At 41.9% G+C, this 288,358-nt stretch overlaps 1 protein-coding gene across 3 annotated transcripts; it reads right to left on the reverse strand.

Annotated features, from left to right (window-relative positions):
* Positions 1-2,039: 2,039 nt before the first annotated feature.
* Positions 2,040-227,762, reverse strand: Pid1 (phosphotyrosine interaction domain containing 1). 3 transcript variants are annotated; one of them, XM_060368731.1, is made up of 3 exons: positions 227,450-227,754; positions 118,909-119,055; positions 2,040-4,373 (listed from the first exon to the last, which is right to left on the reverse strand). In XM_060368731.1, exons 1-3 carry the CDS (start codon positions 227,477-227,479, stop codon positions 3,897-3,899), a joined length of 654 nt encoding a protein of 217 aa, XP_060224714.1. In that variant the 5' UTR covers positions 227,480-227,754; the 3' UTR covers positions 2,040-3,896. The 3 variants fall into 3 exon arrangements, with proteins under 3 accessions (XP_060224714.1, XP_060224715.1, XP_060224716.1); XM_060368732.1 differs by lacking the exon at positions 227,450-227,754 and adding an exon at positions 150,669-150,715; XM_060368733.1 differs by lacking the exon at positions 118,909-119,055 and having other exon boundaries at positions 227,450-227,762.
* Between the last annotated feature and the right edge of the window lie 60,596 nt (positions 227,763-288,358).

A 288,358-nucleotide genomic window follows, 5' to 3' on the forward strand; every position in this document is an offset into this window, starting at 1 on the left:
TCAGTTCAGCAGCCCTCTAACAGAAACTTAATTCATTTATCCTGGTGCCTGCCATAGAAGCTGGAGATAAACCATAAACAACAACAACAACAAAAGACAGTTTCTACCATCTTAAAGTCAACTTCATACCCAAGAGATTTAAATAGACATTTGCATAATTATATAAATAAATGTGCGGTTTAAAACCACAGTGAATAACATAAAATTACATAAAACATAAAACTACAGAATCCTGGAGCAGAAAGACTTGACTTGGGTTTGGAATTTTGTTGTTTTTATTATTGTCTAGGGTTTTAATTTTTATTTTATTTGCATTCAGTGCCCATAGAGGTCTTTAACAGGGCATCCAACTCCCTGGAACTGAAGTTATGTTATGGGTGCTTATGACCCATCTGATGTGAGTGCAGGGAACTAAGTTTGAGTCCTCTATAAGACATCTAGAAGCGCTCTTAAATTCTGAGCCATTTCCTAGGTCCTTGATTTAGAGTTTTACCATGTCCTAGTGAAAACAAAATTAGAGGCATCAAACTCAAAGAGGTGGAATAACCAGAAAATTTTGTCAATTGCCTACAGCCAAAAAATAATAATAACTTGATCAAAACTTTGTTATTTGTACTCCAACAAAATCTATTAAATCTTAGCTTTTAAAATTCTGTCCCTGTTTAAAACACTTCCAAAACTAGTTTGGGGGTGGGGAGGGAATGCACAGTTAACTTATGTGATGTTTTAGTATTCTAATTTAAAATAAGCCAGGGTGGAAAAGTGGGACTGGGAGGAGAGGAGGGAGAGTGCTGCAATTCGGTTGTAAAGTGAAAAAATAAAAATCAAAACATCAATTAAGAAAAAGAAAGATAAAAAGAGACTATGCTAGGTTTCGAGAGGAAATGGAAATCCAAAGAAGATGGACACAGCAACTCCGAAACACCCTCGAAAGGATCTCAGTACAAGTTCTGGCTGGTCCTCTACGTCCAAGAATGCAGATCTCAGCCTCTGGTTCCTCAGCTCTAACCTCTGTATCATCACTGGGTTTCTTTGACCTGCATGGGATGTAATGAGCATAAAAGCAAAGTGTGGAGCCCCTAACACTGACACTCTAGTACCGAAGGGAACAGAAAACACTTAAAACAGAACGAAAGGCAGAACATTCCTTTTAGAGGAGTGACAAATGGCTGTCTTGAAGACTTTATTAGTTAACTCAAAGACATCATTGTATGTTTATCTTTCAATTACTCACCCATCCTCCCTAGAAGAATCTCATATCCTCATATCAATAGTGTCCAAGCGAGTTACATAGCATATCACACTTTGTATTCAAAAATTTAAAACAAAAAAATTCTAGCAAAAGTGTTTTGTAACAACCTTTTATGCACAGGGATTCTGATTGATTACTGAGAGAGGGAGATAACATTATTTTGAGATGTGTGCCTGGGTCCTTTCCTTTTTTTCCTTTTCTTCTCTATCTTACTTTCCTCTTTACTTCCTATTTCCTTTCTCCCCTTCTCTCCTGTCTCCCCTCCCTCCTCTGGTTTGTTGTGTTTTAATTCAAGGACAAGAATGTGAAACTGAAATTGAGACAGCTTTGCCTCTACAGGAGTGTCATTTCAATCAGAATTTGGTAGTTATCCACAAGTGAGCGCATCTGTTCAGCAGGCACCCAGACTCTCTCCTTCAAAGCCTTTCTGTTCGTTACTGAGTCCATGAAGAACATTTCTCCACAGCCGGGTTCTCTGCTTTATTAATGTGACCATTATGAGAGATCACGACCCACGGGAGACTTTTTTTATCCATTTTCCAAAGGAATCATTCTATGCTTACCTTTCAGGAATTCAGGATGGTTCTTCAAAGATATGTGGGGTAGGGTTAAATGGCGATTATTTGCAAAATGTTTAGAAACATTCTTCTCTGAAATAAGCCCATTACATTAATCAAGAAGGTCAACGTCATCAGTAACATTATTGTCTCGAGTAAGGGGCATCCATTTTTGAATGCCTTATGTGTGGTCAATTTAAAAACCGATAAATACCAATAAAAAGATAAAATTGCCCTGTTTACCAAGTTTGATTTATTTTACATGTCCAATTTCCATTTCTTAAAAATAGGAAAGTTCATATAAAGTATGAAACACCCTGGCTTTATTAACACAAACATACTTTTATTAAAGAGTGAATGCATTTATCTAAAGAATAGTTTACATATGTCATAAAGCAACAAGCATATCTTCAGGAGGTGAGTCCTCACCAATACGACTCCATGCTTATCGTACATGCCTTGAAACTGGACCCACACAGGGGACATACACACACATACACACAAACGCATACATGGACACATGGGTACACAGACCAAAAACACCAACACCATTGCTGTCTGGATTATATTAGCTCTCACTTAAGGCTTCTAAGGTACCCCATTGCCCCTAATATCACCAGAAATGAAAATACACCTTTTAAAGGAGCAATATTACTTGAAAAAAGTTGGTCATTTGTCCTTTTAATGTGTCTATTCACCTTAAATGTGTATTTTTTTTCTTTTTTTTTTGAAAATCTCTCTCTTCCTTTTTCTGAGACAGTGTTTCTCTGTGTAGCCCAGGCTGTCCTGGACTCGCTTTGTAGACCAGGCTGGCCTTGAACTCACAAAGTTCCACCTGTCTCTGATCTTAACAAATACTTTCCACGACTCTTTATGAGATCTTGAACTTGAGATCTCATAAAGTTACCAGTGAGAATTTCTCTTCAGAACTGAGAGCCAAGGGCATCATTCTGACTCTAAGATATTACTGACTTCAGGACAGTAAGAGCACATTTCCCTTTAGGTTTCCAGATAAACATGAGATTTCTAAGCAAACTGTCTTGAATTCATTCATCCCCTACTTGAATTCAATAATAAATGATGGGGCAAGACTTCCCAGGCGATGTCATGTCAGAGTTGAAACTTCCCATGAAGGAGTCATCTAACAGGACCTTTCACCAAGTAAGTTACTATAAATCAGGGCTTAAACGAAGGGTGGCTGCTATAGACTTTGGACACCCATTCCTTCTTTTCTAGGGTGTCAGACATCTGGGATTCCTGGATAGTCTGCCTACTGTTTATTGAATTAACTTGTTGGTTTCTTCCCTTTTGGAGTCCTGCAATGCGTTGAGCCTCCACCCCCTTTGGGGAGGCTGGAAGGAGAAAACATGGTGGGCAGGAAGAGGAGAACAATCATTAGTTGCAAGGATTCTAAGAAAATAGATGAAGTGAATACAATAGGAGGGCACTACTTGATACACTCATGTAAATGAAAGCATCATCTTTAACTGCAAATTAACTGCCATCTAGCGTGCTGTTAGTTGTAAAGCTCAATTCAAGCTGCGCTGATTCACATACTGAGGAGAGTGGCTGCGAACATGCCAAGGGAGAGGAGCAACCAGGTAGTCACCCGGACATGTCCCTTCTATCCTGCAGCCTCCACACCAGCATCATCTCCCCACGCCACCCAGGGGCCTAGGGGTCACAGAGGTGCCTCTAACATTCCTGTTGGATTTCGTAAGGCAGATTGGAACAGTCCATCAAACTAAAGCCACAGAGTGTTTGCCTGAGAATGGTGAAAACAGGCGTGGAGATCTCCCACCAGCAAGTGTTGGAATAAGAGAGAGAAGAAAAACAAGAAGAGAGTCTGGAACGTTCCTCCCCATCCACACTCCTACTCTCCTCGTGGTCACGGCAGCAGCAGATTTCAATGTCACATAATTAATGATACATTTCTTTAGCTTTAGAATTGCTCTTCTGAATTTAAAAAGCATGGTCAGCCAGTAAGTTGGCAGTCTTCTCATACCAAATTCGAATCATTGCAGATGCATCTATCTTCTGAAACTCATTGCCCAAATGCTGCCTTCGCTGGAACATCTTCAGTTCCTTCAGCCATCGTCAGATTCCAGTTCCTGGGAAGCCTCTTCAGATGAGCTGCTCCTATGAATCCGCCCATCACTCTTCATACTGTGGAAAGTCTTCTTGAAGGCCTCCATCATGGCGTGCGCCAGCTTCTTGGCCTCCAGCTTGCTCTCGCATTGCACTGCATGGCAGTCCATCTGGTAAGACAGGTCATCGTTGATCTCTCTGTACACCCAGGCAAAGATGTTGGGACTCACGTTATGGTCAGCCGTGCAGTAGGCAATGCGAGCCACCTGGAAGGTATCCATGTGCACTGTTGCCTCTCCCTTGTGGTCAAGGTGATGAAGCCACACTTGGAATGGACGGATCTCTAGGAGGGCGTTGGCTGGAAAAACATCTTCTCGGGCCAGTGCGTGTTTCTTCCAGAGCTCAATGACTGGCTTCTCAGTGCAGCCGGACAAAAATTGCATGCCTGTGGTAGAGACTTTGCCCAGATAGGTGACCTGCAGATAGGAGACAAGAAGCAAAGGGAGAGGTCAGCACCACATGCTGAGCTCACTCCAATAGGCAGGCAGAGAGAGTTGATCAACACAAAGCAGCAGGGCCCACTGAGCAGGTGCACATACTCCCTGACCCCTAGAAGCAGAATTTCTTCCTTTCTTTCCTTACAAGTTTCCTCCAGGGCAAATGAATGGAAACTCTTTAAATAGAGTTGGATTCCTTTTTTTTTTTTTATTGAATACCTTAAGCACTCCTTTCTTCTTCCATACCCCATTTTAAATTAAAAGTGACTGAGGATGATATTTTATTTAATCTGGCATTCCTTTGAAATCATAGGTCACTAGAAGTTTACTTTCAATCCATCGGAAATGCAAGCATTCAAGGACAACAGGAAATCAGGAGGCTGTGCATCTGCAAAACAAAGCCTTTATTAAGCTTATCTCTCGGCTGGATCCTTTCCATAAATCCTTCCCTTTTTGATTTCCTTTATGCTGCTTGCTTCCAGCAAATACCAAAGACACACAAAAAAAGTGTTCTTTCCAAATTACAGCCCGAAGCATGGTTTCCCCTTCCACTGAAAAGTTTTAAAAATATAACAATGCCTCACGACATTTCAACTTAAACAGTTTTTTAAATGATGGGCATTTGGTTATGTGACCGTAGCTGAGAGATTAGATAAGACTAGAATGCAAGGTTATCAAATGCTTAGATTGGCACTATTAAAAAGAAGAAAAATAATTCCAAAGAATTCAGATATTGTCTTTAAAAAGAAAGAAAAAAAGAAAGATTGTGGGAGGGAAAAAGATTCAGCTGATAGACCCTAGTTTGACCCCTTAACCTACATGGTAGAAAGAGAAAAATGACTTCTACTAGTTGCCATTTGACCTTCACACATGTGCCCTTGTTCATAATTTGCCAAGAGGTATATGTTATCATGTTTTGTCATTAGACTGGGTAGAACTGTTGCCACTGCAATGTAGACATTAAAGAACTGCATGAAACCTAAGGGATCAATTAAAAAAAATAATGTAAAATTGTGTAGAATTCAGTTCAAATTTAGGCACAGAGATATAAACACTATGAATGCAAGGGAGGGGATCCTAGAACAGGAAAAGGAGCAAACTGATCCGTGAAATTTAGTCACAATGGCTCCAAGTCAATGGTTATTATTATCAGACCAGAGGGACTGCATACAAAAACTTTAGAGCACAAAAGAGGGGTTCTAGTGCAACCTTTTGTGAACAGGTTCTCTCTGAAATAAGAGAGTCCCTTTAAAAAGGTAGTTTGGCTAGGCCTGGCAATTCACATCTTCAATCCCAGCATTCAGGAGACTAAGGCATAGTCCTTTCATAGACTCTTGTCCACATAAGATGGGCGCATGACCACTAGCATGTAAACAGATGTTCAACATTGCTTACTATGTTGGTTTTCCTCAACTTGACAGAAGCCAGTTATCTAAGAAGAGGGAATCTCATTTGAAAAAAAAGTTCCCATTTAGTTGACCTGTAGGTAAGCTTGCAGAGCATTTTACTTGATTGATAGTTCATACAAAAGGTCCCCGACCACTGTGAGCAGCTCCATTCCTTGGCAAATGGTCCAGGACGGCACAAGAAAGCAAAATGAGCAGGACAGGAGGAGTAAGCTAGTAAGCAGCACTCCTCCACTCCTCCACGGCCTCTGCTTTAGTTCTTGCCTCCAGGTTTCTGTCCTGGCTTCTCACTTTGGCTTCCCTCAATGAACTGTGACCTAAGATATATAAGCCAAATAAATCTTTTTGTCCTCAGGAAGCCATTGGTCATGGTCTTCTATTACAGCAATTGAAACCTAACTCTGACACCAATTCTTGAGTAATGTTATCAGAACCGCAATGAGATACCATTAATACTTCAAACACATTACCATGACTGCTACCAAAACAATAGACAATGACAAGTATAATTGTAAGCATAAGCAGAGTCCTTGTGCCACCTTGGAAGATTTAAAATACTACAGAAAATTATGTCTTGGCCAGTTTTTCATTAGAAAGTAAAATGTCTATGTCAACTTGACACAGCCCAGAGTCTCCCAAGAGGGAATTCTCAAATGACGGATTGCCGGAATTAGATTGGCTCATAGGCATACTTAGGAAGAGGTGGCATGGTCATCTTGATTGTTCACTGATAAAGAAGGGCCCAGTGTACTGTGGGCAGAGTCTTTCCCTGGGCAGGTGGTCCCAGGTCTATTGAGGAAGGCTAGCTAAGCATAAACCTGCAAATGAACCAGCCAGCAGCCTTCCTCCACAGCTTCTACTTCAAGTTGTTGCTTGAGCTCCTGCCTTGATGTCGCTCAGTGATGCACAGTGACCTGGAAGTGTCAGCCATATAAACTCTTTTCACCTCTAGGTTGCATTTCGTCAGAGTGTTCTATTACAGCAGAATTGAAACAAGGATGTTTGGCCCAGTCTACTTATTTATAAAGGAGGTTGGCCAAGCCCAAAGTTTGTGAGTTTAAAGTCCAAAACTGGAGTTGCAGGGGGTCAAGGGGGCCGGGGTTGGGAAGCATTGGTTGTCCTCTGGTAAGAGCAACACACAGTCACATCTTAGCTGGATATCATACAGAAAGAAGAAATCAGGTGCGGAACAGGGACAGTCAGAAAAGACAAGGAGGTAGAGGACAGCTAAGTTTGCACCTTTTGTAACCTTCTCTCAAGAACTATAAAGGAGCTCACATGAAAGCATCTCCTGTCTTTACTAATCCCCACCTTCTCCAAAGTACTGTGATGCCAACAGTACCAACTTGAGGACTGGCTTTTAATCAGGGGTATAGTCGAACGAGACAAACACAATGGAAGTTCATCCAAAAGTTAAAACATATTTTGATTCATATGACTCATTCATTCTTCTTCTCAAAAGAGCAAATTGCAGGGTTGTAATAAGATTAAGTGTATGCTCAAGATCAAAGGAGCCATTATGCCTAGCAGTTAAAATGTAGCAAGAACCCACATACCCAGCACCATGCAAATGAATACACACACACAATGATATATTATTTAGTGCCAATGGGAGGGAATTCTTACATATGCTACCTAGAGATAAACTCTGAGAACATTAGTGTTCAATAAAATGAGCCAGTCACAAAATAAAGACTACAGTTCTATTAAAACTCTATGAAAATCACAAAGACAGAAACTGGAGGGTGGGAGATGGAGACCTGAGGCACAGTAATGGCGACTCTTGCTTGAGAGACAATGAGTTTCTGGTGTGTAGGCCTGGAAAAGTTACACTGCTCGGTGGAGGTGACGGCACTAGAACATCATGCCTACATCAATAACAAGGAAGTGCAGACTTGAAACTGGCTTAAGAGGATTGGTTTTTTTATGTTGTAACTATTTTACCACACACACAATAAAAAATAAGGAAACAATTCATTTGTGTGACTAAAGAAAAAAATACACAATATATTCATCCTATTTACCAGAACTAGAAATATTATACTTGAGAAAAAGGTAGTCTGGAGGAAGGAGAATTCTTTTTATCTGCTTTCAGCTTTCTCTCATTACACACCACACACACACACACACACACACACACACACACACAGCCTTCTAAAAGTTATACAAAGAATTCAACTGAAAGATGATTAAAAGGTAGTTTTTCAAAACCTTCATTAGAAGCTGTAGTTGACTCATCCAAATCAAAAGCAGTTTCTTAAGTAGTAAAATTCTGACAGTCAGCCAAGAAAAAAAAAAAAAGAAATTCTCTTTGTGAATGTTTATTATCCACATAGTAAAGAGTTTTAAGAAAAAAAAAATGTTTTATTTTGGAAGTGTGTTTGGGGAAGAATGGAGCAAAGATTTGAAACTCAAAGGTTTTGATGAGACAAAAGTAAAAGCTACTTAATAATGTATAGATATTTATAAAGGGAGTTTAAAGCATTGAGATAAAACATGATACATGGATAAAATCTGTTCAGGTTAAGCTTGACTACTTTCACCAATAACAGAAAAAGAAGCACTGCATAGCATGTCCTAAAGGTCTCAAGTCATCATTTATATATGCACATAGCAAAATCAAACCCTAGGGAAAACAAAAAGTTATAATGGATGTTTGTGTCTCAGGAGATGGCAAAAGAATTGCATACATCAGATTCATTGACAACTCTGTAGACTAGGATGGGATTTTTTTAAAACAGAGTCACAGTACATAGCTCTAGAGGGCAAGAAACTTGCTAAGTAGACCAGGCTGGCCACGAATTTATAGACATGTACCTGACTCTACCTCCCAAGGACTGGGCTTGAAGGTGTGCCATCATCTCTGCTTTGGGATGGGATGTTGCCATTACTAAATTGTCTGTCTTAAAAACAGAACTTAGATCCAGACAGGAGATATACCCAGAATCATTCAGAGAGTTATACTAGGAACACATGTTATACAAGAACATTCAGGGTATCAGCAACTGCTTAGTGATCTGTGAGGAACTAATCTGAATTAGAAGAGTCTGAATTTCTGTTGAACATTTTGCTATTGGACGAGAGACATCCTCACTTTCTGGATGTCCCTGCATGTTTTCATTATCTCTGGTTTGGTTGTCTTAGGTGACTTGTGCATGACTGCAGTATGTCCCACCATCGACAGAGCTGGGAAACAGTGTCAGATGCAGGCAAGGAGAGAGAGGCGATGTATGAGAGAGGTGAATGTTTCCTCAATAAATGTGCTCCCTCTAAGCCCTGTCCGTAGAGGTATAGTCTTCTGGGGCCACAGAATTATAAAAATATCTGAGTTTCAAAACCGGTCACTAAATCTGTCCAAACTGGGACACTGTTGTTTGTTTGCTTAGTTCTTTACCTTCCAGGGGGAATAAATAAAGAGACTTCTAAGATAAAAAAGGCAGCTTCAGAAGGAATGAGAGCTGGCCTCAGTTTGTAAACATCAGCATCTTTTCTGTGGTGAGAGAGACAGGCGTAGAACAAGAAAAAAAAAGAGTGTAAACGAATCATTCCAAGAGCAATAAACAAATAGCAGAGAAAGGAAAACTTGTCCTCATGTGTTACCTAATGGCATAAACTCACACCCCAAACGGATATCTGAGGTAAGTGTCAATGAGCTTTATACAACCTCAACTGAATAGACTGTCTAAGGACATCTGCAACATGTGACAGTGTGCAGGCTGAGCATGAGGGACCCACAGAGGGTCTGCAGTGCTAACAGCATCAACTCCGCAGAGCCTCTGTCCTTGGAACCTCTCCTTCCCAAGTGTGAGCTTTCCACCCCACCCAGCAGCTCTCCATTCATGAATAACCATTCCTGCTCAGCTGCGCTAAAGAAGCTCTGCTTCCTGACGTCTGTCCTCATTTCCACCAACACCAGTTTTCCTTCTGGGAGGCCAGGCCATAATCTCATTCTGCTTATAACTTGTCCTTCTTCTCTCTCTAGATGGCACAAGAGGAGAATGGTAGCGACCTGGGTCCTTGACAAGGATACAAGATGGCTGGACGGTTGTGTTAGAACTCATACACCCTGGTAATCAAGCCTCCCAAAGCACATGAGCTCAGGTTTATAAGCTGGGTGTTCAGCCAGTGTGCTTCTGGAGAAAAAAAGAAGCCCAAAGCTCTCTAGAAGCTTCTCTTGGGATATGAAAGATCTTGCTCTTCTTTCATGTTCTGTAGAAGACTGCCTTTCTCTGGATGATATAAAATGGCATAGTGGGAACAGAAGATGGAGAAAACATAGCTGGATAGCCTCATAGCCTCTGGGTTACAAGAAGAAGAGGAGAAAAACAAGAGCCACTGTTAACCGTGGGCCAAATGCTCTCACATCGGTTTCCATGGGTACGCTTGAGAGAACTGGGAGTGAGAAAACACAGGGACTATTTCTGACCTTAGCTTGAATCTTCTCTCCTCTTCCTAGTCAAAGAGGAGCAAATCTCCAGTGGACACTGTGAGGACTGGAGGACTCATGCCAATCATTCTACAGCCCAAACTGCAAACACATATGCTAGTTATAAACATGTATCATGTGCTTTCATCTGTAAAGGCAGTATTAAAATATAATGATGCTTGTAGTGAAAACCATGAAAATTTTGTTTACAAAATAGTAAGCATGGAAGATTCTAGAAGAATGGTGAGTGAGGACAAAAAAGGTTGTGATGGAAACTAATTTCTGAATCCCAAAACTCAAAAGCGGCAACCACAATTAGACTGTAGATAATGACAGTTAGCCAGGCCTTCCTTTTTATAAGGGTCTTGGTGAAACATTTACATAGATCATGACCCTTCCTTACAATCCTACATGTAAGGGATATTATTATGTTGTGTCTAAAGACTAGGGGACTACTGACAGATAAAACAATTTGTTCAAGTTACATAGGGGCCAGGACTTAAGTTTGGACAGTAAATTCAGAACCCTTGCCACCATCTGCTGCATTCCATCTGTCCTACTGTGGATGATCCATCCTAAGACAGGAGGTCAGCCTGCCAGCAGGTACCCAGCAGGCTTCCAGAAGGCTCCTCTGAAGTGCCTTGTCTGCTCTAGGTAGCATCCTCCAAGGAGCTGAAAAGTCTCCATTCAGTCTTCCTGGATCCCAGAATAACTCAGAAAAATAGTGAAAGGAAGTGATTGATCTACTATTTCTAATGTTCCAAAAAAGCTTTCCTGTGGCATGCCTGTATATTTTTATCAAATAATAAATGTCACTTACATGTTGAGGCTTTGGGGGAACTTTACTGAGAAATATATTGTCTTTGTAAAATGTAAGTATATACTATGGGGGTAGTAAATTAAATAAGATTTAATATTCAGGAATAGTTAAGTCCTATTTTTAACTTCAATGAATCTGTGTATGTATGAGTGTATAATATATATATGTGTGTGTGTGTGTGTGTGTGTGTGTGTGTGTGTAAAATGTCTGCTGTTAACGACAGCACTGTCTCACAGTTACATGCTTAAGTGAAAAATTTGCTTCCTATATCCATATTATATTAACTTGTTTCAGTAAAGCAGAGAGATGAGATTTTTACATCCTGTCTTGCACTTACAAAGCAATTCCAATGTGCAATTTGTCCTGTCATTTGGATCTTAGATATGTGAAGCTTGGAAATATTGTCACTGTCACTGTCAAAGATGGAAGCAATTTATCTAAAAGGCACTAAAGTATGCCCCTGAAGACAAAGGCACTTAATAAAAATGACACCACACTGAAACCCACATTCCCTTATCAGGTCCCATCTGGAGAGCTGACCTCAGGATGGGGAGACCCAGAGCTGAGCCACCCAGAGGCACAGGAACAATTTATTTCATGACAAGTCTGTTATTTCACCCTTGCTTTCTCATCACTGGGGTAATACTGAAAGTGGGACAGAAGTTCAGAAGCCTGCTGTAGGCCTTTGAATGGTCAAATGAGAATGTTCTCTTAATGATAAATCAATATCAAGTACACCACGTGAGAATCACCCTGAGGGATGGTTTCAGGGGAACCATAGGCACTGTGGTGGGTAAAAAAAAAAAAAAAAAAAAAAGGACCCAATCTCGGTCTGTGCAGCACTTTTCAGTTCATTTTCCTTGGCACACAGCTCATCAGAAGAAGACCATAGAAGGCACTAAACCTTTGAAAAGAATAACAATGGTGCAGCATTGTGTAAGAAGTGACAAATGCATAAAGCAATTGGCCCTGGGAGCCACAGCTCTCAAGAGGTGTCCCATGGAGGCAGACATAAAAAAGGTGAGGATACTGAGGGCACACAGCCACAATCATGTAATCCAGAGCAGTAAAGACAAGCTCAAATGAAAACCTTGACAAACACTGCCATTTTCTTAATTCAACGTAATTTCTAAATGCTTATCTCCATACCCATTGATCGGTACAGCTCCTATTCCTTCTCCAAGAAGCTTCTCTTTGTAACAGATAAAGACTGTTAGAGAGGTCCGCCCTTGGTCAAAGTACAGAGAATAAAGAACTGTGGGGTACACAAGCCCAAATGGAACACCTACAATGCGACCCTTATACCTAAGTCTCACAGAAAATCACAGAAGATGGAACAGGAATATTGTAAAAAGCATAATTGGTTTGGTCTTTCAATTTTTATCACGTTTAGTTTTAATCTTTCAAATAATTGGTTTTTTATTGAGGGGGTCTAATTACATCATTTTCCCCTTCCTTTCCTCCCTCTAAACCCTCTCATATACTCCTCCCTGCTCTCTTTCTCGATGGCAATAATAGAATGAAGCAGTCACTCTCATTTGTTGATGGTTGTTTTACAAACTGGTGTGACACTTTTGAATGAAATTGTTAATATGTAATTCTTCCTTCTGCCAGAACCCTGTGACATTCCTGAGGGATTTGAGTAATTAAAACAAATCAATGGCTTTCGAGTGTATGGAGACAGGTAGATGCTGGTATCAACACACAGGTAGATTTTGTGCACACGGGTGTATACAAACATATACACATGTTTGGTTTTTTTTTTTTTTAGCTGTGTCCAGTGCCCTGTGAACAGTGGCAGGCCCACAGTGAATAGCCCTACCTGGAGAAAACTGGCCCCTAAAACTCTGAGACCATTCCAGAATGTTGCACTGTGGCAGAAAGTAGAAAAACAGAATAATAATAACATGTTTGAAGGTCGGCACCAGTATGAAGCTCTCCTGTTGACCAAACAAGGGCTGTCAGGTACTGATAATAATGATATCACTATCAGAATAAGAATCAGAGTCAGATGAACTCAATGGCTGGCTCTTTGACCTACCCCCAACCTGAGGGAGGAACAAACTTGCTAACAGAGGAGGACATTGTAGCCAGTCCTGAAGAGACCTGATAAGCTAGGGTCAGATGGAAGGGGAGGAGGACCTCCCCTATCAGTGGACTTAGAGGGGGGTGAGAGGAGATGAGGAAGAGAGGGTAGGATTGGGAAGGAGGGCATGAGGAGGGGACAACAGCTGGGATACAAAGTAAATAAACTGTAACTAACATAAAAAAATAAAAATTTAATTAAAAAGAGAAAAAACAAACAAAAGAATCAGAGTCAGTTCTTATTTCTATGAATGAACAAATGGAAAGAAAAGTGAACTTATCATGATACTAATCACGATAATAAAGGTGATTAAATCGTAAAGCAAAGCCACAACTTTACAGCCACAATTACAGTACACCTTTCAGTTAAAAAAAAAAAATCAAAAGATGTTAAAACTAGGGATGGCTGTTTGATGAGAAGATATTTCACAGAGGCACAAGGCACTTCCCCGAGAGATACTTAGTAATTAGTAATGGAGAGATACATTTACAGGGGACAGTTTTATTCCTACCAAATGATCCAGTGACAGATGCTGCAAAGATGTGCTACCTGCCTGTCAGTCACCCAGGCTTTATCAAGGAAAAACAGGACAGACTCAAATGGGGGAGATAAGTGTACCATGCTTGGAATCAGCAATGTCCCGCAAATGCTCACGCTTTGCGTGTGAGTTCCCAGGGTTACGGCACTATTCTGAAGGCTGTGAAGCCTGTGGGATAGAACTGTGAACTACACCCCCAACTCCATGCCTAGCTATCTCCACTCCCTGTCTGCTACCTGATGAAGATCCATCAGGAAACACTCGTGACTCCATAAACCAAGCTGTGTCCCTGCACCCAACACTACGTCCTTCCTGATGTGAAGGGCAGAAACAGTAAAACAAAATACATCTTTCTTCCACTGAGTTGTTCTCTAAGGTATTCTGACGCAAAAATGAGAAAGTAATTACTACACGGGCATTGCTAAAAATTTTAAAATATGAAGAAAAAGAAAGAAGGAGGTGAAAGGCACTGGTGAGACGGTAAAGGGGATCCCACTAGTTGTACTTCTTTGTCTATTGATATGAAGTATACCAGTGTGTGGGCACACATGCTTAGCGTAAAATCCCAGTCTTTTCAGGAGGCAGAGGAAAAAAGACGAGAAGTTCAAGGTCATCTTCTACTACATAAAGAGTTCCCCGCCAGCCCGGGCTACTTAAGCTACCCATCCAAACTTTTTTAAAGTAAGTAAGTACAAATATAATGCAACACAATAATATAATATAATGCAATACAATAGTATAATACAATTATTAGTATTATACAATAGTATAATATAATATAATGCAATACAATACCTTAGGACACAATTTTACTTGTGGGATCTACTGAATATGGAATTACCCAGATTTTTGGCTGTATGGATCGCTTTCCGTTGTCAAAGTAAGAGGTGTTAGAAACAATGAAAAGTAACACACGTCCTATGAGGAACCACCATTTTGCTGGAGTTTGTCAATCACCTCACAGCATGAGAAATTAACTGTGGAGCTGGTTGCATCTCGTGCTTGAATTTCTCCAAGAGAGGGTTAATCAGTTTCATTAGATTCTCAAAGCGTTCAGCGACGCAAAGCAACACTCAGCCTATGGCAAACTCCTAGGGGCAATGTTGCTCCAGAAATGAACATGAAAATGCTTAAGACTTTTGATATGTGTATTTAATTGCCCTCTAGGGACAACTAATGCATGCCATATCCCATAACTATATCTGAGAGTCTTTCCAGGTACCAGACACTTTTCAACAAGAGCAGCCATCATCGTTGCCACATTCACTAGCTTCACAAATAAAATCTATTATTCTGTTATTGTTTTAGCTGGCAATAAGATGGTGTGTTTGGGGGGGGGGCTTTTTGGTAATCTATATTGCTTCCTTTGTAAATGACCCATTCAATTTCTCAGCTCTTTTGTTTCCACAGACTGTGTATACTTTCTTTCCAATGTTTGTATTTCATTTTGTTTTACATCTCCCTTGATTGCCTGCAATGTCCAGAACGATGATAAATAAAACTGATTTTAATGGCAGTCCTGGTCAAAAGCCTAAATTTATTTGAACTGCAAGGCAATAATAGCCAAAGAGCAGAAACACACCATAAAAAGACCATTTCCCCAAATGGATTCCAACAACCTAGAGGCTATTAGGGGACCAGGTAACCAGGAATTTACTATTGCATGGGGGAAATGTTGTAATTGCTTTGATAAGGTTAATCGATCAGTAATCCCACTGTAATCAGATCACAACAGCCTTTCGCCAGCTTTCTGCTACTTTTAATTCAGAGGGGGAAATCATGCAAAGCCAAATACATGAACACATATAACTCTCAGGACATCTGCTTTGCCACCATAGAATATCGGTGTGAAACCATGCTCCCCCAGAAGCACCAAGTACTCTAAGAACTACTTCACTTCATTATTATAATGAACTCCACACAGTGAAAATCCTATACATATTGATTGTACAAAGAGACTACACATTCATGCCCAAATGGTAAAGCTTCCTCCAAAGTGACAGATCCCAGTTTTCAGGTTATCCTTTGTGTGGCTCTTCACAGAGGTGTGGTCCCTGAAGCAATATCAGCAGAAGCTCTGAGACAGAAAAGCAATGCATATCATCCCTATCAGTGAGTTCACCATTAGAACGCACATCTCCCTCCACGTCACAATGCCACACAAGGGCCGTGATAGGAGAAAGCCCTAGAGAATTCTCTGGTTGTTAAAAATGGAAGGATAAGCTCTCCATGAGGGTTGCAGTGTAACCCTGGTCCTATGGCACACACAGCTCAAGGTCGCTGTCACTGCAACCCCCTATTGGTGAGTTCAGACAGATTGTACATATCAGGAGAGTTCCTTGGGGTCTGTTGAACTGCAACATGGGTCCCTACCAATATTTCCTGTTCCTAGCTGCCAAATGGTAGTGTATTTGGAAAGGACCAATGAAGCTGTGGCCCCCTCTCCATAACCACTACCTGTGAATACTGTGCACATATGTTTACATGTACTGGCATATGTACACAGCATACATACACATACACAGGACGCCACAGACATGAAGAAAAGAGTGGCCATCTTGGCACACCATGTCTCATCTCGCCACCAGTGAGCTCTGTGGGACGTTGGTCTCAGGGACCCTTTAGGAGTCAAATTCTTTGTTTTTCTTCCTTTTGCTGCATGAGGAAAGAAGTTCTCTATAAAAGCCAAAAGGAATGAAAAACAAAAGAAATTAAAAGTTAGCAGAACCAAGTTTAGCTCATTCAAAGTGATATAAACAAGCAGACTAAGGAGAGCTGATACCAATAGCATTTGGTCACTGAGGTTTGTGACTGTTTCTTATTTTCTGAGTTATGGAATGTATGTATGTGTGCGTGGATATATGTCTATGCACATGTGTGGGCCTACTTGTGGACCCCAGGGGTTTATGTTGAGTGCGTTCCTCACTTCTCTTCCTTGACACACCATCTCCTGCTGCATCTGTAGTTACTAACCAGGCAAAGCTGGCTGGCCAGCAAACCCAGGGATCCCCCATGTCTTCCTCCCCAGCACCAAGGCTACAAACCAGGTGCTACCAAATACTTTTTTCATGAGCTCATGTCACATATACGTATACAATTTTACCTGTCTGTACGAAATTTAGGAACTACAAATAAAAGCAAACATGACGTCTGTCTTTCTTAGACTGGATAATTTTACTTAACAGATTTTCTGGTTGCATCCATTTTCCTGCAAACACGAGTCTGTTCAGGAAAAAGAAAATGTTCCATTGAATACATGTGAGCATGCACGCATGTATAGGTGTATAGGATGTAGGTGTATGTACATGCATATGGATATGCATATATAAATCACATTTTCCTTATCTTCCCTCTGTCACAGACCAGTGTAGACCAGCTTTACAGCCCAGTATGGACTCTTCAAGAGTCTTCAGTTCTCTTCCTTCCTACCATATAGTTCATTTAACAAGAAGTATGTTCTTCTTGCAACATCACCTCCATTTCTTCACTCACTGTGTAAAACCACCCTTTGACCAGGCATCTACCTTCGGAAAAGTCCTAGTTGCCTAGTGTTCATGGCTAGAACATACTTTACTGCTCAGACTCAGAGGAAAGACAGGGCAACTTGGTTCAGAGTTCCACAGATTTTTTTTTTTTTTTTTTTTTTACCTTTCTTCGCCCTCTCATCCAAAGACATTGAGAAGTTCCCACCTTCCTAATCCTTCCTCCAAATCTTGCTGATGTGGTTAAACAACATCATAATGCCAAATTCTTCAGCAAAAGGAGTAAACATACTTCATGCATGTCATAACACTACCATATATATATATATATATATATATATATATATATATATATATACACACATATGCCATATATATATGAACTAAAAGTTACAACTTCTCAGAAGGATGTTTAAAATCACCTTGTTGTGGGTCTGGGACAAATCACACCTAAATATCTCAGAATTAATTCAAAATAATCACACATCTGACTATTAATGCAAAGAAATTTTAGATATCCTTATACTAACAGATATAGAAGAAAACTCTCCAATTAAGTATTCTATTTCAAAGACTCCAATTTTAACCATTCTGCCAGCAATAAGATCTCACTACAGCTCCTACTCCTCCAGGGAGCTGATTGACCATTTCTTCTGCTACCAAGGACCTTCTCCTCTAATTGCTGTCAGACAGGTCTTAGCTTGGGGAGAATTTTTCTCAACAAATGGAAATGGATAAAGCCCTTGCTGCTTTTCAAGCAGATGCACGTGTTGGTCCATTTTCTCCCCCGAAGCACTCATGCATGAATTAAATATACTTGGTAATTCATCATCTAATTTTACCTGGAAGTCATGCTCATTTTAGGCAGGGAGATAAACCTGCTCTGAAAATTACCCAGAGGCTAACTGGCCTTAAGTTGATGTGAAGGGAAAAGATGTTCAATTAAATTCCAGCAGTTGGCTCCCTGCAAGCATTGATAGTGGGCTCAGAATTGTGAAAGCAACCCAAATGTTTTGTGAAACCATTTGAAAGTTTTCTTTATAGGTTACAACAATAGTTTTCAGTAAGCGCTTGTAGTGCTGAAACATAGCTTTGTTACAATGACTTTTATTCTTTTCTGTGTTCCAAATATAACTGCTGTGAAAACAGAATAAATTATTTAAAGTGATGCTTTAGTTAGCAATGGCTTCAAGCAATAGAAAGCCCATTCCACATGAATCTAACAGAATACTTGTAAACATGAACATAATAGAACCATTTACAGATCAAAGGCACATTTTTGTCGATTAAAACATCTGCAAGCAAAGAAAATACATATATAAATTTGTAATACACATACAAACTTGGATGAAATTATATTAAGTTCTCTTGTTTCTTGAATGAGTCTTTCTCGGATAGCTAAGTTTCTTGTCTGAGTTTTTTGCATGTACAAAAGTTAACTTTGAATTCTACACAATGATAGTCTCAAGATCTGTGAACTCAGAAAACATAAACATGCCAGGTGGGCAGAGAAGACAAAACAAACATTTGCCCATCTGAAAGAAAACTTTTAGCCGCCACCAAAACCATACCAGGCTGCTGCTTGCATATTGGAGACATAGTGAACAAAATGGGTAATGCTCTCTGCCTTCACGAGAAAAACATCTCATTTTTTTTTCTTTTTTTTTTTTTTTTTTTTTTTTAGTACAAACCAGAGCCAGGAAATCCTGGAAGCTTCTGGTGTCACATCAGCCTCTCAGGCTGTCTCCATGGGGAGGGATTAGCAGCCTGGAGAACACTGTCCTATCCAACAGAAGTCCACACCTTACTTTCCAAATGAAAATGCTGCTTTTAGTTGTAAAGCAAAAATGCAACTTGTATGCCATATATTTTCCTTGAATACTTGCTATGGCCACAACTACACATAAAAGCCAAAATAAAAGAAAACTACAGGCTGAGGGTGGAGCTCAGTGGCGGAGCATATGATTAGATGCACAAGGTTCCTGGTTCAAGCCCAGCCCTCCTCCAAACAAAAGGAAAATGTGATAAGGGTATTCTTTAAACTATCTGTATGTCTATGCAGATTGTATATACAAAATGCATCATTTGATAAACTGATGGTACTGCTCTTAACTGAGAAAACGTATAAATTTATCACCTGATTCTTTCCTAAACAGTCTGAGAATATAGTCTCAGACACTGACTTTGAACTTCCTCAGCCACACAGCCTTGTTGTTTGAAAACATTTCCATGTTTGGCATTCAACTAGGACCTCATTACCAGGACACCTTGTAAGTCAAGTATCTATTGCTCATGGCAGAAGCAAGGCTCTGAGACTGGGCCCCTTTTCTAAGTGGGCACTACTGGTTGGGCAGAGCTAGACTACATACCCAGAAAACCTAGAATTCTAGCTAAAACTAATCCTTCAGCAGCAGTAAGAATTGTGCACAGTCGTGGTAACTACTTTGTCTCTCCACAGATTCTGCTCTGTGGCTAACCAGTAATCTTATTCAAAGCATCCTAAGCCAGACTAGTTAAATACTAGGAATGTTGTAAGACTTGAAGGCCTAATTCTTGGAAGACTCACTGTCCCTTGCCACCAGATAATCTCCAAAGACCTTACATATGTACATAACACCTCTACATAGCAAGATAGTGAGATTGGGGTGGTTTTTTTATACAGCTCTATCATGGCCATAGATGACAGATACACACTGCTTCTCACTACCTACTTGTCATCTGAACATACCTCTCTTCAAAGAAGAGCAATCTATATGACTAAAGGGTCTGTCTTTAGGAAATGCAAAATCTAGCAAGTACATCAGTAAAACTTCACTATAATGGAACATAAATGAATCTCCTTTACAAAAAAAAAAAAAAAAAATGAAAAGCAATTCCTCTGTGATTACAGCCCAGGACCAAATTAATCTTTTTGCCTGATGTGCCTCTTCTTGCCTCATCTCAATACAGCCAGCAAGCAATCTAGTAACTGAGGTGTTCACATATTTCTTGCTAAAATCAATTTCCAGTTCTGCCACTATGATTAAAATAATTTTTCCCCAGTATCCCTAATGGTCTATACTCTAATATAGTCTGATATTAGAAATCTATTTTTCTGATACCTTCATTCCCAAAGGTAAAGAAAAGAGAGGCAGAATTATCTTACTTGGTCTTTGTATGGCTTAAGAAGACAATGTTATTTATTTCAAGATGGAATTATCAATTTTTTTTTCTGACATCATTTTTCTAAGATTTTTCCCAAGTAAAAAGCAATATACACATTTTATCAAAACAATTATATTTTGCTGACCTAGAGATATGCTGAATGCTGCAACACCAGAAACAGACAAAAACCTTCAACCCAGCACATCCAAAAGTTAATAAAAGCTCTGTCCACCCTGTCTTCCCTCTGCAAACAAGCCTTTGTCTTTTGGCTTCACTGAATTACACATGCACAATAAAAACAGCATTCAATCACAGGGAGAAAATGCCCAGCACTCTAGTAGCTACAATTATCTAGGAAAAGGCCAATTTTGCAAGTAAAACACCTAAAGATTATATTAGAAATATCGCTAGGGAATTGGAATCTAGCTAAAATAATATGTAGCTTCTACCCACTGATAGAACCCTTCCCCTCCTTTTTCCCCTCCTCTTCCTCCCCCTTCTTCAGTCCTTCTCCCCTTCTCCTTCTCCTCCTCCCCCTCCTTTATTCCCTCCCTCTCTACCTCCTTCTTCTCCTCCTCCCCCTCCCTCTCCTTCTTCCCCTTCCTATCCCCTTCTTCTTTCCTTCCTCCACTCCCTCTGAGTTGTTTTAATTTTCCAGAAAGGTGCTGAAAAGGTATTTGAGATTACACACATAAGAAAATGCTTTAAATTACGACAGCAAAGAGAATGCACTGAATTTTCCACCCCAACTCACTAAAAGCCAGAGAGGAGCAAAGGAAATTTAAGATCAGTATGCAATAAGCCACGGAAATGGGAGAAAGATTTCTTGCTGAACTATGTGTTTACAAAAGAATTAAAAGGCAATTAGCAGTGTAAAGTTCTCTCTTCCTCTGAGTTAAGGTACAATTAGCATGGCCAACTGTGCTCAGGTGGATGGCTGTGGGTCCCTTGGTAGAAGAGTGAACAGAATATATAAAACTCTCATAGCTTGCAAAGAACTGCTGTCTGTGAAGACCAGAATGCCAGAGAACTAGTTCCCAGTATGTCTTAGCATGCATGCATCACCTCAGGCAGGTGAATATATAATAAAATATTGTTAGACATCAACTTGGAACATTAAAAAAAAAGTATAATCTATTTACTGAACAGTTTTCATAAGTTCTGTTTCTTTCATGGAAAATGCCACATTCTCACAAAGAGGGAGGAGGAGGTCACTCAGGCAGCAATTCTCCAAAGGTGTCTCTTCTGATGTGTGGGGAGCTCTGCAACAGCTATTTGTTTCCCAGCAAAGGCACCCTATGGTCACATTACCAGCTACAACTAAGTTAAGTGCCAATGCAGAGAAGGTGATTCTCCCACTTAAATGGACATTCCAAAGATCAAGCTGGTTGTATTGCAAAGATGCTCTTATGACAGACACTTCACACGTGACTCTCCTGGTGGTTCTCCTGACTTTAGTGCTATGACTCTTTGCCAACCTCCTGCTTCTCTTGGTCTTCTCTGTCCTGGAAGTTTCAGGGCTTCCAGAGGAGGATGCCAGGCCAATGGAGAACCTTAACTGCATTCAGTAAGCTACTCCATGGGTAGATAAAGCTGAAAAATAAAAAGTGGGCTACTTGAAGACAGAAATGGGGAGAGAGGGAAGAAGGAACAGAAGCTAAGTTGTTTTAATTTGTGTTTAATTAGTTTCCAAGGCTCAATGAAGACACTATGATGGACTGGTCAACCATATTACCCACAGTGACTTGAAATATTTAAAAAAATACCCTGAAAAGCTTTGACCAAGATGAAATGCTAGAATTTATGACTCATTGCCAACCAGGAAATCAAACACCTGCTATGTTTCATGAACTGGGTGGTTTCACATACAATCTCCTGCTGACATTTCAAGATCATTATCACTCTGTTGAATGACAAATCCGAGTCACAGAGAGGCAAGTCAATTTGCCTCACTCCACAGTCCACAGGACATTGTACAACTTACACTCAAGTTTCCTGCTTCCCTATCCCTATCAAAGCATTAGTAACTGAGCACGCCATCAAGCAGTGCTGACCAACAAGCCAGCACAGGGACCATGTCTTCCCTTCAAATGGGGAATTCCAGCCAGCATAATTTGGGAAACAAACTGTAAAGTCTGTTGAATAGGTCTTCCTGTCCCTTCATTACATTCTCCCAAGTGGATGAGAATTTTTGTTTATTGAATACATAGTTACTGAGCATGTAGACCAGCATTATCCAAGGCATAGGAATAAAACAAGGAACAGGTTTTATGTAGCTCACCTGGAGTGCACGACACAGTGACAAAAGGATCATATACAATCAGTGTATCGGGTCCCATGTTGGGGGAGTCATGGGTACCACGAGCTCAAAGTGGGGCTCCATAGCTAACCTAAGGGTCCAGATAATATTCCCTGGAAAATGACTCAAGACTGAGTCCTGAAGAACCAAGGTTTAGGAGGAAATGCTGAGGCTGGAGAAGAAATTCGTGTGTTGGTGAAATGTCAGAACTGTGGGATTTATCCAAAAGTCCACTGCTATCATCACTGCAGAGTGTCAGGTCAGCAAATAGCATGCTCTCAAACTACAGGGAGATCCCTCTGCTTGTAGCAAGCAAAAGGGCTAGGGACACTGAGGCAGGCATCAGAAGAGGCAGCGAAGTTCTCTTCTGTGAAGAGAGTGAAGAGGACTATGTTCACCTCTGATGAGACAGGAAGCCAACCCTGACCCCTCACCAACCAGATGTATATATCACACAGGGGAGAAGGGATGAGAAGCCTAGGTCAATGTCCTCTAGGATACTTCATACCTGACTGATAGCAGAAGGGGTGGGGGAGGAATGAGAAAAGAACAACAAATCAAATTATGGAGAAGCTGAGTTCATGTATCTTTCAGGCAGTCTACAGCACCAGAGACTATCCTAGGTTTTATGTAAAATACAGCTCTCAAGGAATTTTCTTTAAAAGAAGAGTTGAACTTTCTTCCTACTTCACTAAAATGTGAGCGATTATCAATATTCTGTTTTTATTTAAATTCTCCAATTTTCAACAAAGTTGCTATGTTGTGAGAGTACCAGAATGGGAAGTTGATTGTAAATGAGGAGTCACATCCTAACTGCAAGCTACCATTAATGGCTTAAAGTGATTTAGAGTATAGCTACTCTCTCTCTCTCCCCCCTCTCTCTCCTTCTCTCCCTCCCCCCACCTCTTTTGTACAGGAATTTTGAAAGGCTGTGGCATGTGACCTTACAAAAAACTTCTAAATGAAGGCCTTAGAGTAAAAACATAATTAAACAGTTATAACATCTACCTTCCTTCTATGCTAATTCTGAAGAGAGCCCCTATAATGTAGATTTTATAAAGTGCCTAATGGAAAATGTGCTGGAGTCCTGGAAAGGTATGGTGATTCCTTGTAGAAAGCAGATGGTGGCTATGAAAACTGTGAGATTTAATGAGCCTAGAGTAGCCTTGTGAGGCTGCCAGGCTCAAGAGAGTGATAACTAGGTACCATTTATTGGCCCCATATTGATAGTTTGATTTTCCGTGTAACAGCTTGCACAGATGAGCAGACCAATCTCTGGGTTTTTAGCAAGAGAGACCTTGGCTGAGGGGCAACTACTCAAGACTGTCAGACTTCATTTTTAATTCAACTGCTCATTCGTATACCTGGCAGGGATGCTTCTTTGGATCAACAGCAAGAATCCAGGATTCTAGAGTCACCTCTCCATGACAGACATAGTTAGGATCTAGCCCAGTTCTTATATGGGGCAGGAAACACCATCCTCATTGAGCAATGCTAGTGTCTAACTGTTCCTGTTGTGGTCAATTAAATTCTGTATGAAAATATATAAAAAGTAGAATGTGTCAGGTATATAAAATTCAGAAGGTATTTATCAGGCAGAATATTAATCTTAAATCTTTATGTTTTCTACCCACATTCAATAGAGAAAATATACAGAGAAGACACATATGTGCATACAACTTTTGAATAAAAAGAATGTGGCTGAATAGGCAGAGACTGAGTTAGGAGAATGTAAGATGGATGCAGGATGCTTCCTTAGACCTCCATACTCCAATTCTGCCTGGTATCTTCCTCTTAATCTAAACCTGAGCATATCATGCTTGGCCTCCTTCACACCAGCTCAGCAGCACACAGATCCATGATGGCTTTGGCCTCTGTTACATACACAGTGTGTTGTTGTGTGTTAAGGTTATTTTTATACCACTGTGTTTGTTTCTCTTAGTTTCTCTCTTAACCCGGCTGTCACACAGATAACTGAGACTCTTTATTGTTTCATAACAAGCTTCACAACACCATGAGCCATTATCGCTCTGTTCTCAACCCTTTAGGCTAATTTGGCTTCCTCCCAGCATGCATCCCAGAGATACTTGCACTTTGATCCCTCATGGCTGAATCTCCTACTTCCTCTTCTAACTCCTCCTCCCCTGGCTGACAGGATGTCCAGCCCTATTCTCTACACTGCTCAGCAATTGGCTGTAAACTGCTTTATTGGCATATCAGGGGGTGATGGGGAGCAGTGTTTAAATAACACCAAGAGAAGAGAGTCTCATAACAAGGACTGCAACCAGATATGGGGGGTACAGAAATCAGAATTTGAATTACACAATAACCTTATGCCTACAGTCATGGGTACAGATTACTTTCTCTAAAGCTCAGCTATATCGTGTAAAGAAATCGTGTATTTTATTTAGAGTTGTAACCCAAGTCAATCCCCATGGTTCATGATTCCACTGCCTCTGATACCATTGCAGCTGAGAGAAAACAAGAGCCTAACCAATGTTGTGAGCAACACAACTGATTGAAAAGTAAATCAACCAACCAAACAGAACTAAATTTTGAAAGTCAATATGGCAGAAGCTGCACATGGTAGAACCCAAGACTCTATATGTTTAATGTATCTGTCAAATGCCTAATTTAGGCTGTTCCAGGTGGTGAATTACAAAAATAAACAAACAACAGTTTCTGCCTTAAACATGAGATACAGCAACTGAGGATTGCAACGCAGCTTGCCAGGAGACATACAGAAAGCACATGGTGGGATTTGAGGGGTCCAACAAAGCTGATCAGAATAGCTGCCTCTTCAGGATGTGCAGGAGATAGCCAAGAACTTAAGGACATTCTTTTTTTATGTACGTGAAAATAGTCTGAAACATCAGCAAGACAACAGTGGCTTGAGTGACCCCATTGAAGTTGGAGGAACTAAGACCTGCTTCATTAAACTGCACCATTTACCAAGCCTGGTGCTATTAGCAGTGGATTTGAACACCCCGGGCTTTTCCTCTCTGACATAAATATCTGAAAGAGAACAAGTTTACACTTAGGGGACATAGCACAGCAGCCAAGCCTAAGAATCCTTTCTGAGTGCCACCCTGTAACCCTTCTCTATTAGGCTACCAGATGCCAGAGGGCTGGTTCATACCACAGTGAGCCAGTAGAAAAATCACCAGCAATGCCAAGAATGGTTTGGTCAGTCCATTAATATTAGACACATTAAGGCCTTCAAATATCTCTATAGATTTCCTTCTAGTTCTATAGGATGTGATTATACTCAACGTATCAAGTGTATGCCATGACTACCTTTAAATAACTCTTTCCTTGGTTTAAAGTTGTTCCAGGCATGATGAGCTCATAGGAAGACCTACATTGATTTTAACTAGATGTATCAGGTGGTCGATGACAATAAGGGAGGAGAATGGGAAGTGCATACTTTGTATTTTATTGGCCATATGTGAAATGAAGGCAACCTGTAACCTTCACTCCTCCCTCAACCTCAATGCTGGCCCTTAAGATCATAAAAGAGGCCTCCAATAGTGTCCATCCAACTGCCCATCTTCTCTCTAGGCTGTGGCCACACCTAGGAAGGCATACAGGGCTTCCTACCTGCCATGTATGCACGGGGTTGCAGCTCATCTTATTGACCTATTAATGGTGGCATTCTATTTGCTGAATTGGCCTTCCTTATTCTATGTAGCAGAGTCTTCCTATCCAGACTTTTAAAGGAAATTCAATTCTATAGCCTGCCACAGAATTTCCAAAAGGCTTAGCTTTCCATGTCACGTGACTCCTGGGTTCCAAAGTACACTGTACTGAATACATCCTAGGGACACTCGCCATCTAGACTTCTCTCTCACGTCTTACTGAAAACATCTAGAAGCTTTTGTCCACTGTGAAACCACCCACTGTGGTGATTGCCATATGATCTATGCTAATGGAGCCAGAACAAGTACCTGGCATTAAGAAAGAAGTTCAAAGAGGATGTCAGGGCCACCTGAGGAAGAGCAGCCAATCAGAAGAAATGTCAGGAACTAGGTAGACTCACTGCTTGCCTCTGACGTTTGACTTGTGGCATTTGTCTCCACCCCTCACCTGAATCTGCCATGACTGCATGCAGTCCAAAATCAAAATATTTTAGAGAATTGCATTCCCTGGTCTCAAAGATCTCCAAACCAGACAAAACCAGTTGGGCCTCTCAAGCAACCCAAACCTCTCTTGATTTGAAAGCATAAGTAAAACTTAGCTGGAACTGACTTTTGTAAATGCTTATAATAAACAAGAAGGAACTTAAGCTGAACCACTCCAGACATTTCTGACCTACATGCTTATCTGTCATGAGGAATGTTCTGGGAAAGTAGGCCAGGTAAAAACAATGGCAGGACTATAGCCACCCTGTGTTGGCCTTGCCCTGACTCTGGATCCCTCCCACAAGTGACCTGGTGCCCCTATGGATTCAGAAACTACTTCTGATTTGGGACTCTCTCATTCATAAACCATAATGTGCTCAAGCAAAATCTGGACATAATTTTAAAATACCTCTGTTTACCTTTATAACAAGCTACAAGTCATCTCTAACTCAAGCTTTGTTTCCTCCAGAAGACAAGGACTTACTATAGAAGTTGACAGACAATTGAAATAAGGTGTCCAAGCCCTTCCCAGTGTGATATTTTGTCGCCTATATGTATTTAGGCAAGATGAATCTTGTGTTTTCCTTCTTTTATGTAAAACTAAGAACAAAGCCTTCTAACATCCCTGAGATTAAAAGCGTATCTGGGTCTAAACAACAGGCCATCACCTTTACCCTCATGTCACGAGACTCGATGAGGTGACATCACTTATATCCTGTGGGCACAGGAACCTGCTTAGAGAGAGGGATGTCTGGCAGAGTCAGTCTCTGAGAATCAGTATTGTCCATTTTCCTGCCCACATGACCCCTGTGGGCGAGGATTAAAGTCTTTACTTGGTGAACAAAGAGAGCTATCTGGAGAGGCTAACTAAAGAAGTTGCCCATACAGCTCCTACTATTTTCAACAAAAGCTGCTAATTCAACCAAGGCCCAACCCCTTGGCTCCTAAACTGAAGCATTTTCCTTGTGTGGCTGGCATTTAAGAACCACCTGCCTCTCAAGGGGCCTGGAAGCTCTCCAGAAAGCCTGCTATTTTCTAACCTTTCTGAAAATTCTCAGTCCAACCTCCATTTGAAAAAAAGTTTTTAAAACATTAATCCCTATATGATAACATCCTAAATTACCCTGCTGTCTTTAATGTGAGAGTGTATTTAAGGCACGATAGAAAATAAAGTCAGAACAATCTGACAAATTAAAATTTTTCTCCCATGTCCTATCTTCCTAAAAAAAACATTATCAGGAATATATATAATAAATATAGCTGGAAATATTTTTTATGATTTTTAATTGCTGAGTAGTATTCTGTTGTGTAAATGTACCACAATTTCTGTATCCATTCCTCAATTGAGGTATATCTGGGTTGTTTCCAGATTCTGACTATTACAAATAAAGCTGCTACAAACATGGTTGAGCAAATGTCCTCGTTGTATTCTTGAGCATATTTTGAAGTGGAGTGGTATAGCTGGATCTTGAGGTAGCACTATTCCTGATTGTCTGAAAAACCACCAGGCTGATTTCCAAAGTGTTGTACAAGTTTACATTCCCTCCAGCAATGGAGGAGAGTTCCCCTTTCTCCACATCCCCTCCAGCATGTGTTGTCACTTGAGTTTTTGATCTTAGCCATTCTGATGGGTGTAAGGTGAAATCTCAGGGTCATTTTGATTTGCATCTCCCTGATGACTAAGGAGGTTGAGCATTTCTTTAAGTGTTTCTCAGAAACCATAAAATTTGCAGGCAAAAGGTGGGAACTAGAAAAGATCATCCTGAGTGTGCTATCCCAGAAACAGAAAGACACATATGGTATATACTCACTTATAAGTGGACATTAGACATATAGGATAGGATAATCATACTAAAATCTGCATACCTAAAGAAGCTAAGCAAGAAGGAGGACCCTGGGTAAGATTCTCAATCCTCACTCAGAAGGACAAATAGGAAGGACATTGAAAGAAGGAGAAAAGAGGAAACAGGACAGGAGCCTACCACAAAGGGCCTCTGAAAGACTCTACCCAGTAGGTTATCAAAGTGGATCCTGAGACTCATGACCAACCTTTGGGTAGAGTACAGGGAATCTTACGAAAGAAGGGGAAGGTAAAATACCTGGAAGTGTCTACAGCTCCAAAAGGAGAGCAACAGAACCAAAAAATCTGGGCACAGGGGTCTTTTCTGAGACTGATACTCCAACCAAGGACCATTCATTGAGATAACTTAGAACCCTTGCACAGATGTAGCCCTTGGCAGCTCAGTCACCAAATGGGCTCCCTAATAAGGGGAACAGGGGCTGTCTCTCATATGAACTTAGTGGCTGGCTCTTTGATCACCTCCCCCTGGGGGGAGAACACCCTAACCAGGCCACAGAGCAAGACTATGAAAGACAGTCCTGATGAGACCTGATAGGCTAGGGTCAGAGGGAAGGGGAGTTGGTCCTCCACTATTAGTGAACTGGGAAAGGGGCAGAGAGGAGATGAGGGAGGGTGGGGTTGGGAGGGGATGAAGGTGGGGCTACAGCTGGGATAAAAAGTGAATACATTGTAATAAATAAAAAAAAGTATATTAAAAATAAAGTAACTGCATTAAAGAATTTTATTTTTAATCTTTGTAAAAAGAAAATCAAGTTTTAGGGTTGATTTTAACTTAGACAGTGAGGCAGAGAGCTGCAGGGATAGCGGAGGGAGTGATCACCAGTGTGATGTCGATGGCCAAGGACTGGTTAAAGTTCTAGAACTTACCACCGATGAGACCCCAGGCATCTGTGAGTTGAAGTTTTGCCCATAGGGTTCCAGAAGAATTCTCTCTGAACTGACCTTGGGAGAGTCACTGTTTCCAACAGTCACGCTGCCTCTTATTACCTTCTGGTCCTTGTTGCAAAAGAGTTTAAGTGGCTTTGCATTATACCTGTGTCAGGTGAGGGTATCAACCCTGAAGGTGATATCATAGGTGAAGCCTGTTGAGCACCTGTGGGGCGTCAGGCATCTTCCAGTAAGGATTCTATGCATTACGTCACCAATAGTCACACAAGCGATATACTGATATTATTTCACTTGGTGATAAATAAGCAAGACATATGGAGTCCGATTGGCCTTTCTATAGCATCCTCTAGATACATATTTTGTCTGTGTTTTACCGTCTTCCTATATATAAACTCACAAGCACGTAAAGGTGTATTTGAAGCTACTAAACCTAAGGAGGAAATTATAACTGCAAGACTGAAACAGAAGGTCTGGAAAAGTCAGAGTCTACTGAAGAAGAGAAAGCTGGTCCTAGCTTAAAATCATAACCAACTTGGTAAAACTGTGAGCTGAGGATATGGGGAATGATAGAGACTAGCCCACTAAGGCTACTCTGCCTCTTCCTCTGCTCAGTTTTGAACCATTTCCTCACACTGAGAGGAAACATTTTTCACATCATCCTTCTAGAAGTCATATAATATCTGTCACTGCCATAACAATGACATTTTCTTATTTGACATTCTCATATGGCCCAATATCACTCTTCATGATTTTAGACACTCTCAGGAGATCATATATAAGTTCACAAAAATAATTACTTAATTGCCCTCCTGTCAATGGAACATACATTTTCAAGACATACCCCCTTTAGAAATCAAATGGCACAACTCATCATTGCATTGTGAACAAAATGCCTTTCTAAAGGTTCATAAACAATAAGGAATTAATAAAGCCAAGACAACAAAACATGTATATCTTCAATTTAAAAGGAAATCTTACTTTTTAAAAACAACTCAACATTTCAACTATTCTAATTTTAATGTGCAGATGTCTGCACATTATTTTGACTCTGTTAAGCTATAGATAATTTCCTGAAGCCCACTAAAAGAAGTTAGCTGTACTGGCAGTCTTGGCTATAGTTTCCATTAAGGGCGATGCATCAATATGAGGTACTTCAGAACTGGATCCTTTGATTTCCATTTAAAAGTAGGAAATATCTACTTCCCATTTTCAGCCCATCTCCTGAGTGATTTTAGGATTACGTTCAGAACAGGGTGATGTCAGAAAAGCGGTTAGGAGACATTAGGGAAAACTTCTGGCTGGAAAATAGAATCTCTGGCCTGAGCAAAGACCTCACATTCTAGTGAGCATGTCAGTCACCTGACCACCCAGGGAAGTGAGTTCACCTTAAGCCATGCTAAAGAGATAGGAGGAATTAATAGCCCTTCACTGCAATGACATACTCTTGTTTCTCACAATTCCTACCCTCTCCACCATCTCTTAAAGAGATGTTGACACACATCTGGGTAAGTTTGCCTAGTGTTCAGAATTACTCAGCAAAACCAAATCTCTTTTCTTTGCACCTCCTTCGTAAGAACATTTTCTGACCTGATGGGTTTCATTCTTCCTCTAAAGCTGACTTCCATGCCACAAGGCTGCCTGAGACCGCGTGGTTAGCTTAACTCAGTGGCATGACTTTTTGGCTTCCTCTTCTCCGGTTTCCTCCAAGCAGTTTTACAGCTTGCAGGACCCAAGATTTTTGTTTTAAAGTCCAATAAAATTTTTCTATCTCTTAAAAATAAAAAAGGAAAGAAAAGAAGAGGAAAGAGCTGTTCTCGCAGATTTAGCAGTTTTGTATCTACTGTTTTCAAAGCTGAGGTGCTCATCAAACTTTCCATACATACTTCACACATAACTGCTGACAGCTAGGGTTCAGGAGAAAAGGCTCATAATCAGGTGAAAAATAAAAAGATCTTCTGGGATGCAAGAAACTTCCACAAAGTGTCACAGTGCACAATCTGGAATTGAAGCTTATGAAAGCCCTCCGTTATCTCTGTCACATAGACGGATCTACTCAAGTAAGGTGCTAAATTATAGGACCTAAACTGCAGTTATCTCTACAAACTGGGTAATTGCTGCCATCTTTAAGCTACAATTCAGGCAAGGAGCTACAGGTCGTGACTTTAAAGGGACAGTTTATTGCCAAAAGTAAGTTTTATTAGAGGACAGAGGATTCTGTTGTGGCCCATGCATCATGCTAGTGATGTCTGGAATGAACAAGCCTCTTACAGATCAATACTCTCCAGTCCTGAGTAAAGCTACCACTGTCTGCCCAGCGGTGAGAGGGTACCTGCACTCTCCCAACATAAATATGCAGCAAACAATCTAGACAGCATGAAGTCCAACACAACTAGAATCTCCTTTTCACAATGTCATCATGCTCTCATTATTAATATCCAAAGAACCTCTGGATTTAACCAAACTGCAAATGAAGGCAAATCACCTGGGTTGATAAATATTTGTCATAAGAGAATACTTTGTAAGAAGTTAGAATATTTCAAAATATTTTAAAGTTGTTGGCTCTTGGGAATAGAGCTGAGAGAAAACAAGTTTCAACAAAATAAACCTTACTTTCTTAGGTGCTAGAACATGATCCAGGGAAATTGAACATGCACAAATATGTACGAGAACAATTTCTTTCCCACACTACTGTGAGAAACTTTTGCATGTTCTCTAATCCCAGGGCCGTACTAAGCACCCCACATCATCTACATTAAGTCTCCTTCAAAAGAGAAATGATCAGAGCATGAATCAACAGCTTGCAGATTGACAAACTGTGATGTTTACAGCTAGATTTTACCCGGCCTGTAGAACAGCAAGTGGAATGGCAAAATTTGCATATAACAGTGTCACAAGCATATTCCAGAGTGGTATAATCTGTCTGGGTAACGATGTTTAATATATCTGATTTCCCCTTAAGCTTTTCTCAGAAACAGACCCATAGCTGAAAATACAGAGCAAAACACACCTCAAAGAGAAACAATGAAGATACAACTGTTACAAGACGAAGTTAAAAATGCAGATGCACGAAAATGGCATTAAAAGAAGAAAAGAGAGTGGGAAAGAGAATAAATGAGTCCAAGAAATCCAAATTTCATGGGCGCTTTTAATAATATCTTAAAAATACATTCTGGCTCATTGGTAAAATATAATATGCATTTATGCGATGAAATACTTAGGAGCTGACAATGCCTTTCTCTTCGTTAACTATCATCTTGTGATTTTCCATAAATACTTTAGGTAGGTATGCCTACTCAGATTGCAGCTGTGGGAAGACATTTACCTGTTGTTAACAAGCTGAGGTAAAGATGGAGAAAAAAAAACAAGCGACAACACGTTTTCCTTGAAATGGGCAAAAGCCTGTTAGTAGATGCCAAAGAAGTAGCTAAGGTTTTAGTCTTTTAAACTTATTAATGGAAATACCTTAAAAAAAATAGGACAAACTAGTTCACACAAACTAATTCAGACATATATTTTTCTGTCTATGAAGCTGAGTGTGTAGAATTTGTAAATAGGTAAGATATGTGCATGATGATATTTTTGTTGGGATCTTAGTAAAGTATGTCACTACAATTTTGCATTACTTTCACAATTTTCATCAAAACTTGTGCCATCGGTCATACCCATCATGTATCAATGAGCATGGACTGAATACTTTTAAAGAACTCCACCATCTTAAATGTTTGAAGTTTGAAGTTTAATCCCACAAATCCAAGGAAGCTCTAAAAAGTAACTGAAATCCTTCAGTACTGATAATAGTCACATAGCTATGTAATATGCAAAAAGGGATACCTGCCATATAAAGAGCAAGTTCAGAACAACAATCACAGGGCCCTGGCTGAACATCTCATTAAGGCTCTGCCACCCACTGTCACTCACCGTCTCCAACTCAACTCCTGAGTTCTCCTCCCCTGAGAAGCTCCGTAAGGTTAAAGCCGTTGCACCTGCCTCTGCCCTCCCTTTCACATCACCAGTGTTAACTCAGAATCACTCCCCTGTGGGTAAGGAGATTTCCGTTCCTACCCTTTATCACTTCCTTTTCCTAACCTACTTCCAGAAGTTTTAGGTTGCTTTGGCTGCTTCTGATACAGCATTTCTCAACAAAAGATCTTCGGATCACCTACTATTCAGTACCAGAAGGGATGAATTACATTGATGGTTCTCATGGCATCCATCAGACCTTCTGTGTCGGTTTCTTTGTAGGATACAGTAATCTGTGTCTTTAAAAAGACGAGTCCTGGAGTTAGTCAATTGGCATGGAGCACGTCTCGCCCCTGGGGGCAATGGTCTCCTGAACCTACTCAGACCTCGGACACCACCACTGCTAGTTCTAGAACTGACGCAGGATGTTCCAACGAGGGGTTAAGGCTTCTCATAATATTTCCTATAAGCCCACACCTGTTTGTCTATATCCCCCATTTTTATTCATTTTTAGCCAGATAGAGCCAAGTAATTGTGGTAATGATACTTGCTTTTTTGCCCAATGCTGGAATGCTAGTAAATTTAGGTATGCCCTGGTTACTCGCATGCCTCACTAGGTGCCTGTGCCCATTGATGCCCCTCACGCTATGACTCTCTTCAGACAGAAAAGGGATCTTGGAACTACAGCCACCATTGTTACTACCATCTCATTGACGGCTGTTGGAGCTACCACCAGGGCATCAGCCATGAGTCATACTGGGCAGACTGCTCAGACCCTGAATAATCATTTAGCCAATGTAGCTCATGCCTTAGTTGTACATAAAGGAATTAATGCTCAACTAAAAGGAAGCTTGATGGTGTTCAATCAGAGGATTGACCTCTTACAGGAGCAAATAGATACCCTATGGCAAATCGCTCAACCTGGCTGTCAATGAAAGTATGCTGGACTTTGTGTCACTAGCATACAACATGAGAATTTTTCCTGTGCTGCAAATCTGTCTAAACAATTGTCGAGCTATATTTTAGGTAATTGGACTGGAGAATTCGATACTACGATGGAGCAGCTGAGAGTGGCCATTGTCACAGTAAATTCTACCGGAATGGACGCAGGACTAGCCACAGGATTATCAACATGGATTGCTGCAGCCATGAATCATCTGAAGGAATGGGTGGGCATGGGAGTGTTAGCAGGCCTTCTGGTGTTGGTCTCCTTGGTTTGCCTGTGGTATATATGCAAGATTAGAGTCCCACAACAGTGTGATGCAGCCATGATCATTCAGGCCTTTACAGCCATTGAAGCAGGACATTCTCCCCAAGCATGGTTGGATACCATAAAAAGCTAAAATGATACGCTCAGGATGCGAGGCTAAGCACTGCACTCAGGGTCAGCCGCTTTGGACCCAGAGAAGAGCATGTCTGATTGCATGCGGGTTGATGCCCCAGGTCCCGCCTCTGAGAAAAAGGTATCAGACGGGTCTGATGCTCTTTGGGTGGATGACACCTAAATGAACATCTGTACAAAGTCCCAATTTATTTCTAATATCAGAGATCAGACCTCTACTCTTGCCTGATGCGTCTAAAACAAAAAGGGGGAACTGTAGAGAGCTGCGGAATGCTATGCCTTAAAGATGGAGCTGGTTTCCGCCTTCCACCTTCCCGATGGTGAGTGCTCTCTGTCATGAACAATTCCACATTTGGCTAAGGCTGAGGATCTGGCTTGCTTCCATGTATGTGGACCTATCTGCATTGCCCCCGTGGCATGCCTGGGTTGGCTACCCAGAGGCTATTTAAGCTGTGGGCTGGCTTTCCCCGGGGTCCGAGGATTGTTCAATGTTCCTGAATAAACTGCATTGAAAAAAAAAAAAAAAAAAGAAGGGGGAAGGAAGGTGGGATTGGGAGGGGAGGAGGGAGGGTCTTATGGGGGATACAAAGTGAATAAAGTGTAATTAATAAAATATAAAAAAAAGAAAAAAAAGACAAGTCCTGAGTAGACTGTCGGGAAGCAGGCTCTCTTTCTCCAACACCCAATACCTTCTTAACTGCCTACGGGTAGCTTCTCTTCTGAAAATCCTATCTATTCTCTGTGATCTCCAATAACTTCCCTATTGTTCATTCTAAGTCTCTGTTCCTCATTCCCTCTCTTGGATCTACCCATCTCTGCTGAGTTCTTTCATATTCTTGGTTTTATGGGTGGTACCCCCTCATTTTCCCATCTCTTAGATCACGTTTTCTTGCTGCACTTTTTCCTTCTTCTTAACCTTGCAGAGCAGCTATTCTTTCTCAAGTAATTCATCCTCCTGTGACCTCCGAGATCTTCACATCAAGAGCTCACAAATGTTCACCTTCATTCTTCTCCCATTCCTAATAGACATAGATTCTAAAAGTTATAACTGGCATTTTGTTCCCTTCCAATGTATCCAGAATGCACTGGGATCCTGTGGTGGCTGTTTGGTGAATAAAACAAACAAATAGACATACAGAACAAACAAACACAACAAGGTATTTTTCCCCTCGAGACAGAGTTTTTCTGTGTAGCCCTGACTTTCTTGGAACTCACTCTGTAGACCAGGCTGGCCTCAAACTCACAGAGATCCACCTGCCTCTGCCTCCTAGTGCTGGGATTAAAGGTGTATGGCAGTACTGCAGGCCAGAACTTGGTCTTATGTAATCTATTTTTAGATGGCTACTGGAAGAGTCAGGTTTTTTTTAAGGATGCAATCTCTGAGTTCTACCTAGGCTCCAGTAGATGGCCTCACACCCAGGCACAAATATTAACAGCATTAAGTGAACTTGGTGGGTGGGGAGGGGGGAGAGAGAGAGAGAGAGAGAACTCATTAAACAGGAGGGAATAGCTGTATTTCTGAGAAACACAAAGGTGTAATCATTAGAGGAAAAATAAATAGCCAATCTAAGTGTTCCTATTCTTGTTGCAAACGAGGAAACATAATATTGAACCTACACATTACAGCGGGTCTTAAAAAGTTTGGTTTGTTTTTTTTTTTAAGAAAGTTAAAACCTTTAAAAGTTCATCTTATTGGCTGTCTGGAAGGTTAAATGTGTGCTGTTCCAAAACTATAATTTATTTTTTAAGCCAGGGTCTAACTATGTAATGGTGCCTGACCCAGAACCCACTTTGTAGACCAGGCTCATATTGAACTCCCAGAGCTTTGCTTGCTTCTCCTTCCCTCTGCTGGGATTAAAGAGGCGTGTATAGCTTTACTATACCCATGAGCATAACTAGTTTTTATTCTTCTTCTTCAAAATCATTATAGAGAGAAAGAGTTGATTTCCAGAGAATAATCAGTAAATTGACAAAAAAAAATGATGAAGTGTAGTTTAAATAAAAATACCTTAAAACATTTTTTAAACAAAACATGCCATGTTAACTTCCAAGGCAACTTGTTTAATGATACCAAGAGCCTGTGAGAATACCAGTTTAACTCATGAAAGGAAAAAAATAAGCTAAAAATATTTTAAATGCTCTTTATTGTTCGAGAAATTCACACATGTATATAATGTGTTTTGATTAAGTCCACTCTCTGTCATTTCCATTATTCCCTTCCAATTTCATGTGTGTGTGTGTGTGTGTGTGTGTGTGTGTGTGTGTGTGTTTTCTCTTTTTCTTTACTGAGTTCAGTTAGTGCTGCCAACACTGTTCCTGGGTGTGAGGCCATCTGCTGGAACGTAGGTAACCTCTTGAGACAGAATCTTTAAAAAAAAAACAAAAAAAACAAAAAACAAACAAACAAAAAAACTCCCTTCCTCCACCTGAGCAACCATCTAAATGCAGGTAATTTAAAAGACCTTGTTCCAGGGGTTCTTCCAGAGACTCATACTCCAACCAAGTGCCAGGCATGGAGATAACCTAGAACCCCTGCACAGATGTAGCCCATGGCAGTTTAGTGTCCAAGTGGGTTCCATAGCAATGGGAAGAGGAAATGCCTCTGACATAATCTGATTGGCCTGCTCTTTGATCACCTCCCCCTGAGTGGGGAGCAGCCTTACCAGGCCACAGAAGATGACATTGCAGCCACTCCTGATGAGAACTGATAGACTAAGATCAGAATGAAGGAGAGGAGAACCTCCCCTATCAGTGGACTTGGGGAGGGGCATTCGTGAAGAAGGGGGAAGGAAGGTGGGACAGGAAGGGGAGGAGGGAGGAGCTTATGGGGGGATACAAAGTGAATAAAGTATAATTAATAAAAAGAAGAATGATACTCCCAGCAAAATAAATAAATAAATGAATAAATAAACCTTGTTCAATTTGTTTTTCAAGTCATTGTACACCCAAACCTAGATTAAATTTATAAATCACATCCTAGGATTAACATAAACCTAAATAAAAGGGCAAGAGGGTTAGTTTCTGAATTATAGTATAATCCCAGTATAAAGCCTCTTTGAGACATATTTTATTCATGAACTTGCTTTATGCAAATTATTCACTCAGTGACTCTATCTCTCACAAGTAAAACTCTTCCCAAGAAGCAAAGGCATTTTCCCAATAAAAACAAACATCTCTATTAAATAATTTTCAACTCTAGAGTTTCCCTAAGGAACAAGAGAAGAGGCATCTCTGAAAAGATCTTATAAGAATCCTTCTGTGGATTCTCTTTCCATCTGTGCTACCCATATTTTGATCTTTATTAGCCCTGTTTGGTATCTGTGGTTTATTTCCTAGTGTTTCAGTCAGGTACAGGTCCTTATTGAGCGTCGGCCGGCCCTACAGACAGGCCAGATAAGCTCAAGTAATGAACACTTCTATCCTTCTAAGAATGGGATTTTCAGTATCTTGCATCATTCCACTTGAGAAAATAAATTAAAGCATAAAGAGAAATACAATGAAACAAATTTTTATAAGCATTTTATAATCAATATACCTCAGGTTAAAAGAATACAACTTTGGGCTCAGAATCTAGACCTATTCAGTATTTATTGGACTAAACTGTAGAGTTGGGGCCAGGGATAAGGCACAAATAATTATGAATATTCCAGAGAAAGTTGGAAGCTACAAAAAGCAAGAAAGGAAAGTGTTGGGTGAGCATTCTTGACATGGAAGCTATGAGGAAGACCCAGGGAGATATGCTAGGATTATGCTAGCCAGAGAAAAGAAGGCCACTGTTCAGCCCTTCAACAGAGAAGACACAGGACAAAGGTCTTTCCTTCCTACCCTTCCTCCAGTCTACCCTCCATGACATATATATGACCTAGGAACACCAGTGAGCTCATGTCCCAACCACTCACCTAACCAGGAGCAGATTCAAGCAAATTCTCAGCTTCCAGGGTTCATGTAAAAGAACAAATGAAAGCAAGATCGAATCTTATCTTGCTCCTTCCTAAGATTTCTGCACTGCTTGTTCACTATCTCCTGGAGGAAGTTCAAGGCACTTGAGGATTTTATTAAATAGCCTCTCCATCATTTGCAGTCTCATTTTTACCCTAGTGTTCATGGTCTAACAAATTCAATACATTCCTTTGAGTACTCCCCACATACACCTCTGTGTGTGAATACATCTTGTCTGCTTGTTCTCCCTGGAACGGCTGCCCAACTCCACACTAGCTGCTGGACTAACTCCATGAATGCTTTCTGCATCCAGAAGCAACACAAAAGTCAACTCTAAGGTACCAGATGAAATAGATGAAATGAAGCAGTCTGTGCACAATGCTCCATCCTCATCTCTACTAAACTTAGAGCTCTTCCAAGATTATCCAATGTATGTTCCCTTCCAAGAGCCTCGTGTTATCTCTATGGCAGTTGCCATTATCCCATTCTTGTTTCTTGCAGCTATTAGCAAATAATAAGAGGAAAATAAGTAGAAAAGAAACATTGAATGAATGCAAACTTTTGAAAGACACTGAAGGAACAAAGGAGTTGTAACATATCAGTATGCTTATGAAGCTTCATGCCATGCATGGAAAGCCAAATACAGAAAGATGTAATTATAATGCTACAAAAAAATGCTGAGGTGTGTAAATGTCTCAGAAGTAGGACTTGAGATAAAATATTAAGATGGAATCTGGCTCTAGCCAAGACGTTGGTCTAGGGAACAAGGGAAATAAATTTGGTCAGGAGGCTTCAGACTAACTAACTTAGCAACCACTGGAGAGTCACCAACAAACTTAGGAGAGGAATGGCCTATTGATGACAGTGACATCTTAGAGGCACTCTTTGGCAGCTGCTGAATTCACAGGGACATTGAAAGGGTGTCATGTAGGAGGTGACCTGCGCTTCCTTGTTCTAAATTATAAAATGAGGCTTTCTGCTCTATAAAAATATGCTGTTTCAAAGCATTAACGGTGTTTATCTCATTGAGAAAAGATAAGGAATGCATGCTGCCAAGTTAAACCTTGGACAAATAAAAGGGTGATGTTGCATACAGGAGACAGTGCCTTTCCCAACTACTCTGTGGTACAGTTGAAAGAGAATTGCTCACTGCCTTGGGGAAATATAGCAGGATTCTCAACACCAAGGGAGTCTGGGGAAAGCAAAGAGAGTTGAGGGACATTTTCAGCCTAGTAGGCCCAGCTGGTTTCTCAAAGTATTTAACCTGTCAAATGATGGCAATACAGAATTAAAGACTTAACCTAACAGAAAACGTGCATGGAATTTCAATAGTTTCTGTGCTGGATAGTTTATGTTAACCTCACAAAGGCTCAAGTCATCTGAAAGCAGGGAACTTCAATTAAGAAAATACCTCCATAAGATTCGGTTGTGAGCCAGCCTGAAGGGCATTTTCCTAATTAGTGTTTAATGGGGGACAGCCAAACCCAGTGTGGGTGGGACCATCCCCGGGCTTGTGGTCCTGGGTTCTGGAAGAAAGTAGGTTGGGCAAGCCAGGAGAAGCAAGCCAGGAAGCTGCACCCCTCCGTGGCATCTGCATCAGATCCTGCTTTAGGTTCCTACCACTTGATTTCCTGTCCCGTCTCCCTTCAGTGATAGACTACACTGTGGAAGTGTAAGCCAAACAAACTCTTTCTCCCCAACTTTCTTTTTGGTCATGGTGTTTTGTTGAACCAATAAAAATCCCTAATTAGGACAGTCTCCAAATGGTATTTCTACATCTGGATCTGCCATGGAATCCATCAAGACCAGGGATGACTCAGGTAGTTCCAACACTCAGTAACTGCTTTTTGATGGGGGAGAGGACAATGCCCCAACCTTTCTCAGATACTGATGGTCAGGACAGTGAGGTGTGAACCTGGGCTGTAATGTGTGTAAAACAAAAGAACCATGATGGTGGCCCCCAACTTGTAACAAGCAAGCACACAGTTACTGTCATTCTCTGTTGGTGGAGGCCTGGAGCTTGGCTTCCAGATGGAGAACAGGGGATGATCTGTTTCTCTCAAGGGAAGCTAGAGCACTTTAGGGCAAGGTCCAAGTGCACTACACCAGGTGTGGAAAAGATTTTCCACACAGTGTTACAATTTAGCTCTTTTAGAATAAGATCACTAGTGGCAGTGGAAACTCATTTCAAAGCCTATGGCCAATATCAAAGTGTTACAGATCTTGGTTAAGATGCTGTGCTTAGCAGGGCAAAGACTGTGGTAAAAGCCCATGCCTAGTGGGCTTGCAGCTGAGACCCAGGCCTGGGGAGGGTCAGGTCCACCAGGCCGGAGGGTAGGCCCAGTGAGACAGGGCCCAGTAGGGGCTAAATGATGAATCTCCAATGGTCATGGTAGAAGGTGGTACCATGAAGCATGCAACCCCAGCACATTTATTTAAAATCAGGGATTTATAAACCTTTGGGCAGCGGGAAAGATTTCAAGGGTGAATGTGTTTGACTCGCCAAGGTCAGGGGTAGTTGATTTCCATGTAGTGGTACAGTACATCATTTTCCATGTGGCAGGAGCCTATCACAAGAACACAGCACTGATTATCCTAGGGGTGAGGGGATATCTCCAAGTGCAGTTGAAGGTCACTGCTGAAGACTAAGATCCTTAGCACAGTGGGACATTTCTAGGAATCCAATGCTTGCTGGACTGGTTTTCATATCAGGAAAGAGTCTGGCCTGCAACCTGCTCTGAGGGCTATGTGACACCTTAGTAGGCCTGGGGTCACCCAGATCAGGGGACACTTTTAGAATCCTGCTGAGAAAAGGGAGTCCATCATCATGGACTGAACACCAATGAATGGCTATTTGGAGACATCAGGCTTCAACCTCATCCAGCAGAGCCTCACAATTACTTTTCCCAGAATCCTTTGCTCTATGCAGTCTGACTCCAGAGATTGATTTCCTGACCATCACCTTTGTTATCCTAGTAAGATAAAATGGTTGGATGTCTTGGTGGGAAATCTAGCACAAGTGGCATCATGTGAGTCATCACAGATATTAAGAAGGGTAAACCGTCCACATTACACACAGGGTCTAATCACAAGAGCAAATCTGGTAAACTGAGGACTTTGTGGCTGTGGGGTAGGAGGGTTACAGAGTCTACAGCAGCACTACTGATTCAAAGGTGGTACAGGGCATGTGACAGGAATGTAGGAGGTCTCCTGCAGCAGAACAATGCCCCTGGCTGACAGCCCCTGAGGAAACATGCCGACAGTCCTACATCCAAAAGGAATTAGACTCTGCCCACGGTATGAACATCCTTGAAGTGGCCTCTTCACACCTGACAATTGGGAACACAGTTTAACTGCCATTAATTTCAGGTTTTGAGGACGGTAAGCAATGCCCTTGGCCCAAACCATCATAACTCCTGATTCACAAAGCTGTAAGATAATAAATGGTATCTCTCTAAACTGCAAATTTCACTGTAACTTGTAATAGCAGCAATAGAAACTGGGTGCACTTTTAAAATTTATTAAACGTACATATCAATTGTTATCCATACAGGACTTTAAACAGAATGTATACTCCATTCTAATATGATTTCACAAAGTAATTGAGTAGAGCAGACAACAAAACCTATGGGGTAGAAAGAGGATTGAAGAGTAATAGGTTTTCCAAAGGCATTCTGGAGGAAAGGTGACTCTGTAGGTAGTCTTGCTCCACTGCTAAGAAAAACCAACCTGGTCTAACTGAATGTCTTACTTTGTACGACAGATATTGTGAACCCATCCATTCAAACAAACCTCAAATCAATCAATCAATCAATCAATCAATCAATCTGATATTCACTAGAGTGGCTGTGCATAGTGAGCAATGGACTGCCTACCACATGCACACCAAAAGAACAAGGTCAGGATGACTCTTCAGCTATGCTACAGTTTACTGATGGTCATGCCAAGGAAAGAGAAGATGGGCCCAGTATTGTCAGTAAATAGGAAGTGAAATTTAGACCTGGGAAATCGCTTAGAGCCTAAAACAAAATCAATGTCAGCCAGAAACGTTAGTGTTAGGTCAAAGAGCATGATTGTAGAGGACAAATACTTTATTTGAACCATCTCTTCACTCAGATGGTCAAAATTTATGTGTGTATTATCCTTTGCAATGGTCACAAGCTATTCTATAATGTTGCTTTTTTTTTTTTTTTTTTTTGTGGTTCCATGATAATGGAACTCATCCTTGAGTGCCTTTGGGACTCATCTATCCAGAAGTGACATGTTTATCCTAAGTACAGTGTTTGCCTATAAGCCCAGGGAAAACATCAAACTATTTCAGTTTAGACCATTCTTAGTCACATGTGTTTAGCTAAATATAATAGTTTAAACAAGAATGTCCCCTACAGGCTCAGAAGATGTTAAAAGCTTGGTCCGCAGTTGGTGGTGCTGTTTGGGTAGGTTTGGGAGGTGTGGCCTTGCTGGAGGAAGTATGTCACTGAGGGGGAAGGCCTTTTGAGAGCTTCCAGCCTTACCCTGCTCCCAGTTTGTTCTCTCTGCTTTGTGATATGGTTCAAGATGTGAGCGCGCAGCTTTCTGCTCCGGCTGTTACGCCTGCCACCATATCTGCCATTTCTCCTCTGGGGGAGTAGCTTTATGCCAACTTGATACAAGCTAGTGTCATCAGAGATTCAACACTGACGGGAAATCCCTCTATTACAGTGGTTCTCAACCTGTGAGTTGTGACCCCTTTGGGGTTGAATGACCCTTCTTTAGGGTTTGCACAAGACCATCAAAAACCACATATATTTCCATGATGATTCATAACAGCAGCAAAATTATGGTTATGGAGTAGCAAGGAAAATAATTTTATGGTTGGGAGTCACCATAACATGAGGAACTGTATTAAGGGTTGAAGCATTAGAAAGGTGGAAAACCACTACTCTATAAGACCAGGCTGTAGACAAGCCTGTAAGTCATTCTCTTAATTAGTGATTGATGGAGGGAGGGCCCTGCCCATTGTGGGTGCTGCCATCCCTGGGCGGGTGGTCCTGAGTTCTATAAAAAAGGAGGCTGAGCAAGCTATGAGGAGCAAGTCCGTGAGCAGCACCCCTCCATGGCCTCTGCTTCCTGCTTCCAGCTTCCTACCACTGAGTTCTTGCCCCGACTTTCTTCCAGGATAAATGGAAATGTGGACGTATAAGCAAAATAAACCCTTAACTCCCGAAGTTGCTTTCAGTTGTGTTGATTCATCACAACAGGAGTAACCCTAAGACAACCTCCACAGTGGATTATTATCCCTTCGGAACCATAAGCTCAAATAAACACTGCTATAGCTGCCATGGTGTTTTATCACGGCAACGGAAAGTTAACTAACACACTGAAAAAGGTCAGTGCTGCAGGGGACCTGCCTCAGAGGCAAACTTCATGGCAGAGTGATGGGAAGGGTTAACTGGACAGGGAGGAAGTTTCCAGATGGCTCCAGGGCTGACCCCTGTTTACATTTTCCACCCCACTCTAACCAGGCAGAGATGTTCAGAAACCTCCCACATGAGGTCTGCAGAAGAGGAAGCATTGACCTGACTGAACGGTTAGAAAAAGAAGGCATTTGAAATAACTCACCACCGGTATGGCCCTTTAAATATTGACATTCTGCTGGCTGACCAGACACAGTGCTCACTACTGTGGGTGTAGCATCTAGGTCTGAAATACAACTATACAAAAGGAAGTTTCCCTGACCTTTCCTGTTCAAGCCAGGAGAGGGTGGAAGGGGACAAGGTCAGAATGCAGGCCAAAGAATACACATGTCCCTGCCATCCAGCCCTGTCTTCTCATTATTCATTCTTGTAAGCGTTATCTATTCAATGCTTTATGGCTACTGTAGCATGCAAAGGGAAAGGTCTCTTGGTGCATTGTAGGACATGCTAATTTTTAGCAATGGGAGGGAAAGAAAACTCTTCTTTATAGCTGGAAATGGTGTCGACATTCTTGCTTTTGTCTCCAGGTCAACCTAACGTGGCGAAGCCTGCAGTAATGATTTGATGCCACCTGATTCTATCTCAGCCCAACCTGCCACTAGAAATTATATCTTTTCCTTGCTCCAAGAAGAATCATGTTTCAGATTATTAGTGAAAATAGACACTCAGACCATGAAGCAAGGATAAGGCAACCAATCTCCGACCACTGCAGCGTACATCATATAGCTATTTTAAAAAGGACTCTCCAAACCAGAGCCAAGATAGGAAACCTTCCCAAAGCAAAGGGCACACAAGGTCTTCTCAGCACACTCGAACTGAATGTCAAGTTGAGCAGGAACCTTATTAACCCTCAAGTCGCTTGAGCAAAGCCCGCTTTGTCTCCTTCACAATGAGCAAGCAGCTTGCTTCTCCACCACAATACAGCCCAAGACAAATATTACTTTATAGTGGCTCAAAGGAGATGGCTTGTATCAGTAGGAAGTGTGGTTACTTATATTTTTTTTAAGAATTTTTTTCTTCTCATTTCCTTACATATTATCATTTCTGGAATGGGATACAAGAAACTTCAAAGTAGAACTTCCCAAGGCTCAAATTTCAAAGCTGAACTACAAAACCTCCTAAGCAAGTTAACTGAAATAAGCCACTCCATGTTTTGTCTATAATTAATATCTGAAAATTACAGTGACTGTTGCAATTATTTTAACAACACAGACAGTTTTAGAAACACAACTGCATATATCTCTCTCATGCTCTACCACAAACTCTTGTGAAAATATAAGAGAACAAATGAAGGAAACTTAATGACCCAGTTTAATGTAACTTCCTTGGTCCTTCAGGAAGTGCTTAAGGAAAAAAAAAACACAAAACCTTAGGAATTGAGTCTCCATAGTAGAATGACTCTTTAAACTATCTCATCCATCATTTCATCCTTTGCATGCATTCTTTACGGATATTTTGCTAGTGTGCAATAGAGGTTTATTGTACTGAACGGAATGATTACAGAGATAGCCAGTCACAGTGCTCAGATTCACATGGTGGCTACAGACCCATAAAAGCATGCCTTAGACACACCTGATCTGTATTTGCAATAAACAAAGACACAAACAGCCCATGACAGATGGAAAGGGTACTCTTACCGATTGCATGTGTCCCTTTGTCCTTCCTCTAGTCAACTGGCCTATCAGATGACAAAACTAAATTTAATTTTACTTGATCTCCTTAAGAAAATATAAATTGGACAAACCTGAAATTACTTAGTACATGAGGAAGCCGTTTCTAGAAGAAATTTGCCTTTTATTTAAAAAAAAAAAAACTATATATTTATCTTCAAATTAACAACATTGGAAATAAGAAGTGTGAACATTTTGTAGATCTGATAATGCATATCCTGTTTTATACCACTTACTTATATTAAATTTTGGACTTAGTTGAAACTATGATGGGCATATATCAAAAAAATGTTTCTAGCTTTAAATGATTAGTGTTTCTTATTTGCATTTTTCATTGTGTCTGTTTATTTGCTTGTCTGTTTCTCCTTGAGAAGAAGTTTCTATACCTGAGGCTGGCCTCAAACTCGCAGCATCATGTTGCCTCAGCCCCACAGGAGCTGGGATTATAGGTATGAGTTCATCTGCATCCAGGAAATCTTTGTTGTTTGACAGGTTTCGTACACGTAAAATGAAGAGAGAAGTCATGCCTGCCGACAGCCTGCAGCTATGACTTGAATGAAGTCCCAGTACTCTAGGTATTTAATGGTGTCTGAACATACTCATAAACTTTGAAAAAGCGCAGGAAGGGGGATGCCCTGCTTCTCAGAGTTGCATGTTGTCCTCAGTCATATAGATCCCATGGGTTGTTTGCTATCTACTGAGATGTGATACCAGCCTTGCCTACACTGGGCTCCTTTAGAGGCAAAAGGTAATAAGCCAGCCTTTGGAATAACCTTCATCCCTAGACTCTAGGGTCCCCTGGTGAGGGATTCTTACTGTCACACTAATTAAGTAAAACCATAAAGGCTTCCCCAGTGTTTTGCACAAGGAAGCTCTTCTTGCTGATTTTATTGTGTGAAATCTTCGAAATGCTAGGAGGCATATTAATTAATAGCAGAAACAATGCTGAACGTCAATGGAATGTTTAATTAATTATGCCAAAATGATATGCTTAATACTTGAATACTAAAAGGCAAACTCTCGGTGATTTGTTTAGGGAAAGGAGCCTTTGTTTCCACAGACACGCAATGAGGGTTTGAGACTGCAGTGGTGAATTCTGTTCTGCCAGATGAAACAGTTATCAGCACCCAGAAGGTATATTTCTGTGTACATTACAGTAAAGTGCTCCACACTACATAGATGAAGGCAGAAGGTAGTAAAAAGAAAAGAACGAATGAGAGAGGAGGCCAAAATTGAGATGGACTGTGGCCTGTGTCTCTCTCAGTCAGTGAAAGAACTCACTCGTTGAAAAGAATTTTGCACACCAAATATGAAACCTATGTAAGTAGGTTCCAATGCTATTTCCTGGTGAAAAGTTACTCATTTATCTGGCTAAATCTGATGACAATGGTATTTACTGTGCAGGGTTTACATGTGATTCAGACCGTCCTTTCAGACCTCCAAAAATAAAGACAAGGATCTCGGACACTAGCTGGTGCTGGATGTCATAGGACTGTAATCTGCTTCGTTATGTCATGTCTAATGTAAGGAAATCAACTCAGAAATAAGCGAGCACACCCTGTACAACACACTGCCGGAAAGACGAACCTGCAACCTGCCAAGTGACATGCTGATCTGATCCAATTAAATTCGTTTTAATCACCTCATTTATTTAATATTCGAGTGTGAGATTTAGGTCTTGCTACTCGCTATTCTCTCTGATGTTGAGGGAAGACATTGGATGTCAGTTCTGGCTGCTCTGGCTGTGTCTCCTTGCCAACTCCAGGATGCCAGGTGGCTTGTGAGGTACGAGTGTAATGCTAGAGGTTGGCAGCTTCCTGCTTCTTGACCCCAAGAACAGAACATTCTCGTGCAGTAAAAAAAGGCATGAGCTTCACCCCTCCAGCATCTCTCCTAATTTAAAGTGTCCACCTTCCTGCTTAACATACTTAGCACATTTTTTTCCTGCAGTAATCCTTGTGGATACTCTAATTCAGAAGGCCAGCGCTTAAGCAAAGAAATGAGGGAAAAGCCAGTTGATGGGCACACACCATTTGTGCGTGCATCCATGGATGCAATATACTCATGACATAACTTACCCATGGACTTATTTAATGAGCAAGTACTATGTGACAGACACTGTAAAACTGCCAAATAGCTTTGGCCTTTTAAGAGAGCAGGATAGTGAGAGTAAAATAGCGGACTAATGTTAGTCCCCGGGGATCACAATCTTCTAAATTGAACCACATTTGAATTCTTTCTGAACAGTGTGTCTGTATCTCTTTTACCCATTCTCTTGGTTGCCTAGTACATACTTTCCTACATGGCAGCAAGTTTGAAGAGGTAGAACTCTCCTAAGTCAACTGTAAATACTACTGCTATAACACGAAAATAAACATACAACAATTTATAAACAGTGATCACAACACTAGTATTCATTGGGTTAGAATTAGGTTCTGTCGTCCCAGAAAATGAGAATTGAGCTTCCTTACCAAAGGACAGGTACTAAAGTTCGTAGATTTAAAGCACAGAAGAACATGGAAAAAAAGAGAGGACTAGCCCCATCTTTAGGAAGTACCATCAAACCTGGACACAAGTGACCCTCCAAAGTCCCTGTGTTGGAATGCTGCCCTCCAAAATGGTGGCCTTAGAAGGTGCTGGCATTGAGACATGATTAGGTCATGAAAGTGAGGCCTTCATAAACAACATTAGTGTCCTTATTAAAGAAGGTGGGGGCATGGAGAGACCCTGAACACTTCTGCCTTTGAGAGTGCACACAGTGGGGGAGAGGCCTTCTGAGAAGCAGCCCCTTGCTGGCACATGGCTCCTCCAATTCCCAGCTCCCATTATGGTAAGAAAAAAAAAAAACATGTTTATAAGTTGACATGTTTAAGGCTAAAGCAGCACACATTTTTTTCAGTCATATTTATCAGGCAATATGAGAATCAGCCAGCAGTGAAGAGCAATGGTAGCCTTCAGCTGGACTCTGTCAAGGCTTTCCGTTGACATCTATGATAATTAACCTTGACTGACAGTTTGATTGACTGAGAAGAGGCAGAGAGGTTAGTAAAGCACTCTTCTGGGTGTGAAGAAAATTCTAGCGAGGACTAAGGAGAGAAGCCTTCTCCTGAGTGTGGCAGTGGGCAGTACTGTCCTGTAGGCTAGCTATGCAGCGAGGCAAGAGAAGAAAAGGAAAAGCCCAAGTAGCACAGACATACTCATTCATATTCTCTGTGTGTGTGTGTCTCTCTCTGTGTCTCTGTCTCTCTGTCTCTCTCTCTCTCTCTGTCTCTGTCTCTGTCTCTCTGTCTCTCTTTCTCTCTCTCGCACGTGTGCGTGCGCGCGCGCTCTCTCTCTCCCCTTCCTGCCTTCCATGCTAGGACTGCTTTGCTCTCTACTCCTGCCCCACCATGATGGGCTGAAACTATGAGCAAAAATAAATCTTTTTCCCTGGAGTTGTTTGGCTCCAGCATTTTGTCTCATAGCTGAGAAGTTTGATGAACAGATCATCTCTTAGGATCAGGTATCTGCCTCCTCACAGGAATTATTTGTATCCTCAGATGAACATGTTACTCTCTGCACAAACATATGCTGAGGATATATAATATCTCATCACACATTCAGCTAAATTATGTCTATCTTTGAAAGACTGTTAGCTTATTTTGAAGTTGATGCCATCTGCTCTGGCCTGTACTTAGGCCCTGTCTTGATGAATGCCTATTGCATTCACAGACAGGGATAACGAGTTCAGCAGCAAGGCTGAACTTGCTGCAAATATGGATTTATAACCCTCAAGCTAATGCTTTAGTTCAGCTCAGTATTTAAGTGTCTGTCTAATGTCACAGCACCTAAGGCTCTCTTCTGTAGGGCAACAGCCAAGAACAGAAGATAAAACTAGGATTTTAAGAATGGTACAGTCTTCTGTAGAGTGTCAGATGGCCTAAAAAGAGAGAAAAGAAAGTGGACATTAATAAGGCTGAGCTTTTGGCAATTTTACCAGCAAAACTGACTGTCCACCTTTGTATCTATCATACAAAGAGAAGGTGGCAATGTTAGGAAACCCCCTCAATGGGTTCCCAATAGTTGAGAGAGAAGTCTTCCTGGAGGAATATTGCATAGATTTTCTCCCTGGCTTTTATGGAAGGTGTCCACCTCAAAATCATCCACGTTGAGAAGAAGCAGATGTAGTTTCCTATTCAACTAATCAACAAGGGCTTCGAGGAGTGGGTAGGATCCAAGAGCCCCATCAAAGTCAATACTCTTTCAGCTTTCCTCTCAGGGCTCCTTGGGAGCTCTTGAAAGTACCTGCATGCAGCTCACTGTCGGGCTCACACGGGTCTCGAGAGTAGACTTGCATACATGCAGAAAGCCAAATAATTTAGACTCTGTCTTAAATATGTCCTCTTACAAAATGAAAATTGAATACACCTGCTCCTTGTGGAAATTATTTTAGTAATGGACCTTTGAGTACCTCTCTCAAGCTATTCCTTCCTTCCAAATGGGGTGAGAACAGTCTATAAATCTAGATAAAACCTCATGATGTGCTCACTCTCTTCTAATTTGGCATCTATTCCTCTGAGCACTCAACTCTATGGCCCTCCAGTTCCTATCTAGCCTAATAGTGATGTCATGGTAACACTGTGTGGCCTCTCTTCACCATCAGCCACCTTGCAATAGTTTGTGCTATTTTTCTCTCTTTCTAGTTCTCCTTACAAAACCCTGGTTCTATTTTTCCTTCTGTGGTCTTTCTTATCTAGCTTTCCTTGCTTCAGCTAGTTAGAAGTACCAGTGCCCTACAAGAAACATTTATTTCTCAGATACCTGCAGAATTAGCTGGGCATCTGGGGTCTCAATCAGGCTTGCTGTAGGCTCTGCTCTTTGTGGGGGTTTTACAAGTATACCTCCACTGGGCAGCTTTGTGTTTTATGCCTCTCCTCCTAGACTAGAGAGTTAGCTTGCTACATCTCACTGGCTTCAATGGTAATAGAGGACAAAGAGAGATTCAAGCAACCTCTTAAGACCTGGCTCTGTCATCAACTCCACCAAACACACCTAAATGAGAAAGGGATAGGATAAGCTCAGAATCAGGTATGAGTTGTCAACTTTGATGCTTTACAAAAAAAAAAAAAAAAAAAAAAAGTTATAAATTACATGATTGAGTTCTTCCTTTCATAACGTTGAAAAGTGCTATCAAAGCTTCATGGAGGGGGGATTAGTGGTCTTAACCTGTAATGGACCCTTCAGACTGTAATACCACGATGCCAGGTAAGATGTGTACACTGGTGCAAAAGTATTACATCTATTATGGGGATACCAACTGCATTCCAGGGAAGAATGGATTATCTGGATTACTCTCACTGACGTAGGGAGACCTGCTCACGGTGGGCAGCACCATTCCCTTGGCTGGGATCCTGGATTGTATAAGTGAGAAAAGGACTGAACAGCAGCAATACATTCATTGCTCTTCTTATGGTAGCATGACCAGAGTCTTCACATTCCTGCTGCCTTGATTTCCCCACCTCCTTGTGCCTGTGGGCTAAAATAAATCCTTTCTCCCTTAAGTTGCTTTGTCAAAGTGCTTTATATAAGAGCAACAGGAAACCTCAAATGCTATCTGATGATAGTCTCAACCTTTGCACTGGTGGAAATTAGACGTCTGACAGTGCATTCCTGAAGGATTAACCTAACAGTTAAGTCACACAGGGAGGTGGGTAGTAAGTGGTCATTTAGGGTGCTAGCAATAGCCTTAAACAATGTGTTTTTGGACATGTGACCCTTCCACAATCAGTAAAGTTCAAATGATCAGTCTTATGGAATGTTTAATGTAGGTACAGCTGTTTTCTGTGAACTTCAGTTCATATAGTACATGATTTACCCTCATGATTGTGGTAATAGAAAGCAAGGTTCTTTCCAACCCTAAGGAACAGCAAAGCCACACTTCCTGTTCTTCTCTAGTCTCTAAACCACTTAAACACAGGAAAACAGGGTTTTTTCTGCTGAGATACAAGATCAGCAATGATTAGATTAGATTAGAATGATGAACCTAGTAAAGGTTTGGCCCTTTATTTCAGACTTGGGCTTTTGTGTCCCAAAGTCTAAGTGAAAGAAAAGAAAAAAATACCCCACAAAATGGGATTCCATTCTCCAATGGGAGAATTTAAAGCACCTCTGAGATTTGCATGCTCAATAGGTGAGCCTCCTCCAGATGATATTTAGAGAACATCATCTATTTGGCATTTGAAGAAAAAAGTGCCATGGCCTCATTTTTGCTGTATAAAATTGGAGCCATTTTTGATTAACAAGTTACTTTAAAATTCCTTTCTATGCTTGTTCCTTTAGAAGCCCAATTACATTTCATTTGGGGGAGGAGTGAATTAGAAAGTAAAAAGGCGTTTACATAAAATTAACATCCCAATGGCTTTCCTCGCATTGATAAGCAAATTTCTTTTCATATCAGAAGCCATTCATACAGAGATGCTCATTACAGTCACTGGGCTCTGTCGGCTCAGGCACATAACACACCCTAGTCGCGCTGCACCCAAATCCCCCAACCTCCTCAGCCCTTGACAGAAGGCCACAGTCTATAGATACAGACTGAGGCCCAAAACATTTTTGATTTGTAACCATAAAGCTACTGTTTACTCTTACATGTGTGAGAATGACTCAGTTTTTCTGGTCATGCCTGGATTTGGCTCTATACAACTTGCTTTGCACGTTTTTTAGGCTGGGAAAATGAACCATTCTTTGCAACAAGCCAATATATGACAAAGCTAAACCCCAACAGCTTCCTCTTTCATGTCACTCTGAATTTACTAAGAAACATCTAGAAGCTTGTCAGATAATATTGAAGAACATTTGAAGGGGTAACTCAGAGAGAAACATCTGTATTTACATCTCCAATTCAGTGAGCAAAACTATCCAATCACCTCTAAGCAAAACAGTCAAATGCATAATAGAATTACACTTAAAACTTATGCAGATATTTGTTTCAAGGTTGGATCTAAGGAAATGGCACCCATTTCCTTCTTCTACTTTGGAAAATCTAAATTAAGGAATGGAATCACACTGTCAGCATTTGCTAATATTCTCATTTTACTGAGTAAAGGGCCACATGCTTTTTGGACAGTGTCAGCATTGATCTAAATAATTTGTTTTGGAGGCAATATTCTTGCTAAATGAAGTGAAGATAATTTCCAGTCTCCATAAAGAAAGCTCTTTATTCAGCAATTTTCTCTTAACATGTCATCAATAAAGATGGCTTGATCTCCGACAGTTGATATCCAAGTCCTGGAGTGGTTTTCACTAAGTGGGCCGCAGAGCACTGAGAAGACAGCATGACAAATGCAGCCCATCAAAGCTCCTGGCTTAGCTTCACATTCTTTATCTTTCTCACCTAGTGTTTCAGCTAAAGATAATGATGTAGGGCTGTCCAAAAAGGATCATATGGGTAATATCAAAAGTACCAGAACCCTAAATACTCAAACTTTTCAGAGATTCAGGTTTGGATAAAATCTCCGTGAAAGAAAAAACATCATGCCTGTGTTTGGTCAGAAAAGAAAACAATTTCTGAGCTGTGTCTCTTAACCCCTGCCATGTGTCCTTATCCTAACAACCCCACAGTTGGATCTCAAGACAAGGATCTGGCATAGAAGAAGGCATTCAGATGTGACATGAAAAGTAAACAAGTCAGAAGAGGAGACCAAAGCAGGAACATATGAGACAGACCATAAATCCCTAGCAATGGGATATCAGCTGTGAAAATAGCCCGTCCAAGTCATCCTGTGTCTGATTAAAAGGGAAAACATTTCTACCAAAACAGCCATGTTTGAAGTTCACCGCAGCAGCACGATAAAATGAAGACTTCAAGGAATTTGCAATGTAGAAATGCATGGAGCGTTAGTGAAGATGCAGTTCCTTTGACCTCTTCTGGAAGACTCACATTGCACTGGTGCATGGCTGCCTTCTCGGAAACCTCCCTTGGAGATTTCTGACCTGGCAGAACACTGGATCAGAAGAAACAAATACCTTGTGCTCACCCTTCATCCATGCCCTCTGTCACAAAAGAGAACGCCACACTTTGAATGCTCTGGCAAAGAGGCTCCATCTAACTCAAGGCCTGGGATGGTGGGATTAAAGGCCTAAGCATACAAAGATGGGTTACTGTAGCTAAAAGAACTGTCTTAGGTTGTATCTGCATCTATGGGTTTTCTTGGATTAATCTGTGGATGCTGTAATAAAATACACTGACAATGAACAACAGAAAGGAGAATGGTTTTATTTTCGCTTAAAGTTCCAAGTTAAAGTCTATCGTAGAAGGGAAGTTATAGCTTCAGGGGCCTAAGGGAGTTGGTCATATCACATCTATAAATCAGAAACAGCAATGAGTGAATCCATACTGGTACTCAGCTTGCAATAGCCACTCTTACTCAGTTTAGAATGCCCTTCCTAGGGAATGTTAGTACCCACAATGGCAATCTTCCCACCTCAAATAACCATATCAACATATAATCCTCTACAGACGTAGCCTCAGGTCAACCTAATGCAGAAGAGCTCTTTAAATTAGATGTTGATAAAACCAGATATCCTAAGTCAATTGGAAAAAAAAGTGGGGAACAGCCTAGAACTCATTGGCACAGGAGACAACTTCCTGAACAGAACACCAACAGCACAGGCTCTAAGAGCAACAATCAATAAATGGGACCTCATGAAACTGAAAAGTTTCTGTAAAGCAAAGGATACCGTCATCAAAACAAAACGACTGCCTACAGATTGGGAAAGAATCTTCACTAACCCTTTATCTGACAGAGGACTAATATCCAGTATATACAAAGAACTAAAGAAGCTGAAAAGCAAACCAAGTAATCCAATTAAAAATTGGGGAACAGAGCTAAACAGAGAATTCTCGATAGAGGAATATCGAATGGCAGAAAAACACTTAAAGAAATGCTCATCCTCATTAGCCATCAGGGAAATGCAAATCAAAACGACCCTGAGATATCACCTTACACCCATCAGAATGGCCAAGATGAAAAACTCAAGCGATAACACATGCTGGAGAGGTTGTGGAGAAAGGGGAACCCTCCTCCACTGCTGGTGGGAATGTAAACTGGTACAACCACTCTGGAAAGCTATGTGGCACTTTCTAAGACAATTAGGAATAGTGCTTCCTCAAGACCCAGCTATACCACTGCTAGGTATATACCCAAAGTTCATTCAAGTACACAAAAGGGATACTTGCTCAACCATGTTTATAGCAGCTTTATTTATAATAGCCAGAACCTGGAAACAACACAGATGTACATCAACGGAGGAATGGGTACAGAAATTGTGGTATTTTTACACAATGGAATACTACTCAGCAATCAAAAAGGAGGAAATCATGAAATTTGCAGGCAAATGGTGGGACCTAGAAAAGATCATTCTGAGTGAAATATCCCAGAAGGAGAAAGACAAACATGGGATATACTCACTTATATAGACCTATAAGATATGATAAACATAATGAAATCTATACACCTAAAAAAGATAATCAATTGAGCGGACATGGGGTAAGATGATCAATCCTCATTTAGAAAGACAGATGGGATGTGCATTGAACGTATGACAGGAGTCTACTGAGCGCATCTGAAAGATTCTAACTAGCAGTGTTTTCAAAGCAAAGACTCATGACCAAACCTTTGGCAGAGTACAGGGAATCATAAGAAAGAAGGGGAGTTAGTCTGTTGGGGAAAGGATAGGAGCTCCACAAGGACCAAATATATCTGGGCACAGGGTCTTTTCTGAGACTGACATTCAATCAAGGACCATGTATGGATATAACCTAGAACCTCCACTCAGATGTAGCCTGTAGTAGCTCAGTAACCAATTGGTTTCCCAAAGTGAGGGGAACAAGGACTATTTCTAACAGGAACTCAATGGCAGGCTCTTTGGTCTCCCCACCCCCAAAGGGAGGAGCAGTCCTGTTAGGCCACAGAGGAGGGCTTTGCAGCCAGTCCTGAAGATACCTGATAAAACAGGATCAGATGAATGGGGAGGAGGTCCCCCCTATCAGTGGACTTGGAAAGGGGCATGGTGGAGATGAGGGAGGGAGGGAGGGACTGGGAGGGAATGAGGGATCGGGACACGGCTGGGATACAGAGTTAATAAAATGTAACTGATAAAAAATAATAATAATAAAATAAAAAAAGAAAAAATAAAATAAAATAAATTAGATGTTGATATATTTCTTTGCCAATGCATTCTCTAAAATGATAAGCATTACATAGTTTTAAACCTATAGTGTTTACATGTAAAATAACTCATTCAATTGACAACGAGAAGAAAAGCACATATTAAAAAGTGACGTGTCATTGAAAATATGGCAAGAAATGGCTCCTATACTTCTTGGGTTAATTGTAGAAGTGCCTTCCAAATACCATTTTCCCTGGTAAGTAACATTTATAAATTCTTCTTAATTTAGTAACATGACTAAGATTCCCTCTTAACTTTTACTGACAAGGTGAAGGACAGGACTGCACTAAAATCTCAATTGTCTGATTCTACAGAGATGGGCAAGAGGAAGTCTTTGAAAACCTTGTTCTCAATAGCCAAACTTAAAGATAAGTGACACATGGTAGGACATTTATCTGAATCAGTTCAAGACAAAAGCTAAGGATTCTGGAAGGGCAAACTCATACCGCCAAGGTTTTTCTTACTTAGAACGTGCAATAGCGTGGATCCAAGAAGTCCTGTTCAGGATGAAGTCATCACTGAGCCACCAAAGCCCAAGTCTGCAATCAGACGGTAAAGGGCTGTGGCTCTATAGGGTGTCAGAGGCTAACGGCTGACAGCAGGTATGGGCTGTGTGCAAAACACCAATTCTAGTCTCAGCCTAAAATTCCAAATGAAAGGATAGTTGACAATGCTTTTGGCCCCTTTCCTCGGCTGTAAACTGAATGAGATAGACAAGCGTTCCTTCTGAATTCTTTCCACTAATGAGTACCTGTGTAACATAAAAGAGGAAATAAGCAGACGGGAGAATCCTGCCTTGGAAACTCTTATGAAAGAGAATGGAATTTTTATAAAAGGACTTCTCAGGAGCTAGGAATAAAGCCCCTTTGTCCAATATATGCATATTGAAAGCATGTGAAAATATCCTTAAACAGCTGTAAGGTAAGTGACCACTCTGTGCTCATGACTTTATATTTGTCTCGGAAGAAACATATTTCTTATGGTTCAAATAGTAGTTACTCTTTTGTTGAATTCAGGATAATATTTTGTTCTGACAGACGATCACTATGCACTTATACACAAAGCCTACAATTTTGTCTATGAGCCAAATGGTCTAATCATCTTTATGTAAGGCAGCCATGTTCAAATTCGAATTACCCTCTCAACTTTGCAGATGGCTGTTTAGAAACCAGAGAGAAGGATATACCTTGCCTCTTCCTATTCTAATTCAGAAAAAAAAAAAGTGATTAATTTGAATTGAGGAAAGACAACTATGCCAGCATTTGTAATTTGTTTAATTATTTGCAGTTTACTCAGTGAAGGGCAACTCAATTTTAGTATACTTTACTCCCTGATCGAGAACCCTTTCTCCATCTGCTGCCTATCCCTGTGGCTGCCTCAGAACCACACACCTCTCTTTGTGATCTCTTTCACTTTCCGGGGCTCTACACCCACATTTCTTCAAATATCTCTCCCCATAGTGTACCGTGAGCTCATATTTGGAGCCAGTAAAGTGAAAATGGGCTGTGTAGCTTGGTGCTGTGGCAGCCCAGAGTGCTTTTCTCTACCAAATCCATTCTTTTTCCACACTTCTTTCACCCTACCCCTCCACCCCCTTCCCCAATGGATCTCCATCAACATGTTTTGGCTTTGTGCTCCACATACTTCTCTGATGATAAAGGGATTCTAAGGGCTTTTCTGTTCTTTCTGCCAGAGCAGTCAGACAGGCCTCAACCCAAGACCCTGGGACCTCACAAGGGAAAGAGGCCTGTGCCTGAAAACATCTAAGAACCAGAACTATTTATCTTTTCCAACAATGCTTGTATCTTTTCTCCATTGACATTAGCAGTGAAAACATATTTTATATAATTTAATAGTTTTGTCTAGTTAGGGTTCTTTTTTGAGATGGTGTCTCATGAAGCCTAGCTGACCCTGCAGACAAGGGTGACATTGAACTTCTAATCCTCCGACCTCTACCTCCTCCCTCAGTGCATGCACCATCACTCCCAGTTTATTCAGTGCTGGAGACTGAACAGAGGGCTTTGCCTATGGTAGGCAACTACTTTACCAACTGTGCTAGCTAGATTTTCCTTCAACTTGATACAAGCTCAGGACATGTAGGAAGAAGAAATCTTAATTGAGAAAATGCCTCCATAGATTTGGCCTGCAGGCAAGTCTACAGAGTTCTTTCTTGATTGATGTTTGATGTGGGAGGGCCCATCTCAGGGAGATGCCACCCCTGAGTAAGTGGGTAGCGTAAGAAAGCAGGGTGAGCAAGCCATAGGAACCAAGCCAGCAAGCAGCACTCCTCCATGGCCTCTGCATAAGTTCCTGCCTCCAGGTTCCTGCTTTGAGTTCCTGCCCTGCCCTCTCTTGGTAATAGACTGTCACAGGAGTAGAAGATGAAATAAGCCCTTTTGTACCCAAGTTGCTTTTTCTCATGGTGTTTTATCACAGCAACAGAAATATCATAAGAATATGTTTTTGTTTTAATCCCAACTCCTAATCCCACTCACACAGAAGCAGATCTGAGATCATCTAGATTCCTATATGTTCTCCTCCATTGAAAGTCTAAGTGTGCAGATGGAATTCACACTAGGTTTGCTCTGGTATTGAGGTTGAAGCAGATTCAGGGCTTTTCTGCAATCAGTGACCAGTAACAAAAGAACCCAAGTCAGAATGCCTCCCTGTGCTGACCTGCTCCTTGACAACCCAGGTATTCAGGAAGCCTGACATCATGTCTCGCAACTAGACAGCCCTTGTTCCTTTAAATAGCACTAGCCACCTCTTAACACGACAGCAGTTCTGTCCACACTCAGTAGATTCCCCAGTGGCCAGTTACCAAATACACAGACTGTGCTTTGCAGTCTCAGGTCATTGGTGACTGACCAGCAAGGGCTTCCTCCCCACGGAGAACTTGAGGAGGACGGAGGAGTGGTCTTGCCTTGCAGCAGGCATAGTATTGCTGGATATTTATCAGGAAAACATTGATATCCAGGTTCAGTTCAAGCTGGAAAATGCGAATGCTTCTGAAAGAGCACTTAAAACATCCTGTAGGAAACTGACCAACAACTCTAGTTGCACCCAGAGGATCGCACCCAACACGGGCATATGCAGGAAATGAGCAGTATCGCACACCACTGTGTCCTGCGTTTTCAGCGGCAAAAACCCACCAAATAGCAACAGCAGACGCATGACGTCTGACTATGCCAAATAGTATGGGAAAGGGCTGTGCATGTGCCATCTAGTTTAAATTAAGAATCGGTTATGAGCTCATTTCACTATTCTGTCTATTACATAATGCAAAGGACAGCTGCTCAAGGCCACTTGACTTATGATAGTAATATATGGATATATAGATACACATATATATCCCAACAAACACATTGCATGTTTTAAAAAAAAGCCTTCAGTCAAAACGCAATCAATATGCCTAAGGTACTAAAGGACACAGCTGAGCCCCGGACTACTTGTGGAGGATCATCTGTCTAGTCTCCGAGTGGCTGGATGGGAGCAGCGGCTTGCTGGTGCTTGCTCAACACTGAAAGGGGGTGTCAGACATGCATCCTGCCACGCCCCGGAAGCAGCCACATACCAGGGGGGTGCGTGTGGCCTCTGGAAGGTAGAAGGGCAAATACATGTGTCTTCTTCTGCAATCCCCCAGGAAGGATTTTATGTGTGCTGACTCCCCAGATTTGGGCTGTGTGAGAGCCACAGCTGACTCCGAATGGGAAGAAATTCACATTATTAAGTTTGTGACTTATGTGATGCCATCTAGAAGTATTCTAGGGTAAATTTAAGAATAAATAAAAGATATAGGTTTACAAAAAAATAAATAGATGGAAGTGATCAGGTTTTAAGCCATTTACTTTGGCATGGTTTGTGAAAGGAGCCAGAGGAAATTAAAAGCACAACATTTATAACCTTCAGGGCTGTGAGGCAGGAGAGTGATAGGAGGAAGGAGCAGGTGGGGTTGCAGGAGTGAGGAGGAAGGGAGACCAACGCAGTGCTGCTGCCTCCTCGGCCAGTTCAGAGCAGGCAGTTTTTCCTCTGGAAAATGAGTGGGACTGTTTCCTGTGATGCTGCTGTGCCTGGTCAGTGCCTTCCCGTGTGCCGTTCCCACCACAGTGTGGGGAATCAATCATGGAACCTTCCCTGAGGAAACCTTCCCTGAGGCTTTGGAGAAAATACCACCTCTGAGAGACAAGAGATCTTCCAGGCAGGGAAAACAAGCTTTGTGAAGCAGATACCAATATTCAAAAGAACTCAGTCTCTTCGGGCTATGATTTCTCTCTATAAATCTATCTGGATGATAAAACTTATTTTTAAAAATAATTTTATTTTATGTGTGTTAGTGTGAAGGTATCAGATCCCTTAGAACTGGCGTTACAGACAGTTGTGAGCTGCCATGTGGGTGCTGGGAATTGAACACGGGTCCTTTGGAAGAGCAGACAGTGCTCTTAACCACTGAGCCATCTCTCCAGCCCAATACTTCTTTTTTCACATTTGTGTGTGTGTGTGTGTGTGTGTGTGTCCATGTCAGCCAACGTATGCATGTGCATGTCAGAGGAAAACCAACAGGGATGGTCTCTCATTCCAACCTGCAAATTCCAAGGTCCAAGCTCAAATCCTGAGGCTTTGCTGCAAATGCCTTTACTTGAGGAGCCATATAGCCGGCCTGGTAAGACCTTTTAAAGTGAAGATTGCAGAATGTTGATCCCACACAACAGCACTTGCGCTCTAGATCACAGGTTTTGATATTATTAAGTTTCTAGGTATAAAAGATACATGTGCTGTCCATCAGTATCTGAGACACTGCCATACGGGACACATGACTGCCACATGTCGCTGCAGCAAGCGAAGCACTGATGTGAGTCACTTTTAGTGTAGGGACATGATCCTCAAACTGCCTCTCTTCCTCCATCACCAAGTGCAAATAACTGAGGCGAAGAAGCCAGGGCCCTGAGTCACACAAGAGCTGGGGCCCTGTGCCCTACAGAGCTCTTCTCTGTTTCCAGTTACACTGGCCTTAGCTGTGTGCAGGACAGGAGTCACATTTTGAATGAGGGGTGTTTGGCCACTGATCATAAAAGCAAGCCCAGAATTAATATGCTGAAGTTACACACGGACTTTTCCAAGACTGATGGTGACTTGGCAAGTGTCTCCCCGAACCTGCCCTTGCCTCACCAGGAACAAGATGATCTGTAACATTAGCCCCTTTCCCGTGGGGCATTGTAACCCAGCGCACAAGCAGCTGTACCTGGACTGGTTACTTACCTTTCCTGTGAGAGCCTAGGTCTCTGGAAGCAAGTAGCTAATTCATCTGTCTACCACCTCCTCTGAAATGTCATTATCAAATGTCTTATACGCAATCATACATGAGGGAATGATGGAGATTCAAGTCACCCGTCACAGACAGGCTTATGTTCCAGACAGCCATGATCAATCTGCTAAATCACCTGTGAGCTGCTGCAGAGCCCACCACGGAGTAGTCTTTGATTAGCCTCACAAAGGAACACTGTGATGGCCAAGATTTCTAGGAGATGCCTGATGAAGACAGCAGGTAAGAGACAAGTAAGATACAAAACACAAGCTTGAGAACTCTTCCACTGAACAGTGGACCATGACAGTGTGAGGGTGGTTTTGAATAGCCAAACAGATGTGTTCTATTTTTCAAAGTACAGCATTTACTGGACACAAACTAGCCCATGACAGTACAGCAACTATTGGCTGCGCTGTTCATGAGGAATGGATGACATATCAGCCTGTCTTTGATTCCTATTGCCTTGAACTCACAGGAAATCGGTAAAGGTTACAGTAAGTTTATAACTTACATGAAGATTCATTGACAATGCTTATTCAGGAATGCTCTGTGAAGGTTTTCATATTGTCTGCTGTGTTCTTTTTGTTTGTTTGTTTGTTTTGAGACAGGCGTTCTCTGTGTAGCCTTGGCTGTCCTGGACTTTTTTGTAGGCCAGGCTGGCTTCAAACTCATAGAAATCCCCCTGCCTCTGCCTCCTAAATGCTGGGATTACAGGTGTGCACCACTATGCCCAGCTTGTCTTTTTTTTTTAATTGCCAACACATTTTTTTTTTCATTTTCGTTGTTTTTAAGTAATTTATTTTAGATTTAATTTGTGTGTGTGTGTGTATGTGTGTGGGTGGGTGTACAGCTGCCACTTGTGTGGGTTCCCTCAGAAGCCAGAAGAGGGCATCAGATATATCAGATGTCCTGGAGCTGGAGTTGCCCCACATGGCAGATGTGAGCCATGTGATATAAATGCTGGAAAACAAACTCGGGTCTTCTGGTGGAGCACCGAGTGCTTCTAACCACTCAGCCATTTCTCCAGTCGCTGTAATTCCTTCCTTCCTTCCTTCCTTCCTTCCTTCCTTCCTTCCTTCCTTCCTTCCTTTTTTCTTTCTTTCTTTTCTTCCTTCCTTCCTTTTTAGCTTAATTGATATTTTTCTTTTCTTTTTTAACATTTTTTTATATTTTTTTATTAATTACAGTTTATTCACTTTGTATCCAAACTATAGCCCCCTCCCTCATTCCCTCCCAATCTCACCCCCTCCCCTCTCCTCTCCTCCCCCTCCCCCAGTCCACTGATAGGAGTGGTCCTCCTCCTCTTCCTTCCAACCTAGTCTATCAGGTCTCATCAGGACTGGTTGCATTGTCCTCCTCTGTTCTTAATGATACTCGGTCATCTCCATATAGGTACATGCACTGGAAAGTACATACACACACACACACACACACACACACACACGCACACACACACATATGCATATATACAGAGAAAGAACTTGCGAAATAAGTATAGAAAAAAGAGTTTCCCAAAGAAGCCCAAAGTCAAGGACATTCATATAACTTTTCATTCACTGCACAAAGTATATATAGACATGATCAACTGGATGATTTACAGTCCTAAATGTTCAAAGCAAAAACTCCATAGAAACATAAGCAAAAAGGCATCTAGAAGCAAAATATGGTTTCCTGAGAAATCCATATCAGGCATGCATTTGTGTTTCCAGATATTTCTTGAGAATGCTACATGGCAGGACATAAATTCATGTTGTAGAAAGAGCTTACGTTCCCAGAAACTCCCTATATTGCAATTTCAAATAAAACTTTTAAGACAAAAGATCAGCTGTTTTGACAATAACAGTGAGAACTGCACACATGTTAGAGATCAGAAGAGGCTATGAGGTAATGTAAATAGTGCTTAAGGGACTGTTTGTGGTAAGCTTGTTTTAATAAATAAAAACTTCAAAATGGTTCAGTGGCCAACAGACATTCAAAACACCCTCACGCAAGAAAGCTCACCGCTTACCATCTTGTAACATTGAGCAGTTCCATCCATCTCTGGCTCAGAATTAAAGAAGGAATCTCCTCATAAGTGAGGGAGATGTGAGTCTCTTCATTTAACCAGGCCCACGTCTCATCGGGGCCCACATGAAACAGAAGCTTCCTGCTCTGGAAGGACAGTCAATCTACAACAGGAGTCCTTCCAGCTGTTGGCCCCTATGCCCTGAAACCCCAGGTCAGCAAAGATGAATGCAAAACCTCTCCTCAGAACAAGGGAAACATTCTGTCTGACCATGGATTCGGCTAAGCCTTGAGATCTAAGCTAGGAAAGGAAGATCTGCACCATGTGAAAGGGGGCAGGGCAAGTGAATGAGCAACCAAGGCACTAGCTCCTGGTCAAGTGGTTCAGTGACTCGTTTTCTGTGAGTACTCATCACCTGAAGCCATGAGTAGGCACAGAGTCCAGGAGACTGCACAGGAAGGACATCAGAGCCTGAACTTGATGCCGCTGCCTGCCTAATACTTCATAGCAGTAGCCCTCACGAAAGTGTGGCTTCATGTCAAAGGCTACCCCAGCTACAAATGAGAAACCCAAGCCTCAGACAGTGCTAGTATCTGAAGTAGCTGGCACTAGCCCTTAGTAAATAGGACCCCTAAAAGCACATTCCATCCATTAAACACTCAACCTGTCCTAGATCGAATACCTATCAGACATCTCCTTCAGCAAATATACTTCTAGTCAAGAGCATATCAGAGCAACTGGAATCAAATTCTTACTTAGGACCTCAGGACATTTCCAGGACAAGTCACTGAAGGCACAACTGCCATTTATCAGCTGCTCTACTAAGTCCAGCTAGTGTTACCCAGATAGTCACTGATGTGGGGGTCATCCAATGGGGCACACCCTTAAAGAAAACTGACTCTCCTCTCTCCAGCATCCATCAACTGTAGCTCCCAAGTGGGGACCTCATGTGCTTTTCCCCCATCCATGCTAGAATATTGACTGGTTTGATCTTGTTCAAGTCTTGTGTAACTACCTACAGCTGCAATAACCCTGCCGTGTTCAGAAGGCATTAATTTGTCCCACGCTCTCCAGACCGCTGGCTCTTACAATTATTCTGTCTCCTTATGTTCTGAGTCTCATGGCGGTAGTGGTGATGGGGAAAGTATACAATAAAGATGCCCCATTTAGGAGTGTGCCCTCCATAGTCACTCATTCTCTGCACTATGACCAGTAGTGACTGTGTTCACTGTCATGCACTGTGAGGAGCAAGTTTTCTGATGGGGACTGGGAGCTGCATAAATCTATGGGTATAGAGGCAAGTATTCAGAAGCATTGTGACACTGTGGGAAAAAGGATACCATTGGACCAATGAGTGCTGGTCCAAGGGAGACAGCCAAGGCAACTTCTTATCATCGGGAAATAAAACGGAAGACCTGGAAGCAGCTTGAGGTCCTGCAGCAAAAATTATGGGCCATTTCAGATGAAATCAAAGGAGACACACAAGAAAGAAAGAAAGAAAGAAAGAAAGAAAGAAAGAAAGAAAGAAAGAAAGAAAGAAAGAAAGGAGGGAGGGAGGGAGGGAGGGAGGGAGGGAGGGAGGGAGGGAGGGAAGGAAGGAAGGAAGGAAGGAAGGAAGGAAGGAAGGAAGGAAGGAAGGAAGGAAGGAAGGAAGGAAGGAACCTTGAACACTGATCAAAAGCATTATTGAAGATGTATCTCTTTATAATTTCTCACTGAACACAGTACACTTAATGGCCTACAACAGAAAAGGGGAAATGCAGTGAGAATTTGGTTTTCTTTTAAAACACAGAAATGTTATGTGAATTTTTTTCTTTAACTCTCAGGTGTGAGGTATGGGGCTGCTTCGGACTGTCCACAGTAGCTGATTAAGGTCTGTTCTCATGCTCTGGCAGGGGTGTCACTTTGCCAGCTGCAGATAGTTTACATTCGGAATTCTGGAGACTCTTGAAATAAATGTGTGAGAGCCCTGAGAGGTGCCTGGGGTAGCTGCTGCTCCCCCTGCTGTATTTAAATACTACACCCATTTAATAAAATAGGACCAGTGGTAGATCCATATGGGATCTACACCCATTTAATAAAATAGGAGCAGTGGTAGATCCATATGGGGCCTATGCACTGCCAGGCATGGCTTATTGGCCAGATCTATGGTGTCCCCTATGGAGCAGGTCTTAAATCCATTCACGCCTCCACTGCACCCACGGTCACATCTTGTCAGACTTCTCTCTATTGGAACTGTCAGTGTTCACACCTGGGTAAGGCTGCTGTGACTTTTATCCTGGCAGACCGCACAGCATCTTCTGGAGCTTGTGAAAGCCAGCCAGCAAGGAGAGAGCTTCTGGGTTAGTACCGGATTCCAGTCTCTTACTGTGACCAACATGTCTGTTACTTCCAGCAACACAGTATTATTGTCAAGTCTGTCGGGCAACTAAGAGCAATGTCAGTGGTCTTTATTGGGCTTTGGGGGGGATTGTTCTCCAGGATACCCCTGACCAAGCTACTCAATGGGAGGTATCTCACACCTAGTATGAATACCCAGGATTCGTTATCTATGCCTTAAACCACAAAACAGGAACTGCTGTCTGCATACCCGGACCAAGGAAATCAGATTCCTGGTTAGATACTACTAGAGAGTGGTAAAGTGATCCTTAAGATAAATAATTTTATATTGTTTACATGCTAAATAAAGTATTTTAATAAGATTTATCAAAATGAATTTTATGTTTCTTCTTATCATTTCAGTATGGCTACTAAAACACTTTCAAAAAAACTTAAAATGTTCATTTTATATCTCTGTTGGGTAGGACAGCCGTAGGACAAGCCTGGGCTTATTACATACATTGACATACGTTTCCTACTAGCCATCCAACTTACCTGACCACATTTGGTCACATTTGGCTGCATTGGTCCCATTTCATGGATGAGAACATTGAGGCATAAACAGTAGAAGTACTTTTTTTTTCAAATCCATATTTTAGTAAAAATCACAACCCAGATTTGCTCCAGACAGATATATCGTTTTGCTTTTACCACACCATATCCAGCATTTTCTGTGCAATATAACCAGCATAAGTAAAAAAAAAATATGTAGGGAAATAATCTGAAGAAATAAAAGTCTTTCTAAATTATTTTGCTAAAGGATCTGCTACTTAGCCACAAATTCAAGTTCATATGTCAGAAACAGACAGTTGGAAAAGCGAAAGTAGTATATTTTCTCCCAGTGATGCTATTTTTCATTAGTAATAAGTCAGACATAAGACACATAGTCTAATCTTTAAATGGAACAGTTTGGAGTCACTGGATTCTGATTTAGCTTTCATTGTCCACCAAGGAGTTGATTGAATACGCCTTTCTATGGATCTAGTTACAGCGTGGGAAGCCTGCTTGTGCGGTGACATTGATTTTTGGAGATCAGAACCCAAGAACAACGCCACAAATAAAGTAGCTCAGTGCTGTGGGATGGCTCAGGGTGGGCTGGGTAATTGCATTAATGAGGAAAGTGTCACCCACTGAACTCCATGCACTTCCCAGTGCTTAGAATAGTAAGAACAGAGTCTTCTTCTAGTGGTAAACACCCCAGAACACATAGGTGGAATGGTACAATGAGGAGTTTGTTTTCCATGTGCCATCTTTCTCTCTTGATACAGCCCAGCCAAGAAAACGGGTGGTTAAAAAAATGGAACTTAAGGAAATGGAACTTGGAGAAATGTCTCAGCAGTTAAGAGTACTGGCTGTTCTTCCAAAGGACCCAGATTAAGTCTGCATCACCCAATCGTGGTGGGTTACAATTGAGTCCAGTTCTAGGGGATCTTACGTCATCTGCTGACCTCCATGAGTGCCGGACATGCAAGTGGTACACAAATATAACTGCCGGCAAAACATCCATACAAATAAAATAAAAAAAATGTTAAATGAAACTTAATTTATGCAAGTTGAACACTCATTACTTCTGCCAGCCAGTGACCACTGGGAAGTGGATTTGTGAACAACAGAATGGCCTCTTCCACTTTACCTTCATGTTGTAATTACTGGATGCAGTCGCCTAAATTCTTCTGTATCTAAGTAATGAGTGAACAGCATAATGTACTATAACCCATATTCTTGAAAAGCCTTTAGAACTTTCTAGACTAAGATGAGGAACAAATTATGTACAGCACAGTGGTTCAAGTCATTTGGGAGGTAGAAAGGGAGGAAGAAAGACAATTATAAAGCCTACTGTAGACTTAAAGAAATAGACTTGATGGGGGAAAAGAAAGAAATGAATAAATAAACAAAAGTTGAAACTCTGTAGGAAATGCCTCTCAAATGACAGTCAGCAGTGACATTCAGTGTTAGGCATTTCATAGAACAGCTTCAAGGAGGTCTTTTGTGTAGACTCTGTTTGCGCCTGTAACTGAAGGAGCAAAATAAACCTAAATAGTAGAATTCTGAATACTTGCTTAGCACAGGAACATGAGTGAGGCCTTGGGTTAAATCCTCAGCATCACAAAAAGAAAATGTAGCAATGGTTCATCTTTGCTTCTCTGTGACAACTTCCACATTAGGAGCAAGGACTATGACACAGGTACCTGCTGTCTCCTTTCCTTTGACACACAGGCACAAAGTACCCGAGCTCTGCATAAAACAGAACATTTGCACAAATTACTCATAGCACTCATTGCTATGATCTGAGTGTTGGGTCCCCTTAATATTCAAATGTTGAGAACATTTGTAATCTGACATAATTCCAATGGAGGTATAGGGACACCAACCCAGCCACAAAACCTTCGACCCACAATTTGCCCTGCCTATAAGATTTCAGGAGTAAAGATGGAGCAGAAATTGAGGGAATGACCAACCAATGATGCCCAACTTGACACCCATGCGAGAGATCCCACCCCTGAAACTATTAGTGATATTTTACTATACCTGAAGACAGGAGCCTAGCTTAACTGTCTTTTGAGAGGCTTTACCTAGAAAATGATGGAAACAGGCAGAGACCCACAGTTATACATTAGGCAGAGCTCAGAGAATCCTGTGGAAGAGGGGAGAAAAGATTGAAGGAGCCAGAGATGTTAAGGCTTCCATAAGAAAACCTACAGAATCAACTAACCTTGGCCCATAGGGTCTCACAAAGACTGAACCATCAACTAAAGGGAATGAATAGGATGGACCAGGGCCCTCTGCATATGTAACAGTTATGCAGCTTGGTCTTCATATGAGACCCCTAACAGCAGGAGTAGGCACTGTCTCTGACTCTGTTGCTTGTCTATGGATCCCTTTCCCCCAACTGGGCAGACTTGTCTAAAGAAGATGCAGCTGGTCCTACTACAATTTGATTTGCCAAGGCAGATTGCTGTCCATGGGAGGCCTCCCCTTTTCTGAGGAGAAAGGGATTAAGGAGGCAGAGGGAGATGGAGGGAGGAAAAGTGAGAGGTGGGGGACCGGAAGGAGAGGCAGGAAGGAAAGCTACAATAGAGATGTAAAGTCAACAAATAAAAAATTCAAGTGTTGAACCTAGCCATCACTACAATAGTAACAAGAGCTGCAGCATCTTGGAGGTGATTAGATCAAGAGGCTCGTCCCCAGGTGAATGTATCAGGTTACTTTGCTTGTCACTGTGACAGAATTGCTGATCAAACCAGTATAGGAAAGGAAGGACTCATTTCAGATTGTAGTTTGAGGATACAGACTGTCATGGCCGAGAAGGCATGGCAACAGGACCACTCGCAGAAAAGGAACAGGAAGTAAGTCCAGGTTATAACCCTCAATGCCCACATCCCCAGGAACCCTTTCCCTCCAACCATGTCCTGACTCCTAGAGGTTACACAGACTTACCACAACTGTTGGGCAGTGTGCATGGAATCTTATGAAAGTGGGAAATAGTAAGATCTGGAGAGGACAGGAACTCCACAAGGAGAGCAACAGAACCAGAAAATTTGAACACAGGGGTCTTTCCAGAGACTCCTACTCCAACCAAGAACCATGCATGGAGATAACCTGGAACCCCTGCACAGATGTAGCCCATGGCAGTTCAGTGTCCAAGTGGGTTACATAGTAATGGGAAGAGGGCCTCTGACAGAAACTGATTGGCCTGTTTTTTTTTATCACCTCCCCCTGAGGGGGGAGCAGCCCTACCAGGCCACGGAAGATGACAATGCAGCCATTCCTCATGAGATTTGATAGACTAAGATCAGAAGGAAGGAGAGGGGGACTCCCCTATCAGTGGACTTGGGAAGGGGCATGCGTAAAGAAGGGGGAGGGAAGGTGAGCTTAGGAGGGGAGGAGAGAGGAGTTTATAGGGGGATACAAAGTGAATAAAGTATAATGAATAAAAGTTAATAAATAAATAAATTTTTAAAAAGTTAAACACATGAGCCTATAGAGTGGGGAGGGGGTACACATCATCCTCAGCCCCAATGACCTCCTCAATAAATAAAAAAAAGCCAGGAAGAGTTTACTTCTCCTTTCTATGGGTGGAGACATAGAAAGTGCCTTCTGTGAAGCTCTGAGCAAGTCTTCAGAGACTCTGAAACCGATGCTTTCATGGGCTTGGACTTCCAGCCTCTAGAACTGTAAGACTGAATCTCTATAGTTTAGTATATGGGGTTTTTGTTACTGCAGCTAATACTGACTAGGAAACCAATCTCAATAATTCTGCATCCATGACAGATTCAGAGATCTAGTGACTAGTGGATTAAATTTCCAAAGCTGCATATGAAAATCCAACCCTCTAGTAACTGCAGGAGAGCATATTTGAAAATAGGGTCTTTGGAGATTTGCTTGAGTTCAGGATATAGATTTAAGATCATTTTGGATTTGAGATGACATCTCAGTCCACTGACTGGTACCCTTATTAGTGACTGAAAGAGATCTGAAAATGAAGAACACTCAGGGAGGAAGAGACAGATGCTGCCACAAGCCAAAGACACCTGGAACCACCACCAACTGGAAGAAAGGTGTCTTTCCCAGGACCCTAATCAAGTACATGGCACGTGGCCCCACCAATGTCTTGATTCTAGTTTCTGGCTTCCAGAACTATTATCTAGAATAAATATCTACAGTGTTAAGCTACCACATAAGCTGCACTTTGTTGCAATAGAGCTTTGTGTTAGTCAGACTTTCAACACTGTGACAAACACTTGAGAAAAAAAATTAAAGCAGGAAAGATTTTTTTAGGCCTCAGTTTCATGGTTTCCAGCCCATGATGGGCTAGAGCTATCCCTGGGATGCTGAGATGTGGCAAAAAGCACAGCAGCAGAGCACGTGTGTGCTTCCATATTATGGTGGCCAGGAGCCAGAGGAGAACACATGCTCTCTGGATTCTCTTCTTTCCCCCCTTTGCTGTTTCACAAGCACCCCACACTTGTGGCCATCCACATTTACGGTCTGTCTTCCTATGATCTGCTTTCCTAATTCTATGAGGCATTTGTTGATACAATGAAGTTGGCAATCAAGATTAACCCTAGATGTTAATAATGGGAGGTTGGAGTCACTGAATGAGCTTTCCTAGTCTCTAGATATAATAATAGATATTCTCCTATAAGGTTATTCTCTTCTTCACCAAAGAGGTCATCAATGTAACAAACTCACACAGACTCCAACAACATCCTACATGAGATGAAACAGATAACCATCCACATCACACCAGTTTCCATAGTCAGGTTGACAGCGGTACCTTTATTATGTTAGCATTTTGAAGCAGAAGAAAATAGGTTTGCATTTAATGGCATCTATTGGAAATGATGCCCCATGAATGCTAATGCTGCCCAGGCTCAGAGTGCCTCATGAAGCTGGTAAGAAAATGCAGAATTGCAGGACCCTTGCCTGAGCTACTAAGCTAGATTCTACATTTTGACAGAAGTCCCAGGTATCTTTCGGAAACATTAAAGTTGAAAAGTTCTCCTCTCAAGCATGTATTATTTGGCTACTTCAGCAGATGTACAGTTATGTCATCTTAAATGAAAATGACCAGAAATATACACACACATACACAGAGCCTCACACACCCATAAACACCCCATATATACACACACACACGTACACACACACACACACACACACAACATTCTTTCCCTGCTTAACTTTCTTTATCTTGACAAGAATTAAACATTTTTCTTGACAAAAACAAAAAGGCAATTGAGAACAATGACAATTTTATGTCTCACCATAGTTACTGAATGGGAACTTTTCTAGGTAGGCTATACTTCCCCCAAAGTATTTGTATTTAGTCTTAGAAATTCAAAGACCAGAGGCAGAGCCATTTAAATTACCTTCTCCAGCTGTGGCTTTGCTGTGCCATTAACTCTGTTTACTGAAAGAGTCTAGTGTCCCCCATATAACTCACCAGGTGGTCGCCATATACCTGCCACCTTGGAGCACACGATACGGAGAGACTTGTGTCACCAATGCACAGGTGAGCAAACAGCGGCCCACCACTGCCTGCACGGTTTGCAAGAGCACAGCATGTCTTGGCACAGAAAAGAAAGGTCGGGAGTAGTCCATGCTTCCTGAGGGAAATGGGCCTTTCCAGAGACCTGAAGATGGTTCCCATGGGAACTGCTAAGGAAGGATTGTGAAGCAAGTCTAAGCAGAAAGATCCATGCAAGCGAAAGGGCAGATGTGAAGAAGGTGAAGGTGTTCTAAGAACAGTGAAATGTGCAGTAAGAACAAAGGAAGATATAATTGAAGCTGGGAGGGCAGAGGCAGGTGCTGCAGTTGTCCATGGTCAAGGTACTGGCCATTGTTGTATGGGCGATAAGCAGACTGTTTTCCTTCTTCTGCCAGTAGGAAGATAGAAAATCTTAATTCTCCAGAGTATCCCACAAATCAGTTTCAATATTTAAAAAAAAATGAAACTGTATTTTTAATATAAGACTAGCAAAATGTAGGACATCACTTTGATGGTTAACCTTGTCAGCCTCATTGGATCCTAAAACAACAGAGGGCCAGCACACCAGTAGGAATGCAGAGATAAGGCAGTGCTCAATAGGTTTTGAATGTGAACAAAGACCTTGTTTCCCTGTGTCCACTTGCCCAGGTGACCAGATGCTGTTACACACAGCTCAAGACAGCCTGGTTATTTGTAGAGTTCGTGGCAGACCTTGGTGTCATTCACAAGGTGCTGATGTAGCAGGAATGCAGGAAAAAGGGATAATGCCATCCTGGAGTCCTTTATCCAGATTTCAACTGAACGTCTGGAAGGACATGCAGTAAGTAACAGGGTCAGATATCCCAGAAGGTTGCTGTGTGACATAGCAAGAGTAACAAACCATGTTACTCAGGAGGTTTGAAGATCATGGGGCAGCAACCTAGGAAAGCCAAAGGCAGTGGACAGGCCACAGCCATCAAAGCTATCAGGCAGAAGTTGTCAAAGCCCTCTGGAGCACACATTATGACACCACTGGACTTGGATGCTGGACACGGTGCCATAGGAGATAATGATTGGTTTTCTAGGTTTTCTCTTGCTTTGATCCGATCTTCCCTGGTTCTACTTCTAGTCCTTTCTTTCAGAGTAGAAATAGTTACTCTGTGGAACAGTGTACTAGGAGACTGTAACTTTTTTTTTGCTTTTTATTTCTTTCTTATGTTTTTAATACAAAGACAGTTAAGAGTTTTTCCTAAAGGAGACATTGGATTTAAACTTTTAACCACTATGGAAGCTCTTGAGACTTCAAGGAAGCAATTTAGAAAGTTTAAGATTATATTCAGGACAGTTATATCATATTAGATAGAATTATGATCTTTCTTCTCTGTTTGAAGATTAATCATGGTTTAAAAAATCATTTGGTAGGAAGTTGTAATGGAATGAATTCATGATGGGCAATCTTGACTGAACACTTGAGTAGACTGAGAGTTGCCTCACAGATGATGAAGCATTCCTCTGGGTATGTCTTTTGGAGTATTTGCAGAGAATATTAGCTCATGAAGGCTCTGACAGAACTAATGGTCTGATTCATCCATTGATTCTAACTTTTAATGAGTGACTGAGAGATGGTGGAATGTGGAAGAAGAAATGTATGTGAGTTGTCTTTGAATGCTTAATCTTGGCCTTGGACACTTCTTACTATTACTTTCTTATTTTGGCTTCTTTTTAGCTTCTATTGGGGAGTAGCTTTCCTCTGCTGTCTTTCTATCATATTCTACCTTATCACAGAAAAAAAAAAAAATCACAGAGCCAGCTGACCTCAGACCCTAAAACCATGAGCTAAAACAAATAATTCCTCCTTTATGTTCTGTTCCCAGTGTGATAGTTAGTTTTTAATTGTCAATTTGCCACAACCTACTATTTCTTGAAAAGAGAGTCTCAACTGAGGAATCATTCCAATTAGGTAGATGCATGGCCTGCCTACGCAGAATTGTCTTTTTAATTGAGGTGGCACTATTACCTAGGCACAGAGCACCAAATGATATAAGACAGGAGAAAGCTAGGTGAAAGTGAGTAGGCATGGACTTGTGTTTATTCTCCTTCTCCTCTTCGCTGTGAATGCAGTGTCTGACTGTTCTGTAACACTGAACTATCATCTGGAACTGTAAACAACATATATCCTTCTTGTCAAAGCTGCTTTGCAGAAGGCTGTTTTTATCACAACAACAGAAATGAAACTAGAAACAAATGAGTAGTTTTTCAGTAACAAAAACTGACGAACACAGTTTTTAAAAAGCAAAATATAGCTTATCAGTTAGATGTTATGGAGCTATGGTATAAGCTGGGAGAAATGTTTAGGGCACATCATATGGTCAAACAGGGCAGTGACAGCTCTAGCAATGACATGTCACAAGGAAGTTTACTAATATCTAGACTTGTAAGTCTTGGTAACTATATGATAAGAACAGACAATAGATTTAAGTCTTTAAATTTTTTTGTTAAATTATTAGAATGAAAGTCTGCCAAGTGTGTTTGGCTACCACCTATAATTCAGCAGAGAGACTGAAGCAAGTCTGTTGTTGTGGTTCGAGGCCAGCTTTGTCTGCAGAGGGAATTTCGGATCACTCTGGACAGACTACAGAGTGAAACTGTCTCAGAAAACAAAACAGTGAAAAAGAACAAAGAGAAACATTACAGTGAAAGTCATCATAGGAAATTGACCATCTACTTGAGCAGATTCCTTGAACCTTTAAGATAACTCATTGAGGGATATTTGAGCTACATGCAAATTCAAATCTTTATGCTGCAGAAGTCCCTGAGTTCTTTCTGACACACTGTGCGTTTGTGTGTTCATGGCAAGGAATCAGAAAGGCAACATGAAATTTTCCAGGCGATTAGAGAAGAAGAGAAGCCCTTGTGTATCACCGGCACACTGGTGAATGCGCTGGAGGACGCGGTACCGATTCCCAAGTGGGCTAATCCCAGACACAAGCTGCATCATTACCTCCCAATGATAATGGGAGGTAAAGCCTTACCGGCACGTACCTGCTGTCACAGAAGATATTGGGTATGAAGATATGGATCTTTAGAACCACTCCCAGTGGCAACCCTAAATCCCTCTGAGTACTGAGAGGCACAGTAGAGACAGACTTCAATAGAAAGCTGAGGTGATAGCTGCTTTGCTCTTTTGCTTTTTTTTAAATTTTATATCTTTAATTAGAACACATGATTCCAAAAAAAAAAAAAAAACAGATGTGACTCCTGGAGTGGACTCCTCCTGGGCCAGGTTTGGCCTCCTGGGTTGGTGGAGGGCAGGAAAAGCCACCCCAGCAGATTTGAATATGCTGAACAAACAGCAGCTGCAGAGATGGTCTGGCCAGGGCCGTTGGCCTCAGCACGCAGTAGACCCAGGCACCTCAGCGTCTCCATCACAAACTACACATCTTCCTTCCAATAAGCCTTCTGTTGGAGCTCTCCTGCCTCATCCTGTGGATTGTGCAAAGGAGCCTTCCACTCAGCTGCTTGGTAGCCTGAGGTACAATTTCTAGTTGTTCTGTTGCTGGGAGGGAGAGGATCTTTGAGAGAACACACCTCATCTGTTGGGCAATGGCCTGGTTCTTCTCTCCACTAGGCAACCTCAGATCCCATTTAGTGACTTTCAAGTTCAGCATGACTTTTAGTCAGACTGAAAAGGCTCAGTAAACATACCAAGAAGACGCTGTGACTGTAATGTGTTTTTTTCCTAATCTTATGACACACGCCAAGGTTTTCCCTGCAAACCTTCCTGACCATGATGTTGAATCAAACGGAACCACATGGATTTGGGAATATTTGCTATATATACTGCTTTATCTTGGGGGAGGGGGGAGGGCTCTAGTCTAAAGATGAAATTTGCTTATTATCCACATAATTGTATCTACTTATCATAAAGGTAATGTGATGTAAGACTTTTCAGTTCTTCTATGTTTTAACTGTAACCCAATTCAGAATGTCAGGTGCAGACTTTTCCATGTGAGGCGTCATGGGAACACTCCGGAAGTATCAGAGTCTAGAGCATTTCAGATATTGGATTTTCTAATAAGGGGTGCTTAGCCTGTAGTGATGAATTCTGGCCCAGAAATCTGAAATTCAAATGTTGGATATTTGTTTGAAATCTGCTTCTCAGAAAACACAAGCATGGGAGAAAGAAATGGATGCAGCCAAAGGAATTCAAACAATACAGCTTTTGACTCTGTGCTGGATGGTTTCTGATGAACGTGGTACAAGCTAGAGTCATTTGGGAAGAGGAAGCCTCAGGTGAGAAAATTTCTCCATCCTGCTGGCCTGTAGGTGACTCTCTGGGGGCATTTTCTTGGTCAATGATTAATGTGGGAGTGTCCAGCCCGGACAGGTGTGTAAAAAGGCAGGCTGAGCCAGCCAGGGGGAGCAATCCGGTACAGTGTGGTATTCAGCGTTGCCGCCTTCAGTTGCTACCTCCAGTTTCCTGCCTTGGGTTCTCGCGCTGACTTCCTTCAATGATAGACTGTGACCTGCATGTATGAGCCAAATAAATGATTTCCTCCCCAAGTTGCTTTTGGTCATGATGTTTATCAGAACAATAAAAAGCAAACTTCAATAGACACCCCATACTTTAATTCAACTCACAGAAAATGACTGTCTTTCTGGTTTTTGTCTGTACAAATTGGCTACTTCATGTCATTGATTCAATGAAAACAACCTAAAATGAAAATTCAGAATTTTAATGGATGTCCTTTAAATCCTTTTTAATCCTTCTAATAAAAAATATATTGATTAAGAAGTAAAGTAGACTTAAAGCCTCTGGTCCAAGGGCAGCAAGGAGCCAGCTCTCCTAATTAAACGAATAGTTAAATGACAGCAAATACAAATGAAGGTGATTTAAACTAATTTGGAAATAATCTTTCGAAAATTGGCTCAAAATGTCAGAGACAGAAATCCTGGTTGAGCTCTGCAAGAAAGACGGGGGAAAGGCTGGCCAAATGCACCTAAGATTAATATAACATTTAAACTGCTGTGATTGCATAAAAGAAGAGTATCTGATGTCATAAAATGCTTGAGACTGTCAGCAATAAATCAGAAAGTTATAACAGAGGCAGGAATCTCTACTGTTCGTAGCAAGAATGTCTTGGATATCAGGGCTGGAACTATTTCACCCACAGAAAGCTCTTAGTTTTCATTGACTCACATGTACCCATCATTACCATTATTATCAGCACTGCAACTATGTCTTCATATGCAAAACAAAAGCTAAGTCCTGCTCTAGGAAGACAGGAAACTTTAATAAGGAAGTTTAGACTTGATTGGCCACTGACCTGAGTTTACTGTTACTAATAAGAAAATATCTCTAGAGACTGGAAAGGGCTTATCATAGAAGCATGACCATCTGGATTTGGTTTCCAGCCTTCAGATGAAAAGCCAGAGGGTAGCGAAGAACATCCATGTGTCATACCAGCATGGAAAAGCCTGCGGTAGAATCCTGAGGTCTCACTGGCCAGTCAGTCTAACTCTCTCAGTTTACTACAGGTTCAGCGAGAGACTGTCTCAAAAAAGCGGGGGGAGGGGAGAGGAGAGAGTGGTTGAGAAAGACACTGATGTCAACCTCTGGGCCCTACACACACTAATGCATCTCCAAAGGAGAAAGAAAAGAAAATGCTCCTGACGTTTTGCCAAGTAATTGCTCCTCATGTTCCAGTTCATGATGAAAACACCTGACCTTTTCTAGCAATATACTCAAGTGGATCAATACACTTCAAATCTAGAAATGCTTCTGCTAAGTGGAAGGGATAAAGTGTTTCTAAAATAGAATTTCTTTGAGAAAAAAAAAATATGAGCTTCCTGTCTTCCTCTGCATGCCTCATATCTGAAGGGGAATGAAAAAACTCTGTACTCAGCCATAGATGTCAAAATGTAGCAAAAACTGTTCATCTACATAATCAGCCAATCCAGCCTTGTAGACAAGCAATAGGTTATAACGAGCAATTTTATAGCACGAGCAATACTTCATAAGATAACAGTATGGCCCTTTCACCTGTCTCTGTGTAGGTGAACTACATACCCAAACCTGCCCATGCTAAGATCTGACTTTCCATCTGACCCTACATGTGGCTTCTTTCAGTCCTATCAAGTTATGAGGAATGATTTTGTGCACTGAGGAAGTGTGTCTCCTGCATAGTTGTGTCCTGACACAAGGATGGCTCTCACCTGATTGTGTGACTCAAATAAGTCACCCAAATTCAGCCCTCTGTCCATCTTATGATTCTACTGGTTAGTGAAGATGTGCCATAGATTTAAATTTCTACAACTTTAATTAGGCTGTATTTTTCTTTACTCAGAATCAATGGGAGAATAAAAGTATCCTGGCTCTGAACCAGAACATGGGAATGTTATGCAACCTAGTATCGCCCATTCCATCTACAAGGAAACTAGGAGAGACCCAATAGGTTCTCTTAGGTCTTTAACCATAAACACACACACACACACACACACACACACACACACACACACACACCACTTTACAAATAAGGAGAGTAAAACATGGAAAGGCTGTTTTTGTGTAGTCTGCCCACTCTCTGTCAAAACCACATGACTATTGGGAAGCTGGGCTTCAAAGGCAACCCCCAGAAAGAGCTTCAGAACTTGAATTCTGCTTTCCAGACAACTCAGACAAGCCAACCAGACGAGAACAAGTAAAGGTGATGGTTAATTTTATGGATAAGTTTGACTGGCCTGCCACACCCAGCTATTTTGTTCACTGTTACTCTAGACACTTCCGTGAAGGTATTTTTCCAGTAGGTATTATTTTAACATCAGTAGATTAACAAACAGTAGAGCACATGACTCTCCCTGATGTTCATTGGCCTCACTCCATTAGACTGAAGCTTGAAGATCCCAAAACTTACAGTCTCAAGAAGATGAGAGAATTCTGTAGCATATAACCTTTGAATAGAAACAGCAATCACTATCCATTCCCTGCTGCAGCTCCAGCCCCTTAGATTTGGGACTCAGCCTCCACAACCACAGGAAAGCATTTAAATCACTTTTTAGAATAAGCATATTTTCACCAACAATTTTCTTTTCTACCTCTGCTGGACAACTCTCACAATATCTCTACCTAGAGCCCTGATCCCCACACCCACCAGAGCCAGAAATGATCTCCAAGATGCAAAACTTATCTGTCAATCAACTGTGGGAGGTCCTCCCATAGCTCCTTAGGTTGGCTGGTCAGGTCCCCTCCAACTTCACAGATTCACCTCATACTACTTTGCTGTCTTCACTTGACGTGAGTGCCACATGTTTGCTTCTTATACTATTGCCATGACTGCTGGTGTGACTCAGTTCCATCACATTCTCTCCCCTAAAAGCCTCATTCCTAGTCCACTGATAGGGGAGGTCCTCTTCCCTTACTATCTAACCCTAGCCTATCAGATCTCTTCAGGACTGGCTGCATCATCTTCCTCTGTGGTCTGGCAAGGCTGTTCTACCCCACCCCCAGGAGGAAGTGACCAAAAAGCCAGCCACTGAGTCCATGTCAGAGACGACTCCTGCTCCTCTTCCTAAGGAATCCACATTGAGACTGAGCTGCCTATGAGCTACATCTGAGCAGGGGTTCTAGGTCCTCTGCACACATGGTCCTTGGTCGGAACATCAGTCTCTGCAGGCCTTGGTAGACTAGGAGAGGGGCATAGGACAGAAGAGAGAGAAAGGGTGGTACTGAGAGGAGATGAGGAAGGGGGATACAGATGGGGCTCAAAGTGAATAAATTGTAATAAATAATAAATTTAAAAAATAAATCTGTACACTTAAAGGATAGCCAAAAAAAAAAAAAAGAAAGAAAGAAAGGAAGAAAGAAAGAAAGGAAGGAAGGAAGGAAGGAAGGAAGGAAGGAAGGAAGGAAGGAAGGAAGGAAGGTCTCCATCCTATACCTGAGCTAGAACACATCTTGCTCATAGAGACAGGGTTCACATTGTTTGCCATTATCTATCCTGTCCTCCCACTCTCTTTGTGAAGCTTCTGACGCAAAGGTCCACATCTCAGCAATCTCTAGAACATCATGTTAATGGTATCCATATAGTCTACCCACTCTCTGTCAGTCAAGACTAGACCTAATTTAAGTTCAGGGGTAGAGTTGGTGCTCTTCCATCTGTTGTTAATATGAGAGAGAACTTATATCTTTAAACTTTCTTTTCAAATAAAGCCCTGTGTGTGCTCACACCCATTGAGACTCCCATTTTCTTTGTTGTCCTGCTCTTTTGTGTGACCAGTTCAACCAATCCAGCAAAGCAAGCAGCTATTCTCCTCAGTAGGGTACCCAAACAATAATTACCAGGTTCCATAGACTGACCTTGAACTACAGGTTTCAAAGCAGAATTTAAAGAAAGGAAATGCATGCTTTGGATGCTTCTAGTAGCATCATTTCCCAACCTATGTCTCTAAAATTTTTCACCTAAGTCTTATTATTTAGATGTTGCCCTGTTCACCAGATTCAAACAGTCAGTCAGGAAACCATGGGAACACTGGTTACAGGAACAAGGCATCAGGTGTGCTCTGCTAAACCTACCTGTGCTTGGAAATGAATTTTCAATATTTTATTTCATTAAGACCTCAAACTTAGTGAGCCGGAAGCAGCCACTCCTTCATTCTGCTAGATGGATTTCCTGCTGGTCCCAAATCCAGATGAGAGGTGGCCATGTTCAAGACTTCATCACATCAGGGTGTCTTGCCCTGCAACTGGCTTCCCAGTGGCTTTTGAAAAGTCATTTTAACCCCTGAAAATGTTCAGTAGGGGAAGTCTACACAGTTTAGTAATGAGCCTCTGGATAACCAGATGAGCACAATCCAATCCCAAGACTTCACACTGTGGTGTTTCTCTAGGGTTGAGCTGGGGAACCCATTATGTTGATGACACCGGCTCCTGCCTCTGCCTTCAACAGCATCTACACACATCTGGTTTTACTCCCTTACACCCTCTCGGCCTTTAGACTTCTGCCCTGCTGCCCGCCCACAGTGCCTGATAGGAGGTGTCCCTTTTGAATCCTGGACACAGCCTTCAGCCTTGGTGCCCCCGCTGTGATCCTTAACTGAGGAGTTTTCCCATAATGCCCATCTCAATGGAAGAGTCAGCTAGGCCCTTGTTGTGGTTTGGATGTAAAACGTGCCTCCAAAGCCTCAGGTATTGGAGTGCTCCATCCCCTTGGTGACAGTTTGTAGAGGGTGTGAGGCATCTATGTAAGCAGGGTCTAGTTATCAGAGGAGAACCACTGGTGGTGCCTTCAAGACAATATCCATGTCTGCTTCTTGCCCAGCTCTCCGCTTTCTGATCTGCCAGGACACAGGTGCCTCCCGTGTAAGCTTCAGCCTCACACTATGAACCCTACCAGGCCTTCCCAGCTACAGAGACTGACACACGGAGCCAAATGGACCTCTCGCCCCTAAACTGCTTCCCTCGGGTGTTTTGCCAGGGTGATAAGAGCATAAAGCTCTGTCTTCGCAGTCCAGCTGAGATATTTCATGACCCTCTCTCCAGCTCTCTCCACATCAAAGGCCACATTAACACAGGTCTGGACTAGCACCAAGATCTCTTAAAGGGTGTCCAGTATAGCCCTGACTGTCTCTAGCCTGCATTTCTCTATAGATCAGATGGTGCTACCACTGTCTGCTTAGAACTTTTAATAAGTTCCATGCTGAATGACACATGTAAAAATCTTCTCCATGCTCTCCAAGGTCAGTAGGGCAGGTTATTGATGACAGCTGCCTATCAGCACTATGTCCTAACACTTCCTCTATTAATTAATCTCTGTTTCTCAAACAAGTCCAGACCTTTGGTGCCTTTGGATCTCCATGCATCCTCTTCCTTGGCCTAGACTCTTTCCTTGCTCCCTTCCACCAAGCTGCCAGAACCTTTCCCACTTGTATATTTCTGGTTTTAGCTAAGAGGCGTATTTCTAGGAAGCTCCTAGACATCCATATCTGACAGAAGTGTCCTATCACCTCAGTCTTTTTAAAAAAAATGTTTATTCTCGCTGTGATTATAGTAATCAGTGGTTCATTATATACCTCCCCCATCTCCTTTTCCACTGGAAGCTCCGCAAAGCCAGAATAGTTCCTATCTTCTCTGTACCCATATCTTCAAAGACTAAATAAGAGCACAGATCTGGGCATGGTGGTGCACACCTGTAATCCCAGTACTTGAGGAGACAGAGGCAGGCAGATATCTGTGAGTTCGAGGCCAGCCTGGTCTACAAAGTGAGTCCAGGAGAGCCAGGGCTACACAGAGAAATCCTGTCCCAAAAAAAAAACAAACAAACAAACAAAAAAAAAAAAAAAAAAAAAAGAACATAGCATAGAATAGTCTACTGGCACTTAATGAGAGAATCTGTCACTATATGAAAAAGAGATGTGGTTTGCTTGCTTATCTTTTTATGGCCTTCTTCAAGAAAAGCACATGCCACTGTCATTTTCTCTATGTGCACACGGGGAAAGCAACAAGGTGGGGACTTATCTGGGATTCTGTCTCACACAGGATGGACAGGAACAAATACAATTATTTGAAAGCAGCACTAGAATGGTGTTCTCTAGTCTCTGTGCTTAACAAAGTCTCTTTTCCCCATCTACATGGTTATGCATCAGAAGAATGGCAAGGCCATACCCTGCGCGCTATGAGGGATGAAAAATCTTGATTCTGTCACTAATTGGCTCTGAAACTAAGACTAAGGAATTTAATAAACTACTGTCCCAATACTTTTTTCAATGAAGGTGACAGGCAGCACTCTGCATCCTATACTTTGAGATATGACAGTTTTTATAAGAACAAAAGGAATGGCTAATACCTTCAACAGGGGGCCTGCTAACCACAGCACGCAAATGTGAGAGGAGCCAAAAGCTCCATGTGGACTTACCAGCCATTCAGGTGATGCTAACATGCTGTTCTTGGGACAAAATCTTGAACATAAAAGGTTTTGAAGTGACATATGCAGAGAAGAACTTAACCTGTTCTTGCAGTCCTGCAGAGAAGGGTGTGGTCTTTTCCAAGAAAGTGCTAGCTTTTTTATGGAGGAAAAAAAAAAATCTCCCAAGATGTTGGCTAGTGAAATGATTCAGAGAAATCGGGTCTACGTCAGGAGCAAGAGCCCTCAACGCACATGAATCTTCAGCCACTGTTAGGAAACTAAGTTTACCTGCTCAAAATAATTCCAGCTGGGCAAACTATTTCTCAGGCTGCCTTCTAAGCCATTACACATAATTTGCCTTTCTTTATGTGAACTGTCTTTATTTTTTTAACTACCAGAGTGGATATTGTTTACAGGGGCTCAGCTACTAAAGTACACCAGTGGGTAGGAAGCTGGGCAAGCTCATGCAGTTAATTTCTAAGGAAGCAAAATCTCTCTGAAAACATGTGCTATGTCCATGGTGATTTTATTTGCACGTTGCTTTCTACAACAAAGATCATTTACAATTACCACTTTATTTACCATCTTGATACCTGCAAGACACTGGGTTTTCTCTTTTATAAACAAACCTCTGTCCCGATATTCAGAGGACAAGTATCCAGAATAGCCTAGACTGCAGCTTAAAACCAGAGGTGGGAAGATCGTGGTTTGTCTCCATTTGTGTATTCAGTGTTCGGTCAAGGCAGTGTGCTTCCTACTGTGTGCTTTCTTCAAAACAGGAGCAACAGCTGGTGAGTTTAAATAATTTAAAAGTTACTTCCCAGTTGGTGGGCAAAATAACTGCAGTGCTTACCTTCACAGAGTCCATTCCTATTCAAAGCCAACCCAGATGGCAGACACTCTTGTTGTCTAAGGGATGACATATGTTTTTCTTAAGCTGAACGAGATTTCCCCCATGTAGCCACTTGAGAATGGTGAGGCGGCAAAAGAACTGAACAAAGAGAAGCAGTCAAGGGCCTTGAACTTTCTGGGGAGAAGTAGAACTTCATGGTTCATTTTCTACATCGACTTGACTGGCCACAGAATGACCAGACACTGGGTTAAAGGTATTTGTGTTTTATCTGTGAGAGATTAGCTCATGGGTAGAGAGATTAGCCCATGGATGCCTCCTTTGTGTGGGCAGACAGCAGCCAATCTCCTGAGAAACAGAACACAACAAAAAGTGGGAAGACTTATGCGTTCTGATCCTTCCTCATGAGTCTTGGGCTGGGAGACCTGTGGCTTTCTGCTTTCAGCGCTTCAGACTTAGAGCGACACCATCAGCATCTCTCCAGGTATGGGCACTAACGCTACATCACTGCCCTACTCTTGCACCCTGCGGACAGCAGGCCCTTCGACTGGCAGAAGCCAGACTTCTCTCACTGAACATGAGATTTTCAAGGCTGAGAGGGGCTCCGTGATAAATACTTAAGCATTTATAATCCATGTCTCTCTAGTGGCCAAACAATATTCTATTTCATGGTTATATCACCTTTTACCTACTTCTCAGTGCTGGCTATCTGTAAAAACCAAATGAAAGGTATGTCAAAAACTTTAACATGGAACTCTGCGTGGTCGCCATATTTGGTATGTACACTCTGTGCACAGTTTCCTATTAGATGGCAAGCCATGAGAGTTGGGTTCTATGAAGTCAGTGGGTTGACCACTGAAAGCCTTCTCCATGGAAGAAACACAAGCAGGCTGTGTATAGGTGAAAAGCTTCTGCTTAGGTTCTGCAATAGCAATGGCTCCATATTCCTTGGTTCTACTGTAAAGGAGAAACAGGATGACTGACTTGTAATGTTGACCAGTTTGATTCTCGGCGGAGTTAAAGGCTTCTCTCCATAGCCTTCCACAAGGACCTTAAAATGTGACCATAGTATAAGCTTGAAATGCATATGGAGAGCCATGTCATCCACCAGAGGTGACAGAACACATCTCAGGAAACAAATATTACAAAATAAAAAGTGTTCTTATATGATGTCCCAGACCCAATTTTCTATAAAATAATGATGATGCAGTCCCCAAAGGAGACAGGTTTCGGGGTGGGAGAAATGAAGGAGGAACGCAGTCAGAGCTAAGGCTCTGGAGCTTTCCATTGTGCCACATGAAAAAGATGGGTCTGGAGGCAATTTGACAAGTTTAAATTACAACCTGGAAAGTAATAAGTATTTGCCTCCTGAGACGTGCAACCAACTGGGAATAGTCTGACATACACACACACAGACAAAACCCTGTGTGTTCCCCTCCTTCCCCTCCCCCCCAACTAAGTCTCAGATCCACACGTAGTACTTAGCATTTAGAAGATAATGTGTGGATTCATGAATCTTCAAGCAAGGTGAAGGAACCTGACATTACGAAAATGACAGCCTGGGCACTACAAAGTTTCCTCCATGGTGTGCTCCAGTAATGAAGGGGCTCAGTGTCCACCTCAGTTGTTCGACAGGGTCCAGGTGAGAGGGTGTTCAAATAAGAGATGCAAGCAACTCAGAGGCACCAATTCTGTGAATGTACTTACTGTTGCATGTTCAGTTGAGTGAATTTCTGCATGTAACCAAACACAGCCATGAGCCACACCCTCGTGCCTACACTTGCTTATTTCATTGTTTTAGTAGCCAGAGCTAACCTCTTCGGCTATTCCCTAACATCTTAGTACTCAACACAAAGAACTTTTTCTCTTCGTCTCTTTATGCCACATACTAAGCTAAGCCTTCTGTCCAGGCAACATTTCCCAAAACAGCATGTCAGGGTCAGGGATGCTTTCAGCTCGTGGCTCCATCCTCTTTGAATTTACTGGAGCCCCTTCCTACTACAATGTCACAGGGGGAAAGGAGTGCAAAACAAACAAACAAGCAATCAAAATCTGCATGTTTCATAGGCCGTTTGAATTAGGAATGCACCATCTCTGCCCACATTTCACTGGTTGTGCACAAATGCATAGGACACTCACCAGCCAGTGACCAGGAAATGTTCTGTAGCTCAGAGCCTGGAGAGACTGGAAAAGACTGTGTGACTCTTGACATCCTATGGATGCTAAGATCTGACATTCCTGCTTTCTTCTCTATGAAATGAACACACGAATTATAACTAAATATTACTACTCCTGCTACATTTTTTTCCAGAGACCGAAAGCTAAGCAAACCAGAGGTTGCTGAAAAATCAGAGACTGCAAGTTTATGTCCGAAGCATGATACAGAACATCCTTTAGATACAGCATCTAAAACATCGTTTCCTTGAATCATAAATAAAGCATCAGAATGCAGTGTTGGTATTATGAATACAGGGTCAGGGACAAAGACATGGCCCAACCTGAAAGTGAGTTTCTTTTTTCTATTGCAATGACCAGAACTTCCCAGCCTAAGCACTGTGGACATCTAGACTCAAATCATCCCTTTTTACAGCATCCCTAGGCTCCACCCACCAGATGCTGTTACTACTTCCTCAAGTGTGAGGTCCAAAAATGTCTTCATAAAGTGTCAGATATCTGCTAATGGACTGACATGAATCCTTACCCCATGCCCTGAGAACCACTGTTCTAGATCACAAAAAATTATAACAGACGTCATCTACATGCCAGAAATAATCTCTGTCTGTCTGTCAGTCTAGCTCCAACTCTACTTCACGCCATCCATCTTTCTATCTCTGTTTCCCTCTCTCAGTCATCTCTCCCTCTGCCTCTGTTTCTTTCTGCTTCTCAGATGGTGCTGGCAAGACCTATATGAACCATTAATTTTTTGGTTCCCTTGTCCAGCCTCCATGATAATCCTACTGCTGCATGTAGATTTCTGTCAAGTGTGCTGGTCTGTTGAGGAAGTTTTACATCCTTCACAGACAGTGTCATGTAGGGCTCAGCCTGTACCCCTTCTTTCCCCAGATGTCATCATTATAGATTGTTTATAGCAGGTAAGTTTCTAGATAATCTTCTAACAAAAGGCAAATGGACTAGAGTTCTACAGCAAAGTCCTCCAAATAGGAAATCCTCTTTACAGTTTAAGATGGAGTCAGTAAGATTTCAAATTTTCAGCCTCATCCTATAATGTAACCTAGGAACACACATTGCTTTTAAACTCCATTAGGTAGAAAATATTGCTCAGCCTTGATCCAAATACAACTTGCCGCTTAACTACCTTCTGCATTTTAGTCATATAACTGCACGAGGTTACATGTTTTTCAAGCTGAGATGTGCAGGGGGACTCATTTATTACTGTCATTATTAAAGGGGGGGTTGACAAAAAAAATCTGTTCACAGTCCAACAGTCTTTTTCTATGAATAGAATGACTTTACCTCCAGAGAGCAGCAGCTAGGTCACCAAAGCCTTGGAAGGGCAAGTGAACAATGCAATGAGAAATGTGAGGTTTCTTTTGATTTAAGTTTAATCTAAAACTCTTAGAAAAATCCAGAAAATAAATGAGAATAAACATTACACATTGTTGCTTCCCAAGCTATTAATAATACTGGTTATAGCTAATTCTTGCAAGCATCCTGTAAAATGGGTCTCTGTGTGTGTGTGTGTGTGTGTGTGTGTGTGTGTGTGTGTGATATCATAATAGGGAGGCTGAAGCACCTGGGGCTCAGAGAACTGAGTGATTTTTGCAGTACAGTTTTGTGACTACAAGAGCTGGATTTGAATACAAACCGCCTTTATTATGAAGCCCAGCAGCTTTGGCTGTTTTCCTTCCTGGTTATACATGGCTCTATAGAAAACTCACTGACTTCAAACTCTGTCTTGGCAATCACAGGTACTTCTTCACACCTAAACTGAAATGTCACTGTGGTAATCAGAACTTTAATTTTTCTTTCATTGTCTGGCAGTTCTCCTCCACTGCATAACATATTAGAGTCTGGGTAACGAAACTGAGTTGAGCACTAGCTATTTAGAGAGCTTTTGTCTATTAGTATTTTGCTATAGTAATCTATAAGAAAGCGTTATTACAAAGCACGTTGCTAACAATAACCTTACTGGGATCTTCTTCCCACATCAATTAGTCATGGTGTCTTCACTTAAAAAGAGTAGAGCTAACACATGGAAGGGTTCCCTGATGAGGTGGGTGACTGTCTGAGCTAATACGGAAGGCAGCTGCCTTCAAGAGCAGCACCCATGGCTGCCTCTGCGGTGTTCACTTTCATTACAATGAAAATCTACCCTGCTGCCCGGCGCGCTCAAGTAACCATGGCAACCTACCAGCAACATCACTGGCACAAATTAGAGCAAAGGAGCTCTGACTGGTTCCAACCAGAACTGAAGAAAAAGCAACCTTTCTCAAGGACACTTCACTTTGATCTTACGTAGCCCCTGCCGGTGCTGTATCTGGGGGCCATTGCCAGAACCAACCACAATTTTCTTAATGATGGCTTTTAAAAGGGAGTTAAAGGTAATATGTCTGAGTCTTAGTTACAGCTAAGCTGGAGAGTTGTGGCCCTGAGTGACTCTGAGTGTTGTAAAGGGGCTTGATAAGGAGTCATTCAGATGGCTGCCTTGCTGGCCACTCCACCTAGCCACATCAGTGAGTACTAGTCAAGTGAGAGGTCCTGTCCCCAAATCAAAGTAGACAGCTTCTAAGGAATAACAGGTTGACCTCTAGCCTCCACATCCACATGCATGCTCAAACACGGATTCATACATGGCACACACACATAAGACTCACTGTGGGGTACATCTGAGCAAGAAACTTCTGGGTCCCACATGCTGTTTTGTGGGTTTATTTAACACTGGTGACCAGGAAGTCAGAAGGACATTGCATGAGTTTCACATCGCTGTGACAAAAAGACCTGGCAAATGTAACTGTGGTTCATAGTATGAAGGGATCCTGTCCATCAGTGCCAAGAAGGCAAAGCAGCAAAAGCATGAGGCAGCTGGTCACAGCACACATACGATCAGGAGCAGAGGATGGTCTGGTGATCAGCTCACTTCCTCCTTTTGTTCAGTCTTAAACCCTAGCCCATGGCACAGTGCCATCCACAGTCGGCAATGGTCCACTTCAATTAACCCCTCCCGCTTCAAGAAACTGCCCCTAAGACATGACCAGCTTGTCTCCTGGGTCCTATCAACGTAGCTCCCTAACCTATGTCTATCCCACACACTGTTTTGGGGAGAACTGAATTCACTTGGCGTCACTGGCACCTAGATCAGCTTCTGGTATGGAGAGGGTGCTCAGGGTGTTCTCAGGACTCAGCTAGATACACACTGCCTATCACAGCTGATGCAGGCTGCTTTCCTGAGTCCTGGTGAGATGACGCACATGACCTCACTGTTCAAGGGGCTAGATATCTAGGTATCTAAGACCAACATGTCACCAGGCCGGGCAATAAAGGATTGGTCTCAGGTTAGCTGTATCAAGGGATCTTCAGAATCTATACCTGAGACCAGTCCTTCTCTAGGTGCATCTGTCTGTGTCCAAGACATGGCCTCCTCCTTATAATTGTGTGCCCAACTCTCTCCTTTTTAACAGACTAATCTTATTTAATTAGAGGTTCTTCCCACTGTAATATGATGACTTCCTGTTACTCATGACAATGGCCATAACCTTATTTCTAAATAAGGCCACATTCTGATTCAAAGAAAATTGGGACTTCAACATACTGATTTTGAGATATCACAACTCCACCCCTAACATCTGAACATGATGCTTTAAATACTAAATACTGATCATTTGGGGGGACCATCCACATATAATAAAGTTAGCATCTCAGCTAGACTTTGGAATAACTTAAAATACTGTAAGAAGTCACCCATTCTGTCCACAGTCACTATAAGGTGTTCATATAAGACTTGGATTTCACTAATCAACATTACTTAGCAATTAAAAGACAATGCTCAGGAACTGAGGCAGTTTTAAGTAATGACAAAGTCTTAACCAAGCAACATGCTACAATTATAAGAGGTTAGTGGGACTAGAAAGATGGCTCAGCAACTAAGGGCACTTGTGACTCTTGCAGAGGACCTGGGTTTGGTTCCCAGCACAGCACCTACACAGTGGCTCTCAACCATGTATAACTCCAGTTCCAGGGCATCCAATGTCCTTGTCTGGCGCCACATGGCACACACACTCGGGCACACACCTATACATGAAAATTTGAAAAAATACTGAGGACTAGGGGAAAGGAATAGGAGGGAAAGGGAAGGAGGCTGAGCCTGGGAGGAGATGAGGGAGGGAGCTACATTTGGGATGTAAAGTGAATAAATTAAAAACAAAAGTACTTTAAAAATACTTTTTAAAGGGGCATAACAATTTTCTTTAAAAAAATATGGAGGGTGGTGTTTTACTCAAGGAGCAATGAAGCTCAGTCTTGGGGAAAATAAGTACCAATATTTACCTGTCTCAAAATCATTCATCATCAAGCAGTGGCAAGAGGGCTCATTCTCTAACGTACAGTAGGAACATCCTCACATGGGAAACACACCCCCTCAGCACAATCTCAAGCCAGTTTAGAAGAAGGCCAGGAGGCCCTGATCATCCTTATAATCCTTGAACCCATTTTTATTAATGTTTAGCTTCTTTGTTTCTAGAGACCTGGTTACTTGATCCATGCACTTAATAGCTCTTGGTAGGACCAACTCCCTTTGAAGGTACACTGAGAGTCAGAGGCTCAAAAATCAACGAAAAGAATAAAAGGTTACACAAAGACATCTTCTTACATCCGATGGTAAAGGGCAAAAACACAGATACAACAGTTTCATCCTCCAAATGTCACAACTGTACTCAACTTCAATAGCCACAGCTCTCTTCTCCAGTATGACAGCAGGAAAGCCAATCACTTTAAAGCTATAACTCACTGTGTTCACATGACAGAGGAAAAAACTGAACAGTTAACATTATAAAACTAGCTTTAGAGTTGTTGTACAATTCATTACAAATAAATATGAAAAAAGTCCAGCATTTGCTGTTGCTGTATGTTCTTGGGGCCTTTGCCTGAGAACTCACAGATGCTAAGATTCATGTCCCCCACCTCATGCTGAGGATCGAATCCAGAAATTCTTGTGTATGCACACTATACCACTCCAGTCCATCGTGTGTATTAACACACAGAGTACCAAAACTTGGAACAAGATTCAAATTAGAATTTCTTAATTTGTCTCTAATATATACTATTCTGGATTTACATGAATTAGATTTTAGACTCAGGTTAGAAATTAATCGAGGCCTCATTATGTAATTAAATGTTTAATTGAAGGCATGAATTAACATATTAAACAGAGGCATATAATTTTACGAGACAAACCCTTTAATCTCAATAAGGAAATTCACCATGGCAACAAATTGTCTGACCCATCCAATTTTAAGTAAGTAGTTCAAAATGATTTTTTCAAATTACTGAAATCTGTGGCCATTATTAAAAAGATATATCATAATTTATGTGCTGCACTGCTGAAATTTTTGAAAAGCTCTAAAAAAAAAGAGAAAGGGAATTAAGAATGTGGGTATTAAAAATACACAGAGAAGAAAGATCAAAGCTGACATCTCAAAGAAGGATAAAGTACTAATGTCTTTATTGTAGCCCAGGCTATCTATGTGCTTTAATATTTTGTCCTCGGTAACATTGGGAAATGATGCAATGAATTTTTAACTGTTTCTGGCAATTGTGGCAAAGGATGGGTCTGGCTCACAGAATTCTGCTGAAGAGAAACCACCAGGTAGCATCTGTATAAATGAATACAAAGGCTTCGGGATCTGCCCATCTAGCTACCTCAGGAGCTGGACTGGTGTAGGGTCCTTCACATCTGCTTCTAATCACATCAGCTGATGGCAAGCATTCTTTAACAGTAAGTGTTCTTTTTTTAAAGTTCCAGCAGGAACGCCTACTGCTAACTCTTGATGCCCAAGTTCAATAATTGGAAGTAACACAGTCCGGCATAAACCTGCATAAATTAGAGCCAGAGAAAGCACAAACAAGATTCAGTAGGTGGCACTCTTCCCTAGGCCAGGAGGCTCCCAGTTCTGTGAGCCTTGTACGCTTTCTAGCTGGCGATTACCTTTATTAATCTCCTCCACAGAATGCTGTGACCTGACTCACTATCAATTGCATAACCTCCTACAAATCCTGTGGCTTCTTCCTGAGATACACATTGTAGGTAGAACATCAGTGTTTGTTTGGGGTGTTGTGTAAGAGCACACGACAGTTGACTTCAGATCCATGGAGAATTAGGTAAGGGCAGTATTGCAGGTGATGATAAATTAATTCCCCATACCTGTTAAAAGATGAGCCAGTTGATTTGACCTCTTCCATGCCCACTGACATTATCCAGTGAACTATTTTAAAATACTTTTATGTGGCAAATTAGTGGGTTCCTCATCCTTGGCATTTCTCATATTGAGGTTTGTAGGGAAAGCATGGTCTATGAATTCGGCACCTTTAGCAATGTCTCTGGCCTCCACCTACTCAATGCCAGTAGAACCTGCCAAATTCGACAACTGAAAAATGCATCCAGACGCTAGCAGAAATCACAAGGGAGTGGAGTAAGCAAAACACTGCACTTGAGAACACAGTACACACATGATCTTTCTACACACCAAAAGAAGATTTCTGCCTTTGTGGCCAAGGATCAAGCTACGCTATCGGTGTCCTCTCAATCACTGTGTGTGCTGATCATTGACATCTTCTACTTGGTGCACGTACATTGCAGAAAAGTTAGAAGCTAATAAAAGCACAATTAAAAAATAAAACAAAGCCATCAGTAATTGTTACAGATTATAACTCCTGTCATGATTAGTGTATCATTTTACGCAGAAAAAAAAATTGGGGGGGGGGGTTGTGTCTAGGGTTTGTGATACTATCTGACTTATTAGCATCTTAAAGAGACAATGAGTACTAGTTTGTGAAAAGATCCTTTTAGTTCTAAATATATCCTGTATTATTACTTTATCAAGCATAATTTAAAGACTTTATAGTATTCTTTCAAGTGACACATCATATACTTTTAAAACCAATTTCTTATGTCAAGACTTTTAGTGCACACGACTTTTACTCTGCTGTTGGGATAAACCCTGCAAGAGGAAGATTTGAGTGCTAAACCATTTCAAATGTTCCTCTATACAAGGGGCACAAAAGAGAGCAAGAAACAAAGAAGAAAAACAAAGACAGAAGGGAAGAGTGAACAAAAGGGATGAAAAGACAGGCAGAAAGTAGAAGCTAGAAAACTTAGCTGAAGACAGAAGTGAGAGAGGAAAGAATGATGGAGAAGGAGGTGGGGCTTTGCTCCCAGGAGCTGGACTTGACCTTCACAACCCTACTGTCCTTTCCTCTCGAGCTTTGCTGCTTTGCTGGCTCTTGTGGCTCCTCTTCACACAAAAATATTCTTGCTCTTGCCCACCATCCAGAGAGCATACACTTCAGATTATTTCCTCCTGTTCAAGTCTTCCTGTGATGAGCACACATTAGCGAAACACTTGCGTAAAACAAAAACAATTGAGACACCTTGAAAACATTACGCTCAGGGAAAGAAAACGAGACACAAAAGACCACGTATTTGTACAGTTCCTTTGTTATGGAACATCTAGAACATGCAAATTTTCGGAGACAGAAAGTAGATTAGTAGTTGCCAGGGGCTGTGGGCAGAGTAGATGGAAAAAGACTGTTCCACTACAGAGAGGTTTCCTAGTAGGGTGATTACTACGATGGGCCAGAGAGTGAGGTGATAGTGTAGGCCGATGATGGCTGTACTGAGTGCCCCTGGGCAGTATTCTCCACAGTGGTTGAAGTGGTAAATTTTATGGAATATATGAGAACAATCAGGAGTGACACCCAATAACAGAAACATTTTAGTATTTGAGCTGAAAGAATTTAAGGCAAGTCAAAATAAGAGTGGGAACCTTAACAGCCACTGTTTTATTGAACACTCACTAGATTGCCAGGTGAGAAATCGCCCTCTCCCCACTCTCCAGATGTTGTGAGGCAGAACCAGGTGGTGAGGTTCAAGGATAGGCAACTACTGAAAGCCAGAAAAAGAATTTGTTTCTGGATCCAAAAGTCCATAGCTGGATATAGATGGCAGGTTAACTAGGTGGAGAGACCCTTTGATTATTGCCTCAGAAGGTTCTAGCCTCCTGTGTTATCAGCACAGGCCGTCCACAGTCATGAAAGAGAGAAAAGTCCCTACATTATCTGCCTGGGGGAGAGTTCTCATCTCAAAAAAGGTTCAAATAATCAGAAAGTATATCCTTCAGCCATGATGATGCTGATGCTGATGGTGGTGGTAGTGATGGTGCTGGTGATATGATGATTGTTCTACTTATAGAAAGACCATGGTAAAGTGTCGCTGTAAAGTAGAAGCTATGTGAGGTACAAATTTATACTCAAAGGGACTGCATTTTTATAAAGGTGCCATCCCTCCCTGAGCGCTACATGAAGCAAAGCACTATATGACAATGCAGGCAGGTGAGCTTTCATTTGTGATCACTGCTGCAGCCAACAGCAGCCCATGGCTACTTCAAGAGATCCTGGGGCAGAGGCAGCCAGCTAAGCACTATAAACGAATTATAGCAATCCTGGGGCCATGGCAAGATCGGTCTCCAGCATGCTGAGAAATCTAAAGCAGTGGTGAACCGGAGGTAAAAGGTGTGTCGGGGGTAGGGGCTGATCTGATGTGCGGAGCCATCTCATTGAGTCAGCAAGGATGCTCTAAAGAGTGTGTAGGCCGTGAGACACATTGAACCATGTTTCAGGAAAGAGGGTTTGCTGCGTGAAACACAGAATCAACATTATTAGCAGCGTGCTCGCTTTTCTCTTGTTGGTTAGTGAACAGAATGGCATCACAAAGTCTAGTCAGTATTTGCAGCATGTAATCTCTAAAACACGGTTTAACGGCCTGTCTACCCTAAACCCATGTTCTACAGCGTCCCCTTGACCATAGGCCGAACAGGGATATGACTTGCTTTCAGTAGCTTACTCCCGGGTTCCGGTTCCACAAGAAAGAGTCTGTTTTCTGTCAATCTGTCCTTCTATTGCTCTTTCACTCATTTTCCAGGTTGGAAGCCAGTCATAACGCTGTGTACGTCCCCAGGCAGACACTCCTGCGGCAAGGAACTCCTGGCCCATGGCCACCAAGAAACCAAAATGATCAGGCCACCAACCTCTCTAGGAAGCCAAATCCTGCCAGCAATCCTTGCTGTACTTGGCAAGGGGCATGCTGTCAGGTGAGCTTTCAGTGGAGACCACTGTCCACGGTCAACAGCTCTTGGCAACTTCCAGAGAAATCCTGGGGCAGAGGCTGCCAGTTCAGCCGCACCAGACTTCTGAGCCTCCGAAGCTGTGGCCCCCTGCTTATTTGCTGCTGAATGTCACTGAGTCTAGTGTAACTTTTATACAACAACAGGCAGCTAGACTGCTGGGTTTGTTGATGCCTTGCTGGTTATTAAATAAAGCGAATCAGTCTAAAACTGTAGTATTCTTCTCTCCTAGACTTAGCCACGTAATCTTGCCCCCAAGTAAATCACCTACTTATGAAAATAGCTTCTATATTCTTTCTATGTGAGTTCGGGACAATAGATAATGGACTGTTTACCCTCCATTAAAAAAATCAATTAAGGATTGGCACTTTCTCCCTTTGATTTAAATCTACTGGCTGGTTATCCGGAGCCTCGGGGACACACACCGACAAAGGAAGCTATTAGAGCTGTTTGATTCCCTGAGGAAACTCAGCAAAGAATTCCCTCAGAATTCACCACTCTCTTTTAACCCCAAACTCCATGCAGCAGAAATGGAGAAAAACAGTGATGGGGATGGCGATGATGGGGAACAATGGTGTAGGGGACATTAAGCAGCAGGTTCATACGCCTCCAGCAACATCCATCATACCTCCTCATGGTAAACATGTTTCCGGTGAAGAAATGAGGCATGAACTAAAGCCCATGCAGCAGGAAACTTCAGCTCCCTCAAGGTAAATGGAGATTTTCTACTACATTGCTTTACTTCACCCATAACAAAGAAGAAAATACAGAAGGGGGGAGGGGAAAGCAAGGCCCTTTACATTTTTTATACATTTGAGAGCTTTAATAAATTAAGTTCAGGATCCTTTCCCTTCCATCACAGAAATCTCTGTGTATGTCATCAACTTTAAAGAAAATAAGAAGCGTAAGGTGATGCCCTTTTTCTGATTCATCCTAAGTAGCGGCTCCATTTAATACATTTGAGAGAATGCCAGCAACAAAGGAGCAGAGGGGAGAAGGCAGTTGCCATCACACGCTATGCATATTTGTGTGGGTAAGTAGCTTAATTGGGACTACCGTGCCTCAATAAAAAGAACCTGAGGTCCTGTCTAGAGAGACAAAGTGCCTTCTCTTATGCTTTTATCATCCCATACCATAAAAACAGCTAATTCCTCACAGTAAAGATGACGTTTACCTCTCATCAGAGGACTGGCATTTAATACCAACTAGGTTTCTAATCAAGGACACTAAGTCCTGTCCAGATGTTTCCAATGAAATATTAATGGTTTAAACAAAATATTTCCTGAGCCAAGACAGACAAATGAACAAAGGGTGAGACACATACAATATTCTAGAAAAGAAATCTATCCTCCCATGCTGACAGACTCAATTAATAATAATAATAATAATAATAATAATAATAATAATAATAATAAACCAAGTAGGGGCAAACAGGGCAAGTAGATTTAGGGCTAACATATCTGCCTTAATTATGGAGGTAACTTAAGCCCCATAAACTAATGCCAAGAGTTAGGCTTTCCACAAGCAAAGTACTTTACTTTACGCTTTGTGCTTTCCACAGGCAAAGTACTTTACAAACATAGACATGTCAAGACGATTGAAAGCTATAATAGATGAACTCCCTGCTGTTCAGCTTGAGAAACTGGAAGAGATTTTGCTGGATACAAGTGTCCCCATCAACTTCTCTACCTAGAATAGACAAAGCACCTCCACAGCTGTCGGAAGAGGGCCGGATGGAAACAAAGAGTATGGGTTCTCCTCACACGGAGAAACCCCATTCTGAAGAAAAGGAGAATGAGTTCAGGGGCCCCCAGAGAATAAATGACAGCAAAAGGCCCCTGTTCTGTCCTGGAACCTCTGAAGAAGGAGATAAATAACAGTGACATATACCTCGTAGGAAGGCTAGTATAGCTAGCACACTAACTGTGCTCTAAAACCCCTGCCTTTATCCGCTCAAATACCCTTTAGTCCATGGAAGTTTTCTCCTCTACCTGTTTATCACCAAGATCCAACTTAGGCCTCATTGTTCTTCAACACAAATCCCAGGAACTGCTTGTGGAATTTCCCACCCAGCCTCTTAGCACTCACAAGAACACCCAGCTGACTCTTGGGTCATCATTCAACCAGAAGAGCAAAAGAAACTAGACCCTCTGCTGCCCACAATCTTGTGGTCACTGAGTGTCCCACACATGCAGACTTCCTTCTCATTTGCTATTTGACCAGACAGCGTCACTGTTTCCCAGTGTCTATTCTCTCCCTCTGCTTCCTCAGAATATCTGAATCCTTTTCACACTCACGTTGTTTGCGGCTAGCATCCCCGATGCCACACCCAGCTTCAACACATCTCAGTTGAGATGTGAGAATATTCCTCTCTCCAGGCCAAATTGATTTGTTGTGATCTAAGTGAGGGGCATAATCAGAGAGCAGAACCAACACTTGAGTGCCTTTGTTAGACATTTGAGACATGGAGTACGGGAAGAAGTAAGAAAGAAGCAAAGGGAGATGTTTGAAATGGTAAAGAAAGGTGAGAGAAGAAAGACACCAAAGAAAAAGGAAAAATAAATGTAAACTAGAAAGGGAAGGATAACAGAAAAGCAAAGCAAACACAGCTTCGCATTCCAACTAAATGCAAGACAGATACATTTTTATCTATGTGGGTGTGAGAATGTGTTTTTATCCTATATATGTGTCTGACTGTACGAGTGTGTGTGTGAGAGAGTGTGTATAAGCTAAGGTGTCTGTGTGTATGTGTTTGACTGTAAGACTGTGTATGTGTGTGAGTGAGTGTGTGTGTGTGTTTAGGGGGTGCATGCTCATGAGAAAAACTATAGGTATATTTTTCAGGTATATTTAGGTATAGTTACATACTTCAGGTATAGTCCACACTATCTCTACCTTAGTTTTTAAGGGGGTAGTCCCTTACTGAACCACAAGATCACAAATTCAGGTAGGCTGGCTAGCCAGCACGCTCCCAGGACCCTCTTGTCCCTCCCTTCCAGCACAGAGATTACAGGTCCTGCACCACCATGGGCCCCAGCTTTTACATGGGTGCTGCAGATCCAAACTGAGGTCCTCATGTTTGACCACCAGAACTTCACCCACAGAGCCATGTACTCTTATTCCTGCTTTATTGTCACTGTCAAAGCACCCAGCCATGTTTATGAAAAAAGGAAAAAGAAAGGAAACATTTTCCCCAATGATGCTATAATCTTTAGTGTCATTAGTGAATCTAATGCTGGTTGTTTAAAAAAAAAAAACTACAGACTAATAAACTAAATGAGTAATTTAGCTTATAGAGACAATAAAAATGCATTTTCTTACTTAAACACAATCTATAGATTTCCATATTTTAGCCTCTTGCTCTTTCTAGGAACATATGATATTACTTGGAAAACAACTATAATAATGCTCTGTCTAAATCTCCCCACACTATGAGAAAATTGTACCTGGAAAAAAAAAAAACCTAGAATCTTATCTTCACATATAGCGTTGATGACCCATTGTGGCTATACGAACTGGTTCCCATTTGTCATTGAATCTTATCCTGTCCTCTCTAACTCTTTTGGGAGGTCATACTTGGTGAGAAGAAACACAGAACCTTGGTCTCTCTCTCTCTCTTTCGTTTTCATTTTATTGAAAATGTTTTTTTTTCCTCACATAATATTTACTGACTATGGTTTTTCCTCCCTCTGCTCCTCCCAGTTCCTCCTTGCTTCCCCTCCCATCCAGATCCTCCTCTTGTTGTCTTTCTTTGTTTCATTTGTTTTTTGTTTGTTTGTTCTTTTTTTTTTGTACCATTGTGTTCCTATTTTACTGATCTCATCCCTGACTTTATTTCTTGCCCTCTATTCCTTTGTGTGTGACTTCTTTTTGTTCTAGAGCTTTCAGGCATGCTGTTAAGTTACTAATATAAAATCTTCCCAACAGTTTTATAGTGGTATAAAATTGCCTCTTAGAACCACCTTCATTGTGTCCCATAGGTTTGATTATTCATTTTCATTCAATTCTAGGAACTCTTTAATTTCTTAATTTCTGTCTTGACCCATTTTTCAATGAGTTGCTCCATTTCCATGAGCTTGTATGCTTTCTGTTGTTTCTGTTATTGTCTATATCCAGTTTTAATCCCTGAGAGGTCCGAGAGGATACAGAGTAGCATTTTAATTTTTTTGTATCTGTCAAGACTTGCTTTCTGTCCAGGTATGCGCTCTATTTTGGAAAAAGCTTCATGGGGTTCTGAGAAGAAGATACATTCTTTTGTGTTTGAGTGAACATCTCTCTCTGTAACTATCTGCTAGGTACATTTGGTTTACAATGTCAGTAAGCTCTAGCATTTCTCTGTTTAGATTTTATGTGGATGACCTGTCTGTTGGCCGAAGTGGGGTATTGAAGTCTCCCGCTATCAGTATGTTGAGGATCAATGTGTGATTTAAGCTGTAACAGTTTTCTTTTATGAACTTGGGTGTCCTTGTGTGTGGTGTACAGATGTTAAAAACTGCAATATCCTCTTGGTGGATTTTTCCTTTTATGAATATTTTGTGTCCTTCCCTATCTTTTCTTATTAGTTTTGGATTGAAGTCTCTTCTTTCTGTTAGATATGAAAGCAGCCACATGAGCGTCCACTTGCTTGGAATATCTTTTTCCATCCTCTTACCCAGTGATGATGTCTATCCTTGAAGTTGAGGTGTGTTTCTTGGATACAACAAAAAGAGAAATTGTGTTTTTCAAATCCATTTTGTTTGTCTGTGTCATTTTTATTGAGGAATTGAGTTTATTGGTGGTGAAAGACATCAATGAGCAGTGTTTTTTTAATTCCTGTTATTTTGTTATAATAGTGTTTGTGGGGTGCTTGCTTGCTTGCTTGGTGTGTGTGTCTGTGTTTCTGTGTATGTGTTTCTGCTCTTTTGGTTTGCTGGTCTGTGATTATTTGCTCCTTGTGTTTTCTTGGGTGTGGTTAATTTCTTTAGGTTGGAGTTTTCTCTTCTATCCTGTTCTGTAGTACTACTGAATTTGTGGAAAGATATTGTTTAAATTTGGTTCTTATCACAAAATGTTTTGTTTTCTCCATCTATTGTGATTGAATGTTTTGCTGGGCATAGTAGTCTGGGCTGGTATTTGAGGTCTCAGAATCTATAGAACATTGGTTCAGGCCCATTCAGAAGTCAGATGTTAGTCTAATAGATTTATCTTTATATATTACTTGGTCTTTGTCTCTTGTAGCTTTTAATATTCTTTCTTTATTCTGCGTGTTTAGTGTTTTATTATGTGCCAAAAGGACTTTCTTTTTCTGGTCCAGTCTATCTGATGTTCTGTATGATTCTTATGTATAAATTTTCTTTAGATTAGGGAAATTTTCTTCTATGATTTTGTTGAAAATATTTTCTGTGCCTTTAACCTGGGTTTCTTCTCCTTTGTCTATTCCTGTAATTTCAGATTTGGTATTTTCATGATGTCCCAGATTTCCTCAATGTTTTGTGCCAGACTTCACATTTTCTTTGACTAAGGTATCTATTTCTTCCATCATGCCCTTAATACCTGAGATTCTCTCTCCCATTTCTTATATTCTGTTGGTGAGGCTTACCTCTGAGATTTCTCTTTGACTTCCTAAATTTTTTATTTACAGATAAAATGAAAATTTCAGTTTGGATATTCTTAATGATTCTCTTTTTATTTTCAGATATTGGACCATTTTTTTTTCATTTCCTTCTGCTTTTTGTGTTTTCATAGATTAAGTGATTTATTCATTTCCTCTTTACAGACTGTATCACATTCATCAAGGCTATTTTCCTGGAATTTTTCTTGTGCTTCAGCTATGTTGCAACACTCAGGGTGTACCGTGGTAGGGTTGCTCGGCTTTAATGGAGACACATTGTCCTATCTGTTACTGTGTTTTTATACTACATGTTTGGGAAGATTGTAATTCTAGGTGCTGATATCTTTTCTTGTCTTCATTGAGTAGAGGTATTTTGTTTCTTGGTTGCTGTTTTTTCTCTGGGTCTTAGGAGAGTGCAGGCAGTGGCTGTGTGTTAGCTGGTAAAATATTCTTCTGGGATCCTGACAGTTGTAGACACTAGGGGTACCTGCTAAAATGTGTTCCTCCTTCTCTGACTGCAATGCCAATATCTTGCTATATAGTGACTGTGAATGCACCAAGTCTTTGCTAGAGAAAGGAGATTTCTGAAGTTATCACTCAAGACAATTGTTTTACAGTAAATGTATACCAAGGGCCCTGAAGAGCCCTTCCAGTGGTGTTCCTAAGGCGGGGGCTGGAGGAAAGGCCAAGGTATGCAAAGACTTTGAATTAACTTTGAAAAGAGAATAGGGAAACAAAATGCCAGGCTCTGAGGTAAACCCTTAATGACCTGGTGCTCTCTCTGCTGGGAATAGCACACATCCTGTAAACACAGTAATAGGAAAAAACGCCCTTGTGGTAATAAATGACACCTCCAGGGCCTAGCAGACATTGCAGACATAGCAGGTGGTGACAAATATTTCAGTACTGTTCCTAAGCATCTCAGAGAGAATTTTTCAAGAGCATGCATAACCCATCAACGTGGAACCCCACACACAGAGAGAAAAAGAAATAAATAAAACCTCTAGCTTCAGTGAGGTCATTAGCTCAGAAGGTAACTTTCCTGGCTCCCACAATGATAAATTTCATTTATCCCCATTCCTTCCTGAGCAAATGATTTTATAATCCCTGGATTTGGCTTATGAAGATGCCTGGTGACTCATGAATGCCAATCTGACTAATGTCTCATTTACAGAACTCAGTATGCACGGGAGCCCAGGCATCATTTTGCTTGCCAAATAAATGAATGTAAAGTATTTTCAGTAAAAACAAAGAAATGAACACACAGTACACCAAGGAGAGATACATCTGCACCCATTTCCACTGCAGCCTTTATCTTCTGCTTGCCGAAACACCCAGAAATGTAATAAGAAAAAAGTCTTCATTTTATGACCTCTTTTGGAGGAAGGGTTTTTCACTGAGACTTTAACATCTGTATCTTCCTCACCACCTCAGTGGCTTATAGTTCACTGGCTTTTACATTCAACCAAGGGGGTCTGGATTTCCATAGCAACCTTTATTTATTTATATAGGTCTGCTTATGGCAGAAGTTCCAGGTGCTTTATAAATACATAACCAAGTGTGAAATTAAACTTCATTGTTTCCATCACCAATAAAGATATTTTTAAAAGAAAGGTTCAAATCACTTAAACTAATTTTAGGGAGGTTTTAATAGTGCAGAGAGAGATTTTGGGCACAGATGGCAATGACTTTAAATATTTATCTTCCCCTCTCTCAAACTCTACTAAGTTGAACATAATAAGAAATTTGAAGTTATATAAAGAAAGCACAAAGTGAAAGGGGAAAGAACACAGTCACCTGATTTGGAAGTTGTACACAGCCACTGAATCTGTACATAGGAGCCGCCGCAGCACCTAGAGCAGGTTTAGTAGACTGGGGCATGGCTCTCCATTTCTGTCATGTGTCCATATTTCTCAAAAAGTTTCTAAATTTAGGAAAGGAGGTCAGCATTTTACTTTAGGCTACTTAAAATACCAAGCACCCAGAGTCTCCAAATTGAAGAGACAACCCCCAGACTGGATGAACTGAAGGAAAACTCATACCATGGCATGTCACCATGATAGTTCAAAGTACCGAGAACAAAATGAGAGAGTCAAAGAGCTTGCAGTGTATGGAACAAAATCATCATTAGAATAAAAACTTAGATAATCATTATTATCTAAGTTAGATGAAGCTGATTTTCTCAAAAGCAACCTACATCTCAGGTGTCAATGATTAGTCCCTTCACAAAAGTTGGAGACATTTTCACCTTCCCATTTCTACAATAAATATCTAAACTATTAATTCATGAAAAGTAAAGCTTTTTTGGCTCACAGTAGTGGAGGTTCTTTCCACCTCACTGGCCTTGGGCCTGTGAGGCAACATAGTAGATATAAGTGGGGGGGGGACAAAACGGCAGAGCTCATTGCCAGGGAGCAGAGGGCAGAAAAAACAAAAACAAAACAAAACAAACAAACAAAAAAAACAACACCACAATTCCTTACAAGAGCACCCCCCCCACTAACCACAACCCCCTACTTAAAGTTTCTACCATTTCCAATTAGCACCAAACCAGGAAGCAAGACACCTTCACATAAACCTTTGGGAGGCAATTAAGATCCAAATGGCAGGGCAATCAACATTCTTATACCCAGCCAAACTTTCCAAAAGGTCAAACAAAGAAGTGTCTATAGATGTTAGAAGTATGAGATACTTATTCCTTGGGAATGTACTCTAGCATAGCAAAGTCATGAAGAGGAAAACAGAATAACCAATAACACAGATGGTAGCAGAGAGGGTCCTGAGTCACAGCATTTTACCTGCCCTAGAGAAATAATGTTGACTCAGGAGGAGGATGAAAGATAATGGACAAGAGGTGTCTAGGAGATAACAAGGAAAACAGCCCTATGATGGACTTGTAAGAAGTAGACAGCACACTGATGGATATGTGCCTTGTAGGAAAACTAAATATAGGTTTGATGTGAAAATACAAATCTATGTCAATTCCAACATGAATACATGGTGCTTGAAAGTGTGTAAGACAGTAAATAAAATCATGGCGCACTGATGGATACTGTAGTTACCTCATAGCAAACGACTTCACCAGACTTGCAGAAATAACTACATAAGAAAGCAGGAAGAACATGGGTAAAGGTGTGATAGACCTAAACCTTTGCCTACCAAAGTAGAGAGCCAGGAAGAATTATGTAACATGAGGGACTGGGAAGACCATTTGGAAATATGAAAATAAATATAAGGAGAAACACCCAAAATAACTATGTTTATTGGGGGCAAAGCAAAAAAATATATATTTTATGATTAGTTTTTCTCATTATTGAGTATTTTTATCTGTGACTATCACTTGGATATCATTACAACTGAAGGGATAAAAACAATTGGGAACCAAACCGGGGCTTACAGGAGGCTGCTTCAGCAGTCTGCAGCTATCCAAGGCAACACTTTGGGAACACTCACTTCTCCATTAAGCAAACAATAAATTAAAGTAGCCTTGAAATAGCAAGCTGACGCTGCTCACTGTCCTCTCCTCTCACTGACACTTCTCATGCAAAAAGTGAGTGGAACGCTGGCCAAAAGTAAAGGCTCTAGAGACGCTGACTCAGAAATACATAAACAAGAAAAACTTGAGGAGTTGGATAAACTAGATTTTAGTTTTGAAGTTAACAACCTTCTACGAGTCTCTAAGAATATATGCAATCCATGCTAGAAGCCAGCATATATGATATTAATGAGTTTATGTCACCTTAATCACTTTTCTATGTGGTACTGCTGTGGGCTGACCAACCATTGGAATCTACCATACAGAGCCCACATTTTATCCACAGAATAAATGCAGGAAGCATGCAGCATCGTAACAAACTTTCTAAAGTAATAAGTTCAAAAGTCAGATAATAATTAAACTAAAATATTCAGAACTAAGCCAACAAAGTGTTTGAAAAGAACTGGTTGAAAATCTCTGAGAGGGTGGGGTGTGATGACCCACCCAGCAAGGGATCATTCTCAGGTGGTCCATCATGAGTGTGTTTTCCACCCTGCTTTCAAAACAATGCTTCAAGGTTTTCTGGGGATGGCCAAGAAAGCATCAGTGCACATCCTTGAGGTAAAGCTGTACGGTTAAGGTTGCCTGTTTTTTTGTTTGTTCTTTTTGTTTGTTGTTTGTTTTTGGCTGATGTTTAACATGTTCAACAAACCTGGCCGTTGACCTGAAATGCTCACAACCTAGGGTATAAAACCTAAATTCCATATAGATTTTGTATTAAGTTCCTAAATATTTATTTATTTTATTTTATATATAAGTGCTTACCTATGTTTATGTCCAGCATTTGTGTGCCTGTAGAGACCAGAAAAGGGCATTAGATTCGCCAGAACTAGAGTTCCATGTAGCCAGAAGCCACCAGGTAGACACTGGAAAACAAACTAGGGCCCTCAATAAGAACAGGATGTGTGGTTAACAACCACGGAGCCATCCTTCTGTGCCTCCCCACATAGGATTTTAAAGACTCTCTTTTCCAAAAAAGAAATGAACAAAGCCATCTCAATCAACATCATGGAAAGATTTCCCTTCCACAGAATAATCTGCCTTACTTTTCTAGTTTTAAGAGCTTTCTAAATCCTAATGAACAAATTTTCTGAGGCCCAAGATATATCAAACTTAATCTTCACAATTAACTGTCTATAAACACTACTTATATGTATCATATGCCATACATATTTGTATATTTACTAAGTACTATACGGCGAGTCTTCTCCACTCATGGGCTCTGCAGCTGTAAGTCCACTCAGCTGGCGATCACAACACCTTTTAAAAATAATAGACCCCACACACCTGTTCTGACAATGTCGTTAGTCTATGGCCAACACAGAAAAACAATTTGGAGAGCGTTGGAACTGTAGGACATGCCATAAGTAATTCAGAGATACATTAAACTGCTTAGGAGAACTCTGTATGGGTCACATGAAGATATTGTCTGATCTCATACATGGTGCTCACATACCCTGGGATCTGGTGTCCTCAAGGAATGAGATTGTAATATGATAACACATGGGTATTGAGACATAATCATGAAACTGCCGGAATCTCTAGAATTCCCCAATTATGAAGTCATCTGTGACAGGCTTAATAATGTCACTCAAGGACATTAAATCTCAACCCTAGAAACCTCTAAATGTTATTTTATAATGAGGAAGGATCATTGCAGATTTTATTAAATTAGTGACTTTGAGAGGGTTCATTATCTCGGATAATTTCAATGGGCACTATATGCAGCTACAAGTGTCCTTGGAAGAGAGGAGGAGGCAGAAGACATCAGAGGAAAAGAGGCAGTACAGCCACACCGGCAAAGGCTGGAGTGACTAGACAACAAGCCGAGAATGTCCACAACCCTCAGAATCTGCAAAGATGGCTTTTCCCCTGAAGCCTTCAGAGGCAACATGGATTTGCTAACACCTTAGCATCAGCCCAGGGAAGTTGGCCCTTCACTTCTGGTTTCAGAATGTTGAGAGAACACACTTCTGTCATTTGAAGCCACAAAGAAGCCTCCAGAAAACCAGAACAAAATCCTCTCGTGTGCGCTTGAGCAAGCCTGCAATTATTATGCCGCGCATACCAGCAAGTCTGACACAAGACAAGCCACAAATTAGACAGAAAAGGTCACTTCCCTAAAAACCATGGAAATTCTGATCTGGGCACAAAGAAGAGACAAATGTCCAAGGCCCTGCCTTAGAGAATGCTGTTTGCAAAAACGCTACTTAGGATACAGTTTCTGGCATTTAACTTCCCAGACAAACTTCTCATGGACAAAGAATTTTTTTTCCTTAACAGCTTTTAAAACTTTTCTTAAAAGGTATGTTGATTTAATATTAAAAATAAGAAAATAAATTTAAGCAAAAAATTTAAAAATTGCATCAAAGGGGATTACTTATAACTGAGAGTGTATTTTTCTAATATTCTAAATAAAAGTTGGGAGTCATTATTTTTTTAAGAAGGGAAGAATTAATGTTGGCTTGAGGTTCTAAGGTATAGTCCATCATAGCAGGGAAATCAAGGCAGCAAGAATGCGTAGTAGCTCCAAATATTGTACCCACAGTGAAGAAGAGAGCCATGAAGATTATTTGAATTTTATATAATTTAATAGAAATGTTATCTTCAGGCTGGAGCGATAGCATAGTCAGCAAAGTTATTGACTTGCAAGCTCAAAGACCCAAGTTCAATCTCCACAAACCAAATTTTAGAAATTTAAAAAGGCTAGAAGTTGGGCAGTGGTGCTATATGCCTTTAATCCCCGCACTCAGGAGGTAGAGGCAGGTAGATCTCTGTGAGTTTGAGGACCATCTACATAGTGAGTTCTAGGATAGCCAATGGTACACAGAGAAGCCCCGTCTCAAACACACACACACATACGATTTTTAAAAAGGGTTGGTCATGATGGCCCACCTTCCCTTCCCACAGCACATATTTTTCTCTTTCTAACATAGCTGGACCATAGAAGGACCAACTTCCCTGGGCAGATGACAAGGTGTTAACAAATCCTTAGCAAAGCCTTCCCTCTGAGGTCTTCAGGGGAAAATCCATCTGTCACCCTTTGCAGACTCTGAGGGTTGTGGACATTCTTGGCTTGTGGCCCCATCACTCCAGTCTTTGCCTGTGTGGCTCTACTGCCTCTTTTTTTTTTTTTTTTCCTTTTTTTCTTCCCAATGCCTTCTGCCTCCCCCTCTCTTAAACAGGGATACTTGTCCAGGGAAACTGATCCCCTTCCAGCTCCAGAGCAGAACACTTCAAGAGAGCCCAAGCATCCAGAATATTTAGACTCCACACATAAACACTGCTCTCAGGGTGGACATATGACACACCCGATACGATCAGAATAAATTTGAAAGCAAGTGCTTGGAATGGGGAGAGAAACCCTTCCACAGCGCACTGGGCTGGGCAGACGTGGGGTCTGAAATTAAAAAGCCAGCTCCAGTTAGCATAAGAAGAAGTAGCCTAGGAAGAACTCAAGACAGGAAGACAAGTAGAAGATTATACAGAGCGAGCCCTCCACGGGGGAGTGCTGAAGTACACCACAGTCAAGCCTCCTGTCAGAACTTACAGAGGAGACACCAAAGGAATGCCAGGCTAAGATCATTCAAGTTTGCTGTTACGTCAGCCCACAGCATCCAAGGTTCTTATTTATCTTTGTTTCCCATTAACACCCAGACCGTTCAAGAGTCTGCAAACCAAATGAAGAAAGAATATTAGAAAAGGAGGTTGGGAGGTTGAGGAAAAAGAGAGTGGAATCAAGAAAGGAAAACCTCAAGAAATTGTGGGCCGAGGGGAGTAACGATTACAAAAAAAGAACAAAAGCACGTCCCTTAGGGCTCATGGGATGGCTCAGTAAGGCTCTTGCAGTACAAATGTGAGGAGCTGTGTTCAAGTTCCAGAACCATATAAAAGTAGAAAGAGAAAAAGCAGCTTTACAGAATTGTTCTCTGACCTTCACATAGTCCCTGACACTAGTAATCAATTGTGTTTAAGTTAAAGCTTATCTGTTAAACAACAGCTTTTAGCTACTGTCAACTTTTCTTCCTTCTTCTTAAATTTAAGAAGGCAAGAAGTAGGAGTATTTAGATTGCTTCCAAAGAAATCTGAGAAAGAAGAAAGGAAAGGTGGATTAGCTATGACCCACCCTGATTAGAGGAACAGTAACAAGGAGGAGGAGGAGAAGGGCCTAAGTGTATCCTATGCAGCCTGCCCCTGTCAGTTACTGGCCACTGTTAACTCGATCAGATTAAGTCATGTCCATGTCTAGGAGATCAGTACAGCACATCTCTGGGTGTGTCTATGATGGTGTTTCCAGAAGGGTTCTGATAGAGTGGATGGATTAATCTGTTGATGAACACAGTGTTCAGAAACTGAAGACAGGATGTGGATCTACGATGGAAGGAGTAGGTCACTGGAAACGTCCCGTAAGGCTTGCTGGCTCTTTCTTTATCCCTTCTTTCCACATCCTGTATCCCGTGATGTGAGTACCCCAAAACAGGGTCCTGCCACCAAGAGTTCTATCCACTTGGACGGGGGCCAAGCAGCCACGGACACAACCCTACGCAATCATGAACAAAATAAACCTTTTCTTTTGCTTTTTTTTTTTTTCCCCAAGACAGGGTTTCTCTGTGTAGCCTTGGCTGTCCTGGACTTACTTTGTAGACCAGGCTGGCCTCAAACTCACAGTGATCCACCTGTCTCTGTGTCCCTGAGTGCTTGGGACTACAGGGTACATCACCACGCCTGGCTGCCATTTCTTTTCTTAAGTTGCTTGTGTCAAGTATTTGGCTACAGTGACACAAACATGACTAATATGACATTCCTCATTTTACTTGAATTATGTCTTGATATTCAGATAAGAAACTTATTTTGAAAAGGAAAATCTACAAAATATAAATCACTGGGTCCATGTACATGAATGGGTGTTAATAGGTAAGAAAAAAAAAACTGAGCTTTTGTTTAAAATGAGAAAAAAGTGCCAGAGCATGACTATATTGCTAATTAAATGCACACCCGGTCACATAAACATAAAACCTCAAGTGCAGGAAGCAGATACATGTGGAGCTGATTTCAAGTGTGTTCATGTCCAAGTCAGGAGCCTTTAACACAAGCACAATTGCTGATTTCACTCCTAGGACTGGCCATTTTACATAACTACTACACCATAAGGTTTGGCAATTGCCACTGAAACCTCCAGCTCAGAAATGCCTTTGTTTGGTCCCATGAAAGTCCAAACCAACCACATTGTGCTGGCTAGTTTCATGTCAAGCTGATGCAAGCTGGAATCATTTCAGGAGAGGGAATCCCAGTTAATAAAATGTCTTCCTGAGATGGGGTTATAGGCAAGTCTGTAGGGCATTTTCTTAATTAGTGATTGATATGGGAGGGCCCAGCTCATTGTGGGCAGTGCCGGCCCTGGGCAGGTGGTCCTGAGTGGTATAAGAAAGCAGGCAGAGCAAGCCAATGAAGCAGCATCCCTCCATGGTCTCTCCTTCAGCTCCTGCCTCCAGGTTTCTGCCCTGCTTGAGCTCCTTCCCTGACTTTTTTCAGTCATACGCTGCTACCTGGATGTATAAGATAAAATAAAACCCTTTTCTTTCCAAGTTGCTTTTGGCCAAGGTGTCTTATCACAGCAATAGGAGCCCCAACTAAGACAGACATCCTTCCTGAGTGCTAAGGAAGGATTGCTGCTTCACCTGAATTCAAAGAAACCTAGGAAAAGTGATATACACGTTGTTATGGCTCATGAATCATTAACTCTTTGTTGAAAACCAGTTTTTTTGTTGATAGTTTCTGACCTTACAGTAAAAAAGAGGACAACAAAGTCCTTAGATGGGGCTTCTATAATGCCAGGTCAGTGCCCTCCGGGAACAGAGACTAGTGTATGTCAGGATTTCAGTGAGACAGCAGGCTTAGGTGACTTGCTGATGTGGCTCTCCTTAAAAGATGAAGGGATAAAGGATGTTGGTCATTCCTCTAGCTTCAGAGAGAAGACAGCTTCATTCTTTGTGTGGAAAGTAAGAAGGAAAAACAATGTGGAAAATGTTACCAGTTTCCTCAAATCCCACCAGTGCTAAAGACAGGGAACATAGACTAGGAGACCATCCATCCCTCATGATCTCCAGCTTCATTAAGAAGGTGTAGGGCAAGGCTGGAGAGATGGCTCAGAGGTTAAGAACACTAATTGTTCTTCCAAAGGTCCTGAGTTCAATTCCCAGCAACTACATGGTGGCTCACAACCATCTATAGTGAGATCCAGTGCCCTCTTCTGGCCTGCAGACAGAACACTGTATACATAATAAATAAATAAATCTTAAAAAAAAAAAAAAAAAGAAGAAGGTGTAGGGCAGATGTCCTCTAAAAGACTCTACCCAGCAGGGGATTGAAGCAGATGCTGACACTCACTGCCAGACTTTGAACAGGGTGCAGGGACTCTCATGGAATAAGGGGGATATAGAAGGACCCAAAGGGGACAGGAGCCCCACAAGGAGACCAATGAAGCCAAAATAAGCTGGACTATTAGTCTCTGGATGCAGAGACTAATACACCAACCAAAGGCCATGCATAGAGAGGACCTAGACCCCCTGCTCAGACGGGTAGCCCATAGACTCCATGTGGGTCCTCTAGTAAGGGGAGAAAAGACAGTCTCTGACATGAACTCGGTTGTCTACTCCTTGATCGTTTCTCCCAAGAGGATCCAGGCAGTCCTGATGGAACCTGATAGACTGGGGTCAGACAGTAGAGAAGGAGGACTTCCCCTATCAGGGACTAGGGGAAAAAGACAGGGAGGGAAGAGGGAGGAAAGGTAGGACCAGGAGGAGATAACCAGCATACAAAGTGAGTTAATAATAATAATAATAATAATAATAATAATAATAATAATAATGAAAAATTTAAAAAGAAGGTATAGGGCAAAGATTGTGCAAATCCAGAGCTAAGGTAGACAAACTCAGTTCCAAACAAGACACTAACTGCCTGTGACTCACCTTCCCACACTTTGACCTTCAGTTCTTCCATTGAGACACTCCCTAGAGTCACGCTCCTTCTTCCAGTTCATAGAAATCCTTATACTCTGAAATGATCCCCAACAATGAGCTTTATAAAATACTTTAAGTAAAAGACTCACAATGTAGGATCTGTCACAATCCTCCACCACCATACTACTGATATTTTAGTTCAAACTTATAAGTGGCAGGGAACGGCAGAGGAGGAAAGGGCCTCTGTGGAAAGGGCCTTACAAAGCAACCACAAGGCTATATTGGAACTCACTGTGCATGTGTGTATGCATGCATGCATATCTGCAAGAGTTTCCCTAGTAAACTTTATGTTATACATATAATATTTCATGTTATACATAATATGCTTTATAATAAGGTATATTGCTCTTTTACTGTAAACCATCTCTCCTTCTTCTTCATCTTCTTCATCTTCTTCAGAAAACCAAATTTGAGAAGCTAAATTACTTATGTGCTTTGGGTAGAGCCAGATGACACTTAGCACACTGCCTTCTTGATTTCTGAGTTTTTGTGAGAAAAGATAAAGTTCTACACCAATTAAACAAGTTCCTGAACTTTGAACCCTTAGATAAGCATGACCATCAGATAACAGACTCTTTCTATTTGCCTTTCTTCCTGTGCTCTTACTTAACACAGAAAACAAACAGCAGAAAGACAATCTACAGAATGGGAAAAATGTTTTGAAAGATTCATCTTGCAAAGGGTTGGAATGCAGAATGTATGCATGAGGAACTTAAGAGTGCAATTAAAAATGAAAGCCCAAATGATCTGATTTTAAAATGGAGGGACAGGAGCAAATACTTCTCCATGGAAGGAAGTGACATGATGAGCACATCCACATCCATAAAGTATGGCCAACTATCTCAGCAACTGAGAAATGTAAGCCCAAGCTACAATGAGATAAACCCTCACCTCAGCTAGAATGGTTTTGATTTAAAAACAAAAGGTGCTGGAAAGGATGTGGAGGAAAGACAATTCTACACTGTGAGCAGAAATGTGAAACAGTAAAGCCATTATGGAGAACCGTGCAGAGGGTCCTCGAGAAACAAAAAACACGCTTGCCCCATGAGGCAGCTGTCCCACTTCTGGATATTGCAATACCAACAGCTTAACAAGACAGCTGCCTGCTCATTGTTGCTGCACTAGTTTTAGCGACAGCTAAGATCAGGGATCAACCTAAATGCCCAGCAGTGGGCAAAGTGGCAGATAAAACATGGCAGGTTTAGAGAGCGGAATGTTTCCAACCCATGAAACAACGAAATGCTATCTTTTGAAGCAAAACGTATGGGGCCGGGGGTGTTACATTGGGTAAAATAAGTCAGGATCATAAAGACAAAACATATGCTGTCTATCGTTAGAGTTTAGCTTTTAATTTTCTGTGCGCTGTGTGTGTGTGTGTGTGTGTGTGTGTGTGTCACTAGTGTCTGGCGGATTTACTGCTTATTGTGTGTGTGCACGCATGTGCAGGTACACACGTGTACACAGAGATATGGAGGCCAGGGGTCAACAGAGAGTGCCTTTCCTCAGTTGTTCTTCATCTTTATTTTTTGACAGGGTCTTCTGCTGGACAGCAAGAACATGAATCAGGCTGTCTGGATTGTCAAGGGGCTTCAATAATCCATCTTTCTTCTGCTGCCATCCTTTGCCCCCTTGGTGCTGGGGCAAAGGCAAGTGCTGCCGTGGCCAGCCTTTTATATGAGTGCTGTGTACCCAAATGCAGGTCTTCATGCTTGCTCAGCATGTGCTTTACCAACCGAGGTACCTGCCCAGTTAAGATTTTAAAAGGCACCCAGTGATCGTGTGTTAAGGCGTAGTCCTCGACTGAGGATACTATCAGAAAGTGGTAAAGGTTTAATAGGTAAGCAATAGGAGGAGGAAGTAGGAAGATGAGGCTATGTGTGGCATGTGCTGGAAATGTGGTCTCATCTCTTCTCTTCCTCCTTCTCCTCCCTCCACCCCCACCTCTAATTCTACCATCCTTTCCCTGCCAGGATGTTCAGCTTTGCCACAATCCCAAAGCAACAGGGCCAAGCAATTTGTGGTCTGAAATCATGAACCAAAATCATTCTTTCCTCCTTCCACATTGTCGATATCAAACACTCTGTTACATCTAAGGAACGCTAATGCATACGATTGTTAAAACACAGTGACACCATGGCAATGCACAGCCGTGATTTCCAGAGGCTGGGAAAGGAGGGGTGAGTGGAGAGACTGGGAGGGCAGTTACCCGCACAGTCAGAAATAATAAGCTCTGGTGGTCATAGAAGAGTGGCACGGCTACAGTTCACACTAACCTAGTAAATAATTTATAGATAAACAACAAAGAAGACTTAAAAGGCTCCAAATAGTTATACCAAAAAGTTTAAAGCATTAATCAACATGACTTGACCTGTACATATCATATATAATCATTGAAATCTACATAGCATTGAATACTTTCGAGCAAGTCTTATGTTGATAACCTTTTACATTTATGTGGGTGAAAATATTGGATACTATGATTTGATCATTGCACACAATCTCCAGTGAAAACTTAAAATTAAAATTGTAACAGTCAAAATAGAGAATTGGAAAAAGTATCCACAATAGATGCCTATCCTGGCTCTGAATCCTAAGCACTATAGAAACTTAGGTATGTATGAAAGAAGTGACTTCAAATTTGATGGTACAACTGGTCAAGAAGTTTCAACACAGAACTATAGAGGGATGTGGCCACTGGTATGGTTTTGAAGATGCCCCAGAATCTGCTACTACATAGACTGGGACAAACCTGGATCTGTCAATTATTCCCTGGGTCCCAAAGACAGGATAAGGAATGTCTTCTTGCCTGAACTAGCTAATCTGTGATAAAGGCACACAGACATAGGAAACACACTAAATACGATAACAAACACAAGCTATACAAGATCACAATTACTGTATTAGTATTTTTATCACTGTTCATCATCATCATCATCATCATCATCATCATCATCATCATCATCCTAACAACATAATTTTATTTTATTCCGGTTTTCAGGACTGTGGGGAGCAGGCCTGGAAGTGAGTCTGTGCAAGTAGAACAGCGCCCCCTGGAGGATAAGACACATAGAAGCCCAGAGCACATGTCTGCGCAGTGACTCCAGAGCCCTATTTGCCCTTAGACATCTTGACTTGCTCTGTCAAATCCCACATAGACTGTGATGTTCCAGTCAGTGAGCTCACGGGTTGCTTACCTTATACTACCCCTATCAGACACTTCTCTGTGGGTAACATTCGCAAGCACCGAGCAGCCCACCTCTGGCTAAATTTTGTGGTAGGTTTTAGAATGCAGGCTCCTGCTCCCAGCCACTAAAGCTTAGTGCTTAAATAAAAGTTCCTGGGAAGAATTCACGGGTTTTTTGTTTTGGTTTGGTTTGGGTTGGGTTTTGTTGTTGTTGTTTGTTTTGTTTGAAGACAGGGTTTTCTCTGTGTAGCCTTGGCTATCCTGGACTTGCTTTGTAGACCAGGTTGGCCTTGAACTCACAGTGATCTACCTGCCTCTGCCCTCCCCAAAGAGATTCTTATGTACACCCCTGATGCCAAGACTGACACAACCTGGGTTTGTTCCCCACTCAGTGGAAGGAGAGAATCAACCCCCAAGAAGTTGTCTCCTGACTGCTACATGCTAGCCATTGCACATACACGTGTGTGCATGCATTCTAAATTAATTAAAAATTAATTAATTAAGTGTAACCCCACTGTGAGGATCAAGAAGACCTTTTATAAAAAAATAAAATAAACTGGAAAAAAAGTAGTTGGGATTAATTTACTTGTGTACACCTCCTATTTCGTCTGCTTGTTTATACGTCACATTTCCTATGATCCCTTTCTCTATGAGTCCAACATACAGCAAGCCTTCAATGTGTGCCGGTTCAAAAAATGTTTGTTAAGCAGGCAAGCTACCCAGAATCCCATCATGCAAGGGGGGGGGGGTACAAAAGGCCATCAGCACTGCTTGAAAATCACATAGGACCTTATGAAGCTCAAAACTGTGCCAGTGAGAGTCCTAAGGGGATGCAATGGGCTATCAGGTTTAAAAAACAAAAAAAAACCTACACCAAAGAAAAAGAAAGTGGCGGCAATAAAGGAGAACACACAAAGCCCCAGCTGCCCGAAACATGAATAGCCTGGCAAGGCAATCTCTCCAGGACCCACGGAGAATACAGATCAGGAGATCTGAGATGAGCGAGGGGCTCAGTGATGCTAACCTTAACCCATTCTCAACTCCCCTCCCCTTGGCCTCTTCCTGCCCCTCTCCCTTCCCAAAGTAAAAGTTATGCAAGTACAGCTTGGGAGCTCTTAGGAAGAAAAGAAGCAGTTCTCTGTGAAGATGGAGGGTCCCAAACCCTGGCCCTGCAGCTGGGCCAGAACTACATTATGCTCATTATTCCTGGGACTCATGAGTCGGAGAGAGAGTTCCCTCTGCAGCTGGCATCTCGTGAGCCGAGTTACTCCCTGGCAAGAAGCAGGGAGGAAACACTAGGCTTTGTTCTTGAAGATGGCTAGGGGGAAACAGGGGGAGGTTTGGGGATTTTTAAACAGGAATGTCAGAATTTCCAAGATCTAACCTTTAAAAAAATAAACAAAGGAACATGACTTTGAAAACAAGCGCGGTATTATCTTTGGGGGAAAAAAAGAGAATTTATAGAATGTAGCAGTATTAAGTCAATAGCATACAGTTTAAGAATCACATGTTGAGGACTTTCTTACTTAGAATGGTCAGAAAAAATGGAAATGCTCAGAGATCCAAAGAGCTGTTGACCCTGATCTCTGACTCTAGGGGTACCATTATCCATGCCTTGAACCTCTGCCATTTCTAAGAGTGCTGAGTTCATATGGTTCTTTGATGGTCTAATGTTTTTCACCTTGGCTACAGAAACTTTTCCCTGGGTTCAACTGAAATCACAGGTGACTTCCTTTTGTCCAGCTGGCCACACAGACTGACAGCTGCACAATGACCCTTTGCAATATCCTTACCTGAAATCTTCATCTCCCCAATTTCTTTTAGTCTCAATCTTTTATGTATATAGGTGTACTGGCATTTATGCATGAATGAAGGTACCTGTGGATGCCAGAAGAAGGCGTCATATCCCCTGGAGCAGTGGTTCTCAACCTTTGTAATGCTGCTACCCATTAATCCAGTTCCTCATGTTTCGGTGGCCCCCGACTATACAATTATTTCCATTGCTACTTCACATCTGATATTCAAACCCTGCAAAAGGGTTGTGACATTTAAGGGGGGGGTCATGACATATGGGTTGAGAACCTCTGCCCTAGAGCTGGAGTTTTAGGTAGTTGTAGGCTACCTGACATGAGTGTTGGAAACGTAACTCTAGTCTTTGCAAGAACATAAGTTCTCTTTCACCACTGGGTCAGCTCCTCAGCTCCTCAGCTCCCCAACATCCTTTCAGAAAATGAAGATAAGTGAGTACTGCCTAAAGGCCATAACTGTACATGGAAAAAAAAGATTTATATTGAGCTATATACACTTTCCAGAAAAAAAAAATGAAGGCTATTTAGTTTTGTTCCTTTATTACTCTAGAAAATCCCTCCTGTCCCTCTTCCTCCCTCTATATTTCTCTCTCTCCCTTCCCTACCCTTCCTATCACCCCTGTCTGTCTGTTTCTCTCTCTCTCTCTCTCTCTCTCTCTCACACACACACACACACACACACACAAACTTTTGTATGTAGACGAGGCTGTTGTGACTTCCTTTGGTTTGGTTTGGTTTTGGTTTTGGAACAGTGTCTTAGTGTGTAGCTCTGGGTGTCCTAGAACTCACTCTATAGACCAGGTTGCCATTGACCTCTCAGAGATCCACCTGCCTCTGCCTGCTGAGTGATGGGACTAAAGGCATGGGCCACTAATTTTCATTCTGTGACATTTTTAAACTCTCCCAGCATCGTAAGTACACCCTGTGTACTTTGTCAAATTAAGCTGTCCTCCTTACCCTCATCCCTACTTAACTTCATCTGGCTTCAAGGTACCATCTTCTATGACAAGAACAGAATTGAAAATGGCATGAGCACATCTTCTAAGGGATGGTACAAGAGTTTTGATTTCCAGTCACTTTCCAAATGCCATCACTATTTTTCTAGCTCCTCAGCTCTTCACAGTGGAGTTACACATGATAGAACCAAGGCCATTTCACTCATTCTCCCATCCAGTCAACTGTTCTCACATGGTGGACCCAAGACCATTTCATAATTCTCTCCTTCCAGTCAACTACTTCACTTTGAAAATGGAGTCTCAACTTGTGTGCTTAAATTCTCATTATACTTCAAAGAAAATCTAAACTCCTGGCATGACCATAAGGCTCTGTTTGCCTGACCCCCCCCCCCCTTCAAACCTTCCTCAGCCTTCCAAGCACACTGGCCCATTTCTTTCCCTTCAAAATGACAGCAAGCCGATATTCATTTAGAAAACCCAGAATCTCTTCTTTTTTCCTGCTTGAAGGCACTTCCTGAAGGTCTTTACAAACTGGCTCTCAGCAGTCAATGGCTGTGTACAAGCATTTTCTCCTCTAGCAGCTAAAATTCCATAAAGATGTTGTGGGTCTTTTCCACATTCTACCCCAGAGCCTGCCCACACTGAGCATGCAGTAAGTATGTGCGGAATGAATGGATGGGGGGGTGTACAGACTGCTGTCACCCCAGATCTCCGCAGGCTCCAACCTGACCACAGCTATGCAGGACCTGCTTCCCCAACAATGGGAAATAAGGAGACGGGTGTATCTAAGAGGCTTAAAAAAGAAAGACGATAAGCAAATACGCATTTCCTGTCCCCGTATTATATTTTCTCCACTCTAAACAAGCTTCTGGTAGCAAATATGCATAAGACATATTTTCTTTGTTATCTCTAAACATTTCTGTATTCGCTAACCCAACCAAAAGGAAAAAAAAAAAAGGATATGAGAAAAAAAAATCCAAAAATTTACCAAAATTGAATATTTTGTCTCTAGTTTTGTTTCTATGTCAGCATTATAGTTTGCATGAGTGAAAAGGGTGCCTTTGTTTTTTACAGATTCGAGGCATGAATATTGGTATAAATTTTGAGAGAGAAAAAAATGCAAAATAACCTCCAAGGGAATTTGGAAGTTTCAGGTACTGGAGATGTACTTTGTTTTGCTAACAGTTTGAGGTTGGGTATTTTCATCCTTTAAGACATGTTTGTTCAGATTGCAAATACAAAAGGGGGAACTGTGATGAAAGATAAAACTCCCCTGTGGACTGGGAGATGCTAATGCACAACAGCACTTGCAGCTCTTGCACAACCCTGGAATCTGGATCCCAGCACCCATCTCTAGCTGCTCATACTCAACTGCCTGAAACCCCAGCTTCAAAGAATCTATCAATGCTATCTTCCAGTCTCCATAAGCACCTGCATGAATAACACAAAAACTAACATAAACACACACACACACACACGCATGCATGCATGCCCATAAAAAATAAATCTTAAAAAATAAAACTTCCAGCCAGGTAGTGGTGGTACACGCCTATAATTCCAGTACTTGAGAGTCAAAGGCAAACAGATCTCTGTGAGTTTGAGGCCAGCCTGGTCTACAGAGTGAGTTCTAGGATAGCCAAAGCTGCACAAAGAAACCCTATCTAAAAAAAAAAAAAAAAAAATCTAAAAGTAAAAATAAAACTTCCTTACGAAAGTCAAAGTTCCATGCAGCCACTTAAGGAACAATAAGAATACTATTTTATTCATGCTTACTAAAACTGATATTGGTTATATTTGTCTCCAAAATGGTAAACAAACAAAAAGTTCTATTAATGAGAGAGGAAAAAAATCAGGATGTGAGTCCAAACTAACACCACTCAATGAGCCTGCTATGCATGTGATATTTACATTCTTAAACCACGAACTACTGGTAAAGAAGACTCTCCTCCCTCATGCCACACAGGCTTGGATCTGGCCCACCAAGAGAAGCACCAATGGCTTCGTGCCCTGTACCTTGCAGCCACTGTGAGTCCTCGCCTTCATCAGTGGCGTGGTGGTGCACAGTTCAATGGCTTCCGGCTCGTGGAAGATGACTGCTGGAATAGGTTCCTTTTTCAGCGTTAGGACATTCAATTTAGACTTCAGCATGGTCTGGAAGTGCTAAAGACGGAGAAATAAACCAAGAGAGTCAAAATTACTTGGATGTGTACCTTGATTCAACTGCACATCAAACTTAGTAGCAGACGCTTTATCTTAATAACTCTGCCGTAATAAGTGAGGCCATTGATATTATTCAATGGAGAGGGTAAAATCCTATGAAGATTGGACTGAAATGAAGCTATGGCAAGCAGCCAGGCTCCAGCAGAGACACAAATATACAAGGTCATGGTGGCATCACTTCATGAGGACTTTGTCATCAGAGAAGCTTTTCCAAGCTTCTTGGAATCTCCAAAATTCTTGGAGATACAATATGCATAGATTTAGCATTACCAGGAATGATGATCGTGAAAGGACAATAGAGGGGGCTCAATACAGGAAATCCCTTGAGACTTTGTGCCCTGCCCAGTCCTGCTCAGCTCTCTCCAGAACTTGCTATAGGACCTTGGGAGATTGTCTGCTCAGTGAGCTATTCTTCTCCATGGTCTCCTGCCAGAATTCTAGCAACATCTTTGCAAGTGGCAGCCCAACCCATCAGTTTCGAAAACTGTTCCAAATGTGGGTCTGTTTAACCATTAGGATCTACATGTTCTGGTTTCCTTTCTGTTGCTGTGATAAAAATGCTCTGACCAAAAGTGACTTGGGGGGAAGCGGGGAGAGAAAGGTTTATTTCAACATACACTTCCAGTTCACAGTCTGTCACTGAGGAACAGGAACTCAAGGCAGGAATTTGGAGGCAGTTATCATGGAGGAATGCTGCTTAGTGTCTCACTCACTGGCTTGTTTCAAGTTCAGCTACTAGGGGATGGTGCCACCCACAGTAGGCAAGTCCCTCCACATCAATCATTAATCATGACTATTTCCCACAGACCTGGCCACAGGCCAATATCGTTGAGCTAATTCTTCAGTCAGGGTTTCCTCTTCCCAGATAACCTTAGACCCTGTCAAGTTGGCAATAGAAACCAATCAGGACATTGTGCCACCTAGTCGTAGGCTTTGTCTTCATTTAGACTACTGTAACTCTTCCAACATTCCCTCTATATAAATTGTCACTACACAGAAGCCAAAGGGCTTTCTCTAAGCTCCAGCTATGGTACAGTATACCATGCCTTTACTGACTCTCTCCCAGGTATCCTCAGCAATTCGGAGAAAAATCCAAAGCCCTTCACATTAGCCGTTGAAGCTGCTCATCATTCAGAGACCCACTGTCTCCCTAGCTTTAGCTCTCTACTTCATGTTTTTAATTATGGATCTGGCCACAAGGGCCGCCTTAGTGTTTGAGAATACACCAAAGACACGTGTGTCCTGGAACCTCTAAACATGCTGCTTCTACCCAAGGTATCTGGAAGGCTGGCTTCCTCACTTTCCTAAAGGCCTTTATCACATATCCCTATCATCAGTTATATCTAAGAGTATGTACAGGAATGTTCACACACACACACACACACACACACACACAGCCCCAACTTCATGGGCATGCAACCTATGCAATTGCACAGCAACCCATGCTCAAGAGAGCCACCCCTTCACAGGACTTCTAGTCTGGCTCAGTATCTTTGTTTCAAAATTCATCATAACTGTGTCTTTAAATTTTTGTTTTGCAATTTATCCTGCATGGCACAGTAGAGCACAGTCATTCAAAAGACAGTCCCAACACGGACCTCCTCAATCCTTGCTTTCTATGTGTATCAGTGATGGCCCATGAATGAGAATTCTGCTGGGACCAGATACCAGAATGCATCAAGAGTCGAGGAGAAAGGAGGTAAGAAGTTAAGCCTACAACTAAGGAAGCGGGGACACAGACAGGCCAAGAGGCTACCCCTAAGAGGCAGACTTTTCTTCAAATGCAGTCAGCTGTGTCCTAGAAACACAGGCGATCCAGGAATCCTCTGCTATGCTTTCCCTGGCAACAACCTCCAATGAACTCACAGCACAGGAAGAAAAGGAGAGGTGGAGCAACTGTGGTTACTGCCCCCACAGCCCTTCCTGCTTGTCACCTGGCCTGAGGTGAAGCATAATCAGTGCATGTCTAAAAATCAAATCCAAATGGGCAGGGCAGTGTTGGACAGAAGCAAACCCCAGTCTCGAGTAGAAAGTGCCGATTGTGAAGGCTTGTAGCCTGCCCTTATGCACAGAGGCTGGGCATAGCACCGTCACAAGCACACGTCAGTCATCTAAAGCTTCTGTTATTTTTCTTTCCTTGGAGCGGTGTTAAATAGTAAATAATGATAAGAAACCAGGTGGACAATCCCTGAAAAAGATTCAAGAGCCAAGCACAAAGCTTGGTGGTATTCCTAGGCTCTGATTAGGACACACTGAATTTGCATTTTGCACTGGAGCCTGCATGATATGCAGATAGCTGTGCACACAGACATAGCACTGTCTCCCCCAGCCCCTCTGCACATCACCTCCATACAATCATGTAGCTGTTTTCTTTATCTTGTGTCTTTCCCAAGAACATAAGAACCACAGACACACAAGCTGTTTAATTCCATGAAATATCAGAGGGGCCTAAAATGCTGCTCACTAGCCACAGAGATCTGAGGAACATTCTGGAATGCAGGAAAACTAATGTACCTTTTAGTACAAACCACAAATTGAAAGCGATAATCTCTAAATGAAAGTTCAGAGACTTATCGTCTTGCTACCTCATCCAATCTGTCCTTCCTGGATCTCCTATTATTTTCAATAATACACAAGCATACTTATCTAAGAATAAACTGCCTCAATCAGTTCTCTGACTACTTCATACAAGTCAGGTAAAGATTCAGAAGTTTGGTAATTCATAGCAGGTCAAACCCTGTATTTCAGGAGTCCTCAAATGATGACTCTGGTAGGCAGATTATGTGCCAACTTGTTTAAACCACAGGGCCTAGTTATTGAACCTGACATTCCCCCAGGTGCTGAAGTGAGGGTGTTTTGCAGACAAGACTAAGGGTTTGAGGTAAGGGAACCTGACCTAGATATTCCAGGTGGGGACCAATCAGTCCACTGAAAGATTCTTGAGGGGTGAGTTCAGGTTTCCCGTACAAGGAAGAATACTTCTACTGTGGGATATCCCCAATAGTTTCTACCCTTGGCTCACCTATCAGCTCCCATGACTGCAAAAGTTAATTCCTTGGTAGAAAATCTATATATCCTACTAGTTCTGTGCTTCTGTTTGAAACCTGATGGATGCAGCCACCTTTTAGGAAACAAAATAACCAGCTCTGATACATTTTTAAATGGAAGGGACTTGTCCTTACATTTCCCAGCAAATGTCAAGCTAAAAGCTTCTGTGTGGCTCTTGATTGACAGCTTCTGTCCACTGGAAGTGTGGAATTGGGAGTGCAGAGGGGTAGAGTCCTCTAGAGCAGCACAGGAATCACTAGGTATGAGAATGAAATCAGAAGACTACTGAGAAAGAAACTGGGGCAGAAAGCTGGGGAAGACAAACAGAAGACAGTCGGGAGATCAAGTATCATCAAGTGGGGGCCTGTTGTTACCATGGTACAAGAGACTTTGGGAGCTCCAAGAAGCCAGAGTGTCACATTCCTACTCCAGACACACCATGGGCTTCTTTTCAGGAAGGTGAGATAATCATACTACCTAGGAGTTCTGGGACTGTTTTCCCAGCACTACTACCATTATCGTAAGACCAGATCCCACGGCACACAGGAGGTTAGAAGTTGCCTAAAAGCCCCATGTACTTGAGTTTCCTGTTTGTAAGATGGGGATGCTATTACAGTGGAACCTCATGACATCGCTGTGAAAACTGAAGCAGAGAATTCACATACACACACACATGCACACACAAACACATACCACACAAACACGCACACACACACACCACACATATACACACATATACCATACAAACACACACACACACCACACACAAACACAAATACCCACACACACGCAGGGTCTTGAGGTGGCTGCTCTTCCAGAGGACCCAAGGTCAGCTTCCAGCATCTACTTCACGGCTCAAAAAACACCTGTAGTTATAGACGATCAGCTCCAGATTATCTGAGACCTCCGTGGCACATGAGTTCATGAACACACACATACATCAACAAATTTAAAATGTATATATATATATATATATATATTCTTTTTTTAAGGTAAGAAAGACAAAGTTGGGAGTAAGAAAATAACCAAGTTCAAATTCCAGCTTTAGCACGCTGTGTTGTGCAACCACAGCCATCTAGCTCTGAGCCAGCTGGGCCCAGGACACACTGTCACTCACTGAGTGTGTCCACAACCCCTCCTAAGTAACTGTTCTCAGATAAGGATGAGGTCAGCACAACAGGGGGAGAGATACGATGTCTATCTCTGCTTGGAGGCTCCTCACAGCTTGTAGAGACGCAAGTCACATGACAAGAGGTCTTTAGGACAGATCTAAAAAGCTAAGATAATAAAATGAAACAGAGAAAATGGCTCTTTAAATAGACATTCTCTCTCCTAATAGTTTTGTTCTCTTTGCCTCCTATGGAAACATGAAGATAAAGGGGGAAGGATAGATAAAATGTAGATATTTGATGAGCTATTGTATTCGCATTGATTTATCTTTCATGGCAAATTAACAGTAAGTCTGACTCTGACCTTGCTATTCTAAGGGTTACTTAACCCTTAGAATGAGCATGGGAACTGTAAGCATGGGAACTATTTCTGCTAAGAACACTTAGCTGCTCCCTTCCTAGGGAAATTTCACTAACATTTATATCCTGGGTTTTGGAAAATACACATGCCCTAGGCTGGCTGAGCACCACAGAGCCCTGTCTAAAAACATTGGTTTACAGGAAACTGCAGGTTAATTGAACAGACACTTCTAGGAGATAAATACTTGATTGGCTGCTTGATAGGTAATACAGCCTTCTTATCCTTCAAGCTCAGCCTCTGACTGAAGCCTCATAGAGACCAGAAACACTGTGATATGGAGAGACAGCCCCGTGGCATCCTTCAGCTCCTGGGTCCAGATGTGTCCAACACCACTCTTTCATTCACATTGAACTACATTACACAGTTAATGTGAGTCAATAATTTCTTTTTTCTGCTTCAGTGGGAAACAGAAAGGAAAAAGAGCCTACGGTGTGTCGGGCGTCAGAATGTGACAGTCTGGATCAGTGGCTTCTCAGAGCTCCCAAAGTCTCTCTGTACCATGGTGGAAGAGATTGGCAGCTAAAAGTCCCCACTTGATGCTTGATCTCCCGAGTGTCTTCTGTTTATCTTCCTCCTCTTTCTGCCTTAGTTTCTTTCTCAGAGGTCGTCTCTTTCCATTCTCACGCTCAGAGACCCCTGAGCTGCTCTCCAGACAAGTGCTCCTACTCTGCAGTCCCAACCTTCCGTTCCAGTTCCTTGCAAATAACCCAACAGCACAATTTTGTAATCAACTCTGTGTATGTGTGTGTGTGTGTCCATGAAAATAAAATACATCCCCTAACAAAACTGGTATGAGAGTGGACTTACAAACCACAGAAACACAAACGTACTGTCACTTTTTAAAGTGAACCTCATACTTGTTTGAACAGTTAAGGCACCCTAGTGAAACACCTACCCTCCCGTCTCCAACATTGCTTTATAAATTGGTTTGCAACCCTCTATCAGGTTGCAACCCTATAACTGAATGTGGGGTTCACCCGAAATGGCAATAGTAAAAACCGTCGGGATGTGCAGTGGTCAAGACCTCATTCACAGTCACAGGTGTAATGGGACGTAGGTGTTTCTGACGGCATTCCACCATGCCTGCCACGAGCTCGATGCACCTTGGCTCTAAGCACACAATGTGCACCTTTTGCTGTGCGCATATCTTCGCGCCGTGTCACACCAATAGACACTGCCTACATCACCGTGGCTAACCCTAGAGATTCTCCTATGAAATGGATTGCAGCGTTTGCAATGTACAACTTAAAAGTTTTCTGTTCTCGTAGAAATAGGATAGTCTGCACAAATCCAACTTCCGACATTTTCCCACCTACGGTCATTACTTAGCATTTATTTCATTAGCATACTTTTGGGTTGTCTACTACTAGGATATTTGATTTTAAAAATTAATGTTTGGGTTGCTGACTTGTAATACGGAGAGAACTGTTAGCAATTCCTAAAATGGCCTTAAATGCATTTCTGCCATTCTGTACTGCGTTTATGCAAAACAGCATTCTCGAGAAACATCGGCAATTATAAAAGTAAAATAATAATCAGCTCTGAAAAATGTTGAAGCTAGTATGTGTCCTCAGTATCATACATTCAGTCAAGATACAGCTATTCTGTAAAGGTAAATAAGCACATTCATCTCATTATTATATAAAATGTTTTCATATTTAATGAGTAATAAAATTACGTGTCTTCCAGGGAAATATTTTAAAATAAACTTCCTTATGGCTTATCAGCAATTAATTGTCTATTTCCAGGACTATTAAACATTCCTATATCATGGAGGTCACAAAAAAAAATTTCCTGGTTAAAAAAATTTCAAAAGTATAAAGAGTCTAAGAAGCCATGATGTAAAATAGGTCATATAATCCCAAGGCTGTGTCTGAGACAAAATCCTCAGAACTATACCACGGTAAGACAGATTCCAGGTCTCAAGAGAGGGCCACGCAGTGTACCAGCAATGACAAAGCATTGATGACAAGGGCTTTTACCACATTACAAAGACCTGAGCGTAATCCCCAGCTCTGTCAGACCTCTGTGGCCTTGTAACCCCACCTGAGACTCAGTCGCCTCAAATCCATCAACTTTCAAATACTAGACTCAGACACCTTAAGAAAGGATATCGCTGGTTCGTCACACAGTTAACAGGTGCAGCGACGATAAGGCAACTTCAAAGCATGAAATCCAGTGGCATTATCTAAAGGCAACAGAGGAGGGACAGCACAGTGGAGCCTGGAAAGGCCGCCGCTTCTAAACTAAAGCTGCGCAGAGCTCCATAAAGAAAATGTGTCATTCATTCATAAGGGGAAGTGAATAATGGAGAAAATTAGGGCACTGCCCTGGACAAATGAGACAAAGCTCAGCTTTCTGCATTTGCAGCTTTCTGTGTGATCCCAAAATAGAGCTTCTAAATCAAACCCCATTATGCGGATGGGGTAATCACCGTGCCCTGTATAATTTTACAGTTGGCATCGCTTTCTACTCCTATTCAGACATTAATCTCTCACAGTTTAGCCGCCAGGGATTTACATATTTTACCAATTCAAATTGGGTGTATCTCACCTTTGTATTGACTCAGTATCCAAAACATAACGCAGTCTCTGGAAGGCAAGACCTGTATCCTTTATTTAATTAATTAAGTATTTATTTAATGAGATTCCGGGAACTCTCTCCTCAAATTAGGATGGACTCACGATTTTAACCTTTCACTCATCTTAAGGACATGTTGAAGCCAGCCCTAGTGGTCAGCTGGAACTTCGGAATTACTGATTCAGCAGCACGCCCTAATCACGCTTCAAAATGCTAAATTTTCTGAAGAGGACCACGAGGAACAAGTGGGGGCGGGGTCAGGGTACTGGGAAACTTCAAGTATTCTGAGAAAATGCTAATTTGTGACAAGTACAGGAAAGCAAGCAGGCCTTAGCACCACAGTCAAGAAGCTCATGGGTGGTTCACTCCCACTTTAAGTAAAGTATATTCAGGCCCCAAATATGAGAGTAGAAATCATGGTGATGCTTTTTGGTCACTTTTATAATATAGTCTACCTATTTTTAAATAAAAAAAAAAAAATTTAAGTTCAGTTTCTAAATATTTTGTTCTTGCATTTCACAGAAAAAGCCTAAAAGCGAGACAGCTCTTGAAAATAAATAGCAAAGAATCTGTACATAATTAGGAATAACGAGAGTGAATAAAGAAAATGCTACTTAATTAAATTGTACCTTCATTTAAATATTTTTAATACAGAGTGTTCTACCCATCTATGTAATTTGCCCTTTTTGGAAATAAACCCAGATTAGATAATCTCCCCTAATCTAGGAGACAAATACAAAATTGGACCATTTGACTTCAAAAATTAGCTTCTTACTACAGTTTATCAAACTACTGTTTCAAGATGCGAAACATCTATAATGTATTAACATTTACTTTCACATTGCAAATCAGTCATTTCCGCAGAAGGCCTTACTCAAAACGGTTCAGGCTTCATTTAAAAAGCCTACACCTAGACTCCCACAAGTTTACAAGCCTCCCTGTATTTATTAAAGACAGGGCTATCATTAAACTAACTGAAAATGGTTGCATTCACACGTCCAAATTTATTCACAGCGAGGACTGTGGAAGCATTTTTATTTTTTTCAACATCACAGATTTACTCCAAAAAGTACACAGGAGGAACACAAAAATATCCTACATGCGCAGCCAGCAAACGGTAAAAGAACTCTAGACAGGACAAGGTTCTCTTACTCCCTTACTTCCTTATTCAGGGTACTGACAGTCGTGTGTGTCTATGTTCAATATATAGATATAGATATAGATATAGATATAGATACACACACACACACTAACACATGCACATACATATATGTACATCTATATGTGCACATATATAGGAATTAAATTATGTTTCAATTCCTGGATTATTCCTCCCTTATTCATAGCAGGGACATACATGCCAAGGTTCCTAGTGGATGAAAGAAGCTGCAGGTTCAATTGAATCCGGGATAAACTGGTTTTTCTTTCACATGCATACCTATTGTGAAGTTACACGGTAAGAGATTAAAAATCATAACTAAAACAACAAGAGGATGATTATAACAAGATGCTGCAATCACAAAAGACTCGTGAGTATGGTCTTTCTCAAAGCACTCTAGTTTTCTCTTTCTACTAAAAGGGAACATTACTGCGTCTCTCCTTGATGGGGCGGAGTTGCCAGCACCGTGGCTGTAGGAGTTTGGAACTGTGGCTGATAAACCCAGGGTGCCATAACATCACCACAGTCAAGCTCAAGATGAAGCCGACATGAAGATGAAGGTGGCCACAGATTGACCAACATTCAGGTAAGTACATACTGTATGCATATATAAGACAAAAGGCCAATTCACATTCCTGCACATTCCAAGCGCCCACTGAGCTCTTGAAAATGAAAATGTGTCTATCACTTGGTATGTTGTTGAATGTCTGTGGGGGTTGGTATTAATTACCATCCAGACAGGTCCTGCGATCACCTAGAGCTCTCAACCTTCCTAACGCTGAGACCCTTGAATACAGGTCCTCGTGCTGTAGTGCCCCCCAACCATAACATTATTTTTGTTGCTATTTCATAACTGTGATTTTGCTATTGTAACAAATCATAATGTAAATACATCTTGTGTTTTTGGATGATCTTCTTTGGGTCGTGACCTAGAGGTTGAGAACCACCGACCTAGAGGATTATGTTAATTGGTAAGTAAAACTCTACCCTAAAAGTGACTGGCACCGTTCCCTAGGTTGAGGTCCTGAGCTGCAAGGTTTCGGCTGACCCAGGGCTTTCCTCTGTAACCAACAGCAATCTCCCCTGACTCTCAGGGCAAGATTTCTTCTCCTGAGTAAGTACCAGTGGCTTTTTAATAGTCATTTTATATCTTCCTCGATTCATTCCTATCCATTACTTGGCTGACCCTTGAAAGCACTTGGATTTGCAAGTTTCCATGCGAAATCATTCTTCTCTGATTTCACACTGAAGAAAGAGTCCGTATGACCCTGCTTCAAGCTCCTGTTGACATGACCAACTGTACCTTGAACTGTCAGCCGAGATTAACCCTTCGCTCCTTTAGTTGCTTTGGTCAGGTGTTTAAACACAGCAACACGCATGGTAATTTATGTGAATGACTGAAACAGTTGAGGGTGACACCGGAGAGATAAGGAGAGTCTACTGCATGTATGTGGATGAGCATGAGTGTCGCACTATGTATGAATACTTCAAATCAATAGCAAATGAAAAAAGGACTTATTTCTAAGTCATTTCCGTAACCTCCTAAACTACTTCTCTCTGAGTGAAACTTAGTTTTCTAGCCTTCTCATTGTGAACAATTCCTCCAATGCTAAGCAAGAGTTGCCTGCTATCTTCCGAAAGCCATGTTTGGCCTACAGGTTATATGCTACTTGATTCACAGATTGCATTGTGATTACAATTTGAAGCTATTCAAAAGCTGTTAGATACATAATTAAAATCTGCTTTCTACTTCTCTTAAAAATTCAACAGATCTGCAAAACAATGTGCATTCCCTCCAGGCAACAATTAGCTCTTGCTGGATGCTGCCTTCGCCTCCACTGACCCAGGAGTTTCCTCTGTAATTGACCACAATCTCCCCTTACCCTCAGGGCAAGATTTCTTCTCCTGAGTAAGTACCAGTGGCTTTTTAATAGTCATTTTATGTCTTCCTCAATTCACTCCTATCCATTATTTGGTTGACCCTTAAAAGCACTTGAATTTGCAATTTCTGATGTAAAAATGACAAACACCAGAAACACAGAGTAAAACTTTTACCCTCTCATAAAGAAAAATTCAAGCATACCTGAATTAAATTGCTATGTTTAAATTGTAAAAATCTAATAGAGAGAATGTGAGTGGAAGATATAGAGAAGCAATAATACAAACAGGCCAATACTTCTGTCCATCATTCAATCCAATACATGTGAGCAGGAATATGTACTTCAGACCCTCCTCTAAGCAACTAACTCATTCTCCCCCCTGGTGGAGCATTTTGTTGGACTGAACAGAATTTAACTAGGTAAGCTCTGCACTTTTACTTCTGGTGTCAAGTAGCACAGATTAACAGGAACGAGAGCAATCCTCACTTCAGGTTATAAGACAACTTTGAAAAACCGTGTAACAACAATGTGCGAGGGAATGGCTATGTGTCAAGGAAGGAGGCCATCCCTCAGAGACACAACCCAGTGAGACAGGCCTCACTGCTCACCCCTTTATAGGCCACAGTATAGGGAGGACAGGAAGAGTCAGATCCCAGCACTCACCATCCTCCAGCTAAGGAGACCTAGGTCAAACCTGGGAAAATGGGAGAAACAGCAGAGAGAGATCAATTCATAGGGCTTGAGGGGCCCTCCTGAATATTCAGCTGAGAGCTGATCAACATATGCATGAAAGGAAACGAATCCAGGCTGGAAAGGAACTGTTGGAAAGGATTAGAGATTGCCCTTTCTGATAGGCACACAGAGCCAGCACCAGTTGTGTATTCATTCCACTTATGATGGAAACTCAGGAACCACATGGCCATGGGTGCTGCATGCTATATGCTATATACTAGAAAAACATACACAGGGTAAGACTATCTACTACCCTACTGCTCCCTGGAAATCTTAAAAGGAGATTCCGAAGAATCAACTTGTTTTCGGGGAATTCTTGAGATAAACAAAATAGTAAGTTGAAGAATCAGAACACACATACACACATACACACAAACACACAAACACATACACACACACACACACACACACACACACACACCTCTTTAGCCAGCATCCACCAAAAATAATTAAAAATGACTTACAGCAAAGGAAAACTCAATGGACATGCAAAATGGCAAAAAATTAAAACCTGCAGTGAGGAGATAAATCAAATAACCAAAATCTAAGCAGAACCAGCACGATATGATGAGCGGGCAATGATAAGAGAGTGATCCATATCCTCTGTCAAGTACCACAGGCTTTACTCAGTGCAGGAAAGTAAGCAAAAGAAGTTAACAGTCCCATATTTGAAAAGCAAAAATGAAATAGTCTGTATTTCCAGTGAGCTACCTAAGGTTTACACACAAGTTCACATCAGTCAAATATGCCACTTAAATCAATGGCTGAGCTTACCAAGGTTGAATGACATGAGATCAGTGTATAAAAATCATACAGCTTAGAAACAAACTGGTTGGTGATGAGGGTATATATGCACATAAAAAAAGTTATGATTTCAGCATCCAAGTCTAAATACTGCCCAAATTTATTAGAAAAAGATTTTAAAATATCTTTATTTAAGAATTTTTTAAATGCACCAGAAAATGAAAAGGGAATAAAATATTGATATTCACTACGACACAGAGGACTCATTAGTTACTCTAAGAATAGAGTTCGATCCTGTTTATGAAAAATTCTAGGAAATATATCTTTTTATTTTTTTAATTATTTACTTTACATACTGATTGTAACCCCCTCCTCTCTTTCTAGTCCCCCTGCCTTATAACTATGCCCCCATTCTCTTATTTTCTTCTCCTCAGAGAACAGGAAAGTCCCCCATGGGTACCATTTTGCCCTGGCACATCAGATACCAACAAACCAAATAACCCAATTTAAAAATGATCTAAGCAGAAAATTCTCAACAGAGCAATATCGAAGAGCAAAGAAACAGCTAAATGGTCAAGGTCCTTAGTCATCACGAAGATACAAATCAAATGACCCTGAGATTCCATCTTACACCATCAGGATGGCTTTGATCAAAGCTTCAAGTGACAGCACATGCTGGCAAGGATGTGGAGAAAGGGGAACCCTCCTCCTTTGCTGGTAGAAGTGTATAAGTGTACAGCCACTTTGGAAATATATCTTAATTAATAGAAAGGAACTGATAGCAGATCAGTGATTGGGTAGGAACCATGAGGAAGGGAAGGAGGAAAGTAAGGAACTTGAAGGGATGCATATGATAATAGTTTCATGGATGAATAAAAACATCAAAACTTACCAAACTGTGTATTTAAGTGTATAGTTGTGTAGGGTATGCAGTTCATGGTATGCCATATATATCCTAGGAAACCTGTTTCTCAGAGGAAAAGCAGTTCCATGGTCAGTCAACCTCCTTTAGCTGGTGTTCTACACTACAGGAAAAAAAGTTTCTGGGTTGAACGTGCTAAAACTCAAAGCCTGATCTCTCAGAGTCCCAAGAGATTCCCAAAAAGTCTGTGACCATGCAAAACTTTGATGTTTTGTAATGACTTTGTATCCTAACCCTTAAATGGATATAAAATTAATAGCCAATGTCTCGCTTCCTTGGATAAATGGTTGATATTTAAGGCTTGGAATAGATAAGCATAAAATGAGATTAGAAGGCCATCAAGATGGCTCGGCAAGTAGAGAGACACTTGCTATCAAAAGCAAAAAGCTGAGTTCTATCCCCAGGATCAACATAGTAGGAGAAAACCAGTTCCTGCAAACTGTTCTCTGACTTCCACCATGGCAGCCTATGCACAGAAAATACATGCACGCACACACACCCACACACAGGAAAGAGACAGAGTGAGAAAGACAGAAAGAGAGGCACTCACACACCAAAGGGAAAAAGCATTTTAAAAGATGACAGTATTTTATAAAATCATAAACAAAGTGTTGGGATAGAAAAATATCTTCTAGAAGGAGGATTCTGGCTAAGATGTTCAATCCCCATTCAGAAAGACAAAGAGCATGGACATCAGAAGAGGGAGAAAAAAGGGAACAGGACAGGAGCCTGCCACAGAGGGCCTCTGAAAGGCTCTACCCTGCAGGGTATCAAAGCAGATGCTGAGACTTATGGCCAACCTTTAGGCAGAGTGCAGGGAATCTTATGAAAGGAGGAGATAGAAAGACCGGGAGAGGACAGGAGTTCCACAAGGAGAGCCACAGAGCCAAAAAATCTGGGCAGAGCGGTCTTTTCTGAGACTGATACTCCAACCAAGGAGCATTCATGGATATAACTTAGAACCCCTGCACAGATATAACATACCTTGGCAGTTCAGTGTCCAAGTGGGTTCCACAATAATGGGAACAGGGACTGTCTCTGACAGAAACTGATTGGCCTGCTCTTTGATCACCTCCCCCTGACAGAGGAGCAGCCTTACCAACCCACAGAGGAGACAGTGCAGCCACTCCTGATGAGACCTAATAGACTAGGGTCAGAAGGAAGGAAAAGAAGACCTTCCCTATCAGTGGACTGGGGGAGGGGAATGGGTGGAGAAGGGGGATGGGGGGTAAGATTGGGAGGGGATGAAGAAGGGAGCTACAGGGGGATACAAAGTGAATAAATTGTAATTAATAAAAATAAAAATTTTAAAAAAGAAAAGTATCTTCTAGTTAAGAGAAGAGATCTTTATTCCAGCTGGGCTGGTTCAGTCACTTCAGCTAAGGATTAGTCATGAAAAGGTGGGATGGCAAGGGATGAGCAGATTCATTAGTTCCTCCATGAGTCATATTTTTCCTTTACAGAACTCTTACTTCTAGTGCCGTAACCTACAGGCTGCAGCTGTGTACGCCCACTTTTCTGCCTAATTCAGAAAAATATAACTTCTCCTTTCCTTCTTTTTCATAAGCACGCTCACCTTAACCTTTTATTATTATTATTATTTTACTTTTTCCCTCAACTTCCTGCTGTTCCTTACTCTGTGTCTGATTCCTCTGTCCCCACCATGTGCCTGCTTGTCTGTCAGCCATGAATCTGCCCTCCATGTTCTCCAACGCCATGGTTTTTTTTTTTTCTTCCTCTCCTGTGTTTTCCCCTCCCAGGTAGCTACTGAAGCTTACAGCTTTCCTGGCTTCATTGTTTTCTTTTTAAATATATTAAAATTGTTTTTTATGTTTCTACTGGAGTCCATTCTTAAATTCTTTTAGTAACGAGACCAAGAACCCAAAGGGGGCCCTGATTTCCTCTGTCTAAGATGGTGACCATTTAGGGACTCCAAAATTCAAGTAATAAAAGTACTCATAAAAAGATGAACACTTTCAAATGAGCCCTGGAAGTTGGCTGCAGCATCTCTCATTGGTTAACACTGGGGGATTCAAGCAGCAATAAAAAATAATTTAAAAAGTTTAATAAATATCAATGTATAGTACTGATTAAAATAATACTGGTATGGTGGCAAACAAAGTTGTGGGGAGGAGAGGGGAAAGTAAGGAGGAAGGGAGAGATGGAAGGTGAGCAAGAAGAAGCAAAAAGGGCAGTCCTACAAGAGAATCAAGACGATAAATACACATAAAACAATAGTCTAAAATCATCATTTAACAAAACCCACAAATTTCACACATAAGTCATTAGTGAACCAAATGTAATAAAAATCAAGATCCTTCTATTGTCTTTTAAAATCTCACCAGATGTATAAAAATTAAAAAAACAACAACAACACAGAACTTTAGAAGACATTACCTATTAGTGACCATATCAACCATCTCCACAATGAAGTGACATGATTTTTCATCTTGATGTAAAACCCTAATGAGGGCACAGCAACATTCAGGTGTATCCTCACTCAAATGAACAACCTGAACTTAACCTTTACAAGTTACATTGGTACTGTAAATAAGAACAGGTAGAATTCTTGGAAAAAAAAATTAAAGGTCATGAAGAAAGACAGTTTAAACAAAATTACTCTATAATGGGGCTACAAACCTCCACTAGATGCCACAGGCTAGTAAATAAAAATCCCCAAAACAAGGAACGGGTTACTTTTTTTGTAGCTGTTGGTCATGATAGTCCAGCTGACCTCCAAACATTATAGGCTATTTCCAATACACTTGGTTATCCTCTAGAAGTTGACAGAAAGACCTTATGGCTGAATTCGCGACATACTTAAGTCACAGAAGAAGAAGAAGTCAAGTTTCATCCCTACTGACTAGCTTTCATACTACTAGAAGAGGCTATGAACACTTTTGGAGAGGAACAATAATCATTAATATTTTTTAACTCCATGAGTGACAATAATGACTGGAAAGACATGCCTGCAAGTGTAACAGTGGCACAAATGTAATGGAAGCAACCAATAACTTTCTGATTGGATTTTAGGCCTCCATAAGATGAAACCCAATTTCCGTCACCATTATTAGCTCCAAGAACCTATCGCTGGCCTGGACATAGGCTGTAGGTAACAACCTATTACTATTATTCTGCTAGAGCGACATGGTATTAGACTGATTTCTAATAATTTATTGTTATAGCTGTAGACTATTGTGTCTTCAACCTTTATCAGAGAAACTTCATTATGGTACATCAGTGATGAATGCTTCTATGTATCCAAGAGAAGTTATGATTTCATTAATTCTATGGCTTTTTTTATTAATAAGACGAAGGCGATACTTTGTCTATCTTTCTATATCCTTGGCAGAAGCCAGTAGTAAAACTCTTATTTTTTAGTAAGTTAAAAATATAAAGCATATCAAAGAGTGTTTGGAACACATGCATTAAGTGTCCTGAAATGCATCTCCACATTGTACATCAATCCCTCTAACTCTTCACTTTTTTCAACTAGATAATTATATCTCTCTGGATGCCAACCCATACGTGTCAGCAACCCTCCCTCCTCCAGCACCTTTTCTCATAGACATTAGCCCTACCCTCCTTCACAAGCCAATGTGGGAACACAGACAGGGTTCCCGCCTTCTCAGAGAATTCCACAGTAGGAAGAAGCACTTTCCAGGTGACTGTGAGCAACTTCCTCATTCCAGGAGGACAAAGATGTGAGATGCCAACTCTGAGGCCACCCATGGCTGAAATCTACAGTTTCTACAGTCTCTACCTCTGCTCGCAGCCTCAGTTCTAATCAGGGTGCCCTCCTAGGTCTCTTCTGCTGCCTCTGTCTAAGGAAGACAAAGAAGCTGCCACTTCATCCTTCAGAACTGCCCAACAGACCTGCTTTTGTAATGTTAATGGAATCACTCTATGATGGAGAAGGCATTAGAACTCCCCAAATATAGCTCTCCCAGGCATCAGAATATTTGACTGTGGATAGGTTGTGTACACTCCTCTGAGCCTTTCCTGTCTCATAAAACAGCTTTCCTAGAAAAACTAAGCTGTGTGCGGGTGTGTGTGAATGCGTATGTATGTGTTGTGTTACTTTGTATCAACTGTAAAGATACAATAGAAGGATTGTGTTGTTAACATTTCCAATAATACTCAGAACAAAAGCAGAACAGATACATTTTCAGGCATTCTAGTATCTGAGCCCAGAGTTTCATAACATCCTGATGCTTTTCTCCCATGGTGTTCATTCTATACCTGTAGTAGTAATTGGCACACACACACACATGCACACACAAACATGTATATATGGAGACACATACAGAGACTCATAGAAACACATATACACACTTATAGACACACAGACACACATGTAGACACATACATCCTCACACAGGCACATGCACACACAGACATGCCCCATGGGTACATACACATGTACTCACAAACATACACAAGCACTTACATATGTCTCTAAGCACAGACGCAAACATGTTGATACAGTCTATTCCTATGCTATTGGACTGCTTGTAGTTCACTTTCCCTCTTATTTCTTTTTGTTACTTTGTATTTTCTATCATTTCAAAGCCAGCGTGCATGGATTCCATGCAAAGCACCATGTAAGTCATTTATAACAATAGCCGCGGAGGCACAGACAGAGTAGATCCCATCCATGTCATTCTCTGATAGAAGAGAGTTTCAAAACAGAAAGGGCAGCCTTTGAAACCCCAATCAAAGCCAGGGCACAGGGAGAAAGCACACACTGTGCTCATCTTCCTCCGAAAAAGTGAGGGCTCGGGGCAGGGAATCAGGACAAATCTGAGTAAATACATCTTCCAAAAAAAAAAAAAAAAGAAAGAAAAGAAAAAAGAAAAGGATACAAAAACAATGAAAGCTTCAAAAATCAGAACAAATATTATGAGCTTAGGATTCCAAACACCTTCTCACATTTCCCGGAGGGACCTCCGTTCACTCCCCAGGCACACTTTCAAGGGCACCTTCCCAGCCAGGTTTGAAAGGCTTCTCCTCGTGGTCACTGTGCACCTCCTGCTTGTCAGAACACAGCACATCTCCACAGGGGCTATAGACATAAGTACATTTCTGTTCACATACATTTGGCTTTTGCTCCACTCTGTTTGTGCTAGACAAGATGTGTGTACAAGGCTGTGCAGGAATGAGCCTCATTCTGGCTGTTTGGAAGGAGACAAAAAATATTTTTGTCCTTGGGCTTCAAGCCGTCAGGAGGTGACATGTCCAGAGCTTTGGGAAGCCAGAGTTCACCCTGAGGGGGACTCAGTAAGGGCATGGTGGTGCAAAGCCATCTGTGGAGCATCTAATTGCTAGAACTGATACCTTTAGGGGATTTTCCTTTCTCTTTTCTCTTTTTTTTTTTTCAAAGTAAAAGTTGCTCACATTTCCAGAAGCAGCATCTCTACTTTTTTTGCTGACAGTCTTCTCAGTTGCCATCACCTTTGTTAGCCTCTGCATTCTCTCACCTTGTGGCCCAGGCAGAACCAGCTTCTTCCTTACCTTGCACCTGGACTTTAGCATATACAATACTTAGTTTATTCATGGCTACAACACCCCACAATTCTGTTTACACACTGGCTCTTTTTCGTCTCACTGGCCCCTAATAAAATAGCTCACGGCCCTCACCAAATGAATGTTTAATAAGGAAGTGAATAAACACACGATTCTTGGGAAGACTGCAGCCAGAATGTTAAAACAGTGTCTTCATGCAAACAACACCCAAGTCATGTCATTCTCCTCCCACCTTACCTCCTTCAATTTCTTTTTTTTTTAAATTTTTCATCAATTACACTTTATTCATTCTGCATCCCCCCCATAAGCCCCTCCCTCTTCCCCTCCCAATCCCACCCTCTCTCCTCCCTCTGCTTGCATGCCACTCCCCAAGTCCACTAATAGGGGAGGTTCTCCTCTCCTTTCTGATCTTAGTCTGTCAGTTCACATCAAAAGTGGCTGCATTGTCCTCTACTATGGCCTGGTAAGGCTGCTCCCCCCCATCCTCCTTCCATTTCTTTGTTGCTCTACTCCATCCTAGAAACCTTGACAATGTGTTTGGTTCAAATTTACAACCAAATATACAAATTCCCCGGGATGGCATTGAATACTCTGCTATGGGGACTCCAAGCAATGGCTACCACACAGGCGAGTCCACTGAAACCTCTGAAATTCCGTCTGAAAAGGCAGGCTCCGTCATAGTACAAAGACGTACGCAAGAGGGGCGGCTGCCTTGTAGATGGTCTCTCTTAGCTGTAGCAACAGGAACAGCTCCCATGATGTCAGCCAAGAGCGCAAACCACAGCAGGAAGAAAATGAGGACGTGTGTACCATCTAAGGAGGGAGCTTTCAGCCTTCCTCCCAAAGGAGTGAGCGTAGAATGTGCAGGGAGCACTCAAACCACACATAAAATATTGACATGTGCAGCATTGTGACAGGAAGTATACAGAAAGTCAGAAGCGGGGAAAGACAACTATTTGAAAAAGTTTTTGGCAAAGGCAGGGGGTGGGGGACGGAAAAGCTTGTGCTATAGAAAACCAGAAAATGATTGAAGTGATGCCTTTCTTACCTAGTATGTCTAGGGGTTAGAGGTAGGAAAACTGGTATCTGCAGGACCATTTATACTCACTGATGGGTCTAGCAAACAAGCCACCCTTGCCTCCTCCTGCTGTCTATTGGAAATCCCTAGTAATCTGGGCGTGCATCGATCAGAACACATGGTCATTTGTTCCCTGTGTGTGTGCATATTATCTTCCCTCTGTATCTTGCTCTGTGTCCAAAGGTTCTTTGTATAAAGAGAGTAGTCCTGTTGGATTAGCCACCCTGGTGAATGAGCTCACTGTAATTTCACTCCCTCTTTTTTTTTTTTTTTTTTTTTTTTTTTTTTTTTTTTTTTTTTTTTTTTTTTGCTTTTCCTCCAAATATAGCAGTATTATGATGTACTAGCATCTAGAATTCTAAAAATATATATATCAAAGCTGGTGGGCACAGTTCATCTCATGTCAAGAAGGGGAGGTAGATCCTCTGAGGTTGCACACTCAACCTAAGCAAGGATATCTCATCGGCCATCGGCCACCCTTCAGTGTAACTTGTTTTTACTCTTGAATCTAACTAAACCTACATCTTCAGGACTAGACACCAGTGGAATCAGGCTGGCCTAGGAGGTGTGAATCCAGTGGGTGTGAACTCTAGGCTGCATAGTCACAAAAAATAAAAGTGGTTCTACCAGCAGCTCAGGCTGCCAACCACAACAGCTTTACTTTGTGGTTAGATGGTTGATTTCTATGAGGTTATAAAGGTCAAGGGGACCTAACACCTGTCAGGGTTCATTACCAACCCCCTGTGTCTCCCTTAAACTGACACAATAAAAAACACACCTCTTAAATTCCCATGCTGGGTTACTAAACCAAATTCATTAATCCTCTTAGTTACTGAGTCAGCTGCTCTTTGAGGCACAGAAAGTTGAAGATGACAGATGTGCTTCCCATTTTCTCGAAGTAGAAATTCAACCAGGGACACTGGCATTGGGAGCCAACCTTCTGCAAGCAGAGGTCATCCATCCTCTTTTCTCAGATCATTTTAATCATAAAGCACAAAGGCAGCGAGCATAGAGCCCACACTATTGATGGCCTTGCCTGTGCACCTAAGGCTCCTTCCAATGCCACAGAAACAGGTATAACAGAATTTACATCCCTCGAGTCCTCAGCCAATGGATGAGAAAATAAGAGTCTAGATTCCCACCTCAACTACCAGGTACTTCAAGCTGCTTAGCTCTGAGTTGGGGAGGGTTAATTTTTGTTTACTTGTCTATTTTTTGTTTTGTTTTGTTTTTTCTTAATTTCTGAGTCTTTTTCTAAGTATCCTCTGGCTTCCCTACAGCAGCTGGCATCACAACACCTCTTTCATTAGTTTTTTTCTCCATTGCACCAATGCTTCCTATACTGAACAAGCACCTATTTGCACTCAATCCTTTATCTCAGGGACTACTTCAGGAAGACCTCCAGGCCTAAGGCAGACCCCACTGTCCCTTCTTCCACTTTAATTCAGGCTAGAGAATGTTGGCTGTGGGCACTTTGTAGGGATTCAATATGCAGCCTCAGTATCTCACTGTCAAGCAAGGTAGGAAGAGAAGCAGGCTTCCTACAAACAGCTGAAAGGTGTCATGGAAGGGTCAGTGAAAGAGCAACGGGTGAAAAGGGATGGATGACGACATTTGACTCCTGGGGTTGGGTTGGAATCTCTATGGAAGAGCGACCAAAGAACCTCTCTTAGAAGTGACGCACTGCTCCTCAAACTTCCTTACACTATTTGTCTCTTCAGCTTCATGGACACTTTTTTCCCCAGACACCTCCATGCCACCTGTGAAACTGAGATACCACGCTTATGCTTTGCATGTGCTTTTCTTCTGTGTTACAAATGTTTCCATGATAAACATTAAAATGCCCCTCATCCTTAGCCAAGAACTAAAGTTTATACACACTGGAAGTGCAAGAAATGAAAACAAAAGAGCAATACAAGTCAAGGAACGCTGTGAGAAATACCAACGGGTACTAAAATAAACAGCGTAGGCATGCAAGGAGAAGGAGGTCAATTTAGTTTTGACTTACTGGCTACACCTGCCATCAGAGAGGGTGTCAAGGTCTCTCCCAGTGCAGCCAGTAAACTGGAACTCCAGCTGCCATGCTTTCATGAAGCTCAAACACCCCCCCCCCCCCAAATAGGCACACACAGGGATGGATCAGGACAGCCCATGTCAGATCCTCACCAACATCAGCACCAGTTCACAGCCACGGAACGTCGTTTTGAAAGGCATTCCCCTAAAACACCACCCGCTGCTGAAGCAGCCATCTTGAAGAAGACCACAGGTGCTAATGGAACTGCTCCAGTTGCCCTCTCGGAGTCCTGTCCATGCTGAAGGCTTGCAGCACAGTAAAGATGGCTGCCTTTGGTAACCAGTTTTGAGATTGATTTGAAACATACCGAGAAAAACAACAACAAACATGTTGGAGACATTGCTCAAAGTTCACCAACCCACACAGTAGGTACACTGTGTATTTAACCCCCAGTCTAAAGCAGGCTCTTTCCACTGATTTTCATATGTCCACAGCCTGAAGATTGAGCAGACATTAGGTAAACAAGGAGTTGGTTCTTAAGGGACCAAGTCACTATTTAGAAAAGAAAGGTCCTTTTTTTTTTCTTGTCAAATATAAATTTTAAGACAAAGTCACTCTTGTTAATGATCCAATTAATTTGTAAATAAAGCCATCCCAGGTCTCCATAAACAAGAATACTGTATTTCCAAGAAACAGAAAAAATTAATAAATACATCCACATAATAAGCAGCTTTTAAAGAGTGGACCAAAACGAGTACTTTACAACATAACAGTAAAAATATAGGAGGGCAAACAGGCTCAGCTCCCTCCAGCATCTTGATATGAGAGGAAGAAATATGTGATTTCCAAACACTCCCATCCTGGCCACACAGATCCTTTCTTGAACTGCAATGGTTTTAAACAAAATAAATTTTGCTCTAAAACATAAAAGACTCTTGTTCATTATGGCTTCCATCCTCCACATGCAATTCCATACTGGCTGGGAACATGACTCATGCATCTATGATTTAGCATCATTAAGATGGATTATTTTTATGGTGCGAGGGGAGTTTGCTCTATTGGCAGCTACAAAAGCAGGTATAGGAAAGTTGGGTGCAGCTTCTCCCGTAAAAGTCCCTAGTGATTGCAAAAGAGGCGGTGAGAGCTAGGGGAATTCTGTGATTTGTTAAGATGGTTTTCTGCATCCCTATGCCTGCTGCCTTCCATCTTCTGCTTCAAGCACAGCTCCAGCTCCCTGAACTTATTCCAAATAGTAACATCTTTCAAAGCAACAAATTGAAAACAGGTGCATAGTTAGCATGTAAATTTAAAACAACTTTTACATTTCCTCAGTGGCATCCAACATGCTCATAAAATCTGGATTTCTGCAGTTTAACCCGAAGTTCCCACAAACTTAAAAAAAAAAAAACCAATTAGCAAATTAAATTACAAACAAGAAAGATAAAGAAACTTGACTTCCCACCAGTGAACGGACTTAGTAAACAAACCTTACTCCACCAGCAAGTCAACATTAATTGGTTCCATTTGGCTCAGGTCAGTCACACACCCAGCTGACTTTGCCCTGGAGGCATATGATTTTCAAGTCCTGAATCCAGCCTGCCTTCCCAGTGCAGCCTTTATTATATGTTATTTCAGTTAGTTAACCAAGTCCCCACGTTCAAAAGCCCATGTTCTAGAAAGCCTCACAAACTCATTAACACTAAGAATGCCAATGACGCTGAACAGTACAAGCTCTCTTCTCATAGTGCTGTCCGAAGACTAGTTAGGCTTTATTTCAGCCATTCTGGGTGGATGTCTGCAGCTTTTCTGCCATCCATTGCTGTTTATGTTTTAGTCAAGAAGGGAAAGACACCACATGAGTCTTACACACACATATATTTATTTATATCTTATTTATCTAATAAATAAAATATAAATATTTATTTTAAAATAAATAAAATATTTATTTAAAAAATAAAATATTTAGTTATCAGATAAATAAAATATTTATTTTAAATGTGTTCCCCCCCCTCTTTGACCAGGCAATTAATAAAAGACAGCAAAACTACCTACTGTGGGCCTGAAAGAACCCACAGATGGCTCGTTTATGCTGAAACACCCTACTTCAGGTTGGCTGAGTTCAAGTCCCACTTACTAGATGCAGGACCTTGGGAGCCTACTTAACCCCTCAAAACCTCAGTTTGCCATCTTGCAGGGATGACCATAGTATCAGCTCATCCTGGTGCTGCATAAGTGGGAGCAGGTATAATCCAGCAAGCACATAAGCTCTCTCAGACTTAGTAGAAACCAGTAGGCAGAGAACCGTGAAAAAAAAAATTGTTCGTGAAGTTATCTTGTTTCCCCCATTTCACCCACCTTTAACCTTTACTGGAGAGCTTTGTGAGTTATTCCAGCTCTCCTCAAATTCTATGTCCTGAATTCTACGGTTCAGTCTCCTTAAAGGTGGCTCATGTATGTCTATTTGTTGAATGAATTCAGTAAAATATATTTTATTAGATATAAGGGCGTTTAACCTTTTCAAATTGAGACTGAAATTTATCATCTCAGTGTCAAATACTAGAGCCCGGCTGGGAGTAAGACTGTTCGTTCTCAAGGAGTTCAGAGGAAAGGATCCTGCATGATCTACAAGAGGCAGCAAGGGCTGTGACAGACGGTGCAGAACGGACACGTCCAGCAAGCGTGAATCACGAGAGAGCGGGGGCACGCACATGCCGTAATCCAGAGAGGAGCCAGGCTGACCTCAGCGTGAAGCTGTCTGATTTCACAGAGACGACGGCGCCAGCCGTGAACCAGACCCTCTCTGAAAAGGTCAGATGTGAAAACATGGTCCCAAGGCATGGAGCATACACCCTTTGACCACCGGCCGCCGGCTCACTCTACTCAGCCCTCTACTTCGGGTGTGTCGGGCAATAGAACAGACTCTCATTTCCCTCTAGGTGCCAAGACCCAGCAAATCTTGCTAGCCATGATCCAGTGCTGTCTCTGCTCAGACCGGGTTGCTGCACCCTGCCTGTAGTCACACAACAAACATGTGTGTGCCCTGGGGTTTCCCTAAGCCAGGAAAAAAAAAAGAAAGAAGAAAAAAAAATGGCCAATGAGTAGCATGGTCCTTTTCAAAAGAGCCTGCAGACCAGGAGCTAAAATGGTTCTTGTCAGCCCTACTGCGTGATCAGAAAACAGAGCCCACCCCCTCTGACCCTGCTAAGACTAGCGGATGTCCCTGGCTACTGATGTTTATCACAGCTCAGACTGGTCACAACTAGGCGATGAGGAGAAATACCAACAAGAAAGCAGGACGCTGATGGGACCGCAGGAGACTCAAATGGAAGTTTTAGATGAAAGACATTCTGAAGTTTTTAATACCGTTTATAAAGACGTGATAGCATCTTTCAGAAAATATGGAATGCTTGTCACTATTAACCTATTAGAAATTGCAGCCCTTTAATGCAACCTTGTAATAAAACTCAATCATGCAAAATTCCAAGTTCTTCTCTCTCTGTTTTTTAAAACTCTCTTAAAAGCAAAGGTAGTTAGCTAGATACAAGGTTAAAAAACAGGTTTTATCTCTCTGTGTGAGAACACATCCTGCTGGGCCGATTTATGTGAAGGCAGCTGCAGCCTGTCATTTGTTTGTCCTGAATTTGGCCCCAATCTAAGCAACACAGGAGGCTAGATTCTCCACGGTCACAAGGTCTTTTGCTGAGAAACAACTCAATCTTCCCAGTCTCACTTCATCCTTTTTCTGTTCAGGACAGCCCCTTAAGGGCTCCACTCTTAGCCAGCGTCAGCCAAAATCTGCGCCAAACACACACGCCCTGTCAACGGGACTGGCTGATTATCCAGCGCTAACAAACAGGATGGCTGCAACCACTTGCCCTTTGTGGAGAGTCCAAATCAGATGTCCCTTTCCTCCTTTAAACCTCTGCTTCACCAGTTGTTGCGAAATCTTCCAATGGTCTCCTCGTGATCTAGAGTGCCAGCATGACTGATGTGTACTAGGATGTAGCTTAGAGGATTAAATTATGTCCAATATAACTTCAAGTGTTACAGAAATTGGTTTGTTAGAAATTAATAAGCCATGTGAAGTGCCTAATCTATGTGCATACAGATGTCATTAGGTGGAGAATTATTGTTTCTTAAGTTTGTGTTAGCATTATGCTTGCATTCTGTCGGAAGGAAGACGTTGGAAGAAGGGGCTCAAAGATGGAAGAGAAAAGTACTCCAAACATCTTGGTTCTGAAGATATGTATTTCAGCAGAACCTTATTACCTAGCGTCATGACTAGTTTTATGCCAACTTGACACAAGCTGGAACCATCTGAGAGGAGAGAACCTCATTTGAGAAGATGACTCCATGAGACCAGGCTGTACACAAACAAGCCCCTAGGGCATTTTATGGTTTAGGGATGGCTGTGAGAGAGCCCAGTCCACTGTGGGCGGTACCACCCCTGGGCAGGGAGTCTGGGTTTTATAAGGAAGCAAGCTGAGAACCAGCCACAAACTCTGCACCAGCTCCTGCCTCCAGGTTCCTGCCCTGCTTGAGTCTCTACCCGAAGTGACTCCAGTGATGAACTGTGACATGAAAAGTAAAGGAAATACACCCTTTCCTCCCCAAATTGCCATTGGTCATGTGGTTTACATGTTACAGCAACAGAAACCCTGACTAAGACATCTAGAAACTCATTAACAATGCAGGGCCTTGTACACCATCTCAGACCTATTAAATCTTCATCTCAGGCATCGAGTCACACACTTTGCCTAGAAAGCCATGGCAGTGGATTCTAAACTACTTGAGACTCACAGGAAGGTATGTTACAGGGGAATTCCCAGCAAGGCCTTCAAAGTAATACATATAAACAGAAGATGCTAGAAGCTGGAAATAAATGTGTATTTGAGAAGCAGCGGGGTGTCCAGTTTTGAACAAAATAGACAATACCAAAAGGTGAACCGCAGAAGTTAATGTTTAGAAAAATAGATATGGACCAGATCAAGAGATCCGTGACCTATTCCACAGATCCTTAGAAGCCAATAAGCATTTGAGGAAAGGGTGTGGCAAGATTAGCCTACCTGTTCTGAATATATTTTTGAAATCAGCCCTTCCACCTTATAAATAGCAAGGTGACAGTGAAGGGGGGAAGTCACCCCAGTGTCATTTCTCCAAAACATCACCGCTGAGCATAAAGGGATTGCTTGGCATACAAATTATGTATTTAAAGTTGTGGACCACCGAACTACAACAGAACAGCTCAGGAATGACACTCTGCCTTACTTCTTTCCATAGACATTACCAGAAATGCCTGTCACCGAAGTGATGAAGACCTAAGAAATGCAGCGAGCCCTGCCGACATGCACCCATTACAGTTTGCACACTGCTAAGTGAAGGAGCTGCCTCCTGCAGAGATTCCAACTTGCGACATCCTGGAAAACCGAAAGCTGTAGAGACAAGGTAGACCAGTGGCTGTCAGACACTGAGAGGGAGAGAGCCATGCATGAGAGACGTGTAGAGGAGCTTTGGAGAAGGGGAACCAGCTGGGGTGACGTTACAGGGGCAGATACGTGTCATTACGAATGTGTTCAAATCCAGAAGCGTGCAAGGGAATGGAGCCTGGTGTAAACTATGATCTCTAGGTGATTGTGATATTGTGCTGCATCAAGAGAGAGCGAGCCATCAATTGTGGTAGAGGAATTACTCTTTGGAGGATGCTGATAATGGGGACAGCTGTGCATGTTGCAGGGAAAGATAGACAGTGTGTGTGTGTGTGTGTGTGTGTGTGTGTGTGTGTGTGTCTGTGCGTGTATACTCATGGGTGTTCTCCATATCATCTGAGTTCTGCTTGGAACCTAAAACCTCAAAAACATGGAGAATATATATAAGTAATAAAGGAAGCCTTCCAGAGTAGTTTGGTGAAACACATTTGAATTTTGAGCAGTTAGAAACACCGGCCAGATAAAGCATCTAATGCTGTCCACCATCTCCTGTTTGTTTTTGTTTGTTTGTTTGTTTGTTTTGTTTTGTTTTTTCCAGCTGACTCTCATGAATGCCATGGACTCCCACCATCTTCAAACACTCAGTAACCTTGATTCCTTCTTCTACCACCTGGTCTCTGTGACTCTCCCTCTCATCCCCTCAGTCTTTCATACCCAGCTAACTCTCCAACGTCAGTAGCCATAGCCAAGCCCCTCTTGTATACAGTTAATAACTCCATCAGACTCTCTTGGAAAAGAACACTAGGGAAACAACCTTCTGATCAAGTCATGGATGCATGCACACAGCTGCCCTTGGCTGGATAAATACAAACAAGCCAAATAGCTTTTGTGTATAGTTCACAACCGCAAAGCCAGGTGGCCTGGCCCCACTGTCCGGCAATCTGACTGCACTCACTCCTTCAACCAACCGTTCCCTCACTCTCTGAGTGACTGTTTTATACTCCCTACCCCTAACCCAGTGTCATTGGAGGGCCTTGCCTCCTCTTACAAACTGAAAACTATTTCTCAAGGTCTTTGGAAGCTTGATTTTTGGAAAACGAATGTGACATTATTTGGAAATAGAACGGTCACACAAATAATTGAATTAAAGTAAGATTATCAGAGATTAAGATGAACTCTACTGTAAACACAGCATGTGGAGACTACATGGATGTATCTACAAGCCAAGGAATGCTAAGGGTCCCCAGCAAACACCAAAAGCGGGGGAAAGGCATGGAATACTTTCATCCAGCAGAAGGAACCATCTCTGTTCACACTTCAATTTCTTGCCTCCCTAACTGGGCCCAAATCTGTTTCTGCTACTTGTAAACCACTGTGATAGTTTAATGCCATGTGTCAACCTAACTGGGTCTTGGCGCTCATATATTTCATCAAACCCTGTTTGGGGTGTCCTTAAATGCGCTTTGAGGTAAGAGCAATGCTTGAGTTAGTGAATGGGGTAAAGTAGATTGGTGCTCTCATGAGGATTGCTCCTGTCTATACCTTTCTGAGGCTTAAGTAAAACAAAAGGCTAGCCTAGATACAACCAAGAGGGAGCCCTCCTTGTCCTCAGGCTTGTACATCAGCCTTTTGCTGACTGAGTTCTCAGTTTTTTTTATGGGTCTCAAGACTAGTGGCTTTTGAACTAGAATGTACACAGCTGTCTCTCTTGCTTCTTGGGGCTTTAGGTTGGGATTAGAACTGCATCTTTGCCCCTACTTAGTCTTCATCTTGCAACTGTGGATCCGGTGGCTTGTCAGCCCTCATATGTGCAGTCATCTCCTTTCTCCCGTAGGTTCTGCTTCCCTAAGAACCTGTGCTAACACAGCCAACTGTGTGTGCTGCCTCAGGCGCAGTGCTGGGAAACTAACGAATGTCCTCTTCCTCAAGGAAGCTGATGCACACAGACGACAGTGTGTACTATTCACCTCGGTTCTTGAGACAGGGTCTCTTCATTGATCCAGAGCCCCCCAAGTGTATAGACTAGTTAGCCACAGTCCCAGGAACCCACCTGTTCCTGTCTCGACTGCACTGTGATTACAAGCATGTGCCATGACATGCATACAAAACATACAATGGTTATATAATTTAATCTGTCAATCAAAATAGAGAGCCACCCAAACTACATCCCTAGTAACTAGCCCCTCCTTTCTTTAACTCTCATTAAAAGAAGCCCAGGCAGAGGCTGGAGAGATGGCTCAGAGGAGAAAAGCACTGGCTGCTCTTTCAAAGATACTGAGTCCAATTCCCGGCAAGTACTTGGTGGCTACAACCATCTATAATGAGATCTGATGCCCTCTTCTGGCATGTAGGTGTACATGCAGGCAGAACATCATAAATTTTTTTCTTTTTTAAAATTTTTTTATTATCATTTATTAAAATGTATTCAATTTGTATCCCTGCTGTGGCCCCCTCCCTTGTCTCCTCCCAATCCTCTTCTCCCTCCCTCTTTTCTCCCTATGCCCCTCCCCTAGTCTACTGATAGACTCCCTTTCTATTTGACCCTAGCCTATCAGGTCTCATCAGGACTGGCTGCATTGTCTTCCTCCGTGGCCTGACAAGACTGCACTCCCCCCCAGGGGGAGGTGATCAGAGAGCCTGTCACTGAGTTCGTGCCAGAGAAAGTCCCTGATCCCTTTATTAGGGAACCTACTTGGATACTGAGTCTACGGGCTACATCTGAGCCAAAGTTTTAGGTCCTCTCCATGCATTGTCCTTGGTTGGGATATCAGTCTCTGCACGGCTCCCAGGGTTCAGTTTTTCTTTTTCTCTGTTGAATCCTTATTCAGAAGGACAAAGGTGATAGCCATTGGAAGCAGGAGAAGACAGGTAACAGGACAGGAGCCTACCACAGAGGGCCTCTGAAACACTCCACTGATTGAGGTGTTGAAGCAGAGGCTGAGACTCATAGCCAAACTTTGGGCAGAGGGCATGGAATTTTATGAACAAAGGGGGGGAATAGAAAGTCCTGGAGGGGACATGAGCTCCAAAAGGATATCAACAGAGTAAAATAAATTAAGAATGAGAAGAAGAAGCAGAAGAAGCAGAAGAAGAAGCAGAAGAAGAAGCAGAAGCAGAAGAAGAAGAAGCAGAAGAAGCAGAAGAAGCAGAAGAAGAAGCAGAAGAAGAAGCAGAAGCAGAAGAAGAAGCAGAAGAAGAAGAAGAAGAAGAAGAAGAAGAAGAAGAAGAAGAAGAAGAAGAGGAAGAAGTCAGCCAGGCAGTAACCCAGGGCTTATATAAGCACACTTTGTATGTAGGTTCTGAGGCATCAAATACAAGATTGCATGGCAAGCACTTTCCCCAGCCATAATATTGGCTTTCCAGTTATTTCATCCATCCTGGCATGTGACATAAATCACATAACATTGAATACAAGTCACCACAACCGCTCATTTGGGGCAACTGAAGTCTAAGTCATTCATTTATTCTAGAATGTTCACTTCGAGAGCCATCCCTGCTTTAGCTTTCATTGTAGGACTTCCTATCACCCTCATAATCAGCAATGCTCCAGCAACACCAGGACTCATAAAGAAAACATCCCCATGACCAGAGACTTGAAATGTGCTTATCTTTCCCCTGGGAAACAAAGGAAAAGAAGAGAGAAAGAAATGGAGGGGCAGAGAAATAGCAGGAGAGGGGAGGGGAGGGCAGAACTGGGCAGAATACTGGAAGAGAAGCAATACCACTCAGCACATGGTGCTGCTAAAGAAATTCTGATTTTTATGCCTGGAATCTACAACAAGAAATGATTAAGTGAATTAATTGGTCCTTAAATCTCCTTAGTCTTCAATAAGCATGTTTTTAAAATATTTATGTGAAGTCTATTCTTTCCTGTTAAACTTTCCCCACGGCAATTACTAGAGTTCCTTGAGGTCCCCAGAATAAGAATGTGCCTTAGAACACAGAATGTGTCTAAGCCAAATCTGGAGAGCCTGGAAAGTCCTCAGACGTTACTGGTGCTCAGGATCTGGAGGAGGTGTCTGCAGGTTCTCGGTGTCTTACTTGGGACTGAAGTAAAGACACACCCAGACTGCAAAAGAGCAAGAATGTTTTCCTCAAAGCAAAGTTCAGTTAGACAGGAACACGCTGTCAAGCCTGACAGCAGGCCACATGAGTGAAGGAACTCAAGAGACCGCCTGCACCTTTTAAGGGGATTTAAAGGAAGGAGGGGCTGGTTACCAGGGATGTGGTTTGGGTGGCCCTCTATTTTGATTGACAGATTAAATTATATAGTCATTGGTCTGCTGCATATATCCCTTAGCATAAAGTATCTGATTTTAATCATATGCATTTCTAATTACATATAGAAATAAGAAGGTAAATAGGAGATTTTCCCCAAAAGTTCACCAAAGGACACAATTTTGCTTTATTGCACAATCACCCAAAACTAATTCAGGCTGGATTTGTCTATCTATCTTCATTCCCAGACATATATTAATATGATCAAACACAATCTATGTCTGAGGGTAGTTAAGCTAAAGAGAAACGTCTTCTACTGTACAGAGTAAGGTAGACATATAGCCAAATGTAGGTGGGGGGTCCTGAGTTGTGAGCAGGTTGCCAGGTGCATTGGGTGGAAAGGGGTATGTGCTCACAGTTTGTGTAGGAAAGGGTTCCAGACTGCCAATGGCATTATTAGAAGAGGGGGATGTGCATGGCCCAAACCAAGTAGAGACCCAGGTGACTAAACTATTCCCTACACTTCCCGGCCTGGAGATCCCCTCCAAGAACTCGCATAAGCTTCTACATATCTCTTCACACACACATTTTACTTGTCACAACACGGAGCAATAAGGTGAGCTTTTTAGGTTGCTCCTACATCAGAATGTCCCTCGCCCACGGGCGTGTGGAAGCTAAGCACAGTGCTCTGCTTACCCAGTGTGCACTCCCAGGACTACACAGGCTTAGTCTGATCAATGAGTCTAAAAAAAAAAATTTAAAAAAAATGAGACCCTGTGCATCAGGAGATGTCTCTAGGGAGTAAATACAGCTTTGTATACATTTATCTCTCCTAATAATGAAAATCATATTTGTACTTGAATTCCCTTCCATGTTGGCATCAGGCAGTGCCTTAGTTAGGGTTTTATTGCTGTGAGGAGACACCATGACCAACTCTTATAAAGGAAAGCATTTAATTGGGGTTGGTTTTAGAGGTTTAGTCATCATGTCTGGAAGCATGGGGGTGTGCAGGCAGGCACGGTGCTAGAGCAGGAGCAGAGAGTCCTACATCTGCAGGCAGCAGAAGGAGACTGTGTGCCACATTAGGCTTGAGCATAGAAGACCTTAAAGTCCACCCCCACAGTGACACACTTCCTCCAACAAGGCCACACCCACTCCAACAAGGCCACACCTCCTAATAGTGCCCCTCCCTATGGGCCAAGCATTCAAACACAGGAGACTATGGGGGCCATTCCTATTCAAGCCACCACAGGCAGAATGTGTCAGTATTATGCCAGTAGCCTGTGAACCTCTTACATTCTGATTTTCCTTTTAGTATACTGACTCCATGTTCAGGGACCTCAGAAACAGTAATTTAGAAACATAATTTGTATTGCTTTTTTTTTTTTTTTTTAATTTGTGGCAAGTGACATTAGTTTCCTTTGGAAGTCAAAGGCATAAATACTTGCTTTCAAATAAATGTGCCACCTAGTGAGTACATGTCACTAGTACATGTCCGCCTTCCCATTAATTTCCTAAGCCCATCACTGCTTTTGGCCTTGAGGGTTTTGTGATTGTTGTGGTAGCTTTTTTTTTCAGTCTCTTCAATGATATGATACAGCTGGGTATCATTATAAAATTTTCACCTTATTAAATGATCCAGTGGACGAGGGCCACGAAATCCCCCAATGGGACAAAAACTGTCATTGGTAATTAAAAATCCCTACCTTTGCAAATTAAGCCCAGGTACACAGCGATGGTATTTAACCCAGGGTACAGCATATTCAAATGTCACTGAAAGGGTTTTCCTAAAAGGACCCCGGGGGCAGAGATACAAGGAGAAAAGCGAGACAGAACAATCAGAAGTTCCTTGAGTTTTATGGCATGGCCATCAAATATGGCAGCTTCCCTGACCTTGACCCATTCAAGGACACTTGAATCTCCCAGGTGGGAGGAGTGGGGGGGCACCTGTTTTCCAATAGAAATAGAAAACAGGTTGGCTAGAGGAAGCCCTTAACACACAGCCAGGTAGTCCCTAGCTCAGCCACATCTCCCAGCACTTCTAAGTGTGTAAGCGTGTTCCACTGAGGAAGTGGACTGACATTCTTAAACAACCCAGTTCCCCTCACAGGGCTGCTACGGTGCTGAGCCCGGTTCTACATGCAGAGAACACTCAAGAAAGAACATGCAATGATGTTTCCCTAGGAAGCTTACTAGGCCTTAAGTGAATAAATGAGCTCAACAGCTCACACATGCCCTGCAACCAAGACCTAAGAGCTTAGTGGTATTTTTCAATACACTCAACAAGTTCATTCACGAGCTTATGTTCTCTCTTAATCCTTCAACTAAAATTAATAGGTTCAAAGCACCAGGGAACACTATGCAATACATGAGAAAGCACTTTTAAACTGGATTAAGATTTTTCTTTGAGGGAATTTTTAAGTCAAACTAAAGTAAAATAAATCCTGTCAACTGAGGAGAGGGTCATGTGAGTTTGAGAGGCACAGAGAGAGTCAGAGGGTTGGAATATGGATTCAACATGCAGTTCCACCTCTGACTGGCCACACATGCAGCTTTGCAAAACCAGTGATTGTACTGTTTGTTTCAGACCAGGACACATTAGCACAGACTGGATTCAAAGCAAGCACGGTAACCAGGCATGGCTTGCATTTCTGGTCTTCCTGCCTCCATCTCACGAGTCCTGGGATAACACGTGTGTGCCACCACACTCAGTTTTATGAACATGCTGGGAATCAAACCCAGCATCTCACAGATGCCAAGCAAACGTTCTACCAAGAGGCCCTCTCATCAGCTCCTGCAACCCAAATCATTCTAAAAAGATAAGTATGACATGTTTAAAATTTTGAACCTCAAAGCTCCTGGAAGATCATGTTCAAGGGAGACTCTGACCGGCTTCTGTGCCTCTGACTTCTCCCGTACGTTATCAGGGAGAGCAGACATCCTTGGTTACTCCAGGGAACCCATCACACAGGGGCACCAAACAGCTGCTGCCAGGTTTCTTCCTCCTCAGCTCCTGTCACATTCTGCTGTCAGGCCTCCAAAGCCAACCCAAGTTCAAGGAGGAAAGTGGAATTAGCTTTTGCAACACAGCCCCAGTCCTTGTTAGCGAACCACAAAGACCACGTGTAAACAAGCATGATAAGATCACTGCCCTGTGAGTCAAGTCCCAGGGGGATTTGGGGCGGCTGGGGGGGGGGGGCTGTGTTGGTTGTTTGTTCTTTCTGTGTCCTCCATGGATGTGTGTGAAGAATTTCATTGGCACATAATAAATACTATGCACTTAATAAAATTCTATGTAACCTTATTGGAAAATGACCTTTTAGAGGAGATTTTTTTTTTTTTTTTTCAGAAAGAAAAACAAGTAAAATTGATGTCAAGTACAATTTGCTCCTGGCCAAATTAAACAGTCTTTTCACAAAAATGAACAGGGAAGCCATATGTTATTTTCAAAGTGAGTCCCCAAGAGGGCGAGAAATGTTGAGAGAGGACATTCAAGTTGCAAAATGGAAAGATGCTGTCAAAGAGGACGGACTGCCCCCATGGACAACAAAAACAATCTTCAGTCCCTTGGTAGCAAGTTATAGCTCAGAAAGCCTAATGAAAATTCTAGGAGGGAATTAAATTTAATTTGTTGTTCTAAACTGAGAGCCGACCCACAGCTATTCCAAGGGTTTGGAGATCCTTCCGAGTTTTCGAAAAGTAATTTCAAAACAGTTAATCTTAAGCTCAGAAATTAAAAAAAGAAATGACATAGAACCCCTCCCCCCAATTGAATTAAAGAAACATATGATGTAAGATCCATGGCTGTGAGGTAATCAGAAAGTAAAAGGCTTATGAGTTTAGCCATTTCTCTTTAAAACTGGGGGGAAAGCGTAGTATAGGGCATTTAAAGAATGTAAACTGATACGGGGAAAAGGAAACGCCACGGAAAAGACAAATGTGGAGGCGGACCTTCCCACACCACTTTCTGCAGGAAACGTGAAAGTTTTACAAACTGATTTTATAAAATTGATAGCGTCTAAGAGGACACCGTCTCTAAGAAAAGTATTCAAAAAATCAGCACGATGCGCAGAAAGGATTACCGTATGCGCTGAGGTATTGCCCATTCAGGTTTAGGATCCAAGATTTACATTTTATCCCGGGCCAGTGTCTACTAAAATTGAGCGTCACTAGTGACATTGAAATGATGGTGTGCTCACTTTTAATTTTATAATATTTGTCGAATGCATAGAATATAGTACCTATTGCTCTAAGTATTTGGTCATGTATGGACAAGGCAGAAAAACTGAGTAGCAAGAGGAAGAACATGGTATTCAGGATTTGCAAAGATCCAAAAATTATTATTCATATATATGATAAATATATTTATGTCCATTACTTATATGTATATTGCATACACAGTGTATAGCTCAGAATAGTGATGTCAACATCTTTACTGTAAGGTAGTACATAAAGTCAAAGATTAATTACTATACTAATGATGTTCTATCAGATTTCCTTCCTCACTTTTCAGAGTTTATGTTATGTCTTGCCTATGTAAACACTTACATGATTTCAAAGTTCTTACATAAATATTCAATTTTTTCCATTTTTCCACTCAAAATTTGACAATTTTTTAAGTGACAAAGTACTATATGCAATCTTCCCCGTTTGGTTTCTTTTTCTCTTAGTAAGATGTATTAGAGAAAATTCTTTTAAAATAACTACATAGAGTTCAGTTCCATGTATCACTAAGTTAGTATCTGCCCTATTACCTAACATTGACTCAGAGTTTTGCTAATCCAATTTAATGATATTAATGATCCAGCAAGATATTGATTGTAAATTATATCCATTTATATATGTTATTATAACTGATGTGCTTAAAACGTTCATGTTTTTTTATGGAAATCTTTATTTTTGTCATAATTCTACTTGAACAGTTTCAAACATCAATTATAGTGATGCATGTAAATGCATTTAATTTAAAATCAATATGTTGCATACAAGACCTGTGTCAAAGTAGATCATTAAAAATAAAAATAATTAAAAATATATCATTTATATTGATTTCAATATACATCACCCATACTTCTTTTCATACAAATGTACTAAAAGTACGGATTAAAAGGAGTAGTAATATTAAAACCCAAGCATTATAAAACTGTAATATAAAATAACTGACCTGCAAAGTAGTTAACTATCAATGTGAATCTAAAACCTTAAAACTGTGTCTTGATGGAAAATACATATGATCCTAAAGCAGTAATTTGATAATAGCCTAAATGTAGAACCCCTAAATGATTTTTAAAGTCTGGAAAGTAGAGAAAGAGAAGAAAACTGACTTCTACCTATGATTGGAATAAATCACCATTTACTTGTAAATTTTGGTAGAAAAATGTAGATTAGGCCACTCAAAACCATGCCTCAAAGTTATTACATAATCCTATTTTCAGAGAAAAAATATTTTATTTCTGAATCACTGAACAGAACAAACTTCATTAAAGCAGGCGGTACAAGGAAGCAATGAAAACTTTAGGATACTCAAAATAATATGGTCAAAATAGTTTGTAGCAGTTACAAGATATGTAGAAATGGGTGGAATTATCTTGTAAAGTTTCTCGGTCTGGGCTGCATACAATCAATGCCATGTGTCTCACACAACTCCTGAAGAGACCATGCAAGATGTGCTGACACAGACAGGTACCTGACCCCAGGTAACTTTTTTTTTTTTTTTTTGCTTTGACCTGTAAAACCCATGACTCTGTATGTGCCAAATAACGTAAAATCAAAAGAGAAGAAAAAAAGAAGAAAACAGGAAACGCTTCAGAATGCAAATCGGAAAACAGAAATAAGATTAGAGCGAACACACACACACAGCCCTTTTTAAGGACTAGATGACAGGATTTAAAAACTAGATGACAGATTCAAGAAGAAGAGGCATAAGAAATAATTTGAATTATGTAAATATCAATGCCACTTGAACTGATAGAAACCAAAGCTGCTAACTCTTGGTGTGAACAAAGAATATTTACAAAAAGTCAGTAAAATTACTAAGTAAAAGAAAAAGCTCCTTGGATTATATTTTGTTTTTGCTTTAAAGCACTTACTGAAAATCACCCCCCTCTGATGTCATAGAAGTCCAAAATAAATAAATAAATAAAAACTTTAAACAGGAATATTAACAGGGGACAATTCCTCATACCAATTTGTCAGGAGCGCCACACTCTACTACTTGCTGATTATTCTTTGCTTATGGTTGTAGACTATTAAGCTGTAAACTTCCTTTTTCATATGCACATAAAACAAGATTTCCATCTTACATTTTCAATGGAACACAGTTAAAGTGATGGGACAACAGCATGCTTAGCCCTAACCATGCTATAACGGATGATCAAGGAAGGTGAGTGGGCACCAAGGCGTAGCAGAGGTTTGCATTTTCGGTTCAGAGTGTGGGTGGACAAGAATGCCAATGCCTTGCCTAGGATGCAGGATTCTTTTATTTTTAGGTCCTCAAATCACAGAGTGTTGATATTTATTAGATCATCATGTTATTCCTTTTATGACTGTGTTATAACCGGTTCAAAGGCATTTCACCTTTTTTTTTAAGTCAATGCTCTGAAAAGCTAAACCAATTTAACATCAAGTGTTCTGGCTCAAACCCAGGATTATAAACTGGTGGTAGCAATGTACAACTGAAATGAAAAATTTCTGAGATCTTCCTGGAAATCCAGCCACACTTCCTAATAAAAACCGCTTTTAGGTTTAAAGTAATAGGAGGTTATAAAATATTTGCACATTGAGAGAGCTGTCTTAGGTTTTCAAACACATATTTCCTGGAAACCAACTCTTCTCAGAGTTTATCATCTTTCCCAAAGGAAATGAAACACAAGAGGGTCTTTGCGTGAAGATCTCATAATGTTGCATTCCCATGTTATATGCTGTGCGCCTTAAAAAAAACACGCACAGAATGCAATGATTTGATTCAGCATGTGTCCTCAGCAGCAGCTGCTATAATAACATAGTATTACAAGGTCAAGTGCAGCAAGACCCAGCAAAGAACCTATCCTCAGACCTTTTCCCTGCCCCGAGCAATCACAATTGGCTCCTGGCTTTGAACCCCGCTATATTTCAAATATATCTGCCTAGGTAAGACTTCTGCGCTAATATATGTGCCTTCTTCTAATAGTCAGCCAAGTGCCTGAATCAGGAACTCAAAATTAATGGTCAAAGAATACATAATATTTTCTTTAAAAAAAAAATACCACCATGTCTTCCCTGGAATCCTTGCTCTCTCCATGAATGGTTCCAATATTCACTGATTTGTCTAAGCTAAAATCCTAAGAGATAGTTTCTTTCTTTGAGTCTATACCCTATCTGATGATAATTCCTATCGGCTCTGTACCCTCAAGAGAATCACCACTCATTGCCTCCACTCTCGTGGCCATCATCCCTCAGCTAGAGTTAGTACAACCATCTCACAACTGGCCTCTCGTCTTGTTCATTGCAGCCTGTCCTCCAAGCAATAGGCAGACATCCTCCTTCTCTGAGAATTCATTCTGTCAGCTCTTTAAGACCAACCCTGAGCTTTCCATCACTCATAAGGTAAAATTCTAAACTCCCTACCACGGAGAGGCACTGCTGGTATGGATAGGAACATAGCTTCCAAATGCCCAACTATGGCTCGGCAAGGTCTAACCCTTGGCCACTTTCACAACCTCATTTTTCTCCTGCATTTTGTTTTCTCCCAAAGGTCTAAACACCATGACTAAGCCTGAGATGCTATTTCTCCTGCCTGCCAAGTAAGTCACATCAGGAGCATGGGACAGACTCCTTATGAATATTTATGCTTTAATCAGCATCTTCTCAGATGGTCAGCCTTCCTCTAAATTAGGGAAGTCTTGTGGAAGAGTTGGGGGAAGGATAGAAGGACCCAGAGTTTACAGGAGCTCCACAAGAAGACCAATAGCACCAACTAACCTGGGCCTGGAGGAGCTTACAGAGACTGATGTACCAACCAAGGACCATGCATGGACTAGACCTAGGCCCCCTACACATACATAGCTGATGGGCAGCTTGGACTTCATGGGTCCCCTAGAAAGGGGAGAGGGGGCTATCTCTGACATAGACTCTGTTGCAGGGTTTTTTATCACTTCCCCCTGTTGGGGCTGCCTTACCAGGCCACAGGGGACAAAGATTCACTCAGTCCTGATCCGACTTGCTGTGGACTGGTATGGTGTGGATTAGTGTGTGGATTGGTATGGCTGGACTGGTGTGGGTTGGTACAGGGTGGCTCCCTTTATCTGAGAAGTAGGGGAGGGGGATAAGGGGAAGAAATAGGGAGGGTGGGGCCAGGAAGAGAGGCGGGAGGATCTCCAATCAGGATGTAAAGTAAATGAATGAATGAATGAACATAAAAATGAATCAAACAAATGAACAACAACAAGAAAAACCCAACCCTCTCCCCAGAATCACATTGCCTCATTTTATCCCCTGTATAGCACAGCACTGCCTGGTGCTAAACTTTTATACTGTGATCATTTGTCTCCATGGTTGGAACGTTTGCTATTGATTTCCAGGATGAGAGGGACAGCCCCTGGAGAGTAAGAGTTCAGTCACCTCACCCCCGGTGTATTGGTTCCACTGTTGAGTGTCTACCATAGCACCCAGAGGTCCAGTTGGGATATACTTTCCTTTAAGGCACACAGATGTGTGTGTGTGTTCATAGATATACGAGCACCTGTGTGTGCACATGCCTGAGCCTGTCTGAATGTATACGGTGGCCTGATGCCGATGCTGGGTGTTTTTCTCACTCACGTTCTACCTCATTATTGAGGTTGGGTCTCTCACAGACCCCATAGCTCGATGCTTTATCTGGACTAGATAATCAGCTTGCTGTGGGGGAATCACCTGTCTTTCATCTCCTGCATCCTGGAATTACAGACATTCACAAGGTTTCTGGGGACCTGAACTTTGGTCCTCAAAACGAAGTGGCAAGTGTTTCCTCTGCTGAGCCATGTCCCCAGCTCTAAGGGTATCCTTCCTTAAGCATAAAAAAGTTGAATTCATGAAATCTAGAAAGCATCTTCATGATCAAGTTTAAAAAGAGCCTTTCCAGTCCATAGAAAATGCATCTTTGACACAAATGGGAAATTCCTAATTAAAGCAGTCATATGAACATATGGGTATTTTTCTATCAAGGCCAATTTCAACAACATTCCAATAATGTTTTCAGACTGTTGAGGTCAGAGCCTGTCTGCATAATGAAATACATATTATATGTCAACAAAACTTTAATTCAAATAGAAAAATATTTAGTCAAATAGTAAAATGTTCCTATATATATTTCATATGTACACATACTTCAATACTCTCACAGTTTCAGTGCTTGTACTCCACATCAGCATCTTTAGATGATGGACTGGAAGCTCACACTGTTCTGAGGCGAGCTGTAGTAAATGTAAATGAATGAATGAATGAATGAACATAAAAATGTTCATTCTCCCTACAACTTGGAGAAGAAATGCTGTTCGTGTGGGCGGCTCTTTGGTTCAGTAAGAATTCAGCTTTCATTCACCCAATACATCCAAGTCCTAACGGAAAGAGAAACCTCGGCAGATTGTCTATGTGGCTATTTAAATTCTTTCCCATGAAAGCCCATCAGAATCGATCCCCCTTCTCTGCTGAAACCAAGTAATTATGAGGGTCTCTAAAGAGAGCTGATTTAGGAAAGCACAGCCTTTTCCTCCCTTTTACCAAAATACCACGGACAAAGTTACAGATGGCTGAAATAGCCTGACTATTTCTCCATACGATATAGACTTGATAAAGGAATTCACCCCTGTCTAGGGCTCATTTCTGTTTTCAGCTGTTACACTATAGGGCTAAGAGCCTGCATATTGTATACCCCATAGTATAACTGGAAACAGCTATATCTGCTTCCATCTGCAGCAGCGGATCAGCTGGGAGTCTTTCCAGTCCCACTGCTGAGTTCCCGTGATGCTGCCTCCAGTCCCTCAGCAGCCATCATTTAGAACCATCAACCATGTTGCCTTCTTTTCTTTGAGAGAGAGAGAGAGGGAGAGGGAGAGCGAACACATGTGTATGAGCATATATGCTTGCATGCACCCACACATGATGCTTGGAAGACAGACATCTACCTGTGAGACAGGACTGCTCACTGAACCCTTAGATCATTAATTTGGCTACAAAGGCTGGCCAGCCAGGTCTAGAGACCCCTCTTCCTCTGCTTTCCCAACACTGGGATTACAACACCCTATTGCACCATCATAGCTCATTTTGTTTGTTTCTTTGTTTCTTAATGGGGGTGCTGGGGCTCAAACTGTGTGAGTTTGTAAGCCAAGCATTTTAGAGAGTGAGCCATCTCCTCCTCCCCAGAAAAGACATGTTTAAGAACCATATGAAAGTATATTTAAATCAATTCCTCTCTTTCAATATTTTAAAATCATGCAAAATGCAAATCATGTAAGAGGCAATACCTTGACCATATTTGTACGAGCTCCTCGGTGCTTTTCAGAGCATTCCTATTGTTGTGAGACACTCTTTGCTATCCATCTCAGAACTCCCTCTCTTCCCAACGGAAAACTCAGAACCACTGAAACAACCCCCCTTTCCCACATCCCCAACTTCTGGCAACCATCCTTCTGCTTCCTGCATCTTAATGCTTTCAGTCTGTACACCGACTTCATGGCAGTGGAATCATGACAGCATTTGTTCTTTGGTGTCTGGTCTACTCCTCTTTGCAAGTTTTATCCATGCTGAAATATAGCATGCAATGCCAAAGTACGCTTCTCTGTATGACATTTTCTTGACATTTCATTCCTCTCTGGACACCTGGTTGCTTCCCAATTTTAACCAACGTGAATAATACCGATGAAAACATTGGTGTTAAATATAATAATTTTATTTTTAATTATTAAGGGAAATCTATATTCTTTCCACAGCGTTGCATTATTTGCTATCTCACCAATGTTGCACAGTGCCGTCTGCATACACACAAACACTACTGTCTATGTCCTGACCGTGGACACCTTAATGAGTATGCGTGGGCATCTCACTATGGTTTGGATTTGCATTTCTTCAGTGAAAAATCACATTCGCTTTGTTTCTATGGCATTTTATTTTCTGATGATCAGAATCAAAATGTCTCTTAACTCAGCTCCAGTCAGTCACATTATTACAATTTAAACAATATTAGTATTTTGGGGGCTGGAAGGGGGCTTTCTTTCCTGTCTGCTACCTGGTATTACATAAAGAGAAATAAAATTGAAGCTAGGGCTTCATAATGTTTCTTTGGTCACAGGAAATCTAGAGAACAATTGATTGACATTTCAAATAAGAGACAAGATCACGTAATCCCTAAAGAAAAACTAGCTCCTCCTTTAGCTGTCTAGAAGCATTAAAAAAGAAGAAGATGAAGTTTTCATCACTGGTTCCAAACTAAGAGGCCACATTCCAAAATGTATTAGAGAATGAAGGAGCTCAAAATCCAGGACGGGCATCCATTTGACTTTTATTCACTTTTCCCTTTGAACCTTGAAGAAGAATTTTTCTTGGAATTCAAGCCAGTTTCATTGATAACATGATTATTTAATCTATGCCATGACCATGTCTGCCCTGAGTTATGAATGCCATTCTTGTGAAAATGAATAACAGACAAGGGATTGGCTATGAGCTTAAAATTTCCAGGAGTATTGGGCTGAGGCAGCAAGCTGAAAGAGTATTTCAGGTGGCTGTTCATCCCATTCAGAAACTATCTGCAGATGCTTCAAGATCTGGCTCCAGTGAGACACAAATAAGAATATAATATTAGACTGGAAAATTAGCAGACTGCTTTTGCAGAAGACCTGAGTTTGTTTCCCAGTATCCATGTCCAGTACAACCATGAGTAACTACAGCTTCAGAGGCAACTGATGCCTCTAGCTTTAGCAAGCGCCTGCTCATACATAAATACACACACATAAATTTAAATCTTTTAAATAATAATAATATGCCTAACATAAACCTGACCTTCCCACAGAAGCTCTGGTCATCAAGTCTTATTTTCATTTTTGGGTAGTAGTGACAAAATACATAACGGTGCTTTAATAAGAATGCTTTTTCTCAGTGTAAATGTAAAAAAAAAAAAGGTTTGTTCTAAGGGTCAACCATTTTTTATATGATTTCATCACTCTGCTCACAAATTAGATTCATTTACCTTCCAAACACAAAGAGGTTTCAATGTTCTTCAATCCACCCACAAGGACAATGTCTTATAAAGTCCTTTTAGACTTCAGGTCACATTGGAAATCTAAGTAAAGCTACAGATTCTATGTGTAGAAACAGTGTATAGCTTGAGCATAGAAATCTGAGAGTTTGGCTTATCGCTTTGCAAAGTCCATGCACAACATTTCCTTTGAGGTGCCTCAGGAGTGCTGGGTACAAGGGAGGGTACTTGGATAGAGGAAAGGATCTCTATTTCCCCCACTGGTGATTCTGATGCACAGTTCTGGAGAGTCAGTGTGTCCTTGAGCCCCAGGAAAACTGTTCACTCTTAACACAGAGGTGAGGTAGAGGATGGCATTTCTGTTCTCCTCTGCAGACCCGTTCTCCCGACAAAAAGGAATTCCTCTAACCAAGGTAGAGAAACGGGAGGGAAACAAGCAGCATGAACGCCTGTGCATCTTCTGCTAGTCCACTGGGCTGCTACGAATGGGCAGTTCTAGTGGTATAGCATTACCTCAAAGGGTCCCCACATCAATATTCAAACATTCAAAACAGGCACACGGGAACGAAAGAATTCTGTCCCTACAGAATCCTGACCATGATCAAAAGACATGGACATTCTCAGTTCCTCTAGTATCCAGCTTGGGATTTGTGCATCTTTTCTTCCTCCATGCTTGGAGACAAATGCCTTCTGCGGGGTAGATGCTCAAAATGCCCTTCGGATGTAATTTGTTCTATCCCAAATCTGAAATAATAATAAATAACAAAACAATGGCTGTCTTGATAGTCTAGTTCAGAGTTGTTAGAGCAATAAAGCCTAGTGCAATGAACAGTATTGAAAGTCATTACAGTATGAAAACAGAATTTAATAAAGTTGATAAACATGTCCATTTCCTTCTTAGCCTTGGGAAAGCTTTCCCTACTGAAGGTGATAAACTTTAGAATGATCAGAGGAGGTCAAGTCCACATATTTGCCTGCTGTTCATTGCCAGGGCTGCAATCAGGGACAAGCAGGGGAAAGAGCTTTATTCAAATGAGTCCTTAGAGATGTGAGGCCCTTGACTCTAGCACCACGCTCACTATACAAAACAAATAAAGACAGTGATAATAACGTTAGTTAAAACATATATAGTATATGTTAATCAACCCCTGTATGATTAGAAAAGGGCCTAGAGTTGGTAATCTGGCATATTAAAAAAAAAAAAAAGGTCAAACCAGGGCTGTTGCTAACTATTAGAGTCCTGCCTTATATGTCACATGCATGAGGTCCCAGGTTCAAGCCACAACACCCCAGCACTACTAAAACCAAAACAAACAAAAAGTCCTCTTTGCATAGGCTCTCCAAAGAACTGGTTTGAAATCCAAGACACTACCACCTCATATAAGGTTTTCACACCCAGTTGAGAAGTTCTCTCTGAACGTCTCATCTGAGCCCATGATTATTCATTTATTTTCATTTATTTATTTACTTACGTACTTATTTATTTATCTATCTATATTTTTTTGAGACAGGGCTTGCCTGTGTAGTCCTGGCTGTCTTGGAATAGCTTTGTAGACCAGGCTGGCCTTAACTTCATAGAGTGCTGGGATTAAAGGTAGGTGCCCCACGGCCTGACAAGCCCATGATTTTTTAAAACATCAGTCAACAAGCCCCTACCTACCTGGACACCACAAAGTAGTCAAGAATGGAGGGATGCGCGGGGTGGGACTGCACAGGCTTTGACCTGTGGTTTCCTGCACAGCAGACTATGAATGCAGTTGGGACCCAGGTTCAAGGCTCCACACAGTGGCTTTCTAATCACGGGACTGCTCTATGGACCAAGGGAATGAGATCAGCATCGTCTCTGGCTATCCACGTGCTATTGCTGTTGAACAGACAGTACGCACCGCTTCTGCCTGTAGAAGAGCCAGGACTTCACGATCTTCCATGTCAGTGTGAAGCTTCTTAGATCACGGGATGAAACTTTAATCAAAATGGCTTTGAGTTTTTATTAAAGAGCCTTTTAATTAACTTCAAGAAAAACATGACTTAGACTGATTCCTGTCTACATGTGTATGTGTTGGGGCGGGGGGGTGCATGTGTGAGTGTCCATGTGGAAGCCAAAGGATAACCTCAGGTGCCAACCTCAGGGATGTCACCACCTCTGTAAAGCAGGGTCTCTCATTGGCACGGAGCTCACCAGCTGGGCTCAGGTCCATGAGGCTCAAGCTCCTTGTCTCTACCTAATGCTGAGGTTACAAGCACAAGTCAGCCACCATGTCATATTTTCATATGGTTCTCAGTTCAAACTCAGGTCCTCATGCTTGCAAGGCAAACATTTGATAGACGGAAGAGTTTTCCCAGCCAAACGCACACTAATTCCATTCCGAAGTGAAAAGAAAACTATCTTTTTCACATAAGTAAAATAGCATTTTACTTTAAGTAAGAGGAAGCCTTTCTCTTATGCATCATTCCTTAAGAGGCAAATGTTTAAAAAGTAGCTAGAATATATGTCATTGAACTGCACCCTAAGCATTGATACGAGTTATACATGCATGCATACACATAGAATCACACAAACTAGAGTTTCTTAAATCTACATGTGTATGTGCATCTGTGAATCGTGAATCATTATATAATCTTGATCTACTCCTCATTTGCTAGACTCCACTTGGCAATAACGAACTTGCACTGAACAATTAAAATCTACTGTAAATTTGTACTTCAAAAAAAAAAAAACACATTGGTGAGGTTGGGGGGGTGTTACTCAATGATAGATTAAACTGATGTATTATTTTCTCACAGCCTTCAATTTTAAAAAAGAAACAGAATCATATTCAGTCTTCCAAAGATTAGTTTCTCCATTCCAAATGAACAAAATTTCAAATTTGGAGAGGAATGGCAGCAAGCAGAGGACTTGGTGAGGTAAATGCCACCTTTCAGATCCCACACAGTAGCTACTTTTAGAGAGGCAAACAGGCTGGCAAGAGGATTTATTTCCTGCTAGAATCCTCTGCAAGCAAACTGTCCATTCAGCACTTCTGCGGGCTACTGTTTCACCATGCGACAGGCCCACTTATTCATAAACAAATCATTAACATTCTTGACATAAATCCATAGTGGACCATTAATCCCGGTGATGATAATGTTTTAGTGCGTTTGCTGTGCCCATCATGAATAGGAGTGTTGTCTCCCAGAACCCATCCCTGACAAATAAGAGACAAATTATGCCCCGTGAGAAAACTTGGAGAATGAACGGCTTACACACCAATTACCGTCTCATTTGCTGGCTGATGCCGAAATAGATCCTGTGTGCTTTGGGGGAAATGTAGATTTTCCTTAATAAGAACAACAGAATTTAAATATATACAAAACTACTTGCCAAGCTGAATTTTGTTGCTCAAATTTATTTCCAGGCTGGACTCTTGAGATTTTTCCTAAAAGCAAATCAGCAAGTCTTGCTTACGGGGGGTGGGGGTGGGGGGTAGAGGGATTCCCATATTAAAAAAATAAAAATAAAAGATCAAGGATGGTAGCAACTACAACAGCTAATTGCTAATATATATTTGTTAGCATTTCAGCATTCATTATAGTCTGCCTCACAGTTGTTAGGAAGGGGGTGTGGGTGCTAAATAATATAGCCAGGGCATAAAACCACTTATTTGAGTTAAACAGACTCTTTGAGCTGGTGATTCCTTTAAATTTAATTTATTTTTTTTAATGAACAATGAACAATTCTTTTTTTTTAAGATTTATTTATTTTATGTATATGAACACTGTTTTCATGCACAGCAGAGGAGGGAATGAGAGTCCATTACAGATGGTTGAAAGTCACCATGTGGTTGCTGGGAATTGAACTCACGTCCTCTGGAAGAACAGCCAGTGTTCTTAACCACTGAGCCATCTCTCCAGCCCCCTAAATTTAATTTATAAATCACCTCTCCCCAGAGATTTTGAAAGACAATTTCTTGAAGATCAAAAAGAATTGGGCCAGATTCCATTCATAAGGAATATTCTGCTGTGTTCTTATGGTCTAGGCTAAGTGAATTCTTTTGTAGCACTTTATCCCTGACATCCTAACTGAAATTACTATTGATATCTCTACAGAAGGGACCAACTCGCAGATTCTCTTTGATGGACTGGCACTGCCTGTTCTACCTACAGACCTTCTGCTCAACTGAACTCTGCTAGATTTGCGCTCTGCCGGGCAGTACTCTATCCGTTCATGCTTACAGAAACGTGCCTTTGAGCTTATTTTTCTCTCTAAAAATCTGACTTCCAACAGCAGATGGGGAAGACAGTGACCCTCAAACTTTACCCACAAATGAATTACTAGTTAACCATGCTGAAACACATCCTGAGTCAGGAGACTATGCATGGCCCATGGTGCTGTGCATATCTATCGAGCTCTCGGGCCGTTGGATGCTGTCCTCCCAGGACCACACTTCAGAGAGCAAGGTGGAGAGGACCATGTTGGGTCAGTGGCTTTATGGACCAGTGGTTTGGCTCTCTTAAGCATGACACTGAGGCTTCTCCTACTAAGTTTGGCTTTCCCTGAGAAAAGCTGTTCATTAGCTATTTCTCTTTGGACAAATGTCTCAGCCCAGAGGTTCTCACATGCTATTGTGAGATGTGCTACAAGCTGCATGTGTAAGACTCATAAGCTGAAAGTCCAGACCCCACTGCATGCCTCACAGTGGTTCTCACACAGTCAGCGGGGCTACAACCTCAGCACTGAAATCTTTAGACACTTCCCTGGCAGGAACTAAAAACACCACACTCACCTTTAGAGCCTTGGACACCTCTCATGGAATGGTGCCTGTGACCACTGTGATGCTTAGTCACCTGCCCTAATGGAGCTATAACAGTAAGTTTGATAAACAGCAACTTGTGATAACTCTGGCCTCCTACACAATCTGAGGGAGTAAGTCGCAGTGACTGCCCTCAGCTGGACGTGCAGCTAGCCGTACATTGCAAGTTCTCCACTTCCAGCGGTAGCGGTTCTCTCTCTCCCTCTCTCTTTCTGTCTCTCTCTGTCTCTCTCTCCCTTTCATGTCTCACCTTCTCCTCTTCCTTCCTTCTAATAGCACTTGTAATTTTACAAGCTCACTAACACATTCTAACCAACAAGAATGGTATTATTTCTCGACCGTCTCTGTCAAAGTTGATGTGTCTTGTGGTCCCTACCATGGCGTACAAGAATATGAGAAGACAGGAGGAGAGACAGGTAACAATGCATTGTGGCCCACACACTGGTTTTCAATCCTTGAGTTAGATCCCACAGAAATAAAGAAGAGAGGAGAAGATCTGGTATAAGTAGCATCATTTGGTGAATGAAAATTGATGAATGGCCTTCGTGGCTAGAAGGGAGAGGTGAAAATGAGGCTACAATAATGACTTCTGGGAGTGTTAAAAGAACACATGTCCCCTCTAAGTCAGAGGTTCTACTCTATTACAGACAGTAGTGCCAATCAGGGATGCTGTCAGTATCTCAGGATTTGAAGTCTACCTTCTGAGAAACTGATGTATGATGCGAACTCGCCAGGTCTTTAGTTGCTTGCTGGCATTTAAAAAAAATTCTACAAGCACTGTGCTGGCCAAATGAAATGCATGCTAAAGCAAGTATCACCTGCTGGCCAGCCAATGTGTACTCTATCCTAGACAGTGTCTATGGAAGGAATGCTGGCTGGTCCCATAATCTACTTTTCTCTTTCCTGGGCACAAAGATGGATTCTATTCCTCCACCATCGGAAATTTGGTATGAATCAATGACTAAGTTCTAGACAAAGGAATGTTACCATAAAAAATATGTGCCAGGCGTGGTGATATTTACTTATAACCCCAGCACTTTGGAGGTAAAGGCAAGAGAATCAGGAGTTCAGGGCTAGCTTCAGCTACACAGTTTGAGGCCAGCCTGGGCTACATGAGACCATATGTCAATAGAACAATATAGCAGAGAATGACTGTTGGGAGCAAAGATTTTTAGAAGTTAAAGAAATAGCACTACCTCCTCATCATGATGTCATCTTGCTTGTGCCTAGATTCACTCATGAGACCAGATGGCTGGTGGCACGGCCACGAGGAGGAAGCCTAGGTGACCTAGTCACCACACAGGATATCCAAGAATCCAGCTTTACATAGTGATTTGAAGAATCAACATGTAAAGGATCTGCAATGTTATCTCTTAGAGTTTATGTTATGGTTTTAGAGCCTATTAACCACAGCAACTTAGACTAACCTGATTACATACATACATACACACACACACACACACACACACACACACACACACACACAAGAGTCAGTAGGCTGAGGGTTTGAGATAGCATCTTTCATCACCTTTGAGCTGTCTTTACTTCCAATGGACATGGACAGCACCTCAGTTTTCTTTCCTAGAGACACATGTCTTTAATACTGACTGGAGTAAGTCCTCGTGCCTAATCAATTATGTTGACTTTCTATTTGCCGATTACTTAGCAGTAGAAATAACAATCATCTAAAATATTCACAAGATGTCCACAGCAAGACTGGGAAAGAGATACCAGGCAAGATCCCTGTGATACAAAAAGGAATGGCCGTTCTGAAAACCATTCCACCTACCTATTAATTTCAAAATCACAAGCTATCTCCCAAGAAAATGACGACTAGATTTTTACGTTGACATGCGCCTCAAATTTTTACTTCTTGCCCTTCTTCCTTTCTACTTCAAACACTCTCCAAAAAAAAATGTTTGTTAGCAGAATGGAAATATTTGAACTTAGGAAAAAATGGTGAGAAGATGGGAATGTATAGAAGAGAGTCATCCTAGGTTAGAAGAAATAAGCAGGAGGAGGTAAAAGACATCAAGACACTTTGGTCACTATCTTGTGCTACACACATAATTATAGAGCTCAAAGAAGGTAGCTCTTTTTTTTTACTTCTGTTTTTCTTTAGGTGTGCCAATATCTTGTTAGGAAAATGACTGAATACCATGTTTCACATATGATGTAGAGGCCACCAGTGAATGCTGGAATCAGGGAACAGACCCATCCCTCTAGACAGACATGGCTATCTGCTACCAGCAGCAGGCCCCTCCAGGGGAGACACCTAAAAGCTAAGCAGAGGACTGGTAGAAACAGTTAAGAAGGTTTAATCACTTTTTCCATTTGCTTCACCCAATAGGATTTAATTAAGTCTACTTTAATTAAAATTTAACCAAGCTTTCTGTGGCTATAGAGAGCCACCACTGAAAAATCACATTAACTAGTATTTTCTAAAATCCTTTTTCAAATAAAACGGCCTTATAATGAAAGAAAAATTCTCATGGTAATGTATTACACTCTCCTAAAAGTGGGGAGAAAGGAGACTGAAGCAGAGTGAAATGATTACAGAAAAGAGAGTGTACAAATAAATGTGTGGGAAAATATGGGAGGTTTGAGAGAAAAAAACATGACCCACAAATCAGGAAGCTGAGCAGCAAAGAGTTGCTAAAAATGACAGTAATGTTTCCAGCAAACTGCTGAGAAATGAGGATTCTGTGTCATCCATTGTCAATCTTCCTCTATCATCGCCCATTTGTGGACAGACATTGGTTCCAGGGACACTGGTCTAACTGTACAGGTGATCTTTCCAAACGCTAAATCTTCAGTTGAGTGCGGTGCATGAAAAATGGTTATTTTTAGGTTTGTGATTTTCCTGAACAGTGTGTGCAAGATTTGGCCGTCAGTTAATCATGTCTATTTTTTGTGTGGAAATAAATGTCCTAGGCTTAGAACTATCACAAGCTATTGGGAAATGCATGAGTCTTTGTCCAAAGCCAGAGTCATTTTACATGCAGAGGGCAACTTTCCTTATCTTCCCCCATTGGATTTGATTTTCGGGCTTTGGGGAACCATCTGGGTGACAGATGATCTCACCTGCTTCTGGGTGCACCTTGATGGTATCCTGCATGAAGGAAGCTATCAAAAAAGTAACTTCTCAAGCAAAAATATCATAATACAGCTTTATACATGTCTGCAAATGCAGCCTGAAGAAAAAAATGTTGGCAACAATCATCAGTGTTTCCCTAGTGCCAAGGCTTTGTGCATGATGGGCAAGGGCTCTACCACCGAACTGCATCTCCAGCCCTTCAGTGCATTTTGATTAATCAGAATTTTCAAGTAAATCATATGTTCTGATTGGTGAGTTTCTTCCTGAGTTTGAGGCTGGACACAATCCTGCAGGCTTCTCTAACGAATGAGAATGTTAGTGGGTCTCAAATTCACTGTTCTGGAATCAATTCTAATTTTATAATTTTACAAATAAAGAATGCATTATATTCATTTAATATGTAACAAATCCAGACCCACCAGGTTTGTTTTTTTAAGCTGAGTCTGTATTATGGTCTCTTTTCCTTGGAATTTGGGCTTTGAGGGACAGAGGGCACAAAAAAAAAGGAAATATCCAGTTGAGACTGCTACCTATTTGCTTTCTTCTTATGCTACAATATTGCAATCCTGAATTGTGTTTAAGAGAGAATTACCTCCATGCCCTTATGTTAAGTGTCTAAAAGTTCCTTCAACAGAAATTTATAATTCCCTTTCAAAGTACAACTTTTTGACACTAACCTGAAGATGAAGCAGTGATCTATCAAGGACAAGGTAACAGCTTTCATGTATGGTAACATTTCTTTCTCTGCCCATTTCTATCAAAGTAAAGTTATGCCAGAATCCTTCACAGTAGAAAGAGTAAAATCTATAAAAATTTCACTAAGAAACATGGCCAAGCCCAAAGTAACTATCTGTGCTTTATTTGGGGATGAAAAGTTGCTTCAAGTTTGAACAGGGGCTTTCTCCAATGGTCTGTTTTACATGGTTATTTCCACACAACACTATCTACACACAACTGCCCATCAGAATAAGCCACAAAGACAAACTGAAGCTTCCTTCCCAACTGGACCTAGGAGTCACTGCTGCCTCCTGAGTATCTGCCCCACAGGGTGGAGAAGTAGTAACAACCTAGAAAATATGCTGAGTATTTTACAAGTATCACCATTTCCTCACCGCCACACCTGATGAAAGATAACCATACCCTTCTAACAAATGAGGAAACTAAGAGTTTGTCGTTATCACAAAGTGCAGTTAGGTAAGTGGAAAAGAGAACCAGAGAAAGATTTCTCCCCACGTCCCTTTCCTGGGTATCAGTCCTTTCCTGCCACAAAATGCATATTCACCTAAACCCATCTCAGGACCTTGAGCTCCTGAACTCATTCTTAAAACTCACTGATCAAATATGATACCCTCTGTAGCCAGCAATAAAGAGAAATGATGCCAGGAGACAGGAACACAGATACACACTGTGGTTCATTAAATGCCATAAAATGAACAGAGACCAAATGGAAGAGAGAAAATACCTGAGGTAGGGAGTAGGTTTATATCAACCTAGGTTCCATGACTTACTAACTTGGAAACAGTGGGCAAGTACATTAACTGAGCATTAATACTTCAAAGGCTTCCAAAGTGTCTGAGAATGATGGGAAGAAACTGAGGGGATTATGGTCCTACAACACTGGGGTACTCCTAAACCTCCCTCCTATGCCTGATCAACCACACAGTCATAACCTCATCCAACCTCAACAGGATCGCAGGTTATTTTAAGTGACATTTCTCTCAAGGAACACGTCTGTCTACACCATCCATCTGATTTAAGTCCTGGCTTTTTCCAATTAGGGAAATTAAATTCAGAGTATCTGAGCCAAATACAGAGGCAAAACACAGAGCCCAGAAAGGCAGAGGAAGTGCTGTGTCAGCCTCCAGGTTCTTTGCAAGAATAACATTCTGCTCAGAGTTCTTGCCTCAATCAGCTTCTCGGTAACATTCTGGCCACATAGTCTAGTCTAAGGCGGCTCTTTCTTCTAACTTCTAACAGCCACACACTCCTGGTCTCTCCGGGGTAAACATTACATCTTCACAGTTGTCTCTCTTCATCCTTAACACCACACTGCCATGTTTTCTAAGTAATGCAAAGGCCTTTTGCCATCAAAGTACCTGTGGGGAACCTGAACTATCTCTGCTGGACCTGGCTTGGAAATCAGTGACTACCTGGAAGAAGACGGCATCCTTCGGATGGAAGAGGATGGCTTCCTCAGTGACCCATCTCATTTCAGTTTTGACAGCTGGGTGTGTAGCTTTAAGAAAGGCCCTTGTCAGGTGGAGCCTTTTAGAGTTGGTTGGTCTTGTGGCGCTGAATGCAGGCGCCTGAGAAGCAGCAGAACAAACTAGAAAGATAGCTTTTAACAATGGCTGGTGGCAAAGATGGTCCCTATGGGGAGGTTTCCCCAACAGGTCTAGCAGTGGTGGTACTGGTAGATGCATGGAAGGAACAGGCCTGCCCAGGGTTTCGCCTCTGAGAGCTGAGCAGACACTCTCCGTCTATGTCTGTATCTAGCACCACATTATTAAAAACTACGGAAACTTGTGTCTTTGCTTCCCAAAGTAATGACCGGAAGGGCAACAGAGATAGGTGCCAACAAAATGCTAATATATTCCACCATAATAGCCAGCATCCAGATGACTTCTGGGATCAGAGGAAAGATCAGAAAATTGATGGAAATCAATTTTCTGCTGGAGATCTGGCTGAGTATGTTAAAGCACTTGCCACACAGCATGAAGACCTTAGTTTGGATCCCAGCACCCCATGTGAAAAACGATGCAAGGCCACATGGGTCTTGAACCTCCATGCCGGGGGAGGCGTTGAGAACAGTAAGATCTTTGGGTTTGTGACCACCAACCCAGCTCTAGCCTCATGGAGAGGGCCCGTCTTGAATAAGGTAGGGAGTGACAGAGCAGGACAGCCAATGTCCTCCTCGGGCCTCTGCATGATGCACAAAGACGTGTGCATCCAAACTTGTGTGTGGATTCCCTACACACACTCTGCTACATGACACTACACTACTCCACACTACACACACACACACACACACACACACACACACACCATCACATAAAATAATAAGAAAACAAAAGCAAAGTGGCAATGAATTCAAGACTCAGTGGATTAAGTCCTTAGGTTTCAATCTTAGAAACAGGTAAAGATTACTCAGAAGGGTATCAAAACATATCTTGAGATTCAGAGCCAAACTTTGGGCAGAGTGCAGGGAATCTTACGAAAGAAGGGGGACATAGAAAGACCTGGAGGAGACAGGAGCTTCACGAGGAGAGCAATAGAACCAAAATATCTGGGCACAGGGGTCTTTTCTGAGACTGATACTCCAAACAAGGACCATGCATGGAGATAACCTAGAACCCTTGCACAGATGTAGCCCATGGTAGTTCAGTGTCCAAGAGCTTTCCCCAATAATAGGAACAGGGACTGTCTCTAACATGAATTCAGTGGCCTGCTCTTTGATCACCTCCACCTGAGGGGGAGCAGCCTTACCAGGCCACAGAGGAAGACAAAGAAGTCAGTCCTGATGAGACCTGATAGACTAGGGTCAGATGGAAGAGGAGGAGGAGGACCTCTCCTATCATTGGACTTGGAGAAGGGCATAAAAGAAGAAGAGAAAGGGAGGAGATGAGAGAGGGGTCTACAGCTGGGATACAAAGTGAACAAACTGTAATTAATAAAAATAAAATTAAAATTAAAAAACATGTACAGATAATCCTCAAATATTCAAATTATCATAAAATTAATAAAACTGTATTTCTTGCTGCTACTGACATCTTGTGCTTCTATGAAGTGTAGGTGTGTGTGTGACAAGTGAGTGTATGTGTAGTTGTGTATCTACGCTAAAGCACACACAAGGACGTCAGAAGACAACCTTGGGCATTGCTTATGTCCCTCCCAGCTTGTTTCAGACAGGCTCTCTTCAGTACTGCACAAGCCGGGCTAGCTGGCCCGCAGCCTCTTGAGAAGTCTCCATCTCAGCTTCTCCTCTCTCAGCAAGACTTGCACTTCTGCCTCAGGCTGTCACAAGGGTTCTGGAGATTCAAGCTCAAGTCATCAGGCTTATGTGGCAAAAGCTTCACATGCTGAGGCATTTGTCCTCTTCTGCTGTGAGTTTTTAAGACTATGGCCAAATAGAACCTAGTATGCTATGGGAACCCAAAGCCACAAATGATGTTTTCACATAGTGAAAATGATGTTTTCACTATCATTACCCCTTTAATTTTCTCCTGAAAATTCAAGCTCTCATTATATATATTACAGCTCTTCAAGACAGAGTTTCTCTGTGTTATTGCTTTGACTGTCCTGGAACTCACTCTGTGGATCTGCCTGCCTCTGCCTCCCGAGTACTGGGATTAAAGGAATTCATCACCATTGTCTGGCTAAAACAAAAATATTTTAAAGTAAGGAAGATTTTTAAAAACACATAAAACTGGTCTTGTTTGTTTGTTTTGTTTTGCTTTATTTTTACTTAGATCTCTTTATCAGGGTACAATACAAGCAGAATCTACAGATCTCAAGAATAGATTCACTTTTTGTCTCTTTTTTTACATATGTTATTTTTCATATGCATATATATATATATATATATATATATGTAATTTTCATAGTCTTCTCAGGAATTATTTATCCCAGGCTGGACTCTTGGCTATCCTCCTGTCTCAGCCTCCTAAGTGCTGGGATTACAGGTGTGCAACACCACACCACACTAACCTAGACTCAGCTTTGAAAAGGTAAGTAGGGGTGGAGGTGCTAGGGGTGTAATTCAGTGGGAGACTGCATGCTTATCAATTGTGCATCCAGAGAGCTCTCGGTTCAATCTCTACCACTGAAAAAAAAAAAAAAGGCAGAAAAGGGTAAAACCAACCACTGCATTTTATGATCAGTCCTCAGATCTGTATTCCACACTGTGGGAAAAGGCTGGTCACAAGCGCTCTTTCCTTTCCATCAGCCGCTTGGGTGGAGCAGCCAATTAAGGATGGAACTTGTTTCTTCCAGGACCGCCACAGCACTCCAGACCTGTCAGAGCTGGGAACAGCTCTGCAGCACATGATGCAGACAGAGATGGGGCATGAGGAAAGAGCCATCAGAACGAGTGTGGGCATTAGGTAAGCGCCAAATTTAATTTATTTTATGCTGATGAGGTTTATGAGTCTTTGAAAATGTGACGCTCAGCGGTTGAGGATTTGCTTTCTTTGGTTTGCTGTAATTAATGATAGTGCCTTGCTGGAGAGAAAGCAGCATCAAGTAAATACACTCAAAAATAATCCATTCCTTGGCCCAGGCCCTGAAGTGAATGAGATTTGTCAATCTCACTGGGGTGAAAGAATTAGAGGAGCCGGGGGAGCAGATGGCTCCACCTGGAGATAGGGAGGAAGCCAATGAATACACCAGTTCCCTCTTAAGAAGGTCATGGTTAGTATATGGTAGGCAGCTTTCAAGAGAACCCAGGATGACTTTTCTTAGCAAACAAGACCTCCAAAAGAGGCACATAATTCAGAGACACCCAAGGAGAGACTGTGAGTTATCCCCAGGTTCCACACACAGTGACTCATCTACACTTCCATTATTCAGATTTTTGCAATAACTCCCTATCACCATCAGAAAATCTGCTCCTCGGGGGCTACAGAAATGGCGAAGCTCTTAAAGGTACCAGAGCTCAGTTCCTAGCAACCACATGAAGAGGCCCACAGCTGCCAAGAGCTCCAGCTTTGTGGGATCCTGACACCTTGAACTTCTTCAGGGATCAGAACTCATGTACATACTCTCACACACAGAGAAACACATAGTCAGAAATATTTTCTTAAAAAGAAAGTCTGCTCACCACAGCACCAGAAAGTAGTCCTGAACAAAGTCCCTGTTCTTAGGCCAGGGCGTCGTCCTGTCTCATTAGACACCTCCTAGTCCCTCAAAGCATCCCATTCTCCGAGCAAGTCTTCCTCTCTCAAAGCTCTCACCTGCGCTATTTGCTCTACTAAGGTTGCCCATTGCAAACAACCACAGTCGCCACTCCCATGCACCCCTAAATCTATCGTGTCTACAATGGCTTTTTGTCTTCATTGAAGAAGGATTATAGTTCTCCCCTAACGAGGTACTAACTCGTTTTTAGAGGCCCAAACAGGAGACCTGAAACAGTGCCTAGAATACATCAGGTACTGGTAGTAAACAGTTCAGTATGAATGAGGACAAAGCACATGGCATAGATTTTTATAAGTGATTTCATAAAATTCTTGTCTCTTGAACAGAAATCCTTCACAATTCTGTTTCCTAGGTAATATACAGATAACAGACAGATAGATACATAGATAGTCGGATAGCTGATAAATAGATTATAGATGATAGATAGATAGATACAGATAAATGATAGAAAGATAGATACATATATTCATAGATATATAGACAGACAGATGAATGATAGACAGATGATAGATAAATGATAAGCACACAGGTAGCTAGATTATGAGGCGCTGATTAGACAGAGATGAGTGACATAACTAATAAGCATCTGAAGGAGGACAGTAACAATAAAAATGTGGGGTATATACATTGTTCAGCAGTCTGTACACAACTGTTGTTAAACTCTGTGATGCCAAGAAACCATTTTATACAGAGAAACTGAGGCACAAGTCTGCGTGGCTTGTGTAGCAATTAACCAAGAGAGAGTCTCAGACCTAGGAACCCTTGGGGACTCCTTGACTCATAAACACTATTTTCCATTGTCACACAACGATGAGTCACAGAGAACTAGAGGGTGGCCCCAACTCCACACAGGCTGGCCACCAGAACACAGGCCCTTCTCTCCAGTGAACCCATAAGCAATACAGTTCAAAGGCAATGCCAAAAAATAGTTGGTGGTGGGAGTCCAGCACCAGGAGGCGGCAGCAGTCAGGGTCCAGCTGGGAAAACAAGAAACGACTTCAAAGTTCAGTGGGCTCTATTCCATTGACATGGGTGTTTTCTAAGACCACAGATGTATTAAACATTGTGTGTGTTTAAACAGCGTGCTCCCACATACCAATCAGCACACTACCTCCCCATTAGTGCAAATTAATGAGGTGTTCTTATAGGCTTGTATTCCCTTTGGCATAAGATTAAAACCAAATAAATAAAACAGTAATTGGGAAACTCAAATAAGGAAGCTATTTAGATTAAAACTGTCAATGTTTTCACCAGAGGTTTATTTGCTATCATCTGTGTAGCTGTCCTGATTTTTTTTTTTTTTTTTTTTTTTGCTAAAGAAAATTTAAAAAAACAAAAATCTCAGTTCTCCCCCTCCCTCTAGGATGTCACCTGATGGCCTCTGCTACAAAATATTTTCTACGATATTCCTAGCTCTGTTCCCTGAATCAGCTGCTCAGCTTAGACCTGCTCCTTGTGTTGCTGTGAAACGGCACCACGTGCATCCGTGTGGCATCTTCATTCATCTTTCATCTCTCTTGGAAAACGTGTTTCTGTTTGCATAGTTTAGACTAGGGCGAGCACCTCATTCTAGTTTGTCTAGGGCTTTCCTGGCCCAAGATATGGAAGTTTTATATCCTGAAAGATCCCTCAGTCCCAAGCAAACTGACAGGTGGTCACTGTATTCTGAGCCACTTAAAGTTGTTATTTTAAGGCCATGCACCTGGTGAATCACCTCCCCGGAGTGCTCATGCCCACTCCGTGTCTACTCTGTCCCTCTGTGGACAAAGTTCAATTACTTGAGGATGAGACTTGAGTGTTTGTTTATCTGGTGGCAATCTAATAAATCTTCTGTATAGAAATGTCTCATTTCTTTCTTTATGGTGTTTTAATAGTCGAGACAAAAAAAAAATCCCAACTTCAGGGCAGGGCAGCGGTGAAATCTGAAGACAGAAATCTGGCAGTTTCCACTGGGCTGCATCCTCGTCTGTTAAGAATCTACCAGCAGATTTGGGGGCCTCGACTAGCTCATCTTCTGGTGGTGGGCTATTGTGAGAAAACACTTCCAATGCTCAGCAATGCAACTCCTCCGTGAGTTCAAGGACCGATGGTGGCAGCCACTCTTCCATTCAGCTCCTGCTTGTCCCCACAAATAAAATAATTTACCATGTGACTATGTGAGTCACTTGGAATTAATTTTAGTATTTGGTATTTCACATGAGTTTTTTTTTCTGGAAATTATTACCCACTTAAATTTTTGGGGGGGAGGTTTGGTTCATGCATTATTTATTTGAACCCTTCTAAACTTTCTTTTTTGAAAGATTTCTTTTAATTTCATGTGTATGAGTGTTTTGCCTACGTGGACCTCTGAACGCTACATACACACGATGCCTACAGAGTCCAGAAGAGAGTGTCAGGTGCCTTGTAGCCATAGTTAGAGGTGACTGTGAGCTGCCGTGGGGTGGTGTGAATCAAACATGGGCCCTCTGTAAAAGGAACAAGTGCTCTTAACCACTGAGCCATGTCTTCAGCCCCTCATCATTACAGACCATCAACATTTGTAGGTTTTTCAAATAGGAAAAATGGAAAAAAGAATCATGTTACATAAAGTAAAACGGAGATTAACAATAGGCCGGATGATGTTAGACTGCCTAACATAATTTTGGTTTTCTATGTCGCTTCGAGTCTGGGCTTAATTTGGTAAAACTACTCCTACTGCCAACATCTTCTAATGAGCAGTTTGGTATAGTTGACTGACCAGTGGATTCAGAATCAAAACCTTGAGTCCAAATATCAATCCTGAGATTATGGGGAAGCAAGTCATTTGCCCCAAAATTGACCTCTTTGTCTCCTCAAGGAATCTTGTAAGAGTCCAGTGGGACAGCATGTGTGATATGTAAAGAGGGCTGTTCCTCCTCTAGAATCATAATCATGATCCTTACCACAAGCCTGGGTGGCCCTTAACCACCGATACATCCCCACAAGCGCAGAAGTTAAAACCTTGGTCATGGGTTTTAACCATGCCCAGTAACTTGCTTTCCTTCTGGAGAGGGGTCAGCCCACTGGAATTTGTCATTGGTCAGCATATCCTCCTTGAACTTAAATCTTCTCATGCATAACCAGAGCCTTTGAGAAGATGAAATTACTGAGCGTGTGGAAGAGTGTAACAACCTTGACACACAACTGGAACCACACACATAATAGCACCATACTGGTCACTTTCCTTGGCCCTCAAGAGTCACCCTCCATCTTTGGGTGCTGTATTCTTGACTTGCTCATAGACTTATAAGAGGGTCCAGGGAATGGGTGGGAAGGAAAAAAGAAGCAGCTAGACAAAGATAGTGCAAGAATACTACTGATGCTCCTGGCCTTCTGACAGGAACAGAGTTATTTCCAAGGCTGTTCTTTGGCACCCGGGAACATGACTCCTATTCAGGGGCCTCTCCTCCAAGGCCAGATCACTCTTGAGCTTTTCTAAAGATTAGAGGCCACAAGGGCTTACCACTGATACTAGCCTCTGATGTTTCATTATTTGTTCCCTCAACCTTGTCCACCCTCTTGTAGATAGTATCTTCTTGAGGCATCCTAGCATTAACCCTTTGGCTTGTTCTCTGTTTATAGTCAGTGCATTATTGCTTTAAACGATAAGCCAACTCCCCATAGTGTTGTAGCTCTACATATTCTGAATCCTCGGATTCAGCCAACCACAGATTTTGTGTGTGTGTGTGTGTGTGTGTGTGTGTGTGTAAAATTTAGAAAATTCCAAACAGGCGAATCTTGAATCTCCTACAAGCTATGTGCTATGCTGAACCCACCTTAGTAAAGGGATGTGGGCACGCCTCGCTGTGACTCACTGCCATTTCACACATGGTTAGCATACACCTCTCTTCAGCACTCAGCTAAGAGTTGTTCATAGGATATATTGTTCATGTACTGCACACTTAGACCTATGACAGTTGAATATAGACATTTTCCTGTCATGTTTCAAAAACAGTACAACTGGCCTAGCATTCAAATTATATTTCCAATTGTAAGAAATCTAGGAATTATTTAAGTACACAGAAGCATGTGTCTACATAATTTGTAAATAACTGCAAACAGCACAGCATTTTATATATGAAAAAAAAAGACTTAATCATCTATGAGTATTAGTATCCACTGGGGGGCATGGTACCAATTCCCAAGGTATATCAACCATTACAGTCTTGTCACTTAAACTGCAATGTTCCCATATAAGTCTGTGGCCTGGTCAAAAGTTAAGCACTTCCCATGTACTCTTTTTTCTTTTCTTTTTTTTTAAGAATTAGTTTAACAGTTGCTTTTAAAAGTATTGAATTCCCCCTCAGAAAATTTCATTACTTACTTCTGAATTCTCACAATACATTAATGGCTGCATGGTAAAATCTAAAAGTCACCAAACTGCCTTAATTTGGGTGGCCAAAATAGCCTGCTGTCATAGATCCTGGCAAAACTCAGCACAACATGAATGCCTCCCAGATCCATGTGACACCACTCAAGTTGCTAGACCTCTGAGCTCCTGTGATGTTTCCTATTAACACATCTGAGGCCCATACCCTTCCAGCTTGGCCATGTTCAGCCCGTCAGAGCTCTGTCCAAAGAGCACTGGCAGACGGCTTACCAACACCCAAGGGTATGAGGAAACCAGTGCTGGAATGGCCTCCCAATACTGCAAGTTCTTCAGGCACCTCAGACATTTCTTCCTCATAAAACTTGCCAAGAATAAAATTAAATCCAAAATAAGCTCACACGTTTCTGACACTGGGACCATCTAATAGTTGTGGTAGGGGGTTTATGTAAGAGTAGAACTCAAGGAGGACAGTGGTATTCAAAATATGAGAATCATTTTGCCTCACTCAGAATGAGCTTTTCCAGTCCCATCCCTTTGCCTGCAAATCTCGTGATTTCCTTGTTTCTAATAGCTGACTAATATTCCACTGTATAAATGTACTGCATTTTTAAGGCCCATTCTTCAGTTGAGGGACATCTGGGTTGTTTACAGTTTCTGGCTGTTATGAATAAGCTGTTATGAACATAGTGGAGCAAATGTCCTGTGGTATGGTGGCGCATCTTTTGGGTGTATGCACAGGAGTGGCATAGCTGCGTCTCAAGGTAGGACTAGTCCAAATTTTGTGATATACTTACAGATTAATTTCCAATGTGGTTGTACAAGTTTGCACTCCCACCAGAAATGGAGGAATGTTCCCATTTCTCCACAACCTCGCCAGCATGTGCTGTCACTTAAAGTTTTGATCTTCACCGTTCTGACTGGTGTAATATGGAATCTCAGAAAAGATCACCCTTAGAGAGGTAACCCAGACCCAGGCAGCCATACATGTGGCATGTACTCACTTATAAGTGGATTAGCCATATAGTACAGGATAAACATGCTACAATCCACAGACCCAAAGATCTAAGTAACAAGGAGGGCTCAATGGAAGATACTTGAATTTCACTCAGAAGGGAAATAAAATAGACAGTGGAAGTGGATAAACAGAGAGAACAGGGAAGGGGAAAAAGGGTGGGGTGAGATGTGGGGAGAATGGGTGAGGAGGGTGATGAGAGGCTGAGAGAGAAAAGGGAAGTGGATGGGGTGGTCATCTCTGAGACAAGCTGGAGACCTGTGACAGGGTAGGCTCCTGAGCCGATATAGGGTGACTCTAGCTGAGACTCCTAGCAGTGGGGGACAGGGAAACAGAGTGGCCACCTCCTAGCCTGGCAGGACTTTCAGTGAAGGGACAGAGACACCAACCCATCCACAAAACCTTCAACCCAAAATTTGTCCTGCCTAGAAGTAGTGCAGAGATAAAGATGGAGCAGAGATTGAAGGGCTGGCCAACCAATGACTGGCCCAACTTGAGACCCAGCCCATGGGAGAGAGCCAGTTCTTGACAGTATTAATGATACTCTGCTATGTTTGCAGGAAGGAACCTACCATAGCTGTCCTCTGTGAGGCTCCACCTACCAACAGATCAAAACAGATGCTGATACCCACAGCAAACATTAGGCGGAGCACACGGAGTCTTGCTGAAGAGTTCTGGAAAGGATAGAGGAACCTGGAGAGGACAAGAATGCCACAAGACCAACATAGTCAACTCACGTAGGCCCACGGGGGCTTACAAAGACTGAAGCACCAACCAAAGAGCACACATGGAATGGACGTAGGCCCTCTATACATATGTAGCTGATGGACAGTTTGATCTTCATGTGGGACCCAGGAGCAAGCGGCGTGGGAACTATCTCTGAAATGGACTCTGTGGCCTGCTGGTTGATCCTTTCTCCTAGCTGGGCTGTCTTGTTTGGCCTCAGTGGCAAAGGAACTCTTAGTCCTGAAGGGACTTGACGTGCTGGGGTGGGTTAGTATGGTGTGGTATGGTGTGGAACTTTTCTAAGGAAAAGGTGAGGGGGGGAGGAGGAAGAGAATTGGGAGGGTATAACTGGGAGGAGAGGAGGTCTGTGATCAGGATGTAAAGTGGACAAATAAATAAATTTTAAATAAATAAATAAATTTTTAAATAAATAAATAAAATTTTAAATAAATAAATTTTTAAATAAATAAATAATTTTTAAATAAATAAATACATTTTTAAAAGCATTTTGTTACATTGTCACTGCAATGGTATTAAAATGGTGATGCAGAAGGAAATGGGCTTTTAATACATACTTTTTACTTGTGATTGTGCTAAATTTTCTTTACTATAAGAGAGCAATGTCCAGATTAGAATTTAGAAATCTTCAATTGGGCATAGGAATATACAGCAATTACAGATAAAGGCAAACAAACAAACAAACAAACAAACAAACAAAAAACATAAGGAATGAAAGACTACTTGGAAAGAACCAGTGGCTCTACCTACCTGTGACACCTACGAACACATAGACAACCATCATGGCACAATAAACCTACAGGTGCAGCAGTGGCACTCACACTTAGGCAGTAACCAACAGTGCTCTATTTGATTCTAAGACCCACTCAACAAGACAGAGACCAAGTCTGAAGCCCATACATCTACAAAACATTCCCACGCCTAAACCCCGGGGAACATTGCAGAAGAGGAGGCGGAAAAGGGTATAAAAAGCCAGAGGAGCGGAGAATTTACTGTGAGATGTTTGTCTCCTCCTGATCTCAGAGGCTGCACACATAAAGTCTCGTCGGCATGACCACCCAGACGTGAGCTGAAGAAGGAGGATACCAGCGAATGTGCCAGACTGTGAGGAGAAAATCCTGTGAGGCCACAAGCCGACACTAAGAGCTGTGGGCAAGTGAGGAAAGCTGGGAACAGGAGAGGTGGTCCTCTTCAGGGAAGAGCACACCAAAAGCCACCATCACGTACAGTGATGAGGGAAGGCTGCTGGGTGATTTTTACCTTCACAGCACTGAGTTAAAGTTCTTCAGCCCCCCATATTCACAGCCCCCCAACGGCAGGTCAGTGGTGACAAATCCTACTCCACTCACCTTGCAGAGCTCATCACTGGCAGCAACTATCCACTTTTCTTAGCCTCCCCCGACCCCAGAGATTCATGGTGCTCTGAAAGTGTTGTAGGGTTGGGATATAATGCCAGCCAATAGGATGCGAAGAGAAAAAAAAAATGTATGTAGGGGTGGGGAGATGGCTCAGCAGCTACAATGCATGCCAGGCCAGCAAGAGGCCCAGAATTCTGATACTCAGAACAGTCAGGTCTGGAAGAGATCATATCCCTTGACAGTCTTTAGCACTATTTAATGTAAGAAAGATTCCTTTTCTCAAAGACACACCAGTCCCTGGAGTGGAATGAGGTGGAACCTCTCGAAAATGCAAGAAAGGCATGGTCTCTTTAATCTGCTTCAGACATTCAGGGCGGCCAAGCGCTACTCCTAAGTTAATTTGTGTTCAGCAAAAGATTATCACTTGCAGTAGGGGCTAGGTCACAATTTGTAAGGAAATGAACGAATCCATAAATAACCAGCAGTAAAATCCGTGTGTTGCTCTGGGACCACAGGCTTTCTCTTACAGGAGCACATCTTACATGGGAGTCTACCACCACGGTAACCCTGAAGCCACCCGGCACCCAGGGCTGCATTCGGCCCTGCAGTTTGTGAAGCTGTCCATTCGGTATATTCATACCCCAACTTAAAAAGTGATTGGATCCTTCACATTGTCTGAAACAACTGAGGGTATCTGGTGACGATAAATAAGTGCTTCTATAATTTCCACTCAACCAAACATTAAGACAACTCAAATGCTCATTATCCGTGTAGATAGCTCTTATACACCACTAGACTCTGCCATACCAACTGAGCAACATCCCACCTGCAATTTCCCAAGGTGAGTGAGATCCCAGCTCAGCCTCATGCACCCTGCGTGATGTTCAGATTCTATAATCTAAACTTGGCATACAGCAGAAGTTTTAGCCAATAACTTGACCCAGGTGATCCACTAAATTTTATTTAGCTCTTTTATTCACACATATGGTACATATTAAGACTTTTATGAACACACAAAGCATGCTGGGAGAAAGCTCCGCCTTAGACTTTGTAAAGCAAAACAACTGTTCTGGTTGATGTTTTTCTGACATTTGAGCTCATTGTTTATACTCTGCTTTAATTGTGATGTTCAACTTTGACCTGGGAATGAATGACAATCTAAGGCAAAATAATCGTTTCTAATACAGTGCCAGGGAGAGTCTCCAGATTATGTATGTTTATATGTGTGTGTTAATATGTCATATGTATGTTTACACCCATTTTCAATCCCAATGTAATATATATTCCATAAACATGATGTGTATGTAAAGCATTTTCATTTGTAAGTTATATTGTGCTGGTTTTGAAAAGCAGATTCTGACCTGACTTTTAAAAATTGAAAATAAAATACTTTTTTAATCCCAATAACTCAGAAAAATATCACATCGTGGATTAACAATTCCAAAATAAATGTAAGTTCACCTTATAGAAATCCCCTAAGCAGTGGTTTAAACCAAATACGGATTCAAATCTCTATATTAAAAAAATTTATTCCACCTTGTGTCGGTTAGTTTTATGTCAGCTTGGCACAAGTTTGAGTCATTTGGGAAGAGGGACTTTCAGCTGAGAACATGGCTCCATAAGATGTATCCAGGGATAAATTAAAGGTATTTGGAACTGTGGGTTGGTGCCAAAAGCATGTCCCATATTGTACTATGTCTTCCATTGAAAGGGTTAGGTGGGGAGAGGGAGAAGAGGGAGAGGCAAATAAAAAAGGATATAAGAATGAGAAGAGGTATAAGAGAGGGTAATAAGGAAGAAAGGGGAAGAGAGAGAAAGGAAATCGAGGAATGGAGGGAAGTGAAGGGAGGGCGAGAGCTACAGTAATGGTCTTTGGCCAGTGAGGCCCACAGTTCTGGGGTCTCAAGTACAGGACCTTCCCAGTAAGGCCTATACTTTGCAATATGAACCCTTCTTGGCCTTCACTGTACCTTTGAATTAAACACCACTCAGACCCGAAACCTGTTTATCTCTTTTAGAATTGGAAGTTTTCCTGTGAATAATTTCTATGAGTATAAAGCACCGCTGAATTCTCTGGTTGTCAGTGCTATGAGTCCACCTTTTGTTTCAAAAGCCCAGACCCTAGTGGAATCTAAATCAACAAGAGGAATTTGATTTTTGCTTTTGGGGTTTTGTAATATTTGCTTGTGATGTTTTTCTGAGTTATTGGGATTAAAAAGTATATTATTTTTTATATCAGATCAGAACCTGCTTTTCAAAACCAGCACAATTTAATTTCCAAAAAGATAAAAAAAACATGCTTTACATTCACATATTGTTTATGGAGTGTATAAATATTTGTATACAGTATGGGTGTAAAGACACGTGTAATGTATGACATGTTTCTCTTTATTTGTTTCTATTGCTTTCATGAAACAATAGTATTTCTCAAACTGAAAAGTGTCCCTAGGACCTCCTCATAATACAATCACGGAAGTCACTGGACTTTTCTTACCTTCCGTCACAGTTAATACTGTCGCCTGGACAGGATCTAAGATTACCTAGGAGAAAAGACCCAGGGAAGCCTGCGAGGGACGACTCAGTTTACTTCAGGCGGGAAGCCCCACCATAAGTGTGGGGAAACCTTGCCACGAGCTGGTGTCCTGGACTGCAAAGAAGAGAAGGAAGGTGAACAATGCAACATCCGCCACTTCCTGCTTTAGGACTGTAAACACCATGTGAGTGGCTGTCTCAAGCTCTTGCTGCCATAGCTTTCCTTTTATGTTAGACTGTATCTACCTACATACCATCAGTGAGCTAAAGTAGGTCTGCTGCTCCTCCAGTTACACACACACATGCCACAGGTCAAATTCAGTGTCATTCCTCACTAGCTATCTACCTTTGATTTTGATACAAGGTCTTTCCCTAGCCTGGAGCTGGCTGAGCAGGGTAGGCTGGCTGGCCAGTGAGCCCCAAGGATCTACCTGTCTCCAACACAGTCCTGGGATGGAGTGTCACCAACAGGTGCCACCATGCCAGGCTTTCTTACTTGGGTTCCCGGCTCCAACTCAAGATAATGCTTGCATGATGAGCATTTTACTGACTGGTTTCTGTAGCACACACACATATACACACACTTTAACCTTCCTAGCAACCATGGAAGCCTTGCATGGAGAGAATCAGCCACGTCAGGTAGTCTTACCCGCGGCAGAAGCCAAAACAGGAACAAGAAACAAAATGCATTCACCTCTGTCTACCTCTTTCTACAAGGATATTGAATCCAAAGGCCACAGGTGGACTTTCACTGGTAGCCAGTGTAACCGATGAGGCCAGCCCGCAAATATCCAAGGTCTGTTTCTAGCACAGCACACACCTCTAACTCAGTGGCCCCAGAACCAAGCTCTCCCTTTGGTTTTTGGGACTGTCATTCAAGCACCAAATTGGCCTTCTGTTGTGATTTTCACAGCCAAATGGTTCTTTTCTCCTTGAAGCAGATTCCTTTGTGTGGCATATGTTTGCCATATTCATCCAGAGAGTAAGTCATTATATGAGTATGTCTTATCTCCCATCACATTGGTTATAGGAACCACTTGCCTGATACCTGCCAGGTAATTCTCATATAACTTATATGCTTTTTAGCACTTTAAGGAAAGTATTGATCTGATTTCACAAATAAAGATGGTGGAGATCAGGCACATTAAGACACTTACTTAGGACCTCCTCCCTGCCAGAAATAACCCCAAATTTGTGTGGCTTTGGGGGCACTTGGAGTTTTATGATAAAGAAGAATTCTTCCAATTATATTGGCACTCCAAAACTTTGATAAGTCCCACATGATATGATAAATAATCTATGCTTCCTCCATTGCATCTTTGTATTCTAAACACAGGATGCCATTTACAGAATTTACCTCCCATGTCTTTTCTTTTACCTCTTTGTCTTAGGGTATTTGAACTGCTATTTAAAAAAAAAATGCCACAGTCTAGTTAATTTTAAAATAACAGGAGGGGGCTGGACAGATGGTTCAGTGGTTGAAAGCACTGGTTGCCCTTCCAGGGGTCCTGGGTTCAATTCCAGCACCCACATGATGGTTCACAACTGTTATTTCTTATAACTCTAGTTCCAGGAAATATGATGCCCTCTTTTGGCTTCTGCAGGTACCAGGAATGCACATGGTGCATAGACATACATACATACAAAACACCCATGCACATAAAACAACTAAATAAATTTTTAAATAGAAAGGAAAAAATCACAGGAATTTATTCTTTTTTAGTTCTCTCCCAAAATCAAGTTCCCAGAAATTCAGCTGCTGAGGAGCACTACCTCCTCTGGAAGGGAGAAATATTATATCCTTTCATGGCAGAAGGTAGGTCAAGTGAGCTGAACACTATGGAAAGCCATTAATCCCACTTAAGAGAAGAGCATTTATAATCTAGTCACCACCTAACACCATCCCATGGGCCATTAACTTTAATAATTGAATCGGAGCAAACACATCCAAATGTAGCTCTCCTCACACCTATATATAGAGATGGCTATCAGAGAGAGGGGACATCTCCCAATGTCCCTCTCTTCTCTCATCCAACTTCATTTATCTTCACTCCACCAAAACATGTAAATTTGCATGTGTCTTCTACACAAATACGTGTGCTCATGTGAGATTCACACAGGAAGGAAATTGCTAAAAATATGAGTTATGTGAACCTTATGTGCGAACTGTTTCATTGCAAGCTAAAGCAACAGAAAATCATCCTGAACTGAAATTGGAGGATGTGGTTCCCAAGTCGGTTTCTCATCTTATGGCCACAGAAATAGCCCTGTGTTCCATTTCTTCATATAGCTGAATTGAACCAATTCAACTGAGAAGAACCAAAGCCCTCACTATCAGAAAGGGCACAAGGAAAAGGAGTGGGCTTCTTTATAAACCACCAGCCTTTAGCTTGACTTTGTTACAAAATTTTAAGAATTAAAACAGAACGGTTAATTTATTTCTTTTATTATTGAAATAGGATTATATGTCAACTAATTTGTTTAATAATAATCTTAATAACAATAATAATACATAGTTTGAATTATTCTGATTAGATTAGCTGATAGCTGTTCACAGCAGATTGGGAGAGTTTTACAAGTACGGGGAAACCTGGAGAATGAGAATCGTATAAAATATTTTATTATGAAAGTTTCAGAGAGTCAAGGCTGACTGGCATGTGACAAGGTCTTGGAGATCATAAGTAACACCAGACAGAAATAGAGGTTCTTCCTCATTGGCTGACACATGCTGTCCCAGCCCCTCTCAGGACAGCTAGCCCCAGCTCCCTTGGGCCATCACACTGTTCTCCTCAGTTGATGGCTTCTGGTGTGGATGCAGGCAGAGAAAGACTGGTCCTCTCTGGGAGAGCTGGCCGCATGAAATTTGTCTGCTCCAGTGAGTACATGATCAACACAAAATGAAATCATTTCATCCTTTTTTCCCCCCTCAGGGACATCATCGGGGAGGAGTGGCAGAAATGAAAGACTGGGAGGTGCCTGTGATGGGGTGCATGATGCAACAGCCCCAAATCTAAAAATAGTAAAGTTAAAATCAAACAAATAATTTAAAAAAAGAAAGAAAGAAAGGGTCTTCAGGTCTAAGTTCTTAAAAGTAAGCAGTGTAATGAATCTGTGGACAAAATTACCACAAGGAGCACCTACAAGCATAGCATGCTTTCCTATAAGAACACTTTTTGTTAGTCATTTTCATTCACTAATGTTACAGTGAAACATGCTATGCGGCTGACAAAAATGCCCTAAGAGGCAGCACCTCCCTTGAACAGCAATGACTCACATGGGAAATAATCACAAAACAATAGTGAATGTCAAATAACTAAGATGACACTTAGCCAGAGTCTACATATACAATAAGGTTAATCTTCACAGAGGCCACAGCAGCCAGGACTTCAAGGACTCTAAAGTAACTCTGAAAAGCGAAGAGGGTGAAAAGCTACTGGGGCAGGACATGAGTCAAGGCAGAGCACACAGCAGGAACTAAAACGTTAGAGATGCTGAAATAAGCCAGAGGAAACTGATTGGACTTCGGGAGGGAGATCCATAGAGACAAAAAAACAATTCAATACCTGATAGAGTATGAAGTAGGGCCTTGGGCTTGAAAGAAGATAAAAAGGAAGTCAAGTCCTTCTGTAAATGCTGGACAGACTGATTGAATACAAACTCAGAAAGCGTCAGCTGTGGTTGAATACAGAAGGGCATCCCACGCTTCCAGAAGCTGAAAACGGCAAAGAAACTCATCCTGCTCCTCAGCTCCAGAAGAAACTTCAAGCTACAGACACTAATTCAAGTCCAGTGAGACCCATTTTAGATTTCTGACTACCTGACCCCTCTAACATAACACCCTGTTCTATTTTTAAGCCACTGTGTTTTCAATAATTTATTACATCAGGACCAACTAATATGCATAATATTCTCAGGTGTCAGGGATTGGGAAGACAGCAAGATAGTGAGGAAATTTGGATGACCACAGACAGGTGTTGACTGAATGAAAAGCCGAGCGAACCACATCAGCAACTGGCATTTCTGGCCGTCATGCTACGTCAAGAGACCTACCCTGGAAATCTATTGCTAGTGTAGCAGATCATGTGTTTGAGGCACCTAGCATGTGTGTGACATAACAAACACAACTCCAATCTCCCCGCATCCTGGAAGTCCAGCTCATCAAAATTATCCCATCAGGAGGAATACTGTCACCAGTCACGCTCACTCGCCGCTTCCTTTGGTCCCTGTAGGCCTTTCTTCCCTTCCCCTCTGCCCCTCTTCTCCTACAGGTGTAGTTTTTCCTGGATCCCTCCCCATCCAAGACAGCTTGTTGCACGCAGGAAGGGGGAGAAGCTCTCAGGAAAAATGACTTCCTCCCCTAAGAAGGAGGAAATTAAAATCGAGATTAGAGAAATCAGAGTAAACTGTGCCCCCTGCACTGGACACATCAGGCAGGGCAGGGGAGCTGCCCAGAAGCTGTGGTTCTGAAACTTCCACCCAGGGAAACAAAACTGAGAGACCACACCTCAGTCAGGTGACCAAGACATCAGGAGGTAGCTTCCAGGGCAACATGGGGCAAGATCAGGATGCAAAGGAGATAACAGCAGCCAAATGTATTTCATATGTTTACGTGGTTTTCCATTTTTAATTTGAAGGTTTATCTTTACTGATTTTTTTTCCTGACTTGTAAACACCTTCTACCGAGGCGAACAATGAAGTCATGAAATAGCCACAGGAAAACAGGCGGTGTGGTTTTCCTCCATTGCCACAGAGTCTGACAGCTGCTCTCACTGGCTTCGCTCAGCATGCACTCATTGTAGTCTACCACTACTTTATGGATGAGCTAAAGAGCTAAGAGATTACAGTCATTTGAGGAAGCTCATTAGCAAATACTCTAGTTTGAAGCAAAGAGGCACAAGTCTACATGACCTTTGTGGAAAGAGGGAGCAGGATAGCCCCTGGGCATTTTGAGGATAGAAGAACAAGGGATCTGTGCTGTGTTAGACACAGGAGGTGGACTCTAGTAAAAATAGCAAATGATTTTTTCTTCTTAGTACTTTTTAAAGAAGTGAAATCTTGCAGAGCTATACTTTGCAATGTGGGGGATTGAATCCAGGGCTTTGCACATGCTAAGAAGTGTTCTACCTGTTCCCTGTTTTCTCCCACTTCCCCACTTCCGATGTGTATCCTGTTTGCCCTTCTGAATGAGGATTAAGCATCTTCCCTCAGGTCCTCCTTGTTGTTTGGCTTCTTTGGGAGTATATATTTTAGTATGTTTATCCTATATTGTATGGGACAGGAGCCTACCACAGAGGGCCTCTGAAAAACTCTACCCAGCAAAGCATTGAGGCAGATGCTGAGACTCATAGCCAAACTTTGGGCAGAGTGCAGGGAATCTTATGGAAGAGGGGGAAAATAGAAAGACCTGGAAGGGACAGGAGTTCCACAAGGAGACCAACAGAGCCAAAAATTTGGGGATCAGGGGGCCTACAGAGATTGATGATTCAAGCAAGGGCCATGCATGGAGAGGACCTAAACCCCCTGCTCAGATGTAGCCCATGGGCAGCTCAGTCTCCATGGGGTTACCCTAGTAAGGGGAGCAAGGGCAGTCTCTGGCATGAACTCAGTTGCCTGCTCTGATCACCTCACCCTGGTTAGGTGGCCTTACTAGGTCACAGAGAAAAAGGATCCAGATAGTCCTGATGAGACCTGAGAGGCTAGGAACAGATAGTAGGGAAGGAGGACCTCCCCTATCAGTGGACTAAGGGAGGGACATTGTGGGGGAAGAAGGAGGGAGGGTGAGGCCAGGAGGAGATAAGAGAAGGGGCAACAGCTGGGAAACAAAGTGAATAAATTGTAATAAATAATAATAATAAATGTCAAAAAGAAGTGTCCCCCCCACTGAGGCTTAGCAAATCCTGTTTCTCTGACACAGAGCATCACTCTGGCCTTGAACTTATTATGTACTTCACAATGGCTTCAAACTCACAATCTGCCTGTGAGTTCAAACCCACCAACACAGGACCACCTCCACTTTTAGTTGTACATTCCTTTAAGTGTGACCTCTACTCTCATTGTCTCATCACACTGCCTTGAGACTCATTGTTCTCTAGATAATACAGTGGGTTTTATTAAAGAGAGAAAGAGAGAGAGAGAGAGAGAGAGAGAGAGAGAGAGAGAGAAGTGATCTATAGTAACACTTCACACAACAGAAAAAAATAATATTTGAAAAAGGCCTAGGACAAAGTGTTTCCTGTGTTTGTGACTACGGGTGGTATGAGAAAGGAAGGCAAAGGACATAGGTTCAAGGGAAGGGAAGGAAAGAGGACCTGTCTGACCCCTCTCCACACCTACACACATGCACTTGTGTGCACACACACACACACACACATGCACATCCTTTTCTTAATTTTAGGAATGCCTGACAAACCTTCAGTATTGAAAAGGACTGTGGGAAGAAAGTCTGTGGAATTAATAATGCTGGAGTTAATTTATATTGACACTGTAATTCATTTAGTGTTGCACATATAATGAAATCAATTGCCCCCTTTTTAATCAATGTCCTTCTTTTATTCTCCACTGCTAAACTGAATCTGCCTGACGGGAATGATGGGGCTAACTAACATAAGACTAACTAGTAACCTTGATGGTTGCTTTAACTTTTTTTGCTTTTAAATTGCTTGTGGTCACACTAAAATGCAATTTAGGGAACCTCTTCCCCTCCACTTCCTATGCTGGGTCTTATTTAAAACATCATGCCTTCCTTTTTAATCGGTGGTGGCTAAGGAAACAAAATTCCTTAGAGGTAAAGCAGATCCCTCAATTCTCATGAATGAAACCATAAAAGCTGTCTTTCATCATCCAATAAAGCTTTTAAAACAGGGAAGGAGAGCTTCAATCAGCAGGAAGGGGCCTCCATCCATGCAGTGACTGCTTTCAAAATCATCCAAAGGCATAGATACCACTTCTGCTTTTTAAAATGCCAAAACCACAGTACCACTCCGTTGATCTTGGAAAGCTTTGAAAACCACAATCCAGAGCCCAAAGATAAAAGATCAGCTGAATTTACTACTTCCACAACAAGATAAGCACTCCAAAGAAAAAGAGCTGTAAATATTTGTTTACAAAAGCAATAAAGTTTAATATGTATTCTCCTGGATCAAGGTAGTTTTAGATAATCCTCTAAAGGGGAGATGGGAAAAGCCCCCAAATAAATGGGTAAGATAGGAGCTTATCTACAAGTACATGAACTTCTTGCATACTTAAAAAAAAAAGAAAAACAAAACAAACAAACAAACAAAAAGCCAAGCCTGTGGCCTTACAGAGGCTACATACACAAGGATAAGAGATGACAGGCCAGTCTGAAATCTTAGGTAGTACTGCTGGGGCTTATGGGATCAAAATTAGTATGAACTGACCAGCACCAAAATCTAGAATCATTACTAAACGTGACAGTGGACAACTTCTTCTTCCTTGTTGTAAGAGAGAGTAATGAGGGTACAGGCCTGTGGGATGATGATACAGACCTGAGGGATGAAGGTACAGACCTGAGGGATGCTATCAAGCATGAAAGGAGCTGAAGACTCTAGGAGGCTTGATCCACAGGAAAACATCAGTAAATATGAGACTCTGCCAACATACTTCACTAACCTGAAACATGATTCTCATCCTAATCTGTTCCCACCCCAGCCGGAACCCGCTGGATTCTATTTCACTCCTGTTTCTCAGTGGTCACACTAAACAGAACAGAAATGGTTATGTGGATGTTTTTCCTGACTCCGGGACAGTGGTTCTCAAACCCCTTGGAGCTTCAGACTCTCCAAGACAGGTAGCTGACTGTAGGACTGACTGGGAACCCCACGAGCAAGTTTCAGATTTAATATACTGGCAGAAGGATCTGAAATCCACGTTGGAATCACCAAGTAAACCACTGCTAGAAAGGGAAAAGAGACAGGGACTCACTAATTCCTTGAGAAAATAAAAGAGAGAAAAAAATCAAGAGACATGCATGTTCACTTTTTTTTCTGAAGGTGTAGAATTTTTTTCTTTTGAGGTGGTGTCATGTGTCTTTCATTGGCTTAGACGTAATGTGTAAGCAAGGATGGTTTTGACTTTCTGATCCTCCCCACTGCAAGGGTTTCAGGCATGTGCCATCATTCTCAGGTTATACAGCACTGGCGACTGAATCCAAGGCTCCAAGCATTCTAGGCAAAGGGGCTACCAGCTGAGCTATGCATTCAGGTCCACACTATTTTGTTTTTAATATCCATGTAACAGTCAGTCATTGCCCTTGTCAATCAGTGCTGAGGTGTGAGGAGTCTGGGAGAAACTCAAAAATCAGCCATGGGACTTAGGAAGAAGAGATAGGAATACCAAACAAATTCGAAATAATGAATATCTCTTAAGCTCTGTGTCCCTGGCACCCTCTAAGACAAGATCCTATCATTCAGTCACAGAGAAGAATTAAGTCACTTAATCCCTCACTTAATTACATTCAAGACATTGAAATTCTTCTCTAATTAGATGCTCAAGCCATTTGCAATCAGTTCTGAACTGCTTTCACAACTTGCTTTTTGCTACATTCACTTTGTAATACCTTATATATAACTACACAAAGAGCACACAACTACTGATGAAATAGAGACACAAAAGGTAACGATTTTACTGTAATGCAATCCAATCTATATTCCTGGCACTATTGCACTCATAAAATATGCATTGAAAACTCTAGGTGGGAATTCTATTTTCATGTATGTCTAAACAGTCTAACAAAGCAACACTGAACAGTTTAGCCCTCCTGGAAAATACTTCACCTGGCAATAAACCAAAAGCATTCAACTCCGAAAGTGTGTTATTAGAGGAAAGAAAAGGCATTATAGATAAAACTACACATTTTCATGATTATAGACTCAAAAGGCTATATTGCTAATTATTTCCCCAAATCACTTCAGCATGGAATATCATAAAAATAAACATAAGGAATAAATGTAATCAAATCCCATTCCTGAAGCTGAGTGTTCCCAAAAGTACTTCACAAACAAAATCTCTTGAGACAGTCTGTGAATAAGTAGTTTATGGTAAATGTCAGCAACGAAAACACCCAAACACTTATAAGTTGACGGATGGGAAATAGTGTATTTTTTAGAACTTCACAATGACTGAGAAATCAAACAACACTAAATGTTGTTTTCTTTAACTTACTGGGTCCCAAATATTTTGGACATAGAGGGCCCCCAAAGATACATGCAGAAAAACCAGTTCTGAGAGTGTCAGTATTAATGAGCTATTATGGACTTTTAAGAGGTAGGGCATAATGGTAGGTCAATAAGACATAGAGTACGCTTTTGATAGGAAGTCTGGAACATATCCCCAACTTCTCCTCCAGTGTAAGATGTAACTCTTGCCCCTCAGTGAGCTCCCAGAACAAGCTTCCATGCCTCCTCTAACCACGAGCCATGCAAGTCAAGGACCCATCGGATCGTAGACTTTGAACGCCCAACACTATGAGCTAAACCTTTACTTTCTGTATAGTAGCTGCCTTGATTATGGTGCTGCAGTGATGCGAAGCTGACTAACACACCAAACGAAGGAAACGGACAATTCCATTTTCGGATAGAGAGTTGTGAGCTGACAGAATGTTGTCCTCCTTCCATGCGTGCGAGGTGCCGCCACTCACTTCTGTGTGTGGTCATTCCTGTCTCTGCTTTCTGGTGCAGACTGCATCGTTGACTGTCACTGCCTTCCTCGTTTCCTCATCATTTTGATTCTTGGCATTTTAAACCGTAATTTTTCTACCTGTGGTTTTGTTTGAATTTTTTTCTTCTCGTGGGGTTTTGGGGAAGGTCTTAGATCTGAAAATTGATATTTTCTAACAAGTTTGGGAAAGTTTTAGACATTATTTATTAAAATACTGTTTTCTGTGTCTGTGATAGCTAAAATGGATTGCCAACTTGGCAAGCTCTAGAATGACTTAGGAGACAAGCTCCTGTCTATGTTGTGAGACATGATTTCGGTTGGATAGCCCAAGTGGAAAAACCCATCCTAAAGGTGGATGGTACCATTCCCTCCACTACAAAGGAGAAAGCTAAGCATTCATTTCTTCGTACTTCCTGACAGCAGGTGTGCCGTGATCAGCCTCAATCTCCTGCTGCTCAGACTTTTTCATGTCAAACTTGAAACTAAAATAAACCCTTCTTTCCTCAAGTTGCTTTTTTCAAGCTGTTTTGTTACAGCAACAGGAATGTAACTCCAGTTCCTTGGACATATTCATAGCAGCTAGTTTGTCATTGCTAATCAAACTCTGTGTCATTTTAGGGTCTGTTCTTAACGACTGCTTTTTCCCTTGACTCTATGTTTTATTCTCCTGCCGTGTTTTAAATTTATGCTAACTGTACTGGATGGTGTATTTTAGATCATGGGGATCTACCACATGCTGCTGTCATGTGGTAACAGGACTGTTGATTTCTAGCCAAAGACGCAGTTGCCATTGCTCATCAATTCCCTCGAACTTGACTTGTGGAGCTTTCGTGCTGTTTTATAAGATGTGTGTCCCTTACATCTTCAGTCAAAATGAAAGTTTTCTCTTACCCAGAAAAGCCATCAAATTTTGTTTACCTAGCCATAGTAAGTATAAATATTGTACACCACATATAAAAATAATCTCTGTAAAAGGAAATTTTATTCACTTGTTTCAATTCCTGTCTCAGAGGATTACTACCTCCATCTGCTAACCTAGGCCTAGTCCTAGAAGCTTCTAGCCTCCGTACAATCTAATATTACAATCTAATATAGGCTTAGAATGTTTTCTGACTCTGAGACTTAGTGCTGAATAAGCTCATACTTTCTAGCTCTTTCTGACCTCATAGCTGGCTGTTTCAGCTCAGCTGTTCTGATTCAAACTCCTCTCCGAGCTGACTGATTCAATCTGGCTTTTCTCTCAGTCTCTAAATTGCTCTGCTTGGTCTCTAACTCCATCAATCTGCTCTAACTTCCTGGTACATTCTCATTCTCTGGCTCATTTGGTCTTCAACTGAGTTCTCTCTCTGCAACCCCTCTATTGCTGTCGTGGTGAAACTGCCTCTCCTTTTTCTCTGCATTGCCCCTTAAGTAGCTTCCCTTTCTTCTCCCTTCTTGTGAGAGCTGGGTGTATTCTATCCTGTCAAATCTTCTCTGACTTGTCACTTTCATTTTCTGCCACTCAATTAGATATCACTTCCTTTACAGGCACTAACTTTACATTCATTGGAGTTAAAAGCATGTAGCAACCATGCCTGGACGTAAGCTTTTCTTTACCTGATACTTGCTCTATACCAGACTGAACTTGAACTCAGATATGTTTGACTCTGTCTCCTGGATTAAAGGCTCTTTGTATTCCAGCCAGATCACTCAGACTTAGGAGGTCTTTGGATGTGATCTCTTGCCAAAACAGCCATGTTCTAAATTAAAATTTCTATACAAATATGGAAAAGAATTCTTTATGTAAGCAGAAGTTTTCAGTATGTCCAGTTCCTCCATTTTGGCTCTAGAAGATACTCAAACTTTTGTTTCCCAAAAATTCAGTGACGTTTTTAAACAAAACATACACACACACATAAACATATAAACACACATACACATATATACATACACAAATGCACATATATACAAATACACATAAACACATAAAAACATAAACACACACACACTTACATAGACACACTGCACATATCCACATACATACATGTATACATACATACATACATACACACACATTTACACAGCACTGTGTATAAAGCAAGCTTAAATCACTCTCATACAGACAGAAGTCTTAAAGGCCGAATAAGAACCAAAATACTTCACAACCTACCTGCTGATATTAGAATGTGTTTTTAATTTTTCAGCTGTTAATCCATCAAAGTTGTCATCTATCAAGAATCAAATATAATAGTATGATATAGATCTGATTTGGCTCCGTTTTCACCACTTTTAGCAAACCCATTAACCTCTAGAGGTGTCAGTGTTCTTTACCATAAGATACTTGGCAAGAGCAGGCAACTCAAGCAGCAGCCAGGCATAGATCTTCCGCTGGGGAAACAGACCTTGGCCGTTGGATCGGGAGGTGCAAATGGGTATTCAATGCAGCAACTGAAATACAGTTTTCCTTTTCTGTCTGATGTGAAGCCACCCGAGACGAGGACTCGCAAACGTTCTAGAGTTAGCTTACGTCATTTAGCCTGTTCTGCATGCCCACACACTAAAATAGCCACGATTTTGTACCTAGACTACCTCATTCTCCAGAGCCTAGCTGCCTCGACCCGCGGCCTGAAGCACCACTCTTTTTGTCCTACCTGTCACGTTCCTCAGTGTGCCCTTGCCTTCCCACATGCTATCATCCTGCTCTTCCGACTTCTGCCTTATCTGTCACCTACCCTGGTCACTGCACATGCCGATGGCTTCGTCCCTTTGGGTCTGCCACATTGCAGCAATCTAAGCACTTTCTCTGCTTTTCACACATTTTCTATGACCGCTATAAGAATAGTCTTCCTAAAATTAACATCTGTAACATTTTTCGTCTCCTTTAAACTCACTGATTTCTGTAGTGCCTAAAAGATGAAATCGATGGTCAGAAACATCATGCAGAAGAATCATTCATATTTTTCCTATGATCTGTCTGAGAGTTCACATCCTTCTACTCCCTCATCCTCGTTCTATCTATCCACCAGGTCGTGTGATCTCGGTTAAGCCTGAGTTGAGGGCTGGGCCCAGTCTCTTTCCTGTGACTAGGAAGTTCTCTCACCCCTTCCTCTGTGAAGAGTCCCCTCTTCTATGAATGGTTCTCCTACTTTCAAGAATCCATGTTGTCTGTGGAGGTTCCTCCTGCTCTGAGGGGGGAGGGACTCTCATCCTCTATGAAGGGTTTACCTACTCAAAGAAGGGTCCTCTCCTCTATTGAGGGTTTCCATGCTCCTCGGAGGGTTCTCTTACTTTGTGAAAGGTCCTCTCCTCTGTGGAGGGTTTTCGTGCTCTGTGGATGATTTCTGCATAGTACAGGGCTCATAACTCTCCTTCTCTGCTTTATGGCAGCACCAAGGCCATTGCACTGGGGCTACTCATTTGCAGGTCAAGTGCACCCCAAAACCGTGAGCTTCACTACCACATTTTACACATTAGACAGATGACAGATGATAGATAGATAGATGATAGGTAGATAGATATATGGATAGATAGATAGATAGATAGATGATAGATAGGTAGATAGATAAATAATAGATGGTCGACAGACAGACAGATAGATGATAAATAAACATAGGTAGATAAAAGATAATTGATAAACAGATAAATAGAAAAATAGACAATAGATAAGTGATTGGTAAATGGTAGATAAATAATACATATTAATATATACATACAATTCTAATATTAAGGCTGTGAGATGAAAAAGCAATAATGGAAAATGAATAATCTCAACACACAAGGGAAATTATCAAAGAGGCCGAGAAACAGGAAGACAAAGCATTAATCTCAATCATCTTAGTTGCATTCCTCCCATATCAAAAGGAATAAAAATCTGTTTTCACAAGATCAAGGTCACATCTACACTGGTCAGAGCCCAACACAGCAACTCTCAGCTTTCCTAGCTCATGCAATTTGGTTTTAATGCCTTTCTTTTTTATTATCTAATGTTAATAAGAATAACAAAAGCCATCCTTACTGGGTATTTGTCAAGCAAAGATTAATATTGCATACTTTAATCACAAAATTCATGTTTGGCACTAGTCCTTGGCATAAAGCCCCACGTGTACTTTTTCTAGAACTAAATTACTCATTTATAATACAAACATGGGAATAAAGAGAAAGAAGCACTGGGTAAACAAAATATGTTACTTTTCAGTTCTCAACAGAGTATGAGTGAAATCTTACATAACTGCAATCTTGGGACCATTTGGAGTCCCCATGCCAAGCACAGGAGACAGGGTCCTTACCCAGAGAGCAGGATAGGACAAGAAGACCCCATACTACATGGCTTTTTTTCAGAGTCAAACGGTCTAGCGTTGTTTTGATTTCTTTCCACATAAAGGAAACAACAGCAGCAACAAGAAAAACGTACCCCTGAGTCTTACCATCATACAAACAACTGAAACCAGCTGTGAAAACCAGGAGTAGGGCGGAGTCAGGAGCCCCTCAAAGTCACCAAGCACAACTTCATTTACATGTATCTTACATGTATGACGATTACTCGTGACTCTCTTTCCAGAAATTCCTACCCTACAAAGAATATTATTAGACAAAAAAGGGCCAACCCCTGAGAACGCTTTACTCATTCTCCACCTTGACTCAATCAAACTGGGCAATCTTTTATAAGACGGCTGCTTGTGCACTTTTGACTATGGGGCTTATGTTGTACATTCCCCAAATAATGTATTTGCTGCAAAATGATTTTTTCTCTTTTAACTCTATAATCAACGAATAATATTTAACCTACAGAAGTCATGTCCTAATTTTTTTTTTAATTTACGAGGGGGTATATTCTGAGACAGCGTGAATGCACAAGTATACTATTCCTGTCTATTTCTCTGCTTTTAACACATTTTCTATAACCGCTATAAGAATAGTCTTCCTAAAATTAACATCTGTAACATTTTTTTTGTCTCCTTTAAGCTCCATGATTTCTGCAGAGCCTAAAAGATGAAATGCATGGTGTATGCTATTCCTGTCTCACCTTCTCATGAGAGACACAGATCCTAAACTTTGTCTCCTCAGTTACTGTTAGAAGATTCCTACAACAGCCACCACAGTGTATGTCTACTTCAGACTGTATTAGCTAAAGAGCCTGTCATGGCATTAGCAGCTTTAGAGAGAAAAGCAATAGGAACCATCCTAAAAAAAACTGCAAAATCCTATGGCTGGAAGCCTCGGGTAATATATAGGAGTCCTTAACTTGCTTCTCAGTTGCCTAATGTCAAAATCTGACACATAGATTTGTTCATCTAGGCCAGGAAACAAATTTTTCTTTTTAGGTAACAGCTATCTGAATTAATTAAGGTGTTTGCATAGTCTCTTGAACAATGCTTTACAAAACACAGTTGTCCAAAATTCTCCCCATGATTAAGTTTCTTGCACGTGTGTTCTCTGATTTGTTTCCCAGCAAAGGAATTTATCATGTTTTGTTTTTTGTTTTGTTTTGTTTTGTTTTGTTTTGTTTTGTTTTGTTTTGTTTTCCTTAAGCACAGGCCCCAGGGCTGAAAGGGGTATGTATGCTTAAGAGTGCTTGCTGCTCTTCCAGAGAACCTGAGTTCATGTTCCAGCACCCCAACACCCTTTACTTCAGAAGATCTAACAATGCCCCTTCTGGTCTCTCTGGGTACTGCACATATATGGCAGACATACCCAGAGGTATTCACACATATACATAAATTAGTAGTAGGTTGAAGCAGATGCTGAGACCCACAGATAAACATTAGGCAGAGCGCAGGGAGTCTTGTGGAAGAGTTTGGAGAAAAGATAAAAGGAACCAGATGGGACAAGAACTCCACAAGAAGACCAACATAGTCAACTAACCTGGGCCCATGGGGCTCACAGAGACTGAACCATCAACCAAAGAGCAAGCATGGACTGGATGTAAGCCCCTACACATACATAGCTGATGGGGCAGCTTGGTCTTCATGAGGATTCCCTAGCAATTGGAGTTGGGGATGACTCTGACATGGACTTTGTTGCCTGTTTTTGGATCACTTTCTCCTAGCTGGGCTGCCTGGCCAGGCCTCAGAGGAAGAGGGTGTGCTTAGTCCTGATAAGACTGGATGTGCTGAGGCAGGTTGTAGGGGAGGGTGGCTTCCTTTTCCTGAAGAAAAGGGGAGAGGGGAAAGGGAGAAGAGGGTAGGAGAATGGAACCAGGAAGAGAGGAGGGAGGGGGCTATAATCAGGATATGAAGTAAATAAATAAATAAATAAGAATCAATAGATAGATAGATAGATAGATAGATAGATAGATAGATAGATAGATAGATAGATAGATAGATCTCAAACCTCAAACATGAGACTCTCCATGTCCTGGATGGCTGAGATGGAAACGATACAGTTTTTAATACCTTGGCCTCTAGGAAAAGATGGAGTTGTCATAGACTTGTAAGCACTTCTTACCTCTCATTCCCAAGATCCAAAGAAAAAGGCACTGTATTTTTTATTTGCCTTCCTTCCCTTTTACAAGTGTCTACCAACAACAGCAAAATTTCTGACTGTATGAGAAAGGTTCTCATTTTTATCAGACTAAATCTTTTGCACATATGTGCCAAGATATCTGACACATCCTTAAACATCCCGTGTTATCTAGAATGCAAATTGTATGAGGTCCTTATAAGGAAAAGCAGACTGGAAGTCTGGGAAGAACATGCCACTCCTGTCATTAGTTTGCTGCTAACAACACTTAAGTGTATTTTATAAAACGTTTGTACTTGTGCGACATCATGTCAGACTTGGAACTCTGTGAGGTAATTATATTCAGGTCATTTAAATGATCAGGGAAACCAAGGCTCAGAGGTTTGTACAAATTGCCCAAAGCCATAAAGGGAACACCTCATGGGGCTGAAGGCTTGTGACAGTTTACTGAGGCATCACCTCTACTTCTGTCATCCAGGCTCATGTAGGCCAGGAAAAACTTCCTTGTTTTATAACGCATTCCTCCACACCTGGGGTTTGGCTTAGATGGTCAGAAGCTCTCTTCGGTGTGTCATTTGTTTGTTTGGTTTAGCTGATCAAATTGTGACAGGGGCGTCTATTGAATCTGGACAAAACAAGAAAACAAACAAAAAAGGTTTTTTGTTCTCCTGTTCTGTAAGAATAAAAAATAAAATCTGCACGCAAGAGTCATCAACAACTCCTGTCCAGGCAGTTTGGAGTTTAAGGAGTGGGGAGGCTTCACCCAGGGCCACTCAAAAGAAATCCTTTTCATTTAAGTAATTACCAGTTATCTTTCAAATTCATATTAGTCAGGGAGCCTACTCAGCCTGCCCATCTAAAGAAATCATGTCTCAAACTCCATAGCTGTCAGCACTTAGGCCATGAAATAACATTACAGTGGAAATTATGCAAATTAATGCAATCTTCATTCATGTAACATCTGAAAAAAAATGCTTACAGGAAAACGAGGGAACACCAGGCCCATTTTCAAGTTCCCGTATTCTATATTCCGCTCCCCAGAAACATGCATACACATAATAGAGGAGTGGAGCCCAATCGCTTACATACCAGCCTAACAGTAAAGAAGCTGAAGTCAGTCACTGCATTTAGGCTGTGCTGTGGGCACACACACCCATCTATTATCTGTAGGACTGGCTGCGCCACAAACCTTAGTGGCAATAAGTAGTTTCAAAGAAGGGACCGTCCACCAAACAAGCACAAACATGAGTGGATTCTAAAAAGTACAAAGATTCACACACAAAGACACATACACACTTACACACATGCACACTCACATACAGACAGACACACACACTGACACACATATGCGCGTCCATATCAGGCAAGGGGCACAGTTTTCAAATATCTACTAAATCCTTCAGCTAAAAGAGTCTTTAAAATTGTTAAAATTTTTCTATTTTCTGATTATTCTAAGTCCTACCATTTCACACCTGTTCTCCAACCGGATCAGAGGGGACAAGAGATCTCCTTAAAAAAAAAAAATACAGTTCTTTCACTTTCTTCAAAAGAAATATAACAACGTACACATGGAGAAGGTTTGCTGTGATGGAGAAAAAAAGGAATGGTGGATGTCATCAGCATGAAGACACTCCAAACCACAGATACTGAGCCACGAGCTCAGGGATCAAGAGAGACTATACTCACAACGTGGAAGTTCTACTCAGAGAAAACAGACCCCCAGACCAAATAAAAAAAAAAAGTGAAGAAAAGGAAAGGAAGGGCTGGATAATTTTCAGAATCACCATGTCTATGGCACAGGTGGACCATGGACTCCAAAGAGGAACAGAAACTCAAGAAGTTTGGACTTAGTGTGCAGTGGCAGCAGGTACCTGCTGGACTGACTATATTCTATTTTTTTTCTGTCTCTCTGTTGTTGTTTTTTGTAGTCTACTGTCTAAGAGTTTTATATCTGCATAGGATATATTTAAAATACTTTTATTAATTCTTGAAGAATTTCATACCATGTGTTTTAATTATATTATCCCCACACACACTGTTCCCCGTATCTCCTCCCAGATCCATTCCTACCTCTTTGTGTCCACTCAATTCATCTCCTCTTCTTTTTTCTTTGTTTATTTAGTAACCCATTGACTCCAGTTTGTGTCACCCATATACTTCTTGGTATGGGGTCAGGTGCTAACAGGTGATAGATCTAATAAGGAGCCACATCCTTAAAGAAACTGGACCAGGGACCGTCTCTGACATGAACTCATGGGCTGGCTCTTTGATCACCTCCATCTGAGGTGGGGGAGCATCCTTACCAGGCCACAGAGGAAGACAATGAAGCCAGTCCTGATGAGACCTGATAGACTAGGATCAGATGGAAGAGGAGGAGGCCCTCCTCTATCAGTGGACTGGGGGAGGGACATGGGAGGAGATGAGGGAGGGAAGGTAGGATTGGGAGGGGATAAGAGAGGGGGCTACAGCTGGGATACAAAGCGAATAAACTGTAATTAATATAAACAAATAAAAATGTAAAAGAAAAGAAAGAAACTGGACTCTCCTCTCCGCAGAAGCTGTCAACTGTTTGTGGCTCCTTAGTGAGGATGGGACTCATTAACTCCTTCCCACTGCATGCTAGAATGTTGACAGGCTTAGTCGTGTGATGGAGGTCTCGTCCAGGCAACAGATAAGGGTTATCAATGTTCTATTATGTCCATTACACATTCCCTCACACCCCTGGTCTAAAAGCACAATTCAAATATCAGCCATTATATTCACATTGCTCACAGAACAGAGCAAAAGGCCTAGAGCGCCAGGCTTTCCTTAATATCCCTCTGCTTATACTCGCTGGCCATAACGATTTCCTTACAGGACTTGGATAGAGCAAAATGTTTCTTTATAATTGGCACTTGTAACTGTGGGGACATAGATGCTCCATAAAATTTTAAAATTCAGTAAAATTGCATTTGAGTGCTTGGATGTGCTATAGAACAATATAGAAGTTTATAGAATATAGCAAAACAGAAGTTTAGGGTTTTTTGTTTGAATTTTAAAATCAAAATGTTGCTGACCCTCACTTGGAATTTTGATGTTCATTGGATGAAAATGTGCAGGGAATCTAAGAGCCACTGTGAATAGATAAGAATATCAAGAAATTATTTCTTTTATTTAAGCTAGATGATTTGAAAAGTAACTGAGTATACTCTTAAGTAGTATTTTCTCAGCACATAGGAAATGTACAATTAAGAGAGACAGACAAACAGGGACTAGTTTAGCAAGCATCCTCAGACTCTACTTGGTTTGGGCCACGCACACTCTTTTCTAAATAATGCCACCTGTTAGCCACCTAGAACCTCATATCTGCATCAAACTGCACACATACCTACTTTAAACAATTGAAATAAGTTACTCCCCTTTGAAATCTGTTTATAATGCCCTATTTCTATACAAACACATCAGGTACACAATCCAGGAACCACAAGCAATGAGCAACCCAGTCTAGAATGGTCTGGGAATGTATACAGTAAGGCAAACTCTGTTCTGAAAGTGAACTTGTAGAGAGAACCTCTTACTTACCATTTTATGCCTATGCATGATTGGGCATACCTATGATAAATAAGATGCATTATAGGAAGTGATGTTTGCAATGGTGAGCAAGGACTTATGTAATCTATATCTGTCAGTAAAAGTAGAGAACCACTCAAACTATTCCCTTAGTCAGCAAATGAATCCCTCTCCTGAACTCCATAAACCAAATAATCCAGGTCCCTGAGTGACCTCATTCATATGACTACTGTCAGTCTTGACTGTGTATCTCTTTCTCATCTATTTTATCACTTTGCTTTAAATAAAATTTCCTCATTACTTCACAGTCTGTGAGGGCTTCTATTTCGTTCTTAAATAAGAGGCCAAGAACCTGGAAATACATAGCCTAGATCTGACTAGCTTTAACACGGAGTTAATGAACATTTTAACATTAATCCATGGGTCTTTTAGTTCCAGAATCCATTGGTCAAGAACAAGAACACTTTGATGGAGTCTATTCTATGGCCAGCCCCCAGGGTATGAGTTCTCATACGGCCATGAGTCTGCTTTCTGTGGTGGCTAAACTTAATCTTCTTTTAATTTCCTAATCTGAATTTTACTCATATTTACACTGTGATACTATTCCAGTGCTAACAATTATGAAATTGTTATGTCACGTAACAATTTATTCTCCCAGTCTAAGATGCACAAAGAAAGGAAGGAGATAAAGAAATAATCATGTTTGATCTTATTGACCAGTAAACATTAAGAGAACAGATCAAAATTAAACTGCATAATTCAGGGGCCAATTTTCAAAATTAAAAGATTAAAAAGCATCAGCTCCCTGAGGAAAACAGGTACCTGCTATGTTACCAGAGAGATTTTGGTGCATCTTACTAGAAATCAACAATATAACAATACCTTCTAACTCTCCCCCTGACAGGCAAGCGCGCGCGTGCACACACACACACACACAGAGCAACTTTAATTTTTCCTGTTATTGCAAGACTGCGGAGTGGAACTCCAAAGCTCAGGTGTGATATGCAAGCACTCCACCACCAAGTCACATTCCAGCATTTTCCCTCCAACTATACCTAAGGAATAAGTTTTGATGGCAATCTAATACAAAAATAATACCCTCCTAACTAAAAGCCAAAAGGAAAAAAAAAAGTAAAAGAAAGAAAAACAACAAAGCAATAGCTTTGAAGCAACAGCCAAATTTGGTTCTGTTCAATGTGGTTGTGACTTCAGGCCACCGAGAGTCCACAGCTGCTGAAAGAGCAAGAGGGGAGAAAGAAGAGGTGGCGAGAACCCCTTGGAAGAGCCGTTTAAAAAGAATATTCAAGAGACTCGGCAGTTCTCAAGCGAATGGAAAAATATTTAGGGATAGACTGAACTCTGCTAGCTAAAAGTGTGGAGAAAGGAGAGAACAAGAGAAGAGAGTGAGGACAGAAGTGAACCCAAATTTCAGAGCAATTCCACCTTACATATAAAACCGAGACCCTTGTAAATGCAAATTAACTTTTATTTCCAAAGGACTCCCTCCAAGTTTTTATTGGATGCTGTCCCTACTCCTGAGCAGCCTGCCAGCGTGCATGCCCTCTGTTCAGAGCAAACACACAGCTCAAGGGTCAGCCTCTGCTGAGGAAAGGCATTAAATTATGTTATGAAGAAAAATGCCAATGCTCTGGGCCAAGCGGCAAACAGATCTGCAGCGCGCTATTTACCACGAATGCGGCCAGAGACGTGGACATATAAACTAGTAGGTGCTGTCAAACTTCATACTCTTTGTTCTCCACTGTGCTTCTTCCAGAAAATTTACTGAATTGTAACACTCGTATCAAGTTCCTGACAGACCCAGGCTAGATTCTACACCTGCACATTTAAATGTAAGTCCTCCAAGGGTACCCACTTCTATGGAAATACTGGTTTGAATCTGCTTTGGTTCTGTACTTCCCTGAATTCACACTTTCTACAACACCATTCATTTTCTATAAAGCTTCATGCTCCTAGACAGTAGACAGAGGGTGAGTGGGAAGCAGGGTAGGGGACCAGCCAAACTAACTGATGCCAGATGAACTTTCCTGGATCCAGAGAGCTTTGTTTTGAAGATTTCTGCCTTCCATTAAATCAAAGTAGCAAAGGTCTTGAAGACTAAGGAACATCACAGCCTCTACCCAGAGGTCAGATTGCCAAAGACAGAGGGATTTAACTTCTGGCCTAAAGAATCTACATTGTCCTCAGATGAACTTGCAGAGCCATTTACATTGTTAACCAAGAACCACAAATCAAGAAATGAAACCCAAACAGCTCCAGACAATTCTGGCCCAAGCAGCTGTTTGCATGCTTAATGCCATTCCCATTCCAGACTCAGCAACGACAGGGGTTCTCTGTGCGATGTGCAATGAGCGAAACTGCTTGATTTGTTTTGGATGCAGCAAGAGCATCATTCCCTTACAGTAGTGACACCCTGCTTTCTCAGCACAGAGATTTGGCAGGAAGATGGGAGCACAGCCAAGTTATAATAACCTTAAGATTTATAGCAGATGCCAAAAACAGGCCCACACCCTGATAAACATGGATGGAAATCTTCTTCCAGCGATATACCAGACCAGGGAAGCTAAGGGCCAGAAATATGGCAGACTTAGAATTATGTTTCTTCAGTCACTTAATAAAGTAAGGACATGCAGCTAGGAAGAATGTATCACCCCTTTGCTCTTCCCCACAGGCATGCCCAGATCCATGTACAGCTTTCTAGGAAAGGAGACGAAAACTAAACACTGATGTTCAAGGAAAAGCTCTACCTGTGCGTCCATCAGATCTCTGTGGTTATGAGCCACGATACCAGCTGTCGCTCGCTTACCAAGATCCCTGGCCTCAGGATGAGCAACGGGCTCCTTTCAACTTCTGTGTCATTGCACTAAGGATTCCAAGTCCAGGGATTAATCTAGTTTGGGGCTCCCACTGACCAACAGCCAAAAAAAAAAAAAAACCCTGCATGTTAATGAGGAGACAGCCCTCCCCCAACACACACTAAACGGTCTCCAGACTGGAATAAGAGAAAACTAGACAAAGCTACGCAATCAGGGTGCTGTTTCACAAAGATGGAGCGAGAAGCTGGGCAGGAACAAACAAACAAACAAAAACAAAACCAGATGTCACGTCAACTTCCACATAAGCCTCTCAGGGCTTCTTTGGAATTGTTTGTTTTTTCAACTCCTAGGAACAACGTTGGTAAAAAGCTACAACCAGCACCGTCACCCAAATCTGAGGAATACCATCTCCTACAGAGAACCAGCTCACACACTGCGGATACAGCATCATATCTGTGAAGCTCTAAATCCAATATAATCCAGGATGAGACATACACACCATACACACAGAGAAAAGGGAAAAAGAACCTCGTGACACATGCATTCCATCTAAAATGAGGCTCCGTGTGAGCTGACCTGCACTCACATGCTATGTAGTAAGTAAGACTAAATAACTCTTCTTGTTTATCTCACTTGAGCTACCAGGACAGTCAGAGACCAAAGCCATCAGCCCCCTCCATAATTTTAATTACAACTTTAAGTTTTCAAATCTGACTAAATCCCTGCTTTCGTTACGTGACTGGTATTTGAGGAATTTAATTCTCATCTTGCTTTAATGGCATTTTTATCTTTAACTCAAATGTATTAAAAAGTGGGTTTCCCCGTATTAATCCAAAGTTAACCTTTTCAGAACTCTATGGGGATATAATACACATTTGTAGTTTGGATTTGTACATTAGCTAGGACTTTGCATTTTCTAGATAACCCCACCCTTTTATTTTGTTCTTGCAACAAGAATCTTGGGCATAAAATATTTCAGAAAACTTTCCAGTTTTTAAAGCCCCTATGGAAAAATAGACCCAATAATTCAGATAGATATTGTGGTTTGAATGAAAGATGCCCCACACAAGCTCATGTATTTGAACACTTGGGCCCAGACTGGTGGCACTGTGTGGGAGGTTATGAAATCTTTAGGATGTGGAGCTTTGCTAGAGGAGGTGTGTCACTGGAGATGGACTTTGACAGTGTATAGCCCTGCCCCACTTCCTGTTTTCTCTCTCTGCCACCTGTGTGTAGGTGAAATGTGATTTCTTGGCTTCTTGCTTCAGCCACAATGAGTTTCCCACCACTGTAGGCACCAAACTTTCTGGAACTGTAGGTCAAAATCAACTCTTTTTTTTTTTTTTGTCCACTTGCTTTTTTTTTTAATTTTTATTAATTACAGTTTATTCACTTTGTATCCCCCTGTAGCTCCCTCCCTTCCCCCCTCCCAATTCCACCCTCCCTCTCCCTTCCCCACCCCCAGTCCACTGATAGGGGAGGTCCTCCTCCCCTTCCTTCTGATCCTAGTCTATCAGGTCTCATCAGGAGTGGCTGCATTCATTGTCTTCCTCTGTAGCCTGGTAAGGCTGCTCCCCCTTCAGGGGGAGGTGATCAAAGAGCAGGCCAATCAGTTCATGTCAGAGACAGTCCCTGCTCCCATTACTATGGAACCCACTTGGACATTGAACTGCCATGGGCTATATCTGTGCAGGGGTTCTAGGTTATCTCCATGAGTGGTCCTTGGTTGGAGTATTAGTCTCAGAAAAGACCCCTGTGCCCAGATTTTTCAGATCTGTTACTCTCCTTGTGGAGTTCCTGTACTCTCCAGGTCATACTATTTCCCACTTGTTTCATAAGGCTCCCTGCACTCTGCCCAAAGTTTGACTATGAGTCTTAGCATATGCTTTGATACCCTGCAGGGTAGAGCCTTTCAGAGGCCCTCTGTGGTAGGTTCCTATCCTGTTCCCTTTTTTCCCCTCTTCTGATGTCCATCCTCTTTGCCTTTTTGAATGGGGATTGAGCATCTTAGCCAGAGTCCTCCTTCTTGTTTAGTTTCTTTAGGTGTGCAGATTTTAGTATGTTTATCCTATATTATATGTCTATATCCACTTATGAGTGAGTATATACCCTGTGTGTCCTTCTGCTTCTGGGATACCTCACTCAGGATAATCTTTTCTACTTCCCACCATTTACCTGCAAATTTCATGATTTCCTTGTTTTTTTTTTTTTTTTATTGCTGAGTAATATTCCATTGTGTAAATGTACCACAATTTCTGTATCCATTTCTCAACTGAGAGGCATCTGGGTTGTTTTCAGCTTCTGGCTATTACAAATAAAGCTGCTACAAATATGGTTGAGCTTTTTTTCATGGTATTTTACCACAGCAATTAAAAAAAAAGTATCTAAATTAGAAGTCTAGGTAGGCAGACATATAGAAAGATGATAGAGAAATTTGAATGTGATTGTCATGTGCTATCATTTAAGAAAAGTTAATAAAGTTTATATTTTAGTAGACAGGAAAGAAGTAAGAGAGGAACAGATAACTATTTCAAAGCTATGATTAGACGATTTATTCATCTCAAACAGATCACGGAAATTTCCAGAACCAAGAAAGATGTATCTGTAAGACAAGAAGATGGATTGAGGGCAGGAGGTTTAATTCCTTGCTATAGCACCATGGGAGTATGAGTACTCAGGTACTTTGTTTGCTGCTTCAGATAGACTCTAAACTATCAGCAATGGCCAGTGATGAGGGTCAGTCAAAACAGAAGCAAGGAGCCTCCCAGGGCATCCAGAAAATGTCTGCAAGGTTCTAGTTAACATCTTTTCAATGAAAGATGGGGCTCTCTGAATATTAAGGAGTGGCCACCTTGAGGATGCCTTCCATTTGGGGTCTTCTGAAACACCATTTGAGTAGTTCTGCACAGGATAATAATACACATGCTGAAACCCGCAAAGTAAAAAGCCACCCACTCACCTTCAGATTTCCCCTTCCTAAGAATACCCTTCTTCCGCTGTTTGGCACCCCCCAACATGAGCCAACACCATGACTGTGATAGCTCAGTTGCCTGGAGTTGTAGAGAGAAGAAAAGTGGTCTTTTGTATAGTTAAAAGTAGCCACTGATTGCCGGGCATGGTGGTGCACGCTTGTAATCCCAGCACTTGGGGAGGCAGAGGCAGGCAGATCTCTATGAGTTCAAGACCAACTTGGTCCACAAACAGAGTCCAGGACAGCCAGGAATACAGAGAGAGAGAGAGAAAGAGAGAGAGAGAGAGAGAGAGAGAGAGAGAGAGAGAGAGAGAGAAGTAGCCACTTACTTCTGCCTGTAAAACCCTATGTAGGCTTTGGTTTAGGAAATTGGATAAGTAGCTGTACTTCCAGCTCTGTGCAGTGCTTTCCCGGGAGAAGAGGGCTAGTGGGTGTCCTCCTTCCTGTCTCACGAACTCTAGAACACACATAGAGGAAGAGACTACCCAGGTTACCTATAGAGCCACGGATGACGATCAGCAAGCTATCTTCATTCCCACTTTGTTCACTCAAGACCAAGCGATCTGGTCCTGGCTTCAATCCAAGTGAGTCCGAAGTTCATGTTTCATGTCGTAAAGTGAAGGAGTTGAACTGCATCAGGACTCGGGAACCTACAAGGACCACCACGCTGCATAACTTAATGAAACACACCAACGCAGCCCGGGACAAGCTGGCGGCTCCAAACGCGCCTACCAGAAGGAAATACAAGCCCTGCCGCTGACCCTCATATTTTTAAGAGAATCAAAAAGTCCAACTTGCCTTATAAATTCCTGTAATTTTTCAACTCCAGAAACTAATTTGTAAAAAAAAAAATTATATATTCTGAAAGAGCCAAAGGCAGCATTTCTGCAGGCTGGAGCCAAACCTCAGGTCCACGTGTTGTCAGACTTAAGGAGTCCATGTTCTGCTCTGCAGCTCCCAGGGCTGTGGAAGTTTCCACTGCTAAGGATCAGGGGCCATCACCTCTCTTTTGGAAACAAATACAGCATTGGCCTCTAAGACTGTGAAAAGTCCTCTCATACATGACCAGACCCAGTTTGTTTTGCAGACGGCTTCCCAAACCTGTTCAAATTCTGGACTCCTTTGTAGCAAGACCACATGATCAACTTGCTAAACCTGAACCCATGGGAAACACCAAATCTCTACTCTCTGCTCGATTCTAAAGTTGTATATTTCTATTCTGTGTTTACCCTTGGAGCTAAAGTAGAATTTACTGACCCCAGTGGTGTACTAGAGACTGCAAGGCTCTTCACAGATCGTTTACTTCAGCTAACAGCCAAGACCTAAAAGTCATTATCCCCATTTTGAAGTTGAGAAAATATACATACAAACACAAAGCAGAGGCCCTGAGGCAATCCCAAGTGAGTAAGCAGGCAAGGTGCGCAGGCCTGGGTGCCCTATTCTAAACCCCGCCACCCTCCCACAGTCGGCGGTCTGCGACATGAACAGTTCTCTCCATTTCACATTTGTCTCAAACTGTGGCTTTCGGGGTTGCTTATGCTATCACTCGGTCCCTGGGATCTTTATGCGAAAGGCAATGTCGCTCCAGAACAGCCAGGTAGAGCGACAAGCGTTTAGCAGGTGACAGCTAGGATGGCTGTGCTCGACATACACAGGAGACTCACACTTACCCCGTGACTTCTCACTCTGAGCTTGTATGTGTTCCGGACTCGATGCCAGGTGATGTGTGGTCCTTCTCTTTCTTCCTGTCCGTGGGTGCACAGCCTTTAGCTTCTGGACTTGCCTTTGTTCCCGCTTCCTGGCCTTCTTACCCATCTTCCATCCTTCTCAATCCAACTCATTGAAAAGGCTTTGGCTGAGGCCTCAGCAGGTAAAAATGTTTGCACCCAAGCCTGACAGCCTGAGCCAGCAACGTGCAGCAAACGCGGTGGAAGACTGACACTTCGCTGCACTCCAAAGGGAATATAGTTAAGAGCAAACACCTAGCATTCTACATACAGCTCTGCAGCAGACTCCTAGCTTTGTCCCTCTTTCAGTTCATTAAACACAGTGTCTCTGTTGTTACCATGGCCCCAGACTGGACAATCTGCCTCATGGCCTCTTTACATATTTCTCAGAGTCTTACTGTCTTAAGTGTAAAAGAGAATGAGTGCCATGCCTCAAATCTTCCTCCTCCAGAGAAACACTTCTAAACATTTCGCTTAAAGGCATTTGTTTGGCTGCTTTTCACTGTGGGTCAATGGTTGCTGGTCCAGTTGTTCCATTCCGTCTACATACTTCAGTTGCCATGCTCGTGAGTTGTTTCTCCCAGAATCCAGCCCTCCTATCTGCTAGGCATATTACTTTGATTCACAAATTAAAATCCAAAATCACTTATGATTTTGTTGATGCATTCCCTATGTGCTTTCAATCCTGAGAGAGAGAGAGAGAGAGAAAATAACCAGGAGATGATGGCCCAGAGTGCCACAGGGCGAAAGCAGGTTACCCTTTCACCAGCAATACTCTCTGTATCTACAAACAACAGGCCTGGAGCTGGGCATTGGGACACAGGGCTTTAAAATGCCCCTGAGAACTGAGCCAGCTGGGGAAACCAAATATGTGAGGAGAAGTGCCAAACACATGCGCATGGAGCTTGAATGAGAATCAGGGCCATGAAGAAAGGGAAATTAGTAAGGCTCCAGAGCTAACTTTCCACCTTGATCTGGAGTTTTTGTTCAACCACAGAGTTTACCCTAAGATCTTTAGGTTAAAGAAGAATGGATCTGAAAATGCCATTTAGTCCCAGCATGGTGGCACATGCCTGTAATCCCAGCACTTGGGGTGGGAAGGGGGAACGGGGGATTGAGAAGCTATAGCACCAAAGGTTTGGCGATCTTGGGCTACAGAATAAGTCTTTGCCAAAAAAGAAAGAAAGAAAGAAAAAGAAGCTAAAAAGCCATTTCAATAACTAAGTGAAGAAACATTTTCAACGTAGAGAACTACATGAAAACAAAACAAAACAAACAGAGTTCATTGTTTAGGTTTGGGCTAGAGTCCAAACTTCTACTGAAAAGAAAATGGAAACTAGACAGAATTCTTAGATTCAGGGTCGAGGGCAAATGGAGGGTGCATTGCTAACTCTCCTTCCATAGCTAGTACAAGGCCTTGCATATACTCTTACGTACACGCATGCACACTTACACACACGTACACATCTTTTCAGAGCTTTTTATAGGTGTAGTTACCCTAAAATAAACCATGCTGTTAGATACAGCTGGAGTCATGCACAAACCCAGGAAAGCCACCACTGCAATCAAGACACGGACACACTTTTACTCACAGACGTCCTAGTGCCTGGGCGTTCCAGCTCCTCCACATCCTCATCTGTACTTGGCCTGGCTTCAGGATTATGTGCTTGTTTTGCATTTTATTTACTTATGCTGTGGGGAGCGGAGGGAATGCACACCACAGGTGGAGGACAGAAGGCAGCTTGCAGGTGACAGTCTTCTCCTTACACCATGTGGGCTTTCAGGACATAACTCAGGTTGTCAAGGTTGACGTCATACACCTTTACCTGCCGATCCATCTCTCTGATCCTAGTAAAGCCTTTATAATTTTAGCCATTCCAGTGTCGTATGCTGATACCTCCACGTGGCCTTCATTTTCATTTCCCCAGTGATTAATGGTATTCACCTTTTCATGTGCTTATCTGCCAACCATATAGCTTCTTTGTGCAAATGGTATGCCCATTTTAATGGAGATATTTACCCTATTAAGTCCTGACAATTTTTCCTTATATATCCAGGTTCCTAGTCCTTTATTGTACACATAACATAAAAATGTTTTCTCTCTTGTCTTTTTATTCTCTCATCAGTATCCTTTAAAAAGCACAAGTTTTTAAAATTTGGGTGCAGTCCAACTCATTATTGATTGTGTCTTTGTCATTATTCCATAAAAATCTTTGTCTAATTCAATGATTTTATATGTGATGCAATATCCATCATCTTGATTGCAGTAACGGTTCTATTTACACAATGCTGCAAATTGTCTTTACAGTCCTTGTAGACTGAACCCAGGGTTCCATCCATGCTATTCAAGCCTTCTACCCCTGAGCTGCCTCCCCAGCCTAATATGGAGAAATTCTTACAACATTGATTTACATAGAAAGCACAAAAGAATGTGGATATACCCTAAGCACTCGTTCACAAAGGAATGACTAGGCAGAGCACCTCCCAGCCCCACCACAGTATTCTACACAGCTACTAACGGGAACCTATATGTACCGACCAAACTAAATACCTCTCAAAAAGGAGGGATTGAGGATAAATGTATTCAAAAAACTTAAACGTGCCTGGAGTCAGTGGCAAGGAAAAAAGCACTACGCCAGAACATACAGAGACCACAAAGGACTTCCTTCGTGAGTAGAACTGGGAATGGGATACAGCCCAAAATGATTAATTTCTTTGTATACTTTAAAATTGTCTGATCTGTTACCTTAAGCAGTTTACACCACTGTAAATCCAGTCAAGTATAAAATAGTAGCCATAGCATGCAGCAGATGCCATCCTGTGTCTCTTATTTGCACTTCTACGTTGAAGCAATTCTTGCTTTTATTTGTTTGTACCGGATGACCAAGTAGTAAGAAATACATCAGTGGAAGGAAGAAGCCAAAAGTAAGCACTTAGTAAGAGTTGTGGGTTGTTACTCACAGGGAAAATAATAATAATCCTGTGTTTAAATCCAAACCCCAATATCTCAGAAGGTGACTTCATTTGGAAATTGGGTGATCTTATCTGTAATTGGTTAACAGGACACCACCCTAGAGTAAGGTAGCTCTCTGATATAACAAGACTGATGTACTTATATAATGGGAAATTTAGACATGAGGACAGTACCATATGAAGATGGGAACTATGCTGCCATAGGTCACAGAATGACCAAGACTGCCAGTAACCATCAGAGTCAGAGGGAGGCTGGAAACTGATTCTCCCTCCAGCCTCAGAAGGAGCCAGGCCTCACCATACCTTGATACTCCAGCCTCTAGAAATAGGACACCCTCCCTCACTGCTGCTTAAGCCATTGAGACCTTGGTAATGTGTTAAGGGAACCTTAGAAAATGCATTACTCAAAGGCCAAGAATTCAACTTCAAAAGTAAAGTGGAACATCCATCAAGACCATACCCCATATCTGCAGCTCAGCCCTCAGGGAATAAGCTGGAAACCTCAAGAGATGAATGCCAATGTCCACTGTCCACAGTGAGGGTGGTCTTACAGCAGCATGCCCCTTACATAGAGGAAAGTGAACCACTCTTGATTCCCTGGTAGGCACATGTGCTGGGCTGAAAATCCACTTTTCATCTTAGACTGTAATAGTAGAGCAACATGGAGAAGGGTTTGTTGTTGAAAGAATAAGGCAGATTCTGTCCTAAGGGAATGTGATGATTTGAAATCACCTAGGAGACACGCCCCTCTTCTGACTCCTGTTAACATTTATTTCTGTCCTAAAAGTGAGTTCCAAAATAAAAATCAGTTCTTCTTCAAAATAACTGATGCTGGGACCAAATGAAACAATATAAAAAAATATAGAACCAGACACAGTCAACCTGTATACAGGTTGAATATAATGATTACATTGAAGCTGTCCTGGAGGTCAAGGTGAAATGGTTGCATTCTGTGCCACTGGCATGTTTTCCAAGTTGGGAAGAGGCAAACAGTAGAGTTTGGCTATCTGGTCTACTAGGCATATTTGAGAACAAGATTCTAAATACTACTTGGACGCAGTCCACCGGAAAATCCAGTCAGTTCCATCTCAGGGTGACATTACAACATGAAATCTTGTCTAGTATCAAAGTTTGCTGTCTTTGCAGCAAAGGGCATCACTGTCATTTCCCAGGACATTAGGGCACAAAGCACATGTCATATCCAAACTATTGAGCCTCGTCCTAGGAGGCTGATCAGAAGAGGACTGAAGAAGTACAGGTCACTTAGGCTTTCTTTCCAGTTACAAGATTTCCAAAGTCAAAGCAGTTAACATAAAGAGGAAATTCACTGTGATCCAGCACCTGGCATCTGGGGACAGGCAAAGCAGTGGACACACATGAACAAATGGAGAGGGTGGCAGGCTTCAACTCATGAGAGCTTCCTAGCTCTCAAGGAACAAATTATACAAACCAGGCAGCTGAAAGCAACAAGATTTATTCACTCACAGTTTAGAAAGCGAAAAGGCAAAACTAGACATGCTAGCCAGCCATGCTCCATCCAAAGCCTCAGGAGAGAATGATTCCTGAACTCCCCTAGTTGCTGGCATTTTCCACCGATCTTTCGCTGTTTGGTATTTTTTTAAAGCTTTTCTTTCTTTCTTTTTTTTTAAGATTTATTTATTTACAATGTATACAGATATCATTCTAGATGATTGTGAGCCACCATGTGGTTGCTGAGAATTGAACTCAGGACCTCTGGAAGAGCAGCCAGTGTTCTTAACCTCTGAGCCATCTCTCCAGGCTCCACCAATCCTTTGCAATCTTTAGTTTGTTGTAGCAGAGAACCATCCTCTGCCTTCATTTTCAAATTTGCCTGTGTTGTCCCATGCCTATAAATCTGCCCTTACCAGACCAGCAGCCATTGGTCTCTCGCTACTGCAGTTTGGCCTCATCTTCACCTGATTACATCCACAGTTTTTTTTTTTTTTCTCCAAATAAAGTCACATTTGCAGGTATCAGAGGTTAAAGTTTCAACATATCTGTCGGGAAGACACAGTTCAGCCCATAACAGTAAGATGTGGAGACCTTAGTTTGAACCTGAGTTTTGGCTCCTTGTCCATTGTGCTAAAGGCACAAACAATAACAAAGTCCCAAGTAATACAAAGTGCATGCTTAAATAATGATAGAAGGTGGTATATGCCAATAGAACCTTTCCTTGGGAGGTAGGTTCACCAGCTGCTTAATCATCTAGATCCCTTCCTTCTTAACAGTCCAGCTCCTTACAGACATGGTTTTAGCTTTATATTTTCTTACAGAATCACAATACGACTGCTAAGATGCCAGCCAGCACATATATGCTCAGGACAGGAAGAAGGTAGAAAAGGGGAAATGCTCTTCCCTCAAGAAACTTCATTTGTTATTCCTGAAGGTAAGACATCCATAGTAGATTTTCTTCTTCTATATTATCGTATTCAGAATTGATCTCTGAAGACCCTTAGACCATGTGTGATGAGTGTGGGTAGACCTTTATTGATCCCGTCACAACTCTGCTAGCAGAGGAGGAGAACACTCTGGCCTGATGATAGCTCATGAACCAAGTGTTATCTATGGGAATCCATTCTTTCACCATTAAAGGAGAAAATGTCTCCGTCCCTTGGAATATTCTCAGGGTTCAAAATACCTTCCATACACAGAAAAATATTTTCTACATGACATGGAAGCACAAAACATGGGATGCAGGCATTGGGCTGAAAGCCAGATATACACCCCAGCTCTTCCTCTAAGGCCTGCAGTGGGAACAAGGAAGCTCCAGGGAGTCAGTGCTTTGGCTTGCATGAGAATGTCCCCCATAGGCTCAGATATTTAAATATTTGGTGCCCAGCGGTGGTGCTGTCTGGGGAGGTGTACCCTTTCTGGAGGAAGTAAGACCTTTGAGAGTGTATAGCCTCACCCTACTTCCAGTTCTCTTGCTGATTCATGTTTGGAGCTGAAGATGCAATGGCTCAGCTTCCTGCTCTAGTAGCCTGCCTCCCAAACCATTATAGACTCTCCCTCTAGAATCATAAGCCAAAATAAATTCTTTCTTCTATAAGTTGCTTCTGGTCATGGCATTTTATCACAGCACACACACACACACACACACAACTGATACACTTCATGTTTTATATATATATATATATATATATATATATAAATATTATATATATAATATTTATATATATATTATAAATATATATATATAATATATATATATATTAAAAAAAACAAAACTGGTTGCTGTTACGATTATTATTAGTAATAGTAGTAATAGTAATGATTCTCTATGAATGTAAGTTTGCAACAAATGGATACTAATATTTTATTGTCTCCCTACATTAATTGAAACTGGTGGGAAATGAAAAATAAATCGCTGATAAACACATGACCACAATGTCCTTTCTCTTGTGCCCTCTGAGGCAACAATGCCCCTGAGAGCTCCTGGGGGCTGTAGACTTCCAGCTGTGAATCACTAGGAACAAGTATGAATTTGGAAACCTTCAGAATTCCTTAAGCAGCTAAAAATCGCCCCTGAAAACATGGCTCACAGTCCCCACAATATACATAGGACTTTCCAAGAATCATCTTGTATGGGATGTCCTCAGAGGTGTTCGTGGCATAGCAGAAACCAAGGATGGAGCAGTATCTCCTCTCCAGGACACTCACAGCCAGGCTCCTCCAAAATAGAAAACACGGAGACCAGGGCCACAGAGTGTGCGACCCCTTCCAAGACACAACCCAGCTCCGATCCCCACCCTCCCTCTCAGAAGTGTTTGAGAGGGTGGCAGAGCTGAACACTGGACTCGTGGTCTTTGCTCCCAACTGTGAGTATAACTCTCCCACTAGGCAAGACTAGAGGAGCTTCCCTAATGAGACCCAACCACCAAGAAGTTTACAGCTGCACAGAGCTTCAGGCTTAGGAAGCCAGAATCCTCAGAAACAGAGAAAGCTGCAGCAAACATCAGGAGCAAACTAATATTAAGTTCAACTTGGAGACAAAAACTGAGTCCTTCAAGGTAGACAATAATTTCCTTTCTTTCTAAAAACTTCTCCCACCCACCTTCACCCTGCAGGGGGGTTGGGGCATGGAAGATATGCAATAATGGTGAATGAGAGAGAACAGAGGACCTCAGATGCAGATATAATGACAGCACACTGTTCCTAACATTACCAGCCTGAGGAAGCATGCTTCTGTCCCATGAGGGTTTCCTATATCCCAAAACCTCAGCAAAGTGGCTACTTCTGAGGCATAGATAGAGAAAGCAGAACTGGGAGAAGTTATAAGACTAAACAATGGGGCTGGAAAGATAATTCAGTGAGGAAAGTTCCTGCCAAATAAGCATCAGGATCCAAGTTTGTTCCCCAAGGTGGCATATGCATTGAATCACAAGGGAAGCCGGAGACGGGGGAGCCCTGAGTCTCACTGGTCACCCAGCCTTGGAGACTCAGTGAGCACCAAGACAGTGAGAGATTCTGCCTCCAAAAAACCCTCAAGGTGAAGGCCCCTGAGGAATAACGTCCAAGGTTCCCCTCTGCCCTCCATATTCGTGCGTACACACATGAACATACATGTACACTGTACACACATGAACATACATGTACACTGTACACACATGAACATACATGTACACTGTACACACATGAACAAGCACAAGCAGGTAAACCCACACACAAAACCACAGCTTTGTTAGTAAACAACTAAATCAAATTTATTTATGAAGAGACGGGTTACATCTTTGGTTACTTTTTAGCCTGGTTTCTGGACCAAGCTGGTCAATAATGTTATTACAGGAATGCCCCTTTATCAAGGTGAGATCACAAGACAAACAGAGGATTGCACAGGGTCATCAAACATGGAAAAGGAGATCTTGCTGTGACACTGGAAGTACCAGAAAATGCCATCATTATGAAGTAACTCTGTCCTTTTATGACACCTTCCCTGGTTAGTCCTCAGAAGGTCAGATCTGGTGAGCATGTTATGGTGTTTTATCACTAGTTAGCGGCTAAATTGGAATCAGAACTTGGGTTTTGGTTAACATAAGATGATGGTAAGCTAATTACCCTGGATATTGAGGAAGACTTTGGACAAACACTTCAACTGTTTCTTCCTTCTCTCCTTCTATGGAGCCTCTGTTTAGATGTGTGGCCCCTGAGGACGCAGAGGCACACTGCAGCCATTGAGAACCTCTGAACTAGTTTTATTTGCTGGCCAATAAGGTGGCCCTGGCCCAGTGCCATTCAGGGAGTCACACAGCAGTCCTGTGGAAGACAGACTCTTTCTAGTGACTTCAAGGCTCCAGGCTGACTCCGCCAGAGTCTCCTCCAGGCCTAAGGGACAGGGCAGAATGGAGTCAGTGTGCAGGGAGGGGGGCAGGGAGATAATCCAGAACATCAAACAAAATGCAAAGGTTGCCCAATGATGGAAGATAAACAGAACAGTCAACAAGAAGCAGCCATTAGGCAACGGGGAGCCAGGGGGTCAGGGAGCCTTCCACTGCTGGTGTTTCAAAAATCACTTAGTGGGGATTTTGCTGATAGGCTTGCAAAAAGACAATGATATAAAACAACATTTCACTCCTGGGAGAGGAGAGAGCCCTGATTAATTACTACTACAAGTTCTCTTCACGGAGGAGGCATAGGGCTTTGAGCTTCACTCTAAGAGGTGAAAAAAAGTGCACATTTTAAGGCGGATTTGTTGGGAAGGAAGAGCCTCCGAGAAGGGCTTGCTTCTTCAAGTAGGCTGCTGTCACCTTCCCCCCTCGTCTGGGCCCCTGTTGTCAAAGCACAAGCTCTGGATCCTTCCGTTTCTCATCCTCCTCCTTGCTCATATACCCTGAACTCAGGCAGACTGTCCAGGGAACTGAGTCTGACTTACAGCCTCCAGTCCAGATAAATGTCATGTGCTCGTACTGGAAAAGCATCTAAGGAGACTTGGGAATTCCAGCCATTATATGACCACGTAGCTTAGTTTTCTCAAAGACCTGAGTCATCAAACTTTAGAGAGTCCTGGATCAATTCAGCCAACCACATTCCTGCAATAGGAAATATGACAACAAGCCCAGGCTGGAAGTACAGGCTGATACCTCAGGTACTCAGGAAACTGAAGCAGGAGGATCACGAACCTGAGGCTAGCCTGAGCTACAGAGTGACTTTAGAGTCGGCCTAGACAATGTGATGAGACCATGGCTCAAAGTGAAAGTACAAGGAAGGGCTAGGGGTGCATCCCGGTTAGTAAAGCATGCAGTAAGCCCCTGAGTTTGATCTCCAGCACCATGTAAAATGGGTGCTGTGCATAAGCCTGTAACTCCAGCGCAGGGAAAGTACAACAGGAGAATCTGGATTTCAAGGCTTCAATGAGTTTGACATGAACCTGGGATAATAAGACTCAGACCAAATAGACAGACAGACAAATGACAGATACATACATATATACATGCACACATGCATGCATACATACATACTTGGATAGATGGACAGATAGAAAGACAGACACAAGGCTGGGAATGCATTTACCTAATGTGTGTGAGAGTCCCTAAAGTCAACCCCTTATCCAGAGAGGGTGCCTAGATAGCTTTCTAAGCAAAAGGTGACCATCGTTCTCATCCCATGAATTTGTATTGTCCGCACCAACATGGACATCTCACCCTGCTTTGTCTCATACCTCCACAAATAAGGCTTGGACCAAACCTCCTGGCTCCATCCACTTCTTACAAACTGACCCTGGCCATATCATTTCAACTCTCTGGCCTCCCATGTCTTTATCTATAAGATGGGAATAAAAGTGGCCACGGGAAACAGATGATCCGGATAATTCCTATGAAACTCAATGCAGTGCCACACGGAAAGAACACACACTGGACAAGCAGGCTGCTGTCACCTTCCCACCCTCGTCTGGGCCCCTGTTGTCAATTTGGCCGACCTGGCAAAGCATCCCTCCGACTGCCCAAGTGTTCAGTCTGTTGGATGAGGCAGGTCTAATGGTCTCCAGCTGCTACGATAGCGGGTTTGTCAGTACTGCTTCTCAGGGGACAAGGGAAACTGCCATAATGACAGAGAAATCGATCTGGAACAATCCACCCAGCACCAGGAAGAAATATATATATATATATATATATATATATATATATATATATATATAACAGGCATGACACAGCTGGACAAGTATAAGGCAGTTCTAGGAAACAATATATCCTTCCCCATCTCCAAGCCTCTCAAGTGACATTTCAGTGGCAAACTCTGGCCATGGTTTAGATGTGAAATGCCCCCATAGGCTCATGTACTTGGATGCTTGGACCTCAGCTAGTGGCTCCATGGTGGCAGTGGGGCTTAGCTGAAGGAAGCAGACCATTGACAGTGAGTGGTGAGCCTGGACCCTACCTCACATCCCATCCCAAATCTCTCTGAGATTTGACAGAGGGAGAATCCCAGCAGCATGTTCCCCCACTACGGGGCGAGCTATGCCAACACACCTTCTCCAATACGGTGGACTGTAGTCCTTCAAACCACAAGCCAAGAGAAATCCTCCTGTAAGTTGCTTCTGTCACCTCTGCTGCCACAGCACCAGCAAAGCTCTCGAACACAAATTTCAACCTCTTTATCAGCCAGAAGTTTAATAGGAAACCAAAAAGTCCAGCTGGGTGGTCATGGTTTTCTTTCTATGCTCCCTCATTTTACCCAAGGCACAGACATTGGCTAAAATGAGAGGGATGGGACAGAGAGGGTTCCTAGTCCTGAGAGAACAAAACCCAGTTTCAGGGATAAAGATGGGAAAAGTGTGATCTTGCAAAAAGAATTCAACTGGAACTTTTATGGAGCATCATATGAAAAGTTGCTTAATATACCATCATAGAATTTGCTGGGACTTACCTGCCATGCATTGTTATGGTCAAATTCCACTCCATCCTTACAATGTCCCCAACCCTTAAAATGTGTTGGCGTCCTTTATTTTGACAGTCTTGTTTTAAATACCATCCCTCCTCTCTTCTGGAGACTTATATGTCAATTGTAACACATAATTATAACACTTTTGTCTGACTAGGTTCAGTCTTTCTAAAGAATCCATTGAAAGCAATCATTAAATTCATTGGAAAATCCAGGCAGATGCTGAAGTATCAGTGCTGAAGTAATATCTCTATTTGGCTGGGGTTGGGGGACAAGAAAAAACAATACTTAGCCTTTTCTACTAAAAGAAAGTCTGCCTCACTTGTCTGAAAAAGAGCCTGCCTCTTTAAAAATCTATAACTCTCCTGAGTCTCTATATAGGGGGGGGGGAGTCAACTCTGCAGAGGAGAAGGTGAAAGGAGAAGAATTCATAATCACATTTTTAAAAACTGGGAGAGCAATTTAAGTCTTTATATCCCTTTTGATCCCATTATGTATTTAATGGCAGAAGCACCCAGGAAAGAACTTGAGTGCAACACAGCAGTTTTAACATTCAAGGGAGCAGATGAAGGGGCCACAATTCTTGTGACTGAATGAGAAATTACCCAGCTCAGCCCTGCCCAGGGCAACAGGTCCATTTGCCTGGACTGGATTTGGGTCAAAGAACTGCATTTCAAATTAGAAAACAGCAGCAGCATTTTTGGGCTTTTTTTTTTTCTAGCAAGGAGATAATGATGACAATAATAATTCAGTCTGATGAAAGACTCCCTAGGCTCCTGAACTCTCTCCCTGCTTTCACTGAAAAGACGGTCAGTCAGAGGGTGAGTGTCTGGGCTCAGGAAAGTTGGGCCACATTCCCAGACCCTCTGAGCTTTCCAATGGGAACTGATAAAAATCAAGGAAGACAGGGTGCTGTTCTTTGCTCCTAGGTGTCTTCTGTGTCTGGATGTTTATACAACTGACGGGTGGCCTGGTCCTGTTGGGAAGTTCAGGGAACTCGCCCTTGAAGTATGTCCTGTGCTCTGGCTCCTCTCAATATGTTTGTATTGAAAATCAGTGAAGAGAAAAAAAATGAATGAGTCTATAGGACAACGTTGAAGGTATCTGTGAGCAGAGGGTGAGGCTTGAGCTTTGCTGACAAGCAGGGCTCACTGGCGGTTTCCTTACTCAGGACCACTCCTACTGCCATGCCCAGGCTCTTTGTATCTGGGTGTGGAAACACATCAGAACCAGAAACCATTATGTCTATATGATTGCACCTTGCAAACCACAGGGGGCTGGAAATTAAGGCACACAGCACAGACATGGTAGAGATAACCACTTGACAGAGATACCCAGGTAAGCAGTACCTAATAGGTGAATTACCCACAGCTCTCTTACCAACTCAGCCTCAAAATCTCCCTCTCACCGGAAGCAGAAACCAAATAAACCATATAAACTGTATGTCTTTAAGAAGAATCCAGGAAGAATTTGGGAAGAAGCCATTAGCATGAAGAACATGCTCCCGTTTGGCTTGCTTTTACAAATCTCAAGACCTGAGATAGACTTTTAAATTTGGAGCCATGCAAATTTGCTACCAATTGGTAAACCCTGTTTCCTACAGCTTTCCAAAACCCTAAAACCCAGGCTCTTTTAATACGGCACGTTGAAATAAAGCAAACTTACAGCATACCCAAACTATAAGATGCTCATAACAAAATACAGATGCATGTTTTTCAGAAGTGCAAAGAAACATGTCCATCAAGGAACAGTATCCACAGGGGATTAAAGCCAGACCACTTGCTTGCTAAGGGGCATGTGCTACAGAGCTGAGAGGAATGAAACAGGCCAGTCAGAGTACTTTCAATGGATGAAAATCTACAGATATTTCAGAAGTGATACAGACCACTTGAGGGCCTGTGACCACATCTCTGAAAGGACTTCAGGATCTATTCTCAGCCTTTGGATGGCAACCACTACCTCCACTCACGCATTCTGATTTCTCTGGAACCGAATTCGGGCCTTGAACCAAAGGAGGAATTTGAACGCACCACTGACATCTGATACCACTTATAAAGTAGATTGAGATTACCTTGTGCCAGTTGCCCCGGGACACTCTGATATTCTCTTAATAAACTAGAGATGAGGGTCAGGAGCCTGGCCATCCATCACCTCTTCATCTCCAAAGCTAGCCAAGGGGTTGGATTTAATCTGTTCGAGACCTGAAGGGATTGTCCTGGAATCTGGGTCTCTGTAAGTGGGAACATGCTCTCCCTAAGTTACAGCCCCGGGGAACATTGGAAAGGGCAAGCTGGTTCTGTAAAACGCCATGTCCCCTGCAGGCTCGGGCTCTGGGATGAGGGCTGGGGGTGGGGGGGTTAGCTTTGCTGAGCATCTGAGGCACTGTCTGTGTTTCCAGCTTGGAATGCTCTTGGAGAAACATCCGAAATCAGCCAGGATCTTCCTGGCCTCTCCAACCTACGTCTCCAGACAATACTCAGCCTCCAAGCGTGCTGTACTTTTACCACTTAAACACTTCTTCAAAGTTTACTGCACAACAGTGTGGCTGTGAGTCTGCCAAAATCTGCAGGATTCGGGGAATAGCTGCTGTCCTGCTGGAGAGCGTTTGTGAGCAAATGGCAGTCATCAAACCTTCCAGCCAGGGCCATCCCGAGGACCAAAGTGTCAACAGAAGAGTCCGAGCTGGGAAAACACCCTTCTTTCTTGTGGTACCTTCCTCTCCCTGCTTCCCAGCTTCAGAAACTAAATCAAACATCCTGTGACATTTAAGGGGACAGCCATAAAAACTTTTGGTGAGATGACCCGGTACATCCTCATTCCTGGCTGAAATTAACTTTTGCCTTTCAAGTATCTGCAGGAGCTTAGGTTCAGGGGACATGAAGGGGGGAGAGTGCCAGTGAATGGGGAAGGGGGGGGGGAGAAAATAAGTCGCATACCACGACCAAGCCAAACCAAGCTTGACATTTCCAAATTATATTGGCAAATGCATGCTTTCACAAATCATTTGTTCTGTCTTTTCCTAGAGACAAAAAAAAAGAGGGGGGTGGGTGTTCTGATTTCAAATATCCTAACCCCAAACCGGTAAATTGTGTCAGTGCGATGCAATCTTAAATGCTGCTCAGAAAGTCTGTTATTTACATCAGCACGCGTACCAACACCTCCAAGCCAAAAGTTGTATTGCTAGAGGCAGCCCCTTAGTCAATTTCATCACCCCCTGACCCTGAATATGTACAGAGCTTTGCCTGAGCACACCAGCATCCAGTTCCCATAGATGAATTGTGGGGTGTGTGTTTTTTGGGGGGGTGTTGTAGGTAGGGGTGTAAATCCCTGAAAATGGGCCACAGCATCACCTTGGCTCCTTCAGCCCAGCACCTCCTCCTCCAGGCTGGCCTCGGGCCTCGCGGGTGCCCCTTACCTGCAGGCGCTCAGTAGCCGGCTGCCACATCTTCCAGCTAGTGGGGTTTTGGCAGAGGAGACGCTGGCGAGACTCCGTGGATCGTGTCTGGAAAGAGAGGGGGCCGCTGTCCCGCTGTCACATCTGGGGTCAGTGTCTGCTGCAGGCTGAGCGTCCTGGCGCCGGCCGCCGCCGGTGGGCGCAGGGGCTGAGAGCGGGACGAGGCGGCGCTCGGCTGCCGGCAACTTGTGGGCTCCGCTCCGGCCGCCAGTCGGTGCGCAGCTCAGACGATTGCGCAGCTCCGCCCGGGCCCCAGCGCCGCGGCCGCTCCCTCCTCCGCCACCCCACCCCCCCGCCGCCGCCCGGACCTGCGCTCTCTGAGCATGCCCGGGCGGGCATCTGCCAGGGGGAACCGGCGCCCCGGGCTGTGGGGTCTGCACCCGGCAGACCCTGGCGGTCCGCAAAGCCTGGAGAGGGACTAGTGCAGAGGCCAGAAACTGCTCAAGCCCCCACCCCCGCGTTGGTACTGGATTTGGGAGAGGACACAAAGTGGCTAGAGGGGAAAGGGCCTGGTGGGAAGATTAGGATGCCCCTCGCCCCGCCCCAGGGTTTCATTCAATAGGGGTCTCAGGGGTCACTTGGGACCACATGGCATGGTGCTAGGGAGAGCTTCCATCCCTTGGGCTAACTGAGCGTTTGAGATGCTCCACTGCTTCACCAAGTTCCGGGGATACAGTGGTCCTCACTGAAGGACACGAGCTTACATTACGTGAGGAAGACGGTGGTGGAGGAGGAAAACCCGCTGGTAGTTAAGTGTTGGAAAGAAAAGTGAAAAAGCTGATGTACAGAGAAAGGCGGAGGGGAGCGTCGTCGATGGGGCCTTTGGAAATGTGTGCAAAGACCCGGATCGGCCCGGTGCGGAACTCTACACCGGATGAAGGAGCAGGAGCCTGAAGAGAGAAGACACAGTCTGGCTCACCACAAGCATCCGTCCTGGTCTACCAGGCCGGAAGGAGCTCTGAGAAGCCTTGGGGCCGCCATGCTTGCTTCCGAGGTCGGGCGGTTCCCAGGCTAGGGCTGACCTTCCCAAAGCGCGCCTGCAGGCCTGTCCCCACCCTTCCGTGTGAGAAGTGTGACTATCCCCAGGGTCAGGGAGACAGATGAGCCCTGTGGAGTTAGCGTCACCGGTCAAAGCCAGGGTGTGGCCTCCACAGTGCACGCGGGTGGCACGAAGGTAGGGGCGCTTGAGTAGGAGACAAACCTAGCTGGGGGAGGCTGACAGAGCTGGGACAGGAAGCTGCGTCAGCAGCGCTGAGGAAGAGAGCGGGAACTAGACCTGTGGCAGAACAGAGAGAGAAGGGAGAAGGTGGCCCCAGACTGCTGCAAGGCAAGGTCCAGAGGTCAGCAGGACTGACAGGAAAGCCTTGTGAAACCTCAAGCGGCCTAAGCGCCCACGTGAAGCCGAAGTCAGCTCCTGGGTTGGGAAGAGAGACTTTCTTCCTTCATCCCTCACAGGTGAAGCGCTGGCCACAGGACAAAGTACCCCAGAGCTCACTGCTCAACTGGTCACAAGTCCAGTTTCACAGCTGATACTCAGACCCGAGGCTCCAGGCTTCTGGATCATGGAGTCACTATACGGCATACGTCTCAGGGAAACCCAGGAACTCGGGTGTCCCACAAAGCCAATGGCAAAGCCACAGGGATCCCATAAACCGGTCTTCAGCTCATCAGATTATCCGCAGGGCTTTCCTGCTAACTTGGACCTTCTTAGCCCTTCCTGGGTCCCAGATCCTTGTTCTGGACCTTTGATTTTGTGTTCAGATAGATAGATAGACAGTCAGACAGACAGACAGAACAAAACAAGCTCATCCTGTGTAGAAATGTACCTTCCAGCTTTGCTGATGTGGTTCCTGTCATTTTCAGATGAGATCCCACTCCTTTTACTAATAACTAGTTCCCCTGCGTACTCTTAACGCCTAGAAAATTCCTGATGAAATGTGTCTTCCCAGTCTCCTCCTCCTCTTTAATCATGTCCCCAAATTGAAAGAGATGCACTTCATTTAATAAAATCTAGCAACTCCAAACGCACGCATGAAACCCCTCAGGCAGATAAAATGGGAATCTTTAGTCGCCAAGGATGTCTTCAGACAAGCTTGGAAATCATCCTTAGTTGCAGGTACTTTCATAGAAAAGAAAAAAAAAGATTTTGTTTTAAATAGCAGTGGGATGAGATAACAGCTTAAATTCAAATTGCATTAGAGCATTAAATCCCGTCTTCTCACCTCCCCGAATGTAATTAATTGTTATGACTCAGTAATACAGCCTCTAGTTGTGAGCATGGAGCTATTTAAAGAAAAAGAGGCTTTGGTTTCAGCCGGCTCAGGGGAGACTGCTTTTAGTCACCACCAGTTCCCACTTTGGTGAAGCAGAGGATGTGTTTATACCCAAATCACTTGTTCCAACTTCCCTGAGGAAGTGAACAGGAAACTAGGTGACGGGAGGGAGAAGGGGCCAGGTATGGGATGGTGGGAAGGGACAAAAGGGACGCCTCCCGCTCTTAGGTTTTCCAAGTGCTCCCATTCAGGAGGAACCTTCAGTGGCGGGTGAATGAAACAGAGCCATCTACTGGCCAGAGTTGGGATATGCATTTGGTCCCTCCCAGCAAGACCCTGGTTCTTCTGAGAGCCCTTTATGGTCATTCCTAAAAGGCTCCTTTTGGGCGCAAACGGTTGGTTTTGTTCTTGGCAAGAAAACACTCCTTGAGAACGCAAAAGAGGCTTGGTTTCTGTGAGTGAAAACATAAGTACGTGCCTGGTTCCACGTATTTAATCACTGCCAATTATCTAAACAGGTCTAATCATGTTAAAAAAAAAAGTAAGTTCAAGGAAAAGGACGAAGGGGGAAAAGAGGCTTGTGATCTACAAAATCATTACAAGACTCTTCAGCAACTTTATTAAACTGATTTGATCTAATTCGAGGTTTTAAGCCCTAATCTAAGCAACGTAAAGGCTCACATTAGGATAATGGTGAAACAAATCCTGGTCGAACATACCAAAAACTGCATTAAAACACTATGCAGCCACTACAACCATGACTGCGAAGCGTAGAGGGGAGAAGTATTTAGGATACAATTAGGCTTTTAAAGTAGGCTACATAAAATGCATTTGTAGAATGTATGTGAATCAGAATAAACATTGGAAATAAGCTAGGACAAGGGGAAGATTCAAGTTGACGCCCAGCTTTCTAACTGTTCATCCCTAGTGAGTCATTTCCCTTGCAGAAACTCAGATGGCTCATCTGTAAAAGAGTGATAATATTACCTAATATTTAGGGTTGCAATTTATAACCTGCCCTGCCATGCTGGATACACAGAAAAATCGGTTTGTGTCCCTATTCTATTTCTTTCCCTTTTTGTTACCGAACTAATAAGATTCTCATGAAGTAGCCCCTGCTTCCCAGGGTTAAATCATTTCCACTTGAAATATTTGTAGATTCCATTATTCCATTTAGTTTCTCAAATAGAAAATGACAGGCCTTATGAAGTCTAACTCGCAGTTCTAATTTAAGCAAATGGCCGGTGAAATTTATTATGGTTGTCTGTTTAGCAGAGTGAGCACAGGAAGTCCATCTTGAGACTTTGTTGGACTTACTTGCAAGTTACTTAACAGCTTTAGACATGCAGAATAAAAAAAAAAAGTCAAAACGTTTGGGGGCTGGAGAAATGTCTCAGTAGTTAAGAGCACTTGCTGCTCTTCCAGATGATCTGAGTTTGGCTCCTAGCATCTATATCTGATGGCTCATAACTGCCTGTAACTTCTGCTCCAGGGACTCCTGCACCTCCTCTGGCCTCCTTAGGTATTCGCATACAGATAGCAAACACTCAAGCAAACACACACGTATACACATAAGAAAAATAAACCTTAAACTTTTAATAAGATTTATTAAACCACTATAAAGCCTCCCTGTAGTGACAGAGTCACTGGCCTTTGTGCCCACATTAGTGGCAGGTGTTAATTAGAATATTAAGATTTGTTCTGTCGTGTGACAGGTGATTTTTAAAGAGGGCTGGGATCTCTCTATAGCCAGAGATTCATGCCCCTGTGCATTGTAACTTGCCTATTTCTCCCATTAAAAGAGGTGGAGGATTTGTGTGTGTGTGATGTATAGGTAATTGTGTATGTGAGGTTAGACAGGTGTGTGCCACACATGAGGTAAAAGTCAGAGGGAAACCTCAGATGCTGGTCTTCATCTTTCATAATTTTGGAGATAAGAACTCTCTTTTTAATATATATAATACATTAATATATGTGAGTGCTTTCACAAAGCACCAGAAGAGGGCATCAGTTCCCATTACAGGTGGTTGGGAGCCACCATGTGGTTGCTGGGAATTGAACTCAGGACTTCTAGGAAGAGCATGCAGTGCTCTTAACCACTGAGCCCAAGATAAGCTCTCTCTTGTTTGCTGCCATGGAAGCCACATTAGCTGGCCCTCAATGTTCTGGAGATTTTTCTGCTTCCTTGTAGGTATGGACCGGGATAACAGACATAGGCTACTCTGCTCAACTTTTCATGAGTTCTGGAGGATCCATACTCAGACCGTCATGCTTGCTCTCTCTTCATGAGGTGGAATCCACTGTGATTTAGTTGGCAAGCTTAAATACTGTATACATGGAATGTCCAATCACAGCCCCCCACCACCACCACGGACCTGGCAGCTCTGTTCTCACCTTCTTGGGACCCACAACTATACTGTAAGAAAAACAAGTCAAGACTTTGTATGATGGGAACCACAGTGGGAGGCCAGGCCAAAGGGAGCACTCATGGCCAAGCATATGTGTGAGTTCAATCTGGAAAACGCAGCTGAAGCTACTAGAAGACAACAGCCACAAGGAATGGCAGCATCAGAATCCCCCAGCAGAGACCAGCCCAAGTCATGACATAGAATCATGAGCACAAAACTCAGGAACTTTCAATCCGTCAGTGCCGGGGTGGGTTGCCAGGTGGTGAAAGAAGCCTAACTGAGAAAGCATCACCAATAAGAAACTCCCCAGCAATCCTCACACCCACCTCAACATTCTCCAACAACCAATAGAAACAGAGGAGGAGGATCCGTCATTAAAGTACACCAGGAAGACACTCTTTGTTTTTGGGCTCAGTTCTGCTCTCCCAAGTGCCCTGCACCCACACTTCTAGCCTAGTCTCTAATCCAGAGGGTCAAGCTTCCAGATCCCGCCAGCTTAACTGTCTAGCAAATCTCTCCTAAGACAGAGGTGAGTGGGCTGATCCTGGCCAGAGAATGGCCGAGGAGAATTTCGCGTCTGGCATGAGTTACGTTCCACATGGAATTATCTGTTCTTTTCTCTGTTGCCTTTCCCCTGCCTCTGGACAAGTGCCCCATCTGTGTTAGCCAGCCTTCCATCAAGCAACAAAAACACCTGAGAACTTGAAGGAACAAAGACTTGCTTTGGCTCATGGTCTCCAAGCTTTCAGTCTGTGATCCCTGTCTTTATTATTGTGGGCCAGAGGTAGGGGAAAACATTGTGGTAATAGGAGCCTGTGGTAGAATAGTGTGAGGTCCGAGCTCTGATGCCAAGAAAGGAAGAAGGTCATGGGAAGCCAGGCAGGTTGAGGTGAAATCAAGAAACCTTAGTTAAGACATACTTTACTCGCTCAGCACGAAGGCTGCTAGGCTGGTAGCCACCGTCAGGTGCCCAGGCAAACGCTGGCACACACTGGCTACCCACAGTTAGGCACAGGTGCACACATGCGGCACACTGGCCACACAGGCCTAGAAACAAACACACACAGACAGGCCTGCAAAGGTGAAGAAGACTCAGACCTCAAAGCCACGTTTATACATAGTCACACAGAAATGGCACTCTGCCAAAACCAGTTTTGTAACCGTTACTGTTTACTTTGGGGTTCCCTGGACATCCTGCGTCAGCCATGTTTTAGCAGACCCATTTTACTGGATATCCTTATCAATGCCATGGCATCTAAACGTAAACGGGACCCTTCAGACTTCTGCTCCCTATGAAGAGGCAACTCACCTTGTACAACCAGCAAGCAAGGCGAGAGACAGAAAAGGTCAGAAGATACACCTTTCGAAGGCAAGCACACAGTGACTTCTCCAGTCAGACCCCAGTAACTACTAACCGATTCCTTATCAATGGATTCATCTGCAGAGAAAATTAGCCCTTTTAAATAGTCCAATTCCTTCTCAATAGCGCCACCCGCTGGTGACCAACGGGAGCCCTTGGGTTCCTTTTATACCTAAAACTTAACACCTCTGGATGGATAAACAGACCTCGGTTGAGAGTGAACTAAAGAACAGTGCTTCGGTCTGCACTCACCTCAGGTAGCTCGGAAAGGGGTGGCCATGCACATCCACTTTCGCAGCAGGCCATCTTTTCTCTCTACCATGTCCCAAACAACTGATTAGTCCTGTGACCCCAAATACGTTTCCACAGACACTTGTGATACATGTAAGACTTTATTCCTACATCACCCGTTCTCTATCTGAGCTGATTTCACACACACAATTTTTTTTCTCCTTGCTTCTATTTTTTTTCTCTCTTTCTTCTCACTTCCACCACCAAAGCCAAGAATTACTTATTCTGAAACCTGTAAGGAATGTGTTGGGTAGGACTCGTAGAAATGAGGCTGTCTAGAAAAAAAAAAAAAAAAAAATCCCCAGTAAAAAAGATCCTTTCTGACCCCTTAAGCTTTGCTTAGCTCAGAACCCTCTGTTTTCCCGCCCTGCTGTGCAGAACGGGGCGGGGATTGGGTGGCGGTAAACACGGCATGCCTGGCTACAGAGTCACTATTCCAATATAAAAATTTAGAAGGGGAGGCTGGGAGTGCAGCTTGGTGGGAGAGCCCAGGCATGGCACTTATGAGGCCCTAGGTTCAATTCCCAGCTCTGACAGAAAAAAAAAAAAAAGAAGAAGAAGTTCTTTAGGGTTTGAAGAGCTGCCAGGCAAAGCACAGGCCCGAGAAGGAGAGTTCAGATGCCCAGCACTGAAAGCCACGCAGGTACAATGACAAGCCAGCAGCTCTGCCTCCGCTGGAGGTGGAGGCAGGGTTTCTGGAACTGACTGGCTGAAATAGCCAAGCATGCAGGTTCTGGGTTCAGGAAGAGACACTGCCTTAAGATATAATATGAAGAACCAGCCAAGAAAACACCAGATGTCTCTGGCCTGCGTGTGCATATGCGTGTTCGTGCACGCACACGCGTACCAGCTCTCTCTCTCTCTCTCTCTCTCTCTCTCTCACACACACACACACATACTTACACAAAAAAAATCTTTTTTTTTTTTTTATCAGAAGGGGATGTTTGTAAAAATAGGCAGCCTATTTTTACAGATAATATTCGTCTGTGGCAAAGCCTACCTGCAGGAGACGTGCAGCAGGGTCTGCTGCTCAGGCACCAGAAAGGGGAGACTTAGGGAAGGTGGTGGTTATGTGGGTTGTGGGATTAGGAGCTGTTGCAGGATTTTTCAAAGACAGGAAAGGCTGCCGGGGACTAAGGCGCAGGAGACCGACAGCCTGGAGTGCTGACGCACACCTGCAACCCTTGAGAGCGTGACGAGCTGAGGCAGGAAGACCGAGTGCTTGAGGCCACCCTGGACTGCGTAGTGAGTCCTGGGAAGAGTGAGGAGACCCCGCCTCAGAACCAAAAACAAAACCAGTGAGGGTCTGTAGAGTCTCCCATTGGTGCGGAAACCCGAGGGTCTACCCAAGATTTCCCTATGAAGAAGCGGTGCTCCAGGGAAGGGTGAAGTCAGAACTCCAGATGGTACTTCCTCGCGTTTAAAGGACTTTTCCCAGATGGGAAAATATGTGACACCCTGGGACTCCTGGGGCTTGGGAACGTCATTCAATACCTTTGGAGATCTTGAGTTCCCAGATAAGCTGATATTCTCTCAACCCTAACAAGAAGCCCACACCTTGAGGGGGAAAAAAAAGAAAAAAAGATCTGAAGCCCACTGCTTTACAGTGCCCAGAGAGCCTGTTCTCCATAAGCTCACACCCACACAGACGATGTACCACAGCACGAGTCTCAGTAACTTAAAGGAACAAGAAATATACGGAAAACAAAACCCAAACCAAGACAACTGCTCTCATCCCCTACATCTGACTGACATAGAAGCCTGAGGATCAACCCAACATTTCACTCTAATGAGTGGCTCTCTGACCACACTCATCAGATGCAGTTACAAGTCAGTAAGAGGGGATGCCTTATAATGTTTGCCAGTAATTAGGAATCAAACGACACATCGTTAAATAACCAGCAGATCCAAGACAAAAACCACAAGGCAAACCTTAAGCATTTTTACTTCAGAGATAAGACCGCCCTACCAGCAGCGTTCCATGCCACGAAAGCACCAGGAATATATGTGACATGCTCAGAAAGGATATCTAGAATCCATTCTTTAAGCCTCTCCTTTGCAAATCTAAGAAGACGGAAAAGGAGTGGGCTGCCTGGGATGCTTTCATGTTATCACTTAGAATATAAAATGTCACAACTATTTCAGAAAACAGCTTAGCAGTTTCCCATCGCACTGAGCATATGCGTATCATATGACCCAGCATCCCACTTCTAGGTATTTACTCGAGAAAAATATGAGAGCATATGTCTACACAAAGCCGCCTGTATTTATAGTAGCTTTATTCGTCACTGGCCAGATTGGAAGCCACCCAAGTCTGAGTCAAGAGATAAGTGGCTCCATATGATGTGGTATATCCTCACAGTGGAATAGCTCTTGGCAGTGAAAAGGGAGAAACCACTAGTCTATTCAAAAACATGGATGAATCTTTAAAGTACTATATTGAGCCCACAAAGGTAGACACAAAGGCCTGCCATGCCAGTAACTAACACTAAATTCCTTAAAAGGCAAAGCTTCTGAGTGTACATACAGGGAGAAGTTAGGTGTTTCTGAGGGTCGGTGGCTGGTGCTGGCAGGCAATTAAATACAACTGGGTGTGAGAGAAGTTTATGCACTCGTGGGAACTGCCTGTTTCTTTTTTAAAAGGTTTGTTTTTAACTTTTATTATTAATGGGGGGGGTTGGCTCATTTATGGGTGTGTGAGTGCATGAGGCCAGAGGCAGATTCCAGGAAGAGAGAGAGGGAGAGAGAGAGAGAGAGAGAGAGAGAGAGAGAGAGAGAGAGAGAGCTCAGCAAGACAAGGTACAAAGTGCAAATATCTCTGGGATGCATGCTGAGGAAGCCAAGGTAGCTTAGGGGGTTAAGACTAGATTAATCACTGCTTAGTTCTTGTGCTGTGAAGTTCATTAGTAAAACAAATATAAAAGAGTCTCCATTGTTTGTATGATAGCCAGATTGAGAGAAGCTGAGAAAGGAACACAGATTTATAAAGGAAGTGCTTTTAAGCATCGACCCATTGTTCCAGCCCAGAAGTGACCTGTTGCTTGACTCTGGTGGTAACGAGTCAACACTCATTAAAATGTGCACCTGAGACATTTTCTTTCAACGCCGTGCCAATCATGCTTCAGTGTAGGGCATTATCTAGGAGGTCTGGAAGGTGTGAGACCTCTGCCCGGTTTCTTGTGGTCTCACTGCCAAGAGATCAGAGTGAGGAAAGTGTGTACCGTGCTGCAGAGATCGCCCTGTGCTACGCAGAAGGTGTGGGGATACCCCTCTATGCAGAGTCAGGGAAGGAAACTCAGGAACGCCCGTGTGGCAGGCTGTGCTGTCACATACACGTCTCCTGCAGAGCTGTAGAGCTAAGGAGGCGGAAGTGGCAGATAGTCTCCGTGTTACTGTGTGAAGAAAACAACTGTGTTCTGAAGGGGAAGTCACAGAGTTAGCATGCGGCTGCACAAGGTCCTCTGCGTACATGCTGTGGGTTTTCTAAGCTTGGTGTGTGTGTGTGTGAGTGTGTGTGTGTGTCGGGTGGGAACGGACTACTCACTGTGTCTCTGAGGCTTTTGCCTGCTCATGGGATGCCATTCCTCCTACTGGGTGTCCTTGTGCAGCTTTGGCAATGTGGCTTTGAGCCTATCCGATGGCATCTTGTGAAGCCATGTTGGGTTGATAGCCCCAGGAAGCCTGCTCCTTTCTGAAGGAAAATGGAGGAGCAGGAGCTCTAGGGGAGAGGGGAAATGAGGAGAGGACTGGGATCACTGAAGGAAGGGAGGCTGCAGTCTTGATGTGCTGTATGAGAGAAGAATAAAACAACAACAAGAACCAAAAAAAAAAAAAAAAAAAAAAAAACCTGCAGGCCAGAGAGAGTGCTCAGCCCATAAAAGGCTGCTAAGCTTGGCTTGAGCTCAATTCCCAGGGCCCACAAGTGGAAGGAAAGACTGGATACCCACAGATTGTCCTCTGACCACCAAAGGCATTGGGTACCCACAGAGATATAACAAACAAACCACACATGCTGAATTTTTAATATTTAGCTCCACAGCCCAGTTCTTTGTAGGCATTTAGATAGGAAAACAACCAGAAATATATGTGTGTATAATTATACACATACACGTGTGTAGTGAGAATTTTGGTTTCTTTGAAAACACAGAACTATTCTGAGATTATGTTTTTGCCTTAGTCTCAGGTGCGGGGATCTGGGGCTGCTCCTCAGCAGCTGACTGTGATTTCGTCTTCCTTCAGTAGGGGCGTGATTTTGCCAACTGCAGATCGTTTCTGTGATTGGATGACATTTAGAATTCTAGCGACTTTCCAGAGAGTATATAAATGCTAGGAGCCAAAGAGGCGGGGCGGTTTGTTCCTTGGCTGTTGCTGGTTGCTGTTGGTTGTGGATTGATTAGTCAAGCACAAAGACGAAACAACAAGAAGAAATTAGATATCCTGATGGTGGAGATCAAACTTGTCACCAGCCCCTCTACTCCACTAATTGGCCGGAAGTAGTATAACGATAATTTTACCCCCTTTCTGATCCCTGACTTTATTTGGGATCTCTTTTCTTTCCTCTTTATCCCTTTTTTTATCCATTTCTAGTGTTAGGGGGTTGAAAGGATAGAAGAAAAAAGGTGGAGGAGGGTGGGAGAAAGAACCCACAAAGTAGCAAACGCTCATTGCCCGTGTGTGTGTGTGTGTGTGTGTGTGTGTAGCTTCGATTATACGGGTCGTGCATTGGTCTAGGTATATGCTCTGAGAAATACACCATTACAAAGTCTTGTAGTTGCACCAACAGCATTGAATATGATTGCACTAACACAGATGGCTTAGATGTGATACACGACGTGAATTTCAGTGCGATCAGGCCAAGGTGTTTTTACGCGTTATTATCATGACACTGTAAATTATTTTATAGCAAGCATTTTCAGAAGTCATGTACTCTAAAATAGTAATGAAATAAATTACTGCAGTACATATATATGCCAGTTGCATAATCATTTATTATAACACTATTTTCAAGTAATTCGATCATATTCCTATTTTGTTGATGGGCTTTTATATGACTGACAGAAAGAAGGTTTATGTGTGTGTGTGTGTGTGTGTGTGTGTGTGTATTTCATCAAAGACACATTGTGCCATTGCATGTGACAAGGGCCATCATAAGCTCCATTTAATCTCACAGTGCACTAACATATGTGCAGCCCATCACTGAGCCACACTTCATCATGCGGTTTGTCTATACATTCAGTTTTGAGTCCTGCCCAACACCGTCTCCTGGAAACCTTTGTCCATGGGGAAACCCAGCTCCAGAAGCTAAGTGGTATTTCCGGAACCATCCTGGTTTTATTTCTCACAGATAAAATTAAATTCATACTCTAGGTAAAGAACGAAATAAAAATAATTGACATGTCATATATTCGCAATTAAAGTCAGAATTGCAGCCTGACTCTGCTTGGTGGGAAGTTCTGTGTCGGGGCAGGGTCGGCCCTGCGGGGAACAGAACACATAAAACAAAGACATTCACTTCCACTGGCCTCCCTCAGTAAACCACTTGTTTCTCTGCTTCCTCAAACTCAACGTTTTCAAACCATTTTAAAAGGTTATGAAGTCAGGTTAGCAAAGCATGATTGGTCAGGATTGTAAAAATTATAATTACCTCAGGCAGAAAAAAATAAGATGAAAGGTACCAAAGCAGTCCACACACAATAAAGTAAAACTTCATAAAGTATTTATTTTGGTAGTGTGTGTGTGTGTGTGTGTGTGTGTGCGTGCGAGCACATTTGCAACATGTCATGAATGCATTTGTGTGTGTCGTAAAAGCTGCTTTATTCCCATTGTCAAAACGCTATTGAAAAATATTTTCAAAGTGAGGTGTACTGGTGCACCCTTTTAATCGCAATGCTCAGAAGGCAGAGACACGTAGATCTTTGTGAGTTTCAGGCTAACTTGGACCATATTTTCAGTGTCAGCCAAGTCTGTGCTATATAGTGAGATCCAGTGAAAGAAAGAAAGACAGACAGGGAGAAAGAAAGAGAAAGATGGAGAGGGAGGGAGAAAGGGAGGAAGGAAGGATGGAAGACTTACAAAACACTATTCAGACAGTCAAATATTCCCATTGTCTGTCTCCAAATGCCTTATTTCCTCTCTCTTTTTCTCTCTCACACACACATCCATCTTTACCCTTTGTTTTCCATCTTTTCAATAGTTTTGAAAAGAATTACAACAGTAATGGAATAAAAAAAAAGAGTCTGAGAAGGAGAATAATGATAGAGGAAGAAATAATAAAAGTAATTTTATAGTCAAAGAAAAATAGCAAAAGGAAAGAATCTATCACACTGTCATGATGGCTCTCTCTGGAGGAGGTCCACAGGTGATTTTTAAGTTGTGCTTCAATTGTCTATAATCTGCAGCTTTCCAGGAGCTAGGAGCTCCGACTCCAAAATCAGACAGACCTGTTCTCAGTTATAATCCCCCCAAACCCTCCCAAACAGCCCCACTGTATCTGGAGGTAAATACAATGTTCTGTAATTTTTTAATTTTTAAATATGTTTTTATGTAAGATTTTATTCTCCTCCAACTGACAGCACACTACACAATTAAGCTCTGGGCTCTCCATGTTCCCAACAAGACTGCTGCAGCCAGATTGAGAATCACTCAAGCTTTTCTCCCCCAGGCTACATACAGCTAGGCATCATCCCCTCTTGTTATGTGATTTTTCAGCATATCTGAAAATTGGATTTTAGAACACTGGGCTGAATTAAAGGCTATCGTAACAATATTTCTATGGTTTTACTCTCTGGTGAATTATTGACCTTAAGATCTAAGCTAAATATTAGGGCTGTTTTTCATGTCACAATTTTGAGGCACCTACTTCTCCCTAAAAAGACTCATTAATAAGGACAAGAGCATAGAAGCAGGGTTCTTCCTTTTCCCCCTATATTTCACACAAGGTTATAAACCTGTGTTTCTTCTTCCCCAGATGAACAGTGGCCTTTGATGTCATCATGAAACTGAGGGAAACTAAGAACTTCAGCCTGGAATGATAATGTGTTCAGAGTCCAAGGCTGGGTACCAGTCCTGGCCTGATACTCAGTTGCCAACTGACTTTGACAAAGCTACTTAACCCCTCTTGGGCTCCTTTCCCTCATCTTTGAAATATATGATCTGAGTTCATTTACCTCCAAGCTTTGTCCTAGCTTTAATTTTTTATTATTCTAGTCTATCCTTTGGCTAATGATCCTTTTAAAGCATATAATGTGGCACATCAATAATACTAATGGAATTAATTCCTTGAGCCAGTAACTCTTTCAGAATTCTTCACCACCGTTCAAATCTATTTTTAGACTGGGAGTAACTAATGCAGGATTTGCCCCTTGGAACTCTCCAAGTACAGTGGAAGAAACGGTGGATTAGGGTAGAAGAATGGGAGTGAAGTTCTTACTTTAGATCAAAACCGGTTGGTATAAATCTATCTATCTATCTATCTATCTATCTATCTATCTCTATCTCTATCTCTATCTCTATATCTATATCTATATCTATATCTATATCTATATCTATATCTATATATGCATCACTGAGATAGATAGATAGATAGATACATGATAGATGATGAATAGAGAGATAAATGATACATGATAGATACAGACAGATACATTGATGATTGACATACAAATTATGGATTTATAGATAGGTAAATTGGTAGATGATAGATAGATAGATAGATAGATAGATAGATAGATAGAATAGATAGACAGGAAACTGATAAATTGGTGTAAAACAAGTAAACCATTAAAACAGGAATTGTCATTCCATTCCACCAAATCTTCAGTTGCTAAAAGCCTGGCTGCCATATGGCTAGTAGTGGTACCATCTATTTTAACAGATTTTCCTGAATTTGGCTAATTCCAAACACATGCTCACACTTTGGCAGAATTCCACCTGGTCTTTCACTAAGTTCTCTGTTTCTACTATGTAGATTTTCCCAGGTGATGTTCTCAATTTTCTCACCTTTGACCCCCACTGCTGCCCAATATTTACTTTATTTACTTCTTCCTCCTCCAGCCATGACTATACAAGGAACAAGTTCTAAGACTTATTGTGGCAAAAAAAAAAAAAAAAAAAAAAAAATGCCTCCTGGGATTCTTCAAATTTCTGAACCTATTAGCAAGAATTTTTTTCTACAAAAAAAATTAATTCCCAACATAAATTATAGATAGTATATGTGGATGATAAATAGATATTTGAAATTAGAATGGAATCCATATTTTAAACACCCCTGTTACTAGAAAGGAAAAAATCTCCAATAGTGTGGTTCTTCTGCCTGTGTTGGTTTCATGCTGACGATGACTACCTTCTCTGAGCTCTTCCTTTGACACCACTTTTCTGGGCTATCATAGAGCTACAATCTCCCTGAATCTGCAACAGATCTTTATCAGTACCACGTTGCCCATGAAGAAACAGGGGGTGTAAATAATATGCCCAACCTCATTGCTACGAATTGATCTGAGATTTAAATTTAGGTATGTCTCTGGCTTCAATCCTCTCAGATCTTGACATTAGACTAGACAAAATCGTCTCGTTAGTAACTTGCTAAGCCTGGTGGAAGAGAGCAGCTAATTCATCCCAGCTCTCTGAGAGAGTAACAGATTTGTCGAAAATCACCTGGCAAACTCATGGTTAGGTAGGGATAGACCTCAAGAGTCCCCAGCAGATGTGCCGTAACAAATAAAAGTCGAGGTTTATCAAGAGTGGAAGTATACACAATGGGTGTATTGTGGTTCCAAGTCTCAGCCAGACTCCACCGGGCCGGAAGTACAAGCTTCTCCGCTGAAAGGTGTAAGCATCGTTGATCCCTGGGAAGAAATGGATGAAGCTCAGGGTTCTGAGTGAGCACAGAGGTCCGTGCCACAAGATCTCTGGTCCAGCCAGGGATGCAGGAAAAGAAGATTTTCTCCACAGTAAGTGTTATGGCTCTTGTAGCTGGGCTGCCAGGCCGGGTGGCAGTGGGGAGCTCACGGCTCCAAAACCCAGCCAGGCGGCCAGAGGACAACCTGACTGGGAATAGCTGCTTTGGGAACGGCCTACAGCTTGCTCCCACCGATGGGCACCGCAGCCAGCAGCAATCCTTGCTAACTCACCAACAGCAGAAGCTTGCGGAGGCCAGGGGAGTTCTGCAGCGATTGCCTAGCCGGAAGTGAAGTCCAGGGCTCCAGGGACGAAGTTTTCAGGCTGAAGGGAGGCCCCTTTCCCCCCAGGGCTACACCTCCGAATAAACAGACGGTTTCAGACCTCCTCTCCTTCGGTGAGAGAGATGATGTTCCCAGCATTGTTTCATGTGAAACAGGGACTTAGAAACCTTGGGCAATGGGGAGGGGCTTTGAGGATGAATATGTCTCATTGGCTTGGGACTTAGGACGATGGCAATGCTCTGTTTACATGGGAAAATATAACAGGTGACAAGCTCGTGTGACCACCTGTAGCAGTCTGGGGGCTGTGTCATGTGCTCCTGAGGTAAGCACGGAAACAGGAGAGAGCTTTGTCCCACTCTTTCTGTTCTCGGGGTGAAATTTTAGAGTTTGAGTTTTCCAGGGTTTGAACGCACTCCTTCTTGGCAGTTATGTACCAGTTTCTCTGGAGGCATGGTCCATGAGGCTCGCAGTATACATACTATCTCCATCAATGACTTCAGGCACTAAGGGTGTGTGTTGTATGCATATGTCATGTAGGTGTGTACACGTGTGTGAGCGTATGTATGTATACATGTGTGCGGAGGACAGAGGTATCTTCCTCAACTACTCTTCACCTTATCTTTTGAGATAAGGTCTCTATCTGACTCTGGAGCTCACTTCCTCGGCTAGGCTTGCTGGCCAATGTGCTCCGGGTATCTTCCCCTCTCTAACCCCCATATCACACACCCTATGCTAGAGAAGCTATCCATCATACCCAGATGTTTATGAGGATCCGAACTCAGTGCCTTTGTAGGGCAGGCACTTTACCGGCTGAGACATCTACCCAGACCTATTTTGATGTCAGTGAAAGATGAAGTAGGAACAAAGGCCTTTTGGACTCACACAGCTAGTGTCCCAGGATTTAAAGTGTGATCAGTAATCTCCAGAGCACACACATTTGACTTGTAAAGGACAACCTCCCAGCCGGGTACTCCTGAGGTCCCTCTGCTCTAGGACCCGCACCTCCCAGGCCTGAGCTTTGTCCTCCGTGGCTTGGCACTGCCCACAGAATGTCCTCTATGCCACTTCCTGAGTGGACCTCCAGGGTGCTTAGACACTGAAGCACTTCCACGAACTTTCTTGACACAAATGCAACAGTGTCCAGTCAAATGTCTCAAGTTTCACAATGTGTCTGCCTCTCAGAAAATATTCTGCAGGGATTGCGTAATGCTGTGAATGCTTTTGTGACACATTGGCAAATTATCTGCAAGTATTTTGAAAATACATAATTCACAATAAAGTATGTAATTACAAAATTATTGTCAGCATCAGACTCTTACTAGATTCATTTAGAAACCTTTCTCAAAAGCCTTGCTCTCATGGTTATAGGAAAAATTAAATTTTATTGTTGCATAAAATAAATTTTATTGTTGAATGCCATACTTAAGGCCATATTTTTCCAACTGTATTTGTATAGATACTATTATTTTTCTTAGTATTATCTATAAAAACCTATTTCTTTAGAACGCAGTTTTGGTGCCTTGGTTGTCAACTTCACATTATGCATTTCTCTTTGTGTTATGTTATGAATTTCTGATATACTGCTATAAAGGATTATAACTTACTTATGGTCTTGTGTGTAAAAGGGCCTACTTTAAAAGTATTTCGAATGTGCTTGAAGTCACATATATTTCATTTCTGAGAACACAAAGCTTAACAAGCCTTCTAATCTTTATAGCTATTTACATTCTCTATGTCTTTGTCTTCCAAAATTAATTTTAGGATCAAATGTCACAGAGACACACACATACAATTTTACTCCTCAAGTTTCAAGCAGTACCATCTATATGCCTTTGTGGCTCTGTTTTAGGATGGCAGAGCTCCCTTTCCAGCTTCTTGCTAGGGCTTTAGGTTATCTATCTTATTTATTATAATAAGGTAGATCTAACTAAAATGATTCTCTGCTGAACTCAGACATTTTGCTAATTTCAATTTAATCACATCGACGTCTTGCCCTTATTTCATTTTCATCCCACTGAGACATTGAATCCTTTTATTGGTAAAATTTCTATATCATTTTCATTTTCTGTTGTTTTCCTCAAAATGTAGCATGTTTTCATCATACAATCACTTATAAATTAATACTCACTACTACGGTAGTTATATTTTTAGACTCCTTTACTCTTTGATTTTACTTTTTCTCACTATTAATTTTTCTGTCAATAACTTGTTATGGATATTTTTCTACTTTGTTTTTATCTGCCTGGTTTCTGAAATTATAGAGTTATTGCCTTGAAGTGCCATTTGCAATTTCATAAAATATTTTGAGGGGATGCATTCGTCCTGTATTTTATGTCACTTCAAAACACACCATGTATTTTTATTTCACAGTGAAGTAGAATTTTGTGTTTATTATTTCATCTTTTCATCCCTTAGATAGTAACTGTGTTGATGACACTATCACTTGAGAGACATTTGTTTCCATTGTCAGTTGCACAGGGTCCAGTCTGTCAAAGCAGGGAAGCATGGTGACCATATCAGCTCAGTCTGTGGCAGAGGGAGCAAATGTGAACATTTTGTAGACCAGGAAGCAGACAAGTAGTTGGGATTGGCTGAACTCAACTTTCCTAAATGGCTTTTTTTTTTTTTTTTTTTTTTCTGCATGTGAACAACAACAAAAACCCAAGAGGGAACAGAATGCACAAAACTCCATCCAGGTCATATCTCCAACTGACCATACAAGACAGGGCTAAAATGTAACCACCTGTAACCCATACCTGCATGGGTATTTTATGAACCAATTAGAGAGGAGTATTTTTTGTTTTTTGTTTATTTTTTTACACTTTCGCAGCATCAAAGAAAAACTGATGACACATGGTCCAAAACTCTACCCGGTAGGTTCTGACGTAACACGGCCACACACACACATCCTGTCTTTTGAAATAGGACATTTGTTCTGCTGTGCATTTTCATTACTTCCTTCAGCTTTCCCCAAATTCTCATTTCATGCTACAGACTTTGAGCTTGTTTCAGCAAAAATAAAAGCAAGAGACTAGGAAAACATATTCTCGATATTTTTTACTTCTTCTATTTCATCCTGCAGAGGGTCCTTGTTCTCTGTGTGCTGTTTTCTTGCTCTAGACACAAGTCATGTGCCCTCCACATTCCCGTTTTCAAGAATGAGCTGTGATTGACGTGAGACGGCGGCCCTCGCTGAAGGGCAGTCTGTCTGTGTTCCTTGCTCCGATTCCAATAACAGCAATTTCTTTCCCTTCCTGAGGATATTGTTTTTCGTTCTCAATGTTTTCTTTCACTACTAGAGAAAATACTGGAGAAAAGTACATTTAAAAGTGAGCTGTAGTGTCTTTGCCCAGGAAAACTGGCTGTGTTTTCTTTGTTAAGGTCTCCTCCGTGTTTGAGGTTCCTAAACTCTTAGGAAAAACAGTGGGGCTCAGAGGCAACCATGCCATCAAGACAGTCAAGGCAGCAAACACAGATAATAGTGTTCTGATAAAGCCTTGATGATGAGTCCTGGAAGGACATGCTGGCAGGCTCCCAGCAAACACGATGGGCTTTCTCTTGTTGTCCCTATAAGTACCTTATCAGGCTTCTTTGCAATCAAGCACCCTTTGATCACCTGCCCTGATGTGCCAAAAGCAAAGTGGCTTCATTGTGCTTTGATTCACTGGCGAGTATTCCCTGGGTTAAACAGATGTTTGGAGGAGATGTGTTTTCATTCAGCTTAATAAACAAATAAACAGCAGGAGGGTTACACAAGTGTAGCTGTGAGAGAGACCGGAGGCTTGTCTTGAGATCATCTTAACTTTCATACGCAAATGTTCCCTTCAATAAAAGTTAGGAGAACCCATGCAACTTCTCTTACATTCTACCCCAACATCATGCTGTTACAAGTGTTTCTTAAAGAGAATCTGCTTGAAAATATATTGACTGCTCAAAGAAATTCCAAGAAAGTGACAATCCAGTTATTTTATTTCTTTATTCTGAAACACGTATAACTGTTCACCTGAGATGCCAATCAATAAGAGATAAGCAGAATTAACACATTAAGCTAATAAAGCACTTGCCAAAGGCAACTAAGCTACTTTCATTTGTTCTGATGATCTTATCACAGGAAAATGTATGGTTTCTGTTAAGTTCTCAGAAAAAAAAATGGAATTAGTTTTGAACGCTTATTATTCTATGAAAGTGAAGAAGGGCTTTGAGAGAGTTGGTTATCACATCTCTCCTTCGTTGATGATTTCCAAGGAGATACAATTCTAGCCCTGTCAACTTGGATAAAATAAATAGAGACTAGAATGAAGTATGGCAGTGGAGGAAAGATTAGAGCGCTATGCAAGGCCTACCTCGGATGCACTGGAACAGAGTAAGCAAATCATAACAAATTGTGTTTGTGAGTTTAAATGTTAAAAAAAAAAAAGCAATTTGCCTCAGAATTTAATAAGCCTTATTGCATCCACCTTCTTCAATAAAGGAAAGTTCTGAGAGAAACATTAGCTTTTAGGTTCCCACGCTGGCCTGATCCTTGGTATCATAACCAGTCCATCAAAATAATGTGTCAGACACATATTCATGCAAGACTGCATGAGAGGTAACTTTTAGCCGCTGGTTAAGACACCAGTTACCTCAACAGAATGTATTTCTTTGACCCCAAATCTTTCATTTCCTCAGGACTCCTCATCCCTTCTCCAGCCACCTCAATGGTTAAAGATGAGATCCAAACTCGGTATGTCAAATCAGTGCTCTACAGTCCAGCCTGGATCTGTATCTTCAATCATATCTCCTCCTCAACTCAGCCCAGTTGAACGAATGCCCACAGGCGCTTCCTATATGGCATTTCCGTTGAGGAAAAATATTGGTAAGTTGCCCTCTAGCTCTGACACGAATGTACGGCAGTGGCCATTGCTTGTCGCTCCCTGCCAGCCCCTCCTCGGAGCAGCCAGCCCGGTGTGCACTGGGATGGGCTGCAGGGAGGGAAGCCTAGCCAAGGAAGGGGGTGCAGTGAGTGTGCAGGAACAGCTTTGGAGAACTGGTTCAGGTTGAGTGGGAGCGAGGAGGAAGGAGGTATTTATGCCCCTGGGGAGGTGGGCGGGGTCTCTGGAGCAAGGTTTGTGTGGCCGTGTACAATTGACCAGGACAGGGGTATTGGAAGATATTTCATCTGCATACTCAGGGGCTTAGGGTTCCAACGGGGGGGAGGAGGGGGCTTATGAGGTCAAACAAGGAGCGAAGCCTGATAAGTGTCAGGGTAGTAAATTCCTACTGGGTTGATAGTGGGGCAGCTGACTTTGCCGCATCAGGTTGCAAAAGAAACCACCTGCCATCCTCATCCAAGGTATCCGAGGTTGAAGCTCTCCTCAACCCTTCCTCCATTAATCCGGGGCCATTACCATTACGATCCCACAGTTACTTATAGAAGATCTGCTGAAGACTGGACCCTTCATCGGTCCATGATGGATTGGGTGGAGCTTGTGATACCACACCCCTCCCTGTGGAGTTAACGGCTGCTGGGAGGGAGAGTTATTTCCTTCAGTGGTATAACCACTGTTAGGTTGTCCGTGTTCCTGTAAGTTCCCATCCACTTATGCTCATGTGGGCAACCCTAATTAAATTCAATGAGCCATACACACACACATACAAAAGATTATTAAAGCAAGAGGGGAAATGTTGGATAGAAAAAGGGGTTCAACAGGAAAAGAGGGTAGTGGAGGGGTGAAAATGATCAGAATACGTTTTATACATATATGAAAGCCGTCAGGGAATAATTTTAAAATGTAAAGAAAATATAGGTTCAAATGATAAAATAACACAGTATCCTACCCTTACAGATGCATGCAGTCTCTTATCTGAGGAAAGAGGCCACCTATTCAGCAGAAAACATACCTGTCCCTGCCTTGCTAGACCATCGTAAGGATTAAATGAGATAATATACTGAGTCAATCTACATGAGGCTAGACACAGGGCGACACCCAGCTGAAATGATATAGTCAGAGAAGGTGCATCTACTCGAATCATTTTTACTTTCTTACTCTTTCTCATGTACTCTGAGACCAGTGGCTCATTGCTTGGTGTTTCAAGGAGATCTGACCACAAAAAATCACAAAATATATTTACAAGCCATTTAGATCCTACTGGTTTATTTTTACGAAGAAATGGGGACAGGCATTTAGAATGAAAAATGCAATAAAAGTTCTTCATTAAGCATTTCTGGGCTTCCTCGGAACATTTCATGTCCTGTCATTCACTTTTCCACTCATCATCACTTCCACCTTCATAGCAGACAAAACCTGCTCCCTAATTTTGAGCTCTAACATTGCCTATGTGGGCAAGAAAAGTGGCCTAATATCCTAAAGACTGTGGCCCCACAGAAATTACCTCAGCTTTTATATATACTTTTTATCTGCATTGTTTGCTATTGTTTTGAGGGATAACAGAGAGCCGGGAAAAGGCTTTTATCCACTCAAACTTTTATCTGATTAAAGTCAGACTCCACTGTATTAAATGGGGACTGATATTGTCCTCCCAAGAAAATACTATATTCAGCATCATTTGGGACTTAGAATTACTGATCAGACTTGCTTGGACTTCAGAATGTCACCAGACGATCTTTGGAATTAAAGGTCAGCCAAGCTCAGGGGTGGAGAAAGGGAATTTTCCTTCATGGAGTCCAGTCCAAAATGTGTCCTTAAGATTGATTTCAGGCTAAGGGCTCAGGCTTTCTAATCCACTGCCCCACCCCCCCAGGCCCCCTGCCCAGACTCTTCTTTTTGTGCACCTCAGGTACTCACTGGTGCACCTCTACAGTCCTCAGGCTTCACCCCACTCCCTGTGGCCGGACAGTAGAGAATCATGTTTCTGAAAGCAGGAAGGGGCATGGTCTATGCAAGGACACTGTTATTTCCCTGCTCCTGGCCCTGTATTCTTTCCCATTTCATTTTATGGAGCCATAAATTTACACCAACACTACACTCAACTCCCCAACATCATCTCCCTCTTTCAAACTTCATGATAAAGCCCCAGGGTTCTTTTTTTTTCATATATTTTTCTCAAAAGAGTTAGTCAAAATACCATGAATGCCATCCTGAGTATTGGGGTTGTGTTCTGTATCTTTTACATACTACTAGTTTTGTTTCTTCTTTGCACGTTGGCACTTCTAGATATGATGCATAAAAGCACTAAACAATGAGACATCATATTACATTTGTTAGATTTTCTGATTGCTATATTCATCACAGGAACAATAATTTTGCTGTGGCCTGCAGGCGCCAGTTTTTCAAATGCTACTTTATTTGGGGGTTCCTTAAAGCTTATTATTTCCCTTCCAATGTCCCCAGCCCCACATAGGGGAAAAAGAGGTTGTAAGGGAAAGGGCACATAGACCTTTTTACTTCTTCCTGCTGGAGACGGTTGTAGGATTCTTTTGGGGACAATACCAATATACATCATCAGGATATCCAGAAGTCCAGGTAAACAGCAAATACAGCAAACAGTCCTCTTCCAACTTCTTCCCCTAGGCTGTCATATTTATACCCCCACCAAAAAACGTCCTCAGAATTCAACTAATTCTAGCTGGCAAACACCACACTCTGCACACAATTAACAGGTGTAGACAAACTAAAATCCTCCACTTGGGACTATAACAAAAACATGTTTACATATCATTAACCAAAATGTCCATACCAGTGGCCTTGGAATCTTCTCAGCACCTGCTGTCCTGGCTGGTTTTTATGTCAATTTGACACAAGTTCTAGTCACCTGAGAGGAGGATACTCAGTTGAGAAAATGCCTTTAATAAGGTTGGATTGTCGACAAGCCTGTAGAATTAGTAACTGATGTGGGAGGGCCCAGTCCATCGTGGGTGGTACCACCTTGGACTAGTGGTCCTGGGTGCTATAAGAAAGCAAGCTGAGCAAGCCATAAGGAGCAAGTCAATAAGCAGCCCTCCTCATCACCTCTAGATTGGCTCCTGCTTCCAGGTTACTGCCCTGTTTGAGTTCCTGCCCTGATACTAGACTGTGATTCAGAATACCTCGGCCAAATAAATCCTTTGCTTCTCAAATTGCTTTTGATCATGGCATTTCTTCACAGCAGTAGTAACCTTAACTAAGACACTAACGGACCTCTCTCTATTTAGATCCCCATTCTCTAGGCCTTTGGGGTTCCAGAAGAAAGAAGCTCATGTGAACTCTTTTTCCCAGACCCAAGAAAAGCTGATATATTTATTCTGCCACAGAATCACACAGTCTCATGTGGAAGGTCTCAATAAGAGGATGAAATGTGGTCAACATTTTTCTCAGGAATTGTGTTAGTCAGTTTACCATTGTTTTGACAAAACATCTGACCAAAACTATTCAAGGGAGGAAAGATTTCTTGAGCTCCTGATTTCAGAAGTTTTGGAACATCACGGTGAGGAAGGTGTGGTAGACCAGGAAGCCAGGGAGCCAGAGTCCATCCTCTATCTATCCACGTTGTCCTTCTCCCCTTTTTACTCTATTTGGACCTCTAACCTGTGTGATGCTGCCACCCATATTCATGGTGGGTCTTTCCATGTAGTTACTCTTCCATGGAAATGGCCTAGAAGACATAAGGTTTAACCTTCTAATCTTAACCCTTCTCCAACCAATTCATCTGAGAATTAAATTTATCAACACAGAATTCTTTGCTGGTTTAACACGCCTTTGTTATAAAGTAAGTGAATTCACACCCCACCACCTAGAAGCTCACAGCAACTCACCATCTCACCTGCTTGGAAATTCTGAAAAACCTAACAGGGAAGAGCCATTCTCCAGCTTGTCTAGAGACTCAGAATTCCCTTCCTGCTTCATGAAGCTGCTTCTCTTAGCACCAAAGCCAAGCTGGCTCTCTTTTTATGCAATCAAGATGTTCCTTGTTTCTGATAATGACTATTAATAATAATATTTACATGAACAAGCCTTCATTGTGCCAGAAGATCTTCGTGTGCTGCAGCAGCAGTCTGTGGCATCAATTCAAGGCCAGATGTACTAGAGTATCCAGGATGGTAGTTAAAAGCAACCCAGCTGATACCTGGCCAGGAGAGCACAGCCCAAGGGGCACTCCCTGCCCAATCGGAAGTGTCAGCGTGCCACCTGCCAGGTGGAAATGAAGACTGTAGGGAATGTGCACTGACTAAGCTGACAAAACAGGAAACTGAGCCGAACAAATGTGACTCTCCTCTACTAAAGAAACCCAGGGACCCCGTGTTCACCATTTGGCTACCAATTTATCCCTTCTGCCTTCTTCTAAAAAATCACATTCTTATATTGAACCACCCCTGCATACCTGGGATGAAGCCTACTTGGTCATAGTGGATGATATCTTTGATGTGATCTTGTATTTGGTTTGCGAGTATTTTGTTGAGTATTTTTGCATCAATGTTCATAAGGGAGATTGGCCTGAAATTCTCTTTCTTTGTTGGGTCTCTGTGAGGTTTAGGTACCAAGGTGACTGTGGCTTCATAGAATGAGTTTGGCAATGTCCCTTCTGTTTCTATTTTGTGGAATAGTTTGAAGAGAACTGAAGTTAGCTCTTCTTTGAAGGTCTGTTAGAATTCTGCACTGAAACCATCTGGTCCTGGTTTTTTTGGATGGGAGACTTTTGATGACCGCTTTTATTTCCTTGGGGGATATAGGACTATTTAATTGATTTACCTGATCCTGATTCAGTTTTAGAAAGTAGAATTGATCAAGAAAATTGTCCATTTAATTTAGATTTTCAAATTTTGTGGAATATAGACTTTTGAAGTAAGTCCTAATGATTGTTTGGATTTCCTCAGTGCCGGTAGCTACGTCCCCTTTACATTTCTGATTTTGTTGATTTGGATAGTGTCTCTCTGCCTTTTAGTTAGCTTGGCTAAGGGTTTGTATATCTTTGATTTTCTCAAAGAACCAGCTCTTGGTTTCATTGATTCTTTGAATTGTTTTATTTGTTTCTAATTGATTGATTTCAGCCCTGATACGTAAATCCATCAATGTGATCAATCATATTAAAAAACTGAAAGAAAAAAAAACATGATAATCTCCCTAGATGCTGAAAAAGCATTTGACAAAATCCAACATCCATTCATGTTTAAAGTTTTGGAGAAATCAGGGATACAAGGCACATATCTTATCTAAACATAGTAAAGGCGATATATAGCAAACCTATAGCCAACATCAAACTGAACAGAGAGAAACTTAAAGCAATCCCACTGAAATCAGGGACAAGACAAGGCTGCCCACTCTCTGTATATCTCTTCAATATAGTTCTGGAAGTCCTTGCTAGAGCAATAAGACAGTTGAAGGAGATCAAAGGGATACAAATTGAAAAGGAAGAAGTCAAATTATCACTATTTGTAGATGATATCATAGTATATGTGAGTGGTCCCAAAAACTCTACCAGGTAATTCCTACAGCTGATTAACACTTTGAACAAAGTGGCCGGATACAAAATTAACTCAAAAAATCAGTAGCACTCCTGTATACAAATGACAAAAGAGCTGAGAAAGAAATTAGGGAAACAACTCCCTAAACAATAGTCACAAATGACATAAAGTGCCTTGGTGTAACCCTAACCAAGCAAGTCAAAGACTTGTATGAAAAAAATTTCAAGTCTCTGAAGAAAAAATTAGAAGAAGATATCAGAAGATGGAAAGATCTCCCATGCTCATGGCTTGGCAGGATTAACATAGTAAAAATGGCCATCTTACCAAAAGCAATCTACAGAGTCAATGTAGTTCCCATCAAATTACCAACACAATTCTTTACAGACCTGGAAAGAAAAATTCTCAACTTCATATGGAATAACAAGAAATCCAGAATTGCTAAAACAATTCTCTACAATAAAAGATCTTCTGGAGGTATCTCTATCCCTGATCTTAAGCTGTACTATAGAGCAACAGTAATAAAAACTGCATGGTACTGGCATAGAAACAGAATGGTGGATCAATGGAACTGAACAGAAGACCCAGAAATAAACCCACACACTTATGGACACTTAATCTTTGACAAAGACGTCAAAACAATACAATGGAAAAAAGATAGCATCTTCAGCAAATGGTGCTGGTCTAACTGGATGTCTACATGTAGAAAAATGCAAATAGATCCATACTCTTCACCCTGAACAAAACTAAAGTCCAAGTGGATCAAAGACCTCAACATAAAACCAGACACACTAAATCAGTTAGAAGAAAAAGTGGGGAAGACCCTAAAACTCATTGGTACAGGAGAAAACTTCCTGAACAGAACACCAACAGCACAGGCTCTAAGAGCAACAATCAATAAATGGGACCTCATGAAACTGGAAGTTTCTGTAAAGCAAAGGACACCGTCAGCAAAACAAAACATCTGCCTACAGATTGGGAAAGAATCTTCACCAACCCTTTCTCTGACAGAGGGCTAATACCCAGTATATACAAAGAACTAAAGAAGCTGAAAAGCAGCAAACCAAGTAATCCAATTAAAAAATGGGGAACAGAGCTGAACAGAGAACTCTCTGTAGAGGAATATCGAATGGCAGAGAAACATTTAAAGAAATGCTCAATGTCATTAGCCATTAGGGAAATGCAAATCAAAACAACCCTGAGATTTCACCTTACACCCATCAGAATGGCCAAGATGAAAAACTCAAGTGACAATACATGCTGGAGAGGCTGTGGAGAAAGGGGAACCCTCCTCCACTGCTGGTGGGAATGTAAACTTGTACAACCACTCTGGAAATCAATCTGGCGCTTTCTCAGACAACTAGGAATAGCGCTTCCTCAAGATCCAGCCATACCACTCCTAGGCATATATCCAAAAGAGGCTCAAGTACACAATTTGCTCAACCATGTTTGAAGCAGCTTTATTGGTGATAGCCAGAAGCTGGAAACAGCCCAAATGCCCCTCAACTGAAGAATGGATGCAGAAATTGTGGTACATCTACACAATGGAGTATTACTCAGCAATGAAAAAACAGGAAATCATGAAATTTGGAGGTAAATAGTGGAACCTGGAAAGGATCATCCTGAGTGAGCTGTCCCAGAAGCAGAAAGACACACACAGTATATACTCACTCATATAGACATATAACATAGGATAAACCTACTAAAATCTGTACATCTAAAGAAACTAATCAAGAGAGAGGACCCTGACTAAAACACTCAATCCCCATCCCAAAAGGCAAAGAGGATGGACATCAGAAGAAGAAGAAGAAAACAGGAAACAACCTAGGAACCTGCCACAGAGGGCCTCTGAAAGGCTCTGCCCTGCAGACTATCAAAGCAGACGCTGAGACTTATAGCCAACTGTTGGGCAGAGTGCATAGAATCTTATGTAAGAAGTGGGAAAGAGTAAGCTCTAGAGAGGACAGGAACTCCACAAGGAGAGCAACAGGACCAGAAAATTTGAACACAGGGATCTTCCAGGAGACTCATACTCTAACCAAGTACCAAGCATGGAGATAACCTAAAACCCCTGCGCAGATGTAGCCCATGGCAGTTTAGTGTCCAAGTGGGTTCCATAGTAATGGGAAGAGGGACTGCCTCTGACATAATCTGATTGGCCTGTTCTTTGATCACATCTCCCTGAGGGGGGAGCAGCCTTACCAGGCCACAGAAGATGACAATGCAGCCACTCCTGATGTGATCTGATAGACTAGGATCAGAAGGAAGGAGAGGAGGACTTCCCCTATCAGTGGACTTGGGGAGGGGCATGCGTGAAGAAGGGAGAGGGAGTGTGGTCCCAGGAGGGGAGGAGGGAGGGGCTTATGGGGGGACACAAAGTGAATAAAGTGTAATTAATAACATTAAATTTAATTTAAAAAATCACATTCTTCATTTCTTTGGGGAAATGGGCTCAACTGACTGAAATGGTTTCCCTACAAGAAGTGCCTTGTAGTACTAGCCATGAGATGGGCAGTGACCCAATAGAGTTGGCTAACTAAATCTATCCCAAGCACATATGAGGATACTGGAGCTGTGAAACTAGGCAAGGTGGGGCGTGTTTTTGAAGTAGAGCTTCCATTGCTTGACTTTAACATATATCATGTATACATATATTAAAACATCACCTTTAAAAGCACATATGAGGTATTTGGATTTCCATCATTTTGAATACTCTGAAAGGCAGAAAATGTGTTTGGGTTTGTTCCCATTTGAATAGAACTTCCTCTGTTATTTTAAGAAAAATTAATAACCATATGTTTTTTTAATGTCATCAATGGCTCTTTGCAATGTTTTTTTTAATGAAGGGTGCTTATAAAACATGGCTTTGTCATTATTTTTAAAGTCACTGTTCCCCAATGAGCCCCTCAACTTTGTCTTCTACAATCAGGCCTAGCACATTGCCTAAAGATCTATGCTAAGAAAAGAAAAAAAAAATCAATCATATAAGCAAACAGCTTGACCTTAAAAAGAAGAAGGAGAAAACAAAGTTAGTCAGAGATGGTTCCACAGGAGATGGAAACAGAGTCAGAGGAGAGCAACTCTAAGATAAGGAGAGCAACTTTCAAGGCCATCTGGCCTAGTAGGACTGTAATTTGCTCGCTCCACATAGAAGTTAAGAAACAAAGAAGATAGAGGTTGTCAAAAATAAAACCAAGGTCCCAAAGCAGCTATTTGGAAAATGTGTGGGAATCTACATTGATAACTCAGTTAGGAAAGTGCTTGTGTTATAGATATGAACCTAAATTTGACTTTCCAGACTCCTCCTTAAAACAAAAAAATCAAAGTGTGGTGATATGTGCTTATAAGCACAGCACTGAGGGCTCTAAATGCTCTATTTGTTAAGCACTTGGGAAATAAGAGGTTCCAACTCAAAAACTAAAGAAGATTGTGCTTAAGACTATGTGTCCTACACAAATGTACACACACATGCACTCACACACACTCACCTGTGACACACACACACAGTAACTTTGTAAAGAGCATAATATATCAACCTTGAAGAATACATCCTACATATTTAACTTTCAGATGGTATTTAAACAGAGGTACATGCATTCATTGCATTTGTAAATGTAATGCCCAGATGCGGGAAACTGTAATGCTAGCTGGGGATAAACCTTGGCCAGGACCGCTAAGTTTCAGTGAGAGAGAAAAAAATTATCCAGATCAAGTGCCGTACGCGAAGGTTATAAATGTAATTATGGTGACGCATGTGTCACACTGACTTGGCGATAAGTCAAACCCAGCTTTCTGGACCTACATGGCAGCCCAGAGAAGAGGTGGCATGACTAAGAGAGAAGACACATATTGTTCATCAACTTGGCATAATCTAGAACCAACTAGATAAACTTCCGGAGGTATCTGTGAGGGACGTTCTGGATTAGGTTACATGAGGTAGAAGACTTGGTGTGAAATGTGGGTAGCATTGCTCTGTGGGCTGGAAGCCTGAACTGCACTCAAGGGGAGAAGCAGGCAGAGAAGCTGCCAGCATTCATCTCTCCCTGCCTCCAGGCTTCAGATGCCGTGTGACCAGCTGCCTCAAGCGCCTTCCTCGAGAGCTCCTTCCAGTAGGACTTTCCTACCATGGCTGACTGTAATATCAAACAGTAAGCTAGAATCAACTCTTCCATCTTGAAGTAGCTTTTGTCAGGTATTTTGTTGTAGTAACAGAAGGAATAACCAGTGTGGTAACTGAACTCACTGGCCCTCCAGTGTTACCAGCCTGGTACAACTCAAATAACTCTCCCTAGTGTGTTTGTCTCTGCACACATATGTACATAGCTTATACGACCTATAGGGTGATGATAGAAAAGGCTTCCTTAATCATAGTCAAGACATCATTTACTGAGCATTTCCTGCTTTCTACTTTTGTCTAAATTTAATTTGGATACTATTGGGCTTGCCACATGTCCTTCCTTTCATCTACAAAGTTTCTCCATCTTGTCTTGATGCTGAAATTGCTGCAGTACTCACGCATCTTCTTGGACGGACATGAAGTGGTTCTCTGTTGGTGATGTAAACTTTAAAAGGACAAAATGAGTTCATGCAAAGGGTATGGTGTCTTCATTTTTAGCCTAGTGCCACAGCATGCCGGGTGCTGCTCTCAGATTCTTTTCCTAAATGTGCTTTCACTGAAACTAATTTCAATGAAATGATGCTTTGAAAACTTCTAATTAATGATTGTTGTAGTGTGCCACAGCAAAATAAGATCAAACAAAAATCTCCTCAATCAATTTTGTAATGGGAACAGGAAGCAGAACAAAACCAACAGATCAATCTGTGCATAAGAAAGACATGAAAATAGAAACTGAGCCATGGAAAATATAGCTCATTTTAATGATTTTTCTCACATGCACGCTTATTCATGGAGCCTAGCCCATTAGAGAAGGGCTTTCTTTATTGAAGAAAAAAACAACAGGAGGTACATCCTTCAAGCATAAAAATTGCAGAACTTAAAAATATTTTTGCAACATTTAACCCCAAGAGTGATGAGGATGGCAGAACTATGAATGTCGATTGGGGAAGTGAATTGGAGAACTGGTTTCTTTCCCTGCCAGAGAGGAGGGGGCAAGTTACTCATATAGACAGAGTGTACCACCCAAATGTTTTAGCAATTCCAGCCCCACCCCCACCCTCAGGATCTGGCCAAGGGTTCACCAGTCAAAACGCACAGGGTCAGCAGGGTACTGGGTAAAAGATGCAACAAAATGCCAATAAAGTAGGTCAAGTGTTCCTATAGACTGAGACCCTGTGCTGCAAACACATCAGGATTCCGTGGTTAATTGCACCACTGAGTAAACACAGAGGGGTTGGCCCAAAGTCCAAAGGCAACGGCTATAAAAGTTCTTGGGTCTCTTACCCCTTATGCCATCACCCATCAATGAAAACCATATGTGACTCCCTTCCTGATAGATATATTAGAACAGGTTAATGTACACAAGGGAGGAGAGCCTACTCTGCCTTCCCTGTGGTCATCATTAATAACGCCTTATTTATAGAGCAAAGACTCAGTAAGTATGTGCTGTATGAATAAATGAAGCAAGGTTGTAACCTATCACTGGGTAACAAGCAGTTAGATTTTTAATAAAAAAAAAAAAAGTCAAAATAATACCCAGATGGCCCATTAAAAAGGCATAGATTTCATAAAGTCATGCTAACAGAAACACCTCATTTCTTTCTCAAAGGAACTTTTCGACCAGGGAGGGGTAAGGAAGACTGGGGAAATTAGCAAATCTGCATGCCTTCCTCCCCCACTAGACCCTCTTACCTCATTCCACAGGCAGTTTAGAATTCAAAGAGACAGAAGGAACAAAGAGATGAACTGCAAGAGAAGCAGAATGGTAAAAAGGAAGGAAGAGATATCAACTAAACATGGCACAACAGAATGCAACAAGACTAGGCACAAACCCTCACATCAAGGCTGGAGGAGGCCTGTTCTTTGCTGAAGGGAAATGGAGGAGCAGTGGCTCTGGAGGAGAATGTGAAGTAGAGGGAAGGTCTTGGAGGAGTGGAGGGAGGGGAGGCTGCCATCAGAATGTACTGGAGGAAAGAAGAACAAATTTTAAAAAGAACAATAAATATAATTCCATTTTATTTAAAAAAGGAAGGAAGAGGAATATGGGGAGAGAAATTCTATCAGCCAGTGTTTACAAGAGCAACAGTGACAGTGCTTAAACTCCTTGAAGACTGTAATTATAATGTTATAAGCCTCTAAAGACTTACAGGGATTACTCCTTCTTTTGAACCCTTAGGAGCTGTGCTCCTTGGGCAGTGTCCAAGAAATGCATACTGTAAACTAGGTTTTGCAAGTTGCCATTCAAGGTCATTTTCCCCATCTTTCCTCTCCCAAAGCCACTCACCTGACTCACGGCTCCCTATGGTGTGAAGAAAGCCAAAGCTAGTAGTGGAACATGGGGTCCAGACCTAGATCTGCCTCATTTTAGTTTTGTCTCAAGAATGGACAGTTTATGAGACCACCAGTACCAATATCACCAAGAATTTGTGTGAGAGATTTTAGGCAATATCTTAAAGCCACATTGAGACTCAGCCCCCCTCCTGGACCCCGTGTCACGTGACTCCTGTTTCTAGCAGTAGGTAGGTAACAATCCAGAGAATTAGCATGCATATTCCTCCTGAACATCAACCTCAATTCAATTTCATATGGTTTGTAGGCCTGTGTTCTTCAGGGTGACCTCAGAGACCATAGCACAAGTCCGTACTGATTTCCTTGCTTGATCTACTTTTCTCTTTTGAAGGAAAAAAAAATGGTATTTATGTTTTTAGCTGAAGTGTGAATGAACTCAGCTACCTGCTCTTTGATCACTTGCCTCTGGTGATGTGGCTTTGCCAGGCCATGGAGGAAGAGGATTCAGGTAGTCCTGATGAGGCTTAGCAAGCTAAGGGCATATGGTAATAGTGGAGGGGAAGAGGGAGGAAAGGTTGGACTGAGGAGAGTTGAGAGAGGGGACTTCAATCGAATATATAATGAATAAATTGTGAAAAAAAATTAAAATTAAAAAGAAAAACTGTCCCAGTCTAAAATAGTTAGCTGTAACTGTCAACTTGAATTAGCCTAAAATTATCTCAGAAGAGTCTCAATTCAGTATTGCCAATATTGGATTGTCCTGTAGGGGATTTTCATAATCTATTATTTGATGAGAAAGACCTAACCCACTGTGAGCGGCACCATTCCATAGATACGGGTTCCTGGACTGTGAGAGTGGGGAAAAGGGAGCTGAGCATAAGCAAGCCAGCACAAGAACGTGACTGCTTTCATTTCTATTTGCTCTTGGCGGAGAAGGTGATGGGACTAGCCTCTTGAAGTACCTGTCTTAATTTCCCTACAATGATGGACTGTCAGCTGGAATTGTAAGCTGAAATAAACCTCTTTCTTCCTTTTTGTTGTTTTTGGCCAGGGTATTTTATCACAGAAACAAAAATGAAATGAATGTCATCTGAAGTTTCCAGATACGGTATGCCTTGTAAAACCCTCACCTGTTTAGACATCGTCTTTGCTTCAAGGTTCATCCTAGGCAGCACATGTCTCACTTGAACTATTTCTGTGAGTGTGAGTATGTCATTGTGATTCTATTACTAATACTCATCCTGAGCAGCTTCTACTCAACACTAGTTCATACCTCAATCTAGCCGTAGCACCTTACTGAAATAGTCATGACAACATGCTGTGATGAGTGTGTTATATGTATAGAAAAACATAAACCCTCAGCTCTGACCCCAGAGGAAAGAAGGATGGAGATGTGAAGGCAGAGTGAAAGTAAAGAGGTGAAAGAATGAGAAGAAAGGGAACACTGATGGTGTGTTCAGGCTAGTTTCCAGAAAAAAATATGCTCTCTGTACAAACCTCCAACGCTCCATCTAGCAGCATTTCTCTGGTGCACGGAGAAGCATTGCACCTACCTTCATCATTTTCTAGTGACTCCCCTAGTCCCTCCTCTTCCTCAAATCCCATCATCTTCTTTTCTCAAACCTCTGCCTGTTTGACCTCTGGCAATTTTTTTCCCTCTTTTTCCCCAGGAGCTTTATTGACCAACAGCATCTGTGACGTGGCTTTTGAAAAGTCCACCTGAAATGTTCTAGGGTTGATCCTATGTGACTCCATGGCAGTGCTAAGCATTGTGGATCGACTCTTCTGCAAATCACCCTCCACATTTTCTTCAGTGATGCTCGCTGTCCTGGATCTGGTCATGGCATCTTATTCCCTGTTCCTTAAGCATCTTCTAGGTGCAACCCTTCTAGGCTTCCCATAGATTTTACTCATCAGCTCTGTTCTGCATTTACCCCACACACATTTCTATGGAAATCATAGTCAAGTCTGAGGTTTCGACGTCAGCCTAGCCAAGTGCTTTTACATTTTGGTCCTAAATCTGCATCCATCCTAAAAAGAAAAAGAGCTTCAAGTGCATTCTAATAGTGTATCTGACTTCACAACCACGTACTTACAAAGTTCACCAAATGACCCAAGTTTAAGATCCATCATGAAAGCAGTGCTTTTGTAGAGGGACTTCTGCCTCTCAGGCTGTCAAATAACATGCAGATACAAATAGATGACACACAGCACCACACCAGAGACACAGCAAATCGGACTAGACACCAGGGCCGTGGGATCTAGGATCAGGAGGCATGCTCTGTTATTGTAGACTTCAGTTAGGAGCAGGGACTGCAGGCATGACTTCAATCCCAGTCTCAAAGTGTGGCTGAAAATGTTGATCGGAGATTTTTTTTAGATTCCTACCCAAACCCAAGGAAATGTGAGACCCATGCCTCTGTCCTCCCCCCCCCAAAAAAAAAAAAAACAGTTGGAGTCTACAATGGCTGTTCAGAGGGTAAGGGCTCAGAACTTCGGACAGGCTGTTAACATGCTGTCCCTCTCGGGTTCTAAGGATAGAATTTTACATTTACCCTCATTAAATGTTATCATTTTGGTATCTGCCTGGTGCCCTGGAAGTCAAAATAATCCTGAGTCTCAGTTCTCACATCTGTCATATTCGGTCCTGTTGTTGCTCAGCTATTGTCACCTGCAGATGATGTGGCCTCCTAATACCCTCAGCCAAGCAATCGGCAAAACGGTGCCATGAGCCAAAGACCAACCCACAGGCCATCTCTCTTCAGTATTCCCTCTGGTTAACATCAGCCTGTTAACGGTCACTTCCTCTGGAAGTATTCAGTCAGCCACAATTTCACCTGAAAGTCCTTAAACACTCGGCTAACGTTGCATCACGCCGTCTGCCAGGCATCGTTTACATTTGGGAAATCTCTGTTGAAATCAAAACGGGCTGTTGTACAGATTTCCCCCTAATGTTCCCCGCTCCATGAATGCAGGGACATTAAGAAATAATAATAATAATAAAAAGGATGGTTCTGACTCTGGCGTGACTTCTCCTAATGACTCAGAGCTTCCTTCCCCTCCTCGGTGCTCACAGCCATCTGTTTAATATTCTATTTCAGAAGCTTTCCTCAGACTGCAACCTGATTTCTCCATGTGCAATTTGCAGAATTCCTTTTTCAAAACTGGTGGAGTGTTTGGTCGCTACCAGTACCCTGGACCTGCTTTCCTCTCTGTGCAGTCAGATGGGCCAATGATTCTTGAAGGGAAACTCTGAACTTCCCAAAGAGTGTATTCTCTTTACTTCTTACTAAATGAAACAACACACATTTCTAAATGCCTTTATTATTTCATTCCTAGAATTTTTTTTGCCTCATCTGGTGGAGAAACTATAGGAAAAAATCAACTTTATTACCGTCATTCTTGCTGAATACAACAGACACAACTTTTTTTCTTCATTGTCACCAGTTACATTCTCATCATCTTCCCCAATCAGATAATTGTGTGGGACTCACAGAATCGGATTCACTCAGCACCCTCTGGTCTGAGAGTGGATGTTAGTGTTTCAGCTGGAGGTAAGGGAGGAAGGTCGCAGACACATGTAGGAAAGCTCCGGCGTGTACGTGAAAGGACCTAGACCCCTGTTCAAAGGAAACTCATTGGCTGCTCAGTTTCCAAATGAGTTCCCTAGTAGAGGGTACAGGGGCTGACTCTGACATGAACTCAGTGGCTGGCTCTTTGATTGCTTCCCCCCTTGCCAGGCCATAGAGGAAGATGATGCAATCAGCCCATGAGACCTGATAACCTAGGGTCAGACAGGAGAGAAGGACCTCCCCCATCAGGGGACTAGGGAAAGGGTATAGGGGGAGAAGAGGGAAGGTGGGTGAGATTGGGTGGAGATGTGGGAAGGGGCTGTGGTGGTATACAAAGTGAATAAATTGTAATAAATAAATATATAAATAAAATTAAATTAAAAAAATTTTAAATACACATTCCATCCTTATGCAGTCACCTAGACGGCAGCAGATTCTGGGTTTCTGTGTAATCAGCTCAATCTGTCAGCCTCTGATCTACTTTTGTTTGGTTTTGTTTTTTCTAGATGGGGTTTCTCTGTGTAGCCCTGGCTGTCCTGGAACTCACTCTGTGGATCAGGCTGGCCTTGAACTCAGAGATCCACCTACCTCTTCTGGGATTAAAGGTGTGTGCCATCACCGCCCAGCTAATGGATCTTTTAATAAAAATATTTTAACTATGATTTTTAGCTAAGGATTTCTATGAAGTCATGTGGATCCACAGTCATCCGCTCTACAGGATATCACAAATTCCTCTTCAGAAATTTTCATCCTCCCTAACAGCATCAGGACAGAACCTACAGCATCAGAACAGTCCTAATAACCAGGACCTTATTTAATCACCTTGGCTTTCCCATCATCCAAAGCCAGGGGCAGTCATGTCAGAAAACATCCCATCTTGTTTGTGCTGGGGGTATGATGAGATGAAAGCCTCATACCGTGACAAAGATGTTCGTCCACAGTAAGAGGTGACACTTTGATTGAAACTCCATCTCTTCCTTATGGTCTTGCCTCAAACTCCGAATTTCCACCAAGTCTTACTTCCAAACTACTCTATTTGCTGGTGGTTCTGCTCATTACAAGCCATTAGTCAGGACAGAATCAACCATGTTTAGGATAAGAAGAGATGACTCAAAAAAAAGAAGAAGAAGCAGTGACTCTATGGCTGATTTTGAGTTAAGACCTCTGCCCATTCATTATGACTCAAACTAAGTTTTTGGCTCACTGGTGTACTGTGATTTCAAGAAACATTCCTTCCACTCTCTTCAGCAAGCCTCCACATTCATGCAACTCCCTAACCCAATCATGTCCTTCTAAGCATGTGCTTGTAATACATCCATATTTTTTTGACAAAAATAGAAAAATCCCCAAGTCTATATAAAACATCACTTTAGCCTTGTAATTTTCGTATCTTAAACATTGCTTATATTTCCCATTCTTCATTGGTTAGATTTTTTTCCTTCTGTCTACATCATACTTTATATCAAGTTTGAGTCAGATTTGGGTACCTAAGGGAAAATATTTTCCAGAATATTTTCTTATCAAAGTATCAATTTTAATAAATTGTAATTAATATAAAAAGTAGAACAAAAAAAGTATCGTTTTCCCTAACATGTCTCTGATAGCTGATTGTAAGCACTTGCCTTTCAGGATGCCTCCCAGAAGCCGCCCTGTTCAATATGGAAGGATGAATGCATTTTACCTGAAGCATCAATTGGGTTCTATTAGCCATTCTGCTGGGTGCAAAATGGCTAAGAATGTCTGTAAGTGCCTCTTGACCATTATCGATTTCTCAGCTGAGAATTCTCTGTTTAGCTCTCTACCCCATTTTTAATTGGGCTGTTTGGTTTGTTAGTGTTTAATTTCTTGAGTTCTTTATATAATTTGGATAATAGCCCTCTGTCAGATGTAGGGTTGGTGAAGGTCTTTTCCCATTCTGTAGGCTTCCTTTCTGTCCTATTGATGGTGCCCTTTACCTTACAGAAGCTTTTCAGTTTCATGAGGTCCCACTTATTGTTGATCTTAGAGCCTGAGCTCTTGGTGCTATGTTCAAGACTATTAACCACTTTCTTTTCTATTAGAGTTTTGTGCAGAGAGAGAGATATGGATCTATTTGCATTCTTCTATATGCACAATTTGTTGAAGATACTTCTTTTTTCCAATATATGGTTTTGCCTTCTTTGTCAAAAAATCAAGTGTCTGTAGGTGTGTGGGTTTATTTCTGGATCTTTAATTGATTCCATTGATCTTTCTGTCTGCTTTTATGCCACTACTACATGTTTTATTATTATTATTATTATTACTATCGCTCTGTAATACAGCTTGAAATCAAGGATGGTGATACCTCCAGAAGTTATTTTATTATTCAGGATTGCTCTAGATATCCTAGGTTTTTTATTTTTCCATATGCGTTGAAAATTGCTCTTTCCGGGTCTATAAAAAATTGTGTTGGAATTTTGATGGGAATTGCATTGAATCTGTAGATTGCTCTATAGAAGATGACCATTTTTACTATGTTAATCCTACTGAATTTACTATGTTAATCCTACTCCCATGAACATGGGAGATCTTTCCAACTTCTGGATTCTTCTTAAATTTCTTTCTTTAGAGACTTGAAGTTCTTGTCATGCAGGTCTTTCACTTGCTTGGTTAGTGTTACACGAAGATATTTTATGTCATTTCTATTATTTGTGGGGGTTGTTTCCTGAATTTCTTTCTCAGCCTGTTTATCATTTGTATACTGATTTTTTTGAGTGAATTTTATATCCAGCTACTTTGAGAGAGCCAACCCCTGTCACTATTAGTGATATACTGCTATACTTGCAGACAGAAGCCTAGCATAACTATCTTTTGAAAGGCTATATCCAGCAGCTGATAGAAACAGATACAGAGACCCACAGGAATTTCAAGGAAAGTCAATAAGATCCATACAGGTCAGGCTCAGAGATGCCATGCAAGTGGAAATCTAATCAGAAATGTCTCACAGAGCAAGCTAAAGAGATAGCTGTGAGTAAAGTTCTTGCATGCAGGCATAAGAACCTGAGTTGACCCCCATAAGCCACATTTTAAAAACAAGACTTTCTGACTTTGCTTATAATCCCAGCACTGGGGAAGGAGAGACTGGTAGATCCTTGTGGCCCTCTGGCCACCTGGCCTGGCCTACTCAGCAAGTGACAGGCCAAACAGATACCCAGTCTCAAAAGCCACATGGAAACCAACTACTGTAAAAGCTTAGATGTAGGCATAAGGTTATTGTGTAATGCTGATTTATGTAAACCCCCTCCCCCAAATACCTGGCTGCAATCCTTGTTCTGAGAATCTCCTATCTCAATGTTGGGTAAAAAAAAAGGATATGATAATAAGGCATTTCAAAGCCAGTTGCTGAGCAGGAGAGAGAATAAGACTGGACTTCCTGCCACCCAGTATAGGAGGAACAAGAAGAACAAGAACAAGAAGAACAAGAAGAACAAGAACAAGAAGAAGAAAATTCAGCCATGGGCAGAGCTCCAGGAAAGATCAAGAGAGAGGATTTGAAGCATAAAAGCCACAAAATGCAAGTATGTCTGGATTTATGCTGGAAGAAAGCCAGATAAGCTGAGAGGGGTTAAAAATAGAGAAACAACTGCGCAGTTATTGTGTTGTAAAGATTGTTTAACAAATAATATAATAGAGTCTGAATTATTTTGGTGATATCTAGGTTAAAAGAGAAACAGAAACAAACACAACTTTATAAGAATAACTTTAACACTTCATAAAATATATACATATATAAGAAGAATTTAAAATGAAGTGACCATATAATGGGAAAAATAATATCCAAACTGGATACCATATGTGACCAAATAATATCCCATTACAAGGAATACATTACATCTTAGACCATGCAAACATTAAAATATTTCAATTTTACTAAAATTCTTAAAATAATAACTTGTCTGTAAGCACACCCATTGGTGCAATGGTGACACAAATAGTATAGGAGTAACCAAATACCTTTTTCTTGTACATAAGGCCTAATCTATGAAATGGAAACCATACCTCATGCTGTTAACCCAAACCTGAGACTAGACAGGCTATGAGCCCTAGAGGAAAACCACTACAATTCAGCTAAATGAACATAGCAATAAAATGACACAATGCCATCCTGCAATATGCACAGATCAGCACACCACTTGACACTTATCAGAGAGGCCCCTTGCAGTATATGGTTGATTAACAGAGACTCACAACTGAGCAACACTCAAGAGGGAGAGATTTTGCAGTTTTTCAACCCTAATGTGATGTCTTTATCATACCTCTCCCCTCAAAGCTGAGGAATATATAAAGAGGGGTGGAAAAAATTATGAGAGCCATAAGCGGTAGATGATTCAAGAGAAGAGCATTTTCAAACACAGTGGGGAAGATAAACATATGCATTCACTGATACTGTGACAGTTTATATAAGACCTGCACAAGCTCAGGCCAGACAAAAATACCAGAATGAAGGAGGATAAGTGGGCACAAGGTTCCATCCCTTTCCAAGAAGCTACAAGAAACTCATAGCTGCTGAGAGAAAATCAGTTTTCCTCAGTGAGGAGATACTGGGTATATTCACATGCCGTGGTGGGCCCAGTGCTCAGGAGTACTTGTTCAATGCAAAACAGTGTCCATGTTTGGGTTTGGGTGGGTGGGGGGGTCTTTTTTTTTTTTGCTTTAGTTTTTAAGAGAGAGAAAAAAGATGAAGTTAGGTGATCTAGGGGATAGAGAATATGATAAGGGATAAAAGAATATGATAAAAATATAATGTATAAAATTCTCAAAGAATAAAAAAACTACTTTGGAAATCAATATGGTGCTTTCTCAGATAATTAGGAATAGTGCTTCCTCAAGACCCAGCTATACCATTCCTAGGTATATATCCAAAAGTTGCTCAAGTATACAACAAGGACATTTTCTCAACCATGTTTGTAGCAGCTTTATTTGTAATAGCCAGAACCTAGAAACAACCCAGATGTTCATCAATGGAGGAATGGATACAGAAATTGTGGTATTTTTACACAATGGAATACTACTCAGCAATCAAAAATGAAGAAATCATGAAATTTGCAGGCAAATGATGGGATCTAAAAAAGATCATTCTGAGTGAGGTATCCCAGAAGGAGAAAGACACACATGGTATATGCTCACTTATATAGACCTATAAGATATGATAAACATAATGAAATATGTACACCTAAAGAAGATAAACAAGAAAGAAGACCAGGAGTAAGATGATCAATCCTCACTTAGACAAATGGGATGGGCATTGGACGTAGGATAAAACAAGTAACCGGACAGGAGCCTACCACAGAGGGCCTCTGAAAGACTCTATCTAGCAGTATATCAAAGCAGATACTAAGACTCATAACCAAACCTTCGGCAGAGTGCAGGGAATCATATGAAAGAAGGGGAGTTAGTATGACATGGAGAGGACAGGAGCTCCACAAGGACCAACTATATCTGGGCACAGGGGTCTTTTCTGAGACTGATACTCCAACCAAGGACCATGTATGAATATAACCTAGAACTTCTGCTCGGATATAGCCCGTGGTAGCTCAGTAACCAATTGGTTTTTCCCTAGAAAGGGGAACAGTGACTGACTATTTCTGACATGAACTCAATGGCAGGCTCTTTGACCTCTCCACCCCCCAAGAAAGGAGCAGCCCTGCTAGGCCACAGAGGAGGACTTTGCAGCCAGTCCTGAAGATACCTGATAAAACAGGGCCAGACGAAAGGGGAGGAGGTCCTCCCCAATCCATAGACTTGGAAAGGGGCAGGGAGGAGATGAGGGAGGGAGGGTAGGATTGGGGAGGGAATGAGGGAGCGATATACAGCTGGGATACAGAATTAATAAAATGTAACTAATAATAAAAATAAAAAAGAAAAGCATAAAAAGTGGACACAGCCAAGAAATTACTCAAGAGACTCAATAAGAAATGCCTCTGTCCTCCATAGGCACACATGTACCACATGATCACACACACACACCTAAAAACTAAGATGAAATTTTTAAAATGGCTCCCAGGAAGGCTTATAGGGAACAATACAAAGATATGGTGAGAACTGCTGGAGAAGGGGACCCGATCCTCAGAGACGTGGGAGGAGCAACCTCACAAAGAATGGCCTCCACTGCAAGAAACTAAAAGGAGGTAGGGAGGTGAGAGTTAGAATAGCTATCATGACCCAGGAGCACAGGCTATTTATGAAATTCCAGACACTGTCCCTAAACTCTATGCCACTAACTCACTCTCAAGGAGGAAAAAAAAAAAAGCTAAGCCAAACCCTCAGTCACTCAGTCTGGCAACCCTACATCTACCTCTAACAGCTTATTATGGCTGAGGCAAACACACCAAGGCTGGAGCCGATGGATGCTCGGGCCTTTAATTTATGCAGAAACAGAAATCCCTTAACACTGTCTGTTCTGAGAAATATCTTCAAGTTCAAAGTAATAAAAATAAATAAAGGTATGTGACCCAACTTTTGGCTTCGACTAAATCCACCTCGGTGTTTCTCTTTACTAAATAATTATGCTTACATTCTATGTGCCCAAGCTGTTCCATTTTCTTTTTTTTAATATATAAACATACGTTAATTTTTAAATCACTTTCTCCTTTGTTTTTTTAAGTAAAAATAACACCTATCAACTTGTAATATGTCTCCCCACACTAAGAGGGAAGAGAACTTACATTCAAATATGTATTTATTTGTACAGGCTTTTAAAACCACTCACTTGTCTATGACACCACATCGGGTATTCGGGGTGACAGGTATGAAATTACAAATATCATTTTTAACAGATTAAATATCCCCTATTTGGCATCCTTCAATTAGGAGATTATTGGAATATATTTTTAAGTCTTTGTTCTAAACAAAAATATCCTCAGTCCTTGGGGAAAGTGGATATTAGCTGACTTTGAATCATATTACCCCTTAGGTTGTAAAAATATTTTTAATTTTTTATTAAGTCTGTTCTTTGATAATTTCAAACATATATTTATTGCATTATGGCTATTCTCACCTTGTTCTACACCATTTCCCTCTCACCCTTATCACATCTTTCTCTACAGGTTCTCTTTCTCACACCCATGTCTTTTTGATGGGTTGTGAGTCTGTGGGTTTAAACAGGGCTATTTATGTGATGACTGAAACAGGACACTTCAATGGAGCCTGATAGATTCACCAGTGAGTGCTCAACTGTAGCCAATGGCTGCTCTCTTCCAGAATCCATCCAGTAACCAACAGTTTAGCAAGGAAGGGTAGGACCCCCATGAGTCCTTCCCTAATCCATGTTTGGCTGTTGACAGTCATAGCAGATTTCCAGAGCTGGCAATCCCAGCTACTGTGGGATTATGGCTGCATTGTCTGTCAGGCCAATATTCTTCTCTGATCTTCTGGCTTAAACATTCCAGTGAAGGAGCCCCATATCCTGTCAGCATCAGGCACTTGTATCAAGGACTCTCTGCTCTCCTTAGTCTGTGCAAACCTTTAGACCCTTCCTTCTTACCTTTATCTTGATCATTAGTTGAGTTTGCTGTTAGTCTTTCAGTTGGACTTCCTTACAGCCTCATGTCTTCCAACTATGAAATGCAATTCTCCCTGGGTTACTCTGTGTGGAACTGTGTTGAATGCAATTCTCTGTTGATCTTGGAGGCAGAGATGCTGTTTGCTTTTCTCAGCCTTTCTGTGTGACCACCCACATCACTGGACACCTAACAATTGCCACTGCCAAGTGATTGTGACCATACTAGAGCTTTACCCTTCAGCTAGGCTCACTCCAATTTTTTCTCTAAGCTGAAAGGCAAGCAGAAATATTTATTTACCACCTTCACTCTGGTTCCTCCCATCCTTGGGGGTAGACTTCTTCATCCAACTGGATGAAGGCTTTAGGTAACTCAATGCCTGGGTAGCCCTTTCCCAATCCTCTCCAGCAAATCTCCAAGCAGCTAGGCCTCCCCCATTCATTCATTGCTCCACTGAGTCTGTGTTTCATTCAGCCAGCTAGCCGGCCTTCTTGGTTTGAAAACAATAAGTGCTTGCAAAACTTTTACGTTTTAAGACCAACATGGTGAAAAGGCCTGTAGGGGATTTTTATTTAAATAACATAGGCAATATTCATTTTCCTGCAGACGTTGTTGTTATCCCCTCTCTCCAAATGTCATTAAAAGCCTTTAACAACAGCTGGTTTCCCCTCCAGGGAACCTTTATAGCAGCTGGCAATGATCCAACAGAATCATAGGAATAAGACATTCCCAGGAGCTTTCAGCACCCCTGATGCTTCTTGGTAGCAGTGAACCCTCAATTTATTTTCTTATCAGAACATTTTAAGGGAGCTCACAACTTTCCTCATAGCTTTTGTTTTATCCTCTTTATTTTTTGTCTTTATTTGACAATCATGTTTTTACTCTCAATTGTTTAATTGTAGTATGTGCTCACTGCTTCCGGACGTGTGGGTGAGTGTGTGTGTGTGTGTGTGTGTGTGTGTGTGTGTGGCCCTCAGGTAAATCTTGAGTGAAAGATAAGTTCATCAGAGCACTCACAGCACAGACCTTGATCACAGCATAGTTTGCAGTACCATCATATTTATTCGGAACCTCTGCTGCTTGTGTGATTTCCTGTTAGCCACAGATACTTTATGTGAATTTCACCCTTGCATTGCTAGCCTCCTTGCTTCTGCTCCTCCTCCCCTTCCTCCTCATCTTCATCCTCCTCCTCTTTTTCTCTTCTTCATTATAACATCCAGGTTTCTATAGCCACGTGCATGGGTTTGGATCTCAGCTCTTGCTTTTACCAGGTGACAGCCTCAGGATCTCTGAGCTTCAGTTCTCCTGTCTATGGATTTGGGTGATGGTAGTCTTTATCTTAAGCAGAACCCTGGTGAAGATAACATGAATTTATCTATCAAAATCCTTAGTGTAGGCAGTGGATATGTTTAATTATATTAATTATTATTTTGCATACTTTTAAAGCTTTTTTAGATTCATTTTATGTGTATGAGGGGTTTTGCTTGCACATATACATATGTATCAGGCATGAGCCCAGTGCCCATGGAAGTCAGTTTAAGAAAGCATTTTAGAAGCCCTGGAACTCTCCACAAGAAGAGCAACAGAACCAAAAAATCCAGGCACAGGGGTCTTTTCTGAGACTGATACTCTAACCAAGGATCATTGGTCTGAACCCCTGCACAGATAGCCCATGGCAGCTCAGTGTCCAAGTGGGTTCCCTAGTAAGGGGAACAGGGGCTGTCTCTGACATGAATTCAGTGGCTGGCTCTTTGATCACCTCCCTCCTGAGGGTAGAACAGCCTTACCAGGCCACAGAGTAAGACAATGCAGCCAGTTCTGATAGGCTAGGGTCAGATGGAAGGGGAGGAGGACCTCCCCTATCAATGGGCTGGGGGAGAGGCAAGGGAGAAGAGGGAGGGAGGGTGGGATTGAGAGGGAATGAGGTAGGGGGCTACAGCTGGGATACAAAGTTAATAAATTGTGGTTAATAAAAATAAATTAACAAAAAAATCTAGAGGCAAAAAAAAAAAGAAACCCTGGAACTGGAGTTACAGATAATCATGAGCTGGGAAATGAACCCAGGTCCTCTACAAAGATGAAAAGCACTCTAACCACTGTGCTGTCTCTCTAACCCCTTATTTTTCATACCTTTTATAAGTCCAATATGTGTCAAAATCTAAGCATAGTTTATATGTAGCTGACTTTATTTTGTAGTAAGGTGCGATCTCTATTTTTCTTATACTCCCTAAAGCATCCCAAGGGAAGGAGGAATCAGTCACTGATATTAGGAGAGCTGAAAACAACACTGTGTTCATTTGTACTTCGTCCATAGCTTTCATTCTAGAGAGCTTCTGTTCATTAGCACCACTTATATTTGTGTACATCATTTCATATAATCACGTGTATAAATCTATTAGCTTGTAGAATCACTGTATCAGGACAATGAAAATTTGAATTAAAACCCTAAGTTTGCAGGTTAACCTCAAGAAAGACCTCCCAGAACACAAGAATCTATCCCTGAGGGCTGGAATGCTGCAGTGATACTTAATTTAATCCAGCGATGCATGTGCTCTTTGCATTTCTATAACCACAGTGATTATATCTTATAAGGAAAAAGTTTATTTGCTGTTTTTTTTCCATAACTCATCTTAATATTTAAAGTTACCCATTTGTTACCACTGCTTGCCATCTCTCATTAATGCCTCCACTAAAGTACCCTTTTCTCAAAGCTTAAAGATAAAAACATTTCCAACACAAACCATTTCTCGCCATTGTGTTTCGTAGATCTGTTGGCCTACCCCATGCTCAATGCTCTCTACTTGTTCCAAACCAGGCAGCTTTCAGCTTAAACTATCTGTGACTCAAAAGAAAATTCATAAGAAAGAAGTCTTCTGTATCCAATTTCTTCTTAACTTTAAATTATGTTGTTTATTTTAAATTCACCCTGAGAGAGGTAACCCAGAAATACAAATATGGTATGTATTCACTTGTAAGTGGCTCTTAGCAATTAAGTAAATGATAACCAAGCTACAACCTATAGACCCAAAGAGGTTAGGTAAAGAGGAGAGGTCTAGAGAAAACTCCTACATCTGATAAACACATTCAGCAAAGTGTCTGAGTACAAACCTAACTCAAAAAAATCTGTAGCCATCCTATATACAAATGAGAAATGGGCTAAGAAATAAATTAGAGAAACAACACCCTTTATAGTAGCTACAAATAATATGCAATATCTTCGTTTAACTCTAACCAAGCAAGTCAAAGACCTGTATGACAAAAACTTCAAGTCTTTGAAGAAAGAAACTAAAGAAGATATCAGAAGATGGAAAGATCTCCCATGCTCATTGATCAGCAGGATTAAGAAAGAAAAAACAGTCATCTTGCCAAAAGCAATCTACAAATTCAATGCAATTCCTATAAAAATTTCAACACAATTCTTTATAGATCTTGAAAAAACAATATTCAACTTCATATGGAAAAAAAATACAAATAGTTAAAACAATCTTGTACAATAAAAGAACTTCTGGAGGTATCACCATCCCTGATTTCAAGCTAGATTACAGAGCAATAATTATAATAAAAATTACATGATAGTGGAATAAAAACAGGTTGATCGATGGAATTGAATCAAAGACCCAGAAATAAATCCATACACTTATGGATACTTGATTTTTGACAAAGAAGTCAAAACTATACAATGGAAAAAAAGAAAAAGAAAGGAAGAAAGCATTTTCAACAAAAGTACTGGTCTAACAGGATGTCTGCATGTAGAAGAAAGCAAATAGATCTATGTTTATCACCACCATGTATAAAATTCAAATCCAAGTGGATCAAAGACATCTACATAAAACCATATACATTAAATCTGATGGAAGAGAAAATGGCGAATAACCTTGAATGCATTAGCATACGACACAACCTCCTGAACAGAATACCAACAGCTCAGGCACTAAGATCAACAATAAATAAATGGGATCTCATGAAATAAAAAAGCTTCAGTAAGGCAAAGGACATTGTCAATAGAACAAAACAGTAGCCTACAGAATGAGGAAAGATCTTCGCCAAAAGATCTTCATCTGATAGGGGGCTGATATACAAAATATATAAAGAACTCAAGAAATTGGGCATCAACAAACCAAATAGTCCAATTTAATAATGGGGTACAGAGCTATACAGAGAATTCTCAACAGAGGACTGTCTAATGGCTGAGAAAAACTTAAAGACATGTTCAACACCCTTAATCATCAGTTAAATGCAAATCAAAACATCTATGAAATTCCATCTTACAACCATCAGAATGGCCAAGATAAAAAACTCAAGTGACAGCACATGCTGATAAGGATGGGGAGCAAGGGGAATATTCCTCCATTGCTGGTGGGAGTGCAAACTTATATAACCACTTTGGAAATCAATTTGGTGGTTTCTCAAAAAATTGGGAATAGTTTTAGCCCTAGACCCAGCTAAACCACTCCTGGGCATATATCCAAAAGATGCTCCACCATACCACAAAGACATTTGCTCAACTCTGTTCATAGAAGCTTTATTCATCATATCCAGAAACTGGAAACAACCTAACTATCCCTCAAGCAAAGAATGGATAAAGAAAATATGGTACTTTTAGAAAAATGGAATATCACACAGCTATTAAAAATAATTTGCAGGCAAATGGATGGAACTAGAAAAGATCATCCTGAGTGAGGTAACCCAGACCCAGAAAGACAAACATGGTATATACTCACTTATTGGTGCACAATAGATAAAATACAGCACAACCATGCTACAATCCACTAACACAAAGAAGCTAAGTAACAAGGAAGGCCCAAGGGAAGATATTTGAATCTCATTGAGAAGGTGAAATAGAACAGGCACTGGGGATAAATGGAGGAAGGGAACTGGATAGGAGAGGGGTGGGGAAAGGAGCAGGAGGAAACCAAGTGGGGGGAGGATGGAAGAAAAAAGTATAGGGAGAGAGAACTGGAATGGGGGTGCACCTCTGAGACAAGCTAGGAAGCTGGGACAATAGAAACTCCCAGGAATCTATGAGGGTGATCTAGCTAAGACTCCTACCAATGAAAGATGGAGCCTGAAATCTCCACCTCCTGTAACCAAAAAAGATTCTTAATGGAGGGAATGGAACACCATCACATTCACAAAACCTAAGACCCACAGTTTCTTCAACCAACAAAATGTGCAGGGGTAAAGATGGAGCAAAACTTGAGAGAATGTACAAGCAATGACTGGCCCAGCTTGAGACCCATGCCATGAGAGAGAACTCTCGCCTGACAATGTTAATGATATTCTGCTGTACTCCAAACAGGTGACTAACGTAACTGTCATCTGAGAGGCTTCATCCAGCAACTGATGGAACCAAATGCAGAGACCCACAGCCAAACAGTAGGTGAAACTTAGGGAATTCTATGGAAGAGGGGGCAAAAAACTGAAGAAGCCGGAGAGGTCCAGGACACTACAAGAAAACATACAGAATCAACCACCCTGACTCTGTGGCCCACCTTTGGATCCTTGTTCCCTAACAGGCTGCTTGCCTAGACACAATAGGAAAAGACATGCCTAGTCCTATCGCAACTTGATACGCCAAGGCAGGTTGGTAAGCATGGGGCGGGGCCTCCCTTTTTCTGAGCCTTTTCTGAGGAGAAAGGGAGGATGGTGGGAAGTGAGGTGAGATGGGGGAACTGGGAGGAGAAGAGGGATGGAAAGCTGTGATGGAGATGTAAGGGTAATTATAATTAATTAATTAATTAATTAATTTGTTGATTATTTAAACAAATTTGTTTTATATTTTTTAATGTTGAGGGTTTTTTTTAACTTAATGGGTATAAGAATCAACAGGAGACTTTGTTAATACAGGTCCTTGGTCCTGCAAGCATCCCAGGGAGCTACTGTTGGTTTGGCATTGCACATAAATCTTCTAATGCATTGCCCCAGGGCCACATATTTTCACCAACCTGCCTTCAGAAAACAGTCCCACCTGTTGGAAACTTACTGGTATTACTTTGAATTATAAACATCCATCTATCTTCCAAAATCTATATTCATCTGTCTCCACAGCCAGCTTACACATTCTGCGTTTGGTACTGGACTCCCAACCTCTCTCCTCACAATGATCCCTATGGACTCTCCAGATGTGCTGATATGTGACCATCAGCCCCATCATCCAAGCTGAACCCTTGGGACCTCCCCTCCGCAGCTTCATCTCACTTTCCTTCAAGAGCCTGCATCCACCAACACTAAGTCCTAAGATTGTGAAGCTACATCACTGCAGGTCCATTTCATCCATCCTAACTTTATGAAATCTCACCTGCTTTCCAACTGCTCTCAAGCTCTTCAGATGCATGTTTTCACCAAGGTCAGTTTGCCCTTTCTTGTAATGTGGACACGTGGATATTCAACCTGCATAGCTCTGAGGGAAAGTCAGATATCTAGAGACTGACAGTGACATCTAGGCCTGTCTACTCTGAATCTCATTATCCTAGCTTCATGCTGCCACTGTCCAGCCATGCCCTTTGGGTGCACATGCCAACCTGACATTTTAATTTTTCTTTCTTGAGCCAAATGTCCTTTCCAACTTATTAGGCTAGAAAAAAAAAACTCCATCTCATTCAGAACCATATCCAAATCTCTCTGAAAAATCTTTGATGAAAATTAAAAGATAGATTAAAAGTAAATTTGGCTTCCTTAGAGAGGAAAGATCAAAAAATATGTAGTGAGAGTGAGAACTATAAGAAACTGTATTTGAGAGAAATAAAGTAATACTATTTCTTTGTTGCTAAAATAGAAGAAAAGGTAGATGGCCTTTGTTTCCATCAAACCAGAAGAGGACAGTACACAAAGATGACCCCTAAGCACATCAGTTACATTTCTATGGCTGGGATAAAACATCATCACCAAGGCAACTTCTAAGAGAAAGGATTTATTTGGGCTTCTGGCCCCAGAAGGCTAAGAGTCCGTCGTGGTAGACAGGCCTGCAGCTAGCAAACATGGCAGCTAGAGCTGAAGCTGAGAGCTCATATCTTGAACGACAAGCAGAAAGCAGAGAGACTGAACTGGAAATGGCATTATTCTTTAAACTTCCAAAACCCACCTCTGGTGGCATACCTCTTCCAATGAGGCCACACCTCCTAAGCCTCCTCAAACAGTGCCATCAACTGGGGACCAATTAAAATGCCAGAGACCATTGGAGACAGCGCGTCTAAACCACCCTACTGAGCAGTATGGAAAGGAAAATTCTCTTAAAGGCATCTACTTGTACTTACTATGCGCTGATTGGAATTAAACTCAGATTTCACTTGAACAGCTAGAAAACTGGACAAAATATATGAAACAACTATGTTTCAGATCTCAGACAACTTGAAGGACTACAGTGTCTATGAAACGGCATTGCCCTAGTTTTCCGTCTAGAGAAAACATGGCACATAGGAAAGGAAAGGCAATTCCAAGCAGAGCAGAGGATCCAAATGAGCAAAGTAGACATACATAAGAAGCAGCTGGGATTTGTGGAGGGGAGAACAAGAGAAAGCAGGAGAGAATGTGAACAAGATGTCATCACCAAATAACCCTTGGACACACTCATCATACCAATGGGTTTATCTGTAGAGTAGTTCCTCAACAATGAACAACCATTATCAGAACCATAATTCCAGTGATTTCCAGAGCACATAAAGGACAGTGAGACATCTGCATTCTGCCACATAGGATATGCTGTGTTAACCATCACAATCATTTGGCATGAGAGATACAGATTAAAAGTAATATAACTAATCGTATGGTAAACACTACCTAAAAGATGTCCTGAGAGATTATTTATTGACTGGACTCCAATACAGCTGTGCACAGCATGCAAGGTATCTGAGTATGTGAGCAGAGACTATAGACCAAGCATATAACCCAGCTTCAGACTCAAATGGCACCATCTGTGTTTCCCAGATAAAAGGAGACATTCTGGGAGCTAGGGATGCATAGTCCCCAGACCCCCATGGATGACTCAGGACCCAATGCCTTTCACCTACCTGAACACAACTCCCAAATACCACAGACTCGAGGCTCCAGCCTCCATACACCAGACTCCTCCTGCTTCCCAGAGGAAGAGCAATAAGAAAACTAAAGTAGATCCAGGGGATACAAATTGGAAAGGAAGAAGTCAAAATATCCTTATTTGCAGATGATATGATAGTATACCTAAGTGACCCCCAAAACTCCTACAGCTGATAAACACCTTCAGCGAAGTGGCTGGATACAAAGTTAACCAAAAAAAAAAAAAAAAAAAAAAAAATTCAGCAGCTCTCTTATATACAGTGGGCTGAGAAAGAAATTAGGGAAACAACACCCTTCACAATAGTCACACATAATATAAGTATCTTGGTGTAACTCTAACCACGGAAGCCAAAGACCTGTATGGCAAGAACTTCAAGTCTCTGAAGAAAGAAACTAAAGAAGAAATCAGAAAATGGAAAGATCTTCCATGCTCATGGATCAGTAGGATTAACATAGTAAATATGGCCATCTTACCAAAAAGAATCTACAGATTCAATGCAATTTCCATCAAATTACCAATACAATTCTTTATAGACCTTCAAAGAATCATTCTTAACTTCATATGGAAAAATAAAAAACCCAGAATAGCTAAAACAATCCTATACAATAAAAGATCTTCAGGAGGTATCTGCCCTGATTTCAAGCTGCACTACAGAGCAAAAGTAAGAAAAACTCCATCGTACTGCCATAGAAACAGACTAGCTGATCAATGAAATTCAACTGAAGACGAAGAAATAAACCCACACACCTACAGACACTGATTTTGTCAAAGAGGCCAAAACCATAACATGGAAAAAAGAAAGCATCGTCAGCAAATGGTACTGAATGTCCACATGTAGAAGAGTGCAAATAGACCCACAAAACTCAAGCTCAAGCAGATCAAAGACCTCAACATAAAACCAGAAACACCAAATCTATTAGAAGAAAAAGTAGGGAAGAGCTTTCAACTAATTGGCACAGGAGACAAGTTCCTGAACAGAACACCAACAACTCAGGCTTGAAGAGCAACAATTAATAAATGGGACCTTATTAAATTGAAAACCTGTGTCAGGCAAAGGACACTGTCAATAGAACAAAACAGCAGCCTACAGATTTGGAAAATATTCACCAACCCTACATCTGACAAATAGTATCTAAAATATATAAAGAACTCAAGAAATTAAACACCAAGAAACCAAATAATCCAATTTAAAAATGGGGTACAAAGCTAAACAGAATTCTCAACAGAGGAATATCAAATGGCTGAGAAGTACTTAAAGAAAGGTTCGATGTCCTTAGTCATCAGGAAAATGCAAATCACAACAACTCTCAGATTCCATCTTATACCCATCAGAATGACTAAGATCAAAAACACACAGCACATGCTGGTGAGGATGTGGAGAAAGGGGACCACTCCTCCATTGATGGTTGGAGTGCAAACTTGTACATCCACTCTGGAAATCAATCTGGAGGTATCACAGAAAATTGGGAATAGCTCTACCTCGGGACCCAGCTGCACCACTCCTGGGTATATACCCAAAAGATGCTCCACCATATAACAAGGACAGTTGCTCAACTATGTTCATAGCAGCTTTATTCAGAATAGCCAGAATCTGGAAACAACCTAGATGTCCCTCAACCGAAAAATGGATAAAGAAACTGTGGCACATTTACACAACAGAATACTACTCTACTATTAAAAACAAGGAAATCATGAAATTTTCGGAGAAATGGATGGAACTAGAAAAGATCATTCTGGGTGAGATAACCCAGACCTAGAAAGACTCACACGGTATGTACTCGCTTAAATTGGATTTTAGCCATATAATACAGGACAGTCATATTACAACTCATAGACAAAAAAAGATAAGTAACAAGGACCCAAGGGAGGATGCTTAATTCCCACTCAGTAGCAGAAAGATAATAGACAGCAAAAGTGGTTGAAGAGAGAGAACAGCGTAAGAGAGGGAGCACGGAGGGAAATAAGGGTGACCTGGGGAGAGTATAGGTAGGAAGACAGGGCTTGCAGAGAGAAGAGACACATTGGGTGTGGATTTCCCCATGACAAGCTGGAGGCCTGCAAAGGGCCTCCTGTAATAACAGAGGTCATGGAGACTGAAGAGGCCACCCTCTAACTGGACATGACTCCCAGTGGAGGGAGGGGAATACCAACCAACCCACAAAAACTTCAACCCAAATATTTACCCTGCCTGCCAGATGTGCAGGGACAAAAACAGAACAGAGGTTGAGGGAATACCTAATTAATGACTGGTCCAACCTGAGACTCACCCCATAGCAGACAACCAGCTCCTGGCATGATTAATGATATTCTGCAGTACTTGCAGATGAGAACCTAGCACAGCTGTCCTCTGAGTGGCTCCACCAAGCAGCGGATGGAAACGGATTCAGAGACCCACAACCAAACATCAAGTGGAGCACAGGCAGCCTTGTGTAAGAGGTAGGGTGGAGGGAGGGTAGATAGAAGGACCCAGAGGGGACAGGAGTTTCACAAGCAGACCAACAGAGCCAACTAACTAGGGCTCAAGGAGGCCTGTGGAGACTGAAGCACCAACCAAGGACCACACATGGACTGGACCTACATATGCCTATACAGATGTAGCTGATGGGCAGCTCAATTCTCATATGGGTTCCCTAGTCAGGAGAATGGGAGCTGACTCTGACATGGACTCTGTTGCCTGCCTTTTGATCACTTTCCCCTGGCATGGGTACCTTGCCAGGCCACAGGGGAAGAGGATGAGCTCAGTCCTGATGTGACTTGATTTGCTAGGGAGGTGGGGGGTCCCCTTCTCTGGGGGTATATGGAAAACTGTGAGGAAGGGTAGGACTGGGAGAAGAGGAAGGATGGGGCTACAACCGGAATGTAAAATGAATAAATGAAAACTTTTAAAAAGCTGTTTCGAAGTTGTCTTAAAATACTTAATTCTTAATTATGTGTATATGTGTGCCCATGTGTGTCTTTACAAGTGAGTTGAGTAATCACAGAGGCCACAGAGGGTATCAGAATGCCTAGAACTGGAGTAACAGGTCACAGGTGCTAGAAACCAATCTCCAGTCATTGAAAAGGCAACCTCTCCAGCCATCATTAACCAGGGGAGAGGGAGCCGTAGAATATCACTGTAAAGCTCTGGCGAGTCTAGAACTCACTCTGTAGATCAGGTTACCCTTGAATTCACATAAATTTGTCTGTTTCTGTTTCCCAAGTACTAAAATTGAAGGCATGTGTCACCACTCCCAGCCATTTTTGTTTTAATTTCATTTTTAAGCTAGGCATAGTGGTATATCTGTCATTCCAGCTCTGCAGAAGGCTGAGGCCAGATCACATGCATTCAATAATTCAGGGTCAGCCTGGTTAACGTAGTGGAGCCCTATCTCCAATTAATGAATTAATAAAAATACAAACTTTTGACATATAATTTTATCTAATGCTATAAAGAATTTAACTAGCTCCAGACACACAATGGTGTGAAAATACTAGACTCATTGAAACAAGAAAATTTAACTTGCAGCTAGGGAAAATACAAATAAGTAAGGAATAAATCTGAATGGCAAAAATTATAAAGTAGTAGATTACCATATTAACATGATGGTAATAAATAAGTTTCACTGTCTTTTAAAACTAAAAGCATGAACATATAACTGTCTAAGAAAAACATAGCTTTTCCTCTGCCCTCACTCCACAGTGATCACCACGGAAAATAACAGGAACCCTGTGAATTGTGGGCAATGATTAATAATAACAATCCTATGAGCCACTTCCTCAAAAGAGACAGAAACAGAAGTAAAGACAGAGACAGACACGATCGAGACAAAGAGACAATAGACAGACAGACAGATGGAGAGAGAGCAGGGCAGTATAGGAATCTAGTGACTCTGCTTTTTTGGAAGCCCTGACAGAGAAGGATTTTGTCCCAGACACGGCTCTAGACCCTTGGTAAAAATATGTTCCTCTTAGGGTGTCTTAACAAAACTTAGTTTATAGAGCAATGAAATAAGTCTCAGCTGTTCTTGTCACATTCTTAGGTTTCTTTAGGAAGCACTCAGAAGTGGAATGACTGCATGTGATGAGATTTCAACCTTAGAAGAAACTGCCAATGTTCCAGAGAGGTTGGATATGGCAACATTTAAGAAACTCACCAGAGTTTCAGTTTGTGTGCGTTTGTACCAAAATGTACTACATCCTGACTTTCAAATTGTAGCCTCTCCGTTTGGCTGTACAACTGTGGCATGCTATTATTTTAATGTGAAGGTTGTTTGATAATCTTTTCTGTGCTTCCTGGCTATTGGCTGCTGTTCTGTTGCAAAGGGTGTAAGCTTTTGCCTGTGATAAAACTGAGTTATCTTTTTATTGTTAATTTATAGTTATTTGTCTTGCTGGTGCCTCTGTGTGTGGGCCTCTGTGTGTGGGCCTCTTTGATGCTACCTCCACATGTTCAGATACCCTATAGCTTCCTGAATGCTGACCTTTTGGGGTTTTGTAAAGATGTTATTACATGGCTACAAACAATGGCATTGTTAAGCCTCATGAAGAGATTCATACTCACACAGAAAGGCATCGTCCTGTATTATCCCAGACGTGCATCCTAAAACAGGCCATATCTAAACTAGAGTGGCAGACGAAGGAATCACTGAAAGCCTGGGGAGAAGGGTAAGGAGCATCCTGACAAGGGGCCATGAGGAAGCCTTCTGCAGGACCACAGCTGTGTTCTCCATCCTGACTGTCTTGCTTAAACTCACTCAAACTCTTGTCAGCCTCACCACGGTGCATTCTTAAAATGTGTGCACTTTGTCATGTATGAGTTGTGCTGCTAAATGATGAACCTAACGAACAATTGGAAAAGAAGCTCTTGAGGAATGATGGTTGGCAACACGGAGGAATGTAGAATTGTCCTGAGACGAGGACTATTGAGGATTCCGCGATGAGAAGGCTAAAAGGCTTTAAGGGTTCAATAATGGAATATCTTGAGTCACAAGCTAAATATAAAGCTGCATCTTTGCCTCTTCATTAAGTTCCACTGTACTGTCAGGTACCCCGAGTGAGTTGATTGCTGCTGCAAAGTAGCCACAATTAGATTTTTTTTCCAGCCAGGGCCAGTTTTACTGGAGATGCTTTGCTCATGTTTTTCACAGACTCACTTCAAACCATTAATTTTTAATATAATTCCAGCTTGTGTGGGAGGTTCTTGTACAACATGAATGAGTTCCATTTCAGGGTCAGAGTTGAGCAGAGAAAAGGAAGCAAAGCACGATTGATTTCAGCCACACATCTGTTACGTTTCTAGAGTTAAAAGTGACTATGGGCCCATGAGACACTGAAAATCAACAGCAACTTTGGACATGGTAGGAGCTCTTGCATCTCAGGAAGTAAGGGGCTTGAATCAGTGTTATCTACAGTTCAAAGACTAGCTGGGAATGTGTGATACAACTTCACTGACCCCACAGGCTATAGAGTCCCTTTCTTCCTAATGATGCAATATCCAGAGCATGTGGTAAATCTACAGTTTGTCACTGAATTGATACCTGAACTGAGAATTGAATTGATATCTAATTAATCATTATACTCCAGTACCCACCCATTACTTGACCCAGAGGCCTACTTCATCCAATGCTTGTATAAATAGTTCTTTGGTTCTTCAGAAGGCCAAGACTGTCAATTCACCAAGTATTGGTTCAATGCGTCTTTCACCACAAGCCTGGTCAGAGGATTCATTTCTATGCTTCCTTCTCCTAGGTTCCCCATTTCTTTATTTGTTCGCTTACAGCTGGTTCTGTGGTTTCACTTCCTGCTTGGTTTTGGCACGCTCAGAGCGTTAGACTTGGAGACAGTGCCCTCCTGATTAGCTTCTGTAATGTTGCTGATGCCGATGTGACTGATGCAAGGATGGCACAGTTGCCATGTAGACATGTGGCAACTTCTCCTCTGGGCCTCACTGAGAGCCACTGTGCTGTTGAACAGACCTGGCTCGCAAGGGATTGGGAGGAGGCCAGTGTCTCACATTAGAAGTGTCTAGGAACATCTAGGTGGAACATGTCCCTTATTGGCCAGGAGGCTTGGGCAGTAACCTGTCCCTCTAGTTCTCCATCTTCTAATGGATTTATCTTCCTTGTCTTCTGAATAGTTCAGTGACTTTTCCTGAGGAGCCGAAGACTATCAGTCAGAATCCAATCAAACTAGAGTAGACTCAGAAAAACACATTGCCATTTTATAACTGAATCTGGAGAAGGAAACCACACCAGTCATGCCTGAGACCTTGTCAACAATGGTCACTGTCTCTTTAGAAGCTTGCTTTGTGTTTTTTCAATGAGCATCCTCAGGAAAAAAAAAAAAGTCCTTCTGCAATTAACGTTCCCTCTTAGAGAATACAGTCTATGCCCATGATCAATTGTCATAAGGAATCTCTCCCATTACCTAAAGCTTCTTGACATAGAAATATTAGGCAGAGGCCAACTGTCCATCAGCCATCAACTGCAATATTTATAGCTCTTCCAGTCGAGCTATCCTCTAGCACTGTCTTCCGTCTACATTAGATGTGTAGGGGGAGAGGCAAAAGGCAAGCGCTCCATCAGGTACAGATAGCTTCTGTGCATGTCTATGCCCAATGCCCAGGTACATTCTTAATGAAAGCTTCCTTTTCTTAATACTGAGGTCCCAAGGAGGCCTCCCTTCCCTTCTAGCTCTAGTCTCCTTAAAAGGAAAACTAACTCAGAGATGGGGATTTTGCCTATATATAGAATCGGAAATCTATGCAATCTCAGAGGCACAATAAAGAAAACAAATGGATTTTCTTGCTGGTGATTAGTTTGTTGGTTTTAAATGAGTTAGATTCGCTTCAAGATATAAATGGGAAGTGACCCCAAAGCTGTTATAGGCACTGAGCCAAATATTTCAAATACTTATAAACATCATTAGATAATCATATTTAGTGTCATTAATAGTCATTAATCTCATGTGCCCAGAGAGGAGCCTTTTGGAGCAAATTGCCATAGCTTAAAGCATCCCTAGCCATCCTTAATGTGAAATAATCTCAGTTCTCACATGTTCTACCCATCAGACTGACTCTCCTGCCTGGACACCATATTCTGTATACCCCTAAAATTCCTAAAATATCTGCATTTCCCTAAGCAATGAAAGGTCCCATTCAATCCCATGCAGCTAACTTAATGGCCTCTTTCTGTATACCAAAGCCTGTGGCTACCAAGATAGACACTCTCCTTCATCAAGAATTCAATGTGGTGTTGGACACAGGAAAACAACCAACCATGTTGACTTCAGTGGAATCTGCAATGGGAGAAAAATGGAAAATGGCCAGTGAGAAGGCACAGTTTGATGTCTAGTCCCAAATGGAAGCGCTCACTATCATCTGTATCTACAGGTCCAAAGGATCTGATACCCTCTTCTGGCCTCCGAGAGCATCAGGCATGCACACGGTACACAGACATATATGCAGGCAAAGCACACACACATATACACACAAAGTAAAAGGAACTAAATCTTTTTTTAAAAAGGAAGGAAGGTAGGAAGAAAAGAAGGAGAACATGAGCTGGAGAACAAGCCAATGAGCAACTTTCCTCCATGGTTTTGGCTTCACTTCCTGTCCTGACTCCCCATGGTGATGGACTGTTACCTGGACATATAAGCCAAATGAGCCCCTTCTTCCCCAAGTTACTCTTGGTCAGAGAGTCTATTACAGCCACATCCAGGTAACGAGTACCAACTCTTCCCGCCTCTCTCCTCTCTTTCCCTTGATTCACGATCTCCACATTGCCTCCTGGACCTTTCCTCTTGTACTGTAGAATGTGGCTCATTCCCAAGCCATAAACCACAGGGCAATATTTACTTTGTTGATGGGGAGGATACTCGTTCTTGAGATTAAAAGAGGATTTGATTTTTAATTGAACAGCATTCAGATCAGATACGGTGAGTTAAAAATAAGCACAGCAGGATCAGAGAACAGGGTTTCTTTCTCCATGTGGGGGTCCATTCAGCTGTTCATGTGTCAACAAACAGGCTGTTCCTAAGACCCATGTTTCTTCTGTGGTTCTGTTTGTGTGTTGGTTTCTGGCAAGGGTGATATGTTTACTTATGACCTTGAGAAAAATGCAGACATCACCTCACCAGTCTCATCAAAAGCAGAGCTGGCCCTCCAGTTCATCTTTGTCAGACCACCAGGAGCAGCCACGCTGGGTTATCCAGGGTCACCATTGCCTGCCTCCACCAAGGGCAGGGGAAAGTTTCATCCTTCATTCTGCTAACGAGGCTTGGGTGTGTTTAACCCCTTGAGCTGGTTAATGATCCATCCAGCCGCAGTGGCTCCCTCTAGACTGTGTCACCCTGTGCTTAGGAAATTAAACGAGCCATTGGATATATCTGGAGTTGGCTTTGAAGGGTACTCAAGAAGACAGTCCTTTTTATACTCAGGAACCCCACAGGTCTAAGTTCTGTTGGGTGTCAGGCTTCCAGACTCTACACTTCTCCTTGTCCTGGCTTACATCCTTGCCCTCTGCATAATGCTTATTTTAAGATGTTGTGAAGTCCTGGAGAAAGCCAGTAGGGCTTCTGCCAATCTGAAAGTTGGAGAATTGTTTATCTTATTAGCAAAACCAACTGAGTTTGCTTTGCCCTCCACTGGAATTTCCTCAGAGCCCTGAGCAGGCCATGGCAAATTATTTTGGAAAGTGTTAGAAGGGGTCTGTTTGACGTTATTTACAATTCAGTAAGCCTTAGCCATTCCCTGGTTGAGCCAGTTTCCTAATTGACCAGACCAGACTCTGTAAAGTCTTTCTATTCCTTCACATGTATGGTCAGCTCATGAAAGCTCCTTGCCAGGCCAGCATTTTAGCCCAAGCACAGAGACACCATGGCCCCAAGTGAAAAGCAGACATCTGGCAGACACAATTCTGAATCACTGGGAACAGACTGGAAAGGGTGTGCAGTCACAAGGTGGCATAAGAGTTGGGGCTGGCATCTGTCAGAGAAACTTTTGTACTGTGAACAATAGACCTTATTCAGGCCCAATCTGCATGGAAGCAGAACAGTCCATAGGTTACACCACACCTGGATTAGAATAATAGTTACAGCACAAATACATAGATAGTTGTTTATAAACACTGAAAACTCTCCCTCAAAGAAAAGTGACTCTCTATCCCATGGCAGCCACCAATTTGTCCTAGATGATCTTGTTTTTTCTTTCTTCTCCTTATTATTATTATTTATTATTTATTCAATTTGTATCCTGGCTGTGATCCCCTCCCTTGTCTCCTCCTAATCCCACCCTTCCTCCCTCTTCTCCCCTTATGCCCTTCCCCTAGTCCACTGATAGGGGAGGCCCTCCTTCCCTTCTATCTGACCCTAGTCTGTCAGGTCTCATCAAGACTGGTTGCATTGTCTTCCTCTGCGGCCTGTCAAGGCTGCACCCTGCCCCAAGGGGGAAGTGATCAGGGAGGCTGGCCCTGAGTTCATG

This window comes from Meriones unguiculatus, chromosome 15 (assembly GCF_030254825.1).
Source record: "Meriones unguiculatus strain TT.TT164.6M chromosome 15, Bangor_MerUng_6.1, whole genome shotgun sequence".
Lineage (NCBI taxonomy): Eukaryota > Metazoa > Chordata > Mammalia > Rodentia > Muridae > Meriones > Meriones unguiculatus.

Coding starts and splice junctions, on each gene's coding strand:
- Pid1 (XM_060368731.1), bottom strand. CDS start 227,479: ATGTGGCAGCCGGCTACTGAGCGCCTGCAG. Junction 119,056..227,449: donor CGGCTACTGAGCGCCTGCAG/GTAAGGGGCACC, acceptor CTCCGTCTTTAG/CACTTCCAGACCATGCTGAA. Junction 4,374..118,908: donor GGACTCACAGTGGCTGCAAG/GTACAGGGCACG, acceptor TCCTATCTGCAG/GTCACCTATCTGGGCAAAGT.